This window comes from Cryptomeria japonica, chromosome 2 (genome assembly GCF_030272615.1).
Source record: "Cryptomeria japonica chromosome 2, Sugi_1.0, whole genome shotgun sequence".
Classification (NCBI taxonomy): domain Eukaryota; kingdom Viridiplantae; phylum Streptophyta; class Pinopsida; order Cupressales; family Cupressaceae; genus Cryptomeria; species Cryptomeria japonica.
The window spans coordinates 445,919,548-446,207,905 of NC_081406.1; positions in this window are offsets into that span (position 1 = coordinate 445,919,548).

The window sequence follows — 288,358 nt, forward strand, 5'->3', positions numbered from 1 at the left end:
TACTACAGAATACTGTCGGTTAGGATTTGTGTGATTTCAGTAGCCTCTTGTATTTGCTCAGTGTGCAGACCACATATAGTTCTTTTGCTTAAACCAACACTTCTCGGTACTATGTCCATATATATTGCAGTTTTTACAAAATCCTTTGAATTTTGCCTTCTAATAATTGCTAACAGACTTTGTCCTACATTGGTTAGATGTGTGACCATATTTATTGCAATTGTAACAATAACCATTAGACCTTGTGAGATTCGGTTGCTTACCTTTTCTGATTTGGCACAAGTTAGCAGTATGTCCTTGTTTTCCACAGTAGTTTCAAATAGGCTTCTTCCATTTGATGTTCTTCTTATTTCCAGCTTGTTTAGATGATTCTCCTCTCTCGGTAGTGTGGACTCCCTTCTCGGTAGAGTCTTTTCCTCTGTAACTGAGTCCTGCATCTTTGTTGGGTCTTCTTGTATTCAGTTGCTCATCCAACATCTTTGATGCTTTATAACTCTTCTTCAGTGTTTCTTTGGATTTATTTTCTGATCCAAGTTCATCGATCAACCTTGATACTTCAAGTTTCAATGCTTGATTCTCGTCATCTTTCAGATTTGCTTCATGATGAGCATAACCCAATTGATTTGACAGATTTTGTTGAATCCCAGTTAACCTTGTGATTTCATCATTCTTTTCAGATACTAATGCTTCAAGCTGTTGTTTTTCTCTTTCTAGATCTCTTACTTTATCCTCAGCTGTCCTCAATGCATCAAGATTTTCAGTCATCTGAGTGCTGAAATGTTCATGTCCTCTTTTCATTGGTTTTAGCTGATCAGTCAGTGCTTTGTTCTTTTTCTTCAGTTCTCCAATCATCTCTTCAGTCTCTTCAGATATACTATTCTCAGATGATGTCTCAATCTATTCCACCAACTCTTGTGAGTCCTATAGATCATCAGATAACCTTCTTCTTACTTTCAATGATTTTTGCATTTGTCTTTGCATGTCTGCAATCACTTGATTAGCATGATCCAACTCTTCTTGTAGATACACAATTCTCCAAAATTGTTTATAGCCTTCCATTGATAAGATCTTTTTCTTTAAGCTATTAAACCCTTTTCCAAGATTGAGGCTCTGATACCAATTGTTAGGCCCAATATGGAAAGCTAATGTACTAAGATGGGAAGGGTGAATCAGTACTTCAAATCCTTACTTGAATAATAACTTTACTGTTATGCATAAACCAAAAACTATTGTAACATAACATAAAGCTAAAACAAATGAATAACAAGCATACATGATTCACTCCATAACACATATATTTTGGTTACGCAGAAACTCTTGGTTAGAGAGAAAAACTATGGTGGGGATGGTACCCACAACTTCACTACTGCAATAATAAAGGGTGCTCGGTTAGAGCTACATGTTTAGCTATTTCTGATAGCTTACCCTGTTAGGAGTATCAAGATCATTAGATCTACCTTGCTAAAGGATTTTACAACACTTATTCTAAATGTTGCACCTGAATAAAGGCTTTACAATTTATAGACTTTGTTAGAGTCTTTTACCCTGTTAAAGGTTTCTCTTACAACTCAAAATATTACAATAAAATCTTTACAAATATCTCCAACTTCACATCTAAAATGTTATAGCAGATTCTATGTGCTCAAAATGAGATTACATTGTTTTTAGCATACCTCGGTAACCCATAGATTAACTCGGTAAACCCTTTTGTTTACTCTATTCCTTGATCGTTCTCTGAAATCCTTCTCAGTGACCTGTGTGTCTCTAACAGTCACAATACTCAGTGCTTCCTTATCTATTACACATGTCTTGCTTCATACACTTCTTCTTATTATCTGATCTCAATTCATGATGTATAAATAGATCTCTTATGTCGGTGATCTGTTCATGCTTCGAACTTACAAACATGATTTATCAAATGAATAATCATACAAAATATTTCATTGGATAGATGACCTCAAAATCATACAAAATCTTTAAGTGCAATTTCCAATGTGATAACAGTTCTTTGTTCCTTGATCTTGTAACACGTTTCCCATGTGTGTCTAGGTTCAATTAATCTGGTATCACGTTTCACTCGGTGTATCATTTTTGCTTCTCGGTAGACATAGAGTGTTACTCAGTAGACAGCTTGGTGTATACTAGGCTCTGTGACTACTTTCTTCTATAACCGACTGCTCTGTGCTTACTGACAGAATATTTCGGTAGTAGTAACCGACTAGAGTATATAGAATGACTTTGGACATAAAACTAATGGCAACTTAGTAAGTAGTAACACATCAAATATTCTACCTCGCTCATACCAAGAATTATCTTCCATTCTGAAAGATATTGGAATGGAGTATCAAGCAATAGATGCTTGTTCCAATGATTATATTATATATTATAAACAACATAATTTTTTTTAAAAAGAATGCCCTGAATGTAATATTAGTAGATATCGAATAGATCAAATAACAAAAAAGGTGCCTCGCAAGGTTCTTTATTATATTCCCATTATTCCACGTATGCAACGATTATTCAGGTGCACTAGCTTGGCACAATTTATGGATTACCATGCACGCAATATAAGTCAAGATGATATTATTTGAATGCCTGTGGATGGTTCAACATTTATGGACATGGAGGAAAAGTGGTCACACTTTAAAGAAGAACCTCATAATCTTAAGATTTCATTGGCAGCGAATGGTGTCAATCCATTTGGAGAGATGAGATTTGTTTACTCGGTGTGGCCAGTTTTTGTTATCAACAATACCATTCCTCCATGGATGTCAATAAAGAGGGAGCACATAATGTTGGTGATGATTGTTCTAGGTATTTTATCATTTAATAACTATCTACATTTAGTTATAAATATTGTAGTAAAATGGTCATAATAATTATGTAATGTTTTTGTTCATTCAACTAGGTAAGTACCAAGTTAAAGATATGAATGTATATATTGAACCTCTTATCGATGATTTGCTGGAGTTATGGAATGGTGTCACTATGTATGATATCTCTAGACTAATAGGACAAAGACAATTTCAATTCCATGCAATGCTTGTATGGACAATACATGATGCCCCAGGGCTAACACATTTTTGTGGTATGTTACAGTGTTCAAGTTGCACATTATAATTATAATTATAAAAATTAACATATTTAATCCAATTATACATTATCTTGTAGGCCTTCAAACAAAGGGAAAATTTGCATGTCCAGTTTGTGGTCCAAAGATGAAATCTTGTCATTCAAAAATTTTAGGAAAGCAGGTGTTTGATCAGTATAGGCACTTCCTCCACATAAATCATAAGTATCAAAATACTAAAAAAATATTTTTTCAATGGGAAAGAAGAGACTACATCAAAGCCACGAAGAATGACACCTTTCCTATGGAAGTTGGAATATAATAGAATTAATCGTCAAGGTAATGTCATTCCATCTAATGGTTTATGTTTGGAATTTGTATTTTTCTATTGTGTTTTGTTTACTGGTGATGTAATTATTGATCGTGAAGGTCGTCAAGGTATTAATGACCACCTTCCAAAGGGACTAAAAAGTTATCTGAGATAATTTAGTAGGTTGCCCTACTATGAGAAACTACAAATTGTGCATTTATTTGATACTATGCATATTGGAAAGAATATAATAAAGACATTATGGAAAATATTGGAAGGAACACATGACAAAGAAAAAATTGTCAAAATTTGTAGTGACATTCAGGAATCCAATCATGCAATGAAAAATGTCATTCAATCAAATAGAAATGGAGACCAGATTAATATAAGTGCCCTTCCTTGGTTATTAACGGACCAACAAAGCAATACTATAAAAGAAGTCATACGAAAAATTATATTTCCCACAGGATTTGTTGCAAACATAAAAAATCTCATATCAAAGAAAAGTGAATTTGGGCCAGGGATGAAAACACATTGGCATACCTTCATTAAGGTAATTCATATTCTTGTGTATCTACTAAATATTTGTATACTACGCATATAATTTTCATTGTATTATGTTAGAAAACAATAAAAAGAATATTTGATAATTTTTGCAGTACGTTCTACCTCTATCTCTCCCAGACAACTTTAACAATAATGTCAAGAAAGTCATATATGATCTTGGAAAATACATGAGGTAAGTAGTGATCTTTGTTCAATTTGTTGTATAGATAATATATTTGCAATTTTTTTTACTTGTTATATAATATATTGTATATTATTTTATAAAGTCTTGTTTATATATTTTTGTGTGTTGAATCTCTTCTAGGTGGTTTTCATCTAAAGAAATCCATAAAAAAGATATAAAATATTGGAAGAGAAAAATTCCTCATTTAATGTGTGAAATGTAAAAGTGTCTACCTTCAACTTTTTTCAATGCACAAGAACACTATCTCATACACCAAGTTGAGGAGATTGAATTGTGTGGACCTATACACACTAGGTCAATATGGATGGTTGAGAGGCACTTGAAATTTTTTAAGGCTTTGGTTCGACAAACAACACATCCTAAGGGTTCTATGGTGGAGGGATATATGGTATACCAGACTATGGTGTACATTGTTGAATATCTTCCTAAGTTTTCAGTAGAGATCCATGTAGATTGCATTTGGGATCCCAACCCCATTAACAAATTTGAAGGGGAGTACTTGATGGGGAAAGGTAGATTGAGGAAAGTGAGAGGAAATTATAAGATATTATTGTAGTTAATTAATTCTTAATCTTCTGAATAAATTGGTTGTAAGTTGTTTATTAATTATTTGTATAGTTGGTCGGGAGTGGGATGCGCTACATTTGTATATTGCAAACAATCTTGATTGGACGATGGTGTGGATTGAATGATGTCAACATTTTGGATGCACATTAACATGGGAAGGTGTGGCTTCATTCGTTAAAGAAGTTCATCGTAATGGAGATTCCAGTGTTACGCAAAGGGAAATTGATTTAGCATATGGTTTAAGAGATAAATATTTACGTATAATTTTATTAATCACCCATATGTTTATCAACTCATGATGCAATAATTTTAACATGTTAGACATATTGTAGGTCAAACACCATAAGGCTATGTGCTGCAATGGTCATAAATTTTGCATCAAAAAGTTGGATCACACGAAGAAAACCTGTGATTCTGGGATAACTGCAGTCTTTCAGGTGACCAATATTTCATCTAGAGATGACATTCATCCTCAAGAGTCTCAAAATCGATACTATGGAATTTTGGATGATATACTTGAGTGTGACTTTAATTCCTTCAAATTAGTTATGTTTGTCATCAAATGGTATAGGCTATGACTGAATAAAAAAAATCCTAATAGAACTATTATTGAACATGATAATGGATTTACAATGGTTAATACAAGGTCGTTTGAGCCAATTGAGGATGAGCTCTATGTTATTCCAAGCTAATGTGAGCAGGTATTTTACTCAAAGGTTCCACATAAATCTGAAGAAGTTGAGAAAATACAACTTCAGAGATTCCAAGAACACCTGCAAGCAAAATACCTGTCACACGAGAAGAATGGAGGCACATATAGCAAAAAAACATAAATGCTATGAAGTAGAAAATTATCATTCAGAAAGGGAATCGATTTTTAATGAAGAAGTACAATATAATCCTTATAAAAGGATAATAGAAACCCTAAAGATATGCAACCCTAAAGAAACTCTAAAGGGATAATGTGTATTTAATAACTAGAATAATAATTAAATACCTACAATATTTATTAAATGCCTAAGTTTAGCTTAAGCGTAGAGTTTAATAGACTAATAATTAAATAAATAATTATTAGCTAATACGAGATAACTCTAACACCCCCCCTTAAGATGAACTTAGGGAGTAGCTAGAAAACTAAATGCATGAAGCAAAAAAATGCAACTACATGAGAAGGCAAAAAAATTGAGTCCCGGCAACAAGGCCTGATGAGGTACCCAATCACAACCAGATCTCTATGAATTGGAGAAATAGAGAAAACCACATGGGAAAAAAACTCTACTCCAAAAAGAGATGGAAAAAGAAAGTGAAAGACTGAAGAAGCCTCCAAACAAGAATGTTCCAAAAAGATAGGAACAAGAGAAGATCAGAAGAATCACTGAAGCATGAAGAACCTGCAAACACTGTCGAATAATAACTGTTGATCTGAAGATCCTCCACTGAAATAGAACATGACTAGGTAGAGAAGACTGTAATCTATATGAGTGCCCTCAAATGACACTACTCGAATCAAAAGGCAAACAAAGACAAACAACTAAACTCGAAGATATAGATGGCATGAGAAACCAAAGCCTGAAGAGCTAATCAATCGAACCACGAAAGCATTAGAACCAACAAGACAAACCTCCCCATAATGCTGAAAAGGGAGAGGGATGGGAACACTGAAAAGAACGGCCAACAAGAACTGCATGACGATGAACCAGGAACGTCGAGGGTGCAGAGAAAGTACATGGTGTCATGGAAGGAAGACTCACTTCACACACAACATGAGGTGAATGTTGTGGAAGGAGCACTCACTGGACAATGGTAGATGGAAAAAAAGGCAAGCATCAACCCCCCCATGGCACTTTATAAGTAGTGCATGTACAATAAGGCACAAGATGTGCAAGATCCCAAGTAAACAATGCATGATGGTACTTTATCTCAATGTGTTTACATAAATACAATGCTACAATGATAAGAAGACTGGAAACAGAAAGAACAGCAAAAACTGAGACATCCTACTCAAAGAAGAGATCCCAAGACCTGAAACAACCAAGATATCTACCAGAGTGTTGAAAAATAAGAAACTGAATAAAATATTCCTAGAGAAAAATCTGGAAATAAAACCCCTATGCCTGGAAAGTACACAGAACAAGCTTTCAAACTATATAAAGTTTTTTAAAAAATGGAGTTCGGATGCTCAAGTTATGTCTCCCGGAGTGCAAAAAGGAACTTATAGATTTGATAGAAAAAATCACCATCAAAAAAGAAAAATCAAAAGATCAAACCTCCAGATCTGAAGGGAGCTCGAAAAGAGCTTTCCGATGATATAAAGTTTTTGAAAAAGCGCCTCTGTATGACCAAGTTATGGCCAAAAGAAAAAACCCCTCTTTTAGGGCATAAAAAGGGTCTAAAAAAATTTATTTTTTTTTTTGACAAAAATTTTCTGATGCATTTGTATGTACAGCCGTAAGGATTTTTGTGCCTCGTAAAGCGTGCCAATAAAAAATCATGGCTCAGATGCATTTGTCACCAAAATAGATCAAATTATATATCAAAATGACTAGAAATGCCCTTCGAAAGCCAACGATGAGGTCTTTTTTTGGCCCAAACTACTCTGAATTTTTTTTTTTAATGATTTTTTTGATGAATTTCTCGAAATTCATGCCAAAAAGGGCAAAACCAAAGAAAAAATTTCAGAACCCAAATTTGTCAAAATTTGACAAATTTTATATGAAAATGGGGGTTTTGGGGCGTTCTGAGCTCAACGGTGAGGTCTGTTTGAGCCCAAAATGATTTTTGAAAAAAAAAAAAACAAAAAAAAAAAACAACTACCCCAGATCCAATAAAAAACTCTAAAAAAACTTGAAACCCTCCTCCAAAAAATCTTCTGAAAAATCAGGAACAAGCAGCAGCAAATGTAGGCTCTGATACCATGAAGAAGTTGAGAAAATACAACTTCAGAGATTCCAAGAACACCTGCAAGCCAAATACCTGTCACAAGAGAAGAATGGAGGCACATAAAGCAAAAAAGCATAAATGTTTTGAAGTAGAATATTATCATTCAAAAAGGGAATCAAATGAATTAACAAGTACAATACAATCCTTATAAAAGGATAATAGAAACCCTAAAGATATGCAACCCTAAAGAAACCCTAAAGGGATAATGTGTATTTAATAATTAGATACCTACAATATTTATTAAATGCCCAAGTTTAGCTTAAGCATAGACTTTAATAGACTAATAATTAAATAAATAATTATTAGCTAATACGAGATAACTCTAACAAAATCGGGTTGGTCATTTGTTGTTAGACAGGATCCAAGAGGAAGGTCAATAAAGTATAATGAGATGGAAGAAGAAGATACCAAAGAAGTAGAAGATGATGATGATGATGATGATGATGATGATGATGGTCATGATCATGATGATTATGATGATCATGAAGAAGAAGATCAATGACATGAATGAAATGTATGACATTTTTTGAACTTTGTGTTTATTTATAAAATTTGGACTATTTATGTCATGCCCAAACTTTTGGGCAAAAACACAAACAACAATTTTTTTTTAACACTTAAATTACATACAACTTATACCTAAAAGGATGTGACAACTAAACAAGTTATTCTAACGAAAACTTAATTGTTATTTTAATGGGTTTCCTAAAGTGAGCAATGAAATAGAATTTAGCTAGAAGCCTTAGGTTTCAAAAAAAAACTCAAAGGTGATAGAATAAGAATATTGCTTACATAACAATACGATAATTTCTATTATCAAGTAGACCCAATTAATTTTATAAGGACAATTATAAATTCACTGAAACAACCCTTTTCATTTTAGATACATTTTAAAATACTTAATTAGAATAACTTCTACTAAGACGACATTAATATAATTTACTTGATTCAATTTCATATATTTAACTAATATCAAGTTTCCTCCATCATTGTTATTACATTCTTCTTCTTTTTTAACTTAATTAAATCGCACATCCTTTAATTAATCATTAATGCAGTTTCAACGGAACACTTTTAATTAATTGAGCAAATAAAATTTGAGTGCCAAAGGTTAATATGTTAATTAATTTATTCAATATAAGGTTCCATCAAGATCAAATAAGTTCGCAAGGTCAAGATCATGGACTCTAAAAAGAATAATATTTTACACCACTACAATATCCTCTTAAAATACATATTTATTAACTTGTATTAAATTATTCCATTTAATTATAAATACCATTAAAATCTTTAAAATGTAATTATATAACTTACATCAAGATGTTGTATATTACTCCTCCAAGCATTAAATATTAATATTTAATATTTGATATTTTCGTTACCTCTTGGTTTAAATTTAATCAATCGATTATATATATTCCCAATAATAATCTTCTTTAATGAATCTTCCCAACTATGAGAATAGTAATGCTATACAATAATTAATTCCCAACACAAAACTACCCAATAAATAATAACTTGTATAAATGGGAAATTCCCATTTCAAATTTAAAGAGAAGTCCTTCCCCCACCCCCACTTTTATTATTATTAAATCTCAAACTCCTCTCTCAATATTTTATTCATTTAATAAAAAGCTCATATGGGTATAACCCTATTTAGGGTTTCCCTTTTGCTATTGAAATAAGAAAACTAATCTATTCTAATTTATTTTTCTTTTCTTTTACCATCTCCCAAACCCTAAAGCGAATTTAGGGTTCCACCATGAAATTTCATGGTGGATGGTTTGTTGCAGGCATGAACCGAGACCTGGCAGCGGATAGGAGTGATTGAGGAGGCAGAGGAGTCTGCATGCTGAGAAGGGGGCGGAGGGGGTCTACTGTTTGATGGAGAGACCGAGGCGATGGTGGTTGCAGCGCCACCGGTGGGTCGCCCCACTGTGTGGGTCGCGGCCCACACAGTGGCCTTGGCCGCTGTGTGGGTCATGACCCACACAGTGGTGTAACCCTCACAGGGGGTGCAACCACCTGTGTGGGTCGCAGCCCACACAGTGGCTGTAGCCCGCGGGCGGCCCCTTTCCAAAACCCTACCTCCCACAACTTACGATGCCCTTTTTTTTTAATGCAAATTTATTTAATTAAATTTTATTATTTTTTTTTGTTTTAACACAACAATATATTATTATATATATATATATATACTCTCATTTTTTTCTTTATGTATACATTTAAATATTCAACATTAAAAATATTTTGACAGTCAATACTAACAGCATAATAAATTCTTTAATTAGTTCATTTCTCATGTCTAAATCATCAATATATTTAGCAGATATTCAATTTATATATATATATTATTTCCAACATCTTAACACTAATATATATATGTTTAAATAGCATCCTCATTTCCTTAAGTTCCAGATTACTCATTAACATTAGATTTATATATTTATACTTTAGTATAGTTATGTAGTCATTCTTTCTCTTAGCAATAAATAATGTACATACTTCTTTGTTTATTTCTATTTAGCTATCTTTTGTTTTAAATAGTTTTAACTAGATTTATTTATTTCCTGCTATCCATGTATTTCAACTGCAACTTAATTTTTCTTTAGATATCATTAAATCAACAACTTCAAGTTAAATGCAAGATTAAAACCATTTCTTAGAATGACTATTATTTTGTGAGCATAACTAAAGATATAAAGGGGTATTTTCATTTTTTTTTCTTAAGTATAAGACATTAAGACAAATAGATGATTGCTTTTGGTTTTGGTTTTTTTAAATACAAGCATCTAAAACCAACTGCATTTCTTTTTGAAATAGATAAATGACAGAAATAATTAAAATTACAGTAGCATCTAAATAGTCCAGAAAACACTTAGATACATTTCATTTTGTACAATGCAAAACTGATAATCATCTAAAGTCTATTTAACCATATTAGCTTTTGACATAAATAAATAACTAGGACTAAATGGTTATTTTTATTTTACTAACTTTTATGCTTTCCTACTCCCTAAATACTTCCATTATTTTTTTTGAATAAATGACAGAGATAAATAAAAAACAGTAGCATAATACACTCTAGATAACAGTTAGAAATATTAAAAGAAAATGAAGAAACTTTTATTCCTTTAATACACATTTACCCATTATTGCAAATTTCAACTTAAAAAGGATGCATTGCTTCAAGAATAATCTGAATATGATAGGTCAACTTTTACAAATGGGTGAAATGCCCAACTAGTCTCTCATTCCTAAGCAATGAGAACTTAAATGAAATAATACATTTCCTTTTACAAAAATAATTACAACATGAAGCTCCTCATTTACATTTCTGCAACTAAAATATGGTATCACATCTCTTTTTTTTTTCTTTTTTTTTTCTGCAACCTTAGTAAAATCAGCAACTCCTAGCTTTCTCTTTTTCTTTTTCTTTTTCTTTTTCTTTTCCAAGCAACCTACATACAAATCTTAAGGCTATGACCATGGAGAGCTCACCTCCCAGCCTAGGCTTACTAGAAGCCACCCCTGAGCTTGGAGAACCAAGCCCTAGATAGGTTACACTCAAGCAACACAAACAAGCAAGGTAAACACTCAACAAACACTTTCCCAACCAAGGATAAACTTCATCACAAAATGTGATGTTTTTACAAGGGTGGAAGTGGACCAAATACCTTGAGGAGACTGGAAGGATGGTATATCACAAGCCATCTCATGGCATCCAAAAATACAACATAAGTCCATTAACCCCACATCCTTATGCCCCCCAAAGGCATACATGTCATACTTTCTCCCCTTATGACCCCCAAATGCATAAACAAGGCTATGCAGCAAGGGTCACATAAACAACCCTTGAGATCACTCTCATAATGAGAGCCTCTCACTCTAAGACTGTCAAACTCCTTCCACCCCCAAGGCCATCCTACTCTCCCAAGAGTAGAAGACCTTGGTTACTCCCAAATCACAAGAAAAATGCTTAAAAGGAATAAAAGAAAGACCACATATTATTTTCACAAAGGAAAGAAAACAAGAAGACAACATTTACGTACAAACAATCTTTTAAACATAAGTATGCAACATGAAACAAAGAAGATGAACCAACCTTCAATCTGCCCAAAGGTTTGTTAGATCTAGTTTGAGGATGAGCAACCCAATTCCACAATGCTTTCCTCTAACACTTAGCCAAAATTCTCCTAAAACTATTCTTTTCAAAATTGCAAGATCTCCCAAGATGGAGAGTGGGTGATTAACTCACTAAGTCCCTAATCCTTGCCTAAGAAGGCCTCTTTCACTCTTCCCAACCTCTTGGATAGAGGGAGAGTTCCCATTGGTTGGTCTTCCCAACCTCTTACGGGTTACTAAAACTGGAAAGAGAAAAGGTTTGAGAAGGTGGGGAAGAGAAACTGACACAGGAAAGGAAGGTTATCTAACCTAGGAGGGACCTTCCAAGTTGGATTTTCGCTCATCTTGGGAAAACCAACTTTTGGGGTGACTAAACAATCACATGGGAGTAGTCACATGCCTAAAAAATACCCCTAACCCATAGGTATACCCTATGGACCTTAGGAAAAACCCTTAAACTACCCCTAGGAGTCCATTTGACCCCTTAGAAACCCATCTAAAGTTAACCTTCGGGTCAAACCTAAGTTGACCACTCCAAAGACTCTCTACCCAAGGCAAATTTGGGACCACACCCAAATATTTGAAAAAGGCTTTGGTTGAAACAATCTCCCTCCAAGAGACAAGTCAAAATCAAAACACTATTCAGCACATGTGTCAAGTGACACAATAAAATACATTACATAATTACACATGGAAATTGTCTCTTGTTGGATTTAAACAAATCAATAATAAAATTTAACACACATGCAACATTTACTATTACGAATAAAATACGATACATACGGGGTGTTGTCTCTCCAAATAGACAACCCCTAGTTTTACGAACATACATAGGTCTAGGTTTGGTTCTCCATAATGTTTCCATGGTCACATGGATAATTTTCCTGCGCATCTTGATTACACATTAGTAATTCCCAAATAATCATATATAAATTCAAAATATAAGAAGGAATACAATTCAATCACTCTGCATACAATTGCCATCATACAAATCAATTTACCATATATCCCATGTAATCCACATAAAGCAATTCACTGAATGACATTATCACAATCCTCATAAATTTCAACCATTCATAAGACATGCATCATTTTTCTAACTTCATAATAAAGTTCTGCAATTTCAGATATAGCTGACATACGTCAGATCAAGATTATCCAATCAGTGGATCATTTAGGATTTCAAATTCATAACGCATCAAAATGTACACCACAAGGTGAAATGATTCTTTAACTTGGTTCAATTACTTTTTTCACCAATCTATCTGTCTAACATAGCCCATCCTATTGAATTATAGTATTTATTAATAGGGTCAACCATGGTCAACTAAGTTAATCAAAGCTTGATTGGGCAGGGGCCCTACAATTTATTAGCTATGTGATGGATGGTGATTTAAAATACATATGTGATGGATTACATGTTTATGATGATACATTTGACATTTTTTAAACTTTGTGTTTTATTTATGGAATGTGAACTATCTATTAGCTATGTGATGGAAGGTGATTTATGATACATATGTGATGCCTATGATGCTCAATTACATATATTATGATACATATGTTATGCTTATGATGCTCATGATACATATGTATTTATTGTTTATCAAATTACAAATGTAATGCTTATGATGCTCAATTGTTGGTGTTGATTTCATGTATATATTTAGTGTGATGTTGCCACCCTTGGTGTAAACAGGTAATTGACTATAGACATCGTCAACCCTTTAGTTGAGGATCCTGCACAACCTACAAAAAGTAAAGGTAAGGAATTAAAAAATATACAATTATTATGATGATTGCATATTGTTCATGTTGTGTACTATGTAATTTTTAGTATAAGTATCATGTAATTTTTAGCTAACATAAGATAATTGAATTACATATGTAGGAACTTGAACCCCTTTGACGAGGATCTTGCACAGTCTCATGGATTGACAAGTATAAGTCAATACACCATATAGAAATAGTTTATTTTTAAAAAATTACTAGGAAAACAAACTTCCTCAGTTCTTCAAAACTCGACATTAGCAACAAATCTAATACAATTGTCGACACTTGAGGCCCCAATTGGACTTATTCAATTTTTAATCTCAACATCAACTTCAAGGCTGACTTCTTCATCAACATTACCCTCATTTGCAAAATATCTCTCTCATTAACAACTAACTCTCTCATTTGATGGAGTGTAGGAACCACCAAATAGGTATTTGTCAGATGTGTCTTCCTTGAGTGAGGGAAATGTAGGAATAGTCGACAAAAGTGAGACATGTAGTAGGTCTAAAATAGGGAGATCAACTAGAGGTCAAAAGATTAGAAGAAAATTCAAAAAATGCATGGAATTTTTCCTTGCTCAAGGGGGGTCATGTTCTTATGATGATGAGACCAAAGGCGACATCGAGGTACCCTTGAGGTACAAACATCTACAAAAACAATGGGTACCCAAGGAACTTCCTCCAATAAACACCGATTTTTTGTGTTAACGAGAGGATATATCGCATAGCACCTTCATCGTTACATGGTTTGGGCCTATTTTCCATGGATGACATAGAGGTTTGTTATAACAAAGTTGCTGAATTGATGGAGTATGTTGAACCTTGTTACAATTATAAAAATTGGATGCAAATTGTTCGATATAAAAAAAGTATGCGTAGGTATGCACTGTCAATAAATTATATACAACAAAAAGATAATGATCAAAGTAAATGAGTGGTTGTATACATTGATGGAAGGCCAAAAGCAATAGGGAATATTGTAGGTTTTATAAATAGTACGCGACCTGGGTCAACTAATAAGCAACCCAATTGCATATATGAGGCACGCGAGGGAAATCATGTATTTGTATGTGCGATAAAATCAATAAGTGCAAGGGAAGAGTTGCTAATTGATTACAATTTGAATTGTATAGATACAAACAAAGTTACTAACATGGGGGTGGTACATACTATATACGATTTAAACGAACCTCCAATTGATGACTCCAATATACTATCTTATTATTAAGATTTTTTGCTAAGTCTATTGGTTTCATTTCACTAACGTGTTTATACTTTTTCTTTCTCACAAGGTGACCTAAATCTGTCACATAGCACAGAAAGAAATGTAGGTCCCGACACTTCTACCGAGTAGGTAAACCTCATTGTAATTGTACAAATTAGATAGAAGCAAACTATTACATTATTATGTTATTTTCTTGAGTGTTTTGGAGTAATTTTGATAGTGTTAATAATATTATTGTCATAGACGGATGTTCGGGGAAAGGGAAAGGAACCTCCCTTACATCAGCACCTCAACATAGTATTAAGCGATGAGGACTACACAATTTCCACAAACCCTATAGAAGTGATAAAAATGTCTATCACAAAAAATAATAAAGAGATTTTTTCTTTGGTATGAATGACCCCTCAAACTAATGAAATAAAATATAGGCTGAATCAATTGATGCAAGAAACAAAAAACATGCGAGTAAGTAGTAATGAAACCTTTAATTATAAAAAAAGTTCAATAATGGTTTATATTTTGTAGTACCCCTACTCGTTTGAACTCATTGAACTCGTATTTTATTTTGGTTGTTTACAATGGATACATTACCATGTTTTATTATTCAGACTTATATGACATTATTTCATGTTTTATCTGGATATGGAATGCATAATTTATTTGCAGTATTTTAGTACTTGTGGTTTATAGCACTTTATCGATTATTGCTATATACTAACACTTTACTTTATCTATGCAATGTGGAATTATATGTTGTGTGTTTGCGAGTGTATTGGATGGAAGGGGATGATTTTCCTTCACTCATTTCAGTGAGATAGGGAACATCGCGATTCTCCTTCATCGGTGTGTATGTCATGTTTTTCTATATTGTATATTTGCATGAGTGTTTCGGTGATGTAGGATAATTGTAGGTACAAGTACTGGGTAGGTACGGGGTATCATCTCCACCTGGCTTCACAAGTCTGAACATGCCTTATATTTTTCGATGGAAGTGGAGGAGATAGTAGTTGACCCTATTTTGTTCAGTTAAACTCGGGTGAGTGTTGTCAGTTAGTCATCCTGTTAGTCGTTGACCTTCATATTTTGTTGATTGACCTTTCATGAGAAATCGCTTGATGTTTTCTCAGTTTGTGTGTTTAAGTGATTTTAATTATTGCATGTTATGTTTTATTTCTCTATGAAGGGTGAAAAATTGTTAATAATGAGAACTAAATAGTGATGCTAGGATTTAACATCCTTCATGTAGAAGTAGGTGAATTATTGAAACTATGTTTAATGATTGGTTTTCAATTTATACTATCATTATACATATTTAATATGTAGATTCAGACTCGAACATATACATATAAATATACGTGTAGGTAATCAAGAGTCATGTTCAATTATGTTGATTATCTTAATAGGATTATTTGGAAGTTGAATAAATTAGAATTTATAATATAACGTACCATATATATATAGAATGATTGATTTTTAATTAATCATTTTGATATATTGATACAAGTTAAATATATTTGGTAGTTAAATAACTGTGAAATAGATCGTATACATATATATATAATATATATAAACAATTATCGTGAAATATGATTATTTCAAGAATTTTGTATATGTCTATGTAATCATTTGAGAATAAATATATATGTACGTATTATATATATGTATATGAATCGACCATATACATGTATGAAGCGATCATATACAAATATATAAATATGTAATTATGATATATAAAAATATATATATTTTTTTTTAAATCATAAATATTACTTTAATGGAGAACTGAAATATATATTTACATATATATTTAAATTTGTTAAATAATGATTAATGTTTAAAAATATATATTAGTGAAAGGGTTATTAACTATATATTAAACATATAATAAAAAAATGGAAATTAAAATAAATTAAAATATATATATATATATATATAATATAAAAAATAAAACATATTAAATAAATAGGGTTGCGGTTTAGTGTTAATAAAGATTTTTAAACTAATAGCTAGGGTGGCCGATAGTAATATCGACCACCCCCCTTTATAAAGGGAGGGGTCAGTATTACCACCGACCACCCTCCTCCCTTTTTATTATATGTGCCCCTCCTCCCTTTGCAATATGCATACCCCTCAGCAACAAGCAAATATGGTTGAGGCACCGATTTATATGCAACTCTATCCATTAAGGTATGTGGTGGAAGGAATTAATGAAGGGTTAGAAGGTAATGTAGGGAGTAACTTGGAGAATAATGTGGTTTACCAACCCACATAAACCCACCCATATCCACCATTGTCAACGTGTATTAGATACTTATTTAATTTGCTTATTTTTAGGAAGTTATTTTTTAGTAAAGTCAATTTAGTATTGAAGTGAAAAGCCACATGTATTATCTATAAATAAGGATTTAACCACTTTAGTGGTGTGGTGTCGTGGAATGGTTAATGAAGAACTTTACATGATGAACACATAGGTGTTCAATTACGATTAGGACTGTTATGTTGTAATTAGATCTTGAGTGGTGTCACTTGGAATCAATCCACCTCTAGTAGAGATAGCCCAAAAGTAGGAAAGTGGGTAGACGACTACACTATATATAACAATTGAGTGGGAAGAGAAGGGGGATGGAGATGCAACGAAGGAATAAAGAATGAAATAGGAGAATAGCAAGTTGGAGAATAGCAAGTTTGAGATTGAAAAGAAAGGCATAGAGCTAATTGGTGGAAGATCGTCAGAAGTTTCACAAATCAGATTCAAGCTTGCAAAGAGGTCAGGGTTTCATTTAGTTTTGTTTATTATTTAAGGAAGGGTGGAATTTGTATTTTAGACATAGGTTATGGTTATTTATATGATTATGCTTATATCATTGTTAATTGAAAATATAATCATTAGTCGTTTAAAATAGAGGAATGGAAATCATAGTGAAATAGATATTAACTAATTTAATAGCTATAGTAGTGAAATTTTGTTTAAGAACATATTGCACACTTTTTTATTATATAGAAATTTATGCTTGCGTTCAGAACCTAGGTATTAAGAATTATTAGTCGCTTATCTAGGAAAGTTTGGGGAGTAATGGCATTGTTGAAACATTAGGTTTACGACTTATTAAATAGTGTATTAATATAGTTGTGATTCTTATTTTCTGGAAGTCTTTATTTGCAAGTTGTTTATGCATTTTGACTGTTTTAAGGAAAGATTGCCTGTGTTAGGATCATGTGTAAATGGTGTCTTCTGTCAAGTTTAAATTCCAATTCTTGTTTGCATTATCGTTGTGTCCTATGTTATTATGTTTTCGTGGTCAGGTGTCGAGGTATAACTTTATGGATGTGAGGCATTGTGTGTTTTGTCCAAATGGCCAACCTTCGGTTAGTAAATCGTGTATCCCTCACCTATGGTTTGTCAAAATTAGGTATGTCTATTTCGCCATAGAGTTCTCATAGAGAGACTTTTCCTGTAGTATCCTATGAGAGAGAGTGGCTTTCGAGTGGGGGCCGTCCCCAAAGTGGATGACAGGATAACCCGTCGGAAGTTAGTTAAAAAGTGATAACCTAAAAATTGATATGGGTGAAATAAACATTAATTAAGATAATGTGCCTCGTGCATAGGTGTAGTGCTTGTACAAGGCTCATAATGCTACAAGAAGGCCTAGAATGGCAAACTAACCACCTTGTCCTCATGAAAGGATTGGTAGGGTCCGCATGAGACTTAGTTGGAGCCAGAAGCCGGGAGAGGTTACCAGGATAGAGAGAGCCGAGACCTAGGAGGTTGTACCATGGTATCCATCTTAAGCTATGCGATGACACTCTCTCCTTAGAGTCACTAGTGTTTGTTAGTTGAGTCACATGAATGTTTGTGGAGTCATGTATTTCTTTCGTACTTGTCTTATTTTTCTTGCTTGAGGGTTTTTTACTATCTCCTAGCACAGTGGGGTGGTTCCATTTCAGGATCACATGGTCAGGTGGTAGTGTCACTTTCCATCGGATGTTCTGGAAGATGTCTTTAGGCGAGGAAAGGCTTCACTGGTGTTCTTGGTTCGTGGTTCATGTACCAGCTCTTGTTTGTAACCATTGTTCAATTGAAATCTTGAGGTCTTGTATCGAAACTTTTATGTAACCTTCATTTTGTAATATTTTAATTCATGGTGTAATTTTTGTAAACATGTATTTTCAAATATTGTAAACAGAGAAACATTGGAAGGCATGTTATTTTAGTTACTTAATTCTCTTGTATATATTAAATGATTGCTTTGGAGTACTTTGAATTCTTTCATTGGGGAATTTTTATCTTAAACATTTAATTTTCCTATAAAGCTAAACAATAGGTTTTTCCATGGTGTTAATATAATTTACAAAGTAATCTTCGTTGGTGACCCTTAGGAAATTCAGGAGTTAGACTTCCATTGTGTTATTAGATGTGCAATGGTTTAATTCAAGAACTTTTTTTTTTTTTAAAAGAATAAAAAATATTTCACCCTTAGTTGCATAGATTGTGATGTTTTTCCTTTAGGGTTTCTAGTGGGGAATTATATTTGGTATCAGAGCATAAGTTTCAACACTGGGTACTCTAGGTTTGTAGTGTGCCTATTCAACTTGACTTTTTTTTTTAGGTCTTAATGTTGGTGTATTCCCTTGTTTATCCTTGCCATAGATCTGAACCATTTTCTCTTTTGTAGTGCTAGGTCATGGCTAGGAGAGCTAGGGGAGATGGTTGTATGGGTGGTCACAATAGAGGTAGAGGTAGAGGATGGGGTTGTGGTTCTAATCATCATAGTCCTTCACCACTAGCTACTCATGTTAGTGTTGAGCCAGAACAGTCTGTTCATCAAGACTCACTACATAGAGAAGAACAAGTTCCCGAAAGGGATGAGCTGAGATAAATGTTTCAGGAGGTTCTTGCTAGGTTAGGCCCCAGGCCTGAGGTTGATCAGTCAGTTTTAGAAGAGAGAGAGAGGGAAAGATCGCCCAGGAGGAGGGAGAGTGCAGTTAATGGAGATCAAGCTTCCTTGGGTCACATAAAGGACTTAATGAGGTCCAACCCTCCTTTATTTGATGGTATGGGTACCGGTCTCGAGGCAGAGACTTGGCTTATCAGTCTGGATAGGTGTTTCACTATGTTCCCATACAGTAGCAACACCAAGGCGAGATGTGCTATTATGCGTCTCAAAAACTTTGCTTTGATCTGGTGGAGACTAGAGGAGGAGAAGATCGGTGTGTGCATTAACACTGTGACATGGGAGCTATTTTTGGAGAGATTCGAGGCACGGTTTCTCTCACCCCAGTGGAAGAAGACTCGGGTAGATGAGTTCCATGCTCTGTGTCAGTATGGTATGACAGTAGACCAGTATGAGCACAGGTTCTATGAGCTCAAGCAGTATGCTGGGATTGGTAATGATGAGGCTATGCTCATACAACACTTCCTGAGGGGTTTGAATGACCGCATCAGTGAAGGTGTTAGGGCGTTTAAGCCAATTTTAGTGGAGATAGCCATGGCAAAAGCCAGATTAGTTGAGTTGAACCTTAGCCTTGTACTTGGTGGTCAGCCAGGTGTGTAAATAGGGAGTGCACCTTCCAGTGGGAATAGAGCTCGGGGGAATCAGTCCCAGTTAGCTGCACCATTTAGGACTCCTTAGGAACCCACTAAGGGTGGATAGTAGCAGCAGCAGCAACCGTTGAAACCGAAACAATTTCAGGGCCCTATAAGGCAGTCCTTGCAGAGTGAATCCCACACCCTTAGCCAAGGAAGTTTCCAGCAGTTTAGTGGACCAATAGGTAATAGAGGACCAGGTAGAGGAGCTTGCTTCTCTTGTGGGTAGTTTGGTCATAAAGTTGCGCAGTGCCCTCAGTGTTTCCACAATATAGGTAGTCAAAGGCCAGCAACATCAAAGCCTACAGTGGGAGATGCAGGGAGATCCCATAGAGTGCTTTCAATGGTAGATGATTGCCAAATTGATCCTCAGGGGTCGCACCATCGACCAGGTAAGGGTCCTATGGGACCCAAATGAAGAAGGCCTCAGCAACTTGGGAGGATGCAGTGAAGATGAGAGAGTTGTATTCTTATTTATTTTAGGCTTCCCGGAGTAAGCCTAGTTTTGGGGGGGAGAATGTAGTACCCCTACTCGTTTAAACTCATTGAACTCTTATTTTATTTTGGTTTTTTTCAATGGATACATTACCATGTTTTATTATTCAGACTTATATGACATTATTTCATGTTTTATCTGGATATGGAATGCATAATTTATTTGCAGTATTTTAGTACTTGTGGTTTATAGCACTTTATGGATTATTGCTATGTACTGACACTTTACTTTATCTATGCAATGTGGAATTATATGTTGTGTGTCTGTGAGTGTATTGGATGCAAGGGGACGATTTTCCTTCACTCATTTCGATGAGATAGCGAATGCCACGATTCTCCTTCATCGGTGTGTATGTCATGTTTTTCTATATTGTATATTTGCATGAGTGGTTCGGTGATGCAGGATAGTTGCAAGTACAAGTACCAGGTAGGTACGGGGTATTGTCTCTACCTAGCTTCACAGGTTTGAGCGTGCCTTATATTTTTCGATGGAAGTGGAGGAGATAGTAGTTGACCCTATTTTGTTCAGTTACTCTCGGGTGAGTGTTGTCAGTTAGTCATCCTGTCAGTCATTGACCTTCGTATTTTGTTGATTGACCTTTTATGAGAAATCGCTTGATGTTTGCTCAGTTTGCCTGTTTAAGTGATTTTAATTATTGCATGTTATGTTTTATTTCTCTATGAAGGGTGAAAAATTGTTAATAATGAGAATTAAATAGTGATGCTAGGATTTAACGTCCTTCATGTAGAAGTAGGTGAATTATCGAAACTATGTTTAATGATTGGTTTTCAATTTATACTATCATTATACGTATTTAATATGTAGATTCAGACTCGAACATATACATATAAATATACGTGTAGGTTCAATTATGTTGATTATCTTAATAGGATTATTTGGAAGTTGAATAAATTAGAGTTTATAATATAACGTACCATATATATATAGAATGATTGAGTTTTAATTAATCATTTTGTTATATTGATACAAGTTAAATATATTTGGTAGTTAAATAACTGTGAAATAGATCGTATACATATATATATATAAACAATTATCGTGAAATATGATTATTTCATGAATTTTGTATATGTCTATGTAATCATTTGAGAATAAATATATATGTACGTATTATATATATGTATATGAATCGACCATATACATGTATGAATCGATCATATACAAATATATAAATATGTAATTATGATATATAAAAATATATATATTTTTTTTAAATCATAAATATTACTTTAATGAAGAACTGAAATATATATTTTCATATATATTTAAATTTGTTAAATAATGATTAATGTTGAAAAAAATATATTAGTGAAAGGGTTATTAACTATGTGAATTATCAGATGCATAGTTTGGCTGCGAGCTGTTATAAGCATTAAGGGTGACTATTTTTATTGGCTCTGGATTATCATTTTTCTCTTCAAATTAAAATTAGAAAAGCTTCTTGAAAGAGATTTTCCTCTCAAAGTCTTTCTTCGAGGTTGCTTTCAAGCGAGGGTTTTTGAACTCATGTTGTTTTGATTAAAAGTAATGGGCCTTGGCTTTCTAGGTAATGATTATTGCCGTTTCTTTCTATCGATTTTAGGGAAGATTGTACATTTTTGCTCTCTGAGGTGATTGTGAGGTTTAATTATTATTGGCTTTTTGTGGCTCACTTGCTATACATTAAATGAATGTTTAGAAACTTGTTTTTAACACATAAGTGGATCATGCATTATTATAGTAAGTTTTTATGCTCAGCTAGTAATCTCTCTCTGTATATAGGTAATTGTTGCCATATACATAGTGTGGTTGCGAGCTGTCATAAGTATTATGGGAAACTATGTTTATTGGTTTTATTTCGAGAGTGGCGGCATGCTTTATCACTTCCTTTGCTCTCTCACATGGGATATGGAATACATGCTTTGGTTAATTGTGACATGCCTTGGCTTTCAATATAATGATTACTATTGTACTGTTTATCGACCTCTGTGGAGATAGTATGTACTTCTCACAGAGGCGATTATGAGGCTCACCCGAGATGCATTTCTTACAATGATTTTTTGGAGACTTGATTTTTCACATGAGCGGATCATTCATTATTATGAAAGGTGGCAACATTATTATAGGCCTTTGTTATTATTTGATCGATCGGGATGCATTTCTTGGCATATTTTCGGCTCCTCACATGTATGACATTCATTATAGTATATGGTGGCTAATTAATTTAATTTTCTTTCAACTATTTATTAACTCTACTGTAGAATGTCTTTGTTTTCCCTCAGCGATGGTATCTGAAGGTTTTCTTCTCTCTGAGGCAAAGGTTAATAATCCTCGTGTCTTTTATTCCTCCGACTTATCATGTTATAGTATCTATTCTTGAGGAAGACATTGTTGACAGCTATGGTTATGTTTTTGAAAAGCTTGGGAGAGTTTTTGTTTTGTATAATCTGGAGTTGGAGTATGAAATTCGTAGGGTGGTGGGTAATTGTTGGTTGCTCTCTCCTTCTTTTATCTCTTTTTCAGAAGTTTTGTCTCATTTTTTCACTATATGTTATGATCTTCTGTGGGATAAAACTCTGGTCCAGCTTATTGTATCAAAATTTGTGGTGCCTCCAATGCTTGATAGGCATCATCTTGGGTCAGCTTTGGATAGTTATATTTTTGATATGGGTACTCTTCCTTATGGGAGTTTTCTTTCTCTTCAAAATCTTTTGGAAGATGGGCACTATGGGAATTTTCTCTCTGAAATTAGAATGGGTTTGATCTGTGATACTATTGATGAAGCTCTAAAATCTGTGGAAAGTTTGTTTGGTTGTATATCTCCCCAGGTTTTGGTCAGAGCTCAGGAAGTATTAGTTGGTCTTCATGCTCTAATTAATTTCTGTTTTGCTTCATTTACAACTCCCCTACCCATGATCCCCATACAGGCACTGGTTCCTCAGAATGCTCGACCTTCTCCTCCGGAGGAAAGCTCGAGTAATTGGTTTTTGAACTAACTGTTCCTACCTTTGCAGATATCTCATAATTTTTTGCAGGATGTTTTTTGGAGATGGATTTTGGTTAGTTCTCATTTTCTCAATTCTATGGAGTTGGAGATTTCCAGTCTATTCCAGTTTCAATCCTCCTTGGTTTCACTTCTTGGTATCTCGACATGCTCCTCTTCTTTTTATATCTGACTGTTGTTAGCAGTTGATGGGCTCCTAGTTCTTCTTGTTGTAAACCTTTTTGCAATTCAACCCCTCTTTTGTAACCAACTGAGTTTTTTAAATCAGTTGAGATGTGCGCCCTATGGGGTCTATGTACACAGGGCATCTATTTGGGTTTGAGTGAGTTTTTGGGTCATCAGGATCCTCATATTTTGTAAGGGTAGTATAGTTTCCTTCTCAAGGTGACAACTGGAGGTTTTCTTGGAGGTTCTTTCCTACCGATATGCCTTTGTTGAACCCATTGTAAAACTCTTATTAAAAATAATATAAAAAAGTTTAGTGGCTATGCCACTTTTATTGAAAAAAAACAAACTATATATTAAACATATAATAAAAAATGGAAATTAAAATAAATTAATATATATATATATATATATATATAATATAAAAAATAAAACATATTAAATAAATAGGGTCGCGGTTTAGTGTTAATAAAGTTTTTTAAACTAATAGCTAGGGTGGCCGATAGTAATATTGACCACCCCCCTTTATAAAGGGAGGGGTCGGTATTACCACCAACCACCCTCCTCCCTTTTTATTATACGTGTCCCTCCTCCCTTTGCAATATGCATACCCCACGACAACAAGCAAATATGGTTGAGCCACCGATTTATATGCAACCATCTCCATTAAGGTATGTGGTGGAAGGAATTAATGAAGAGTTAGGAGGTAATGTAGGGAGTAACTTGCAGAATAATGTGGTTTACCAACCCACATAAACCCACCCATATCCACCATTATCAACGTGTATTAGATAGCTATTTAATTTGCTTATTTTTAGGAAGTTATTTTTAGTAAAGTCAATTTAGTATTGAAGTCAAAAGCCACATGTATTATCTATAAATAAGGATTTAACCACTTTAGTGGTGTGGTGTCATGAAATGGTTAATGAAGAACTTTACATGATGAACACATAGGTGTTCAATTATGATTAGGACTGTTATGTTGTAATTAGATCTTGAGTGGTGTCACTTAGAATCAATCCACCTCTCGTAGAGATAGCCCGAAAGTAGGAAAGTGGGTAGATGGCTACACTATATATAACCATTGAGTGGGAAAATAAGGGGGTTGGAGATGCAACGAAGGAATAAAGAATGAAATAGGAGAATAGAAAGTTGGAGAATAGCAAGTTGGAGAATAGTGAGTTGGAGAATAGCAAGTTTGAGATTGACAAGCAAGGCATAGAGCTAATTGGTGGAAGATCATTAGAAGTTTCACAAATCAGATTCAAGCTTGCAAAGAGGTCAGGATTTCATTTGATTTTGTTTATTATTTAAGGAAGGGTGGAATTTGTATTTTAGACATAGGTTATGGTTATTTATAAGATTATGCTTATATCATTGTTAATTGAAAATATAATCATTAGTTGTTTAAAATAGAGGAATGGAAATCATAGTGAAATAGATATTAACTAATTTAATAGCTATAGTAGTGAAATTTTGTTTAAGAACATATTGCACACTTTTTTATTATATAAAAAATTATGCTTGCTTTCAGAACCTAGGTATTAAGAATTATTATTCGCTTCTCTAGGAAAGTTTGGGGAGTAATGGCATTGTTGAAACATTAGGTTTACGACTTATTAAATAGTGTATTAATATAGTTGTGATTCTTATTTTCTGGAAGTCTTTATTTGCAAGTTGTTTATGCATTTTGACTGTTTTAAGGAAAGATTGCCTATGTTAGGATCATGTGTAAATGGTGTCTTCTGTCAAGTTTAAATTCCAATTCTTGTTTGCATTATCGTTGTGTCCTATGTTATTATGTTTCCCTGGTCAGGTGTCAAGGTATAACTTTATGGATGTGAGGCATTGTGTGTTTTGTCCAAATGGCCAACCTTCGGTTAGTAAATCATGTATCCTTCACCTATGGTTTGTCAGAATTAGGTATGGTTGTCTGTTTCGCCATAGAGTTCTCGTAGAGAGACTTTTCCTATAGTGTCCTATGAGAGAGAGTGGATTTCGAGTGGGGGCCGTGCCCAAAGTGGATGACAGAATAACCCATCGGAAGTTAGTTAAAAAGTGATAACCTAAAAATTGATATGGGTGAAATAAACATTAATTAAGATAATGTGCCTCGTGCATAGGTGTAGGGCTTGTACAGGGCTCATAATGCTACGAGAAGGCCTAGAATGGCAAACTAACCACCTTGTCTTCATGAAAGGATTGGTAGGGTCCGCATGAGACTTAGTTGGAGCCGGAAGCCGGGAGAGGTTACCAGGATAGAGAGAGCCAGGACCTAGGAGGTTTTACCATGGTATCCATCTTAAGCTATGCGATGACACTCTCTCCTTAGAGTCACTAGTGTTTGTTAGTTGAGTCACATGAATGTTTGTGGAGTCATGTATTTCTTTCATACTTGTCTTATTTTTCTTGCTTGAGGGTTTTCTACTATCTCCTAGCACGGTGGGGTGGTTCCATTTCGGGATCACATGGTCGGGTGGTAGTGTCAGTTTCCATCGGATGTTGTGGAAGGTGTCTTCAGGCGAGGAAAGGCTTCGTTGGTGTTCTTGGTTCGTGGTTCATGTACCAACTCTTGTTCGTAACCATTGTTCAGTTGAAATCTTGAGGTCTTGTATCAAAACTTTTATGTAACCTTCATTTTGTATTATTTTAAGTGATGGTGTAATTTTTGTAAACATGTATTTTCGAATATTGTAAACAAAGAAACATTGGAAGGCATGTTATTTTAGTTACTTAATTATTTTGTATATATTAAATGATTGCTTTGGAGTACTTTGAATCCTTTCATTGGGGAATTTTTATCTTAAACATTTAATTTTCCTATAAAGCTGAACAATAGGTTTTTCCATCGTGTTAATATAATTTACGAAGTAATCTTTGTTGGTGGCCCTTAGGAAATTCAGGAGTTAGACTTCCGCTGTGTTATTAGATGTGCAATGGTTTAATTCAAGCACTTGTTTTTTTTTTAAAATAAAAATAAAAATATTTCACCCTTAGTTGCATAGATTGTGATGTTTTTCCTTTAGGGTTTCTGGCGGGGCATTACATATTTTATACTCTTTTATGTCACTAACTAAAATATGTACATTTTGTTTTTACAGAATTTCATGTGTCATCATCAACTTGGTGGACATGATCAGGGTATTGCAGGTAGTGTAGGTGATGACCATGTTCTATACATTAAAACTACTCCTTCTTTGGACTTGTGAACTTGCTTTTTTAATGCTAGTATTATTTACATAGGCCTTTCCCTGTCTATAATATTGCTCTCTCTTTAGAATGAATAATAATAAGTTTTGTGTATATATGATTGTAATAATAGTTTATTAAACTGTTAATAAAGTATTTAGTTGCATAATTAGAAGTTCTCATTTGATCTGATCTGATCACTTGTATTTTGTGAGGCCCTACCCCGACCCATCCTAGCATTTCAGTGATTTTCATGTTGGAACTATTATGGATACTTTATTTTTATGTATTATGGATATAGAACTTTATATGATCCTAGGAATTGGATAACATTGATATATTGGTGCTTCATTTCTATGCATTATGGATATAGAATTTTATATGATTTTAGAATAGGATAACATTGAGATGGTGTATGTCATTATTTGATTTGCAGGACTTTATTATGATGTTAGAAATATGATGCATATCTTATGAATAGATTAAATTTATGAGGATTATGATAATTGCTTATGTGGATTTTCTTTGATATATGGTAAATTGCTTTGTATGATGTCAATTGTATGCAGAGTGATTGATTTGTATTCTTATTTATGTGTTTAATATATATGAGGCTATTGGGAAGTACTATGTGTAATTGAGATGCGCAAGAAAATTATCCATGTGACCATGGAAACATTATGGAGAATCAAGCCTAGACCTATGTACGTTCGTAAAACCAAGGGTTGTCTATTTGGAGAGACAACACCCCGTCTGCATCATATTTTATTCGTAAACGTAAATGTTTGCATGTGTGTTAAATTATATTTATTAATTGTTTAAACCATACAAGAGGACAATTGCCATGTGTGTATTTGTGATGTGGAATTATTTTTGTAGTGTCACTTGACACATATGTTGTATGTTGTGTTGGCATTGTCATGTCACCTTTTGAGAGATTTATTTTCTTACCAATGATATATTTCCAAATTATCCTTGAAGGTCCCAAGTAAATCTAGGGTAGTGAGACATTAGGAGGGTCAACTCAGACTTGATCCGTAGGTAAACTTTAGGTGTAATTTCAAAGGGTTAAACCAACTCCTAGAGTCAGTTTTGGAGCATTTTTAATGGGCCTCATGGGGTACCTATGGGTGAAGGCCAAAATTGGCCATGTGTCCACCCCCTGGACTTGTTTAACCTCCCAAAAAAGTGGATTTTTCTAGATGGTCGAATTTCATCTTTAGGAGTGCCATCCTTGGTTAGATAACCTTCTTGGTATGTGTCATTCCTCTCCCCCATTCCATTCCTCTTCTTGAGGTGCCTTGGTTAGGGAGTGTGTAAGACCTAGGGAAGACCAACCAATGGGAGTCTCTCACTCTATCCAAGAGGTTGGTGAGAGTGAGAGAAGCTTTCTTAGTCAAGAGATTGAGACTTGGGAAGTTAATCACCCACTCTCCATCTTTGGAGATGAGATCTTGCAGTTTTGAAACCAGTTTAGAATATAATTTTAGCTAAGTGCTGAAGAAAAGAAGTGTGGATTTGGGTTGCTCTTCTCCAAGCTATCCCTAGTAAACCCTTGGCAGATTCAAGGTTGGTTCATTTTCTTTCTTGCATGTTGAAAATTTGTTTTTAAAAGATTGTTTGAATGTAGGTGTTCCTTCCCTTGTATTTTATTTGTGAAAATATTTATGTGATTCTTCTTCCATTTTGTTATGCATTTTTTTGTGTTTTGGGAGTATCCAAGGCCATCTTACCCTTGGGAGGGTAGAATGGTCTTTGGGGTGGAAGGTGTTTGACAGCCTTAGAGTGAGAGGATATCTTTAAGAGAGTGATCTCAAGGGTTTGTTTATGTGACCTTTGCTGCATAGTTTTGTTTATGCATTCAGGTGTCATAAGGGGAGAAAGTATGACATATATGCCTTGGGGATCATAAGGATGTTGGGTTAAGATGGACTTATGTTGTGCTCTTGGTTGCCATGAGTTGGCTTGTGATCTACTATCTTGCAGTTCTCCTCAAGGTACTTGGTCCACTTCCACCCATGTAAACATCACATTATGTGATGAAGTTCAGCCTTGGGATGGGAATGTGTTTGTTGTGAGCTTTTCCTTGCTTGTTTTTGTATTGTTTGAGTGTAACTCATCTAGGTCTTGGTTCTCCAAGCTCGGGGGTGGCTTCTAGTAAGCCTAGGCTGGGAGGTGAGCTCTCCATGGTCACAGCCTTAAGATTTTGTATTGCGGGTTTCTTTGTGAAGGGATTGAAGGAAAAGCTTGGAAATGGCCTTGCTGATTTTATTTTAGTTGTAGAAAAAGAATAGGGAATATACTATTGTATTTTAGTTGCAGAAGTGAAAGAGAAGAGTCTTGTGTTGTATTTATTTTGAAAAAGAAATGTATTTATTTATTTAAGTCCTCATTTATTAGGAATGAGAGACTAGTTGGGTATTTCACCCATTGTAAAAGTTGACAAATTGTATTCAAATTATTCTTATAAGAAATGCATCTTTTTAAGTTGAAATTGCAAATGATGGATAAATGGATATTAGAGGAATAATAGTTCTGCATTTTTTAAAAATATTTCTAAGTGTTTTCTAGATTGTATTATGCTACTGTCATTTATTTATCTCTATTATTTATTCAAAAAAAAAATGCAGAAAGAATAATGGGAATATTATGAAGTAGAAAAATAGGAAAGTTAGTAAGATAAAAATAAATATTTAGTCCTAGTGAATAATAGTTCTGCATTTTTTAAAAATATTTCTAAGTGTTTTCTAGATTGTATTATGCTACTGTCATTTATTTATCTCTATTATTTATTCAAAAAAAAAATGCAGAAAGAATAATGGGAATATTATGAAGTAGAAAAGTAGGAAAGTTAGTAAGATAAAAATAAATATTTAGTCCTAGTGAATTATTATTTCCAAATGCAAAAAGGGTTAAATAGACATTTGAAGTATAATAGTACAAATTGATAGTGTTTTAAAGTGTTTTCTAGGCTATTTTAATGTTGCTGTAAATTTTATTTACTTCTGTCATTTACTTTTAAAAAAAAGTGCAAAAAATAAAAGTAGGTAAAATAACATTTTGCTATAGTTAACTATTAGAAGTTTAAAATGGAAATAAATGCAGTTAGTTAAATCTGTTAGTTTTAGAAAGTCTATTGTTATGTGATAAAAGAAAAATATACAGATTCAGACTTAGTAGAGGAATCTAGAAATACAGGTAGATAAGAAATGAAAGAGAAAGATATCTATTGTGTTTCTTTTCTATTATCACTCATGTCAGTCATTTTGCTTAGGTTATAAATCTAAAAATAGAAATAGATTATGCCCTAATTATAAAAAAAAAAGATTTACTCCTATTATAGTTAATAGAAAACAGTTTGCTAAAACTATTGTAGTTCATATATTTTTTACCTTAGAAAGTCTCATATATATATATATATATATATATATATATATATAATTACTTGCTGCATTAAAAAAAAATCAAAACATATGCATTTTGGACAAACTGGAAAACTTAAAAAAAAAGAATCTTACATTGTATTCTGGTTGTTTTTCAAAAAAAATCATGCATGTATTATAAGATATATATATATTTCATACACACAAAAAAATAATTAAAAAATTTTTATTAAGGAGGGGTATACCGTGATTCGACAGGGGCCGAACCACTGTGTTTATACACAGTGGACGACATGGGGGTATATATATATATATATATAATTACTTGCTGCATTAAAAAAAAATCAAAACATATGCATTTTGGACAAACTGGAAAACTTTAAAAAAAAGAATCTTACATTGTATTCTGGTTGTTTTTCAAAAAAAATCATGCATGTATTATAAGATATATATATATATATATATATATATATATATATATATATATATTTCATACACACAAAAAAATAATTAAAATTTTTTATTAAGGAGGGGTATACCGTGATTCAACAAGGGCCGAGCCACTGTGTTTATACATAGTGAACGACATGGGGGGTGTCGCCACTGTGGGTAAACACAATGGTCGACACGGGCCACAACTGTGGTTACACACAATGGTCGACACTGGCTGCCACTGTGGGTAACCACAGTGGTGCCCGGGGAGCCTCCCCGCCCTATGAACTCGGTCTCTCCCTTCACCCTCCCTCATTTGGCCACCGCTGCCTCCATCAAACCCCTGCACACACGAAACACACTCAAAATAAAAAAAGACCCTAGCAAAAAAAAGGGGAAAGAAAGAATTAAGTTTAATGGAAAGATGCAACCCTAACCCAATTTTGGGTTAGGGTTAGCAATTAGAAAAGAAAAGAATTAATAACTTTGTTTTTAAAATAGAGTAAAAAGGAGTGACTCAACCCTAATTAGGGTTCACGATTAAAATATTAAATAAAATAAGAAGAGGGGGAAATTCTTTTAAAATTTGAAAAAGAATCACCCCCCCATTTAATATTGTTAAATGTGAAATTAATTTTAATATAGACTTTTATCAAGGCATAATTAAATTGGGGGATTAATTTTATATAGATTTATTATCGCAATTATTGACATAATTTTATTAATCAAGGATTATCAATGAGGATATTTTGTAGATAATTTTCATATTAGATTAAATGTGGATGTTAGGTTAAATTTAATTTGGGGAATTTTATTAATGAAAATTATTAATTATTTTATGCAAAATCTAGCCTATGAGGTCAGTATTGGCCAAACTATTTAATAGTCAAAATTTGTAGGTTTAGGGGGATTTAATTGGCTATAGTATAAATTATATTTATTTTGCAAATATCATGATTGAGATTGTTAACCTTATTGGTTATATTTTTAAAAAAAGTGAATTTGCATGTGCCCAATCAATTAACTTTAAATTAAGATAACATTATCATTATTTTACTTATCCTAGAATAATTTTAATACAATCGAGACATTTAAATATATCTTGACTTTAATTAGTAGCAAATTAATTAGGTTGATTAAATTAACTAATTAAATTGCGATGATCCTCTTAGGGAATAATCAGTCTTCATTAATAATTGTCTCATTATTGATTGAGTTAATTATTCCAACTTTAGTAAACAAATTCTATTTACATCTTAGTTAAGACAAAAATTAATTGATTCCATTTTAAACGTAGATTATTTTATGAGTTTATGTTGTCAAAAAAAAATTTGCTGTTGTGTTTTTTGCCCAAAAGTTTGGGCACGACATTTTGGTATCAGAGCAAGGTTTCTAACACTAGGAACCTTTCTCCATTACGTTTCGCTTTAAATATTTATTTATTTCATTTTATTTTATTTTCTCATAAGGATGCCTCTGACTACATGAGAAGCTCGCAAGCGTGGTAGGGGTCCTAGGTGTGCAGTATGGCACGCGAAGATGTTGATAGGGAGGAACTGGTTCTGGAAGGGGACCCAGAGGCTCCTCCTGAACGACCGATTGACCCAAACCAAGATATCTTATTTGTGCTTTAGAACCTGATTGGGATAGTATAGGATAGGCTTCCAGCAGTTGACCATCATGTAGAAAACCAGAACTCAAGGAGCCATAGATTAGCAGATAGGGAAGAGAGTAGGAGTCCACCTCCTAATCCCTTAGAGGGCCAGGCTGAGCATGAGCCTGAGTCTGTTCATCTACCTAGACCACCTCCAATAGCTGCACCTGTATATTTTGAGAGAGCACGTCGTGATCCAGGGGATCTGGTCAGAGAGGTTTGGTGCCTCCAACCACCATCTTTTGGGGGATCTACCAACAGGGTAGAGGCTGAGGCTTGGCTTTTGAGCTTAGATCGGTGCTTTGCATTGCATTCCTATGAAAGCAATCTGAAGGCACAAGTAGTAGTTCACCCTTTGAGAGGAATGACCTCCACATGGTGGAGACAGGAGGAATACAAGTATGGCGTAGTTGTAGACACCCTCACATGGGAGATCTTTACAGAGAGGTTTAGGGAGAGATACCTATCAGAGCACTTCAGGTAGCGTAGGATAGATGAGTTCCATGATCTCCAGCAGAAAGGTCTCTCAGTGACCCAGTATGAGAGTAAGTTCATCGAGGTCCTTCCATATGTGGATTACCTGAAGGACAAGAAGCTTCTCATCAACTATTTTATCAGGGGATTGAATGTCAGGATAGCAGGACCGGTGAGGATGGCTGCTCCAAGAATCCTTTAGGTTTCCATGGAGAAGGCCTTGATAGGAGAGGAAATTCAAGTCAGGCCTCAGAACACAAGGGATCGGTTTTAGAACTAAAACCCCGCACCCCAGTCTTTTGGGTTTCAGAAACCCCACTGGAAAAGCAACCACAAAAATGCATCAGGGTCCTTTAAAACTCCTCCTCCACAACAATCACAATAGAGTCAGAGGTAGATGTTGCCTCAGGGATAACAGGGCTCTAAGACCAAGCAGTGACATTCATAGGGTCCTAGGTGCGACTAGAGAGCACATGGTACTTACACACCTCCAGCACAGACTCAGCAGTCCTCTAGGGGTGGGTATAGTGGTTTGAGCAGGACAGGTGGACAGTCTTTCTCTAGGCCTCAAGGTGTACAGTTTTAGGCACGCGGTGCTTGTTTCACATGTGGAGTCATGAGGCATATGGAGAGAGAGTGTTTACAGGGTCAGATGGCAGGTAGTCAGAAGATGGCAGCATCAGAGCCTACAATTGGGGATATGGGCAAGTCCCGTAGGGTCTTCACAGTGGTTGACAACCACCAGGAAGAGCACCAGGCCATAGTTATTGAGGCTACAAGTATGATCAGAGGTATAAGTATTTCTATATTGTTTGACTCAGGAGCTACTAACTCCTTTATATCTCCATTGGTTGTGGAGTGTTGCGGGCTAGTGGCAATTAGGCAAGGTGTCAGTTGGGAAGTGGAGTTAGCTTCGAGGGCTAGAGTGTCAGTGGATTCAAAGGTTAGGGGATGTCAGCTCCAGATTGGTAATACCACCACCTTAGCAGACCTTAGAGTTACACCACTCAGATCTTATGGAATTGTACTTGGCATGGATTTGCTTTATGCCCACAGAGCCAAGATGGATTGTCACCTAAAAAAGATTGAGTGTGAGGATGATCATGGTGTTCCCATAGTAATCACTAGGATTTAGAGGCCTATGTCTCTTCGTATGATTTCCACTATGCAGCTTAAGCGAAGCATGCGAAAGGGATGATAGTTGTTTTCTATCACCATCAGTGATAAAGATGAAGAAAATGAGAAGGAGCCTTCCCTAAATGATCATCCCATCCTTGAGGAGTTTGTAGATGTGTCTCTAGCTGAGCTATCGGGTATGCCACCTAGTAGAGAGATTGACTTCCACATAGATCTTGTACCAGGAGCTGAGCCGGTTTCAAGAGCACCTTATAGGATGACCATAAATGAGCTTAATGAGCTCAAGATGCAGCTTGAGGAACTCTTAGAGAAGGGTCACATTCATCCTAGTATCTCCCCTTGGGGCGCACCAGTCATCTTCATGAAGAAGGATGGATCCCTTTGATTATGCATGGATTACAGGCAGCTGAACAAAGTGACCATCAAGAACCGCTATCCCTTGCCCAGGATTGATGATTTGTTTGATCAGCTTCAAGGTGCTAAAGTGTTTTCCAAAATAGATTTGAAATCAAGGTACCATTAGTTGAGGATAGTGGAGAGTGATATCCACAAGACCGCATTTTGTACCAAATATGGCCACTATGAGCTCACTGTGGTCCCATTCGGTCTTACGAATGCTCCAACTATATGCATGAGTCTCATAAATGGGGTATTCTGCACTTTCCTTGACCGATTTGTGATTGTGTTCCTTGACAACATATTGATATATTCTCGGAATGAGAAGGAGCATGAGGAGCATTTGAGGTAGGTTTTGCAGTGTTTGAGGGACAACCAGCTATACGGTAGTTTGTCAAAGTGTGCTTTCTTTAGGTCGAAGGTCAAGTACCTTGGGCATGTTATATCTGGTGATGGGATCTCAGTTGACCCATCAAAGATCAGAGCTATTATGGATTGGCCAGTGCCAACCAGTGGGACAGAGATTAGGAGCTTCATGGGTCTAGTAGGGTACTACAAATGCTTCGTTGAGGGATTTTCCAAAGTTGCACATCCCATTACATCCCTTCAGCAAAAGGGGAAGAAATTCAAGTGGACAGAAAGGTGTGAGAGGGCTTTTCAAGATCTAAAAAGGGCACTCACTACTGCACCTATCCTCATTGTGCCAGACCCCACGGTTGATTTCATGGTATGCACAGATGCTTCTTTAGATGGATTAGAAGCAGTCCTTATGCAGGAGGGTCGAGATATAGCTTATGAGTATAGGAAATTTAAGACTCATGAGCTTAACTACCCTACACACAACCTCGAGCTTGCTGTAGTAGTGCATGAACTTGTGAGGTGGAGACACTTCCTTTTGGATCATCATTTCGAGCTTCATTCAGACCATCAGAGTTTGCAGTACATCTTCACCCAGCCTAATCTTAATGCCCATCAGAGGAGATGGCTGGAGTTTCTATGCGAGTATGATTTTGATGTCCATTACATCAAGGGGAAAGAGAATGTAGTTGTAGATGCCTTGAGTAGGAGACGTCATGAGGTATACTCCACATCTATGAGCACAGATTTGAGAGATTGTATATTGCAGCGGTTACCAGAGGATGGATGGTATCTAGAGGTTTGTCAGGTGATTCGATCATAGGAGACCTTGGAGGGGAAGTATGTTGATTATTCCTTAGAGTTCGATGGACTATTACACCATATAGGGCGCATCTATGTACCTTCTCCTGGGGGTTTGCAAGAGTTCATTTTCATGGAGGCTCACACAGCTCCTTATGGAGTGCATCCCGGGGTTAAGAAGATGCATATAGACTTGAGATAGTTATATCATTGGCCAAGTATGCGGCAGCTTATTGCTGAGTTAGTATCTCAATGCCTTGATTGTCAGAGAGTCAAGGCGGAGCACCGCCATCCAGGTGTGTTGCTCCAGTCTCATACTATACCAGACTGGAAGTGGGATACTATATCCATGGATTTCATCATTGGTCTTCCCATGTCATCTCGTCGCCATGATGTTATCTTGGTGATAGTTGACAAATTGACCAAAGTGACCCACTTCTCACCAGCTCGGACTACCTTCATAGCACCAGCAGTGGCACTAGTGTTCTTGTGAGACATTGTCAAGCTTCATGGAATTCCATGCAAGATTATTTCTGACAGGTATTCCCTCTTCATTTCTTCCTTTTGGACGGCATTACAGGAAACAATGGGCACCAAGCTCAATTTCAACACAACCTATCATTCAAAAATGAATGGATAGACAGAGAGGGTTAATCGAGTGTTAGAGGATATGCTCCGCATGTATTTCATGGATCATCAAACTAGATGGGAGGAGTACCTTCCTTTAGTAGATTTTTCCTATAATAATGGGCATCACACTTCTTTGGGGATACCATCTTTTCAGGCCTTGTATGGTAGACCTTGCAGGACACCTTTCAGTTGGGGCCGTATTGAGGATAGAGTGGTCATAGGTCCTGAAATGGTTCGTGATATGGAGCAACAAGTGAGTTTGATTAGACAATGCCTTAGAGAGTCACATGATAGGTAGAAGAAGTATGCAGATGCGAAGAGGATAGACCGGAGCTACATGGTTGGGGACAGAGTTTTCCTGAGAGTGCGACCACATAAGAGTCCAATCCGTTATGGAAAAGGGTTCTAAGCTCGCACCTCAATTTGTTAGACCATTTGACATCCTTGAGAGGATAGGACCAGTTTCTTATCGCCTAGCTTTGCCACCTAACCTGTCACCCATCCACGACATGTTTCATGTATCAATTTTGAAGAAGTATATCTATGATGAGTCTCATATTTTAGATTGGGATGCCTTGCAGGTGGAGTCGGACGGGAAGCTAGCTTTGGAGCCTATTCACATTTTGGCTCACTGGACGTTGGCCCTTCGAGGTCGAGAGCTGGACTACATTAGGGTCCAGTGGGATTGCTATGATGAGGTTACAACTTCATGGGAGGACGCAACACGTATGAGATCATAGTACCCCCATCTTTTTGATGAACTCCAGGAGGAAGTTCATGCCTAGAGGGGGAGGGTATGAGGCCCCACCCCGACCCATCCTAGCATTTCAATGATTTTCATGTTGGAACTATTATGGATGCTTTATTTTTATGCATTATGGATATAGAACTTTATATGATCCCAGGAATTGGATAAAATTGATATATTGATGCTTCATTTCTATGCATTATGGATATAGAATTTTATATGATTTTAGAATAGGATAACATTGAGATGGTGTATGTCATTATTTGATTTGCAGGACTTTATTATGATGTTAGAAATATGATGCATATCTTATGAATGGATTAAATTTATGAGGATTATGATAGTTGCTTATGTGGATTTGCTTTGATATATGGTAAATTGATTTGTATGATGTCAATTGTATGCAGAGTGATTGATTTGTATTCTTATTTATGTGTCTAATATATATGAGGCTATTGGGAAGTACTAATGTGTAATTGAGATGCACAGGAAAATTATCCATGTGACCATGGAAACATTATGGAAAATCAAGCCTAGACCTATGTACATTCGTAAAACCAGGGGTTGTCTATTTGGAGAGACAACACCCCGTCTGTATCATATTTTATTCGTAAATGTAAATGTTAGCATGTGTGTTAAATTATATTTATTAATTGTTTATATCATACAAGAGGACAATTTCCATGTGTGTATTTGTGCTGTGGAATTATTTTTGTAGTGTCACTTGACACATATGTTGTATGTTGTGTTGGCATTGTCATGTCACCATTTGAGAGATTTATTTTTTTACCAATGATATATTTCCAAATTATCCTTCAAGGTCCCAAGTAAATCTAGGGTAGTGAGCCATTAGGAGGGTCAACTCAGAGTTGACCCATAGGTAAACTTTAGGTGTAATTGTTGGGACTAATTAAAACTAAGTCAAGTTTATAGGCCCATTTCAAAAATTTGCCCTGCATTTCCGAATGATTAGAATAAGTCAGTTTGAATGGCCTAGTTAGCAAGGGGGTAAAACGGAGCTAGTTGATTTTTAGAGGGTAAGGCTTGGGATTCATGTCCTACACCTTTCATTTGGCCTATTCAGTGATGTGCAACTTTCAAAATTCAGTTTGGATAAGTTTGCCAGGTACCCATTTCGAGGGGTGAGCTGAAAGTGCATTTTAGGCACAAATGCAGATTTTATTGAGTATCCTACTTTGAGCGATTATAGATTTTGCCCTGTTGATTGTCACGGAGAAATTAAAAATGGATTCAATTGTATGCATTAATTTGAGTCAGCCTACAAAATTTCAGGTCTTGACGAATCCATTTGCTCAGTTTTCATAGCCAATTCCGTTTGCAGTTTGTGTGTTTTGGCAAGTCCCTGTTTCGACAGCTAGTCGGAGCCCTGTTTCGCACAAGTGTAAAAGTTGCCACAGTAAGCATCATGTCATAATGTTGGTATAAATGATGAGCTACGTTTCAAATTTCAAGCCTCTACCAATCCGTTTGATCGGTTTTCAAAAGAGCTCATTTTGCCATCAAATTCAGTTATCCGTACTTTCAGTGATATATCAGTTAATGTAGCCATTTTTGTGAGTGCACCGTTTGCATCCTGTCAGTCTGGTGATCGAACTAAGAATTCAAAGATTTAATATGTACTTCAAGGTACCTATGTTTCAAATTTGAGGACCCACGGAGGTCGTTTGGTATTTTTGGGAAAGGTGTCATGTGTTGCCAGGACATTGACTTCGTCTAGTCCGCAGTGCCGACAATGCCAGTTTGCCATTTTCGGAAATTAATATCTCTTCGCTCGGGACTCATCTTGAGAAACCATTTGGTAGAAGTCATCCTTGTATATCAGAGTACACGCCTGTTAGATGGCGAGCTCCAGAAAGGTGCTTTGACAGGTTTGAAAGTTATGTCTTCGCGATTAAATGCAAAAATTGTGGCGTAATTGCCTGAAAGTTGCAAAATGCAATTTTATGATCCGAAAATGATGCCGATCGTCTCCAGAGGTATGTTTGAGGTCCGTGAAGCTTTCAGAGGTCAGTTGCATGAAAACAAAATTTTTCTTAGTCGGACCCATTTTGGGGTCCGACCTGGCTCATGCCCGTACTTTGATTTTATTGGCAATTTTGTTTACTAAAAGATTGTGCGAGACCTCCTCCAAACTTGATTGTGATTTAAGGCATTGGAAATCATATGCAAAATTCAATTGTGAAGTGTTGAGGATTTCAACAAATGCAGATAGCATTTTTAAGTAGCATAAACCCTCCTGTGCAATGCAAAAGAATGTTTATTCTTTGGGTGAAACAGAGGAATGTTTTGAGGTGAGTAATTCCAAATAAAGCTCTTTAGTTTTGAACTTTATTGTTTTCGAGAAAGGAGGCACCAAGTAAAGAAGAGTTCAAGAACCTCAACAGACATAATTTGTATCCATCTTCCTCATGTGCCTGTTGATAGTCTCCTCATATATGTTGTAGTAGATTTCATGCAAATATAATTTCTTTTACTGAATACAAATGGTGGAGGAGAGTGAAGGCAAAAGCTCCCAAGGATATGAAATTTTATCTAATCATCCCCTTCCCATGTGATGGTACTTGCATCCCTCTCTTGCCTTGCGTTGAAGTGGCTGAGTAGAGAGGGCATCTTTGAGTAAAACAAATGCAAATTGCAAGTGTATTAATATCTCCCCCTTCTGCGTGGAGTGGCAATGATGGTCTATAAACTTCAAGCAAATTGAAACCAGCTTTCCCTCTCACATTTTCTCCTCATCTTCCCAATGCTGGACGTGGTGTCTATGGAGAGAGCAGCAAAAACTTGGAACAACAAATGCATATTGGCACATGGAGAATGGCACAAAGCGTTGGAAACTTGTGCAAGCAAATGCATGCATGGCAGTTTGAAGTCATATTGCCCCTCCACGTGGTATGCAAAACATATAAAACTCCTAGTCAATGCTAGAGCCATGCACCATTTAGTCCCTGTGTTTGGAGGAGGCATTCGAAACCTTTCAAATAAATGCAGATTGAGGCGCTGAACTCCCACAAACTGCAAATTGGTTAATGGTGATCCAAAAGGCAGATAAACTTGTGACATTATCCTTGATGCATGGATTAGAGCTCTGAAGGTTTAAAAACCCATTGCAAACAGTAGCCACGTGATGTTTGGGGAGTGAAGTTAACACCCATTGTCTTCTGCAAATGCATTAGCAGCTAGAAATCATTTTCTCCCCCTGTTGTGCGTTGGGCTTGCATGGAATGAAGAAGGTTTTAGAAGTTTAAATGAGTGCAAATTGGCATGCTTAAAGCCTAGCCTTCCCATGTGTTAGGGAATGCCTCAGAAACTTTCAACCAAATCTCATTGGCAAATGAAACTTCTAGGCAGTCACTCAGAGAACTCTTCAAAATGAAGCTCTAGGCTTAATCGCATTATCCCACATTGGCTGGGCGGAGGTCTTCATTAATATTTAAAAGCAAGAACGCACACATCTATAATGTCTAAGCCATAAAGGCTTTTGATGGATGGTGCTTGATGGCACTCAAGGTGGGCCCATGCGCAAGCACAGATCCTGTGGCGACAGAGGAGGTGACTGAGCGGCAACCAGGTGGACCCCACGTAGGCATGCTTCCTGAGGTAGACATGCAGAATTTTGTAGAGAAAGGTCAGCTTAACATGTGAGCAATTTCGAGATGGATCAACGGTGTGCGCGGTTTCGCGAAGATGAGATGCACGGAAGTTAAGCCCTGCGAAGTTGCGAAAAGGGTAAATGTCGAGCATGTTGGATCAAGATCGACGGCCCGCACAGTTTCACAGATTGAAGATGCACGAACGTTAGACCCTGTGAAGTTGCGAAAGCCAGGTGGCGGGTACAGTCAGTGGTCCAGCAGGCAGGTCTCGGTGAGGTGGCAATGATGTGGTGTACACGTGGCGGCCAAGTGGCAGTGACAGAGCGGAGGACATGGTGGTGATGAGGTGTCGTCCCAGGTGGCACCCAGTGGACTCTATCAGCCAATCAAATCCTGCCACATGGCAAAAGCGTTGGGACCAAATGGAGCCAAAAATCAAAATTAAAATTGTAAATGATATAGTTTAGACTATATTAAATAAATGAAAAATTTAAATGATGTGCACAAATGGGGAATTAATTCACCCAGGGCTCAATTTTTGGCCAAAGTATGAAGTATTATATATTTTCGGAAAGCTGTCAGAATGAGGAATCTGATTATGAAGTTAATTTTGGCAAAGATAAGATATTTTGGAAGCAGTTTGGTCAAGATTGAAATTCAGTTAGAGAGGAGACACTTGGCAATTCAGTTGCAGATTTGATTTGGTTCCCTCTCCTTCTTATTCCCAATTCTTCTTAGTTGTAAGGGTTCCAGAATTCTGTGAGAATTGCTCCAGTTTTCATGGCTTCCAATTTTGAGTATTCTTGAAGATTGTACAGGGCATGGCTTTTCCTTCAGTAATGGAGTTCAATTCTTGCTATAGGTGTTCTTAGTTGCAGGTTCTTGTGTATGTAAGGCATACATAAATTCACACAGGATTGTCTCTAGATTTGTATTTCCATTTTATCAAATCAGATCCTCAAGGAGGATGAAATTTGTTATCTCAAGGAGATAGTTATGATTGTTTGCAGGGATTCTTCAAGGAAGGATTTAAATTCTGTAATAAATCATAAAAAATGGAATATAGTTTCAAGATCTGATGATTATGTGAATGATCTTAGTAATGCATTTATGCAAGGCATTAATGCATGAATATTTAATAATGAAGATGGATTTGCAATCGAAGCTTTCATTTATAGTTTGATGTATGACTCTGTTGCCCTTGGATAAGGCACTGATCTTGCAATTAAAGGGGTTCTCAAACCAATTTAAAATCCAATCAGAATACCTTTAGTTTATGTTATGTTTTGAAATGTTTCATCTATCTCATGCTCAAGCATAGTTGAGTTTTATGTGTAGATCTAGCCCATCTGCAATAAACTACTTGTTTTGGAGCCCTAGTGAGATCTATCTGTTTATGTTGATGTTGTCATGGGTGTGTAATAGGTTTAATTATAAGCATCAAAGGTATACCCGCCTAGGTTTTGTAGAGCCTGAAGAGTAGAAGGATTCATATCCTTGTCATGTTGTCCAAGCCCTGAAGTTCTTCATAGATTGAATTGGCTACTTCATAGATCAATTGCAGGTGTTCTTGGGTTATCACTTTTGGTGAACAACAAAAATGGTGACTCCGCTGGGGAATTGAAATAGAAATTGCATAATTTCATCCAATTAGTCAGTCCATTGGGAATGCACAGAGTTGAAAATGTCTTTTATGGTTGAGGGATTTAGTATTATGTTCTGAGGTTGTAATGTTATTGTCTGCTATCAAAGAAAATTCCTTGTGAAGAATCAGAGAAAATATACATTGTTCAGAGTTGTAAGAGGTTCTTGCAGTTGTTTATGAATTCTCCCCAATGTCATAATTGGGAGGCGACTCTAGTCTCTGTACTAGTGCTTGAAGGAAGTTTGTATTCCAAGACTTTCACAAGATTGGTTGATAATATTATGAATCATATTAAGATGCAGATGGATCTAATTAGCAGATGCTCAGACATGGTGCTTTCATCATAAAAGTTTTATGAAAGGTGCAGTAAAAGATTTCAATCACACATAAGTTTGATGTATTTTTCAGATTTGTGTTGAATAGCCTAGAAGAGTGTGTGTTGCAACGAGGTTGAAAAGAGAAGCAGAGAAATTAATTTTGTGTTGAATGGCATCCCGCTATTCAAAATATCCTCTGTGCAAGAGGTGGCGACTCTGATGTAAAAGACAGTGCTAAAGTGTGAAGTAAATCTCCAGATCTACAAGTCTTATAGCTACAAATCTCCAAGTATTTTCAGAGGATTTAAATGCAAGGCATCTCTTCTGAAAGTTTGAATATATAATGTAGTTTTCCCATTTAGTGAACAACACTAGTTTAGAGGGGAAGAGAGAATCTCAAAATTGATTTGCATATCTATGTTGCTAAAATATCCAGTGTATGTTATCCTCCGTAGTATGCAAATGTGGAAGAATTTTATGTCAAGCAATTCTAAGGAATAGATTTGAATAAGGATATGTGCTTGAGGTTTTTTATTCCAGATTGTATAATCATTTGTGGAAGTAGGAAAAAATGAGCAGTGAAGTTTTTCAGCGTTGTGTACATAGAGCCATGCCTAGTAAACCAGAACAACCATGTAATAGGAAAAGTTTTAGTATGAAGCATTATGCTCCCCTAAACTTTGAAGGTATTCTGGGTTACCCAAATCCCATACCCACAGAAATCAGAAAGTATTTGCCTATATTCAGTGGGAAGAAATTAGAATCAGCATGCCAGCATGTGAAAAGAGTTTCAGATTTGATAGGAGAATTTGAAATTTGTCAGGAAGATATATGTATGAAATTGTTTGTTCAGTCATTGAAAGAAGATGCAAGAGATTGGTTTTCTTTTTTGCTAGTGAATTCTGTTACCTCATGGGAAGAATTGATTTCAGGTTTCATGGATCAATTCGACGAGAAGGTGAGTGATTATGACTTGTTGAAAGAATTCACTTATATACAAATTAGGGAAGATGAATTGGTACCCACATTTAACATTAGATTTTCACAAGCATTGACTAAAATTTCCAGAAAGTATAATCGCATTATCCCACATTGGCTGGGCGGAGGTCTTCTTTAATATTTAAAAGCAAGAACACACACATCTATAATGTCTAAGCCATAAAGGCTTTTGACGGATGGTGCTTGATGGCACTCAAGGTGGGCCCAGGCACGAGCACGGATCCCGGGGCGACGAAGGAGGTGACTGAGCGGCAACCGGGTGGACCCCACACAGGCATGCTTCCCAAGGCAAACATGTAGAATTTTGCAAAGAAAGGTCAGCTTAACGAGTGAGAAAGTTCGAGATGGATCAACGGTGTGCGCGGTTTCACGAAGACGAGATGCACGGAAGTTAGGCCCTGCGAAGTTGTGAAAAGGGTAAATGTCGAGCATGTTGGATCAAGATCGACGGCCCACACGGTTTCGTAGATTGAAGATGCACGGACGTTAGACCTTGCGAAGTTGCGAAAGCCAGGTGGCGCACAGGTGGTGGGTACAGTCAGTGGTCCAGCAGGCGTGTCTCGGTGAGGTGGCGCTGAAGTGGTGATGATGTGGCGTACATGTGGCGGCCAAGTGGTAGTGACAGAGCGGAGGACATGGCGGTGATGAGGTGTCATCCCAGGTGGCACCCAGTGGACTCTATCAGCCAATCAAATCCTGCCACGTGGCAAAAGCATCAGGACCAAATGGAGCCAAAAATCAAAATTAAAATTGTAAATGATATAGTTTAAACTATATTAAATAAATGAAAAATTTAAATGATGTGCACAAATGGGGAATTAATTCGCCTAGGGCTCAATTTTTGGCCAAAGTATGAAGTGTTGTATATTTTTGGAAAGCTCTCGGAATGAGGAATCTGATTATAAAGTTAATTGTAGCAAAGATCAGATATTTTGGAAGCATTTTGGTCGAGATTGAAATTCAGTTAGAGAGGAGACACTTGGCAATTCAGTTGCAGATTTGATTTGGTTCCCTCTCCTTCTTATTCCCAATTCTTCTCAGTTGTAAGGGTTCCAGAATTCTGTGAGAATGGCTCCAGTTTTCATGGCTTCCAATTTTGAGTATTCTTGAAGATTGTACAGGGCAAGGCTTTTCCTTCAGTAATGGAGTTCAATTCTTACTATAGGTGTTCTTAGTTGCAGGTTCTTGTGTATGTAAGGCATACATAAATTCACACAGGATTGTCTCTAGATTTGTATTTCCATTTTATCAAATCAGATCCTCAAGGAGGATGAAATTTGTTATCTCAAGGAGATAGTTATGATTGTTTGTAGGGATTCTTCAAGGAAGGATTTAAATTCTGTTGTAAATCATAAAAAATGGAATATAGTTTCAAGATCTGATGATTTTGTGAATGATCTTAGTAATGCATTTATGCAAGGCATTAATGCATGAATATTTAATAATGAAGATGGATTTGCAATCGAAGCTTTCATTTATAGTTTGATGTATGACTCTGTTGCCCTTGGATAAGGCACTGATCTTGCAATTAAAGGGGTTCTCAAACCAATTTAAAATCCAATCAGAATACCTTTAGTTTATGTTATGTTTTGAAATGTTTCATCTATCTCATGCTCAAGCATAGTTGAGTTTTATGTGTAGATCTAGCCCATCTGCAATAAACTACTTGTTTTGGAGCCCTAGTGAGATCTATCTGTTTATGTTGATGCTGTCATAGGTGTGTAATAGGTTTAATTATAAGCATCAAAGGTATACCCACCTAGGTTTTGCAGAGCCTGAAGAGTAGAAGGATTCATATCCTTGTCATGTTGTCCAAGCCCTGAAGTTCTTCATAGATTGAATTGGCTACTTCATAGATCAATTGCAAGTGTTCTTGGGTTATCACTTTTGGTGAACAACAGTAATTTCAAAGGGTTAAACCAACTCCTAAAGTCAGTTTTGGAGCATTTTTGGAGAAAGTCATATATGTAAATAAAAGAAAGTCATATATGTAAATATATATTTACATATATGACTTTCTGATGTTATGTGATAAAAGAAAAATATACAGATTCAGACTTAGTAGAGGAATCTAGAAATAAAGTTAGATAAGAAATGAAAGAGAAAGATATCTATTGTGTTTATGTTCTATTTTCGCTTTTGTCAATCATTTTGCTTAGGTCATTTTCTAGTTTTGGAGAAAGTCATATATATATATACATACTTGTTGCATTAAAAATAAAAATCAGAACATATGCATTTTGGGCAAACTGGAAAACTTTAAAAAAAAGAATCTTACATTGTATTCTGGTTGTTTTCAAAAAAAATCATGCATGTATTATAAGATATCTATATAGTATATATATAAATAAATATATATATATATATTTATATATATATGTATATTTATATATATATATATATATTTCATACACAAAAAAAATATATAAAAAAAGATTTATTAAGGAGGGGTATACCATGATTCGGCGAGGGCTGAGCCACTGTGTTTATACACAGTGGACAACACAAGGGGCCGAGTCACTGTGTTTATACATAGTGGATGACACGACCGAGCCACTGTGTCTAAACACAATGGATGACACGGGGGGTGTCGCCACTGTGGGTAAACATAGTGGTCGGCATGGGCTGCCACTGTGGTTACACATAGTGGTCGGCATAGGGCGCTACTGTGATTACACACAATGTTCGACATGGGCCGCCACTGTGGGTAACCATAGTGGTGCCCAAGAAGCCTCCCTGCCCTGCAAAATCGGTCTCTCCCTTCACCCTCCCTCCTTTGGCCGCCACCATGGTTTTGGCCACCGCCGCCTCCATCAAACCCCTGCACACACGAAACACACTCAAAAAAGAAAACCCTAGCAAAAAAAAAAGGGGAACGAAAGAATTAAGTTTAATGGAAATATGCAACCCTAACCCAATTTCAGGTTAGGGTTAGCATTTAAGTGATAGAAATAAATATGTTATGCAACCCTAGCCTATATTCGGGTTAGGGTTAGCAATTAGAAAAGAAAAGAATTAATAACATTATTTTTAAAATAGAGTAAAAAGGGGTGACTCAACCCTAATTAGGGTTCACGATTAAAATATTAAATAAAATAAGAAGAGGGGGGAAATTCTTTTAAAATTTGAAAAAGAATCCCCCCCCATTTAATATTGCTAAATGTGAAATTAATTTTAATATAGACTTTTATCAAGGCATAATTAAATTGGGGGATTAATTTTATATAGATTTATTATCGCAATTATTGACATAATTTTATTAATCAAGGATTATCAATGAGGATATTTTGTAGATAATTTTCATATTAGATTAAATGTGGATGTTAGGTTAAATTTAATTTGGGAAATTTTATTAATGAAAATTATTAATTATTTTATGCGAATTCTAGCCTATGAGGTCAGTATTGGCCAAATTATTTAATAGTTGAAATTTGTAGGTTTAGGGGGATTTAATTGGCTATAGTATAGATTATATTTATTTGGCAAATATCATTATTGAGATTGTTAACCTTACTAGTTATATTTTTAAAAAAAAGTGAATTTGCATGCGCCCAATCAATTAACTTTAAATTAAGATAACATTATCATTATTTTAATTAGCCTGGAATAATTTTAATACAGTCGAGACATTTAAATATCTCTCGACTTTAATTGGTGGCAAATTAATTAGGTTGATTAAATTAACTAATTAAATTGTGATGATCCTCTTAGGGAATAATTAGCCTTCATTAATAATTGTCATGTTATTGTTTGAGTTCATTATTCCAACTTTAGTAAACAAATTCTATTTACATCTTAGTTAAGACAAAACTTAATTGATTCCATTTTAAACGTAGATTATTTTATGAGTTTATGTTGTCAAAAAAAAATTTGTTGTTCCATTTTTTGCCCAAAAGTTTGGGCACAACATATTTTAATTTACTATTATTAAATTATATTTCAAAGTAGGGACATTACAAAGACAAATAAGACAGCATGAAGTTTGACAACATGCGCTAGCACATTGAAGCAATCTAAATAAATATATTCCATGGACTATCTTTTGTAAGGACTATACTAGTTTATCACTTACACTACCCTCTTGTCACAAATTTCCATACCTTTGTCCTATATCAGAACCTACCTTCCTTATTCTCCTTCATATTGTTGTATCATTAAGATTAGCATCGAACACTTAATAAAGGTTCACATTTCTTGACAACTCTTAATAAAGGTTCATCCTTGTTTACAATTATTGCAATTTTTCATATATTTAATGTATTATTCTTCAGGTCCTGCCAATGTTCCTGTCGAAAGGATGCCTCATTCGAGGTTATCCCCATCTATATTGCCGACTGCAATGTTGGCAACAAGAAGCATGCAAACGTCCTCTACTTCTCATCATGTTGACCCACCCACTATTGGTAGATCCCTCTTTTGCTCTCTTTTTTGTTATGTGTTTATTTCCCTTGAACTATTCTTTCTTGGGGGCATTTCATAGTGGATTCATTTTCTGCAGCAGGAGATGCACATGAGGATTCGCCTGAGGTGAATACTAGTGATAACATACCATCATTTCTTGGATCTTCCCGTACTTCTGGTATGAGAACGTTGTAGACCACATTGGTGGTGAGCTACCAAGAATTGATTCCCTCGAAGATACAGAAGGTTCCAAGTACTTTAAAATTATTATTATATATAGTGAAATTGTAATTTACTTACTCATCACTCATTTTGGACTAATTATCTCATGTTTTTTTTGCAGGAAATGATATTTTTATAAAAATCTTAATGACATTGCATTGCAGATGTTTGGGCCCACCATACGTAAAAGGTGGAACATCATATGTGAACTAATCCTAATACACTATTTTTATTTCACATCATTTCTAGAATAATTTTCCTTTGATCTATTTCTTGAACTATATTAAAGGTAGCTTTAGTTCATTTCTAAATCTAATAGGTTTGTTTTTGCTTAAAAGGTGGAATGACCAAGAAAACAAGTTAAAAGATGAACTGACAAACCATATGGTTGAGTTGTTCAGAAATGACACATTCAACAAAACCAAGCTCCTTGAAAAAGTTGGCACATATCTAAAGTATGTGAGGGACCAATACAAAACACATTTAGAGAAGAATGTAAAGTACGAGCATCACCCATGATTTCGGAGAGGGAGTGGAAGGACCTGATTTTGGATGCCAAGGAGAGAATTGAAAGGAAAAAAGGAAATACACCAACAAACGCCAAAAGAAGGTATGGGATACTATTAATAATGTAATTATGTACTAATTACTCTTTATATTTATATAATAACATATTTCAAAATTTTCATAGACTAAGTGACACATCAAAGGCAACCAAGGCAAGACAAGAAAAGCATGGGCAACACAAACTCAGCTTTGGTGGTTATATGAAACTTGCCGCATGAATTGTAAGTATCACTAAATGAAATATCGCATCAAAATATTTATAAATTGCAAACAATTTTTTTTTATCAAACAATGCAAGCAAAATTCACAATACCAAGAAAGAATGCAGGGCTCTGAATTCAATAGAGCACCCACAGAATATGACAAGAGAATTGCTTACCAATAAGGATATACAATCGTAACTGAATGACTACGAGAATTGAGTGGGAAAAAGCAAGATTCGGGTGCATCCGTCACATAGGTAAATAAGATAAATGAAAATTGTTTCAAATTGAATACTTTACCAATAATCTAATTGATGTTGAGTTCCAACATAAAGTGACTATATTTGTTTTAAATAAGAAGGCAATGAATGCAATATGCATGACATTGGAATGCAACCTGCTAATCGTGAAACACGACCTGCACATGAAGGTCCAGATGTGCATCCCAATAGTGGAGGTATTCATTTGTTATTCAAATTTATTTATGTAATTATTAATACAATTAAACATCTTAAACTGTAATTAGTGTAGTAATTAATGTAACCTTTTTTGTTAATATTTTAGAGCATGTAGTCAGTGGTGACTGAGTGGAGCCTGATCCGGGTACACAACATTAGGAAGGTCATGTTCCCCAATCAAGTAGAGAGGACCACTGCTATTCCTTTAAACAAATTTAATTACAATTGTTGTTTAGCATTAATGTAGCCTTTAGTATTTCAACTCCAGAGGATCTAGAGGGTGTTCATCATGTTGAGGTTAAGGATAGACAAAATGATGTGGAAGATGATGTGGCCCCATCAGGTAAAGAGCGCCATGGTTATGTTCTTTAAATTAATGAAATACTTGTAACAATAATAAAAAAAAGTTTTGAATTTAACCCATTTCTTTGTTATTGCAGAGGACCCCCCTTCGCTTCAGTGTCCTCGTCCTCAATATAGGACTAGGCATACATCAAGATCACGAGCAGAGGGCAGAACAACTAAAGAGAGGGGAAATGACAAAGAAAATGATCCTCCACTTATTCTTTACATAGCTTCAAAGAAAAAAGAAAAAAATAATAGATTGTAATCTACCTTATTTGATAATGACTTATTTTTATGTGTTAATGAATGTAATTATATGCTAACTAATGGTTATGAATGATATGTGTTAATGAATATTGATGAATGTTGTGTGTTAATGAATGTTAATCAATGTTATGTGTTAATGAACGTTATGTGATATTAATGAATGAATGTTATATTTTATTAATGATAGAAAGAATCAATGAATGTTAGATGTTAATGGAGAATTTAGAGTGATGTTAGGGGGGAGGGGCCAAATGAGCTTCCACCTTCATGTGGTTGGCTCTGTTAAGTAGAGAATATTAAACTATTCTTGAAACAAAGTGAAACTCAATAAGATAACACAATTTTCAATATTTCATTATGTTGCATAGATAATCTTATTAAAAAATGTATATTAAGTCTTAATTGTAGGGTCAAGTAGAGCCAATACGAATAACAACACCACAAGTAAGTGGTTTGTTTTTAAGTTTTTTTTTCATGATAATCTAGGAAGGTTGATCTACAGTGTTATGTGTAACTGTGAAGATGAGAAATTTATATTTTTTGTGTTTAGACATTTATTTTTTGTTCCACTTGTGGATGACTTGGAAGAGGTCAAAGATTACTATCAAAATAGGGGTCACTTTGATGAACTCATATCTGTGTTTGTGATGAGCAGCAGCACTGGAAGGAACTTACATATTTATATATTCAAGATGATGAATATGATAATGTTGCCACTACTATCATGAACCATTCTCTAGAGGCATGGGATCATATTCAATTCAAATATGTAGTTAAAGTGGCCAATGTTGAATTGTACTACAAAGTTATACACTTTTATTTGCAAGAACACCCAGATCTTATTAATAACCTCTTGAATGTCCTTGCCCTTAGGGTAGACCACACACGAGTGGTTGACATCATGCGTAAGGTATGGATCTCAATGCTTTTATTTTGTTACTATTTTTAGGATTACTGAGATGTCTTTCACTTGGGTATTAAATTTTTCTAGATGTTCTCTTAAGCAACTATTTGGTTTGGAAAAATTTCATAGTATCTTTTGTTCTGCTGTATTTGTTATCCACACTGGACATCTTCGTCTTGTGAAGCGGTACATGGTTGCAGTACATAGCAACAATGTAGCTGTTGTTAATGAGGCTTTGAATTAAATTTATGTAGAAGAGGAAGATTATGATCGGCTTCAAGAATCTATAGATGTGCATGGTAACTTTTATTAGATAGGGCTTGCTTGGAGGGTGAGAGGAAATTCTCTATTGGTTCTTTCATTTAAGTTAAAGTCTTCCCAATAGAGTATGTTCCATCGGTATATGTCATAACCCTCTTTTTGGACCTTGATATGACTTATTATTATTATTATTATAATATTAATTTTATGAGTAATGTTAGAAAGAAAAGATAAATTGAAATGAGGTCGAAGTTTTTAAATAAAAAGGAATTTAATTGATGACACACACATGAGGTCATAATTTATTTGAAAATTGCTTATTTTCTCAATATCCTTATTGAGCACATGGTGTAGGAGAAATAAGAAGATTCTAGAAAAGAAATTTAAAATTTAAAATATTAAAAGTAAATATTATATTTAGCAAATATATGACATGGGAGTTACAAAATTATTCTATGACAAGAATAATTCTATTCATGGCATTTTTATGACAAAGGAGTTACAAAATGCATTTTTGGGGATAATTTGAATTTGAATTTCAAATACATGGTCAAGTGTAACCCCCACTATGACAACAATCATTTTGCATGAAATTAATTTTGAAAATTCTTATTTTCTCAATATGTTAATTTAGCACATGCTGTAGGAGGAAATAGAAGCTTCCTGAGGTAAAATTCAAATTGCATATTCTTCCATGTAACTCCTCCACCAAGTGATCAATCAATTTTGCATGAAACCAATTTTAGAAAAAGATTCTCCATTTTCAACTAATTATCTTGATAGTGGAATTGGTGCATCTTTTCTATATAATGTATGTAAATCTTTCAAAAAGGGAGTTCATTGTTGTTGTTTTTTAATGATAAAGTAGTCTTGAAATTCTTATGAATTTATTTTCAATACCATGTTAGTTGTAGGAGAAATTTTGTAGATGTGTCGCAGGATTTTGGAGAAGATCATTACCAAGATTCAAGGAGGAATTGAAGGAGGTCAACAAGGTTCTTCATTCAAATCCAGGTTCCCCTCTTGCATATTCATTGCTTGCTTTTTATTTTCAAAGAAAATCTTCTTCTCTTCTCTTTCAAAATTTTGCACATAAGAAAGTTTATATTTTAATTTTATTTTTTAGAAAGAAATCTCTTTTATCCATTTCAGATTTATGCAAGGAAATCTTTTTCGGTTTTTGTTGATTGATTTAATCAAATACATGTAATAAATTGTTTTTCTATCGAAAAAAGAAAAGAAATTTTTTTTCTTTTTTATTCTGCATGTAGGAAATAAATTGGTTAATTGATTTCTTTCAAAATATGCATATACAAATTCGATTATTGTTTAATCTATTAACTTTTCCTCAATCAACTTTCTTTATTTTACAAAAAAAATAGATTTTTTTTAGAATGGAATATATATATTAGAATAACTTGAACAAAAATAAATCTATTACCAAAGTAATCTAAAATCATAATAAAGAAAACAAAAATAGAAATATATTCATCTCTGTGTATTTTAGATAAATACCCATCTTTGTGGATTTTAGGAAAATATTCATGTCTGTGGATTTTAGGAAAACATTCATCTCTGTGCATTATAGAAAAGAAAGTTCATCTCTGTACTTTTTAGAAACATATTCATTTCTTTGGCTTTAAAAAAAAAAAAAGATATTATTCCCTGTGCATGTATGAATTTTTTTTTTAAAAAGGAGGTAAAACTTGCCTTGATTAATAAATTAGTAAATTTCCCTTCAAATATATATTATATAAACATATATATATATATATATATATATATATATATATATATATATATATATATATATATATATATATATATATATAATTTATTTAAATTTATGTTCTAAATTGTTTGTAGATTTAAGTTTTTTTTTTTTAATTTTAGTTTATTTATTTAAGATTAAATAAATATAATTATTATATTATTAAAATATTTTGAGTTTGTTATCAATTATTAAAAAAAAAAACCAAAAAAAACATATATATAATTTTTGCAGGATGTTTTTTGAGATAGATTTTGGATAGTTCTCATTTTCTCAATTCTATGGAGTTGGAGATTTCCGGTCTGTTCCAGTTTCAGTTCTCCTTGGTTTCACTTCTTGGTATCTCGGCATGCTCCTCTTCTTTTTATATCTGACTGTTGTTATCAATTGATGGGCTCCTGGTTCTTCTTGTTGTAAACCTTTTTGCAATTCAGCCTCGCTTTTGTAACCAACTGAGTTTTTTTAATCAGTTGAGATATGCGCCCTATGGGATCTATGTACATGGGGCATCTATATGGGTTTGGGTGAGTTTTTGGGTCATCAGGATCCTCATATTTTGTAAGGGTAGTATAGTTTCCTTTTCAAGGCGACAACTGGAGGTTTTCTTGTGGGTTCTTTCCTGCCGGTATGCCTTTTTTGAACCTGTTGTAAAAATCTTATTAAAAATAATATAAAAAAGTTTAGTGGCTATGCCACTTTTATTGGAAAAAAAAAAACATATATATATTTTGAGATAGGAATTATTTTATTAAAATTGAATTATACTTTAGAGTTTGTAATTAAATTTTATGTGTTATCAAATAATTGAAAAAATTATATATATTCTAAGTTGTTTAGGTAATTGAAATTTATTTGTATCACTAAAATAAGTAGTTCAAATTTATTTTTATTTTATTTTAATTTAAAATAAAAAAATGTTTTAGAATATTGAAAGTTATTTTGAATGATTAAAATTAATAAGCTTATAGTTCTTTGAAATTTAATTATGCACTTGGGATTAGTTTATAATTATAAATTTTAACAATTGAAAATTAATCAAATTTAGTGATGGATCTATTTATTGAGGTCTATTTAATGAAAAATGGTTTTATTTATTGATATCTATTTAAAAAGGATTAATGAGACCTATTTATAATCCAACCTTATTAAAATTAATGGAAATATGTTTAAAATATCATCTCTAAGTTTTAGGAATTAGATTATTAAAATATTAAAGGAAAATTTAAGCGAAAAGAGTCTAACCCATATTAATGGATACCCTATTGGAGTTTTATTATGGAGAATTAAGTTGCAAATTTGAACTCTTTTTAAATTCCAAAGAGTTAGTATCTCCTCAATGATGGGAATAGAGCCACTTGGGTTTTGAAAAGATAAATATTGCATAAGGCAAAAAGGTCAATTAACACTTGAGAATTTCAATAGATAATCGAGCATTAAGAGATCTATCATTTTGAATTAATCCTTCTTAGGATGTAGATATAATAGTTAAATCTTTTTATTAAACAAATTAGTTTGACTGAGGAAAAACAAAGCAAAGGAAAATGTTATTGCACTAACGATACACTTATTCCATAGTTTTGGATCTTTTCATCAAATAATTAAATCCTAATAGTAAGTGGGTTCCCTCAAGACATTCAATACATTTCAAATGTTTAAGTTCTTTAATCATTGGATTTCAGAACTATCTTTTGTACATTTCAATTAGTACAAGTATCAAATGTTAAAGGAATTTACCTAACAAGTAAATGTGTTTAGATTCATAGTAACCCTTTTAGGTATTTCAGCAATATGAGTTAATGTTAAACAAAGTTTTGCCTCAATTCGAAAGGTTGATTATTTGGTTTGTTTCTTTATTAGATGCCAAGCTATGAGTATATAAGGTATTGTGAATAGTCACTTCTTTTAATAGTTAAAATCATTTACCTTCTAGCAAAAGAAACATAAGACTAGTAAAAAGGAAAAGTTACACTTAATAATACAAGTAAATAGTAAGGATAAATTTAATTAACATTAAAATTAGAGGTAAATTGCATAGTTAAATATTCATATGGTAATAGTATTAATTAGGATGCAAAGAGAGTTTATTCAAAACCGAAACTGTTTTAGCAAATGAGTTTCAAGAAACCTATTCCGTGATCACTTAGAAAATTAAGTAACAATAATTAGAATTGTTTATTAGGAGACTTAGTTTTATTTACTTGGTTAACTAGCAAGTGTTTGTACTCTTGTCTAATCTCTTTTTCAAACAATTAGTAACTAAGAATAATGTGGTTAATTTGAAGTTTATTGTTGAATACTTGTTTCCTTTTCCCTTCAACAAGTGAGTATTAAATTCATTTCGAAAGTATAATTATTTGATAATTTAAATTCTATTTCAAACAATTTAGTACCTTTAAAGTATTAGGATTCGCATTTAAAGTAGTGTTATCATTTGTAGATAAAATTTGTATTACTTCATATGGAAGAATTAGTTGGGATTATTATTAAGTACTTTTCACTTCAAACAAGTAGGTGTTAAAATTCATTTCCAAATTCTTGCTATTCAATCATTTACTTTTCTTTCAAGCAAATTAGTACTAGGATTCATACTTATTATGTAATGGTTTGTCCAAAACCATTATATCTTGCAAGCAATCCAAATCATTTTCATAAGTTATCTTTGAAAGTATCATGGTTTCCAAGCAATTAGTAATTTCATGTATTTAGTTCAAGTTTTCGAATTTTTAATTATCATAACTTTCCTTCGGAGAAAATACTATTCCAAGTAGTCAATTTGTTTATGTTCCTTTCAATTACGTAAAATTCATACTTTAGTTTTTTAAATTCAAGAGATAATTCCTTGTATTTAATATTTTCTTTTTCATAATTGTATTGGTATATTGCTTCATTTAAGATTCATGAATTCAAAGTTAAATTCCTAGTTACATAACTAAACAAGAGGAGTTGAAACCAAAAATTAGCGGCGTTCGGTATCTATGGTGCCTCTGGGTCACACTTACGGGTAATGCCGTCATGTTAAACTACTGCACTTTACACCTAATAAAGCTGCAATAACGACGTCTATGGCATCGTCCCTCTAAATCGTCGAGGAGAAATAAGGGTCATTTGGAAGTTAAAATCCAAGGGGTGGGTAATCCCCCTTGGATCGATAATCTAAAAAGATTAATTTTTAAATGAATTTACATCCGATCAGTTGAACTTTAGATAATCCCATTAGGGTTTGGATGTCCGTGAAGATCTTGAAAATTTATTTTTACCTTGAAGATTTCAATGGATGATAACTAAATAAGGGTGACATATTTAATAGAAAATAGGACTTAGTTATTTTAGGACACAAGTAGAAGGCCACCTTAAGCGTTTTTGCTATAGAGCTACCATCGTGGGTAGCAACCACAGAGAAACTATCTGGGACATTGACCCTAGAAAGGGTTGCGTACCCACCAAATAGTTTACATTAAACCATAGTTAGAAACCAGAACTACATACTTTACGCCTTGATCCCGTGCCGAAATGGGTATGTAGGCAGTCTAGGGATGGAGTTGTCCCTTGTACTCAGGCGTTCGAGGATGGGGATTGGGATTTGGTTCTGGATGATTAGTTGGTTCTTGAAGTTCCTTGGTCTTTTAATCAAATGGTGCAAATACTAATTGAAAGGTTAAAATTAATTCAATGCATACTCAGAAGGAATCCCGTATGGATTTGCTTGACTTCCCGAGGCTTTAAGTCGAATTCCGAGGTGGAACTCAAGCTTGTTTATGTAATTATTTTAATACTCCTAAGGACAGAAACCTCGGTGCACTCCTAGTAGGGGAGTGTAGTCTTTAGAGAGTGGCTCAGGACTTGGATGGTGCCGATGAGTCTAAAGTCTCTGGCCAAAGCATATCCTATTCTTATGAATAGATATCTACCCTATTTGGGTAGATGCCTATCCTGGATTGGATAGATGAAACCTCCTGTCCTGCATGGACATATGCCTAACCTGTATGGTTAGATGCCTAACCCGTATGGTTAGATGCCTAGTCCCATATGGATAGATACCTAACCCGTATGGTTAGATGCCCATCCTAGTTGGATGGATGCCTATCTTGTTTGGATAGATGTACCTGAGTATGTGATTGAATAATAAAAAAAAGAATTATAAGAATAAGAAATCAATATTTTTATATATTAAAAGAAAAAAAAATCAGTTGAGTTTTTGGATTAAGTTAAGTGGTTTATTACAGTATATGTTTCAATGATGATTTCTTTAGGCATCAGGGTGGATCAAAGTAACACATACTGATCACTTTAGCTATATCAATGCAGCTAGATTCATCACCATGAGTCTTCCCGATAGTGTCTTCATTCTACTCAATCAATCTGCTCCTTCATCGGGTATCGGGGTAATCCGAAATGAAACATATCGATAAGAAAATCCTTCCTGATAGAGTATGTTCCATCAGTATATGTTTTACCGATGATTTCTTTAGGTGTCGGGGTGTCTCAAAGCAACACATACCGATTTCTTTGGTTATACCGATGCAACCAGCTTCATCGCCATGAGTCTTCCTAATAGTGTCTTCGCTTTGCTCAATCACTCTTCTCCTTCATCGGGTATCAGGGTAATCCGAAATGAAACATACTAATAAGCAAAGTCTTCCTGATAGAGTATGTTCTATTGGTATATGTTTTACCAATGATTTCTTCAGGCATGAGGGTGGCTCAAAGTAACACATACAAATTGCTTTGGTTATACCGATGGACTCTTCTTTTATCCACTCTTATTGGTATAAGTCTTACCAATACCCTCATCAGCTATCGGCAAGATAATTATCCACTGCTACTGCTAGTGTTTACTATGCTGATGGGTCATATTAGTATAGTTTTTGCCAATGCATCAGTTCTCCTCAACTTTGCTCCTTGATCAGTATAACTTCTTCTGATGAGAACAAATTTGTCTTGCTACGCTCTCTCATCAGTATATGTTATCCTGATGCAAAATTAGTCTTTGTTAGTTTAAGTGCCCTCATCAGTATAACTTATATCGATAATGTGAAAGTTTAATCATTTTTAACTCCTTCTTTAAGATACAAAAATTGATAATGGATTTAATACAATCTGAACAAAAACTTTGTTCTGCATGGGAGCTTTACCCTTTTTGATAATTACTTGTGCACTTTGATCAATCCCAAGAACCTATTTTCTAGGCCTCCTCACCTCAAAAGGAAACCCAAAGTGCTTCATCTTGTCTCAATGCCACCCTCAATATTCTCACCTAATGGTTGAATCTCTGGAGAGAAGTCACAAATGGATGGAGATTGTCACTACAAGATTGCACCTACACATAAAACCCAACAGTAACTATTCTTATGGAAAAAATTGTCAATATATAAAAGGAAATTATAGAAGAATAGCATTTTTAAGAGCATAATTAATTAAAAAAATTATGTGCTAACATGTTGCATTGTCTAAAAAGGATAATCTTTATAAGGATGCAATGGAAACTAGTTCTCAATCGGGTGATCGTGAACTTGCAGAGGAATTGTTGGTGTATTTTGTGGAACAAGTATACAATTAGTAAAACATATAGTTGGTTGTTCTCTCTCACAAGCTAAAGTATCTTTTGAATTTTCATTTTGGATTGGGGTATTGAAATGGGGCTTACTTTTGCATTTGGAACTGTAGGGCAAGAAAGAATGCTTTGCTTCATGCTTTTTCATATGCTATGACTTGATTAGACCAGATGTGGCTTTGGAACTTGCTTGGATGAATAATATAATTGACTTTGTATTTCCATACCTACTTCAGGTTCTTGATATACTCTGATGATTCTATGAATATTTTAAGTTTCTCTTTAATAAAAATTTTAAATCTTCTGCAGAATTAAATAACTAATATTTAAAAAAATATTTTTCAAAGTTCATTCGAGAATACATGACAAAAGTTGATGAGCTTGTTAACGACAAGTTAGAGGTTGTCCAAGAAGAGAAATCCAAGGAGAAAGAAGAGAAAGATCTTGTTGCTCGATAGGTATGCATTTTTCTTAATTGAGCCTCAAGGAGCACTTGTTCTACTCTACTGACAGTTTTTAAAAATTCAAATAAATATGTGCCTATTTTGTTTACAGAATATGTATGCTCAACTTCTTCCCCTTGCTTTTCCAACACCTCCAATAGCATTTTTAAGAGCATAATTAAGAAAATTATAGAAAAATAACATTTTTAAGAGCATAATTAAGGAAATTATAGAAAAATAGCATTTTTAAGAACATAATTAAGGAAATTATAGAAAAATAGTTATTTTAAGGAAATTGTAGAAAAAATATGTGCTAAAATGTTGCACTGTCTAAAAAGGATAATCTTTACAAGGATACAATGGAAACTAGTTCTCAATCGAGTGATCGTGAACTTGTAGAGGAATTGCTGGTGTATTTTGTGGAATAGGTATACAATTGGTAAAACATATAGTTGGTTGTTATCTCTTACAGGCTAAAGTATATTTTGAATTTAAATTTTGGATTGGGGCATTGAAATGGGGCTTACTTTTGCATTTGGAACTACATGGCAAGAAAGAATGCTTTGCTTCATGCTCGTTCATATGCTCTGACTTGATCAGACCAGATGTGGCTTTGGAACTTGTCTGGATGAATAATATGATTGACTTTGTGTTTCCATACCTACTTCAGTTTCTTGATATACTCTGATGATTTTGTGAATATTTTAAGTTTCTCTTTAATAAACATTTTAAATCTTCTGCAGAATTAAATAGCTAATAATCAAAAAAATTCTTTTTCAAAGTTCATTTGAGAATACATGACAAAATTTGATGAGCTTGTTAAGGACAAGTTTGAGGTTGTCCAAGAAGATAAATCCAAGGAGAAAGAAGAGAAAGATCTTGTTGCTCAGCAGGTATGCATTTTTCTTAATTGAGCCTCAAGGAGCACTTGTTCTACTCTACTGACGGTTTTTAAAAATTCAAATAAATATGTGCCTATTTTGTTTACAGAATATGTATGCTCAACATATTCCCCTTGCTTTTCCAACACCTCCAATAGAATTTTAAGAGCATAATTAAGAAAATTATAAAAAAAATAGCATTTTAAGAGCATAATTAAGGAAATTATAGAAAAATAGCATTTATAAGGAAATTATAGAAAAATATGTGCTAACATATTGCACTGTCTAAAAAGGATAATCTTTACAAGAATGCAATGGAAACTAGTTCTCAATCGGGTGATCGTGAACGTGCAGAGGAATTGTTGGTGTATTTTGTGGAACGGGTATAGAATTGGTAAAATATATAGTTGGTTGTTCTCTCTCACATGCTAAAGTATATTTTGAATTTTCATTTTGGATTGGGGCATTGAAATGGGGCTTACTTTTGCATTTGGAACTATAGGGCAAGAAAGAATGCTTTTGCTTCATGCTTGTTCATATGCTATGACTTGATCGGACCAGATATGGCTTTGGAACTTATCTAGATGAATAATATGATTGACTTTGTGTTTCCATACCTACTTAAGGTTCTTGATATACTCCGACGATTCTGTGAATATTTTAAGTTTCTCTTTAATAAACATCTTAAATCTTCTACAAAAGTAAATATGTGCCTATTTTATTTATAGGATATGTATGCTCAGCTTCTTCCCCTTGCTTTGCCAGCACCTTTAATGCCTGGCATGGGAGTGGGCATGCGAGGTTGCTTTCAGCAAGGTATGAGTGGAATGGGAATGCCTCTTATGTCAACTTATGGTATGCCACCCATGGGTGGCTATTGATGGGATTGTAGAACTTAACGTGGGACACAATTCTTCAATCATACATGGTTTTTTGAGGCTGGTCTTCGAGTGGAAAGATTAGATTGTCAAATTGATTTTATTGTCATTTGGTTGGTTGATACAGAATAATGAATCTTTAGTATTATCGTATTGGTCAATCAGTTCAAATCTTTCCATCCACCAAGCATCTGACGCCTGAACCATCACATGCTTAGATTGTCAAATTATTTTTATTGTAGTTTGGTTGGTTGATACAAAATAATAAATATTTAGTATTACCATATTGGTCAATAAGTGCAAATCTTTCCATCCACCAAGTATCTGATGAGGATGTTGTATGTCCGACAACATCCTCGTCAGATAAGTAGTGTGGGGGTCATCGGAATTCTGATGCCCACCCAATTTATTTTGATTCCCGAACCATCACACATGCAGCATCCTCATCGGTGCAGATGCCCTGGTTTCCATTGGATGTTGTCAGAAGTCCGACAGACCCCCAAAAAAAATCTGAAAAGGATTTTGTATATCTGATGACATTCTCGCCAGATTGGTGGTCATGTTCACCGTTAGAACATTACTTGGAAGTCGTTGGAATTCCGATGACTTATCGAGTTTTACCGATGGCTAAGCGCAGTCATGGTCATCATCTAAAGAGTCTTTGATGACATTGGAATTATGACAGTCTTGAGCACCTCGGAATGTTCGACTACAAGTTTTTGACGGCGTTGCTCGTCAGCAGTCTGATGAATTGTATCAAAATTTAGATGAACTGTTGTCAGAATTGAGCCCCAAATGTAGTAGTGATATTTATAGTCAAATAGGATAGAAAAATACACCACCATATTAATAGTAAAATATTATTCAAACTCGATTGTCATGATATATATTAAACTTTAAGCTAATAAATAATAATGCCAAGTGTCAACAATCAACCATTATCGATCATTGATCAAATATCATATGGGTCATTAAAAATGTCATCATCATCATCCATATTAGATGACTACCTTCCTGTAGGTCATTTGACTTGGTTTTACATGACATGAAAATCATTTGTGATTATGAGCTCTATAGGTTGTAATCTCAATATACTATGAATGACATTTCATAGATAAAAACTTGATGACTATCATATCCATGGCTCTTCTTAGAACACTATGATACATTGGATACTCTTCATACAACACTATGATCTCCCTTTTGATACCACTATCATTTGAAGATTACTATAAGTCTCTTGATGGCTTATCTGTATGCTGTCTTTGTTTGGTGCTGATCACAAGGTCTTTACAAATTATGCATATTAAGATTGATTCTTTTTTAGTTTATAGGACCTTGAAGTGTGTCAATAAATTAGATGTCTTAACATGGTTATAACCCTTTCTCACTATTATCTACAAATCACTACCCCTACACACTTGATAAAGTGTTGAAGGCAGTCATTTGATACTCTTGCAGACACAATCCACTGTCCTTAACAATGATAAACATGATTCATGCATAGTTATAAATTTGATAACATTAGAGATTGAGAATTGAATATGCAAGGGTTTATGATTTATATTAGACCTACCATTTTATTTTAATCATAGAAACCCAATGATTTTTCCTTGATGCCATGGTTTTGACAATATTTTTACCACTACTACAGATGGATACCTCACAATAAAAAGTATATAAATATATATATATATATATATATATATATATTCAAATTCATTGGCTGGACACATGTGGATGTGAAATTTAGCTCAAGCTCACTTGAGTTCATCTAAGAAAAACCCACAGAGGATCGGACCAGGGCCGGAACACAGTAAGAATGGGACCAATGCCTAGGGGGTTCAAGGGAAGCACCCCATAACATAGGATATACCAAAAAAGAAATCATAGTTTTTTTTTTTTGGGGGGGGGGGACTAGCCATTGCACCCATGCAAAGGGTTTGAACTTTTATGTTTATTCTTATAGATTAAAATGGAGAGGGCCCTCATCCCTTAGTTTACTAACCCAAAAAAAATGTACCCAGTCAGCAACACTAATTATTCAACCATAAACATCAATAGAAAATTCATGTAATGTAATCATTACAAGCCAATGTATAGAAATACTATTAATCAACATGTATGAAATAAATTGAACCACAATAATGTTATATGGTAATAGCTACATTTTTGTTGGGAAAAAAAATCTACTTGATGGCTTTCGTAGCATCGCAAGTTTATTTTTTTAAGTTAAAAATTCAGTGAATATGAAAATTAAAATATCTGAAAAAGGAAGGGAACTTACCAATATACAAGGTATATTGTTTGATGGCTAATGTGTACTCCCCCTTCAAAACATAAGTATCACTAGCTTGTAAATATGATTCTATGAAAAGAAAAATGTTAAAAAAAAGGCTACTGGTAGATTTCATAACAATAACAAAGGGAAGGCCATCCCTAAAACATCAAAGGGAATAGGAAAGCTGGAAGAACCGTGCTGATGGAACACAGTGCTCCATCGAGTCAGCCATATCCCCAGTTAAAATATGAAGATTATATCCTGGAATATCAGAGGGATAAACACCCCCCATAAGCAGGATATGTTATGAAATGTCATCAAAGATCATAAACCAGATGTGGTCCTTGTTCAGGAAACCAAGATGTCTAAAGAAAAAGTTGAAAGGATCAAAATTTTCAAAGAAAACGGAGTCATAGGAACTAACTCGGAGGGTGCCTCTAGAGGAACTGCCATCTTTTGGAACAAAAATACTATTACAGGAAAAGAAATCATCTCTGCCTTTAATAGGAACTTAGTTTTTCTCGAGCATATTAAGGACAACTTTGTTTGGGTGTTATCTAATGTCTACGCTCCTAACTCCAAATTTGGGAGAGCTAAATTCTAGAAAAGCCTGGCGGCTGACAGACTCCAGTTTGCTGATCAAAGCTGGATTATCATGGGAGACTTCAATACCCCGCTCAGAGACGAAGATAAGATGGGAGGAATCCCCTTACATCTCAATGGAAAACAAGACCTTATGGATTTCATTAATGACCAAGCTCTCATTGATGTTGATCTCCAGGGCATCAATTACACCTGGACTAATAGAAGAACTAGAGCTGATTTGATTCAAGTCAGGCTTGACAGATCCTTAATTTCTCCTGACTGGCTTTCTAAGTATAGCTATTCCCTTGGTTCTATTATCAAAATTGGTTCAGATCATTTCCCTATCTCTTTTTCTGCCAACTCTTTTTCGGCTAAGAGAAATTTCCCTTTCAGATTTGAAAAAGCTTGGCTCTCCCACCCTTCTCTGGAAGCCTGCATTACTGAATGGTGGAACTCTGAAGTGGAGGGTAAGGCTCTCTTCAGAATTGCTAAAAAGCTCAACATCATAAAAGCCAAAATCAAAATCTAGAACAAGGAGATCTTTGGGGACATATTCAAGAATAAAACTCAAGTTAAAGCCGACCTAAAGCTTGTTCAGGATAGAATCCAAGAGATGGGGTTGTCCAAAGATCTCAGGACAACTGAAAATTTTCTGCTTTCTAAATACCACTCCATCATTTCTAATGAAGAGACTTTCTGGAGACAAAGATCTAGAGCTCTGTTCCTGAAGGAAGGTGATAAAAACACTCGCTTCTTTCACTTAACTACCCTTAAGCATAGGGCAACTAATAGAATATCCAAACTTACTTGCAATAAAGGAGTCCTAAATGAGGATTGTGATATCAGAAAGGAAGCTCTCGAGCATTTCAGCACCTTGCTGGGTGAAGTGGACAACCTGGATCACACTAAGAAAAACACTCTTTTACAAGCCATTCCTTCTATCTTATTGGAAGCTAACAATCACCTCTTATCCCGTATTCCTTCTAATCCTAAAATCAGAAAGGTGGTGTTTTCCTTTTAGGGTGATAAATCCCCTGGCCCAGACGGCTTTCCCATGTTTTTCTTCCAAAAATTCTAGCACATAGTAGAGGGGGACATATGCAATGGTGTTAAGGAATTCTTTGGCTCCAGAAGACTTCTTAAGGAACTAAATGCCACTTTCATAGTTATTATCCCAAAGATAACTGGAGCTGATTCTCTCAACAAGTTTAGACCCATCAGCTTATGCAACTCTGTTTACAAGATCCTTTCCAAAGTTTTGACTTCCAGGTTGCTTGATGTTCTCCCAAGGATTATCTCTATCCAATAGAATGGCTTTGTCCCCAGAAGATAGATATTGGACTTCGTTATCTTTGTTCACGAAAATATCCACTCCCTGAAAGTGGTGAGCAAACGGGGATTCTTCCTTAAGTTAGACATGGCAAAAGCATTTGATAGAGTAAACTGGTAGTTTCTCCTCAGGATTATGGAATCATTTGGTTTTGGTGACAAAGTTATTCAGCTTTGTTCTCAACTCATGGGAACTTCCTCCTCTGCTATTATTGTCAATGGCTCCCCGTCTAATTTCTTCAAAGCTCTAGAGGTCTTAGATAGGGAGACCCCATCTCCCCCATCCTATTTACTATTCTTGCCGAATGCCTGGGTAGATTCATCCTTAAAAATGTGGAAGAAGGCAATCTTAAGGGTCTGAAACCTTCTTCCTCTAATGTCGTTTTCTCTCATGAACAATTTGTTGATGACTCTATCACCACGGGGGAAGCCACCATCTTGGAAACCAAAAACATGAAAATAATTCTGAATACCTATGAATCGGCCTCTGGTCAAAAAATCAAAAGGGATAAAAGCTCTTTGTTTTTCATTAACACCTTGGCCCAAAGGCAAATTAGGATTGGAAGGATTCTTGGTTGTAACATTTCTGAGTTTCCTTCTACCTATTTGGGGCTTCCTCTCTGTCTCAAGCCTAAGGATTCCTTCTGGAATAAGTTAATTGACAGACTCAACTTGAAACTTGTTGGCTGGAAAGGGGTTGTCCTTAGTTAGGCTGGTAAAGTTACTCTGCTCAAAGCCACTCTCCAAAATCTTCCTGTGTATGCTCTTAGCTTGTTCAAAATCCCCTCTAAGTTTGCAAAAGCTATTGAAAGAATCCAAAAAAAGTTCCTTTGGTCGAGAGTGGAAGCTAAAAACAGAATCCCCCTTATAGCCTGGAATAACATTTGTACCCCTAAGGCCCTAGGTGGGCTGGGCTTAAGAAGTATTAGCTCCATGAATAAATCTTTATTAGCCAAACAAATATGGAGACTCAAAGGGGAGGAAAGAGAATGGAACTCTATTTATAAAAACAAATACCTCTATATGCAACCCTCTGAGGAAGAATTCTTTGACAATTCTTTCTCTGTTGATGGATCTGCCATTTGGAATGTCGTGCAATCTGCTAAAGGCTGGGCAGCTGCTGGCAGAACCTGGAACCTTGGGAATGGGATGAAAATTAGATTTTGGGAAGATAGATGGATCCTGGATAAACCTTTGGAGGAAATCCCTATCATCAAAGATTGGAAAGACAACTTCAAATGTAGGTATGGTGAAATGGTTAGAGATTACTGGAATAACGGGAACTGGATTGACTTTAGCCAGTAGAGTCCTGATCTCAAGTTCCTTCAGATTGCTCTTTCTGCTAAAATCCCTACAGACAACAAAGAGGACATTCTAATATGGGGGAAAACTATGGATGGGAAATACTCTATTTCCTCTACTGTAGCTATTCATAATGTCTCGGAGGAAGCCACCCCCATCTGGGCCAAAGTTTGGAATAAGAATTTAGTTCCCAAAATCAACATCTTCTTTTGGATTTTCATCCAAAATAAAATTTTAACCCTAGATAATCTTCATAAAAGAGGCATCATTTTTCCTAACATGTGTACTCTTTGTTGTAGGGAAGAAGAGATAGCTTGCCATATTCTCAATCAGTGCTCTTTTAGCTATGACATATGGAAAATCATCCTAACCAGGTGGAACCTGAGCTACATCTTCCCGAATTCTCTCGGTGATACTTGGCTTCAATGGCATTGTCCCAACTCTAATCCTAAAATTGTGGAGATATGGAGACTTACTTTGCCAATTGTCATCTAGAATATTTGGAAAGAGCGAAATAATAAGATTTTCAGAGATAAAAGGGCTACTCCTGAAGTGGTTGCTGTTGGGAAAAATGGTGTCTCAACCTTGCATTTATGTGAGGTTACTATTTATAGTAAGTTTTCATTTGAGCACGAAATGGTGCGAAACTCTCCCTAAAGCTTCTAGTTGGCTAGATAAGCATTCCGGTAAAGTTGCGTCGCAAGGTCACAGCTAGTTTTGAAGATATTAAAGTTTTCGTCTTGGAGGGGTGCAATAAAATGTTTAAACTTAATTTTGGGGACTTTAGAGGCTCCAAAGCACCCTAAAAAGTTGCTGTAACCAGTGAAGTGGGTTACGAGGTGATAGAGCACTTCACGAGCTTTCCGGCGCTTCAAACGGTTTGTCAATCGGACACCCGGTTCTCAAGTTATGGCCTCCGGAAGTTTGTACTCCTGAAATAGGAAAAATAATTTGTATCGGATACATAAATGAGCTGTAAAAGGGAGCGACACGTGTTGATGTGTGCTTTAACATGTCATAGGGCATCTAGAAGGGAGATAAGGTCGGCTACACCTTATTGGGTGGTTTTAGCCCATGGTTTTGTAATACCGTTTGACGGTTTCTTGTATTGTATCTCCTATTTATGAGGTGTGTGAGATAGAGGTTGTGTGTAAGAGTCTTATGGCTATTGAGTTGCCTCTGAATCTCTGATTAATGGTACTCCTGCGAAGAGCTTGCTCTGCAAGTATGTTGTAATTTGTTTTTGATTGCTGAATAAAATATTGAGCTGCTTTTGGAGGGTGGGGTTTTTCTCTCGAAAGGGTTTTCCCCACGTAAATCATTGTGTTGTGGTATGATTGCTATTATATCTATTTCTATTTTCTGTAACTATTATAATGATCTGAAAAAAGTTTTGCATTACCCTCCTCTCAAGGTTAGTGTAGGAAGTTGTTTCCGCTACTTAACTTCCTTACAAGTGGTATCAGAGCCTGATCACCTTTGGTTTCAATTGTGGGCAGTTGGGTTTTTTGAACTAATCCAGATTTGAGTGGGAGCTTGTGCAGAAGACACTTTTTGATCTTGTTGCAGGAATATTCAGATGGCGAGTTCATCAGGGAGAATAGAGGTGGAGAAATTTAATGGAAGTAATTTTGAGATGTGGAAGCTGAAGATGGAAGATCTGCTAATAGATCGAGATCTTTGGGATGCTGTTGATGCGAATGTCCAAAGACCCTCAGATCCTACTGCAGCAGCTCAGTATGATGTTATGGACCGAAAAGCCAAGGGTCTAATCAGACTGTGCCTGGCAGACTCTGTTCTAATCAATGTCCATGAAGAAAACTCTGCAAAGAAGCTATGGACTAAGCTTGGTGAGATGTATCAAGTGAAATCTTTATTAAATCAAATTTTCTTAAGAAAGAAATTGTATTCCTTGAAGATGGAAGAGGGTGGACGAATTGCAGACCACCTAGAAGCATTCAATATGATTGTGGCTCAATTAGTATCCGTCGGTGTTAAGATGGATGAGGAGGAGAAATGTCAGATCTTGCTTTGTTCTTTGCCTGATTCGTGGGATTCTCTTGTTATGGCTATCGGTAGTACTTCTGTTGTTTTGAAATCTGAAGACGTGGTGGGTGCCCTACTTGGTGAAGAGATGCGAAGGAAGGTATCCATCAGTTCAAAGGAAGCCCTAACCGTTCGTGGAAGACCTAAGGAGAAAGGCAAGAAGAATGAGAAGCGCGGCAAGTCCAAATCCAAAGGGAGATCGAAATCTCCTGGAAAGTCCAAAGTCATTTGCTGGAATTGCGGTAAACCGGGTCACATCCGTAAGGACTGCAAAGAAGAAAAGAAGAAGAAAAAGAAAAAGTTTGATTCTGATTCTGAGTCCGACAAGGAAGATGGCGATGCCTTTATTGAGGCTTTGGCGACTCATGCAGGTAATGATGCCTGGCTAATTGACTCAGGTGCATCTTTTCATATGACTTCCAATAGAGATTGGTTTTCTGAATATGAAGGATTTAATGGAGGTAAGGTGTACTTGGGTGATGATTCACATCTAGACATTGTTGGTCGAGGTAAAGTTAGAATCAGGTTTTCTGATGGTAGAATAAAAAGGATTAATGGTGTGCTGCATATCCCTAGATTAAAATGAAACTTGTTATCTGTGAGCAAACTGATAGATGCAGGTGTGCAGGTAGTCTTTTCTGAAGCAGGATGTAAGATGATTAAGGGTGCTATGGTAGTTGCTAGAGGTGTCAGGTTTGGCACTTTGTATAAGCTTGAAGCATACACTGTTGAATGTAATAGCACTTCTGTAAAAAGCAAATTTGTGGATACTTCACTAGAAGATTTGAAGGTTTCACCTTCAGCAGATGGAAATGGTTTTTGGGTACCTAAGGGTGCTCTTTCGTCTGAAGCAAAGTTACCTACAGAGAAGACTATGTTATGGCACCAGAGACTTGGCCACATTGGAGAAAAGGGTCTAAGGACCTTGAAAAATAAAAATCTTGTTGAAGGTTTGAATGATTGTAATCTTGACTTTGATTTCTGTGAGCATTGCATTTATGGAAAACAAAACCGCGTTCAGTTTTACTCGAGTTCTCATAAAACTTGTGGTGTTTTGGATCTTATCCATTCTGATGTGTTTGGTCCAGTAGATGTCTCTTTGATTGGAAAATCCACATATTATGTTTCATTTATTGATGATTTTAGTAGAAGGACATGGGTATATTTTCTAAAGAGTAAATCTGAAGTTTTTAGTCGTTTTAAAGAATTTAAAGCAATGGTTGAGTTGCAGACTGGAAAGAAAATAAAATGTTTGAGAACTGATAATGGCGGTGAGTTTTGCTCTAATGATTTTGATAGATTCTGTAAAGATTGTGGAATTAACAGGCAGAAGACAACTCCGTATACTCCACAGCAGAATGGAGTTGCAGAAAGAATGAACAGGACACTGATGGAGAAGGCTAGGAGTATGTTGAGTGGTGTTGGTCTCGAACAAAAGTTTTGGGCTGAAGCTGTTGCCACTGCTTGCTACCTGATTAACAGGTCTCCTACATCAGCTCTTGTTGATAAAACGCCTATGAAAGCATGGTCAGGTCACAAGCCTTCATTGAGACATCTTAGAGTTTTTGGTTGCGAGGCATATGCACATGTGCCAAAGGAGAAGTAAACAAAGTTGGAGAACAAGGCTGTGAAATGTATCTTCATCGGGTATAGTTATGGTGTGAAAGGATACAAGCTTTGGGACCCTGTTGCACAAAAGGTAATTCACAGTAGAAGTGTTATTTTTAGAGAAATTAAGTCTCCTTCTATTACACTGCAGCCAGAACAGACTAAAAAGGAAGATGTGATTCAACTTCCTTCTACACCTGAAAGAGTTGAATCGAGACCCCTAGATAGGCAAGAATTTGAGGAGAGCTCGTCTAGCTCTGAATCTTCAGAAGAAGAGGAAGAACCTCCAACTCAGCTTGTTCGAAGGTCTACAAGACATAGACAACCACCTGAAAGGTATTCACCTGATGATTGGAGATGTATTTTTGCTTTGAATACTAGTGTGGATGAACCGAAATCTATAGAAGAGGCATTAGGTATGAATGATGCAGAATCCTAGAAGATTGCTATGGAGGAAGAAATGGCAGCTTTGAAAAAGAATGATACATGGGATCTTGTACCATTGCCTGAAGGACGAAAACCTGTTGGTTGTAAATGGGTGTTCAAGAAAAAGATTGGTTCAGATGGAAGCATTGAGAAGTATAAAGCAAGGTTGGTTGCAAAAGGCTACTCTCAGGTTGAGGGTGTTGATTACGGTGAGATATTTTCTCCTGTTGCAAAAATGACGTCCATTAGATTTTTGCTTTCTATTGCTACTGCTTATGATTTAGAGGTTGAGCAAATGGATGTGAAAACTGCTTTCCTTCATGGTGATTTGGAGGAAGATATTTATATGACACAGCCGGAGCACTATGTGGTGAAAGGCAAAAGTAATCTGGTCTGTAAATTGAAGAAATCTTTGTATGGCCTCAAACAAAGTCCTAGGATGTGGTACCAGAAATTTGATACATATGTGTTGAGTTTGGGATTTGAATGTTCTAAATCAGATCACTGTGTTTATTATAAATCTGATGGTGATCATTTCTTATTCATTGCATTGTATGTTGATGATATGTTATTCATTGGCAAAGGGAAAGGTATGATTTCAGAACTGAAGTCTCAGCTCGCTGCTAAATTTGAAATGAAAGATCTTGGTGCAGCAAAGCACATTCTTGGGATGGAAATTAGAAGAGATAGGGTGAACAGAAAGCTATGGCTAGGCCAGAGTAAGTATGTGAATTCAGTGTTACAGAGGTTCAACATGCAGAATTGTAGACCATTGAGTGTTCCTTTTACAGTTGGAACAAAACTATCTATTTCAGATTGTCCTACATCCCCATTGGAGATGGAAGACATGAGCAGAGTGCCTTACCAGAGTGCAGTTGGAAGCTTGATGTATGCTATGGTCTGTACTAGACCAGACATTGCCCAAGCAGTGGGAGTACTTTCTAGATATATGTCTAATCTTGGTAGAGTTCATTGGGATGCAGTCAAAAGAGTCTTCAGATATTTGAAGGGTACTTCAGAGTATTCTTTGTGTTATCATGGTAATTCAGTTGGAGACATGACTTCCCTTGATATCCATGGTTATGTGGATTCAGATTGGGCAGGTGATATTGATAGAAGAAGATCCACCAGTGCTTATGTGTTTACTTTGTTTGGTGGTGCAATTAGTTGGATGAGTAAGCGACAGACTGTGGTTGCTCTATCCACTACTGAAGCAGAGTATATGGCAGCTACTCATGCTTGTAAAGAGGCCATTTGGCTTAAGAGACTGTGTTCGGATATTGGAATAAAACAAGGTACAGTAACAGTTTACTGTGACAGTCAGAGTGCAATTAGCCTAGCTAAGAACCCGACATTTCATGCCCGGACCAACCATATTGATGTTCAGTATCATTTTGTTAGAGATATGGTCGAAGATGGTAGGGTGAAGCTGGTTAAGGTGGAAACTTTGATGAATGTTGCAGATGCTTTAACTAAGGCAGTGAGCACAGATAAGTTTAGATGGTGTTCAGAGTCTATGGGCCTTATGGCCCCTAGCAATTGATTCATTGTGTTGACATTCCCTTCCGCTCATGCAAGGTGTTCGACAAGTGGGAGATTTGTTGGGAAAAATGGTGTCTCAACCTTGCATTTATGTGAGGTTACTATTTATAGTAAGTTTTCATTTGAGCACGAAATGGTGCGAAACTCTCTCTAAAGCTTCTAGTTGGCTAGATAAGCATTCCGGTAAAGTTGCGTCGCAAGGTCACAGCTAGTTTTGAAGATATTAAAGTTTTCGTCTTGGAGGGGTGCAATAAAATGTTTAAACTTAATTTTGGGGACTTTAGAGGCTCTGAAGTGCCCTGAAAAGTTGCCATAACTGGCAAAGCAGGTTACGAGGTGATAGAGCACTTCACGAGCTTTCCGGCGCTTCAAACGGTTCGTCAATCGGACACCCGGTTCTCAAGTTATGGCCTCCGGAAGTTTGTACTCTTGAAATAGGAAAAATAATTTGTATCGGATACATAAATGAGCTGTAAAAGGGAGCGACACGTGTTGATGTGTGCTTTAACATGTCATAGGGCATCTAGAAGGGAGATAAGGTCGGCTACACCTTATTGGGTGGTTTTAGCCCATGGTTTTGTAATACCGTTTGACGGTTTCTTGTATTGTATCTCCTATTTATGAGGTGTGTGAGATAGAGGTTGTGTGTAAGAGTCTTATGGCTATTGAGTTGCCTCTAAATCTCTGATTAATGGTACTCCTGCGAAGAGCTTGCTCTGCAAGTATGTTGTAATCTATTTTTGATTGCTGAATAAAATATTGAGCTGCTTTTGGAGGGTGGGGTTTTTCTCCCGAAAGGGTTTTCCCCACGTAAATCATTGTGTTGTGGTATGATTGCTATTATATCTATTTCTATTTTCTGTAACTATTGTAATGATCTGAAAAAAGTTTTGCATTACCCTCCTCTCAAGGTTAGTGTAGGAAGTTGTTTCCGCTACTTAACTTCCTTACAGTTGCTGACAAGATCTATAGGAGTATTTTCGAATGCCTCTATGGTACTGACCAGGGAATTGCTGCAAAAGAGGATTTCAAAGATAGATGGAACCTTTCCACCACCACTACTAGCAAGGAGAAAGGCAAAGAAGGTCTTGTATGGTGTTTCCCCCCTCAGGGATGGATTAAGGCCAGCTTTGATGGGGCCTCTAAAGGAAATCCGGGCAAAGCTGGATATGGGGGCATAATTAGGAATTTTGTTGGAAGTTTCCTTAAGGTGGTGGCTGGTCCTCTGGGAAATCAAACTAGCCATTTTATTGAAGCCTTTGCTACCATGCATACTTTAATTATAGCCAAAAAACTCAATTATGATAAAATTTGGCTTGAGGGGGATTCACTTAATATCATTAAGTGCTTAAAAGGGGAATTGGAGCCTTCTTGGTCCATTGAGAATATCATCATGAAAGCTAGAGAGATTATCACCAGCTTCAAAGAAATTATTATTCAAAATGCCTACAAAGAGCAAAATAGTGTTGCTGACTGTTTAGAGAATGCAGGATTTAATTCTGACGTTCAAATGATTTGGCATGAGGATGACCTCAATTCAAACATTAAAGAGATCCTCAGAAAGGACCGTTATATGGGGAGAGAAGGACAATTAAATCATGACAAGTAAAAGGCACCACTCGTGCCTCGCTGGAAAGGCCATCATTACCTGGCACCGTGGCAGATCTCCCACTATTTCCAAAAAATTTCCACACACTTTGTGGGTTATTCAGGGTGATAATTTGAGTTGCAAAGGGAAAGAAATTCTAAATTTGCAGAGAAACAAAGTTGACATCCTGCATCCAAAAATGGGAGGAGATCTTAGACGCGAAGAACCTGACAACACGTCGACCTGGAAAGCTATGCCTAAAGTCTGGGAAAAGCTGGAGAAGGACCATCTCACCAGCTTCATGGAAAAGCTTGAGGACTATGACAAAGGTAGGGTCAGCCTCGCTATTTCCAAGATTTCTGAAAACTGGTCTAATGGTTCTTTTAAACTTTACGGAGTTAAATTTAAATTGGATGCTGGGCTTATTTCTACTATAACTAGTATGCCCCACTCTGGGCTCAACTTCTTTCGAGACCTCAAGGTCTCCAACAATGTTGTTTCCCTGTTCCAGCGTAAAGAGAAAGAGTGGGCCAAAATCAGCAAGACTACTAGGGGCTACTATGATGCTGCAAACATCAAGAAGTTGTGGGGCTGGGTCCTGAATGCAATCATGGAGTATATTATGGTTGAAGGCTGCTACTCCAGGGCCCACACTTACCACTTCATGCTCTTGAACCATTTCAGACACGACAAAAAAGTGTCTTTGCCCTACTACCTTTTTTGATCCCTCTCCAGGTCCCTGAACAAGTACATGATGAACCCTTCTAGCCCGATTCTCCACTGTGGGCTCCTGTTGCTCATCTATGAGCATTGCAAAACCCTCGCTTCTTAGGAAAATAAGTAGATTTCCGCCTCCCCTGGTAAAAGGATGATGGAAGAGGGAGACACTAGCAAAGAGAAGGCATCATCCAGCAAGAAAAGGAAAAGCTCCCCCGGGCTGGAAACTGAGGAAATTGTCAAGGAAAGCAGTGGTATGGAGATAGATGACTCTAACAAAGAAAACAACTGGAAGGAAGAGGAACTGGGCAACGAGGAAGAAAGCCGAGATTTCAAGCTTGGTCAAGAAAGCCCTATTCGTAGTGATCACCTTGGTAAGGACAATAGCAATCTGATGGAGGTGATGGCACCCAAGGATAATGAGGAAACTGAAGTTAATTCTGAGAAGGAAACAAACAAATGCTCTGAGAAGAACCTGGCTGAGAAAGGGGATAGCAAGGATAAGGACAGTGCTGGCGAGGGGCTTATCCTAGATAATCTCAAGAAGCTCTCGGAGGCCAGAATGAATTTCAATAGATGGACTTACGAAACACTGAAAAACCTGGAGAAGCATGGGATAAACTCAGACAAAAAGAGGGAGGATGAAAACAGAGAGCATGCTAACTGGAAGCAGGAATGGAGAACAAGGTAAAATCACTGGAAGAGGGAAAAGAAGCGATGAAAAATCTAATGGGAATTATCCCAAGCATCCTCTCCACTGTCACCAAAAACCTGGAAGAAATTGCTAAGGTCTTTGACCATACTCCTAAACCGGTTGTAGACCTTGACCTGGAGAGGAGACCATCCAGACTGGAAGTGCTGGTGATGCTACCCCGGTGGGTGGAACAGCTAAGAGAACCAGGGCCAGTATCAAGAAAGTTGTGGCTGCTGCGACCAAGGACCCTCCCAACCTCAAAGACAACATCAAAGAGATGCAAGAAATAAGCAACACCCTAGCTAAAGCCCTAGATAAAATCTGATTCTTGGACGGCCTATTGGCTTTTCTCGGTTTTCTGCTGGTTTTTTTCCTTTTGTTTTGTTTCTCTCTGTTTTTCGTAGCTTTGTTGTTTTAAGCTTGTAAAGGGTTTCGGGGTCCCTTCAAAACCTGCTTTTTCATTAATCAAAAACAATAACAAAACTTAAATTCTTGTGAGAGGACAAAATGTAGACAATTGAGTGGTTTAAAATCACCCAACCATCTTTTAGATGAATCTTAAATAAGGTTTGTTACTGAACTACCTTGAAGAGACTATTTTTCTCTTCCATTTTATTACCTTAAATAACTATTACACTGTTAGCGATAAAAATGATGAAAGAAAATCCTATATTTGTATCAATATAAGGATACTAATGTCTATAATACCCTAAAAATGGTCACCTAAACCATGGGCCCCTAATCTCGACAACATCACCAAGGTCCTAATCAAAGGCAATTAAATCAACCTTGAGAACCTAATTAATTAATTCTTCAATCATTAATGTTAGATGGCAAATAAATCACTCTATATTAATTAAATATTTATTTAATTAATTAATCACTCCAAGTAAATCATTTTGATCAATATCCTATATATTAAATTAAATATCCTAGCATATTTAATTAATAAATAAATTTGCCATTTAGTCATAAAAAAATGAATTAATTACAAAAAGAGGAATTAATAAACAAAAAGGAGAATTAATTTACAAAGAGAGATTAATCACAAAAAGAGGAATTAATCTGCAAAAGGAAGAGTTAAATTGAAAACAAAAGAAAATAATTAAATTGAAAGAAAAAATCAAACTTAAGATATTTATTTTTCTAGAATTGAGATAACTTGAAAAATTAGAAAAATCAATTAAATTGAATTAATCATTTTCTCTAAAATTAAAACTCAGAGCTTTTCTTGAGGAAAGAGGTTTAGTTGCATTGAAAAAGCCTTTTTCTAAATAAAAATCTTGAGAAAATTAAAGAAATGTGCATGGAATCACCTAATTTTATCTCAAGTGCATAGAATCAACTAAATTTTATCTCCAATGCAAACTTAGACTTATAATATGAATGCATTAAATCAAGCTATAATTGGAATCTATCTCAAGATTAACTTAATCTGATCTCTCAATTATTTCAATTATCCTGAATCGTGCTTTTTCTTGAGGAATCTCAACCACTCATTGTTAATCAATCTTGACCGTTGGTCTCTCTTTTGAGTCTCTATAAATTCAGCCTTCATCTCTCATTCAAAACACCCTGCAGATTTATTATTATTATGTAGTTTTTGCTCTAGAGTCATTGAAAATATTATTCTTTGAGATTATTGCAACTTAGTTTAGCTTTTTGCATACTTAGTTTAATTATGATTTCTTGAATTCATCTAGCTTAATATTCATTCATCTAGCTTATCTAGTTTAATCTTGCATACATTTAGCTCAATTTTGTGCTCATATAGATTAAATCCTTTGTCTTGGTGTAGTCTAGTCACTAGTATTACTTATACAAATTTCAGAGCAAGTCTATACTTGCATCTTTTAAAAGGCAATAGGTCGGTTTGTTATGGTTTTTATATTCATGATTATATTTGTCTAACCATGCATGCAATGAATTAATTGAAGTGTTGTGTCTTACAACTTGCAGATACTTATCCACTTTTCACACACACATTTTTGGCACCCACCATGGGGTAGAAGACTACATCTTTCAGCCTCGCAGATCAACTTACTTCTATTTTTCAGATTTTTTTTTTCGGTTTTTTCTGTATAGTTTTTGCAAAAACTCGTATGAGTTTTCACAGAGGCCCGAATGACAAACTGCAGGTATTGTACAGTCCATCACGAATTATCGTACGACTAGGTGAGAATACTCATATGGTATTCTTGTTTTTGGTATTAAAATAAACTGCATTTTTAGGGTTTTTCTTGTTGAATTTTTATGGTACTAATGTTGAACCTAGCTTGTTGTTTGTCTAGCTAAGAGATTTTGACATCCTAACCAGTTTTTGCAAAACATTTGTTGAAAAACACACTTGTCATACAAAAACAATATGATTACTGATTCATTGTTTTTACAGGTTGTCTTAGGAGATTCAAGTGAACTTCGTGTATTCTTTAAATTCATTTTTTTAAGGCACTTAAATTTCTATCTAGTTAATGAACAAATATATCTTTTGTGTTTTAAGAAAAATCTAAGCAGTAGGAGAGTATGCTCTTGTCTACACAAACAATCAGAAATCTAGACCCTCAAAACTTTTTCTAAATTTGATATTTGTGTACCTTTAGCGGACTTTTCATAGTAGGAAAAAGTAATCACCCTGTGAGAATGACCCAAGTGAGTATAGCTGGACTTGAGCATTCCAACTCACTATAATAAATAGGCCTCTGGTGATTAAAGTCTCAAAAGACAATAATGTTTGAGTTTTCTCTTTGAGATCTCTCATATCAAGCATTTTGTAGGGCCTCGCGGTCTCAATCACGTTAATGTGAGTACAACTTGTTTTGGTACCTTGTTGGGCTATAGGCCTCAATCATGCTTGCATGAATTCAATGGATAATTTTGAATGGAATTCCTACCTAAGAACTATAAGATAGAGGCTACCTGATTCACCTCCAAAAGGGGGATAATCTTTGTGCAAGAGAGATAGTAAGTCTCCCAAGATACTTGCCATTTCGTGCCCCCATTAGCATTTGGAGTCAGCTAATACGGTGTTGAGAATCCATTGCATGAGACTCAGTAGTTGTATTCTAATTAGCTATTGGGTGTGTACCCGAGTCTGCAAGCAAAGGTTTTTTTTCTCTAAGACAACTTCCATAGGGTTATCGTGATGTGCTTCAATTCATTATACATCTTGCGTGTTTACTATTTTTTCATCCTTGAAACTAAAACTGGAGAAAACAATCAAAAACATTGAAAAACTTAGTGATTAAAACTTTATCCTTGTCAGAATCTTGTCTTTGTCAGTGATAAAAACTCTATCTATGTCAGAATCTCGTCTCTATGAAGTCCTCTATCATACGAGTCTACTAAATTATCATCTGGCTATATACCTATTGTCGTACGAGTCTTAATTGGTCCTGTCAGTTTACCATCTGGTCCTATCAGAATTGTCATCCCGGTCTTCAGAATTGTCATTCTGGTCCTAGAGAATTGTCATCTTGTATTCAATACATTGTCATACGACTAAAGATAATCCTCATCAGATTTTCATCTGGAGAACCTTAAACTGTCATGTGAGTATAGGCAGCAACTTGTCCGAGAAATTGTTTGTATCATCTGAGACTTGCTAAATTGTCGTTTGGATCTAAATACTCTGTCATATGAATTTATGATTTTGTCACTCTAGAAACTTGTTTCTTTGCACACTTTTTGAGAACTATCATACTTGCCTAATCAATCTACATCAAACGTAAATCTGGTCATCATAATTATGAGCATAAATAACCTTGATAGTATACCCCTGCTGTTGTGTTGCATGACTTTGTCGATTATCTCCCAGTTAGTTCAAATCAATCGATTATCAAACTTATCAAATTGTTTATCAATCGCTTATCAAAATTTATCAACCTAGGTTGCTTAGATCACATCTTATACATGATAGATCATTCCTAAAACCATACTAGGTCTTAGTCACCTTTCTCAAATCACTATGTTAAACACGTAACTAGCTCTGATTTAATCTTGACTTCTGCATCACATCCATCTCTCGGTCTCGTCGGTTGTAAATGTCTATTCAAACTAGAAGCTCTTATAAAAATTCTAACAAAAGTAAGAAGCCCATGGCTACCTTAGCCCAATGAATTCAAGATCTCAAGAGAGAAATATATGACATTCAAGCCCAACAAAAAGATTCAATGATACCTCTTGAGATAAAATTTCATGATATTAAGAACACCAAACTTCAAGAAATGCTAAAACAATTACTTAAGGTGGAACAAAAAGTAAATGAAAATCAAAAGCCAAATCTCATGCAAGATCACAAGGCATCTTTACCAAGACAAAAATACATTCATCCCCTAGATAGACAGTTTACACCTTTGGGGAAATCTATTGAGTCATCTTTGAAAGAGCTTCTTGAGAACAATCTTATCATATTGCCTAAAAATACTACATGGGGATGTGAAATTTTGAGTAATTATTATGCATACCATAGGCATAACAAACATAAGACTTCAATGTGTATGAAATTAAAAAATAAAATTCAAGACCTCCTTGATGATGGTGTTATTGAAATTGAAGATCATAATAACTCACCTAACGAGAAACTAGATGGCATTGCCAAGCATGATCAAAATTATTAACTAGTGTATAACAATGGCCTACATGTATCCTCTCTCTCTTCCATCATGCCTCCATCTCCTAAGGATTCTCAGCAATAATCCATATCATATCCTCAAATAATGAACCTAATGATGAAACTTTTTATGTTGACCCTCAAAGGCTATCTCAAGGGCCATCCCATCCAAAGGTTGAAAAGGATCTTACCTCCCTATAATCCCATGATGATCCCATTATACCTTTCCATTTCTTCCAAGATGATCCCCTTCCATCTCAAGACCAAAGCATCCTTCCTAGGAAAGACCATGATGCCTCTTCCACCTTTTCAAATGATCCTATTCAAAATGAAGAGTCAAACACCCTTCCCACTCTATCCAATGGTCCTCTTCCACATCAAGATCAAATTATATCTTCATCTCCTTGTCATAATCCTCCATGTTCACCTCAAGGATCCGTTATGCCTACAAATCCCTCTCATGATCCTACAAGTCAAAATATTTATAAACACAAAGGGGTAGACCTTCACAAGCAATGATCTCTCCATATTAAAGAAAATATTAAGGGTCATGGCCTCAGTGATATTTCTCAAGATGTTGGTATCCCTATTAAACCAAAATCCAAATACACGCCTTCCCCTTCATCTCTTCCATCCATTTTAGGACCCTATATTCCTCCATCCCTTGTGCAAAATCAATAATGACATACATATTTGTGTACCTTCCATCCATCTAGAAGGACACAAAGGCTCACTGAGAAAAAGAAATCAAAATCAAAAGCTATATGGGTTCCTAAGGCACTTGTAGAAGCAATGCGTTCCAAGAAACTGCAAAAGCATGAAAAATCAAAAACCATGTGGATCCCTAAGCGTCTCCTTGTAGCACAATGGTCTAAAGAAAAATCCAAATCCACAACCAAGATTGTTGTTCCTCCATCCAAACCTTCCAAATCTATTTCTCCATTACCTCTTTCATCCATTTTGGATCCTTATGTCCCAAAATCACGGGTTGTTCCTCCATCCAAATCTCAAAATCTGAGATCCACTTTTCCTCCATCAATCTACCATCCCTCAAGATGTGTGCCAATGGTGATTCCGCAAACATTTCCATTTGCTCATGCACCAAACTTTCAATATCTGATCCATTATCCAACACCTCTTTTTCATCTTCCCATACCACTTTTCAGATCCTTTGCATAAGACTTTACCCTAGTTTCGTCACCAAATCCAAAAACTAAGGAAATCAATATTGGAGATGTTGGACATGTACACTTAGCTGAGTCCTTCTTGGAAAGACATCTTTATGCTAGACCAATGAACTACCTACACAAAACTCCCTGAGACTATGAACAACATGCACCTTAAATGATACTATATCTAAGGGTTGGGCTACTTCAAGTTTTGCTTCTACATTGCATATCATTTTATTCAAAGCATTGCATCGCATATAGTTTTTAAGTGCATCACATTTACAAAAATTTTGCATTGACATATTGAAGCATTAATAAAACAAGGCAACTATCCATGTTTATCATTTGTTTGCATTCAAGAGAAACAAGGGTAGTATCCTTTCTTAGATATTCAGACATGAAGTCCTTGAGGTCATAAGGTCATTCATTTTTAACATTACCCTATGATGACACTTTACTTATGGTTGGGTAGCGATTTCACTATTTGAGACTTGTTAACCCAAAATCTATCAATCGCTATATCTCAAACACATTAATAAAATCTCTAATTCATTCTAGACACCTAATTTATCATATGTCTCGTGAAAAATCTAAAATTCTACTTCAGCGTTGTTGTAATTGTCACACTCAAGTAGGTTTCATTACTTACAAGTCAAGGCAAAAAAAAGGAGAGAGAAAAAGTGTGATGCCAAATATTCATCTCAAGGCAAAAGAGTAATGATATATAATTGAAATATCACGCATACAAGTGTGACAAAAAGCTTGACTATGGGAACATGTGAGTAACTGCATTAGGGCTATGGATGCCTACTGGAAATGGAGCAATATTCAAGAAATTATAGTCTATAAGCTCGTCAAAACTCTAAAAGCTTCCTAGTAGTGAGGCTCTATTCGAGATGCTTTTGAAGTTAGAATAATCCATGTAGATAGTCATATAGGATGCTAAGGATCTTTAGTGAACACAAGAGCAGGAATTAACTCATTTTAACTCACATGGGAAAAAGAAGATAAAAGTTTCAAGAACTAATGGGGAAGTTTTCCGCATCTCCATTTGTAAATCCTAGTCACTAAGTGTGTTAATTTGGATGTTCCAAGGGACCTTAAGGATCTATTGACCTCTTATCTACTAAATGTTTTGTATCTCCAATTCAATTGGTGTATTATGAAATGCTAAGCAAACACAGTCATCCTTGTTCGAATAAGAAGTTCATCTCCATCATGCATATTACATTAACATAGATCATATCAAAAATTCATTATCTCCACAAACATTCTATAGATCATCCTATCATATAGGTCTACATACTGGGGGCATAGATGAAAAAATCCTAAAAATCATAAAAAAAGTCTTGGAAAAATCCTTAAAAAAAATCAAAAAAGAAAAAAAAAAAAAAAAAAAAGAGAAAATCAAATGCCTTGGTGAAAACCTAGTAAACAAGCACCTTGGTAGTAAAAAATAAAAAAGAAAGGATCTTTGCCAAGTAGGTGAAAACTTGGTAAACAGGCACCTCTTGTACTCAAGCACTCCATCTATCAACACAAATTTGGCATTTCCTGTTTTCATTCTTGCTTTCCTACATTTACGCTTTCGCTTGTACATATATTTTAGTCTCTTTTGTGACATCCTGGTTCTTTTAGAACCCTCATGGCTTGAAACCGATCAATGTCATAGTCTTAGGGTGATCGACTAATCAATTTACATGTCCTAAGCAGTATCAACCAAGTCATCTTTCTGTCAGTAGTACCAAGTCATCCAATTTAAGTCAGTCACATGTCTCCTATCCACTACAGAGTTTTATCACTAAGTAAACAAGAAAAAAAAAAGACTACTGAAAACAATCACTAAACCATTTGAGATATACATGAAATTTTCTTTGTGTGTTGTGATTTACATTGGTTTTCGATTATTATTCCCTCTAAGTAACTCGAGGAAGTCTATCTTGACTAAGAGGAGCAAGGATTGGGAGCATAATACTTTTCTTTGTTTTCTTCTTGTAAGAATGATTCTGATGATCTGGAAACATCTAATTAGTTGGGTGTTTGTGATAAGTGCCTTCACATCAATGTGAAATTTCCACACATACCTCGACTCCACTTATTTGTATGTTATAGGGAGGTTGGAGTCATTTCTTTGTCTATTTTGAGGGGATTTCTTTAATGTACAATCCGGATGCATGCGTAATATATCCAAGGATATGAACAATAAAAGGGTCATTGCAAACAAGATAAGTTATTTGCATATGGAAGGGAACAAACTCTATTTTTCCTGCTCTGTTTGTAAAATGTTTAGTAATGAAAATTAATCATACCAAATCCAATGACTAAGTTTAAGTTGAATTCATTCTAGATATTAGGCATTTCAAGTGACTTTGGCATGATAACACTAATCTCTTTATCTTTTGAATGAGAGTCTGAAGCAATCGTCATTTCTCAGCTAAGTGGTAACCCTTTTTCATCATTGTTTCTCTGATCAAGTACTTGTGTATTGAGATGTTAGCTGCATACATGAGCATCTTATATAGATCCATACATTTCATTATATACTTATTTTCATTCATATTATTGCATGAAAAATAAACATTTTCATTACTAGTTATTCATTTTCATCATTTATTTGCATATGAAAAACAAATAAAAAAACAACATACATATTCATCTCCATTACATTCATCCATACTGAAAAGATATGCATACATATAGAATAAAGCATATAAAAAGACATCTCATAATCAATCAACATAAGTGCGATGAAATCAAATAAAGAGCTCGCATATCTCATCATAATCTTAGTGTCCAAGAGTATAAATGATATCAACTGTCAAATACAATGTCTCATCAAAGAAAGAATTTTATAGGCTACAAAAATGGGGTATATAACAAAATCTAGGAGATATAAAAAATCTAGCTCTCTGCCTCTCCCTCATCACCAAGTGGAGGAGGTGGTGCATGTTGACCAACGTCCTATTTGGATGCCCTAGCTCCCTCAAATCGAGCTATATACTGATAATATTGAACAACCTACTGCGCTACTAGGACCGCTACACTATAAGCTGCATGACTCATCTAATGCAAAACCTCTCGCTGAAGAGCATCTCTCTCTTCTCTCACTTCTACAAGTTGTTGATCTCACTCTATTCACACCTTTGCAAGATATCAATCAAGCTCAGCTCTAATCTCAATGATTTGTTGGTCTCGCTCTGCCAGCTGCGTCTATGCCACTGTCAACTATGACTACAAACCTGTTAGCCTCAACCTCAAAGACCCTAATACATCTGGTACTCCTTGCTCTCTCCCAACATCCCCCTCTCCACCACCCAGCTCATCTCTCCACTACCTAGCCTATCTAGGAGCTTCTCTCTCCTCCTCACCTCCAACCTTCACTACCCTAGAACTGCTAGCTTCAACCCCAATAGCTCCTAAGGATCCACCCTCCCCTCTCTGTCATTGTCAACCTCTCATTGTGCCTCCATCCCATCTAGGTACATCCTTTCTCTGTCCCTACACCTCACCTGGTACCTATGCCTATGCTGGTGCATCCTACTCAATATCCTCTATAAGAGGCGCATGCTCTCTCGGATCTGTAAATAGAGGAAAATGATGTCTTTAAAACCAATCTCTATACTAGGGCAATACCCCTGCGTCTACCACATCCTCTAGGTAATCCCATCTATATGGATGTAAACCCACTAACTCCTACATACTCGGTGCATATGACAGTCTTGGTTCCCATCGTCATCACTCCTCCTCCTCATATCAAGCATAGGCTATGAACTCCTGGGATATACTTTGTGGTCTCCCATACCATCTCATCACCCTAGATACTACAAATCTATTAATAATAGACACCAATCTACCAAAGAGAGGTCAAATCATAAACACATCCTTCCTCTGTGCTCTCTAATCATCCCATAGCTCTAGACCCCTATACGGTCTCCATACTACAACAATCAAATCATTCAACTACCTCCTCCAATATTCAGTCTTGCCCAGGTGGGGCTAAGTAACATAACCTAAATAACAACATACAATAGGTTGGTGCACCTCTTGAGAATCATCTACAATAGGTTTGCATACCAGGATATGCTCCCATGCCCATATCTATAAAACTAACACACTTGTTGCCATGCTCTTCTCCTCTCGATAGACAATCTCATGCATCTCATGGTACATATGGGTGAGTAAGCTTGATCCCCACCCTAATCTAATTAGATGAGTCAACAACCTCTCAAGCATTCTGCCCAAACCACATAAAAATCCCTATTGTCCTCTATCAGCATCACAAAACAACTAATCAAACAATCCAAAATGCAAGCCAGAGGGTATTGCGAACCATACCTGTTCATCAAATCATCCCAAGTAATAGCGCGATCAAGGATAGTCCCGTCATGGAATATCCATCTCAAAGCCAAAATACAAAGTCATAGAGTAGCATCATAATCCACCTTATCTCCAGCAAATGGAATCCTCAAAATCCTATATATATGCTCTGGCATGATGGTCATCTCTCCAACCGGTAAATGAAAGTCTTATGCTCATAACGAAAACACTCAACTAAAGTGGTCAACATACCATAATTCACATGGATATCAGGCATCTATAATAGGTATCTGAATCCACACAAACCAATATGACCTCTCTCTACATCTGATAAATCATGGACTAGCCTCATCATTGGCAAAAATGTACATCGAAACTGAATATCTGGAAACTGAATCTGTAAAATTGAACACACAAATTGTCAGTACGTGATCCAATTTGCGCTAAGAATATGAAAAACATGCTAAATAATCCAAATATACAACATTATAAATCAAAAAATTCTCTTTAGACCTTCAAACATAATCATTGTTTTTCATACGAGTTACCACAGACAAGCAGCAACTCGTACAAGCAAACAATACGAACCGCACAAGTAAACATACCCATACAATAATTTAATACTCGTTGAATGACTAAATGGTCTATCAAGAACATTTTTGTATGAAACAAGGGTATACATCAGGCGATAAACCCTATTCGAACAAATACGATGAACTACAAATCAACAGAACTTGTACGACAAACAATAAAGAACCGCACATTAAACAGACATAAATGACTTCAAACAAAATAAAAAATATGAAAATTCAACAAAAATTTAAAATTTGAGAAATGCAAAGGCTAAAGATTGATCACTTATTGTTGGGGCGTAGTTTCACGATCGATTATGTCATCTCTCACACTCGAATCAATGCTCTTGAATTAGAATGGTCATTTTTCTTCGCATGAGGTTTTTCAAATTTTAAACTTTGAGAGGAAAAAATTAATTGACAATGACACATTGAACCTGTTATATAGCCCAAACCCTAATTTTTAAACTTGCTCCGATGGACGTAAAACCTATACCCTAAGCTAAATCGACTCTCCTGAGTCCATTTTTAAGATTGAAATTGAAATTTGACGTCAATTTTCTAGTGGAAATTTCACAACGTTGACCACTTAGCACTTTCATCCTCAAGTCAATTTTCAAATCATTTTGCGCTCACTTCAATTCTAAATCTCAATTTAATTCTCAAATCAACTCTGATTTTAATCTTCAACATCAATCTTTGTGCTCAATTAATTATCATCGCTAAAAATTGCCTAAAATCATTGTACCCTCATTATCTTTCGATTTCACTCCTGAGGGGGCATACTCATTACATCTTTTTAGTGATTATCATTATTCAGAAGTCGAGAAATTTTTCAAATCTTCATCTTAAGTCGAGCAAAAAAATTTTCAAACAAAGAAAATCAAATAAACCTTGTTACTAGGGGCATCTTAACTAAATCACATCTTATCAAGTTGAGATTCTTTGATGTCAAATAGAGCAATCTCTAGGGGCATATCAATCTTTGTCTTTATCTAAATCAATCTTCAAATCTATGTTTAGTTTCATCACATCAAATCAAGATAGACATTTTATCTTGCTAATCGGTTCTTGTTCAATCAAGTTCAGAATCAATTTTATCACTTTTCTCAGTTGATTCTTGTTCAATCAAGTTCGGAATTGGTCGCATCTCACTCAATCTAGTTCAATCAAGTTCTCAATTGGTGCTTGCTTCTGGATCAATAAAGTTCAAGAATGGTATCTCGCTCTTTGTTGGTCCTAGTTCAATCAAGTTCTCGATTGGTGCTTGCTTCTGGATCAATAAAGTTCAAGAATGGTATCTCACTCTTTGTCAGTCCTAGTTCAATCAAGTTCAGGATCGGTATCGCTTTAATCAATATGTTTAGTTTCATTACTTCAAATCAAGCTAAACATCTTGCTCATCATCGGTTTGTGATCCATCAAGTTCAGAACTGATATCTATTTGACATCAACTATTCTTTGAACCTATGTGTTGCTCGCACATTAATTCAAAGAGGGACAAATGTAATACCCTAACAATGGTCACCTAAACCATGGGCCCCTAGTCTTGACAACATCACCAAGGTCCTAACCAAAGGCAATTAAATCAACCTTGAGCACCTAATTAATTAATTCTTCAATCATTAATGTTAGATGGCAAATAAATCACTCTATATTAATTAAATATTTATTTAATTAATTAATCATTCCAAGTAAATCATTTTCATCAATTATCCTATTTATTTAATTAAATATCCTAGCATATTTAATTAATAAATAAATTTTCCATTAATCATAAAAAAAGGAATTAATTAGAAATAGAGGAATTAATAAACAAAAAAGAGAATTAATTTACAAAAAGAGATTAATCACAAAAAGAGGAATTAATCTGCAAAAGAAAGTTAAATTGAAAACAAAAGAAAATAATTAAATTGAGAGAAGCAATAAAATTTAAGATATTTCTTTTTCGAAAATTGAGATAGCTTGAAAAATTAGAAAAAGCAATTAAATTGAATTAATCATTTTCTCTAAAATTAAAACTCAAAGATTTTCTTGAGGAAAGAGGTTCAGTTACATTGAAAAAAACCTTTTTCTAAATAAAAATCTTGAGCAAATTAAAAAAATGTGCATGGAATCACCCAATTTTATCTAAAGTGCATGGAATCAACTAAATTTTATCTCCAATGCAAACTCAGACTTATAATCTGAATGCATTCAAGCAAGATATAATTGGAATCTATCTCAAGATTATCTTAATCTGATCTCTCAATTATTTCAATTATCTTGAATTGTGTTTTTTCTTGAGGAATCTCAACTGCTCATTGTTAATAAATCTTGATCATTGGTGAAAAAGGTTGGGATGGCATGCGTGCAGGGGCTTGCGGGTGGCCGAGCTAGGGTTTTGATGCCCTAGCTCATGGGTGGTAGATCTGTAGGTGTGTCGATGAGGGGAGGGAAGTGCAGGCGTGAGGAAGGTGAGTAGTGGCAGTAGAGGCTGGGCAGGGTTCAACTAAGGGAGTGGAGGGAGGAATGGAGGGCTTCAGGTGGAGCTTTGGCTGCGAGCAGCTGGGCTTCTGGTTTGTGTGGAGCCGTGGGCTTTCAGGGGGATAGGGGTTTTGGCTAGCTCATTCTCTTGGTGGTGCTTGGGAGGGGTGGGGTTGCGGGTGACGTGCCTTCCCAAGTGGCCCTTTGAGGTGTGGGTCTTTTTTAATCTTGTATTATTTTTTTTGAATTCCAATGGTGAGTATTGGTGGTGAGGCCTCGCATGTACTTCCCACCATGGATTTTTGCATTGCGGTGGGCTCAAAACCCCCAATATAGAGTATGAAGACTTTTAACAATAACCTTTTCTCATCTGAATTAGGATCAGGGAGTGCTGGTAGTTCTCACATTATGAAGATTAATGGTTGCTTGGAGAGATGCAGTGAGAGGCCGAAGCTGGTTATTCCTCCTGAGTTGATAGCTGAAGACTTTGAGTACTTTTCAAAACACTCGTTATATTGCAAGTTTTTGGGAATGAGGGTTTCTTTGCAGTTTTTGGAAAACTGGGCGTAGAGGACTTGGGCACCGGAAGGAGAAATGGAGATTATGCTGCTGGCAAACAACTATTTCATGGTTACTTTCAACTTCATGGAGGATTGCAATAGGGTCTTTGAAGGAGGCCTGTATATTTACAACTAGGTGGGGTTGTTCATCAAACCTTGGCATGCAGGGTTTAACCCTTCGGAGGAGATCCCAAATAGGGTTCCTGTGCGGGTTCGTTTACCACGTTTCCTATGGAATGCTATCGGGAGGATGTGTTATAGTTGCTGGTCGGACTGCTTGGGAAGCCAGTGGGATCTTCAATGCAAACCCTAGGGAGAAAGGTAATGACCATTATGCATATCTATGTTGAAATTGATATTAGTAAACCTTTGCCAGTTGCTATAGATATGTGTGTGGGCTCTTACTCATGGGTTCAACAACTAGATTATGAGACTTTACCTTTTTGATGTCATCTGTGTCATGAGTATGGTCATTTACAACGTAAGTTCCCTAGATATAAACTGGTGGTGTACCAACCTCAACAACAGGCCCAGAGTCAAGACAGGGCTGATAAAGGAAAAGCTACTATGTCAATCGAGGTAGTGGGTGTTGATGATTTTGTCTTAGTTAAGACAAGAAACAAGAATCAAGGACAAAAGAGGTCCTTACAGGAGAGACAGCAGGAGGATACCTTTAACAGATTTGAGGCCTTGGATGACCTTAGCCAGTAGGAAGTGAATCTGTGGTTAATTTCTTTGGACCAAGGTGCTTCAAGGGGGGGTCTGGAAAGAGTTATTGAGGATTTTACCCAGGCCCTGCAAGTCATTGGAAATCAGCAAATGGAGATGGATCAGACAGTTGGGGTCCAATTGGGTCTCACTCCTGGTTCGGAGGTGAACTTGGTTGGGGGGGAGGGATCTTTGATGGCCCTGAAATTAGAACCGTCTGGGGCTAAAAGTAATGAGTCTTCCATTCACCTGGATCTGCATCAGAAAGATATTAAGAAAAGTGCTACGGAGAAGAACTCAAAGGCTGGTAGAAAGAAGGATTTGGATAAAATCAAATTTATGGGAGAGAATTTGGTTGAGTTGGGGTCAGTAAAGACTTTGGAGTCTCACTTTTCCAATCCTCCTAAATGATTGTGCTCTCATGGAATGTAAGGGGCTTGAATAGCAGCCCTAGACAAAAATTTGTTAGAGATTTGATTAGGAATCATTCACCTGATATCCTATTCTTGCAAGAAACTAAACTCTCGGTGGAGAGTTTGATGGGTTTGGTGATGAAGCTCTAGGGGCGAGGTGAGTGTCAGTGTATTAGGGCAGCTAGTTCCTGTGGAGGGGTGGCCTACCTTTGGAACCCCTCAAGGATTTTCCCTGTCTGGTGGGTGGCTTTCAGATCTTTGTTATCCGGGGTTGCCTCTAGTCTTGAGACCGGAGATCTTTTTTTTTTACCAATATCTATGCCCCCACCAATATTCAGGGCAAGCAGAACTTATGGTCTCATATTTATTGTATGCGAAGGCTAGTCCCTTTTCATCCTTGGATTATGGTGGGAGATTTTAATGCTATCCTTGAGTTGAGTGAGAAGAAGGGGGGTGTCATGCGGTTGGACCCTTCTTCTTTCCTTTTTCGGGATAGTATTTCATCACTGCATCTTGTTGACATTAAACCTAGTAATGGTTTGTTCACTTGGAACAATAGGAGAGTGGGGGAGTGTTGGATTGCAAAGAGGCTAGATCAATTTCTTCTGCCCGAGTTGCTCGCTCTCCTTCATTCAAATTCCAACTTATGTGGCTTCAGGATCCTGCTTTGCCGACTCTTCTTGAGCAATGGTGGTGAAAGGGGAGGCCAGCCTTTGGCATTGCTATGTACACTTTTTCCAAGAAGCTGCAGTTTGTGAAATTTCAACTTAAATAGTGGAATCGACAGGGTTTCGAGAACATTTTTCACGCTAAGAAAGCTGCCCAAACAGTGTTAAATGGCATCACCAGTGAAATCAGAGAGCATGATTTGTCTGAAGCTTTGCTTAAAGAGGAGGACGGGGCTATCAAGGCTTTAGAGGAATGGGAGCTTAGGGAAGAAATTTACTAGAAATAGAGAGCCTGTATTGATTGGCTTCAAGTGGGTGATAAGAACATTGCTTTCTGTTTCAACTCTATGAAAGCAAGACGTCATGGAAATTCCATTTCTGCTCTGGTCAATGATAGAGATGAGGTGTTATTATCCTTGGAGGATATATCTAGGGAGGCTTTACAGTATTTCCAATCCCTCTTTAGTGAGGATTCTCAAGGGGAATTAGTGGAGGAGAACCAAGTTCTCACTTGCATTCCTCCTCTTGTTACTAGGGAGATGAATGAGTAGCTTAAGGGCCCTATTGTGCTGTAAGAACTTGAGAGGATTGTTTTTCAAATGAGGAAAGAAAAATTCCCTGGACCGGATGGGTTCCCAATTGAATTCTTTTAAGAGTTCTGGGATATCATCATACTGGACTTATTGGAAGTAGTCCAAGAGTCCTAGAGGAATAAACAAATCTTTGGGCCTTGAATGAGACTTTCATTGTGCTAATCCCCAAGTATGATGGGGCTGATAGGTTAGGCCAGGTCTACCCTATATCTATCTACAATGTGATTTATAAGATCATCTCTAAGCTGATAGCAAAAAGGATAAAGAAGTGTCTAGGGGATGTCATATCTGAGGAATAGAGTGGGTTTGTGGAAGGGTGTCAAATTCTAGATGGTGTGGTCATTGCTACGAAGACCATTCATTCTATGGCAACTTCCAAGGAAAAAGCTATGTTTATCAAGTTGGACATGGCCAAGGCTTATGATAGAGTTCATTGGTCATTCCTCCAGAATATCCTTAGGGCTTTTGGCTTTACTGAGGAATGGATCCAATGGGTTATGAGTGGAGTTATGTCTACCTCTTTCTTAGTGCTAATAAATGGTGATCATATTGAGCTGTTTGGTGCATCTAGGGGCCTTTGTCAGGGGGACCCCCTCTCCCCTTACTTATTATTCTCCTAGCTGAGGGCTTGGGGAGGCTGATCAAGCATAATGTGGGTCTAGGTAGGATTTAGGGTTGGAGTTGGGGTAATGACTTGCAGCTGTAGCCTCATTTGCAGTTTGTTGGTGACACGGCCTTGATGGGACTTGCTCGGATCAGAGAAGCCACAAATCTGCATAAGGTTTTGGATGTTTATCTAGCAGCCTCGGGTCAGTTGATCAATGAAGATAAATCTTCTGTCCTTTTCTTCACCACCCTTGGCACTATTCAAAGCAGGATTTCTCTTATCTTGAGATTCCAAGCTGGTTCTTTGCCCTTGATTTATTTGGGTATTCCTATCTCTCCCAGTAATCCTCCTTGGGAGTCATGGCAGGGTATCTTGGATAAATTTCGCTCGAAGGTTGAATATTGGACTCATAGATGGTTATCATTTGCTGGGAGGGTTCAACTAATTTAGTCAGTGGTTTAGGATCTTCCAACTTATCATTGTATGCTTCAAGTGGCTCCTAAGTGGTTCTTGAAGGGTTTGGACTCTTTGGCAAGGAAATTCTTATGGGCAAGCAATCTAACCTCTTCCAAATGGAGTCTTGTCAATTGGGACTTGTTGTGCCCGAAGCAGTCGAGGGGGCTTGGTTTAAGGTAGGCTATTTTATTCAGGGAGGCTCTGGTGGCTAAATTGTACTGGAGGTGGTGTGTCGAGCAAGATTGTAGTTGGGCTAAGATTTTGGCTTATAAATATATACAGAGGATCCCAGTGCAGGATGTTCCAAGATATCTTCTTGAGGGAAAAAGCTCTACGATTTGGTATACTCTCAAGAAGGGGGCCTCTCTCATTAAGGAAGGTCTCTTTTGGATCTACAGGAGGGGGGAAGAGGTCCTTTTCTAGAACGACTCATGGGATGGGTACCCCCCATCCTTGATCAGTTTCTTACTCTTGGGAACCTTAGCCAGAGGTTTTTGGAGGTAGGGTGGTCAAGGGTGAGTGACTTCAAGGCTGTTTATAGGTGTGGGTGGCTGGAGATGGAGTGGTGGAAGGATCCTAATGAGTGGTTGGTTGTTGGGATGGAGGAAAAGTGTGTGGAGTTGCATGGCATTCTGGCGAGTAGACACTATAGTGGCATCAAGGGTAGGGATGGACTTGCCTGGTTGCTGAATCCTAAGGGTGTCTTTACTATACCTAGTGTATATCAGGTACTATTAAACCAAAGATTGGAGGGAAGAGAGGTGCACTGGTGGAAACGGTTTTGGAACAATTCTTCTTGGGCGAAGTGCAACTGCTTCACTTGGAATCTGGCCTTGAATAGATGCCTAAATTGAGATAATATTCACAAGTGGGGATTCTTGGGGCCTTCGATGTGTGCTTTATGTGGTAATGGGGAGGAAGATTCCTCACATCTTTTCTTTAGATGCCCCTTCTCTATGCTTATTTGGCATTACTGGTGGGGGGTGTGTAAGCGTCCTTGTTTTCACGTAGATTCTCTGGTGGAGTTTTGGAGCAGTTTGGGCAGACCTCCTATCTTGTCCCCCTTCCTCCAGACGGTTTGGTATGTTGGGACCATTTTCATACTCTGGGAGATCTGGCTTGAGAGGAACAAAAGGATCTTTTGTGAGGCCAAACTTTTAGTGCAACATGTGTGGAATAGAATTATGGTTATGATTCGGGAGACAATGGAAGCTAAATGTGAGGTGAATTTTCCTTTGGATAGAGATGAGACAGATATTGTGAGTAGGTTTGGTTGGCAGGAGTTGTCTCCCATCTCTACTTGTGTCAGAAGAGGTAGAGGTTCTATGAAGAAGATCCAAAGGGTGGGAAAGTGGAGACCCCCTCAGGATGAGTTTATCAAGATTAGCATTGATGGCTCCTCCATGGGTAACCCAGGCTTTGCAGGGGTTGGTGGTGTTGGTAGGAATTGTATGGGGGAGGTGGTTTTCTTCTTTTTGGTGCATAAAGGGAGGCAATCTAATAATTTTATGGAGGGTCTTGATATTCTCTATGCCCTGGAGTGGACATGGGAGTTGGGTAGAAGGAAGGTTATCTGTGAATTAGATTCACAAATTATTGTTAATTTGTTGACAGAGAAGAAGGTGAGTGGGATTCATTGGCAGCTGGCAGGGATTGTTCAGCAGATTCTTCAAATTAGTTCTTTAATGGAGAAGGTGTCTTTCATCCACATTCCTCGTGAATGGAATAGAGCAGCTGATTGTTTGGCTAAGTGGGATTTGGAACACGAAAGTGATTGGAAAATTGAAGGTTGGGAGCATCTCTCCCCGGACTACTGTCAGGTCTTGCAGAAGGATTTTACTGAGGACATGGATAGTTATGATTTTGGTTGATCTTGGACTGGGCCTAAGGCTCTTTTTTGGGGCCTCGAGGCTTTGGCCCTCCTTGTAATTTTTGTGTCTGTGTTGCAATTAAGTTTTTACCCCTTTTATTCAAAAAAATATTGACCGTTGGTCTCTCTTTTGAGTCTCTATAAATTCAGCCTTCATCTCTCATTCAAAACACCCTGGAGATTTATTGTTATTATGCAATTTTTGCTCTAGAGTCATTAAATACTGTGCTTTGAGATTATTGCATCTTAGTTTATCTTTTTGCATACTTAGTTTAATTATGATTGCTTGAATTTATCTAGCTTAATATTCATTTATCTATCTTATCTATTTTAATCTTGCATACATTTAGCTTAATTTTGTGCTCATATATATTAAATCCTTTGTATTGGTGTAGTCTAGTCACTGGTATTTCTTATAAAAATCTGAGAGCAAGTCTATACTCCCATCTTTTAGAAGGAAATAGGTCGATTTGTTATGGTTTTTATATTCATGATTATATCTGTATAACCATGCATGCAATGACTTAATTGAAGTGTTGTGTCTTATAGCTTGCAGATACTTATCCATTTTTCATACACACAATGTCTACTATGTATTAAAAACATTTAAAATATTTGACTGAAACGATAAATAACAAATAAATAAACATGAAAAGCTACTAACATCTTTTCCATGCTATCTACTGAAACTACACTACCAATAGGATTATTTGCAAAATAAGATAAGAGTAGAAATTCATATCAAGGATGGTTGTATGAGAATGTAATAATTGCACTTTATTTTCTAATGTAGTGCTCAATTACTATGCAATTAGATAGGGGGGACCTTACAGAAAGCAACACCCCTTCCCTCACTATTTGTGCTTTATTTCAAAGGCAGTATTCAATTATTATGAAAGCAGACAAGGAGGAACTTACATAAATCAACACACTGTAATTCCTACCAAAATACCCTAGAGAAATAACCTAAAATCTACTAACAATGGAGATAAAAAAAAATTAAAACATCCATTACTCTAAGTTATCATCACCATACATCAATGCAACATTAACTATTTTCAAGATCACATGCAACAACATGTACATAACCATAAAAATAAATTACGCAAGTGGATAATTTCATTTAAGTATCAACTTATATCCAAACATACTCTCGCATACATAACCACTCACTAGGGTATATTAACATCACTACTTCACATCATCTAAACATGACACTTATCTAGAAGATCATAAGCTATGATGCATATAACTAATTACTTTACATGCAACTAGATTAACATTAATTCATATGCAAGGTTATAATAATAAGCACTAATTATCCTTCAAATAGGATACCATACTACAAAACAATTTCAAGAATTGTATTTACTATTATAAAAATAATCTGATTATTTAAATATAGTATCTCAATCCTAGCATAATGAAAATTTCTTTGATTCACATCAAGTAACATTACAACATCTTATTACAAGATCATAGTTCCTATCTCATCAAGACCTAATACATAGGAGTGCATAGAACAAGCATATGGTCTTTGTTGTTGTATCATATCCTAATGGTTGAATATTACAAGTAACATAATTATGTAATCTTATTTCCTTTTATCATATTGCATCATAGATTTTACTTAACCATTCATTCCTCATAAATTATTAACTACTCAAGTAAAGCTTCAATGCATCTATTCTATTATTTTCATCATTCATCCTAAGGCATAACATAACTCAATCCCAATGCATGAATATAAATGCAACTCAAATTCATATGACCACTCCATTTCACAATCACATTAAACCCATAAGCACATTTTACATATTAATCATTCTATACATCAAGGAGACATCAAAACATTCTTCTTAACCTCTACATCATATACCTTCTTCATTTCATTTAGATACCTAACACAAAGTTGCCTAATATTTTACTTAGTCAAGTCATCATTGCCTACTATGAAAAGCTCCAACACATAGTTTACCTTATTATAACATTATACAAATAATTTATTCTTTAGTGTCAATGATCACCTAGTCACTCAAGTATAGATTAATGCTAAACCATTATATTTTTCTATCATTCATTATGTAGCATAACATAATACTGCTCATAACATAAATGTAGTACAATTCAAATACATATAAACTATTTCAATCCCATGTTTACTTTAAACTCAAAACAAATGTCTCTTACAACATGAAATAGTCATAGATCTATACCCAATTCTAATATACAGTCCTATTACAACTTGCTTCTCAAATACATGACAGTACAATATATAAGAATACATCATTTCTTTTACATACATTTCATCACAATAAAATATCTTCCTTTCACGATCATAGTAATCAATTCCAAATGCAATCTCATGAAGAATTCCAATCCATGCACACAATACCAAGGAGAGTATCCCAATGGAAGAAGGAAATCAACCACCCAACCATGTGGAATCAATGAAGGAAACACCCCCCATGCTGGGAGATGACAAAGGTTCCAACTCACACTCAAGACCTAAACCAAGACCTATCAACCAAAGGATACAACATGACTCCATGAATCCCAAACACAAGGATACATTACTAAACTACAATAGGTGGCTAAATCAATGCAATCATCCTCCAGAGGTAAATCAATCAAACAAGGTATATGGACAATGGATACATGTGGGGTAGATTTTTTGTTGGCATTTTGATGGTGTTTGTACTTAGTTGTGATTGTCATTAATGGACACACACTTATTTGTTGTATGAGTTATTCTCAACCAGTAGTATGTGATGTATTCTTCAAACCGGTATTATACGCCAATGTATGCATAGTCTTTGTTTATAGAAGACTATTGGTGTTTGTAGAAGGAGCTTACTGATCAAAGGATAATCGAGGACCTCAAGCGATACAAGGACCCCAAGCGGTAGCCAATCTTTTTAAGATCGGAACACTATGTTCTAGTTTACCAGTCTTTGTTTGTAAACTAGTAATCGATATACTTTGTTTTGTTAACCGACAAAATTGTAAAGTGTGATGAGTAATCATCCACTGACACCGATGCGGTGATTCCGTGTCATGTTACAATTGTGTCTAGATGCATTGTACCTAGGAAATTGTAATCTAATCTCATTGGACCGACATGAAATCAGATTCATATATGAGGACATCATGTCTAGGGTTTTGAGTGTGTTGTAGAAGATTAGGTCTTTGTAAAATGTATCTTGCAATAGAGATTGAACATGCGAAGGACAAAAGACTAAAGTAATATTTCAATGCATTAACAAAGAGAAATCAAGGATCTAACTAAGCATTCCGTGCTACTTGGTAGAGCACTTACTTGTTGATTACTAATCTCTTCAACAAGTCAAAAACCCTTAACCGGGTAGGCTTAGTCAAGCCTGTTCTAAATCCTTTAACAAGGTGGTTCATAGTTGTGGATCTGAAATCCTTTAACAGGCTAGTTTTTAATAGGAGATATCTACTAACAGAGATCAAGATTCCTAACAGGATCTGTTCTAGTGAAGAACATTGTAAGGCCTTAACCGGTCTGGTTTCTATTCTGTAGATAGTAGACTTGTAAGTTTTACTCACCGTGGTTTTTCCCATTTGAGTTTCTATTGGTATTTTGGTATGGTTTTGTCGTTGATGTCAACACCTACTAACACTTATCAACTCTAGCACTTCAGAGAATCAACAACATTCACCAGCAAACAAATGACTTATGAACAGTCACTGGTATCTGGTACACCAATAGGATATAATGATCACCGATACTTGAAATGGAATGGAAATCACATGGTTATGTCAAAGACATCATTTGGACACTTTGTCTTGAAGGTTTGTTAATTGGCATATTCATATTTGCATATTTGTTGTTACCGGCAAATAGGTCCAGGTTACACATCGACAGGTTTATCCTTTCCAGATCAACATGGCATGCTATGGAGATGACTTATTATTGTTGTAAATGCATTAAGCCGACATGTTGAATCGGTTATTGCATCGAGCATTAATTTATTTGTAAATTAATTTTATTGTATTATCCTTTAGAGCTGACCTACTAAAATTGGTCTTAGGGTATGGTATAAATGTGAGATCTTATTTGTAAGATCAAATTTGGAATGCGAAAAAGAATTGTGTGAAGGTATATGCGAGAATAAGCAGAGCTATACACACATACATCATTTGAAGGTGAAGGAAGGTTTTGTGAGAGCATATCAAAACTACACCACTACTGAATCCAACATATGAAGATGCTATTTTGAGCAGTACATCCTTATTGGATTTAACCATCCAATTGTAGTCAGTGTGACTCCTATTTTGTGATTGAGCAGTGAGCTCTAGGCGCTTGGCCTTTTTGCATGTGCAGACCCCATTTGTATACACTTACTATCTGCAGTAGTATCATCTGATTGTGGGTAAGGTTTCCCACTGTGGTTTTTCCCTTTATAGGGTTTCCACGTACAAATATTGGTGTTATGTGTTGTGGATGACTTTGTCTTTTTGTTTCATGCATTAATCCTTATCGGTATTGCAATTAACTGTTAAAACTGTCTACCGGCATATTAGACTGGTTTACCGATATCAAGCATTAAGTTGGTTAAGTTGTCTTTGGTTTGAATTTATTTGACAACTGATTCAGCCCCCCCCCCCTCTCAGTTGTCTCCAAGACCTAACAGTTTCCATGTCAAAATATCTTGTGTTATGGTGATTGTGTTATTGTGGGTGAATGCTTTATTTTCTATTTTGCTTGTTTCTGTATTAATTGGTTTGTTGTTTAAAGGGCTATATCTGTCTGCAGTAAAATTGCTTAAGTGTTTGGTAAGGTTTTTGGGTATACTAATTTAGCCCCCCCTCTTAGTATTCATCAATTGGTATCAAAGCCAACCTTTCTTTAAGTCTAACCACTTGAAAGGAGATATGTGGGAATACTGCATGAGGGAACTCACTCACTGTCTGGCTGAATCTGAGAGAGCCTATGATGAACTTAAGCTCAAGTATAAAGCCTCTTTAGCCAAAAGAAGAGAACTTACTGAGCAAATGCTGGAAATTACTGAAAACAGCTCTTCTGATGAAGCAAACATGGATTCCCTAGTCGAATAAGTGGAGAAACTGAATGAGTCCAAAACTAACGTGAGGAGAGAGCTGGAAGCACTAACCATTAGGACAAGTCAAGAACTGGAAAACCGAAGAAAATTTGAGGATCTAGTGAAAGACAAGAAGCACGAGATCTTTAAGTTGAATCAAGAAATTGGTACCATTACTGCATATCTGCAAGAGGGTAAGGAAGAGAAAGAAGAAATGCAAGAAGAAATCAATGCAGCCATTTCTCAGAATGAAACCCTAATGAAGACCAATGAAGCTCTTTCCAAAGAACTTGTTGAGATGAAGGAGATACTTGCAAAGTTCAACTGAAGCTCTGCAAAATTGGACCAAAAGATGGAATGAATGAAGCCATCAAGGGATACCACTGGACTTGGTTTCTCTACATATGAAGAAGGTGAATCCTCTAGAACCAAGATTGATGCACCAAAAGAGAAACCAACACCTGAGAACAACAGCAAAAGAAAAGGTAAGTCAAATTTCAAACCTGTATTCTTTAACTGTCATAAGGAAGGACATACTACAAATGTATTTAGGAGAAAGGCTTATAATAATTTCTCTTACATGAAAAACAATATGTACAAACACAAGGCTAGAACTAGTAGATTTAATGGTCATTGTTATGCATGCAACAAGTTTGGGCATAGATATTTTGAGTGCAGATTAGTTATGAACAACCCTGGAGGTTATACATTGAGATCAAAAGGAGTTGTCCAAGAACCTCTTATGAACCAGAACCCAAACCGATATAGAACCTATGACCACTGGTCAAATGGTTGGAGTGCAACCTGTGTGATCTATCGTGGTAGTGGTCACACTGCTGCAACATGTAGGAGAAAGATTGGAAATGTGAACACCGGACCATGGAGAGCACCTAGTATGGTATGTTATCATTATCACAAACTGGGACATCTTGCCAGATCATGGAGACTGAGACAGAATCCATCGAAAGATAGACCAGTCGACCCAAAAGGTAAAGGAAAGGTCGATGTTGAAACCGCTTGGGAAGATATGAATTAAATTTGGAAAAAGAAATCTAAAGAGAAGCCACAAGATGTACCAGTTTCTGCACCTAGTGTGAAAACCCCTGAATCGGCAAATTGAGCTTCAAAAAGCTTAAGGGGGAACATATCGGTAACAATGTTTTGGACCCTAGAGTATATTGGTAAAGTGCTTTTATCGGTATTTGTAACTTGTTGACCGACAGAAGAAATGAAGTGGTGAAAGGTAAAATTAGGGTCTGTACCCTATCGGTGATGCATTTATTATGGTAGGTAGGAGCATGTATAAAGGTGACTCTTGTAGTCATTTTTACTTACCTATTTTTGAAGAAGCATTTTTCTAACTTGAGCAGCACAACAAAAGCGATCAATCTTGCATTTGAAGAAATCTAGAAAGAAATCTTGTGCAAGACCCAACAGTCATTTCAAGCTATCCAGAGTAGAGGTTAGAGTGGTAAAGCAAGATTTTGGAGAAGTATGTTGTGCTCGACATCGATGAACCCTAGCTTGGAGTGAAAAGGTATTTTTCATCAAATCACTCTTATCAAGACATGGCTTCTTCATCCACAGTCTCTTCTCATTCTTTCGCACCTGGGAAGTCATCCAAATCTCTTAGGAAGAAGTTGAATTACAATGCCCTATCTCAAATTCCCACCAGAGTCATTGTCAAAGGGGATGTTTCTAGTTACATTGATTGCAGACTGGAAGACCTAGGGTCTCTAGTGATTCACACTCAGTTAAGTTTGTTCTATGGAGAAGATAAGAAGATTAAACTGGAGTATAATGTGATCGAGAAGAAGAATTTCCACAATGCAGCATATTTTCTCAAGGAATTCATAGAAGATCATATAGGAATTATTCTTGGTAGGGTTCATGGTGACAAGATGTATCTTGAGCAAACCCATGATATCACACTGGAGGCAATCCATGTCGTGACCAAGTTTTGCAATATTGGAGAAGTACCTGTTCTTCGTAAGATCACAAAAGCCAAAGTGGAAAATCTCACTGGTTCTGTGAGTGACAAGCGGGCAATGACAGTCAACACCATAAGAGATGACTTGGTGAAGTATGTGTGCATGGTGATTGGGTATGGAGTATTCTATGCCAGTAGGATGAATTTTGTTCCTACAGCTGCGGTGCATGTCACTTATCGAATGATCAAGGAAGATGCAGAGTATGACTTGTTTACCTGCATACAAAAACAACTCATGGAGAATTTGAAATCCATCAAAGAGGACAAGGCACTAAGGTTCAATTTCAGTCAATTACTTGTCAGGTTGTTTTTCTACTTTCAAGGGTATTTTCTTGGAGTTGGTGATGTTCAATGGTCAAGTGACCTACCGATTACAAGACAAATCAAGGAGAGTCTGCAAGCCGTGGGATCTACTTATCTGGAGAATTTGAACATGTATTTTGATGATTTCAGATTGAAGATGAACCAAAGAACAAGGCTATCAGGTGACCTGGTTAAGAAGTATGAGGATGATATTTGTTTCACGATCCAAGTGGATCATTGCATAATGGAAGGGATTGAGCCAAGAAAAGAGAAAGTTGAGCCTATGGGCTATGAAGTGGTGAACGATATACTCATTGGGTATGCCTCTACCCTACTTGCTTCACTTCTTGATCCAAAGAAGAAGAGGACCGATACCTACTCTGAGAGGGTTAATCCTACTGTTGTATCAAAGCAAAAGAAGAAGAAAGTTATGCCATTGGCATCGGCACTAGTTGCATCTGCTGCCAGTCCAAAAGTGACCAAGAGGTCACCAACCAAGAAGAAACCGGAGGCTATTCTACCAAAAGTATTTGAGAGGAAGAGGAAAACCAAGAACATAGCACAGGATTCAGAAGACACTGAATTGGAAGCTGAAATGAAGAAGATGAGGCAATCAGGTAAGAAGACCAAGCTAACTAGTAATGTACCTGTAACCTCTGCACCGGTAAATATAGACATTGCTTCTTACAAGCCTATGAAACATTGTCAAAGGACTATAAAGAATATTAGAAGGAAAGTTCTTGATGATCTAAAAGATTATTTTGATGATTTTAACGATACTAAAAAGAAGGAGGTAGAGCAAGAACTCATTAAGTATTTATGTGATAATGGTTGGTCTCCAACCAATATTAAACTTATAGTTTCTAATTCTTTGTATGATTCTTTGGACAATAAATGGTGCATTTCCATTGAAAAGGAGCAAGCAATTAGGGAGCAAATTTTTGCTCAATATTTTTCAGATGCTTCCAATTCTGAATTATTTGAGATTCTTGATTGGTACAAAGGCACATTTTTTATGAGAAAAAGAAGACTTCAGTTACTTGGAGGTAAAATCTTTGAAGTAGGAAAGGACACTCATCTGCGGGCCCAAGAAATTGTCTAGATGAAAAAGGTATCTGAATCAAATCTACAGGATGAGAAAGTGATTGACCTATCAAAATCAAAACTAGATGAAACCTTCAATGATCAGGGAGAAAGATAAGCTAAGAAAAATGATCCTATCAATGTGGATGAATTAAATGCTGAAGGCACCAAACCAAAGGATACTACACTAGGTATTCAAGAATCACCTAGTGAGAATGCAGAGAAGGAGAAAGAGGAGAAGGAGAAAGTGGAGAAGGAGAAAGTGGAGAAGGAGAAAGTGGAGAAGGAGAAAGAGGAGAAGGAGCAAGTGGAGAAGGAGAAAGAGAAGGCTGACAAGAAGGCCAAGGAGAAAGAAGGGCAGGAGAAGAAGAGACAAGAGGAGATCAAAGCAAAGGAAGGAGGATAGACTTTTGAGATTCCCAAGGCAACCAAAGATCAAGTTCAAGATAAATAGGTTGATCCCATTGGTCACAGTGAATTGACTCTTGCCTGTCTTACCGAATCAATAGATGAAAATGAGCTACTTAGAAGTATTAAACTTGTTAAAGAAAGATTGGAGGAACAAAGAAAGAAGAAAGAAAAAGATTTTATTCAATTTGTTTTTGATACTCTTTCAAATTTTGTCCCCGATACTGATCTTCCTGATACTGATTCCTCACTGGCCCAGTTGAAGCTTCTATGCACAATAGTGGGTAATCAAGTGCAATCATTGGAAGATGTTGCCCAGGCTACTGCATCGGAAAATTATGAAAAGGCACTAAAATTTGCATTGGTGAACCAAATTGACAAAGACATAGCCAAGCTGATCCATCAAAGAGATGATATCAGTCTGGCAATGGCTGAAGGACATAAACTTTTGAGCAAAATTTGTCACCCCGATCTATTTTGTGATGATTCTATGCAGGAGAAAAGTCAACTCCAATCAGAATTAAAGAAGTATATGGAGACCTTCAAAGTGCCATATGATTCCTTCACAGTGTATGGGCAGACTGTACAGACTCACATGCAACAGATTGCCAGGATTGATTCAAAGATTTGCAAGCAGACTCAAAATCTGCAGGAGCTTCAGTTGCTTTTGCTACCTAAGTTGTAGATTCTTCAGAAGTGCTTTCTAAACATGGAAGCCATTATTGTCACTCAGGAATTTAGCACTATGGATTCCATGGAGGAGTTAGAATTCTAGATGAAGACTCAGAATGAAATTGTTGCCTCACTCCTAGATACTTGGTCTATAGACATGCAGGAATTTCTGAAAGACTTTAAATTCATTTTTGAGAAGTTTTACTCATTATTGTCATAATCAAATACTCTATTTACATGTTATGCAATATGATTCTTGTAAATCTCTGCGACATGTTTGCATTACTTTGTCATTTTTGGCAAAGGGGGAGTGGTATTGAATGAAAATTTTATGCAAATGGAAGTAGTACATGCTTGTAATTTTGGCAAAGGGAGTAGTGTATATGCTTAGGGGGAGTAATTTTGATTATGGCATCATTTTTGTTTTGTAAGCACTTAGATGTCAAATTTTCCTAAGTGTTGCCATCAATGCCAAAGGGGGAGATTGCTGGCATTTTGATGGTGTTTGTACTTAGTTGTGATTATAATTGATGGACACACACTTATTTGTTGTATGAGTTATTCTCAACCGGTAGTATGTGATGTATTGTTCAAACTGGTATTATATGCCAATGTATGCATAGTCTTTGTTTGTAGAAGACTATCGGTGTTTGCAAAGGAGCTTACTGGTCAAAGCATGACCAAGGACCTCAAGCAGTATGAGGAACCCAAGTGATAGCCAATCTTTTTAAGATCGAAACACTATGTTCCAGTTTACTAGTCTTTGTTTGTAAACCGGTAATCGGTATACTTTGTTTTGTTAACCAGCAAACTTGTAAAGTGTGATGAGTTATCATCCACCAACACCAATGCAGTGATTCTGTGTCATGTTACAATTGTGTCTAGATGCATTGTACCTAGGAAATTGTAATCTAATCTCATTGGACTGACATGAAATCAGATTCCTATATGAGGACATCATGTCTAGGGTTTTGAGTGTGTTGTAGAAGATTAGGTCTTTGCAAAAAGTATCTTGCAATAGTGATTGAATGTACGAAGGATAGAAGACTGAAGTAATGTTGCAATGCATTAATAGAGAGCAATCAAGGATTTAACTAAGCATTTCATGCTACTTTGTAGATCACTTACTTGCTGATTACTAATCTCTTCGACAAGTCATAAACCCTTAACTGGGTAGGCTCAGTTAAGCCTATTCTAAATCCTCTAACAAGGTGGTTCACAATTGTGGATATGAAATCCTTTAACAGGGTAATCTTTAACAGGACTTATCTCCTAACAGAGATCAGGATTCCTAACAGGCTCTGGTCTGGTGAAGAACATTGTAAGGCCTTAACTGGTCTGACCTTAACCGGTATAGTTTCTATTCTGCAAATAGTAGACTTGTGAGTTTTACTCACCATGGTTTTTCCCATTTGGGTTTCCATTTCAAAATATCTTATGTTATGGTGATTGTGTTATTATGGATGAATTCTTTATTTGCTAGTTATCTTGTTTGTGTATTAATTGGTTTGTTGTTTAAAGGGCTATACCGGTTTGCAATAAAATTGCTTTAAGTGTTTGGTAAGGTTTTTGGGTATACTAATTCACCCCCCCCCCGTCTTATTATTCATTAGTTTCATCATATGCTAACCTCATGTGGCATCCATCTTCACCCTTGAGTAACTCAAGGGAGATCGAGTATACCACTCCAATGGTCTTCCCAATCTAGGATCCCAAAAATATCTCCCCGGGTCCATCCAATTGGGGCATACAATATCATATTATTTATCTTGATTAGATTTATTCCTAATACCCAAACCATCTAATCAATTATTATTATGTTATCACTTGCAATTATACCATCACCTCTTCATGTGGAACCCTAGGTTTAGACCCACCTTCCTAGAGCTCTACTACTCACAACTTAGTACCAACACATGCAAGTGTCCACGCCCCCATTCATGAACCAAGGCTATAGGGTAAATATATAAATAAAATGAGCAAATAAAACTATAATAAAATCTCAAGAAGATGAAATAACCATATCAATAACCAAGCACAAATTGAGCAATGCCTCATAAGTCAACTCAAGGAAGGAAACCTTCACAATGCAACACCAACATAAGCCAATCATTGATGCAAATCATAAAACACGTCTAAATAACATAAAATTCTCAATAGTGAGGCATATAAAATCCCACTGGAGTCATAAAATCAATCCCTCAATAGTGAGGCATTCTCTCTCTCGTTGGAGCATCAGATCACATAGGAAACATCTCATCGATAAGGCATGAACCTTCTTACCGGAGAACAAGAAACTAGCTAAAAACTGACTTACGGAGACTTACGGAACATCTCAATACCCTTGAAACCTAGGATGGTATTCTTGGTAGGTATGGTAATGTTTCGAGCATGTATGCTAGCATTTATAGTCAGTATGATGGCATTTCTAGTCTCTAAGGTGGCGTCTATGGTCATTTTGCTTGAATCTGCAAATTAGGACCTCAACTCTCTTGGTAAGTTTTTCAGAGCATGTGGCATGAATAGTGACATTATTAGAATGTATGGTGGTTTTCTTGGCATGTAGGGAAGTGTTTCTGATGCATCTTGTAGTGTTCCTAAGTGATTGCATAGTGTTTCTGGTAAATATGTAGAAAATAGCTCAATACTAAGGCATATGGCTTAGGAGGGGTCTCAAGAAGACTCAGGGGTATAAAATGACCCACATACTACACATAGGTGGTCTGGAACATCCAGAAAACATCAAGAAAAACCAACATACTCATTGCATACTCACTGGCAAAATTTTGCTGAAGAAAATCCCTCTCCTGCTGAGCATGAACTGAGAAATAGGAGCCAAAACCACAAGTGAGAGAGAGAGAGAGAGAGAGAGAGAGAGAGAGAAAGAGAGAGAGAGAGAGAGAGAGAGAGAGAGAGAGAGAGAGAGAGAGAGAGAGAGAGAGAGATAAAAGTATCAATCAACCAAATGAGGTTCAAGCAAGTTGGGTAGAGTCTGAATGTAGAAAACACAAGTGGAAGGAAGAGTCCACACTCCCACAATGCATTCACAGAAAGATTACATAGTACACAAGGATATAGAGACAAATCTGCATTTTCCCATTCCCAAACTTGCACAACAAACTGAAATCCATCAAAGAAAATCATTCCACAATCAATAAATCCCCTAAGAGAAGTCAAAATTCAAACTTGCAAACATGGAGAAGACAATCTTTTCTAGAAATGAAATGCAAAAGTAGAGCCACCAACCTGCAAATCGCAAAACTAAAATTGAAGAAGAAATCTGAGATTGTCAAGCCTTCCCAAATCCAAAATGCAATCCAAACTCTAAATCCAATTCAAAAATCCTCTTGCAATGATATGTTGGATCATTAACCCATGCACAGACCAGCAAGCCAAAAATAAATAGGAAAAAAATTAAATTGAAGACTATAGTTTTCTCAACCAATAGAAAAATTCAAAAAAACCATATATCTTACTTACCTTTACAAAGTTCAAAAAAGGCATAATATATATAAATATATATTTCTTACCTACTCAATCACGCCAATCAATAAAAAATAAAGTTAGCTAAGAATAAACCAAATTCAATTACTTTAGTATAGATATGACAATTAATTGGGAAATACAAATATTTCCTCAAAATTAGATGGTCGGTAAAAATAATATTATTTACCCATACTTTATTAAATAATTCTCACATAATAATTTATATTTAATTAATATTATTAATATTAACACCAATAAATAAATAAATAAAATAAATATAACTCAAATAAAAAATTAAAATAATAAATAGATGAAAGTCATCTTCAACAATAAATCAAACAAATTAAATAATTAAACAATAAATAAAGCTCCATTAAATACCAGTAAATTAAATTAAATAGATTAATTGATTAATTATATTCTTAATTAAAATGAATAATCCAATCATGCAATAAAGAAAATAATCAAGCCAAGACTGATCAAAATAAGAAGCCAAAGAGATTTGACCTCATGACCTATGAAACAAGGTGGAAGAGACTTAGCCAATATGCCACATCTCTTTGTTGATCCTAAAGGAAGATCAACCAAGAAAAAGACATCAAGAATAATTAGCAAGGTATACATCTTAGACCAAGATTGTGTGAGGGAAACTATGTCATCCCTGACAACTTGTCATTGGGATAGAGACATGCTCAGACCTGTGGAGCCAAGTGGAGTTGATGTCTATTACCTAATGAATACTAAGAAGGGGGTGAATTAGTATTCCAAAAATCTTTGCACTTAAACACTTTGCTAGACTAACAGTAAACCGGTAAAATAGTTTAACAGACAAACCAGTTAGCACACATGCAAACCAAATAGTAAATAATGCATTCACCCACAGAAGCACAAACACCATAACACAAGAGATTTTGATGTGGAAACCCAAATGGGAAAAACCACGGTGAGATGGAACTCACATGTAACTATCTGTAGAATAGGAACCAGACCGGTTAAGGTCTTACAATATTGTTTACCAGAACAGATCTTGTTAGGAATCTCAACCTCTGTTAGGAGATAAGTCCGATTAAAGACTACCTTGCTAGAGGATTTTAGATCCACAGATGTGAACCACCTTGTTAGAGGATTTACAAAAGGCTTTTGGGCCTACTCGGTTAAGGGCTACAGACTTGTTGAAGATGTGAGTAATCAACAAGTGAGTGATCTAGCAAATAGCACAGATTGCTTGGTTAGATCCTTGATAGCTCGTTCCTAATGCATTCCATCATTACTTCATTCTTCTACACATTCATACTCTCTCAAACTCCTCAACCACCTTGAACCCTAGCAACAACAACAACGATAGAAACAACAACAACGATAGCAACAACAACCTAAAACCCTAGACATGATGTCCTTATAAAGGAATCTGATTTCATGTCGGTCCAATAGGATTACAATACAATTTATTAGGTTTAATGTATCTAGACATATTCTGGTAACATGACACAAAAAGCACCACTAAAGTGTTGGCACCATCAAACAATCGGTGGATGGTAACTCATCACAAAATGCCAGTTGGTAACTCATCACAAAGTATTACCGGTTTATACAAAATACCGGTTCAAGCAAAATGCCGGTTGCCGGTTTGACAAAATGAAGACTGGCAAATATGTGTTCTGCCGCTTTGTTCCTTTGTACCACTTGAGATCCTCGAACCGCTTGGGGTCAACATACCACTTCAGATCGGTAGTTACTTTCTGCAAAACACCAATAGTCTAAGGATTATAGTGCATCATACCGGTTGGAACATGTACCGGTTGAGCTTTAACTTATACACACAAAAATGATCTCAATGCAAGTGTGTGTCCATCAATGAAAATCACAACATAATCATCAAAAATGCCAACAATCTCCCCCTTTGGCATTGATGGCAACACTTAGGAAATTTTGACATCTAAGTGTTTTACAACGAAAATATGCCAGAATCAAAATTACTCCCCCTAGGCATATACACTATCCCTTTTGCAGAAAATACAATGTATACTACTTCTTAACAGAAATAACATGAAAGTATACATCACAACATTCAAAATTTATACTTCTCCCCCTTTGCCAACAATGACAAAAATAATATTACAGACTAACCCATGTTTCATTAAAATAATAAGTGTTTATGACAGTAAAGAATAAAACTTGTCAAAAATAGATTTAAAGTCCTGCAAGAAATGTTTCATAGATAAAGACCAGGACTCAAGTAAGGAGGTGGCTACTTCTTTCTTTGTCTGCATCTGGGAGACCTGTTCTTCAATGGCGTGTAATGTGCTCATCTTTTGTGTCGCCGTTAAGGCATCTAGATTAAGATATCACTTCTGAAGTATTTGCAGATGTGGGAGTAGAAGCAGTTGTAGGTCTTGCAAATCTCGTGACTGAGTGCTTATTTCCAACTCTAATTTGGTAGACTGGATGTGAAACCGGTGAATGGTTTTCCCCTAAGTTGTAAAAGAGTCGTATGGTGGCTTGAAGGTACTCATATATAACTGCAAATCAGATTGAAGCTTTTGCTTCTATGCAAGCACATCATCACAGAACAGATGGGGTTGGCAAATCTTGCTGAGTAGAAGATTCCTCTCATCCAGAGCATTCCTTATATCCTTCTATGCTTTTTGTAGTTTAGACCGGAGCTCATTAAGCTTCTTCACCAGGGCAATGTTGAGAGCCTTTTGATGCCCTTTCTTAGCATTTTCCTCTGCTACCTCTTCTAAGCTCTGCACTTGATCATCCACTACTGTGCATAGGAGCTTTAATTGGGCCAATGATGAGTCGGTACTGGGGAGGTTTGTTCCAGGTAACAAATGGGTAAGAGTGTCCACCGCAGCTTGGATCACATCTTGCTCCTTTTTCCTCCATATGACTTCAAGGCGTTCTTGAGAAACCTTGATTCTCTGCATCATCTCCATTTCACTTGCAGACTAGAGGTTGATAGGATTGGTGAGGTCAGCCAGTTTGCCTTAACTATTGGTTGCCTTTGGAGTCTCCATCTATGTGCTCTTTACCACTCTGCCTTCCTTGTCCTCTTCAGCTTTCTTCTTTTCCTCTTCTCTCCTTTTCTCCTTTTCCTAATCCTCCTCTTCCTTTTTCTTCTCTGCTTCTCTCCTCTTCTCTTCTTCTTTGTCCTCCTCTGCCTTTTTCTTCTCTGCTTCTCTCCTCTTCTCCTTTTCCTTATCCTCCTCTGCCTTTTTCTTCTTCGCTTCTCTCCTCTTCTCTTCTTCTTTTCCTCTTCATCCTTCTTCTTCTTCTCCTCTTCATCCTTCCTCTTCTTCTCTTCTCCATCCTTCTTCTTCTTCTCTTCTGCTTTCTTCTCCTCCACTTGTTTCTATGCTTCCTCCTTTTTTTCCTCATCCTTTTACTTGTCTACCTGTTCTGCCTGCTTCTCCTGTCCTGTTGCTTCTGATGGTGTACCCTAAGCAATATCCTCTCCATCCAGAGCATTGACATCAATAGTGTCAATCGGTTCAGCAACCAAATTTCCTTCATCATCAAACACTTCATCCGGTTTAGTTATTGCTGGTTCTTGCTCAGCCTTCCTATTGGCTTCAGCCACTCGATGCATCTTCAAAGCTTCTAGAGCAAGGGTGTGTGTATTCTTGAGCACTTCTTTACCCTTCCCTTCCAGTAACAAGAGTCTTCTTCTTCTCATGAAGAAGAGGCCTGTGTATTTATTCATTACTTCGAATAGTTCCGAATTTGATACATCTGGAAAATGTTCAGCAAAAACTTTCTCTCTCATTTCCTATTCCTGCTCTATGGCAATGTGCCAATTATTGTCTAAAGACTTATACAAAGAATCCAGTGTCTTAGATCTAATTTCTGAAGGCAACGAGTCATTAACACATAAATACTGAATAATTTCTTTTTCAACCGCTTCCTTTTCATCATCATTAAAGTCATCAAAACAATTAATCAAATCATTCAGCACTTTTCTCCTAATGTTTTTGATAGTTCTTTGACAATGTTTCAAAGGTTTGTAGGAGGAGATGTCAATATTTACTAGTACCGATGATGCCGATTCATTCTTTGTCTTTTTCTTTACTTGTCATTTCTTCGTAGGTTTTTCCTCAGACACAATTTCTTAGGAGTTTGGTGAGGCATTCCTTGTCTTCCTCTCTCTCGAAGACTTTAGCAGGTGCCACTTTCGGTTTCTTTTTAGTTGGTGACCGCTTGGTCACTGTAGGACTAGCTGTAGTAGCTAGTGTCGATGCTAATGACACTAATTTTGTGTTCTTCACTGAAGGTTCTTTTCCTTTCTTTGCTGAGGCTTCCTCAATCGGTGTTATCCTTTCTAGGTAGGTGTCGGTTCTCCTTGCCTTTGGATCAAGCGGTGATGCAATAAGGGTAGAGGCATATCCTTCCAGCATATCATTCATTACCTCATAGCCCATAAGCTCCACTTCCTCCTATCTGGGCTCAACATCCTCCATTATGCATTGATCCACTTTAATGGTGAAACAGATATCATCTTCATATTTCTTGACAATATCACCCGATATTCTCATCCTCTGACTCATTTTGCGTCTGAACTCATCAAAGTACGTGTTCAAAACTTCAGGGTAACCGGTTCCAACTGCTTGAAGGCTTTCCCTGATTTGCTTGGTTACCGGTTGGTCAGCAGACCACTGGACATCACCTACTCCTGGAAAGTAGCCTTGGAAGTAAAAGAACAACTCAACCAGTAGTTGTCCAAACTTGAACCTCAATGCATTATCCTATTTGATCGATTTAAGATTCAACAGGAGTTGCCTTTGCATACTGGTGCATAGGTCTAATGATGCATCCTCCTTGATCATCCGGTAAGTGCCATTTACCACTGTAGTAGATATAGAGTTAATTCTGCTGGCTGAGAACATTCGGTATCCAATCACCATACATGCATACTTGACCAGATCGTCCTTTATTGAATTGACGGTCATACCTCATGAGTCACTCACTGAACCAGTGAGCTTGGACATTTTTGTCTTGCTTACTGTCCTTAGGGCTGGTACTTCCCCTATATTGCAAAAATCAGTGACAGCATGAATTGCTTGTGGTATAATATCATGCGTTCTTTCCAAGTACATCTTGTCACCATGAACTCTACTCAGAATGATCCTAATGTGATCATCTGTGAAATCCTCTAGGAAATAAACAGCATTGTGGAGCTTCTTCTTCACCAAAATACTATACTCCGATTTGATCTTTTTATCTTGTCTACAAAATAAACCTAGCTGCGAGTAAATTGCTAGAGACTCTAGGTCTTCGATCTTACAATCTATGTAATCTGAGATTCCCTCTTCTACTATCACACCAGCTGGAACTTGTGATAGGGCATTATATCTAGACTTGCGTTGAATAAAGCTTGCTGAATCTACAGATGTACTAGAGCTAGTATGGGATGCAGAAGCCATGATAGAAACTGAAAACTCAAAAAATACCTTTCAGAAATCATGAATTTAGGGCTTTCAGATTCTTCTCCACCTCACACTCAGTTGGTTGCAGAATCATCGCTTTGCGTTCTTCAGTTGACCGTTTGCAATTTGAATTTTAATCTCCTTCAAGGTTCCTTAAATTTCTCAGAATCGCAGCACAAATCACTTTTCTTCATTCTGCACATGAAAACCTTCTTCGCTCAAAAACTGATAGTGAGAAATGATTTGAAAAAAATCCTTTTAAACATATTCCTCACCTACCATAATTAATGCTCCACCATTAGGGCGTAAACCCTAATTTGCCTTTTACCATTTTTGGTCTTCTGCCAAATGATAGGTATCACATACTGGTTAAGGTCTTTTATCAGTGTAAACTAGGGGTTCGAAACATTTTGTTGTTTGCTCCCCCTAAGCTATTCTGAAGCTTAGTTTGTTGGTTCCATGATTTCCACACTAGGTGCAGAAACCGGTTCCTCTTGTAACACCGTTGGTTTCTTCTTCCAAGTTTTGTTCATATCCACTTGAATGGTGTCAACATCAATCTTTCCTTCTGGAGTGACCAGTATGTCATCTGATATGTTCTTTCTTGAACTACAAAATCTAGCAATGTGACCTGGTTTGTTGCAGTGATAGCAGACCAATCTAGGTGCTCTCAAGGGTCCATTGTTCGTGTTTCCATTCTTCCTTCTACATGTTGCAGTAGTGTGACCATGACCATGACAAATCCAATAGTTTTCTCTCCATCCGGTTGCTGCTTCATAGCCACCGCTTCTTGACTGATGATTGAAGGCATTAAACCGGTTGTGATTCTAGCTCACAAAAGGTTCAGGACTAACTCCTTGGGTCCTCTGAAGATATCTACCAATGTTGTTCATAATTGACCTGCATTCAGATGCTCTATGCCCAAACTTGTTGCATGCATAACAGTTACCATTGAATTTATAGGATCTAGGCTTATCATTTAGGAAATAAGGAAAATTATTGTAAGCCTTGCTTCTACACACATTGGCAGTATGTCTTTTAAGATAGTTAAAGCAAACAGGTTTAAAGTTTTGCTTACCTTTATCCTTTGATGTCGGTTGTTTCTTTGATGCTCCAGCACTTGTACCAGAGGTCTCACCTTCCTCATGACCGAAATAACCAAGTCCATTAGTGTTCTTGACAGGTTTGGTAGATTAAAGCTTTTGCTCTAGCTTGATAGTACTCTTGTTGAACTTAGCAAGTATTTCCTTTAACTTAAAGAGTTCTTTGGAAATAGCAGCATTTGTTTCCATCAAGTTTTCATTCTCAAAGATGGCAATGTTCAGTTCTCCTTGCATGTCTTCCTTTTCCACTTTGCTCGCATGGAGTTGAGTAGTTAGAGCACCGATCTCTTGCTTCAGCTTGGAGTTTTCATGATCTTTGTCTTTGACCAGGTCTTCAGCTTTCCTCCGATTCTCAAGCTCTTGGCACATTCAGATAGTCAGTCCTTCCAGTTCTTTTCTCAGGTTGGAATTGGATTCATTCAGCTTTTCTACTTCTTGAATCAGGGCTTCCATGTCTGCTTCATCAGAAGAACAATTTTTAGACAGCTCCATCAACTTTTCAGCATGTTCTCTCCTTTTTGCTTGAGAGGCCTTATATTTGACCATAAGATCATCATAGGCTTGCTCAGACTAAGTGAGCCGATGAGTAAGTTCCCTCAATGTGTATTCCCCCATATCTCTTTACAAGTGGTTAAACTTATAGAAAGGTTGGCTCTGATACCAATTGATGAATACTAAGAGGGGGGGGTGAATTAGTATGCCAAAAATCTTTGCACTTAAACACTTTGCTAGACTAACAGTAAACTGGTAAAACAGTTTAATAGACAAACTGGTTAGCACACATGCAAACCAAATAGCAAATAATGCATTCACCCACAGAAGCACAAACACCATAGCACAAGAGATTTTGATGTGGAAACCCAAATGGGAAAAACCATGGTGAGATGGAACTCACAAGTAACTATTTGCAGAATAGGAACTAGACCGGTTAAGGTCAGACCGGTTAAGGTCTTACAATGTTCTTTACCAGAATAGATCCTATTAGGAATTTCAATCTCTGTTAGGAGATAAGTCCGATTAAAGACTACCTTGCTAGAGGATTTTAGATCCACAGATGTGAACCACCTTGTTAGAGGATTTACAAAAGGCTTTTGGGCCTACCCGGTTAAGGGTTACAGACTTGTCGAAGATGTGAGTAATCAACAAGTGAGTGATCTAGAAAATAGCATAGATTGCTTGGTTAGATCCTTGATAGCTCATTCCTAATGCATTCTAGCATTACTTAAGTCTTCTACACATTCATACTCTCTCTAACTACTCAACCACCTTAAACCCTAGCAACAACAACAACGATACCAACAACAACCTAAAACCCTAGACATGATGTCCTTATAAAGGAATCTGATTTCATGTTGGGCCAATAGGATTACAATACAATTTCTTAGGTTCAATGTATCTAGACATATTCTGGTAACACGACACAAAAAGCACCACTAAAGTGTCGGCACCGTCAAACAATCGGTGGATGGTAACTCATCACAAAATGTCGGTTGGTAACTCATCACAGAGTATTACTAGTTTATACAAAATACCAGTTCAAGCAAAATGTCGGTTGCCAATTTGACAAAATGAAGACTGACAAATATGTGTTTTGCCACTTTGGTCCTTCGTACCGCTTGAGATCCTCGAACCGCTTGGGGTCAACATACCACTTCAGATCGATAGTTACTTTCTGCAAAACACCAATAGTCTAAGGACTATAGTGCATCATACCGGTTGGAACATGTACCGGTTGAGCTTTAACTTATACACACAAAAATGATCTCAATGCAAGTGTGTGTCCATCAATGACAATCACAACATAATCATAAAAAATGCCAACAATCTGCAAACCTGCATCAAAATCCAACATGACATATACAATACATATACCTCACAATAAATAGACAAGTGATAGATAATCACGACAACATATCCCACTCTCAATGAGTGATATGGCATCATCTCTACTCATGAAGACATTGACACAATAGGATAACAAGACATCACATAGAATCGTAATCATGAAATTGGGTTAGTATCATCATCAGTCACATAATCCATTTAGACAATAATCATATATAAATCCATGAATCATATAAATCCATCCATCTAGGAGATGCCAAATCAACATCCATGAGAATCAAATATCATATAATAAATCTTGCATCATAAATCATAAAATTCTCCAATCATAAAGGGTCATAACAAATAACATGAATCCACATAAAGTCCTAGTATATATGATACCCAAAAGAGTCATAAATAACCATCCAAGTAACCATCATATGTCTAACTAAATCTATCATGACGGAAATCAAAATGAAAGTCTAGGAGGGGCACTACATCCTCCCCCTTTAGGCTTGACTTACTCCTGGAAGTCACCAAGGGTTAAGTTGAAAACACACACACATCATCACTAAACTTTTGGAATGAAACAACTTCTAACTCAAAGGTAATGATTACAAAAAAAGTTTCCTTTCTATACTTTAATTATCCAAGAAAATATGTTAGATAAGAGATAAAAACAAGTTGGAAAACTCTTACTAGTTACAACGAGCATGATAAATCATTGAAATATCTTCAATAGAACTTTATTTAATCACATTTTGAATGACCAAACTATAATTTTTGTATCTGAGTTAACATCTATAAGTAAAAATCAAAATAACTCACACAATTCAAGCATGGTGACATTTCCTTTAATGTTCAATTGAATGCAATTAGGAAGAGAAGCATACATTTTACACATTACTTCACACATAAACACATCCTTAAGAAGCCACATGTCATATTCCTATATGAGGAAAGTTGAGTAAAATCTCTTCAAGGCTAGATAAAATGAAGAAAATCTCGCGATTATCAAAAATCTATACTCTATAATTCTCAAGGAAAACAAAATTTTCAATACCCAAACTTCTCAATCCCTACCACACTTTCGCTATGCTACTTTGATGCAAGCATCTACACTTCTATCAACCAATCAGTTATTACAAAGCACTCTAATTCATTCAATTTTCATGATATATATTCATAAACATTCAATGAAGATATGAAAGCAACAGTTTCTTTTGCATTTATCAACTTCATATTTATGAACACTTCAAATTCCACTGCACTTCTATTAAACATCTCATGAACTCTAGAATATTTGAATACATGTCATCCTAAAAACATATTTCATTACTCCACTAATATCATCATTATTCATTTGTTCACTAGGGCTAGTGCCCTTCTTCGTGGTGTCCTCCCTTACACACACTATCAGAGGTTCAAAGTGAACATGATAGAGACTACACTCAACACAAAATGATGGCCTATGATTAAACATACAAAATGACCATTGTAATGCCCGCCAATACCCTAGAGAAATATAGCTAAATACACACTAATTTAATTGTTTATTTTTTATATTATTTCACAATACAACACATAACATCACTTAAACTTGCTGGGGAATATGCAAAGAGAGAAATGAAAGAGTGTTCAGAGATAAGGCATAAAAAGCTCAAATATTTTTTGAGAAAATCAAACCTCATATGGTGGAGAATATCTACATCATGGGTGGAATAGCCAATCCAAAAGATCAGGAAGATAATATCATTTTCAAGAATTGGAGACTAAAGGGAAGTGACAATTTTCAAGCTAATCCTAGAGAAGATGTGAATTGGGAAAGCCCTCCTCATGGATGGATGAAAATTAACTTTGATTGTGCTTCCAAGGGTAACCCTGGCAATGCGGGGTGTGGTGTGGTTTTAAGGGATGAATGGGGAAAATGCAAAACCATTAAATGTATTCCTATTGGCAGTCAAACTAATCATGTTACTGAGGCCATTGTTGCTTATCATGGGATGGTTCTTTCTAAGGAAGCCAATTGTACCAAAGTTTGGTGTGAAGGAGACTCTTTGAATATAATAAACTATTTGAATAACGTATTCCCGCCCTCTTGGTCTATAAGCAATGCAATCAAAGCGGTGAAGGAAATAAGTGAAACTTTTGATATGTGTGTTTTCACACATGTTTACAAGGAAGCTAATTCATGTGTTGACTGGGCTGCCAACTTGGCTTGCCGTTCTGAGAAAATTATTACCATTTATGGTGAGAGTGATCTTTCATGTGAGGAGAAATCCTTGTTTGAATTGGACCATATCCAAAGGAAGCAATGTGGCATCATTAATCATAATCCTTAATGCCTTTTCCCCTTCTTTTGATTATTGATCACAACGTCGGTGTTGATTATTTATTAAATAGTCATATCATATTAACAGGGAATGGATTCTGGGTTGATTTTCAAAGCAATAATAGAAACCAGAGAGGAAATATCAGAGCTGAGATTAGGATTTCTAGTGATTTCAAGGGAAATATGGGAGGGAACAAAAGGAGGTTTGAACCAACTTCTTGCTTAGAATGGAAGAAGAATAAGGAGGTTTGGGAGATTCTTCAAGAGGGTGGTTTAAGTGTTTTCATGGAGAGGCTTTGTGGTAAAGACCCTATAATTACCAAGCATTTCATAAAGAATTGGAAGAATGGCAAGGTTTTGGTGGGCACCCAGATGATGGTGGTGGATGAAGATATCATTGCTGAAGCTATGGGGATGGTGAAAGATGGTATTAAGTTCTATAGAGATCAAAGTGTTTCTGATAAGGTGGTGGAGACATTTCCTATCACAGACAGTGAAAAAAGAAAACTGGTGAAGGTGGATAACTCCTAGCATTCCCCCAAGCATATTTGTAGGCCTTGGAGATTTGTGTTGTTTTCTACCATAACCTGTTAGGATTCCCAAAGATACTAAGAGGGGGGGGGTTGAATCAGTATCTAATCGGTGAGTTGATTTTCTTAACTTATTAAATGAAAAGTATTCCAAAACTGTGTACCGGTAAACCAAAATTAATGCAGTAAATAAGAACAACAACCACAACATGAAAGACACACCATAACACAGTATTTTTAACGAGGAAACCCAGTGTGGGAAAAACCTCAGTGGGATTTGTGACCCACAATATTCGCTTACTGGCCAATAAGAGAATATTATTGTTACAATAGGGGCCTACACATGTAGGAAGGCCAACTACCTAAAGCTCACTGCTTAGATACAAAAGAGAAGTCTCACTAACTTACAAAAGTGGATTATGAAAATCCAAAGTCATGTACTGCTACAAAAGGGCATCTGTTATGCCCGATCCAGTACCGGTTTAAGCTCTGCAACTTCCAAAACCTTATTCCAAACTCTGCCTTAATGTTCGCACATAATATCCATCATATATCCTACATACAAATGTTCTCTAAGATCTCATACTTATATATGAGCCTTATTACAATATGCCTTGTCGACTTTCAAAAAGATATTACAATTAATTACATTTTGCAATAAATAAAATCATGTCGGCCAGGGTGTTGGTAATCAATCTTTTTGGTGCCGATGAACGTATGCCGGTGTAGATTCTGTCAGTGTCACTACCTGCCAGTATTATATGATTGTAAGGTTGCCATCAATGACAATACCTTCAATCACCTACAATTTCTCATTGGAGTGTGCATTTTCCAACAATCTCCTCCTTTGGCATTGATGGCAACACTCATGAGAAAAATCCAAAAAGTGTTGTCCAAAAAAATATTTTACCAAAACTGTCAAAACTGTGTGCTCTACGTGCTCCCTCTGAGATGATGATGTCTTATGCTGATAATTTTTCTCATCTCCACTACTCCCCCTTTGGCATCAATGACAAAGGTTGTCATTCAATGTCAATTGAGTGTGTTCCTACCTAGTTCCCTGTAATCTATTTATTACAATCTGATAAATTTCTGTTAAGGCAACATTCAGACTGCTGTAAAATCTCTCACTATCTTTCAGTGCTGCTTCAGTTCTCTGAATTGTACTAGTTAGAAGGTGCATTTTCTCTTCCGGTGTCTTAATTCCTCGAACAAGAACCTCAAGAATATCTTTTCTCAAAGAGATGAGGATATCCAGTTTAGGACTTAGTCTGCACTAAAGTTCTTTCGCCTTAAACTATATCCTTTCCTTGTCTTTCTCAAGCTTTTCTATTTTCTCTTCAAATCCTGCAATTTCCTATTCAATTACTGATATTGAGTCTGATGAACTTATCAAGTTGTCAGCAATATCATTTATTTCCTTCTGGGCTATGTTGATCTCTTTATCTATGTCTTTTGTCAAAAAGTTTGTTTTACATGCATCTCTATACAATTTCTTGAAGTCCAAAATTGCTTTACCTAATACTGGTAATAAGGTTTCCATATGTTCCTTATTATTCTTTACTATCTCCTCAAAGAATTTTTCCTTCTCCTTATTCATTTTCTCTCTAAAAGTGTCTTCATTTATTTGATCCAATTTTATGAGGTTGTCGGTTATATACTTAGGCAATGTGTCTAATTGGCTCAAAGAATCTTTATTTTCTATGTTACATTTTGGAGCTATCATCTTCAAAATTGGTAAAGTGTCATCTATAGCCTTATAAGCTTGTGCATTGCACTCTATTATTTTCTTTATTGAATCTAATAGTACCTCTATTATATTTGTAGGCCTAAATTCAGTCATAGATGTTTCGGATGACTGTCCAACTATTTTTACAATTTGTAATCCGTCGATGGTTGTGATAGCTTTGCTTTCCTCTTTCTCTAGAGGCTCTGTTTGTTTTTGCATTTCCACTACCAAGGGCTTGGGCTTGTCAGATGAGGTCGGTGGTACTATTTGTGAAGGAGCCTGTTGCTCTACCTGTTTCTCATTGTCCTCTCCTAATGGTGTCTCTATTTGTGTCTCCGAAGATTTCATTGTAGTGTCCACTGCCGGTTTTTCTTTGTTTACATCTATGTTGTCTACTGTCGCTGACTCAGTAGGTTTTCCAATTTTAGTAGTTGTTGGTGGCTCAGTAGATGTATCAGTATGCACATATGTGGTCACTACCTTTCTAGTGTCCAGGGGTTCATTTGATCCTTCAGTTTGTTGTTCTACTCCAATTCCAATGTTTTCTGTTGGTGGCTTAGTTGCCACATTTCTCTTGTCAGTTGTTTCCTTATCTACCACAATATTGACTTCCTATGTGTCAATATTAATTGTGTATAACACCTTAGAATCAGGATTTGTATCCTCATGTGGTGTTTCCATACTCTTTGTTGCTAGTTGTGTGTCAGCAGTTTGTACCAGTGGAGTATCAGAAAGAGGTGGCGGCAAGTCATCAGTTATCTTTAGGCTTGGACATCCACCTACTTTACCTTTCCCCTTATCCTTTTCTTTTTGGTAGACTCTGATAGTCTTTGGCCTTTTTATCTCTTCTTGTTTCTCTTTTTCAACAAAAAAATATATCCCACTGATCTATAGTCTCTTATGTTATTTCATTTACTCTGCCTGCCATTAGTGCAACATGTCGGTGACCAGTTGATAATACTGTCCGGTTTGCTTCACTGATCAACTCATCAATTTCTTGTGTGGAGTTCATTGGGTGAACTGTAAGTAGCTTCTCTATTTTTATCTTTTTGTCCAATTCCACAATGGCTACCCTTCTAGCTTCTAATCTTCTGTACAAATCATGGGGTATCTCATCCACAATTTCCATCAGAAATTTCTTATAGATGTCTAAGTGTAAGATTACACTATTTTCTATGCTCTCCTTTTCATCACTTGATAGTGTATTATATAACTTACTGATGTTTTTCAATTTCCTATCGTCAGTTATTTCATTCAGAAGTTTGTCAAATGGTGGAATGACCTGTCTTTCTTTTCTTTTCTTTGGTGTCAATTTCTTAGCCAGAGGCCTAACTGCCTGTTGCTTTTGTCTTATCCTTCTGGGTGTAGGTGAGGATACTGGTGAGGGTTTTATTTTTCTTTCTACCCTTTTGAACTCAGCTAGTATATCACTATCCAAGGAAGTAGCAACCGGTGATAGATGTGTCTCTGGTTGTAGTCCTTCCAATTCACTCTCCTTAATACCCGTTTTATTCAAAACATCTTCCTTGATTTCTTTTGCCTGCCTTGATCCTCTCCTAACAATTTGCTCAGTTTTCTTAACTCTTTTCTGAGATTGAATGCCACTTTCAATTGTTTCAGCATTGCCAAATACTTTCTCTGTCAGTTCCTTAGGGGCTTCTAAGAGGGCTTTTGCATAAGTTTCAACTATGTTTTCATCTGCCTCATATCCCATTTCTATAACCCAAACATTCCTAGGGATAACTACCTCCATCCAAATTTCATCTTTCTTGATCACAAAGCATATCTCTTTTTGATACTTATCAACAATTGCTTGAGATAGCCTTATTCGTGTCTTCATCTTTGCTTTCAAGGTTTGAAAATGTTCATTTATATTTTTCTCCTTGTCATCTCCCATGGTGTTCAGTATATCAAGAAGTTGTTTTCCTACCAGGATATCAAAACCAAATTCTTTCCTACCAATACTAGGAACTTGCTTGGTAATGTACAACATTAAACATACAAGCAAGTTGCCAAATCTGAAAGTTCCTTTCTTATCACCTTTGATTTTCTTCAAATTCTCTATAAGTTCATCTTTTAGCCACTCACATACATCAATCATAGCATTGTTATTTACCATGTCATATGCACTTTTAATACATGAGCTAGAAATAGAGTTTAGTCTGTTTTCATGTGTAGCCTTATAACCAAGAATCATACTGACAAATATAACATTAATGTCCTTCACATCGTTGACTCTTAGGGATATTTTATCAAATGTTGCACCTGTTAGGGTCATCACAGTGTCATTTGGAACCTTTTTAGTTTTATCAGGCCTGCTACCAGTGGAAGGTAAGCATGTCACTACCCTAACTTCCTCTTTGGTAATCTTATGGATGAAATCCAGCCAAAATAACTCTCCATGAACTCTGCTCAAGACTATCCTTATCACATCCTTAGGAAAATCAGGGATACTAAGAATGTTCACAAAGCCTAGGGTTTCCACTATCTTGTGTTATGGTTTAACATTACCATGTTCATCACAAATTACAGTCCTATACATGTTCATTATTTCTTTAGCTCCTAGTTCCTCAATATGACAATATATATACATTATAGGATATTCCGCATAAACTACTCCCTTAGGCATTTTCGAAAATGCTCCTAGGGTATCATCTTTCTTTGCAATTTTGGGAATAAGTTTGAACACGAGTCTAGGGCGCTTAATAAATTCAATCACTATAGGGTTTGCAATGAATTCAGGTGCAGATGAAGAAGCCATAATTATAAATACCTTAATTTGCCTTTAGGATGATTGCTTGGATGAATTGCTTCACTTTTCGTTGTGGATGCCTTCACTCGGGATTTTCACGCTCTCTAGACATTTGAATGCTCGGTGAATGAAAAAAGAGCCAAAACTCTTGCTTTATAATGTTATTTCTTTCAATTGCCACATTTAAGGCCTGCCAATTAAGTCAAAACTTAACTCATCTGCTTATAAATAAGTAATCCAACTTCTCACCATCAACTGAGGGTAAACTAGCATGTTTTTCAATTAGTTGCCATACCCCCAAAGAATTATTTCTCAGTTAGATGAAGAATCTCCTGTTGGTGGAGTGATACTCTATTCTACTGGTGAAGGAATAGCTTCACTAAAATTCATGTCAGACTTTCTAATCTATTGTTTTGAAAATTCTTGCTTTACCTCTTCAACCTTTTCTTTACCTTTCAAGTTGGTCCTTTGTTATTTGTCGATGATGTCTTACTTCTACAAAATTTTGCAATATGTCCAATGTTGTTACAAGCATAACAAGTCACATTTTTTTTCTAAATAGCTTTCCCATATCCTATGCCGGTATGTGTTTTGCATTGATTAGATAAGTGTCCAAATCTTCCACAAATATAACATCTTACATTCATTCTGTAGTTTTCTGAATTATGACCAACTTTATTGCATTTACAGCATTGACCGATGGGTGCATTATTATTCTAATAGTTTCTAGGTCTACACTGATTTTCTCTATGATCGTACTTGTTACAGTTAAAGCATTTTCCATTGAATTTATAAGCATTAGGTTGTCTTACCACTTTGTTGTGATCATGTTTGTTTGCAATGCCAAAGCTTTCACCAACTTCAAAGCCAAGGCCATTAGTATCTCCATTAGGTTTTTGATTTTTCAGCATGTCATCAAGTTCTTCTAAACTTTTCTTGAATTTCTCCTTGTGTTGATTTCCAGTAGCTAGTTCATTCTCCAAGATTCCTTTCTGTCTCATGAGTTCATTTGTGACATTTTGTGTATGCATCAAATCTATCTTCAACATATCATTTTCATGGCTAAGTCTTGTGTTTTCATTTGCAGCATCATTGAGTCTTCTAACCAAGTCATCTTCATTCTTCTTTCTATCTTCAATGTCTTTACAAAATCTCATAGCCATATCTTGCATCTCATTCTTCATTGTACTATTTTCTTGTCTCAGTTTGTTCACAAGGTCATTAAGAGTTTCTTTCTCATCATCATCACTCTACATCTTCTCAGAAAGTTCTCTTCTTTTGTTCCTAGCAATAGCAAGATTTTTCTGAAGTCCTTGAATGATTTCCTGTGTAGCCTTCAGATCATCTTCAAGTTTCATATTCTTCAATTTTTCTGCATCACAGTCTGCAAGAGATGTTTCAAGTTGCTTTATCAAGTTCTCCATCTCTACCGATGTCAAAATCTTCCTCAAGTTGTTAGTCTTTTGAAAATAGAGGACCAGGCTCTAATACCAATTGTTAGGATTCGCAAAGATACTGAGAGGGAGGGGTGAATTAGTATCTAACCGGTGAGTTGATTTTCTTAACTTATTAAATGAAAAGCATTCCAAAACTGTGTACCAGTAAACCAAAATTAATGCAGTAAATAAGAACAACAACCACAACATGAAAGACACACCATAACATAGTATTTTTAACAAGTAAACCTGGTGTGGGAAAAACCTCAGTGGGATTAGTGAGCCACAATATTCGCTTACTGGCCAATAAGAGAATATTATTATTACAATAGGGGCCTACACATGCAGGAAGGCCAACTACCTAAAGCTCACTACTTAGATACAAAAGAGAAGTCTCACTGACTTACAAAAGTGGATTATGAAAATTCAAAGTCATATACTACTACAAAAGGGCATCTTCTATGCCAGATCCAGTACCGGTTTAAGCTCTGCAACTTCCAAAACCTTATTCCAAACTCTGCCTTAATGTTCACACATAATATCCATCATATATCCTACATACAAATGTTCTCTAAGATCTCATACTTATATATGAGCCTTATTACAATATGCCTTGTTGGTTTTCAAAAAGATATTACAATTAATTACATTTTGCAATAAATAAAATCTTGTCTGCCAGGGTGCCGGTAATCAATCTTTTCGGTTCTAGTGAACATATGCTGGTGTAGAGTCTATCAGTGTCAGTGCCTGCCAGTATTATATGATTGTAAGGTTGCCATCAATGACAATACCTTCAATCACCTACAATTTCTCATTGGAGTGTGCATTTGCCAACATAACCTACATTACATTGGATGGAAGATTCATGAGGGCTTATGGGCACCACTCTGTGCTGCTCAATCACTTCCACCATGGTGAAAAGGTAAGCTTGCCATATCAATTAGCTTGTTCTATGGATCATACCATTAAATAAATGCAGAAAGACCCTCAGGGTGATCATGCTCTTCATCAAGGTCAATGGTTTTAGTTTTCAAATTGTTGAAAGGGAAATCCATTTAGAAAACCATTAGAGGTAAAAATACCAGGGATGGTGACATGAAAAGTGAGTATAGTGGTTTCAACTTTGATTCTAAAAATGAAGGTGAGTCTGAGCATCTTAGAAAAAAGGGGAAGACTAAGGGGAAAAGAAATAGGATTGTTGTTGATTCTGACCTCTCGTACTCCAAGGACGAGTAAGGAAAGGAAAGGGAACTAGAAAACAAACCCAGAGGAATAAGAATACCAGTAGGGGAACTAACAAGTTTAAAAGGCAGATATTGATTGCTTTTGATGAGGAGGTAGAGGAGGATAAAAATGATAATATGAAGGGTAAGGAGGAGGTTGATATTCCGGATGTGGAGCGTGGTGAGGATATGAGCACTCAAGGTTTGAAGAATGAGGGCCAAGAGAATAAAATGGGAAATCCTAGTGACTGTCATGGGGATAATGATAGTATTAAGGGATTTTGTGAAACTATCAGCAAAATTGTGAAAGCCATCAGCAACCTGAAGAATGATATTAATGCTATCAAAAAAGCTACAATAGGCGAGAAGCCCCTTTCTGAAAAATGCTAAAGAATTAGTGGTGGTCATCGACAATGTTGAAGCTATTGAGGCCATGGTCGGTAAAATTATTGAAACCAAAAAAGAAGGTTAAGGAAATGGAAGGGAATAGAGAGGTGAATGGGTTGGAAACTACCATGAACAACCTGGTCAATAGAGTCAACAAGATGGAATTAACAGTGAAGAAGATTGCTGAACAAAATTTCTAGATTCTTAAGGCCTTTGTGGATAATATGAATATTCTGATCAACAGATTTGACAACATTAAAGACAAGGAGGGCGACAAGGACTAGTTGGAGAAAAAGGGTCATGAAAAGAGAACTAGGGCCAACACCAGGAATCAGGGTGATATCAAGGGATGAGAGCTAGATGAATTGAAGAACTTTGCAGACGACATGACACAGAGGATATCATGAAAAATATTTAGTTGTCTTTGTCTCTGTCTCTGTCTTAGTGTTGTCCTATTGCTATCCTTTTTCTATCTTAGTGCGGCTTTCTGTGTCTTGAGTTCCATTTTTGTTTTGGTTGGGAACTGTTTTTTGTTTGGGTGATCAGGCATGTTTTTCTTCTACTTGTATGCTTTATCTTTCTCCTGATATCCACTAAGGTTCGGGTTCCTTTCAAAAACTTGTTTTTACTTAATTATAACATCACTTAAGCAATGCAACGAGAGCACAACAACATTTAAGTGTTATGAACATAGAATAATTCACTCAAGCTACTCAAACAATTACACAAGCGGAATACAATAAATTATTTCTACTAACTCCCTAGGGTATCTCAACGCCATTACTTAATCTACCTACATAAGCAATAAGAATTTACTCTCTTCCAGATCAATACCTCATAATCTTAATCATTATACACACATAGGTGCAACATAGCAATACCTAACACTCATGATATGCAACCCACTTAATCTTTCATTTAATATGAGATTCTATCTTTCAATACATAGTTATTTCCCTTTTTCTCTTAGGTTCATTTTATACACCAAGTTCAAATGTTCCTATTACCATTAAACAACCTTCAACTATAAACATCACCATACACATACCAAGATTAACCCTTATATTACATTAACACAATTTCTATTTACGATTAACTTCCACATAATCATTTATGATTTTATGCTCCTAGCAAGCTTATTACTTCATCATGATTCTCAAGGTACATAAGGCAATAATCACAAAGTCTTCCTAAACATTTAACCCATAGCTCATTTAATACTCCTAAAATTTATTATACTATATCAATTAACCAACAATCATCTTATTATAGATTACGTAACTACACGAATTCATCTCAACACAAACTAAGATACAATATCCTAATTCCATAACAACTAATAGCATCCACCAAAAGGAGATACAATCTTAAACCATAACACATGATACATCCTAATCCTTTCTTAAAAGACAAGATTTTATTTTATCATCTACCCATACACTTACTAGTAATCTCCATTAATAAGATTAGTAATTCATTCACTAAGAACATCCATACAATAATTTCATAAGGACCATTCAATTACATCCCAAGCATTCTAAGATTTCAATCCAACCATTAGATCACTGTCTACAAAGTATGATACTATAATTTTGAATTATTTAATCACAACTCATAAACATGTCCTAAGATATCTTCCAATATTACTCAAACTTATACATCCTACCAAGGAATAACATTTCTTCCACTTAATGCATTAGTTAAAGACATCATTTAAGTCTAATACCATTATCATAACATTTATACTATTCCCTTTTAACATGGCTCATCAAGAATACAAATCATATCATTTAATTCCAAGCCATAATACTTTCCACATCTCATGCATCCATTTCTTTTAATATAAATATATTACAATACAACTCAAGGATTCATCATTACAATCATATACCATACCCAAACCTATCGCTACAACCAGAACAACATAGTCATTTCTCATAAGCATGGTTTCTCTTACAACCATTACATAATAATTTTATTACATAAATCACATCATCATTTACATTCTTGCTGCACTTATTATCCATGAACTATCTAAAGAAGCATCCTCATCCACGCAAGAAGAATCCAAAGATAGGAACATCCCAATGGTTTAAAAGCATCAACCACCCAAACATGTGGAACCAAAGGAACCACCCCCCGTGCTAGGAGATGACACAAGGTCCCAACACACACTCTACATCTAGGCTGACACTCAAAACCAAAGAGACTAACCAACACAAGGACACTCAAGAAATAACTAACCACAAGATAGTACAAATAGAAAACTCCCAGAGGTGCACAAATCATCAAGGCATAAATACATCTCAAGCAAAGGACACATGTAGGAGCGGAGTGTCATCACATGCTATCCTCCCCCATAATATTGCCAATAAACAACTCTTCACGGCATAATCCTGATAGACATGTGGAGCCATTTCTACCCATGAGAGAATCAAGGGAGATTTGACTTCCCGTCTTCATGGCCTTCTCATGCTTATCCTAAAACATCCTCCCTAAGAATCATCCATGAGGCTCAAACTATTAATTATCTTGTTTAAATGAGATCTAATTACCCATTCCAATTAATTCATTATTAATGTTAACACTTGTTTACAAATCATTGAAAACTCCAATGTGCCCTGGTGGTCTAGGTTTCATGCATCCTTACAAGGAACCTCATGCAAGCCTCTCTTGTGACCCCGGTCATCACAAGGAAGCCCACTCCCCCTAACATGGCCCAATAATAAATCACAAGAGGCTCCAATTCAAATTCCAAGAAAACATCCATAACTTCATCATGCAGCCCAACAACACATGAAACATACAAGGAAAAACCTTAGCTAAAGAGTGCAAAGGGCTTAAATCCATTACAATGCAAAATGAGCCTCAAAGTGGAAATCCATATCATATAATAAATATTCCATTAATAAAACATATCAATTCTATTGTATCCACAACAATATCATCTTGTTATCTCCACAACAATATCATCTTGTTGTCTCCACAACAATACCTTCTTTCCACTGCAACATCTCAATATAACATAAGACTCATATCTTCAACAATAAGCCAAGAATGTTTCAGCATATAAAACATAAAATCACATCAAACTGATAAATAACAATAGCTAGAAAATGTCTACAAAAATCCCAAAAAGTCTCTAGAATGAAATGAAACTCAAGAATCCAAATCTGACTGGAAAAAAAGTGATAACACCAAAGACAGGTAGAACAACTCTTTCGCATTGAAGTTTAGCTCTTTTGCATTACAGGTTAGCGCCTGTGTTTAATAGTTTAGCACTTGTACAGTTAAAGACAACGCTTTTACCCAAAAGACAACACAAATATACTAAGGGATAGTGCAAATGCAATTAAGGATAGCACAAATACATGAAAGGACAACGCAAATACATGAAAGTGATAACTCAATGATGAACAATAAGTACCAAACTGGTACTAAGAGGGGGGGTGAATCAGTACAGGCACAAAAACTTTTCTCAAACCAGTTTGACTGCAAACACTACAAATGTCTGATAGACAGTAACACCGGTCTGAAATAGACTGCAACCGGTAAAGCTAAGAATTACTGTGACAAGCATTAACCAGTTAATCACTTAGCTTTCCACTCAACTTAATACTACACTTCCATTTCACCCTTATGCATGAATATGTAATCTATCATTAGAAATATAATAATAGCTAGCTCAGCATGATTTACCTTCAGACACAAATCACTTAAATCATCACATGAAAAATACTACACATGACACATAGATTTTTCACGTGGAAACCCAACAGGGAAAAACCACGGTGGGGATGAATACCCACAAGCTACTTTTGAACTCTTTAGAAATCTGCTCTGTTAGGAGCCTAGTCCAATTAGAGACTGTTACAATAGATTCTGCTAGGAACCAATCCTATTAGAGATCACCCGGTTAAGGGATGGCTAAATACCTGGTTAAGGGTTAAACCCTATTAGAGGTTACCTTGTTAGAGGGTTTAAAGAACTCAATGAGTTTGAGTCACCCTGTTAAAGGATTTACAACAAGCTGGTTAAGGCTACTTGGTTAAGGGATTTTCCAATTGTTGAAGTGGTTAAAGATCAACAGGTATTACAATGATCTGATAATAGCACTCAATACCTAATGCAGATCCGCTTAAGTTCCTTCCTTCTACACACACATTATGCAGGAATCAATCCTCTTATCTCATCTGGTCTGGCAAGAATCACGTATCTCTGCACTTAGATACACACACACCATTTTCCAACAGCCTAAACATGAAACACAACATCAACCTTATAGAAAATAGATAGGTTAGTAGCATAAAACCTAAACCCTAAACATTTAGGTTTACCAATACAGTCAGTTCAATCCTGACCGTTAATCACATTTCATTGAATACAACGGCCTTGAACAGATCTCAATATATTCTCCATTGTTCGTTCTTCACCACTTCATGAATGCAATAACCCATCACGCATTCTCCACTGTTTACAGAGACTTCGCACATTCTCGAGGTAGATAGGATCGATCTCCTTCATGCAAGATCCTTCATGCGCTCAAGTTGACGTGGCAACACAATCTGATCTTCATTACAATGCTAACTCATCACACAAGCTTGGAACACTTCAACCAGAAATCCTAAAGTTGAGACTACCAACCGGTAGTCATGCAAAACCTTCATATACTGGTTCTCATACCAACGTACCAGTTTACCTCAAACAAACATACCGCTTCACCTTTTCACATATATCGGTTCACAATGTTATACCAGTTCTCATATATACCAGTTCTCGGTATCATATCGGTTCTCTTTGCCTATTGCAAACTTCAATATATCGGTTCACTCTTTTCAATATAATGGTTCATTCTTCAGCATATTGTCATCAATGACAACATACAATATCATTATGTCAACATATTTTGCATAAATGCCAATAATCTCCCCCTTTGGCATTGATGGAAATATACAAAGATATTACCTAGCATCACATCTTCTATTGCAGATATCTTCTCTGCTTCACATCTTCTCCCCCTTTGACAATAATGCCAAAGTGGAGGCACAAGTTTTCTTGTTCCACTATGTTGCTCCCCCTGAGGAGTAGCATCCTTCAACACATCAGTCCTAAAAAATATTGGACACTACCATACTTGACTGATGTGGAGCACATATTTTTAGTTCACCTCTTGAAGGGGCAGCACACATAATTCACCTCTCAAATAGGTAAATATAGCCTTTGGTAGAGGCTTGGTGAATATGTCTGCTAACTACTCCTTACTAGAAACATGTTCCAACACAACCTTCTTGTTCTGAACCTTCTCCCTCAAGAAATGATACTTGAGCTCAAAGTGCTTGGTTCTAGCATGCAAAACCGGATTCTTGGAAATGTTAATTTCACTTGTATTGTCACAAAATATGCTTACCAGTTTAGATATAGGAACTTTGAAGCCATTTAAGACATGTTTCATCCAAATAGTCTAGGTGTAGTTCATAAAAGCTGCAACATACTCTGCTTCTATTGTAGATTGAGAGATACAACTCTTCTTTTTACTCATCCATGAGACCAGTCTACCACCAAGGAAGAATGCACCATCGGTTGTGCTCTTTTGGTCATCTACATTACTAGCCCAATCAGCATCTATGAACACTTTCAAGTTGAAATCATTATTGTATGGATACCATAACCCATAGTCAATTGTTCCCTTCAGATATCTAAGAATCTGCTTGACTGCTACCAAGTGAGATTCTCTTGGGCTTTGTTGAAACCAAACGGTAATACCCACTACATGTGCAATGTCCAATCTGCTATTTTTTTACATAATGCAACTTACCAATCATTGATCGGTAATCCTTCTCATTTACCAATGCCAAGTCATCCTCTTTTGATAATTTACAACCAGTCACCATTGGTGTACCAACCGGTTTATTGTCTTCCATGCCAAAGGTCTTCAACACCTCTTTGACATACTTGGATTGAGTAATAAAGATTCCATCTTTCATTTGTTGAATCTGCAATCCAATGAAGAACTTAATCTCCCCTATGAGTGACATTTCAAACTCCATTTTCATCTCATTAGCAAATTCATGACTTATCTTGTCATCACCTCCAAAGATGATATCATCAACAAATACTTCACAGATCAAAATATGATCTCCTTCCAATTTCAAGTAGATATTGCTATCTTCACTTGTTCTTTCAAATCCAATCTTCACAAGATGGGAGTACAAGCGTTCATACCATGCTCTAGGTGCCTACTTCAGTCCATACAAGGATTTATGTAGCCTACACACCATGTCACTGTCTTCTGATAGGGCAAACCCATCTGGTTATTCTATGTACACCTCCTCTTCAAGTATTCCACTTAGGAATGCAGATTTTACATACATTTGATATACCTTGAATCATTTAAAAGCTGCATATGCAAGAAGCATACACACTCCTTCCAATCTTGCTACTAGAGAAAAGGTTTCTCCATAGTATTCTCCTTCTTCTTGGGCATATCCTTTACACACTAGTCTGGTTGTGTTCCTTACCACCGTGTCGTCCTCATTTAGCTTGTTTCTGAAAACCCTTTTGGTTTCAATGACATTTTTATGCTCCGGTCTGGGTACCAAAGACCATGTACCATTCTTCTCTATCTGGTCAAGTTCCTCCTCCATTGCCTTGATCCAGTCTTCATCTTTATGTGCCTCTTTGAATGATTTAGGCTCAAATTCAGAGATCATACATGAGCTTTCTCTGACCTTTCTTCTTGTAAGAATTCCTGCATCTTTGTCTCCTATGATCTTCTTTGGATCATGATTGAGTTTGACATACTTAGGTATGTTCTTAATAGATTCTTCTTTCTTTTCTTCTTCATCCTCATCTTCATCAGCATCAGCATCCACCGGTGTAGGAACACAATTACTGGTACTAGGCTGATTTGCAACCGGTTCATCTCCTACTTCCTCATTGTCGGTTTCCTCAGGTTTCCCAGAGTTTTCATCAGCCCTAACATTGATGCTTTCAATAATTCTCTGAGTCCTATTGTTGAAACATTTGAGAGCTTTACTCTTGGTGGAATATCCTAGGAATATTCCTTCATCACATTTTGTATCGAACTTGCTCTGATGTTCACTCCTCTTGATATAACATTTGCTACCAAATATTCTAAAGTAGCTTGCCACTGGTGTCTTACCGGTCCAGTACTCATAAGGAGTCTTATCCTTTCCCTTTTTGATGAGTACCCGGTTCATTGTGTAGACTGCAGTTCTCATCGCTTCTCTCCAAAATATGTGAGCAACTTTTCCTTGGATCAACATAGTTATAGCTACTTCAACCACAGTCCGGTTGTTTCTCTCTGCTAAGCCATTCTGTTGGGGAGTCTGGGGGGCAGATAGTTTCCTCTTGATGCTATTCTCTTCACAATATTTGTTGAATTCACCAGAAGTGAATTCCCCTCCTTGATCAGTTCTAAGGCATTTGACTCTTCTACCACTTTCCTTTTCTACCAATGCTGGGAAAGCTTTGAACTTTTCGAAGGCTTCAGACTTGTCCTTCAAGAATGTGACCCACATCATTCTTGAGCAATCATCTATAAGAATCATAAAATACCTGTCTCCCTACACACTCCTAGTTTTCATAGGACCACACAAATCAGTATGCACAAGATCAAGTAAGTTGTCAGCTGTGAAGGATTTACCTTTGAAGGTTGAGGAAGACATTTTCCCCAGTTCACATTCTCTACACAAAGGATTTTCTGGTTTTCTCTGCATTGGTAGTCCTCTAACTGCCTTGATCTTACTAGCCTTCACAATGTTATCAATTTTACATGGCAGAGTCTCTTATGCCATATCCAGGTATCATCAAACTTAGCCATAGGACATGTACTTATATTTTCATTTAGCTAAAATAAGTTACCTTTGGTCTACATACCGGTGGCCATCAAATCACAATTCTTTCCTTTGATTTTGCATGCTCCATTTTTGAATTCCAGAGTGAGTCCACTGTCATTCAGTTGGGCAACACTCAATAGATTGCGTTTGAGACCTTCCACCCAATACACATTGTCGGCACTGCTCTTTCCATTCAAAGAGATGGACCCTCTTCCTCTGACCATACATGGTGCATCATTACCAAAGTGAACCACACCACCATCATATTCTTCCAAAGATAGAAACTTGCTCCGGTCACTAGTCATATGATGAGAACAACCACTGTCAATAATCCACTCATTGGAATTATCAAAGTGGGAGACAAGAGCCTTCTTGTCTAACACATCTTCGTTTACTACAACAAACACAATATCTTAATTCTCTTCATCTTCTGATTCCTCATCTCCGACACCTTCATCAACTACAACAAAACAGTTTCTCTAGTTTCCTCCTTTGAATTTCTTCAACCTCTCTAGTTTGTCCTTATTGTCACCATTAGGATAGTTTATAGCAACATGTCCTATCCAGTTACAAGAAAAGCATTTCAAAGGGAGCTTACCTCTGTATTTACTGGTTCCTTTAGGAAGTTTCCTAGCAAGAAGAGCTTCAAATTCCATCAGGATCTCCTCATCATCCATTTCTTTTCTCTGTCTTGGTTCTGTTGGCATATGCAAACTCCAATGAGACATTGTAGGTGATTGAAGGTTTTGTCATTGATGGCAACCTTACAATCCTATGGCATTGGCAAGGCATTATACCGGCAAGGCATTGCACTGGCAAGATAGTTCACTGGCATCAACGATCAAACTCTACACCGGCACTCAGGACACTAACACCGGTACAAAGAAAGGAAGTATACCGACACAGAGGCCGACAGGATTTTGTTTATTATTGTAAAAACTTTGTAAGCCGACTTGGCATATTGTAAAATGACTCTTATATATAAAAGAGATCATTGTAGACATTTTGTAAGTGATGAAGAAAGTGAAAAAGTAATGTATGCGAAATATAGGTTAAAGGGTTTATGTAAGAAGCAGAGTAGCAACCGGTACTGAATCAGGCATTATGGATGCTATTGTAAAGTAGTACAAGATATTGGATTTGTATAATCCACATTGTAAGTCAGTGAGACTTCCCATTGAGCAGTGAGCTCTAGGCAGCTGGTCTTCCTGCATGTGCAGGCCCCTCTTGTAAGTAATATTCTCTTATTGGCCAATAAGTGGATATTGTGGGTCACAAATCCCATCGAGGTTTTTCCCACACCAGGTTTCCTCATTAAATCCTTGTGTCATGGTGTTCTTTTCATGTGGATGTTTTTGATTCTGTTTATTGCATTATTTCTTGCATACTGGTACATTGTTATAATATGTTCTGTATGTTTTAAGATAAGAAATTCTACTCACCGGTTAGATATTGATTCACCCCCCCCCCCCTCTCAGTATCTGTGGGAATCCTAACAATTGGTATCAGAGCTTGGTCCTCTATTTTTAGAAGCCTAACAGCTTGAGGAAGATCTTGACACCGGTAAAGATGGCAAATCTGATGAAGCAACTCGAAGGAGCTCTTTCATACTATGATGCAGAAAAATTGAAAAATATCAAACTAGAAGATGATCTAAAGGCAGCTCAGGATATCATTCAGGCACTTCAAGAAAATCTTACTATTGCAAGAAATAAGAGAAGAGAACTTTGTGAAAAAATGCAAAATGAGAATGATGAAAAGGAATCACTTAATGATCAGATAAGAAAGCTGAAACAAGAGAACATGACAACAAAGAATGAGATTCAGGATATGACTATGAGATTTTGTAAAGAGATTGAGGATAGGAAGAAGAATGAAGAAGAATTGACCAGAAGACTAAGTGATGTAGCAAATGAGAACACAAGAATTAGCTATGAAAATGACATGTTGAAGACAAATCTGATGCACACACAGAATGACTCCAATGAACTGATGAGACAGAAAGAGGTCTTAGAAAGAGAACTAGAAACTGCAAATCAACATAAAGAAAAATTCAAGAAAAGCTCAGAGGAACTTGGCACCTTGCTGAAGAATAAAAAACCTAAAGGTGACACTTCTAGAATTGGCTTTGAAGCTAGTGAAAGCTCTGATACTGCAAATACTCAGGATAATAGCAAACCGGTAAGACAACCTAATGCTTATAAATTCAATGGAAAATGCTTTAACTGTAATAAGTATGGTCATAGAGCAAATGAATGTAGATCTAAAAATTGTTAGAATATCAACACACCCACCGGTCAATGTTTAAAATGCAACAAAGTTGGTCACAACTCTGAAAATTGTAGAATGAATGTGAAACGCTATGTTTATGGAAGATTTGGACATTTATCTAATCAATGCAGAACACAAAGTGGCATAGGTTATGGGCAAGCTATTCAGAAGAATAATGTAACTTGTTATGCATGTAACAAGATTGGGCATATTGCAAAATTTTGTAGAAGTAAAGGATCACAGGTAGACAACAAAATTTCTAGCCTAAAACATAAAGAAAAAGTTGAAGAGGTTAAGCAAGAATTCTCAAAATAATGGATTAGAAAAGCTGATCTAAATATTGGGAATACTCCTCCACTGGTAGAACCAGTCAATGCTTCACTGGCAGGACAGCGTGATGCTTCACCGGAAGGACAAATCAGTGCTCCACCGGGAGGAATTTCTTCATCTAATTGAAGAAAGTTTCCTTGAGGGTTTGTCAATCTAATGAAACATGTGCTATTATTCCCTCGGTTAGAGATGAGAAGTTGGAAATTACTTTATTACCGGTAGACAATGTTAAGTGAATACTTAACCGTCATACATTTAATGTGGTAGATGACAAAAAGACACTATAAATTGAGGTTTTTGCTCCATTTCATTTCATCGAGATTTCAAACCTATGAAGAGCGCAAAGATTCTGAGCTAAGGCATTTTGAGCAAGAGGCAAGAACACTTCAAGCAATCATCCATCCTAAAGGTAGTAAAAGGTATTTTATCATGGCATCCACCTCTGCACTTGAATATATAGAAAACCCTACTATTGTCAAAGTTATTAAAATACCTAGGCCCGTATTTCAATTAGTTCCCAAAGTAGCAAAGAAACATGATATTTTAGGTTCTTTTTCTCAAATTCCTAAGGGAGTTGTTTATGCTGAAGATCCCAGAATTTACATTCATTGTAACATTGAGGAACTAGGAAATGAAGAGATTAAAACCATGTTTAAAAATGTCCTATGTGATGAATCCGGCAATGTAAAAGATGAACATAAGATCACTGAAACCCTAGGATTTATAGAGATCCTTAGCATTCCTGAGTTCCCCAAGGATGTGATTAGGATAGTCTTAAGCAGGGTACATGGTGAATTTTTATGGTTAGATGCAATTCACAAAATCACCAAGGAAGCTGTGAAAGCTGTCACAGGGTTACCGACCACCGGTAAAAGGCCAGACAAGACTAAGAAGGTATCAAATGACTTGGTTATAAACCTAACTGGTGCAACAACCGACAGAAGGTCCTTAAGAATAAATGATGTAACAGATATTAATGTGAGATTTATCGGCATGATATTAGAATATAAAGCTACTCATGCAAATAGACTCAATTCAGTTTCAAGTTTATGCATTAAGAGTGCTTATGATATGGTCACAGATAATGCAAAGATTGATGTATTTGAGTGGTTGAAGGACAAATTAATTGACAACTTAGGCAAGATTAAGAAGGACAAGAAAGGAACTTTTAAATTTGGAAATATGTTAGTATGTCTGATGCTACATATAACCAAATAGGTTCCCGGTATAGGCTACAAAGAACTTGGATATGATATACCGGTAGGTAAATAGTTAATAGAACTATTCAATAATATGGGAGAAGATAAGGAAAACAATATCCATGGTTTCTTTCAAGCACTAAAGGCCAAAATGAAGAAAAGAATCAGATTATCACAAAAGATTGTTGACAAATATAAGGATGAAATATGCTTTGTAATCAAGAAGGATGAGATCTGGATGGAAGCAGTCATCCCTAGGACAGTTTAGGTAACAGAGATGGGCTATGAAACAGATGATCATATAATTTCTACGAAACAGATGATCATATAATTGAAACATATGCTAAAGCACTTCTGGAAGCCCCTAAAGAACATAAGGAAGAAATATTTGGTAGTACAAAAACTATTGAAAGCCAAATACAATCTAAGAAAAGAGTGAAAAAGGTTGAGGTAGTTGTAAGAAAAGGTTCTAGGCAAGCAAAGGAGATCAAGGATAAAGTAATGGAACAAACTAGTATAACAGAGGATGAGTTAGTAGCTCGACAACCTGAAACTCACCTATCACCGGTAGGTACATCTTCAGAGAATGACATGCCTACAACTTTCAAGAGAGTTGTAAGAAAAAGAGATCCCTCACCGGCAACCACACCCTCACCTAGGAGGACAAGACAAAAACAACAAGTAGTGAGATCTCCGGTAAGAAAGGCTACACCAAAGAAGAAGAAACTGACACCCAAGAAGAAGAAGAGAACAAACAAGGACTTGGCCCCTCTTGACATACCATTGAATAAAATTATAGAGGAAGGGAAATTGAATAATATAGAGAAACTATATGACACTCTGATAGCTGATGAAAAAGAACAAGTAGAAAATAGTGTTGTATTGCATATGGATATGTATAAGAAATTTTTGATGGAAGTAGTAGATGAAGTACCAGATGAACTGTTTAAAAGACTGGAAGCAAGGAGACAAGCAGTAGTAGAACTTGACAAGAAAATAAAGATAGAAAAGCTACTTGTTGTATACCCATTGAATTCACCCAAAGAAGTTGATGACTTAATTGCTGAAGCCAACCGGTCAGTATTTTCTACTGCACACCGGCACATTGCTTTAATGGTTGGAAGAGTTAATGGGGTGACTGAGGAGACAGAAAATGCATGGGACATTTTCCTAGTGGAAAAATAAAAACAAGAAGAATACATGAGCCACAAACCTATAAAGGTATATCAGAAAGAAAGGGACAAGGGTAAAGGTAAAGTTGGTGGACCACCTAGTATCAAGGTTAAAGACAACTTACCCCCACCTCCTTTTAATACTCCGCTGATAAAAACAACAGCTACAAAAGATCAACCGACAGTTGAAAGTATGGATGTAGAGGATGTCAATCCTAATCCTGAAGTCTTATATACAGTGTATGTTGATACTCAAAAGATCAACATTTTGGTAGACAAAGATACAGCTGATAAGACTGAAATGGCTAGTGAGCCTCCGGTAGCTAAGCAAACTGATAACACAAAGAAGAAACCGACAGATGACAAAGAGCAACAGGTAGAAACTCAGACTCAGACTGAGACAATGCAACAAATAGAGAAACAAATAGAGCAAAAGGCTCTTGAATAGGAACAACAATAGAAACAGGAACATGTTCATAAGGAAACAGTGCCACCAGCAACTGGAGAAGTAGAAAAACCATTGCTTAAGGAAATGCAAACACAAACAGACCTACCAGAGGTCAATACAAGCTTGGTTACTTCCACTGGTAGTACTCAAAATGTAGGTTCATCATCAGGCTACAAATCAACTAATGTGACTGAAGTGCTATTGGATTCAATTAAAAAGATAATAGATTGCAGCTCACAAGCTTATAAGGCAATAGATGACACAATTCCAATTTTGAAGGTAATTTCTCCTAACTATAATATAGACAATAAAGATTCTTTAGGACAACTTGATACCTTGTGTAAATATATCACACAGAACATTGATAAAATAAAGGAAGAGACATTGAAGGACAAATTGTAAATTGAAAAGCAAAGATTCTTTGATGAGCAGATAAAGAAGTGTACTAGAGATTTTGACACACTTCTATTGGAACTGTGTAATTTATTGAAAGAGTACAAAACTCTGTACAAAGACACCTGTAAGAAAAACTTTTTGGCTGTAGATATAGATAAGAAGATGAGCAAGGTAAAGGATGAAATCAACAAACTTGCAGATAATTTAGTTAACTCACCTAATACATTATTAGTTTTTGAATAGAAGATAACAAATTTTGAGGAAGAATTACTTAAATTGGAAAGAGAAAAAGAGAGAATAGTGAATAAGGCAAAGCATCTAAGATTAAAACTGAGTCCAAGATTGGACTATCTAGCATCATTGCGGAAGGAAATATTTGAGGCACTGATACAGGGACAGAAAACACCGACAGAGCATTTGTAGCATCTCACTGATACAATTAAAAGAACAGAGACAATAATAAGAGATAGTAAAAAGTTTATGGAGAGTATAAACTTGATTTTGGCGGATCTATTTCAAATTGTAACTACCCAGTGACAAGGTTGAAACTACAAACTCTACTAACATATTGACAACCTTTGTCATTGATGCCAAAGGGGGAGTAGTGGGAAGAGAAAATTCAACATCATGGGAATCATATGCTCAGGGGGAGCACACACATTTTTGGTAACATTTTTGGACTTCACATTTTTGGATACACTTTTGAAATTTCTCATGAGTGTTGCCATCAATGCCAAAGGGGGAGATTGTTGGCATATGCACACTCTAATGAGACATTGTAGGTGATTGAAGGTTTTGTCATTGATGGCAACCTTACAATCCTATGGCACCGGCAAGGCATTATACCGGCAAGGCATTGCACCAGAAAGATAGTTCACTGGCATCAACAATTAGACTCTACACCGGCACTCAGGACACCGGCACTAGCACAAAGAAAGGAAGTATACCGGCACAAAGGCCGACAAGATTTTGTTATATTATATTTTGTTTATTATTGTAAAAACTTTGTAAGCCGACTTGGCATATTGTAAAATGACTCTTATATATAAAAGAGATCATTGCAGACATTTTGTAAGTGATGAAGAAAGTGAAGAAAGTAATGTATGCGAAATATTAAGGCAGACCTATTATGCAAAATATAGGTTAAAGGGTTTATGTAAGAAGAAAAGTAGCAACCGGTATTGAATCAAGCATTATAGATGCTATTGTAAAGCAGTACAAGATATTGGATTTGTATAATCCACATTGTAAGTCAGTGAGACTTCCCATTGAGCAGTGAGCTCTAGGTAGTTGGCCTTCCTGCATGTGTAGGCCCCTCTTGTAAGTAATATTCTCTTATTGGCTAGTAAGTGGATATTGTGGGTCACAAATTCCACCAAGGTTTTTCCCACACCGGGTTTCCTCATTAAATCCTTGTGTCATGGTGTGCTTTTCATGTGGTTGTTTTTTATTCTGTTTATTGCATTATTTCTTGCATACGGGTACACTATTATAATATGTTCTGTATGTTTTAAGATAAGAAATTCTACTCACTGGTTAGATATTGATTCACCCCCCCCTCTCAATATCTATGGGAATCCTAATAGGTTCACTACTGGTGCTTGCTTCTTTTCCTTTTATGGATGGTACAACAAAAGCTCTAAAAGTTGATTCAGTCTTTTGAACACTACAATCAAAACTGTTTAGCTCATAGGCTATCAACTTTGCAATGATGGAGTCTAGGGATACCTTAGTCTTGTCTATTGATCTCAACTCTTGAATAGCAGCAACCCTTATTGCATAGACCGGTAATAAGGATCTCAGAACTTTGCTTACTACAGTGGAATCTTCCATTTTACCACTTGCACTCTTGATATCTCCAAAAATAGTTTTGATTCTTATTCCATACTGTTGAATGGTCTCACCTTCAACCATTCGCATGTCTTCAAACTTCCCTCTAAGGCTTTCTTCCTTAGCTTGTTTTACATGCTCATCACCACCATAGATATTCTCAAGAGTGTCCCATACTTCTTTGGGATTATCTTTATCCTGGACATCAATAAACTCAATGTCAGATAAGCTGCTGATTAGGGCTTCCATGACTTGCCCATTCTCCTGTATTTCTCTCTTTTGATCATCAGTGAGAGTACTAGTAGGAATAACAAAAGCATTCTCAACATAGCTCCAGTGTTGAGCACCCATGCTTCTGATGTAAATCTTCATTTTGTCCTTCCAAATTTTGAAGTTATCTCTGTTGAACTTTGGACCTTCTCTCTTCATCATTACAATAGGAGCTTTCCCTCAAGTGGTTAAGCTTAAAACATAGAGGACTTGGAGGATGCTCCGATACCAATTGATAACTCAATGATGAATAATAAGTACCAAACTGGTATTGAGAGGGGGGGTGAATCGGTATAGGGACAAAAAAATTTCTCAAACCGGTTTGACTACAAACACTGCAAATGTCTGACAAATAGTAACACTAGTCTGAAACAGAGTGCAACTAGTAAATCTAAGAATGACTGTGACAAGCATTAACCGGTTAATCACTTAGCTTTCCACTCAACTTAATACTACACTTCCATTTCATGCTTATGCATGAATAGATAATCTATCATCAAAAATATAATAACACCTAGCTCAACATGATTTACCTTCAGACACAAATCACTCAAATCATCACATGAAAAATACTACACATGACACACATATTTTTCATGTGGAAACCTAACTGGGAAAAACCACGGTGGGGATGAATACCCACAAGATGCTTTTGAACTCTTTAGAAGTTCGCTCTGTTAGGAGCCTAGTCCGATTAGAGACTATTACAATAGGTTCTGCTAGGAACCAATCCTGTTAGAGATCACCTGATTAAGGGATGGCTAAATACCCGGCTAAGGGTTAAACCCTATTAGAGGTTACCTTGTTAGAGGATTTCAAGAACTCAATGAGTTTGAGTCACCCTATTAAAGGATTTATAGCAAGCTGGTTAAGGCTACCCGGTTAAGGGATTTTCTAACTATTGAAGTGGTTAAAGATCAACAAGTATTACAATGATCTGATAATAGAACTCAATGCCTAATGCAGATCCACTTAAGTTCCTTCCTTCTACACACACATTATGCAGGAATCAATACTCTTATCTCATCTGGTATGGCAAGAATCACATATCTCTACACTTAGATACACACACACCATTTTCCAACAGCCTAAACATGAAACACATCATCGACCTTATAGAAAATAGATAGGTCGGTACATAAACCCTAAACCCTAAACATTTAGGTTTACCAAATAGTCGGTTCAATCCTGACCATTAATCATATTTCATTGAATATAACGGCCTTGAATAGATCTCAAGACATTCTCCATCGTTCATTCTTCACCACTTCATGAATGTGATAACCCATCATGCGTTCTCCACTATTTACAGAGACTTTGCACATTCCTGAGGTAGATAGGATCGATCTCCTTCATGCAAGATCCTTCATGCACTCAAGCTAACGTTGCAACACAATTTGATCTTCATTACAATGCTAACTCATCACACAAGCTTGGAACACTTCAACTGAAAATCTTGAAGTTGAGACTACCAACCGGTAGTCATGCAAAACCTTCATATACTGGTTCTCATACCAACATATCGGTTTACCTCAAACAAACATATTGCTTTACCTTTTCACATATACCAGTTCACAATGTTATACCGATTCTCACATATACTAGTTCTTGGTATCATACCGGTTCTCTTTGCCTGTTGCAAGCTTCAATATACTGGTTCACTCTTTTCAATATACCGGTTCACTCTTCAACATATTGTCATCAATGACAACATACAATATCATTATGTCAACATATTCTGCACAACTACCAATAGAAATGACAGTGAAAATACAACAAAGGACAATGCATATGTAGAATCAACACTTTTGCATGAAAGGGATGGAAAAACACAGAACTTTCGACAGAGATTAAAAATTAAACTAGAAACATAAGGCTTCAAAAAATATATACATACATTCGCCCAGAACCAACAAATAAGAAGAAATAAATAGAATAAAGTTTAATAAAATATAGAGGGAGAAATTCCAAAGCATATCCACAGCTGGGAGACCCAGGACTCACACACAGAGACTTCTCTTGAGTCTGAAATACACAGGTAACTCTACCAACAACAAATAAGGCCAATACTACACCAACCAAAACACCAATCACATGATCTCGACAATGACAAAGGATCTCACAACAAGCAGCCAAGAATCCAGACTTTTCAATACTGTGAACAACAACATACAAGAGACCAAATATTTCTCTAATACAACTATACAAACACCCATATAATATAAAGTTTCCTCCACCATATATAAATCTAAAAATTATAATAAACCAAATATTTCATCCCTAGCTCCCGGAAGACATTTTCAGACACAGAGCATACACAGAGAAATTTTAAAGCTGAAAATAAATAGAAGACAAGGAACCCAACCCAAACCCTGAGTGATGGATGAGAGTTGAGGTAGAGCTCCATCCAAATCCCAATGCCAAACCAAGAAACTCCAGCAACAATCCAAGCCAAAACCCAAAGGAAACTCTTGCAGAGAATGTTTTTGCAAAAGAAGAAGCCAACCCCCAAAAACTTCACGGGAAATAAAATAAAAGCCAAACAATAACCAAAAAAACCCTAGCCTCAATCTCGGCCAATCAAAATATTCCAATCTATAATATATTTTACCAACCCTTTTCAAATTCAACCAATAAGAGAAGAGGGTAGGTAAGATAAATATAAATCATCCTTTTACAATTAGGTCGGAATGTTCTATTATTTTATTTTAAAGTGTATTTATATAACTCAATAAACATAAAAGCCAAACTAATAAATAAAACATGAGCCATAATTAAATAAATCAAATGGGGAAATTAAATCAAATAAACCAAAGGCTAACAAATGAATTAAAGAACCAGATAAACATTAAATACCAAATAAATATTAAACCATAGGTGATTAAATAAATAAACAATTAAATACCAATAAAAGGTCAAATCACCAATAAAGATAAAACCACAGCATAAGCTAAACAATAAATATCAAATCATCATTAAAATAAATAAACATTAAATATCAAGTAATCAAATCTCTATTAAATCAAAATAATTAAAAATTAACATTATTAACTATTTTGTCTCGCATCAATAATCAATCAGTCTCAACATAATGGAATTAACCAACCAATACCAACATACTCACAACACGGAAGAAACCAAGCTTACTAACTGACATGGCGACTTGCGCCAAGACGCTGACGACTCACAGTGAACAACTTAGACCTAGAGTATGTGAGGGGAACTCATGCCATCTCCGAACCACATACCATTGGGATTTAAAGATTCGCTCAGACCTGTGGAGCAAGATGGAGTCAATGTCTGGTACCTGCAAATCCTGCATCCACAAAACAAAGATAGGACATATGCATATATATATTATAGAAGACAAGGGTTAGAGAATCGCAACGACACATCCTGCTCATAATGAGTGATGTGGCATTGCCTCTATCTCAAAAATAGTCATACAACAATCAAACATGCCATAAGATCAACTCATCATAGATAATCATCAAATATTGTCAGTACATAAAAACATCATCAAGTGCATGATTAGTATAATTCATGATTATAATACATGTAAAATCCATCAACACTCATGCTCCTCAAATCATGTGATCAATATAATCTTTCGATACTCAATCACATAATAAGTATATCGTGTCTAATAAATCATGCAATCAATAATGATAGTATCAACATTATATAAATCATCTAAAATACCTATGCCAAATAATGTCTATCATGCATGAATTAAAAGTCAACACTAGTCAAAACAAGTCAAGTCAAGGGTGGACACTACAACCACCATCGACAACAAAGAGGAAGTCGGAAGGAAAAATTCTCAAACCAATCATTAAATCACAAAAAGAAAGAAATTTTGTCAGCAAAATCCATTAAGAAAATAAAGTGTGACAAGTGCCACTACATGAACAAAATAAATGAAAGAAGAAATTAGTGGCCAATCCAAAGGAAGAGGTCCAAAATAGAATTAACCCTAATGATACTACACAAAATTACTAAAACAAAATGACAAACTCATCCAAATCCACATCACGAGGTGACCAATATCGGTCACACCAAGAGGGAGTAACCACTACACAATATCCAAGGGTACAATGCCCTAAATGTGTTAGAGAGTGCATGTTAGACATTTAAAATCATAAATTTGTTCATATACCCCAAATTTCTTTTATCATTTTTATTGCAATACAATTCTTTACAATAATCTAAGCAACTATCTTTCATGAAGGATAATATATACAAGAAGGAAATAAGGTATAAGGTGTCTCATACATACCCAAGGAATAAACTCAATCATGAGTAATGTTCAAGATATTAAATCTACAAACAAACATTAGAACTTCATTTATTCACTTGATGATATTCTTTAACATACATACACCATTTCCAGATCAATGCTTAATAAATAGTAAAAGATAATTAGAATGCTCTACATGATGTTATTTATACATTTGGTCATTCATGTATTTACTCAAATAAGTCTCATTACTTGTAGTAAGATTTAATATCAGATTTTCATTTCAACCACCTATGATCATTTCCTAAATACCATCAGTCAATCAATTTCCTAGATTAAGCATGAAACTGATATCCTAGCCTTACTTGCCACCATTTAATTTTCCATTTAATGTTACATAAAAATTCAACCAAAAACATATATTACTTATCTAATCTCGTCCTCTACCATCACTTAATTACAATCATTTCAAAACTAATAATTCCTAGCAAATAAGAAGCATAGCCATCTAGAACACAATACAACTTCACTCAATGCAATGCCATTTCATCTTGCTAAAACTCATGGAACAAATGCTTTCTTAAATTTTGAATAGGTCAAAGAGATAGAATCTAGTCTCAATCCATCCATTTGATCAAATAGAAATTTTCAACAAACCACATAGATCCTTGATGCGGGAGCATCACCAGTTCACAAAAATATTGCATCAACCAAAAACATTTTCCTTTTTGTTTTGATTTTTGTTTGTAGTTTCAGTTTTCCTTTCTGTGTGACCCTGTTTTAGCTCACCAGATCCTGTGGAGTTGGATTCTACTTGAAGACTTTATCATCTTTCTTTTCAGACTGCATCACATTTGGATCACTTACTGAAAAGATATCGCTACCAGTTTTCATGATAGTTTCTTGTTACCAGTTGTTCCTTTGTTAATGGTTGCCTGAGACCTACTTTGGTGATCTACCGGAACCCATTTCAAATCTTGTGGAGCCTTGGGAATTGATCTCGATGTTTCTTGGCATATGTCCAACCTTCTATGTGTCATCCTTTGGATTTTCTGGAGGAATCTCTTGGTGGAGGCCGACCTTATTCATGTTGCACGTTAGGTCTTATTCTTCGGGTTTTTATCCCTTTTGGGATGATTAGATCCTTTGGATCAATGTATATATATTTGTAATCATGTTTTAAAATACAATCAATCAGAATTAATCATATTTTTAGATAGATAGACTGTGTTAGATAGTTCAAATAACTGGAAAACAACTGAGAGGGGGGGGTGAATCAATTGTCATGGATTACCAGAACTATTAGCAATTTAAACTTTAATACCGGAACCCAAAATATTAATACTAGAATAGTAGTTAAATCAATTAAGAATAAAAAATAATCATAGAATAAATACCATCCACATGACACCAAGATTTGTATGTGGAAAACCCAGTAAAGGGAAAAACCATAGTGGGAAGCCTACCCACTATTGGATAATACTTCTGCAATAAGTGTGAATTACAATTGAGGGGCCTACACACGCAAGAAGGCCAACAATCTAGAGCACACTTTTCATCACAAAAGGAGCCTCACTAAATACAAATAAATCCAAACTACAATCTGGAGAAGTGTTGAACTACAAAAGATAGCATCTCCTATGCCTGAGTACAATTCCAATTAAGCTCAATACAGGAGGACTATATCCTCTTACAAATACCCATTTCGATATCCAATGATCGACCAACTCCTCTACCTAAATGATATTACATTATTTGCACATTACATTCCTTGACCATGACCTCTAACATAAACATGATGATCTACAATGAGATCTTACATCTATATATACAAACCCTCGACCATAAAGAATTAGATTGGCAACTAGACAATAAACCAATTAATAAAATTACAAACCATGTTGGCCTTACACCAAACAAATAATATCCAACACATAAGACATCCCAAAAATACATCGAGAGGTCCAATCCACATGTTACATTTAAATTCAGTCCATAACCTAGATCAACCGAGACCCAATATAGGTCCACATGCTACAACAGTGATCTCCATCTGCCAAGTCTCAAACATGATCACCAACAACATCCTAAAACTCCACCAGAAGCTGAACCAACACTACTTATGCAATTCATCAAATATCTTCATCAAAAGCTCTGCCGGTGAAACCCTTGCTAGAACCAGAAACTAAGCTTCCAAGCAAGCAGGATAGCATCTGATCACTAAACCAAAACCAACTAACTAAATATGAGCATGAGTATCATGAACAAGCCAATTCCATCACCAAACTATACCGAAGCCTACCGGATCATGCCAGATCCAAATCAACCAAAAACCACTCAACCTACTAGGACCAGATTGGTGTTGGTAAATCATCCAAACATCTAGTGTTGGCATCAATGCAACACATAATCAATTACACCAAATGGCCAACAATATCCCCCTTTGGCATTGATGGAAACACAAGATGTGAAAAACATCTAAGTACCCAGAAATGTCAAACAAGTCTCCCCCAATGGAAGACAACCAATAATCTCCCACATACAACACTGAATGTCAATATCTCTCCCCCTTTACATTTCTTATTCATATTTCTCCCCCTATGACTTTTATTTTTCTTCCTTTGTCTTTTTCACATTGATATCTCTCCCCCTTTGACATCAACGCTAGAAATATGACAAAAATATCAAAGCAAGAATATAAACCACTGAATCACAAAGCTAACTACTCCCCCTGAGTAGTAGCATCCCACATTAGTGCCAGAATAAATAGTATCTCTTATAATGCATGTCGAACTGGTGCCAAACTGCATCAATCAAGTTTCTATCGGAGGGGCATAAACTCCCAATCTATCTCTCAAGTACTCAAATGATTCCTTGGGCAAAGGTTTAGTGAAAATATTTGCAATCCACTCTTTAGTGTTTACATAAACCAGTCTAACTTCATTTGCTTCCACCTTTTCCTTCAAAAAGTTATACTTGATAGATATGTGCTTTGTTTTACAATGAAATACCAAATTCTTTGATATATCAATAGCAACAGAGTTATCACAGTGAATAACTTGATAAAAAATGATGAACTACTAAGTTCCTAACCAGTACTGAGAGGGGGGGGTTAATAAGTACACACAAAAACTACTTCAACACTTTGTCTTATCAAAACTTAGCTAACTGGTTATCATCACCATTGAACTTGACCATAGCAATACCGGTTAAACACAGATACTTCAGACAACATTCAACTAATCATTTTAGGTTTACAATTACAAGTGGTCCAATCCTAATCGTCAAATATATTACATAAAATGAGACAATCTAAAACAGATCTCAATTTATTCTACATCGTCCAATCTTCACTACCTCTAGAAAACAGTAACCCATCACGCACTTTTTGCATACCTCTAAGAAAAATGCACATTCCCAATGTAGACATTCAATGCATTTGATCTTCACGTGCAAGATCCTCAAAGAAATCCTTCACGTGCACATAGTTGACGTGGCATCTAGATCCTTATCCTTGTTCTTAACTAACTCATCACAAAACATCATCGGTTGCACCGTACAAGGTAAACCGGAAACCCTAGAGTTGAACAGAGAGTACCAACTGGTAGTCACACTTAGTGAACCCTGACACCGGTCCACTCCATCCTGGTTTACCATAACCGCTTTCAATATTCATACCAGTGCATACCAGTTCACCTTCTTGAGCACTTATTGTCATCAATGACAACAGACATTGTCACCACTTCATCATATGCCAACAATCTCCCCCTTTGGCATTGATGGAAATACTTAGTGTATTAGTGCTTAGTATCTGCACCATTCTGAATAACATATATTGGCTGACATATACCGGTTCAACTTAAAAGATCACCACCACCACCTGAACTAGTTAGTGTGCACTTTTCTCAATCACGTTTCATGTATATATCTTCTCCTTCATATATCTTCATCATCATATATCTTCTGCCCCTTTGACAACAATGCCAAAGTGGAGGCACAAGCTTCCAAGCCCCATTATACTGCTCCCCCTATGGAGTAGCATCCTTCAACACATCAATCCTGTAAGATCTGACATGGGAGTACCTGACTGATGTGGAACACACAACTTTAATTGACTTCATGAAGGGGCAAAACCCCTAATTCACCTCTCAAATAGGTAAATGTAGTTTTCGGTAAGGGCTTAGTGAATATGTCTACTAGCTACTCCTTACTGGAAACATGTTCTAATATAGTTTCTTTATTCTAAACCTTTTCTCTCAAGAAATGATACTTGAGCTTAATATGCTTTGTCCTAGCATGAAATACCAGATTTTTGGAAATATTTATTGCACTATTATTATCACAGAAATTAATCACCGATTCAGATATAGTCACTTTGAAGCCATTTAGTACATTCTTCATCCAGATTTCCTGAGTGCAGTTCATAAATGCTGCCATATACTCTGCTTCAACTATAGACTGGGAAATACAACTTTGCTTCTTGCTCGTCCATGAGACTAGTCTTCCACCAAGAAAGAATGCACCATTGGTTGTGCTCTTCTGTTCGTCCACATTACCTACCCAATCTGCATTGGTAAACGCTTTGAGATCAAAGTCACCATTGTACGGATACCACAATCCATGATCAATTGTCCCTTTCAGATATCTAAGAATCCTCTTTACCACTACCAAATGGGATTCTCTTGGATTCTTCTGAAAATGGGCCACTATGTCCACTGCATGAGCAATATCTGGTTTGTTGTGCACCACATAGTGTAACTTACCGATCATTGATCGGTACTGCTTCTCATCCACCAATGATTTATCATCAACCTTTGGTAGTTTGTAGTTGGTCACCATTGGTGTTCCAACCAGTTTTCTCTCCTCAATGCCAAAGGTCTTCAATACCTCTTCGATATAATTGGACTGGGTAATGAAGATACCTTCTTTCCTCTGTTGAATCTGTAGACCAATGAAAAACTTTATCTCTCCAATCAAAGACATCTCAAACTCTTTTTCATCTCATCTGCAAATGCATGACTCATATCATCATCTCCACCAAAGATTATGTCATCTACAAATACCTCACATATCAGAATCTGACCACCTTTAGATTTCAGGTAGATGTCATTGTCTTCACTTATTCTCTGAAATACTATCTTCACAAGATGAGAGTGTAACTATTTGTACCATGCCCTTGGTGCTTACTTCAACCCATACAGAGCCTTGTGTAATCTACACACCATATAACTATCTTCTGACAAAGCAAACCCAGCTAGTTGCTCAATATATACTTCTTCCTCTAGGATTCCATTCAAGAAGGTAGACTTCACATCCATCTGGTATACCTTAAATCCCTTGAATGCTTCAAATGCAAGTAGCATTCAGACACCTTCCAGTCTAGCCACTGGGGCAAAGGTTTGTATATAGTCTTCTCCTTCTTCCTGAGCATATCCCTTGCACAAAAGTCTTGTTGTGTTCCTTACCACTATGCCTTCTTCATTCAGCTTATTCCTAAAGACCCATTTGGTACCAATGACATTCTTGTGTTCCAGTCTAGGTACCAAGAACCATGTTGCATTCTTCTCTATCTTGTCCAACTCCTCTTCCATTGCCTTTATCTAGTCTTCATTGGTAAGTGCCTCTTTAGTGGTCTTAGGCTCAAATTCTGAAATCATGCAAGAATTTTCTTTCACCTTTCTTCTTGTAAGTATTCCTCCATCTTTGTCTCCTATGATCTACTTTGGATTATGATGCAGTCTTACATACCTAGGAATCACCATAGCTGGTTCTGCTTGCTTTTCCTCTTCTTTTTCTACTTCATCATCTTCTTCACCCGCTAAAGATTATATCGATATAGAAACACTAAGGTCTTTGCAGTGTTTGTCACTTGTTTCTTTCTTAACCGGTTCCCAGAAGGCTAAACCCAGTTCATCTTCTGTTTCCTTAATGTCAGTTTCCTCAAGCTTTTCAAGAGATTCATCAACCCTGACATTGATACTCTCAATAATCCTTTGAGTCCTACCGTTGTAGCACTCAAGAGCTTTTCTTTTAATGGAATATCCCATAAATATTCCTTCATCACACTTAACATCAAATTTACTCAGGTGCTCACCTCTCTTGATATAACATTTACTCCCAAGCACTTTAAAATAACTCACATTGGGAGTTCTTGTGTTCCAATACTCATAGGGGTTTTTGTCTTTACCTTTCTTAATGAGTACCCAGTTCATGGTATAGACTATAGTGCGCACCGCTTCTCTCCAAAATGTGTGAGCGATATTTCCTTGGATCAACATAGATTTGGCTGCTTCAACTCCAATCTTGTTGTTTCTTTTTGCTATGTCATTCTGTTGTGGTGTCCTTGGGGCAAACAATTGCCTCTTAATCCCATTCTCCTTGCAGTAATTGAATTCATCAAAAGTGAATTCACCTCCCTGATCGGTCCTTAGGCATTTTATCCTTCTGTCACTTTCCTTATCCACTAATTATCTAAAGGCTTTGAAGTTTCCAAATGCCTCAGACTTGTCTTTCAAGAATGTGACCCACATCATTCTTGAGCAATAATCGATAAGAATCATGAAGTACTGATCTCCTTGAATGCTTCTAGTTTGCATCAGACCACACAGATCGGTGTACACTAGATCAAGTAAGTTCTCTATTGAGAAAGACTTACCTTTGAATGTTGAGGAAGACATCTTCCCAAGTTGCAATTCTCTACATAAGGCATTCTCCGATTTGTTCAGCAAAGGCAATCCTCTTATTGCCTTGATCTTACTAGCCTTTACAATATTGTCAAAATTCATATGGCAGAGTCTCCTATGCCATATCCAATTGTCATAAAATTTTGCCATCAAGCACTGACTAATCTTTGCATTCAGCTGAAACAGGTTTCCTCTAGTCTGCTTACTGGTGGCAATAAGTTCACCACTCTTTCCAATTATTCTGCAAACTCCACCTTTAAATTCTAGAATAAGTCCTTTGTCATTCAATTGAGCAACACTCAACATATTATGCTTGAGGCCTTCCACCCAATAGACATCATCTACACTGCTCTTTCCATTTAGTGAGATGGATCATTTTCCTTTCACCATGCAAGGTGCATCATTGCCAAACCAGACAACACGACCTTCATATTATTCAAGATATAGAAACTTTCTCCGATCACCAGTCATGTGGTGAGAACACCTGCTATCAATGATCCACTCATTAGAGTTCTCAATATGTGAGACAAGAGCTTTCTAGTCAGACAACTCTTCCTTGACAACCACAAACACTATGTCCTCATTCTCTTCATCCTCAGATTCCTCATCGAGAACACCTTCTTCCACTACAACAAGACAATTTCTCCTACCTACTCCTTTATACTTTCTAAACCTCTTTGGTTTATCCTTATTGTCATTACTAGGATAGTTAATAGCTATATGTCCTATCTTATTACAGGAAAAACACTTCAAAGGAAGCTTACCTCTATATTTTTTGGTGCCTTTTTTCAAGTCTCTTGGCAAGAAGAGCTTCAAACTCCATTAGAATCTCCTCATCATCCATATCTCTGCTTGGCTTGGATTCATAACTAGTACTGACCTCTTTTCCTTTCCTAGTCAGACTGACTCGGTCTTCTAAACACTACCATCATAGTTATTCAATTCATATGCAGTCAACTTTTCAATAATAGAGTCTAAAGATACCTTGGTTTTGTCGATAGACCTTAGCTCCTGAATAGCAACAACCCTAATTGCATAGACTGGTAAAAGTGATCTCAAAACTTTACTAACATTGGCATCATCAATTGTTCCACCAGTGCTCTTGATCTCTCCAACCACTATCTTGATTCTTATGCCATACTACTGAATTGTCTCTCCTTCAACCATCCTCATATCTTCAAACTTTCCTGTAAGGCTTTCTTCCTTAGCCTAGTTGACATGTTCATCACCACCATAAATGGATTCTAGTTTGTCCCATACATCTTTAGGATTGTCCTTATCTTGCACATCAATGAACTCTATATCAGACAAACTGCTAATGAGGGCTTCCATGACTTGCCCATTTTCTTGTTTCTCTCTTTTCTTATCATCGGTTAGAGTGCCAGTGGTGAGCACATAGGCATTCTCAACATAGCTCCAGTTTTGTGCACCCAAACTCCTGATATATATCTTCATCCTATCCTTCCATATTGTAAAGTTGTCCCTATTGAACTTAGGACCTTCCCTCTTCATCATTAAAACATGATCTTTTGCCTCAAGCGGTTAAGCTTATATCACCAAGGACCTGGGTTAGCTCTGATACTACTTGATGAATAATGATGAACTAATAAGGTCCTAACCAGTACTAAGAGGGGGTGGGGGGTGAATCAATACTCACAAAAACTGCTTCAACACTTTGTCTTATCAAAACATAGCTAACCGGTTATCATCACCACTAAACTTAACCATAGCAATACCAGTTAAACACAAATACTTTAGACAACATTCAACAGATCACAATTCTTAATGACTACTTCACCAATATAATCATGCATGAGTTGTATCAGCAATACTACAACCTTTTAGCACTACATGCATATCTATCTTAATCAGAATCACATAATAATCACATGAAAAACTCACAACCCATAACACAATTTTTTCACGTGGAAACTCAAATGGGAAAAACCATGGTGGGGATGAATACCCACAAGCTTGTTTGTGAACCAATCCTGTTAGAGATCACCCAGTTAAGGGATGGCGATATACGTTGTTTAAGGTTGAAACCCTGTTAAGAGTTACCTCATAGAGGATTTAAATAACTCAATGAACTTGAGCCACCTAGTTAGAGGATTTACGACAAAACCTGTTAAAGCTACCCGGTCAAGGGATTTGTCTTCTGTTGAAATGGTTAGAAGACAATAGGTAAAACTCTAATTTGATAACAACACTCTTTGCTAAGGCAGATCCTTTTCATTTCCTCTCTTCTGCAATCACACTCTACAGATTCCTCACTCTGGTTTGGCAAGTATCAAATCTTCCAGCATGTGGACACAAACACAAATTTTGCCAACAACTCCAATAACAGAACTCATCAACCTTATAGACAACAATTAGGTCGGTAGCATAAACCCTAAACCCTAAATATTTTACGTTTATAATTACAAGCGGTCCAATCCTAACCATCAAATACATTACATAGAATGAGATGATCTAAAATAGATCTCAAGTCATTTTGCATCGTCAAATCTTCACCGCCTTTGGAAAACAGTAACCCATCACGCGTTTTTTCGAATGCCTCTAAGAAAAATGCACATTCCCAAGGTAGACATTCAATGCATTCGATCTTCACACACAAGATCCTCAAAGAAATCCTTTATGTACACATAGCTAACATGGCATCTAGATCCTTATCCTTGTTCTTAACTAACTCATCACAAAACATCATCGGTTGCACTACACAAGCAAAACCGAAAATGCTAGAGCTGAACAGAGACTACCAACCGGTAGTCACACTTAGTGAACCCCAACACTGGTCCACTCTATCCTGATTGACCATAATCGCTTTCAATCTTCATACCAGTGCATACTAGTTCAATTGCTTGAGCACTTATTCTCATCAATGACAACACACATTGTCACCGCTTCATCATATGCCAACATAACTATCGATGCATCACAATCCACCTTTATATCCTTCAACATTTTCTTCATCCATAAAACTTGTGTATAGTTGGTAGCAACAACAACATACTCAGCTTCAAGAGTAGATAAAAAATTACATGATTGTTTCTTGTTGATCCATGAAACCAACTTCTTTCCAAGAAAGAAAGCTCCACTAGAAGTGCTTTTCCAGTCATCAACATCTCCAACCCAATCAACATCTGTATATGTACATAAAGTAAAGTTATCATCCTTAGGGTACCATAAACTATATTCTAATGTACCTTGTAATTATCTAAAAATCCTTTTCACTGCAATCTCATGATTTTCTATAGGATCACTCTTAAATCTTGAAACAATACAAACAACATTCATAATGTTAGGCCTAGTCTGAGTCAAATAAAGCAGACCTCCAATCATAGATTTATATCTTGTAGGATTTATCTGTGTAAAAACATCTTTTCTTCTCAATTTATCACTTGTAACCATAGGAGTACTTACCAGTTTAGAATCTCCCATACTAAATTTCTTCAATAATTCCTTAGCATATTTAGTTTGACAGATGAAAATACATTTATCAATCTGAGTAATCTGCAAACCTAAGAAAAATTTCATCTCACCAATCATAGACATCTCAAATTCTTTCTCCATATTCTTAGAAAATTCTATCCATAACTTATCTTCACCTCCAAAAATAATGTCATCAACAAATCCTTCAATTGTGATCTTATAATATAAATTAATGTTAGCACTACCCTTAGTAAAACCAAGCTTCAAAAGATATGTATCCAACCTTGCAAACCAAGCTCTAGGTTCTTGTTTCAATCCATATAAAGCTTTCATTAACCAGCAAACCATATATGTATCATCTGATAGTGAAAAACCATCAAGTTTCTCAATATAAACTTCCCCATCAAGCTCCCCATTCAAAAATACACATTTAACATCCATCTGATAAACCTTGTAGCTTTTATAAGCAACATAGGCAAGAAATAATCTTACAGCTTCAATCCTAGCTACAGGTGCAAAAGTCTCTCCATAATCAATTCCTTCCTTCTGAGAATATCCTTTACAAACCAATCTAGCCTTATTCCTTATAACTTGACCATCCTCATTCAATTTATTCCTAAAAACCCATTTAGTTCCAATAACATTTTTATTTTTAAGTCGGGGGACCAATGTCCATGTGTTCTTTCTCAATCTGATCTAATTCTTCTTTCATAGATTTCAACCAATATTCATCTTTACATGCCTCAATTACTAATACCGGTTCAACTTGTGAAATTAAACATACCTCATTAGTTGCCAGTTTTCTTCTTGTCATCACTCCATTGCTCTTATCCCCAATGATCTGATATTCTAAATGATTCAATCTCACATACATAGGAGTCTTCTGACTTTTTGTTCCTCTTCCATGTTCTTTAGTTACTGTAGAATTCTTTGATACTGCCAGAGTAACTAGTTCAACTCTTTGTTCTGGTAAAGGTGCTACCAGTTCAGATATAATCATTTCCATTGTCGGATCCTTTTCATAAACACTGATTTGACTTCTGTTTAGCTCATCTACTTTGACATTAGCACTGTCCACAATTCTCCGCAATCTCTTGTTATAACATCTATATGCTTTTCTTTCATTAGAATAACCAAGAAAAATACCTTCATCACATCTAGGATCAAATTTCCCAATGATATCATCTCTCCTGATATAACATATACTACCAAAAATTTTGAAATACTTAAATGTAGATGTATTGCCAAACCATAATTCATAAGGTGTCTTACCGGTTTCTCCTTTGATATTTACTCTGTTCAATGTATAAACTGTTGTGCTCACTACTTTTCTCTAGTAGATATGAGGTAGACTAGCTTCCATCATCATTGTTCTAGCAGCATCCAAGATAGTTATGTTCTTCCTTTCCAAAACTCCATTCTGTTGAGGTGTCCGAGGAGCATAAAATTATCTTCTTATACCATTCTTCTCACAAAAGTTATCTTCATATAAAATTCTCCACCATGATCTGACCTCAAACACTTAATCTTCAATCTTGTTTCAGTTTCCACTTTTGCTTTAAAGATCTTAAACTTTGCAAATGCTTCAGATTTCTCCTTAAGAAAAGTAACCCACATCATTCTAGAATAATCATCAATGATTAGCATGAAATATCTATCACCTTGAAAACTTTTAACTCTAGCAGGGCCACACAAATCAATATGAATAAGATCAAGAACATCATTTGATTTATCTTGTATATGTCTAAAAGAGGTTCTTACATGTTTACCCATTTGGCATTCTTTACATACTAGATTATAGGGCTTCATAATCTTAGGTATATCCCTAACTGCCTTAGTTGAACTAATCTTCACAGTGCAATCAAAATTCACATGACACGACCTTTTATGTCATAGTAAACTCTCATCAATCTGTGTAATCAAACATGACTTCTCATCGGAGTTCAAATGAAATATATTACCTTTTGTCTGTGTACTGGTTGCAATCTCCAATCTAGATCTGTTAATGATTTTGCATTTTCCATCCTTGAACTGTAATTGAAATCCCTTATCTACCAATTGTCCTACACTCAAAAGATTATGCTTCAAACCTTCAACATAATAAGTATTGTCATTATTGTTCTTACCATCCAATGATATAGTTCATTTTTCTTTGATCATACATGCTTTGTCATCTCCAAATCTAACTAGACCACCATCAAATTATTGTAAAGATAGAAAATTCCCTTTATCTCTAGGTATATGATGTGAACAACCGCTGCCAATTACCCATTCATCCTTGTCTTCAATTTTAGTAGCAAGTGCCTTCTCTTCAGGTACATTGTCTTCCAGTGTTGGATCATCTTCTTTGATAGCTAGTAACACCCATCCATTCCCATTGTCGGAACCACTAGTAGATTCTTCTACTGGTCCATCATCAGAATCAGTAATGCCTTCCTCATCTACTATGTAGCATGATTTGTCTCTATTTTTATTGTACTTATACTTGTTCTAATATCTAGTGTTAGGCTTAAATGATCTTCTAACTTTTTCTTCAAATCTTGAATTCCTTTCAGAACATCTAGATGCAAAATGACCAATCTTATTACATGCAAAACATTTAAAAGGTGCTTTTCTTTCATACTTACTTCCTACCGGTCCTTTAGGTACTATTATAGCAAATATGTCTTCAAGTTTCTCAAACTCATCATCTTTTGTCTTCATATCTTCTAAATCCTTTGCATATAAATCTTTCCAATCTTTCTTACCAGTTGTAGATGTAGATGCAAGAAAAGAAGGTTCAGACTTCGAAGCTCGAGAAGTTCCAATTTCTTCAAGCTCAAAAGTAGATAGAATCCCAACCAAAGTATCTATGTTGACAGATGTATTAGACATTGTTATCAACTCATTAATAGAAGTAGCCTTCATTTGTAAGCCGGTGGTAGGGCTCTCAAAACTTTGGAAATAATTTCATCTTCACTCAGAGTTCCACCAGAACATTGAATTCCCATAACAATCGCATTTACCCTTTCCATGAATGTAGTAATCCTTTCATCTTCTTCCATCTTTAAGTTTTCATATCAATCAGTAACCATCAAGTTTAGCAATCTTCAATGTAGGGTCACCTTCATTAAGAGTTTCCAACTTATCCCATATAACCTTTCTAGATGATTTGTTGATTAATCCCATTATTTGTTGATCACAAAGTGCAGACAAGAGGGATTCTCTTTCTCTACAATCATTCTCAAGCTCCTTGTCAATGTTTTTTGGAGGAGGATCAGTAGATCCTAGATTATAAGGTGTGACACCATTCTATGTGATCTCCCAAATCTCCTTGCCAAGACATCTCAAATGAGTCTCCATCTGAATCTTCCATACTATGTAATTTGTTCCATCAAGCTTCAAAATATCCCTCTAAAAGATAGCTCTAGAAGAACTGGATGAACTTAAACTTTTAGTCACCATAGGATCTTCCTCAAGCGGTTAAGCTTTCTATAGAGAGGACCAAAGCCCTCATACCAATTTTTAGATAGTTCAAATGACCGAAAAATAACTGAGAGGGGGGGGGATGAATCAGTTGTCATAGATTATCGAAACTATTAGCAATTTAAACTTTAATACTAGAACCCAAAATACTAATACCAAAATAGTAGTTAAATCAATTAAGAATAAACAATAATCACTGAATAAATACCATCCACATGACACCAAGATTTGTACATGGAAAACTCGGTAAAGGGAAAAACCACGGTGGGAAGCCTACCCACAGTCAGATAATACTTTTGTAGTAAGTATGTGAATTACAATTGAGGGGCCTACACATGCAGGAAGACCAACATCCTAGAGTGCACTGCTCATCACAAAAGGAGCCTCATTAACTACATATAAATCCAGACTATAATCTGCAGAAGTGTTAAACTGCAAAAGATAGCATCTCCTATGCCTAAATACAGTTCTAGTTAAGCTCAATAATGAAGGACTAAATCCTCTTACATACACCCAATTTTATCTCCAATGATTGACCAACTCCTCTTCCTGAATGATATTACTTTATTCATACATTACATTCCTTGACCATGACCTCTAACATAACCATGATGATCTACAATGAGATATTACATCTATATATACAAACCCTTGACCAGAAACAATTAGGTCGACCACTAGACAATAAACCAATTACATAATTACAAACCATGTCGCCCTTAGACCAAACAAATAATATCCAACACATAAGACATCCCATAAATACATCGAGAGGTCCAATCCACATGTTTCATTTAAATCTGGTCCATAACCTATATCAACCAGGGCCCAATATAGGTCCACGTGCTACAGTAGTGATCTCCATTTGCCAAGTCTCAAACATGATCACCAACAACATCTTGAAACTCCACCAAAAGTTGTACCAACACCACTTATGCAATTCATCAAAGATCTTCATCAAAAGCTCTATCAGTGAAACCCTCGTCAGAACCAGAAACCAAGCTTCCAAGCAAGAAGGATAGCATCTGATCACCAGACCAAAACCAACTAATCAAATATGAGCATGAGTATCATGAACAAGCCAATTCCATCACAAAAATATACCAAAGCCTACTAGATCATGCCAGTTCTAAATCAACATGAAACCACTCAACCTACTGAGACCATAAGGGTGCTAGTAAAGCATCGAAATAGCTCATGTTGGCATCAATGACAAAAAATAAATGCAACACATAATCAATTCCACCAAATGGCCAACAAACTATTCCTAGAAGATAGATCTTTCGATTCAAGGTCCCCGTTGTGACCTATTCTACCAAGCCTATGTGTCAGTATGTTGTAGCCTAGTTTTTACCAGTTGGATGTAATCAAATTTCATGCAATATAACTATCTATTTTGCACTGCCTCCATCATATCTCTGTGTTTTTTGTTGTGTTTACTCTTGCTGACCAGTCCATATTGATCTCCTTGAGGTCCCTCCTCACCGGTGACTGCTTCAAGTGGTATTATAGAAAAGTTTCATTCTGGAGGTTGCGTGTCCTAAATTTTTATTATAGGGTGGCAGATTGCAAATGTGACCTACAAATGCAAATGCAGATGACCAGCATGAATTATTGGAGCGAAGAGGAACTAGGAATGGTGGAGCACGTGGGAATGCAGACCCTGCTGTGTTGGAGATGTTGCGAAGAATAGAAACCCAATTAGAAGCCGTGGAGACATCCCAGAGAAGAGGTGAACATATTGAAGATGCAAGCAAAGATGAAGGAGAAGAAGCCCCAATAGAACAAGTAAACCTACCGGTAGTTGATCTGGATGAAGAAAGGTTCTTAAGGGTTTTGAGTAGGGAGAACACTAAACTTCATTTTACCCCACCGAAATATGATGGAAAGTTAGATTCAGATGAATTAATGCATTGGATCTTGGAGATGGCAAAGTATTTTGATTTTGAAAACACTGCAGAAGAGAGGAAATTGAAATATGTTTGTACTCGGTTGAAAGGTCATGCATCTCTTTGGTGGGAGAATTTGCAAGTTGATAGACAAAGAAAAGGTAAAGAAAAGACTAAGACATGGGATCGGATGATTTCTAAGTTGAAATCAAAGTTTGTCCCGATGATTTATCCAGTGGATTTGTTCTTAAAGTTGCAAAATCTGAGACAAAAGCAATGTAGTGTGAAGGAGTATACCAAAGAATATTACAAGTTGAACATCAGATCCAGACATGTTGATGATGAAGTTGAACAAATTGCAATATATTTGAATGAATTGTGGATGTCTATACAAGATGAACTTAGTATGATCAAAATAGGGAGTGTTGAAGAGGCTTACCAGTATGCACTAAAGGTTGAAGAGAAATTGAATAAAAGACATGAGCAGAGATAGAGAGGTAGAGGTGGAAGGTTTATCGAAGAAATATTTCAAGGAGGAAGAGGAACCAATAAAGATCAGAACAAGGATAAGGAAGTGAGCAAAGAAGGTAATTCATACCAGAAGGATGATATAAATTTCTACCAAAGGAGACAACTGGATGGTTACCGGAATGAGAACTTTGGAAGACAAGACAAGAGGACATTTAGAGGAACTTTCTTTAAGTGTGGAGGAGAAAGACATTATGCATTCGAATGTAAGAAGACAGAGGCCACTAGAAGAGTAGCAGTGGTGGAAGAAAACCCCACTGGATCAAACAATAAACTAGAAGATGGAGAACTGTTGATGATGAGGAGAGCTTTATGTCATACTGGAGGAGATGAAAAACCCTTGCAGAGGAAGAATTTGTTCAAGACCAGATTTAAGGTATCCAATAAGTGTTGTAAAGTTGTTATTGATAGTGGTAGTTCAGATAATCTTGTTTTAGAAGAGATGGTGAATAAGTTGAAATTGGAGAGATTGAAACACCCTAAGCCTTATTAGATAGCATGGATTCAAGATGAACATAAGTTGTTAGTAAGTGAACAATGTTTCATAAAATTAAAATTTGGGAATTATCATAATGAATTTTTGTGTGATATTATGCTTATGGATATTTGTCATCTTTTGTTGGGAATACCTTGGAAGTTTGATAGATAGGCAATAAATGATGGGAGGAAGAATACATATACTATTGTGGCTAATGGGATTAAGAAAACCTTGTTACCTTTGGAGGAACTTTTGAAGAGAAGTCTTTGCAAATGCTAGAATCTATTTAGTAGATAGAAGGAAATTCATGGATGGACTAATACATGAGAATGTATGTTTTACCTTAATTCCTAAGAAGACTGAGAGATCGAAACCAGAAGAAGAACACTCAAAAGAGATAAGAGATTTGCTGACAGAGTATGAGGACATCATTTTAGATAACTTACCTAATGGATTGCTGGCTGTTAGAAGTATTAGTCATTGTATGGACTTGGTTCCTAGAGATAATTTGCCTAACAAAGCTACACACTGGTTGACACTGATAGAAAATGAAGAATTGAATAGACAAGTACAAGAGTTGTTGAAGAAAGGTTTGATCAGTGAGAGTCTGAGCCCTTGTGCAGTACTATATGAATGGTTTGTGATGCCTTTTGGATTGACTAATGCACCAAGTACTTTCATGAGGCTGATGAATGAGGTATTGAAGAAATTATTGGGTAAGTTTGTTATTATGCATTTAGATGACATTTTGATTTTCAGTAAAAAAAAAGAGGAGGATTTATTTTAGTTAAGACAAGTTTTACAGAGGTTGAGAGAAGAAAAGTTGTTGATCAATATCAAACTTAATCCCAACTCATAAACAAATTTATCTTATTCATATTTCATATGTACTCTCTTGAATGTATAAACTGTTGTACTCACTGCTTCTCTCCAGTAGATATGAGTTAGACTAGCTTCCATCATCATTGTTCTAGAAACATCTAAGATAGTTTTGTTCTTCCTTTCCACAACTCCATTCTGCTAAGGTGTCTGGGGAGCAAAAAATTGTCTTCTTATAGCATGCTTCTCACAAAAGTTTTTAAACTCACCAGATGTGAATTCTCCACCATGATCTGACCTCAAACATTTAATCTTCAATCTTGTCTCAATTTCCACTTTAGCCTTAAATATTTTAAACTTTTCAAATGCTTCAAATTTCTCCTTAAGAAATTAATCCATGTCATTCTAGAATAATCATCAATGATTAGCCTAAAATATCTATCACCTTGAAAAAATTTAACTCTAGCAGGGCCACACAAATCAGTATGAATAAGATCAAGAACATCATTTGATTTATCTTGTATACTCCTAAAAGAGGTTCTGACCTATTTACCCATTTGACATTCTTTACATACTGGAATATAGGGCTTCATAATCTTAGGTATATCCCTAACTACCTTAGTTTAACTAATCTTCACAATACAATAAAAATTCACATGACACGACCTTTTATACCATAGCCAACTCTCATCAATCTATGTAATCAAACATGTCTTCTCACCAGAGTTTAAATGAACTATATTACCTTTTATCTATGTACTGGTTGTAATCTCCAAGCCACATCTATTAATGATTTTGTATTTTCCATCCTTGAACTGTAACTGAAATCCCTTATCTACCAATTGTCCTACACTCAAAATAATATGCCTCAAACCTTCAACATAATAAATATTGTCAGTATTGTTCTTGTTAGCATTTTGATGATATTTTGATTGTCATTTATGGGCACACACTTTCTTGATGTATGAGTTATGCTCACCTGGTAATTGTTCCAATTGGTATTATGTATTATAGTCTTTAGACTATCAGTGTTTTGCAGAAGATGTTTACCAGTCACAAATTGACTGAAGACCTCAAGCAGTATGGAGAACCCAAGCATTATGAAGACCTCAAGTGGTTTGAGGATCACAAGCAGTATGAAGGACCCAAGAAGTAGTTAACACTATGATCTACCAGTCTTCATTTTTGACAACCAGTAATCAGTATAATATATGAACCGATATTACTTTGTGATGAGTTATCAACCAGTATTTCTGTGATGAGTTATCATCCACTGACACTTTAGCGTTAATTTTGTGTCGTGTTACTAAATGTGTCTAGATGCACTGAACCTAGGAACTTGTAGTTTAATCCTATTGGACCGACATGAAATCAATTTCCTTTATAAGGACATCATGTCTAGGGTTTTCATATGTGAGAGATGTATGATGTATGAGAAGGTTATGTGGGATCTCTATAGAGAAGATTAGGTCTATGTGAAGAGTTAGAGTGTGGAGATATTGAAGACTGAAATAATGCTGAAATGCATTAATCATGAGCTATCAAGGATCTAACCAAGCATACTGTGCTAGTATCTAGATCACTCACTTGTTGATTACTCACATCTTCGACAAGTTTGAAATCCTTAACCGGGTAGGCCCAGCAAAGCCTTTGTAAATCCTTTAACAAGGTGGTTCACAACTGTGGATCTGAAATCCTTTAGCAAGGTAGTCTTTAACATGACTTATCTCCTAACAGAGATCTAGATTCCTAACAGGATCTGTTCTGGTGAATAACATTATATGACCTTAACCGGTCTAACCTTAACTAGTTTGGTTTCTATTCTGCAGATAGTTACTTGTGAGTTTCTGCTCATCGTGGTTTTTTCCATTTGGGTTTCCACTTCAAAATATCTCATGTTATGGTGATTGTTTTTTTGTGGGTGAATGCTTTATTTGCTATTTAGTTTGCATTTATCTTAACCAGTTTATTAGTGAATCTTTTATACTAGTTATCTGCTAAATTGTTTAAGAGTTTGAGTTCAATATTTTTTGATATACTAATTCACTCCCCCCTCTTAGTATTCATCAATTGGTATCAGAGCCAACCTTTCTATAAGTCTAACCACTTGGAAGGAGATATGGGGGAATACACTGTGAGGGAACTTACTCATCATCTCACTCAGACTGAGAGAGCCTATGATGAACTCAAAGTCAAGTATAAAGCCTCTTTGGCGAAGAGAAGAGAGCATGCTAAGAAACTAATGGAACTTACTGAAAATAGCTCTTATGATGAAGCTAACATGGATGCCCTAGTTGAAGAAGTTGAAAAACTAAATGTATCTAAAGCCAACCTGAGAAAGGAGTTGGAAGGACTAACTATCAAAATGTGTCAAGAGCTTGAGAATCGAAGGAAAGCTGAAGATCTGGTAAAAGACAAAGATCATGAGATCTCCAAGCTGAAGCAAGAAATCAGTGCCCTTATCACTCATCTCCAAGAGAGTAAAGTGGAAAAAGAAGAAATGCAAGGAGAACTAAACATGGCTATTTTGGAGAATGCAACCTTGATGGAATCTAATGCTTCTATTTCCAAGGAACTTACTGAGTCAAAGGAGATACTTGCCAAATTCAATAAGAGTACTGTTAAAGCTAGAACAAAAGTGGGAATCAGCAAAACTGGTAAATAATACCACTGGACTTGGTTTCTCTGGGTATGAGGAAGGTGAGACCTCTGCAACAAAATCTGAAGCATCAAAGAAGCAACCAACATCCAAGGATAAAGGTAAGCAAAATTTTAAACCTATTTGCTTCAATTGTCTCAAGGAAGGACATACTGCTAATGTGTGTAGAAGCAAGGCCTACAATAATTTTCCTTATTTTCTAAACAATAATCCTAGATCCAATAGATTAAATGGAAATTGTTATGCATGCAACAAGTTTGGGCATAGAGCATTTGAATGCAAGTCTGTTTTGCACAACACTAGGAGATACCCTCCAAGGACTCAAGGAGTTATCCCAGAACCCTTTGTGAATCAGAATCCCAACCGGTATAATACCTATGACCATCGGTCAAGTGGCTATCAAGCGACAACTGGTTGGAGAGAAACCTATTTAATCTATCATGGTAGTGGTCACACTGTTGCAACATGTAGAAGGAAGAATTGTAGTATGAATAATGGACCATGGAGAACAACTGGAATGGTATGCTATCATTGCAACAAACCAGGTCACACTGCCAGAACCTACAGAATGAGAAAGAACCTATCGGATCATATACTGATCACTCTTTAAGGGAAGATTGATGTTGAAACCATTCAAGCGGGAATGAATAAAACTTGGAAAAAGAAACCTGAAGTAGTGTCATAGGATAAACTGGTCTCTACACCTAGTGTGGAAGTCTCTGAACTGGCAAACTGAGCTTCAGAAAAGCTTAGAGGGAGCATATCGGTGAAAAATTTGAACCCCCAGTTTATATCGGTAAAGACCTTAACCGATATACATTACTTGTCAATCGACAGAAGACTTGAAATGGTAAAAGGAAAAATTAGGGTGTGTACCCTAACGGAGATACATTTATTATGGTAGTTGAAAGATTTTTTAAAAGGGATTTTTGTCATCATTTTCACTTATATGTTTTCGAGCGAAGAATTTTCAAGAGCAGAGCGACAAAGAGTGATTCGTCTAGCGATTCAAAGAGAATTCAAAAATCTTGCAGAGGAATCCAGCAGACTCTCAATTTATCGATGAAGAACACTAAGCGGTGTTCCAAGCAAGCAAAGTGGTGTGTTGTGAGCAACAATGGAAAAACCTAAATTTTGAATTGTGAAGGTATTTCTTGAAATTTTTGTTTATCATTCAATCATGGCTTCTGCATCGCACTCTAGTTTGAGTGTACCTATAGATTCAGCTGATTTTATTCAAAAGAAGATGAAATACAATGCCCTATCCCAGATACCCACTCAAGTTATAGTTGAGGAAGATATTTTAGGATATATTGATTGTAAATTGGAAGACCTAGGATCCCTAGTGATCCATTCCCAGCTAGGTCTGTTCTATGGGGATGACAAGAAAATCAAACTGGAATATAGCATCCTAGAGAGGAAGAAACTACACAATGTGGTTTATTTTCTAGAAGAGTTCACTGAAGATCACATCCGCATCATCCTGAGTAGAATGCACAGTGATAAAATGTATCTCGAGTGGACGCATGACATCACACCGTAAGCAATTCATGTCGTCACCAGTTTCTATAACATAGGAGAGGTGTCAGTCCTAAAGAAGGTCACCAAGACTAAAACAACTAAGCTTGCCGGTTCTTTGAGCGACCAATGGGCGATGACCATCAACACCATCAAAGATGATTTGGTTAAGTATGCTTGCATGGTGATTGGCTACCAGATGTTTTATGCCAGTAGATTGAATTATGTCCCTGCTGCTGCAATGAATGTCACCTACAGAATGATTAAGGAAGACACCTCATTTGATTTGTGTACCTATTTGCAGAAGCAACTGGTATTGAACCTGAAGTCCATCAAATTGGATAATGCTTTAAGGTTCAGGTTTGGACAACTTTTGGTCGGCCTATTTTTCTACTTTTAAGGCTATTTCCCTGGAGTAGGTAATGTTCAATGGTCTACTGACCAACTAGTCTCCAAGAAAATTAGGGAAAGTCTTCAAGAAGTGGGAACTGGATATCTTGAGGTTCTGAATAAATATTTTGATGAATTCAAGCAGAAAATGAGCCAGAGGATGAGGATATCTGGAGATATTGTGAAGAAGTATGAAGATGACATCTGCTTCACCATAAAAGTAGATGAATGCATAATGGAAGCGGTGAAACCAAGAAAGGAAGTAGTTGAGCCAATGGGGTATGAAGTGATGTATGATATGCTAATCAGGTATGCCTCTACTCTGCTAGCCTCACCACTAGATTCCAAGAAAAAGAGAACCGACACCTACTTAGAGAGGGTAACACCGGTTGAAGACCCTACATAGAAAAAGGGCAAGGCAGTGCCATCAGTATTGGCACTGGTTACCTCAACTAGTCCAAAATTGACCAAATGATCACCTACTAAGAAGAAACTAGAGGTAGTTCCTGCTAAAGTATTTGAGAGGAAGGGAAAAAACAAAAATAGCTCACCAGAGTCAGAGGATACTAAACCAGAAGTACAACCAAAGAAGACCAAGCAATCAAGCAAGAAGGCAAAATCTACCAGTAATGCACCTACAATTTCAACACTGGTAAAAATAGATATTTCCTCCTATAAGCCTATGACACATTGTCAGAGGACAATCAAGAACTTTAGGAGAAAATTGCTTGATGATTTAAAATAGCATTTTGATGATTTTAATGATAATGAGAAAGATGAAGTAGAACAAGAGGTTATTAGATATTTGTGTGTCAATGACCAATCACCATCTGAAATCAGATCGGTCACACCTGATTCTTTATACAATTCTTTGGATATTAAATGGTGCATTCCCATTGAGAAAGAACAGGAAATAAGGGAGAAAGTCTTTGCACAATACTTTCCTGATGCCTCCAGTTCTAAATTGTTTGAGATAATGGATAAGAACAAAGGTCTCTTCTTCATGAGAAGGAGAAGACTCAGGATGCTAGAAGGCAGAGTTTCTGAAGTGGAGAAGGACACACATCTACATGCCAAAGCTGTTGTCTAGTTACACCAAGTGTCTGAGGCCAATCTAAAGGCTGAACAAGCACCTGATCTAACATTAGGCAAACCGGATGAAGTGTTTAACAGTGAAGGAGAAAGAGTTTCAGAACAGGTTGACACTATTGATGTGGATGCATTAGATACTGAGGATGTCACTCCTGGCAAACAAAAAGCAGAGAGAGAGAAACAGGACAAGGAAAAGGCTGATAAAGAGAAAGTGGAGAAAGAGCAAGCAAAAAAAGAAAGGCAAGAGGAAGACAAGAGAAAAGAAGAAGAGAAAAAGAAAGAGGAAGATAAGAGTAAAGAGGAAGAGAAAAGGAAAGAGTAGGAGAAGAGGAAACAAGAAGAGGAGAAGAGGAAACAAGAAGAGAAGAAGAAAGAAGAGGAAAAGAAAAGTGTTGTAGAGAAAAAGGAAGCAAAGAAGATCAAATAGGCCAAGGCAACCAGTGATCAAATCAAAGTGGTTGACACCTCCATTTTTATTGACCTTCAATCCGCAGATGAATCAAAGTTGCTTCAAAGCATAAAGCTTTTACAGGAAATATTGGAAGCATTAAGAAGGAAGAAGGAACAGGATGTCATTCAAATTGTTGTTGACACCCTCACCAGTCTGATTCCCGGTACTAACCTCCCTTGTACCAATTCCTCTTTAGCCAAGCTGAAACTTCTTTGCATTGTAGTAGAGGACCAAGTATAATGCTTGGAAGATGTTGTTGCAGCCACTACCAAGAAGAACCATGAAAAGGCACTCAACCCTGCCTTAGTCAAGAAACTGAATGAGCTTAGGTCACAACTTTTGAAATAGCTGAAGGATATAGGTGTTTCTATGGATGAGGGCAAATTACTACTGAGTAAAATATGCCAACCCCATCTATTTTGTGATGATGTGCTTAAGCAGAAAGATAAACTCCAATCGGAGTTACAGGCATACATCAGCAACTTCAAGATGCCATATGATTCGTTTACTACATATGGGCAAATGGTCCATCATTATCAGTTGCAGATTGCCAAGGTGGAATCAGACATTTGCAACCAGACAAAATATTTGTAGGAGCTTCAACTGGTCTTATTACCCAGACTGCAGATTCTTCAGAAATGTTTTCTCAATCTGGAAGCCATCACCGTAACTCAAGAGATGAGTATCATTGATGCTATGGAAGAACTAGTATTCTAGATGTAGACAGAAAGTGAGGTTGCTACCTTATTACTTGAGTAATGTTCATTGGCCATGAAAACTTTTATGCAAGATTTTAAATTTGTTTTTGATAAGTTTCATTCCTTATTGTCATAAACATTTACTCATTTTTTAATGATAATGAGAAACAGGGGTTATTCTGCATTACTTTGTCATTGTTGGCAAAGGGGGAGTAGTATTTAAAATTTTGGTGAATTTTATGTATACTTTCATGTTACCACTGTGGGGGAGTAGTATACATTGTAATTTATGCAAAAGGGATAGTGTATATGCTTAGGGGGAGTAATTTTGATTATGGCATATTTTTGTTGTAAAAACACTTAGATTTCAAAATTTTCCTCAGTGTTTCCATCAATGCCAAAGGGGGAGATTTTTGACATTTTGATGATGTTTTGATTGTCATTGATGGACACACACTTTCTTGGTGTATGAGTTATGCTCAACTAGTAATTGTTCCAACTAGTATTATGTATTATAGTCTTTAGACTATCGATGTTTTGTAGAAGATGTTTACCGGTCACAAATTGACTGACGACCTTAAGCGGTATGGAGAACCCAAGCAGTATGAAGACCTCAAGAGGTTTGAGGATCACAAGTGGTATGAAGGACCCAAGCGGTAGTTAACACTATGATCTACCAGTCTTCATTTTTGATAACCGATAATAGGTATATTGTATGAACCGGTATTACTCTGTGATGACTTACCAGCCAGTATTTTTGTGATGAGTTCTTTGGTGGTGATTTTGTGTCGTGTTACCAAATGTGTCTAGATGCATTGAACCTAGGAACTTGTAGTTTAATCCTATTGGACCGACATGAAATCAATTTCTTTTATAAGGACATCATGTCTAGGGTTTGCATATGTGAGAGATGTATGATGTATGAGAAGGTTATGTGTGATCTCTACAGAGAAGATTAGGTCTGTGTGAAGAGTTAGAGTGTGGAGATATTGAAGACTGAAGTAATGCTAAAATGAATTAACCATGAGCTATCAAGGATCTAACCAAGCATGTTGTACTAGTATCTAGATCACTCACTTGTTGATTACTCATATCTTTGACAAGTCTGAAAATCTTAACTGGGTAGGCCCAACAAAGCCTTTTAAAATCCTCTAAAAAGGTGGTTCACAACTGTGGATCTGAAATCCTTTAGCAAGGTAGTCTTTAACATGACTTATCTCCTAACAGAGATCTAGATTCCTAACAGGATCTGTTCTGGTGAAGAACATTGGATGATCTTAACCGGTCGGGTTTCTATTCTATAGATAGTTACTTGTGATTTTCTTCTCACCATGGTTTTTCCCATTTGGGTTTCCATGTCAAAATATCTCGTGTTATGTTATTGTTCTTTTGTGGGTGAATGCTTTATTTTCTATTTGGTTTGCATTTATCTTAACCGGTTTATTAGTGAATCTATTATACCGGTTATCTGCAAAACTGTTTAAGAGTTTGAGTCTAGTATTTTTTGGTATACTAATTCACCCCCCCCCTCTTAGTATTCATCAGTTCTTACCATCCAATGATATAGTTCCTTTTCCTTTGTTCATACATGCTTTGTCATCTCCAAATGTAACTAGACCGCCATCAAATCCTTCCAAAGATAGAAACTTTCCTTTATCTTCAGTCATATGATATGAGAAACCACTGTAAATTACCCATTCATCCTTGTCTTCAATTTTAGTAGCAAGTCCCTTATCTTTAGGTACATTCTCTTCCAGTGCCATATTATCTTCCTTGATAGCCAGTAACACCCATTCCTTCCAATTGTCGGAACCACTAGCAAAATTTTCTCTCGATTCATCATCAGAATCAGTAATGTCTTCCTCATCCGCTATGTAGCATGATTTGTCTTTGTTTTTCTTGTACTTATACTTGTTCTGATATCTAGGGTTAGTCTTAAATGATATTCTCTCTTTCTTTAAATCTTGAATTCCTTTCATGACATCTAGATACAAAATGACCAATCTTATTACATGCAAAACATTTAAGGTGCTTTTCCTTCATACTTACTTCCTACCGGTCCTTTAGGTACTCTTCTAGAAAATAGTGCTTCAATTTGTTCAAACTCATCATCTTCTCTCTACATATCTTCTAATTACTTTTCATACAAATCTTTCTAGTCTTGCTTACCGGTTGTAGATGTAGATGCATGAAAAGCAGGTTCAGACTTCATAGCTCCAGAAGGTCCAAATTCTTCAATCTCAAAAGAAAATAGTTTCCCAACCAAAGTATCTTTGTTGATAGATGTATTAGCCATTGTTCTCAACTCATTAATAGCAGCAGCCTTCATTTTATAAGCTGGTGGTAGGGCTCTCAGGACTTTAGAAATAATTTCATCTTCGCTCAGAGTTCCACCACAACATTGAATTCCCATAACAATCTCATTTACCCTTTTCATGAATGCAATAATCCTTTCATCTTCTTCCATCTTTGGGTTTTCATATCTCACCTAGTAACCATAAAGTTTAGCAATATTCACTATAGGATCACCTTCATTAAGAGTCTCCAACTTATCCCATATAGCCTTTCTAGATGATTTGTTGGTTAATCCCATTATTTGTTGATTAGAAAGTGCACACAAGAGGGCTTATCTATCTCTACAATCATTCTCAAACTCCTTGTCCAGGTTTGTCGGAGGAGGATTGCTAGATCCTAGATTATAAGGTGTGACACCATTTTGTGTGATCTCCCAAATCTCCTTCCCAAGACATCTCAAATGAGTCTCCATCTGAATCTTCCATACTATGTAATTTGTTCCATCAAGCCTCAGAATATCCCTCCAAACGATATCTCCAGAAGAACTGGATGAACTTGAAATTTTAGTCGCCATAGGTTCTTCCTCAAGTGGTTAAGCTTTCTGCAGAGAGGACCAAAGCTCTGGTACCAATTGTTAGATAGTTCAAATAACAAAAAGACAACTAAGAGGGGGGGAGGGGTGAATTAGTTGTCACGGATTACCGGAACAATTACCAATTTAAACTTTAATACCGGAACCCAAAACATTAATACCGAAATAGCAGTTAAACCAATTAACCATAAACAATAATCATAGAATAAGTATCATCCACATGACACCAAGATTTGTACATGGAAAACCCGGTAAAGGTTAAAACCACGGTGGGAAGCCTACCCATAGTTAGATAATACTTTTGTAGTAAGTATGCGAATTACAATTGAGGGGCCTACACTTGCAAGAAGGCCAACATCATAGAGCACACTGCTCGTCACAAAAGGATCCTCACTTACTACATAGAAATCTAGACTACAATCTAGAGAAGTCTTGAACTGCAAAAGATAGCATCTCCTTTACCTGAGTATAGTTTCGGTTAAGCTCAATACTAGAGGACTAAATCCTCTTATATAAACCCAATTCAATCTCCAATGATCAACCAACTCCTCTTCCTAAATGATATTACATTATTTGCATATTACATTCCTTGACCATGACCTCTAACATAACCATGATGATCTACAATGAGATCTTACATCTATATAAACAAACCCTCAATTATAAACAATTAGGTCAGCCACCAAATAATAAACTAATTACATAAATACAAACCATGTTGGCCTTAGACCAAACAAATAATATCCAACACATAAGACATCCCGAAAATACATCGAGAGCTTAAATCCATATGTTACATTAAAGTCGGTCCATAACCTAGATCAATTGGGACCGAATATAGGTCCACACACTTCAGCAATGATATCCATCCGTCAAGTCTCGAACATGATCACCAAAAGCATCCTGAAACTCCACCAGAAGCTGCACCAACACTACTTATGCAATTCATCAAAATCTCTTCCGGTGAAACCCTTGCCAGAACCAAAAACTAAGCTTCCAAGCAAGCAGGATATCATCTGATCACCAAACCAAAGCCAACTGACCAAATATGAGCATGAGTATCATGAACAAGCCAATTCCATCACCAAACTATACCGAAGCCTACTGAATCATGTCAAATCCAAATCAACCAGAAACCACTCAACCTACCAGGACCAGAAGGGTGCCAATAAAGCATCCAAACAACTAGTGTTGGTATCAATGACAAAACATCAATTCAACACATAATCAATTCTACAAAATGGCCAACAGCCTTTTGGCAAGACCAAAAATATCACCCTGTCATCCTTGGAAGCTTTGCTAAAATGGGGGGGAGCCTCTCGACCAAGCAGTAGAAGAAAAGAGGAAACCGACCCACCATGACGCAAAGACCCTTGAGCTGGTATGTTTTAAGTGATTTGACCGACTGGCCCAATCAACATAAATTTAGAGCTTTAGGAGAAGAATGAAAAGTCCAAAATACTTAGGGTTTAGGGTTTTAGGGCTCTCATGGAGGTTTTCCCTCAAAGTTTTGGCGAGTCTGAAATGTCTTAGATTGATAATCTTCACTGCTAAGGTTGGCATGAAAATAGTCAACATTTTTGGTGACTTAGAGGGGTGACAAGCCTACTTGGGAAAAATACCAAAGACCTTAAATAGTCCATTGGGCATAGAGTCAAGGTTTGAAAGAAACAACAAAATTTCTGCCGTTGAAACTTGTGAGATGTCAAAATTCAGCCATTCTACAAAGAACAACCTATGCATGTGCACTTCATGAGAAAACTAAAAAATATCTACAAGAAACTTAAAAATCACCCTAAACACATGCTTTGCCGCAAAAACCATTAACTACAATAGGGAGGGATTTACCATTCAGCCTTGATAAATGGAAAGAATTTGCCTCCTTGTAGCTTGTAATCATATATGGACCACTCCATATTGCATCAAATTTTGAGTGTCTTCTTGGATTTTCTCTATCACCATCCCACTTTAAGACAAGGTCTCCAACCTTGAAGGTCCTAAAAGTAGCCTTCTTGTTAAAATATCTCTTCACTTGTCCTTGATGGACACTTAGGGTTTCCATACCCCTTTCTTTGACTTATTCCAACTTTGTGAGCTTTGCATACCTGATTGGCATGGCATCATTTTCTAGGAGCTCCAGTTGATGTGCTAAATCAAGAGAAGGTAACTCAGGAGATAAGGGAATTCTTTCTTCCTTCCCATATACCAACATGAAGGGTGAGTAACCTAATGCTCTTTTTGGAGTGATTCATTAGCCCATAGGTTTATTCCCAAATTTAGGTGCCAAGACTTTTGATTATCATCAAGAGTCCTTATGATGATCTTGATGAGATTTTTGTTGGAGGACTCATCTAGGTCATTATCTTGAGGGTAATAATTTGATAATGTCTTCAAGAATACATCATGTTGGACTGCCCATAAGTTGATATGAGATCCTACAAAATCTTTTGCATTATCTAATATGATTATGGAAGGGGCTCCAAATCTAGTTGCAATCCCCTCAAGTAATTGAACTATTGAATTCTTAATTGAGTCCTTTAGAGAAAATTCCTCTATCCACCCGGTAAAGTAATCTAGTAGCGACCAAGATCCACTTATGGCCTAAACTTGACAATGGATTAATAGGACCAATGAAGTCAAGGCCCCATTGTGCAAAGGGTTGATCAGTTGAAATTGGATGAAGGGGAAGGGTAACCAATATTTGATTGCCTACAAAGAGTGTACATTCTTTGCACTATCTAGTCCACTTGTGAGCATCACCAAATAAAGATCACCAATAATAACCTACCCTAATAATATTCATGGATGTAGTTCTAACAAAGAAATGATCACCTACTGGAACATTATGAAATTTCTCTAGAAGTCTATTTACCTGATCTCTTGTTATGCACCTTAGTAGGACACCATTTAGGTCCCTTTTGGATAAAATCTCATCCACCGAGGCATAGGGAGTGGAGTGCAACCTGAGATGTCTTCTCTTGGCTCTGTCAAAATGAGGAGGATAACTACCATCCCTTAGGAAATTAGTCATATCCTCAAACCAACTAATTTGTGTATCTCCTTGACTGTCAAGTTTTTCTTCTTCTTGCAGTAAGAGGGAGACCTCAGGATCTTTCCCAAATGTTGAAACAAATTACTCACACAATCCTCTACCTCTTACAAGCCTAGTAATCTTAATATTAAGGTAATATTTAATGACCTTTGTAATCCACCTAGCTCTCTTATCATCTATATCCCTGTTTAGAAGGAATTCCTTCACACTAGCGTGTGGAACTACGAGCTGAATCCGGTTATTAGAGAGCTTATGTCTGAATTTTTTCAATGCTCTCACAACTATGATGACCTACTTCTCCACATAACTATACTTGAGTTTATAATCTTTCAGGGCCTCACTGAAAAAACCAACGGGCTGCTCCAACCCATCCTGATTTACCTACATCAAGATAGTAGATATACCTGCTTCTCCTCCCAAGGTGTACAAGATGAATTATTTCTCATAGTTAGGATTGACCAAGGTATGAGTCTGAGAAATGGTCGGCTTGATCTGATCAAAGCCTTCCTTTCCCTCCTTGGTCTATTTAAATATCATATCTTTCTTTAACATGTCTATGAGAGGTTTCACCATGGTAGCCAGGTTGGGGATGAACCTTCTTACAAAATTAATTCTTCCAAGGAAGCTTTGTAGGCCTTTCTTATGAATTGGGAGTGGAAGAGACACAATGGCTTCCACTCTCTCTGGATCAATGGCCAAACCCTCTTTAGATACAATATGTCATAAACTATTTCTATGATCTATGGAAAACACACACTTGTTGGGGTTCAAGGACACACCATATTCCCTACACTTCTTGAATACCTTCTCAAGATGAGAAAAGTGGTATGTATCATGTTTGGATTATACACTGGTATCATCAAAATATACAAGCACAAATTATGCTAATACTCCCTTAAAGGCTATATCCATGTCTCTTTGAAAGGTTACACCTCCATTTGTTATTCCAAAAGGCATTTTGCAATAGGCATAAGTGCCCCATTTAGTAGTAAATGTAGTTTTATCTTGGTTTGATTCTTGGACTAGGATTTGGTTATATCTCGAGTATCCATCCAAGAATGAAAATCTTTCAAAGCCACTAAATTTGGCTAGAATTTCTTCCATGGAAGGAAGAGGATAATGGTCTTTAAGAGAGGCTCTATTGAGGTCTCTAAAGTATACACATAATTTGATTTCCCCATTATCCTTCCTAACTAAAACAAGGTTGGCTACCCAAGAAGAATGCTTAATTGGAAAAATTATGGTGGATTCTAAAAGCTTAGATTGTTCTTTTCTCATTAAAGGCTCAATTTTGGGATTTATAGTTTTTTCCTTTTGTCTAAAAGGCTTTGCATTAGAATCTAGCTCTATGATATATTGGGATAAGATATGATCAAACCCTTTTAGATCCTCATATGTAAAAACAAAAAAATCACCATATTCTTGACAAAGGTTGACAAAAATATCTTGATCTATTTGGGAACATACCTTTCCCAAAATTAGAGTTTTTCTTTCTACCATGGATATTGATTTGTAGTCTCCTTTCCTTATGACCAGGTTCATTACTCCCCTTCTCATTTGATCATCAATATTCAAAATCCCTTCCAAAGTGATCAATCTCTTGTGTAGCTTGTTTGAATTTAGCTACATAATTGGATCTCCATATTGATCTTGCAGCAAAGCTTGCTTCTTGTTGGAGAATTCTGCCTCATCTTTTAAAAACTTCACAATTTGCTGATCAGAATCAAAGACCTACCAATTGACTTGGTTATCAGGCACTGTAGATCTCACCACAAGTCAGATTTGATGTTCTTTCTCTACTAAAACATGAGTTGGAATATCATGTCGAGCACCAAAATTTGCTAATCTGTCATCATGTTTGTTCTAATTTCTAGGGACATGAGAAATATTGAAGGCCTCAAATCCTTCAATTAGGTCGAATGCTCTATGCTTATAAGACTTGAGGAGGTTGTTCTTTGTGATTCTTTGAGCTCTAATCTGATTCACAACCAACTTGTTATCTCTATACACTTTTTAGGACTTAATCCCTCTTCTTTGTGTTGTTTGTAGACCCAAAATGAAAGCTTCATACTCGGCTACATTGTTAGTGAAACTAAAATTAAGTTTGAAAGAAAAATAATATTTCTCCCCATTAGGAGAAATAAGTAATACACTAGCTCATGCACCATTTTTGTTCCTTCAGCCATCAAAGAACATACCCCACAATCCTTCCATGTCATTGCTTCCTTTGGGGAGATTGGTAATTGGGGCATCTTCTTCATGAAAGAAATATGTACCAAGGCTAGTATCATTGACCTCATATATGGGATCAAACTAAAATGCATTTTCCCACTCATCAAGTAGGCAATCAGGAACTTCTTCCAATTGAGTTATAGGCTCTCTGACTGAAACTTCTTATTTCTCCTCATGTAGAGAGCAGTTCATGTTGATAGGGCTTGGGGTATATGTATCAATGTGATCTTTGGAAATAGGCTTTGTCCTAATAGTCACTTTTGTACCATATCTTGTCCTGAATAACATGTGAGAACAATCAAAGGATAGGTAACCCCCTATCTTAGCAGTGAATTCCCTTGATAAACAAATGACAATTTAGGTTGAGAGGTTAATAATTGAAACATCTTGCAATACACTACAACCTGGGCAGGTATGTAAGGTTAAATTTAGATCCTTTATGACCCCCACAGTCAAAACTGATGTGGCATATAGTTGCACAACTCCTCCTGATATAGGCTCATATTTGATACCTAGGTGGTTGGCTACTCCCTCAGGCATAAATGAACTATTAGCCCCACTATCTATCAAACAATTTTGAACAAGATTATCTCCTATAATCAAAGAGAGATAGAAGGGTGGAGGATTACTGATTTTCTTAGAATTCTCTACCACTATTGGTTGTACCAAACTTGTAGGAGTTGAAGAGCTACAACCTTTGCTTATGACTTTTGCAACATGTATATCCTTCAGGGCCTCTTGGAGTAGGTCTCTCTAAGATGGGATAGAAAGAGTGTTGGATTTGGTTGTTCCTTCCTACTGCTAGGATATGTTGTTTTCATTGATGTCAACATATTCCTATGAGTTAATTTGGTGAATTTGAGAAGAGTTTTTAATCCGGTTTTGAAGTTTGGTTGTATTGATCACTGTTTTGCACAATCCGATATATTCTAGTGTGATCAAATCTTGTGCTAAGACTTTGGATTATTATTTGGGATGATCTTGTGTATCTTCATTTCATATGGTTCATGATTTGGTTCTCTGCAAGTTATCTTTCCTCGTGACAGTTGTTAAATGGTTGTGTTCTTGAGCCTTGAGACGTTGATCGATGAAGATTTTAAAAGAGGTATCGGTGCAACTATTCTAGATGATTCTAACGTGCTTGTTGGTGTTTCCTATTTTGTCCTATTTTTTTTGGTGAACTGCATTGATCACTGTGCGATTTTTTGGTGATTACTATGAACTGTTGATAATTTGCATGTTATGCAGTATTTCTTGTGGTGTAGCATGTTGCGGTTGATCTTGGTGGGATTTTCAGTCGATGTAATGATTTGGGAATTTGAACTAGGTCCATGATATGTAATGTAAATCATAATATTGCTCCAGCGGTCGATCTTTGTATCATGTAATGTAATTTTTGTAATTATGAGTTGAGGGTTGAGGATTTAGCCGACCTTGTTATCAAGGTTAATGATTTGTACATATAGGTGATAGACTTATGTAATTTAGGTGTTGGTATTGTATCTCCATTTCAGAGAGAGGTAAATGTGAAAACAAGGGATATATCATTTAGTGAAGTATTGTGGTGAGATTGGTGTTGCAGAGCAGACAACTTGCTTAACTAGAACTATCATCAGGCATTTGTAGATGCTATTATTACAATTTATTCCTTCCAGATTGTAGTCCAAATCATATTGTAAGTCACTGAGACTTACCTGAGGGTTGTAGCCTTCTAAGCATGTATCTTATGAGTAGTGAGCTCTAGGCAATGTGCCTAAATATATGTGCATTCCCCATTGTAATATTTTCACATACTACTATAGAGTAGCATCTTATTATGGGTAGACTCCCACTGTGGTTTTTCCCTTAACTAGGTTTTCCACGTCAAAATCTTAGTGTTATGTGTTGTGCTATTAATTTTCTTATCTATATGTTATTGTGGTTTATCAATTTATGTTTTGGAGTTAAATTTGTTGAGATCCAGTGAAGACTGATTCACACCCCCCTCTCAGTCTTCTTGATTGCTACTAATAATTGGTATTAGTGCTAGATCCTCTAGTAGAATCTCAATCACTTGAGGAGATCTGGGATGGAAGCTCAAGGTATTATTTTCAAGAAGGACAGTCTAAGGTTTGATGGAAGCAACTAAACTGTATGGAAGAAACAGATGGAGGTGCATTTAAAATGTCTTGGAGAAGATTATTGGAAGATTACTAAGAATGCCTATGTTGTTCCTCAGAATGGACCATCCACTCTTGATGAGGTTAAGGAAGCTAAATATAACACTAGAGTAAAGGAATCATTACTCAGTGCTCTGATTGATTCTAAAATGACAAATGCTATGGAACTTCAAACCGCACATGAGATTTGGGTGAAGCTTGAGATCTTGTATGAAGGTGATAGTCAAGTGAGCATTTCTAAGTTGCAAAGTTTAAAAGGAAAGTATGAGACATTGAAGATAGGAGATGATGAGAACATACATTCATACATAGCTAGGGTGAATGAGCTTGTCCTTGGTATCAGATCTGTTAGTGGAAAGATTGAAGAAGATGAGATTGTTGTTAAGGTGCTAAGATCTTTGCCTCTTGCTTATAAATATAAGGTTGTCTCTATTGATGAGATCCAGAGTGTAACTATAGTGAAAAGATATATATTTCTTGGAAAACTCGTTGCATTCGAGCTGAGTGAATTTGGAGAAATACATTGAAAGTCTGAGACAACATTCAAAGCATCAGCATCTGGGTCCGGTAAACATAAATATGATCCTGATGAGTGCAGGATATTAAGATATGAAAGAGAAAGGAGAGAGATAGCAAAGAAAGAAAGAGATATTGATGAGCTTGAAGCATTGATTACCCAGAGATTTTCTAAAGCTGCCACTAAGTATGATGGAAAGTTGCCCGTGAAATGTTTTTCCTGTAATAAGATAGGACATTTTTCTTCTAGATTCCCGGAGAGAATGGCTAAGTATGATAGACATGATAAGTTTGATAATTTTGATAAAAATGATAGATATGAGAAGCATGAGAAGTATAATAAGTGATGCAAGAGAATCCCCAGTTCATAGCAGTCTTGCATCAACCAAAAATATTTTCTTTATGTTTTTTATTATGTTTGCAGTTTCAGTATTCCTTTTTGTGTGTCCTAGTTTTGGATCACCAGATCCTATGGAGTTAGATTCTACTTAAAGACATCATCATATTTCTTTTTTCTAGACTGCACCACATTTGGATCATTTTTCGATAAGATATCGCTATCAGTTTCCTGTTACCGATTCATAGTTCTTGTTACCGGTTGCCTGGACCTATTTTGGTGATCTACCAGAACCCCTTCCGAAGTTTGTGGAGCCTTGGGAATTGATTTTGATTTTCCTTGGCATATGGCCGACCTTTTCTTGTGATCTACGTTTCATCTTTTGGATTTTCCGGAAGAATCTCTTGGCGGAGGCTGACCTTGTTATTTTACAGGTTAGGTCTTGTTCTTTGGGTTTTGATCCCTTTCAAGCCGACTAGATCCTTTGGATTGATATATATAATTGTAATTGCACATTAGAATGTAATTAATTAGAGAATCAAGTAGCTAGACTATGCATAGAAGATAATCTCATGATTCAAGGTCTTGGTTGTGACCTATTCTATATGTTCTACTAGTCCTATGAGTCGGTATGTTGTAACCCAGTTGTTACTGGTTGGATGTAATCAATTTTCATGAAATAAAACAATCTATTTTGTATTTCCTCCATCATATCTTGGTGTTTCCGTTGTGTTTACTCTTACTGACCGGTTCAGATTGATCTCTTTGAGGTCCCTCCTCATAGTTGACTACTTCAATAAGCCTTATAAATCTAACTGAAAGTTTAGGAACTGGAAGAACTGTTATTATGCTACAAATGAAGGTGTTATAGATGAATAATCAGAAGGAGATGAAGTTGTGTTTATTTCCATTAAAGAAGATAGACATGTTCCTATTGATTCCACTAGCTATTTTGTTGAGGAGAAAGCTTTGGTTGCAAAGGTAGAAGAAAAGGGTGAATGGGTGATAGATAGTGGTTATTCACATCATATGACCATTGACAAGAAAATTTTAGAGCATGGAAAGGTACGATAGTGGAATAGTTAGATTTGGAGATGACAAAGCCTATGTAATCTATGGGAGAGGTTCTATTTATTTAGATGGTAAGCATAACACTGATGATGTCTTGTATGTTGAAGGTTTGAAGCGTAATCTTTTGATTGTTGGACTGATGTTTGATAAGGGTTATAATCTACAATTCAAATATGGCAAATGCAAGATCTTGAATGCCTCCAGTATAGAGATTGCATATGGAACTAAGACTGAAGGTAACATTTTTCATTTGAATTCTAGCAAGAAAATTTGTTTGATTGCTAAGATATATGAGAGTTGGTTGTGGCATAAAAGAATGTGTCATGTAAACTTTGACTCATTGATCAAGATTAGTTGTACACAAGTTGTTAGGGATCTGCCTAGGATTGTTAAACTTATTAATCCGATATGTAAGGAATGTCAGTTGGGTAAGAAAACAAGAATTTCTTTCAATATTAAATGATATACATCAGATGGATTATTAGATCTTGTACATATTGATCTGTGTGGACCTAAAAATATTAAAAGTGTGCAGGGTGATAGATACTTTATGCTACTAATTGGTGATTATTATAGAATGATGTGGGTTGTCTTTTTGATGGAAAAATCAGAAGCATTTGAAAAATTTAATATATTCAAAGCTAAAGTTGAACTGAGTCTGGATTGAAGTTGAAGTGTCCAAGATCTAATAGAGGTGGAGAATTATGTTCCGATGAGTTCAATTCTTTCTGTGAGATGCATGGAATTAGAAGACAATTATCTACTCCTAGGATCCCATAGCAGAATGAGATTGTTGAAAGGAAGAACCGTATTATTTTAGATGTTGCAAGAACCATTTTGATTGAAATAAATGTTCCGAAGGTCTACTGAAGAGAAGCTATTAGCACTATAGTCTATACATTCAATAGAGTTCATATCAAAGGTGATACCATTAAGACCCCTTATGAGCTTTGGTTTGGTCATGTTCCTACTATGAAATATTTCAAAGTTTTTGGTAGCAAATGTTATATCAAGAAAGATGAGGATATTGGAAAGTTTGATGCTAGAAGTGATGAAGGTATATTTTGGGGATATTATACAAATAGAAAAGCCTACCGGTACTATAACAAGAAACTAAGAAAGATTGTTGAGAGTGCAAGTGTGAAGGTGGATGAAAACCTTGAGAAGGAGATCAAAGCTTATGATGAATGTCAACATGTTGTTTTAGGTCCTGTTCAACCTAAAGAGCTGAAGCAGAATGATTCGGTAGAGACTGTGAATTTGGATGTTACTACTACTAGTGATGATGTGTAGGAACCTGAATATCAGAACAATCGGAAGGATCTGAAGTATGTAAGATTGAATCACTCTGAGAATCAGATTATTGGTGATAAGAATAAAGGTGTGATTACTAGAAAAATATTAGTTGCAGAAGAAATATGTTTGATTTTTACAGTTGAACCTAAAGATATTGAAGCCTATAAGATGATAACTAGATTAGAGCCATGGAAGAAGAGTTAGATTAGATTTAAAAGAACAACACTTGGGAACTTGTGCCTAGACCTAAAGATAAAAATGTTATTGGTACTAAATGGGTTTTTAGGAACAAATTGAATGAAGTCGGTGAAGTAGTCAGAAATAAAGTCAGGCTGGTCTACAAAGGATATTAACAGAAAGAAAGGATTGATTATGAAGAAAATTTTACTCTAGTTGCCAGGATTGAAGTTGTTAGACTTTTGCTTGCTTGTGTTGCTTATAAAGATTTCAAGGTTTATCAAATGGGTGTCAAATCTGCATTTTTGAATGGTGATCTAGAAGAAGAATTTTACATTGAATAGCCTGATGGATTTTCACTATCAGATGATGGAGACATGGTATGTAAGTTGAAGAAAGCACTTTATGGATTGAAACAAGCTCCTAGAGTCTGGTATGCTAGATTAGACAAATACTTGCTAAAAGTGGGATTTATCAAAGGTGTTGTTGATAGTAATATGTACTTTAAGATTGAAAATATAACATTTTGATTTTTAAAGTCTTTGTTGATGACATTATCTTTGGTGGTGATGATGATATGAGTATGAAGTTTGCCAATGATATGCTAAAAGAATTTGAGATGTCTGTGGTTGGTGAGATGAATTTTTTTTTAGGTCTGCAGATTGCACAGACAGGAAAGGTATCTTTATATCTTTAATCAGATTTTGTACAGATCTATGGTTGGTGGACTATTATATCTTACTCAAACTAGGCTTGACATTATGCATGTCATGTGTATGGCAGCTAGATATCAAGCTGATCTGAAGGAGAGTCATGTCACTTTTGTTAAAATAATATTTAGATATCTAAAGGGAACTGAAGATTATGGTTTATGGTATCCAAAGAATGATGATTTCATGTTGTGTTCTTACACTGATGCAACTTAGACTGGTGATGTTGATGACTAGAAGAGTACTACTGATGGAGCATTATTTTTAGGTAAGAAGTTGGTTTCATGGGCTAGAAAGAAACAATATTCAATATCTTTATCTACTGCTGAAGCTGAGTACATTATTGTTGCTAGTAATTTCACTTAGATAGTTTGGACGAAGCAAATGTTGAAAGATATCAGAGTTATTTGTGATGAGCCTACTATCATATACTGTGATAATTCCAGTATTATAAACATGTCAAAGAATCAGGTATAACATTCAAAGACTATGCATATATCAATCAAATATAATTACTTAAGAGAGCAAGTCGGTGAACAAAAGGTAAAGTTAGAATATGTATCTACGAAGGAAAAAAATGTTGATATTTTCACTAAGCCTTTTCCTGTAGATACATTTATCTATCTGAGAGACAAGTTAAGGGTCACCACCCCTCCTAATGAGAACTAGATGCATTGAGTTGCATCGATCCGATGGAATTCATAGCCTTATTCTTTTATCTGGATTGATGAGTTGGTGTTGCTCCTCTGCTGGAGTAGTCTATTGATTTGATTGTGTATCCCACGGAGAGAGAGATTCATGATTATGTTTTGGGAGAGAGTTTGATTTTCTATTTTAATGATCTTTGGCATTGTTTTCAAATGGGGGGAGAGATCATGTGAAAAACTACTTTATCTATCTTGATCTTAGGGGGAGCATGCTAGTGATATCTTCTTTCTTTGCATTGACTATTTTTCACATTCCTATGTTGCCATCAATGCCAAAGGGGAGATTGTTGGATTTGATTGTTCATTTCTACTACTAGGATATGTTGATGTCATTGATGTCAACATATTCCTATGAATTAGTTCGGTGAATTTGGGAAGATTTTTTTATCCGGTTTTGTAGTTTGGTTGTGTTGATCACTGTTTTGCAGAATCTGGTATTTCCTCCAGTATATTGCGGTGTGATCATATCTTGTGATGAGACTTTGGATTATTGTTTGGGATGATCTTTTGTATCTTCATTTCATATGGTTTGTGATTTGGTGCTCCACAAGTTATCTTTCCTAGTGATATTTGTTGAATGGTTGTGTTCTTGATCCTTGAGACATTAACTGATGAAGATTTGAAAAGAGGTGTTGGTGCAACTATTCTGGATGATTCTAACGTGCTTGCTGGTGTTTCCTAGTTGTGTCCTATTTTTTTTGGTGATCTGCATTGATCATTGTGCGATTTTTTGGTGATTACTATGAATCGGTGATAATTTGTGTGTTATGAAGTATTTCTAGTGGTGTAGCGTGTTGCAGTTGATCTTGGCAGGATTTCCGATGGATTTAATCGATTGGGAATTTGAATTAGGTCCATGCTATGTAATGTAAATCATAATATTGGTTCAGTGGTTGATCTTTGTATCATGTAATGTAATTTTTGTAATTATGAGTTGAGGGATGAGGTTTTAGCCAACCTTGTTATCAAGGTTGATGATTTGTATATATAGGTGATATACTTATGTAATTTAGGTGTCGGTATTGTGTCTGAATTTGAGAGAGAGGTAAATGTGTGAACAAGGGATATATCATTTAGCAAAGTGTTGTGGTGAGATTGGTGTTGCAAATCAGACAATTGTGCTTAACCGAAACTATTATCAAGCATTTGTAAATGTTATTATTGCAGTTTATTCCTTCCAGATTGCAGTATGAATCATATTGTAAGTTAGTGAGACTTCCCTGAGGGTTGTATCCTTTCGAGAATATATCTTATGAGCAGTGAGCTCTAGGTAGTGTTCTTGAATGAATTTGCATTTCCCATTATAATGTTTTCACATACTACTATAGAGTGTCATCTTATTATGGGTAGGTTCTCACCGTGGTTTTTCCCTTAACCAGGTTTTCCACATAAAAGTCTTGGTGTTATGTGTTGTGTTGTTAATTTTCTTATCTATATGTTGTTGTGATTTATCATTTTATCTTTTGGATTTTAATTTGTTGAGATCTAGTGAAGACTTATTCACCCCCCCCCTTCAGTCTTCCTTCTTGATTGTTGCTAACAAAGAGCATCCCACATAGAGACATTAAGTTTAGCCTTCTTCATTTGCTCCACTATGTTGAATTGAACCACAACCTTAGTAGGAGCCTTTGTAGTAGCAATATCTATCTTTGATATTGTAGGATCCTTAGGTTGATCTCCTTGTTTGCCCTTCTGAGTCAAGTTTTGCTCTTTGTTTGGAGCAAGTATCTTGTCAAGAGTCTTAGCTATTGAAGATTGTATAGCATATTGTGGAGCTTGAGTTGTTGTGGTAGTGGTATTAGGATCTAGGACCCTCCTTTTGGATCTTGTATTGATAGCCACAGGGTCACTGTTAATTTGATTTATACCACAAAAGTCAGCCTCTTGCCAATTCATGAAAGAGGAATATCCCTATGGATGATTTGGACAGTCACCAAATTATTGTTGCCCTGATGTAGTTGGTTCATTTTGTGGCACTAAGGCTTGATAAAACTCACCATTTTAACAAGTGGTTTGATTATGAGGATGATTGCATTGATTACACCATTCTTGCTCTCGAGCAAGATTGTTCTATGTTGGTACCAATTCTCTTGAGGTACTTATAGCCATAGGATTTAAAGTATTCAAGGTTCTAGCATTACTCCTTTGATTTTACCCTTGAAAGTTAGAGCTTTGCTAATAATTTTGATTTGATGGTTGGTAGGGACCTTTGTTAGCCTGCAACATCTATCTTTTATTTGAAACTAGTTCATTCCCAAATCATTGCATCATTATTTTTATCCTGATCTAAGCTCTTGAATCTTTGAAGATTGAGGAGTTTGTGTGGGTGTGATAAATTGACTTGTTGATGCCACTGGTATGGGTGCCAAGGTAGGTTGTTGTGTAGGAGCCTTTGGGAACAAGGGCATTGGAAGCCTAGGAGACAACTTCCCCACCTGTATTAGACAATTCTTTGTCATAATGGTAGCATCATAAGCACTTGGTAAGTCATTTCCTCCTAGTAACTGTATAATAGTGGCAATGTCACTATTTGACCCCTAAGAAAGTATAGGAATGCATGGTTGGAAAGAAGGCTTAACCAACATTGGGATCCTATCCCAAGTTTTTTGGAATTTGTACTTGAAGTCCCCCATGAACTCATGAGGAGCCCTTTTTATGGTTGTTAGTTTCTCAACCAATGACAGATGGTAACTTTTTTCCTCAAAATGCTTACACAACCGCTCTCCTAATTCATCCCAGTTATGAATGGAACTAGAGTGTAAACCCCTATACCACTGTAGGGATTTTTCTTTAAATGATGAGGCAAGGATCCTCGCTACAACATTATCTTCTATGACATCAAACACCATACAGATGCTTGCAACATCTTGGATGTGTTCAACTAGGATAATCAAAGTTTCTCCAATAAAAAATGGTATATCCTTTAGGGCTTCTACTGGAATGTCATCCTTTTGGATTAACACCAAAGAACTGCCACCATTAAAGGTGACAAATGCATGTGCTCTAGGGATTTCCATAGAAAAAAGTGGCATATTGATGTGAATTGTAGGGCTTCTAGACTATGCTACTTTTATGAATGATGAGGTATAATGGGATCTTAGGGGTGTAAATTCTTCTTCTTGGGTTCCCTTAATAGGTGATAGAGAATTTCTACCCCTCCTCCTAGAATTAGAACTTGAAAGTTCAATGTAATGGAAATTACCTCTATAAGATGCTCTAGTTTGTGTTCTTGGCATGAAAGCGACAATTGGTCATCACCAAGAGATTGAATTTGTTCTTCATAGTCATCAAGTGCTAAATGTAATCACCTCCAAAGGTTGATTTCCAAGATAAGCACTAAAATATTAGTAAGAAGTTGAAATGTGTGTCCCACCGGGCGTGCCAGGAATTGTTGTCACAAAAGTGTACCCGTTTGATGAACAACCTTGATCATCAACCTTGTGACATATTGAAATAGCCTCCCAAGAAGGTTGTCTTCCTTTCCAATTAGATGTAGGTGTTGGTCTACCTCAACACAAAAACATTCCTAATCTATTTGTTTGAGGAGGAAAAGAGAAGAAGGAATGCTTGAAAGGGAAAGAGGTTTGCACCTAGATTGAAATTGATCTTCCCTACGTATACTGCACATTTAATATCAAGAAAACTACCCTAAGATGCACAAAATTATATCTTAATTAGTTCCCTTTGAATGAGTGAAGTTTAGAATTATATAGGATGAAGAAAGGAATCATATAGATTCACAAATGACATCCATAGAGACGTAAACACAATCATTGAAACCTAAGGGGAAAAATGAGGATGCATTCAAATAAGAAGGTAACATATTACACTAATTGTGAGAACTGAATGAAGGAAAAACAAATAATTCTATTAATCCAATGGCAAATAAATTTTACAATTGTAGAGAAACATAAATTTTCTACCAAAGCAAAAAGGAGAAGATGCCTGAGATAGGATACAAAATTGCCTTTGTAGTTTAGGCATAAATCTTATCGGACTACAGTTAGAAACCTAGACCCTACTAGGATTAGGTAACAAAATATCAAAAGGGGAATCAAATCAAGAAATGATCTCATTACGTGCATTACACCTCTAAGAATATTTTTGCGATGGGAAGAAACAAAATATCTCTATAGAAGGAGGAAGCTCTAAATTGATATACATCATGAGTACACCGCCAAGAAAGAAAGTCTTCAATTCACATTGAATACCCCTGGATGACATCTGAAATTGGTTTGCATAGTCCCCTCTGGAGTAATGACGAAGACTCCCAGTTGTTGGAATGAATTTTGATCATATTTGGGGCACCAACTAGGCCAAAAAATGGATTCAACCGCTTTGTCGGCAACCACCCTGCATAGAGAATTCAAATTTCTATTTGCCAATCAAATTTTAAATTTAGCCCTTCGATCTCCATGGCATGCGAAGATGGATGTGCACAATATCACCACGTAGTGCTTACAGGGCCCAACCATAGTTTAAAACATCACCATTGATCGCTCCTTTAAGTGAAAATCGGTGACCAAGATCATGTCATGTATTGGGTTGGACCCACTAGACCAATCGTCGTGAGCATAAGGGACCCCACCGTAGACTATGGTCATGTCACCAAGACATGGCATTTTGACAAGATGGGTCTCAAGCTATGTCTCTAATAGGAAGTTTTATCCGAAAAGGTCCTCACCACTCGGGCCCCACCAATCCAAGTATCCATTGAGACCACCTGGAAATTGCTAACTTGTCCACCTAGGATGAGATATCATGTTGGACCCTCCACGCCCTTTGGCCCTTCGCCAAGATGTGGCCTTTCGCCAAGATGCTTTTTTTGTTTTGTCGGCCTTTACTAGTCTAGTCAAAAAGGCCCTTTGTTGCCTCTTGAAGGTCGGGTTCCACCATGATCGATGACATGTTGTTGGGTCCCATCATGGACTTAAAACATTTTGTCAAGACCAATCCCTTTGGCAAGATGCTTTTTTGCCTCTATCACCCTTTGAAGGTCTGGTCAAAAAAGGGGAGTTCGCCAAGACATGCCTTTTAGCAAAACCAAAAGCTCACCTTATCAGCCTTGGAAAATTTGCCAAAATGGGGGGAAGCCTCTCGGTCAAGCGATTAGAAGAAAAGAGGAAACCGGACTGCCATGACACAAAGACCCTCCAACCAGTATGTTTTAAGTGATTTGACCAGTCAACTTGGTCAACATAAAATTAGAACTTTAGAGCCTGAGAAGAATGAAAAGGCCAAAATCCTTAGGGTTTAGGGTTTTAGGGCTCTCATGGAGGTTTTCCCTTAGGGTTTTTGCCAGTTTGAAATGTCTCAAATCGATAATCTTCAGGACTAAGGTTGGCATGAAAATAGTCAACAATTATGTTAGCAACCTCTTGTAAGGACCACTCTAATATCAAATTATTTTAATTCACAAATTACGCATCTAAAAATATACATTAATACCACGTGTACAAATATATACAAGATAGAGACATAAAATTATATTTTGACATGAAGATATACCACATAAGTAAAATACAAGGCAACACATAAGGAAACATGTACCTTTATAATAGACTGTGAGGTCGAATATAGTAAATACATAATGTACCAATAATGAAATTCATCATGGCAGAAAGAACTAACATCTGTCTCCCTTAAGCACAGCATGAGTGAGAACATTTTCGAAGAATATTTCCACCCTACCATGAAGTAGTTATACTTCCTTGGAATCTTTCATGACACAAAAGATACCAGCCCAGCATGAGGAAGGCTAGCAATGTGATACTGACAAGAGTAATGGAATTTGTGCAATGTAATATATCCATATTCTAACATTGTCGTAATGATATCAAGAGTAAACAAGATGCATATAACACAATATGAAGACTGTAGCAACATTCTTTGCTTATTTTTCTAAAATCATTTGGGATCTCAGTTCCATCTCAAACACAAACATTCTAAGAGGTAAACATAGCATGAATTTATCTCAAACATGGAGAAAGCACATGAGTGTAAGTAAAAGCATATGTAAATTAAACAAACATATAAGTGCATCAATCAATGTATTTTCACAAGTCTCTTTAACAAGAACTAAATACACCTTTTACCACAATTATTCTATATCACAAAGACATAAGTCAAGCACAGTCATAGTAGAATGAGATAAAAACTTATTACATCTAACAGTACAACTACTATATTTGTTAAAAGGAGTTTCAAAGATCATTTACCATCGCTCATGAATTTACAAAGATAACATAGTGACCTTGTCATGTTTCATGAACAAAGTCTTATGACACTTGTTCATGAGTAAAATTAGATGTCATCATAAGATGAAGGTTTTCCACTATCGAACATAACTAATGTAACCCACATATTTCCCATACATTTGGGTCTTTTATCAAGATGTCTAGGGATAAAGATATCTCATCTTCACCATGAATAGTTAATTTATTATCATTAAAGTGATGATTAAATAAGTTTATCCCGAGAAAAGCTTACAACACCTACTAAAGACTCCTCTTTACAATCTAGACACAAAGTAACTTAATCATAGGGATGGCTAACAACATATTCATTAAGGAGAGATAACTAACGATATAAATTATAGAGCTAAAGAAACTAGTTAACATGCCAAATGGATAGTAGGCATGATGTTGAAAATTGTCATATATGTTTTGAGTTGAATTCATAGTTTTAAACTTATGACAAATATATTAAAAAAACGTCTTCAAATCGGATTTATTAGGGGTAGTATAAACATCAATGATCAAGTAAGGTAAATCTAATGTCATTGTATGGCACTTTTAAAGAGATAAAGTTATTAACATGTAAAAAGAAAATCTAAAAGCATGCATGCATTCAAGTGCTCAACATACCTATGACTTCTAAGTTTTCATCTGTCATCCATGAGGGTGCTAACTTGGATAGTGCATGTAAATAGAGGGAACATAAGTTCTCAACTCAATTGCAATGCTTGCAAGATAAAATCGAAATAGATTTTTGTTCAAGTTTTAGAATCCTTCAATAAACCAACCAAATCTTGGCCGTTATATTTTTGTTCAAGTTTTGTACCATAATGTATGTGAGAAAATATGATTTAAACATATTTCAAAGCATAATTAAATATTTATAAACTATATTGCAGAGAGACACAAATCAGTTAATGGATTTCTACGGTGCATGATGCTACGATTTCCCAAGGGGAAGAAATGAGAAAATCCTTATCATACAAGGGAAATAAAGGTTAGCCACAATTAGTTTGATAATCTTCACAACTATTAATAGCATGCACAAACTAAAAACTAATCCTTCTTTTACCCTGCAACAATACCACATCACCTTCTTTGAGAATTTTGTGTGTTCATGACTCTAAATTTGCAAGTTTAAAACCAAAATATGCAATTACTTGTTTCATTTGATTTTATGCTTAAAGAATTCTAGCGGCTATTCTTTACTGTTGTTTAAAACTTTGGCATCTTTACATTTCAAAACTCGGGAGAGTTTAGTTTTTAAATATTAATATACAGTCTCACTTTTAATTTTATTTTATTTTCATACTAACTAAAACTTACCTTCCTTAAAAACTACGATACCTTTCTTAATCTAATTCATAAACTTAACTTCTTTCTTTATAAGTTTGGTTTTCCTTGTAAACGAATAAGAGGCTTTTAACAGCTTTATTATTTATTTATTTTTATATTAATAAAATATGTGGACTTACTTAATCCATAAAGACCATTTTTAATATTTGAATTAGTTTATATGGTTTTTAGTTTTGTTAATTTATGTTTTTAATGTATTAATAAAAGCTTTTGATAATATTAATACATTTAATTATTAATATATTTTTTATTAAATTAAGAATTTAAAGGAAAAATTAACATTGAAATATTTAAAATTATGTATAATTATTTAATTTGTTAATTAATAATTTCAAAATATTGAGCACATAATCAGATTAGGGCTTTCAAAGACCCTAACATTAAGGGGTTAGCCTTGAAACCATATAAAAGTAGAAGTAATTGATTTCTCTCACAAAAAAATGCATGGGAATGGGAATATGATCACCAAATCAACCCAAATCTTATCAATCCAACCCAAAATCACTTGCAAAACTAAGTTTAGGACCTAATTAGGCCTTTGGGACAACTTGGGAACCAAAACAAGTCCAAACAGCAAATGCAGAACCCAAAACTACAAATGGAAAAATGAATTGCAAAATGTGAAATTCAACCCTAACAAATGCAAAATCTAAAGATAGAAAATGCAAAAATATTTACTGGCAATTGCTAAAATCAATTTATAGTTGCGAAAATCAATTCATGGTTGCGAGAAGCAGCTTTTGGGTTGACTTGGGGCATTCAGTTGGGCAATGTGATGACTTAGGAAGAAAAATCAGAGCATAACCCATTTGTGGAGTGCCTATTCACATTCCAAAAAGTCAATCAAATAATTCCCAAATCCCATACACAAAAATCAAGAATGTAACTTACATAATAAACCCCTAATTTAATCATTGAAAACAAACTTATTTCTAATCAAAACTTATCATTTCTAGACCAACCACAAACACAAATTTTAGAATGATATAAATGACATCAAATCATCACACTTCATTTTTGCAACATGATAATTTCAAAGATACACAAGGAAAATGTAGAAATCTATCTCCAAACTAAAGATCAAGGGAAGAAGGAGAAACTTGCACATTAAAATATCCATCCAAGAGCCTCTCAGTCAACAGAAAGTCCACCAACAATCCAATCCAAAATACCAAGCCAAACAATCACTAATCCAAGCCATAATCATCTTACACTCCAAGCCAAAAGAATGCAATCAAAACCCTTCAAAAATCTCCTCCAAAAATTGCAGCAAAAAGAATACCCCAAATCTCCCAAAATCCAACCATAAAAATCCTTCCCAAAACATGTATGGAAAGTGAAAACCAATCCAACCACCAAAATAATCAAACATTAACAAATAAGCAATTATTTAGTAAATACTCCAATTAATAAATCACCAAATATAATTACTCCCACACAATAACCATGTATTAGTTTATTTATATTCTTATTTAATTATTCATTCCACCAATATAAATACATTTGTACTTTAACATAGTGCTCCACACATATTATATATAAATAAGAGATTAAATATAGGAATATTAACATGCTCAAATAAATAATCAATTATTAATATAATTATATCACTTAAGGTATAAATATCACAATAAAATAATCTATAAATAACAATGAATATAACCATCATGAATCCACCCAAAATCACACAAGCTACAACCACTAACAATGGGTATCTAGATGTTTCCTTCATGACAACCCAAGAAGGTAGACTTAAGACCAAGAAAATCACCCTAATTCAAGATGATGGCTATGGTTAGGTCATATGGGCCTTGATGCTATCTCCATATAAACTACCATTGGGGATTATATAGGCACACTTAGACCTGAGAAGTAAGGTGGAGTCTATGTCTTGTACCTGCATCAACCAAAACACAAAAAAACTACACAACATATATATACATATACATATACATATACACCTAACATGATATATACATAAGAATATCAAAAATTATAATTAATACTCCAATAATATCACCTAAAACACATGTTAGTACATCTTGATCCATTATAATCACAATAAACCATATTCATATCAAAGTCATTAAGAAATCATAAGCAATAACCCTAATATCATCAATATGTTCTCATATGCATAAATCATCAACATCATCATCAAGTCTTGAAATATAGAGTCATCATGAATAGTCCACAATCATAGATCAAATGAGTATGTCCACACACACACCTAAAAGGATATCACACAAATATAGACTCAAGCATAAGTCCAACAAACATAAAAGAAGAAAGAAATCATGGAAGATATTAAAATCCACTTGGCTCAAGATCCATGGGCAAAAGGTGAATTCAGTGATCCCTCGTTGTGAGTTGGAAGTGACTGTGCAAATTGTGGGAAGAGTGAGAACATGACCCTTTTTGTGTGTATCAGACTCTCACAAAGTGAGAACCTAATTTTGCAAGAGGATAGAGTAAAGCTGAACAAATTCCTAGGTCTCAGTCACCTAGCTCAACCTGCTCCCAACATTTTTTACTCTGATAAGTTACAAACTGTAGATCTCTATTTCATTAGTTAATACCTATTTTTGTAGCTTTGTAACATGTTCCTACACACAAAAAAGAGAGAAAATTGTTGGGAAGAAAGGGTTTCCTAAGTCAAACCCCAGTTTTTGAATTAACCTTGAAATAGAATTGAAATGAATTTGAAATGAAAGTGTGTCATTAGGTAGCTAAGGCTAGATTTGAAAATGGAAGTTTCTTATACCTTGCTAATGCAAATGCTTCTTTGAATATGTTCATGAATGTTGATGCAATAGCATGAATCTGCATAAAATATCTAAAAGGACATCACAAAAGATATGTTTGCATGAAGGTTGTTGAAGGTTGCCATAGTGAATAATATAGTGGGATGAAATTCCTTGAATGTTGAATACTTGAATGCTTGAATTCCTTATCCTTTGTATATTATTGGTATCCAAAATGAGGGAGGATTCCTTGCTTATACACCTCTACCAAGCATTTCAGGATGCAAAACTTGAAGCAGGCCAACTGGAGAAAATATTTCCCAATAAATCCTCCTAATAGATGTGTGATTTTAATTTGGGGCCAAACTGAGAGGAGCGGGGCACCCTAGGCACCATGATCCCTCCAAAGAAATCCCAAATTGGGATCTAAGCTCCTAAATGAGGAGGAGAAGACAAAATAACATATGGGATTGAGTTGTGATGAATAATACCAAAGGCAGAAGGTCATACATGCCAAATTATGGCTTAACTAAGCAAGAAATTGCATAGGGATGCAATTTACAATACTACAAGTAGTAACATAGTAATCAATTAATCTTGATTTTAGGTGCAAAGAAAGAACATAATATTATTAAGTTTTCATTTTCTAAAGAATATATAATATTTGTCATAAATGTAAAATATACTCCAATAATTGGTAGCAAGGAGATCAACATATATTTCCATAAGAATAAGCACGAATAATTAGTTGTCTTGTTTAAAATAAAAATAGAGATGCTACTAAATATAGTGATGATCCACAAAAATTTAGGTAACGAGTAAGCTATCCTTTCTAGGTTTTCTCCCCAAACATTTTATAAGGATGATAGCCACCCATTATAAAGAGTGATTGAAAAAATGGATCAAATAGAAAATAGAACAATGAATCTCTTGATCTTTGAAAAAGAATGTTAATTCTAGAAATTTATCAAGTTTGAATTTACTCATGCTAATTTACTAGCATGTACATTTCATAAATAAAAAAATTATCCTCTATTTATGGATAGATAGATGATTTCCAATTTATCATTATGATAGTTGATATTAAGGGATTTTCTATAACTAAGAATTTTCACAATGTTAATATAAGGCACATCCTTGATCAAATTCCTCTAAAAAGTAATTTAAGATAAATTATGATGCTCCTTCCCTTTGTCCCAATTATACCACTTAGAAACCTTTTTAATGCAACTAAGAACACAATTATACCAATTGTTTTGGAAGGAAAAAATTTAAAAATGGGAATTGAGATTAGATGCACCAAATGTGTTTAAACATTATATGTGTTGGGAAAATGGTGTCTCAACCTTGCATTTACATGAGGTTACTATTTATAATTTTTTTTTTTTAGCATGAAATGGTATGAAATTATCCCTGAAGCGTCTGGTTGGCTAGATGAGAATACCAACAAATTTTCATCGCAAGGTCATAGCTAGTTTTGAAGATATTAAAGTTTCCATTTTTGTCGGGTGCAATGAAAGGTCTAAATTTAATTGTAAGGACTTTAGAGGCTCTGAAATTCCCTTGAAAGTGGGTGTAAATGGTGTAGCGGTTTACGAGGCGATAGAACACTATGCGATCTTTCTGATGCTTCAAATGGTTCATCAATCGAACATACGATTCACAAGTTATGGCCTCTGAAAGTTTGGACTCTTGAAATAGGAAATATAAATTGCATCAAACACAAAAGAATTGTAAAAGGGAGGAACATGTGTTGATTTATGTTTTGACACGTAATAAGGAAACTATAATGGAGATAAGGTCGGCTCTACTTTATTGGGTGGTTTTAGCCCATGGTTTTGTAATATAGTTTGATGATTTCTTATATTGTATCTCCTATATATGAGGTGTGTGAGATAGAGGTTGTGTGTAAGAGTATTATGGATATTGAGTTACCTCTGAGTCTTGTTATGCCCTACATATCTAGTCCCATCATTTTCATTCCCATAAAAATACAGCTCCCCCTTTTTGTCTTTTTCTGTTAGTTTTCCCTTTGCTTTTTTCAGCTTTTTTTTGATCACCTCGGGAGTTCAGGTTTTCGGGTTCCCAGGGTGGGCTTTTGCTTGTTTTTGTTTCTTTGTTCGGGAATCCAAGTCCTCGGGTTCTCGAGTTTGTTTTTGTTTTGTTTGTTTTTCCTCGCTTCAGAGTTCTGGGTCCTCAGACTCTCAAAGCGTTTCTTTGTTTGTGTATCCCCTGAGGTTCGGGTTTCCGAAGTTATGGGTCACTTTTCTTTTCCCATGTTCGGAAGTTTGGGTTCCCAAACTCCTGAGTTCACTTTTGTTTCAGTTCAGAACATCACTTCGAAACTCCGGGTTCCTAGACTCCTGAAGTGTTTGTTTGCTTTTTCTAGTTTTCGCTCTGGAAGTTCAGATTCCCAAACTCCCAAGTTGTTTTTCTATTTTGTTCTTTGGAAAATCGGGTCCCCAGGGTTTTGAGCTCATTGCTTGTGTTGCACTTTGGAAACTCGAGTTCCTAAGTTCCCAAAGTCACATTTAAGTCATTTTGGAGCTCATTTGTGCACTCTCTTGTGAATCTAGAGCTCTAACTTCGCGATTTCAAACTCCCATGCGCTCGATTTGACACTATCTTTGATTTTCGTACCAGGTAGCTTCTCTTCTCACCTCCTTCCTTAGTATGAATTTTTATGCATCTTAGGTTATATTTAATCTGGTTTAGTTTTATTTTCTCAGTTTTTGCTTGTCTTGTGTGTTTTTCTTGTGATTTTCTATTTTGCCCTAACCTCAAAATCTAAGGTTCCCGAAGTTTCGGGTTAGGGGTTTTTCCTGTTGTCTTATCATTTTGGAATCTTGGGTTCCCAAGTTCCCAAAATGATAGTCTTTTCCTTGGTTGTTTGCTATTTTGCCCAATTTTAGAAATCTGAGTTCCTGAAAGTGGGATCATAGGTTTGTTTTCCACCACTTTGAAAACTCAGATTCTCGAGTTCCCAAAATGACGGTTTTAGTGTTTTTGGGTCTTTGTCTAAAATAATTTAGAAACTCGAGTTCCTGAGTTCCCGAATTAGTTTATCTTTTACATGTCTGTTCAATTCAGAACCCCATAGTCCCAAGGTCCCAAACCCTCTTTTTTGCTTCATCTTTGTAGTTTATCAAGACTTCGGTTCCCCGAAGTTCCACGTTGCATGTTAGAGTCCCACCCTGAAACTTCGAGACTCCCAAAGTCCCGGGTTTGTTTCCATAGTCAATAGTTTAACCACTTTAGAAACCCTGGGTTCTTGAGTTCCTGAAGTGGTTCCCTTTTTGTGTTGTTGGTGAGTTCGGTATCTTGGGTTCTCAAGGTTCCTAATTTGTTGGTTTTGTTAGTTGTCAAAAATCGGGACCTTCGGTTCCCGAACTCCTGGGTTTTCTTTGTATTTTTTTTGTTTTCTTACCTTGGGATCTTGGAGTCCTGAAGTGAGTTGTTTTTGTAGTGATGTTCTTTGAGTAGTGTTTGATTCTTATTTGGTTGGTTTTGCAGGTTTAGTTGTGTTATTGGAATCTTCCTGAAAGGCGAAAGATCTTGATAAGCTTCCAATCACCATCAAATACCAATATCAAGGGAAAACATATGCCTCTAAGCTAGAAGATAAAATTCAATGGGTAACAGACACAGAGATTAGGCATATATTTAGCTCGAAGATATTGAAAATAAATTCGATAAACCTAGACTAAGTGCAAAAATATAGAAAAATTAAAAGATCTGGTTTAGTAGAGGCAACTGTCTTTCCACAGACGGCACATGTACCAGAATTTATAATGCAAATTGCACAATTCTATAATCCTGACACTAGGCAATATGTCGATGTTGATGGAAAATTGCTGATTGATTTGTCCTCTGATATGTTGGCCCTAGTCTTCCATATTCCCACTAGGAAGGAGGTACTAGTTGAGGGAGAAGAAGATGGAGAATGAGAATGGAACCAAAATATGAGTCAGTGTAAAAAGAGAATGAATGAGGAATGGCTTAAGGAAGAGAGGAAAATGGGCTTGAAAGAAAATGAGATTTTGAGATAGGATTTCAAAGAACCACAAAGGGACCTGATAGTAATTCTTAGCAAGGCCTTTAGCAAACTTGCACGCCAACATTTTCAACCATGGATGTTCTCATTCATGCTAACAATTTTGGATGGATGACATTATTATAACTGGGCCCAAATTTTGTCAGACAACATAAGAGACCAGAAGTACATAATACGAATAAATTTTACTTTACATCTTATATTGTTTGGGTGCTAGCCATATCCTATCAATTTCCAGGGCTGCAAACTAAGGGCGCATTGGGAGAAGAAGAAGGATAGGATGATGCGTGGGAATACTACACCCAATTGCCGCTAAAAGAATCCAGGCTACACTAAAAGAGAATTAATAACGCATTTTGTTCCCAATTATTATAAGGCTAATAGGTGACACTAGGTTAAAGCTAAGTAGGGAAGCAATGGAGTTAGTAAAGAAGTGGGGGTTTTGGTTTATAAAAGAACTCCTGATCTACTTATCTGAGAGTGATTGGGTTCACTAGACATAAGACAGGGGTTACAGGTGAAGATTTCCCCTTAAGTTTATCATTATTTTCATGTCCAAAGATTCATGTGGCAAAGGATGGTGAACAAGAATTGCAGGAACTACAGTTGAAGCCTTTCAATTTTGCTAGGCAATTTTATGACCCATACAATAAAATAAAAAGGATCGATGCCTAAAGTATATGAAGGACATCAGCTGCCCTACAGGATTTTAGGGCCAATCTCTTGGATAGCTTTGAGGCAAGGGATACATATTACCATTGCCTCACTGTTCCTCAAATAAGGGATTTTGGTATTGAGACCAACCTACCCAAATAGTTACATTATGATAGTATTTTGCTAGATCCCATGTATAAAAAAACAAGAATAGATAAAAAGTCATTCCCCCCAATCAGGTGGTCACAGCAAGAAGCGGTAGACATTGATACCATCTATCAATCGATAATAGATAGAACCAAGAAGTGGTTAAGTCTAAGGATTAAACCAGCTGCCTCCAAAGAAAAACAAAAGAATATCCCGACTGATAATCCTCAATCGAGGATACACAAGGAATATACAAGGAGAACATGGTCAGAGTCGAGGAAGAACACATCTATAGTTCTAGAGGAGGAAGTTGAAACAAAATAACTAAAGAAAAAGTTAAATGAAAAAATGAAAGAGGCTCAATATTTGGCAAAACAGGTGAGTTTAAGGATTACTATCAGCCTAGGGCCACACCACAAGCATAAATTCATCATGTTAGGCCCACTATTGAAAGTGTTGCAGCAATGGTAGAATAACCTTCTCAAGAGGCTCAACCTTCTAGTGCTACTACCACTTCTACTACCTTTCCTACCACCACTGCTACTACCTCTGCAACAACAACACTCACCACCACATCAACTGCATCTATTGCACCAGCTGTGTCAACAACACCTCCACCTTTGGTTACAACAATGGTCACTCCATCTTCTGTTGTTTCACAGATGCCTACACTTATCATGGCTCCCACAACTGAAATAATAATTATTCATAATGTGGAGTCAGACTCAGACCAAGAGGATGCTGAGTCAACACCAAAGAAGGTAGAGTCTAAGAAGAGGAAAATAATGACTCCTTCTAGTGTAGAAAAACAAAGGGGGCATGTCTTATAAAAGGTATGAGAACTTACATAGGCAACCCCCATGGAAACAGATGATCAGGGTCCACGAGAGTAGTAGCAAGGTGAAGAGGGGGAAATGAGACAAGGACAAGATGAAGGGCATGATGAGAGACTTGTTCTCACTCCACAGGATGTAGAAAACTTGTTGAAAGATATTGTAGGTGCAGAAACGGAACAACAAGGTCAAGAGCCAACCAAATATTTCAACGAACAAGTGAGCGAGAAATTAGAAGAATATCAACAATAGCTTGATGTTGATGGTGCTCTACAATTAAACATCGCTCAACAAATTCTCTCACAACAACAATAACTCATCATACCAGTGCAGCTAGGGAGAGATCCAAACTCCTCCAAATACACAGGTTTGAGAAGAGGAAAAATAACATGAAGAGGAACCGTCACAATAGGTTGGAAGGGTGACAACATAGGTAACTATCAAAGGGGGGAGTATAGATGAAGGAACACCACAATGGTTAACTTTCACTTTTAATAAGAAGAAAAAGGTGATGTTGCCTAAACTCTCACTACAACAGGCTATTACAGAGGAGCCAAAGGAAACAAAGAAGGCCAAAACAATTCATCATTTATCTAGAACTAGCTCCAATGAAGTAATCACCAATATTGCATCCCCTGTGGAGGATGAAGGAGAAGGTCCTTCAAAATATCAAGTGTCACTGGTTAGGCTTGGTAAGAAGACAAAGTGGGGAGAGCTTGACACTTTGCAATTTTCTACTAGTACAGTGAGGTTTAGAATGGAGAAGGAGCATATCTCCCAGTTGCAGGCAAAGGCACAATTAGAACAATATAAGCATTTGATTGTGGAGATGGGAAAGCCTTTGTGGGCATTATGAATGAGTTGATTATGTGTTGCATTGATGTTTTGTCATTGATATCAATACTAGCTATTATGGTTGGTTATCGACAAACAAGTTTTGGTTATTAGTAGAAGATCTAGTGTTACCAGTAGAAGAAACTATTTGTTGGACACTTCTGGCATGTTTGGATCAATGGAGTATGTTTGATTCTATGTGTTACATTTTCCTTTAGCATGTTTTGGTTAGTTGGTATTGACTTGGTAATCGGATGCTATCACACACTCTTGTAAACCCTTACCGACATTGGTTTAAGGTTTAACCAGCAGAGCTTTCACTGAAGAATCTTGACAGGATGCATAAGTGGTGTTGGTGCAGCTTCTAAATGGATTTTAGGATGCTAAAGATATTCTTTGATCATGCTTCAACTACTTGAAGATATTGCTTTAGCATGGTGGACCCATAATAGGTCTGGTACCTATCTAGGTTATGAACGGGTATCATGATAACGTGTTCTCTACACGTTACTGGGATGTTTCGGGATGTTCTATAGATTGGTTATTGTTGTTTTGGTATTAAGATGATATGACATATCATTGTAATATCTTTTAGGTGGCTGACCTAATTGGTTTAGGCCTTAGGGTTGGTATAAAATGATGTAAGATTGCATTGTAATAAAGTTTCATGGTCTTGGAATGCAATATCATATGCGAAGGAGATTTGGTTGATCATAGGTGATCAAATTGGGATTAAGGAAGAGGTCAAAGACGTCCAGTATTGAGCTTAACTGGGACTGTAATCAGGCATGGTAGATGCTATCTCTGGCAGTTCATTATTCTATATTGTTGTCCATTTATCTTTAGATGGTTGTTGTCTCTCTATAGACTCTTTTGAAATGAGAAGTATGCTTTAGGAAGTGTGCCTTCCTGCATGTGCAGGCCCCTCATTGTATCACATACTTTCTATAGAAGTATCATCTGACTGTGGGTAGGCTTCCCACCATGTTATTTCCCTTTCTGGGTTTTCCACATACAAATCATGGTGTTATGTGGTATGGTTGGATTGTGTTGATTATTTGATTATTAAGTTTTATTGCTTACCTGTATTTGTTTCTTCTTTATCGGTACTTAATTTGGTTAAAGGTTATTAAGTGCATTTAATGATATAATCTGTCAACAACTGATTCACCCCCCCCTCTTAGTTGTTCACCGGTTATCCTAAAAATTGGTATCAGAGATTTGGTCCTCTTTTGCAGAAGCTTAACTGCTCGAGGTAGATCCTATGGCAGCTAACACTTCAAATCCACCAGCAACTATTTTCAGAAGAGAAATCCCTAAGCTTGATGGAACAAATTATGGGATATGGAAAATCTAAATGGAGACTCATCTTAGATGCCTTGGCAAGGATATTTGGGATATCACTGAGAAAGGATGCACACCTTATGATCTGGCATCTAGAAATATTGCTCCTGTAGACTTGGGTAAGAATATTGAAAATGATTGCAGAGCTAGAGAAGCCCTCTTCTGTGCACTTGCTGATCAATAGAGCTTGGGATTGGCTGATAAATCATCGGCAAAGGTTATGTGGGATAAATTACAAACTCTAAATGAAGGTGATCCTACTGTCAAAATTGCTAAATGTGATGGTTACCAGGTAAGATATGAAAACTTGAAGATGGAAGATAATGAAAGAATTGTTGTGTTTATGGAAAGAGTAAATGAGATTGTTATGGGAATTCAATGTTGTGGAGGATTTCTGATTGAAGATGAAATAGTTTCCAAAGTATTAAGAGCCCTTCTACCAGCTTATAGGATGAAGGAAATTACAATTAATGAGTTAAGAACAATGGTTAACTCTTCAGTTAACAGAGACATTCTGATTGGGAAATTATCTACTTTTAAGCTTAAAGAATTTGTATCTTCTGGAGTTGTAAAGTCTGAACCTTCTTTTCATGCATCATCATCATCCATCAGCAAAAGTGATTGGAAAGTCTTATATGCAAAAGAATTAGAAGATATGAGGAAATAAGATGAATAATTTGAGCAACTTGAAGCCTTATTCGCTAGGAGACTACCTAAAGGTCCGACAGGGAGTAAGTATGAAGGAAAGACACCTTTTAAATGTTTTGCATGTAATAAGATTGGTCATTTTTCATCTATATGTCCCAAAAGGAATGCAAGATTTGAGAAAAGAGTTAAGAAATCATTTAAGCCTAACTAGAATAGATATAAATTCAAGAAAAGTAAAAAATGCTACATAGAGGACGAGGAAGGAGTAAGTGATAACTCTGGAGATGAACCGACAGAAGACTTTGCTAGTGGATTCGGCAATGGAAAGGAATGGGTGTTCTATGCTTTAAAGGAAGATGAACCAAAACTGGCTATCATGAATGAAGAAAAGGCCCTGGCAGAAAAAGTTGAAGACAAGGATGAATGGGTAATTGATAGTGGATGCTCACATCATATGACTGGTGATAAGAGAAAAAATTTGTCCCTGCAAGAATACAATGGCGGTCAAGTCAGATTTGGAGATGACAAAGCATGTATGATCAAAGGTAGAGGTATTATTTCTCTAGATGGTAAGCATAATACTGATAATGTCTATTATGTAGATAGTTTAAAGCATAATCTTTTGAGTGTTGGTCAATTGGTGGACAAGGGTTTCCAACTTCAGTTTAAAGATAGAAAATGCAAAATCATTAACAAGACTGGTTTGGAGATTGCAACCAGTACTCAGACTGGAGGTAATATCTTTCACTTGAACATTGGTAATAAGACGTGTTTGATTTCTCATATTGATGAGAGTTGGTTATGGCATAAAAGGTTGTGTCATGTTAATTTTGATTGTATTGTTAAGATCATTTCAACTAAGGCAGTTAGAGATATACCTAAGATTATGAAGCCTCACAATCCGGTATGTAAGGAATGTCAATTGGGAGAGCAAGTTAGAACTTCTTTTAAGAACATACAAGATAAATTTGATGATGTACTTGATTTGATTCACACTGACTTATGTGGTCCAACAAGGACTAGAAGCTTTTAAAGTGATAAGTATTTCATGTTGATTATTGATGACTATTCTAGGATGATGTAGGTGACTTTTCTTAGGGAGAAGTCTTAAGCCTTTGAGAAATTCAAGATCTTTAAAGAAAAGGTTGAAACAAAAACTAGATTTAAATTCAAATGTCTAAGATCGGATCAAGGTGATGAGTTCACTTCTCATGAATTTAACAATTACTGTGAGACAAATGGAATTAGGAGACAGTTATCTGCACCTCGGACTCCTTAGTAGAATGGATTAGTGGAAAGAAAGAACAAAACCATTTTGGATGTAGCAAGATCTATGATGATGGAAGCCAAATTGCTACAGATCTACTGGAGAGAAGTAGTGAGTACAACAGTCTACACATTCAACAAAGTTCACATCAAAGGTGAAACCGGTAAGACCCCTTATGAATTATTGTTTGGACATACACCTACTATTAAATATTTCAGAATTTTTGGAAGTAAATGCTATATCAAAAGAGATAATTCAATTGGAAAGCTTGATCCTAGATGTGATGAAGGGATATTTATTGGTTATTCAATTCAAAGAAAAGCATATAGATATTTTAACAAAAGATTTCAGAAAATTGTGGAGAGTGCTAATGTGAAAGTGGATGAGTAATACATAAATCAATCTATAGCATATGATAGGGAACTGGCAGTGGAAATGATCATAACTGAACTGGCAATGCCTCAACCGGTACAGGAAATTGAGACAGTTACACCAACACAATCAGAAAATTCAACTGTGACTGATGATCAGAGCAGTGAAACTGAAGTTCAAAAGACACCAAGTTATGTAAGATTAAATCATTCTGAAGATCAAATCATTGGAGATAGGAATAAGGGAGTTATGACAAGAAGAAGATTGGAAAATGAAGAGGTATGTCTTATTTCTCAAATTGAACCGGCATCTGTTACTAAAGATTGTAAAGATAAACATTGGTTAAAGGCTATGGAAGATGAATTAGATCAGATAGAAAAGAACAAAACTTGGACTTTAGTTCCCCGTCCTAAAAATAAGAATGTTATTGGAACTAAATGGGTTTTTAGGAATAAACTGAATGAGGATGGTCAAGTTGTAAAAAAAAAAGCTATATTGGTTTGTAAAGGATATTCTCAAATGGAAGGAATTGATTATGGTGAGACATTTGCACCTATAGCTAGAATTGAAGTTGTTAGACTATTTCTTGCCTATGCAGCTTATACGAAATATAAGGTTTATCAAATGGATGTTAAATGTGTATTTTTGAATGGTGAACTTATGGAAGAAGTTTACATTGAGCAACCTAATGTATTTTCACTGACAGATGATAAAGATATGGTTTGCAAATTGAAGAAATCTTTATATGGATTGAAACAAGTTCTTAGAGCTTGGTATGCGAGGTTGGATAAATATCTTTTGAAGCTTTGTTTTACTAAAGAAAGTGCTGATAGTAATTTGTATTATAAGATCACTGATGATGATATTTTAATTATTGAAGTATTTATTGATGATATCATTTTTGGAGGAGAAGATAAATTGTGCATGGAATTTGCTAACAATATGAAGAATGAATTTGAAATGTCCATGATTGATGAGATGATATTTTTATTAGGTTTGTAGATTACTCAAACTGACAAAAGCTTTTTTATCTGTCAAACTAAGTATCTGAGGGAATTGTTGAAGAATTTTGGTATGGATAATTCCAAACTGGTAAGTACTCCTATGGTGACAAGTGAGAAATTATCTATCAAGGATACTTTTACATCAGCAAATCCAACAAGGTATAAGTCTAGGATTGGTGGTGTGTTATATTTGACTCAAACTAGACTGAATATTATAAATGCAGTAAGTATTGTTTCTAAATATCAAAGTAATCCTAAAGAAAATCATGAAAAGGCAGCAAAGAGGATATTTTGGTATTTGCAAGGAACAACAAAATATGGTTTATGGTATTCTAAAAATGATTATTTCACTTTATGTGCATATACTGACTCAGATTGGGCAGGAGATATTGATGACAAGAAGAGAACTTCTGGTGGAGCTTTCTTTCTTGGAAAGAAACTGGTTTTTATGGATCAGCAAAAAAGGGTCATGCATTTCTTTATCTACTACAGAAGATGAGTATGTTGTAGCATCAACTAATTGCACTCAAGTCTTGTGGATGAAGCAAATGTTGAAGGATATCAAGGTAAATTGTAGTGAACTAGTAGTTATCTACTATGATAACTCTGCAGCTATTGACATGTCTAAAAATCAAGTATTTCACTCTAAGACTAAGCATATATCAATAAAGTATAACTTTTTGAAGGACAAGGTAGAAGGAAAGGAAGTCAAATTGGTTTATATGAACACTAAAGAACAGATTGCAGATATATTCACTAAACCACTGTCTAAGGAATCATTTGAGTATTTGAGAGATAGGCTAAGGGTTTCTGCCCCTTCGGTAGAGACTTGATTGATGTAGTTTGTCATCAGTCCAACATGCATTATCAGAGATATTATTCATTCCGATACTAATGAGTGGTGATACTACTCAGGGGGAGTAGTCAGCCTTGAAGATTCATAGGTTTATATTCTTGCTTTGATATTTTTGTCAGATTTATGGCATTCATGTCAAAGGGGGAGAGATAGTGATGTTAAAAACAAATTCAGAACCTTATAGAGATATCATTCATAGGGGAGAATTATTGATATTCAGGAGATTGTTGGTTGTCTTCCACAAGGGGAAACTTGTTTGGCATTTCTTGGTACTTAGATGTTTTTTCACATCTAGTGTTGCCATCAATGCCAAAGGAGAAGATTGTTGGAATTATGGATGAATTGATTATGTGTTACATTGATGTTTTATCATTGATATCAACACTAGTTGTTATGGTTGGTTACCAACAGACAGGTTTTGGTTACCGATAGAAGATCTAGTGTTACTGACAGAAGAGATTATCTGTTGGACACTTCTGGCATGTTTGGATCAATGGAGTATGCTTGATTTTATGTGTTACATGTTCCTTGAGAATGTTTTGGTCAGTGGGTATTGACTTGGTAATCAGATGCTATCATACACTCTTGTAAACCCTTATCGACATTGGTTTAAGGTTTAACCGGTAGAGCTTTCACTGAGGAATCTTGACAGGATGCATAAGTGGTGTTGGTGCGACTTCTAGATGGATTTCAGGATGCTAAAGATATTCTTTAATCATGCTTCAACTGCTTGAAGACATTGCTTTGGCATGGTGGATCCAGAATAGGTCTGATGCCTATCTAGGTTATGGATCAGTATCATGATAACGTGTTCTCTACAGGTTACCGGGATGTTTCGGGATGTTCTATGGATTGGTTATTGTTGTTTTCATCTTAAGCCAACATGGAATATCATTATAATATGAATTTATGCAATGATATTGTAATATCTTTTAGGTGGCCAACCTAATTGGTTTAGGCCTTATGGCTAGTATAAAATGATGTAAGATCTCATTCTAATAAAGTGTTATGGTCTTGGAATGCAATAACATATGCGAAGGAGATTTGGTCAATCATAGGTGATTAAATTGGTATTAAGGAAGAGGTCTAAGGCCTTCGGTATTGAGCTTAACCGAGACTATAATCGAGCATGGTAGATGCTATCTCTAGCAGTTCATTATTCTAGATTGTTGTCCATTTATCTTAAGATAGTTGTTGCCTCTTTGTAGTCAATGAGACTCTTTTGTCATGAGAAGTATGCTCTAGGCATTGTGCCTTCCTGCATGTGCAGGCCCCTCATTATATCACATACTTTCTGCAGAAGTATCATCTGACTGTGGGTAGGCTTCCCACCATGTTTTTTCCCTTTCTGAGTTTTCTAGGTACAAATCATGTTGTTATGTGGTATGGTTGCATTGTGTTGATTATCTATTTCATTGTTAAGTTTTATTGCTTACTGGTATTTGTTTCTTCTTTACCAGTACTTAATCTAGTTAAAGGTTACTAAGTGGATTTAATGATATAATATGTCAACAACTGATTCACCCCCCCTCTCAGTTGTTCACCAGTTATCCTAACACTTTGGATTCAAGGGTCGATGACACACTATTGAGCACATCATCACTACCAGAAGGTGATGTAAGAGCCTTTCTTGAAATAAGGAAAGTAGAAACTACTACAAAATCATGGGCAAAGGATAATATTTCAAAGCTTAAACTTTTTCTAAAACATACAACAGGATTTTATGAAAGGGTCCTCAAAAATAGAGAAAGAAATGAGAGATTGTTTATCAAACTGGGAAGTGAGAATCAAAGACTTCACCAAGTAGTGTAAAACTTGAATAAAATATTGGTTTTGGGTGAAGAAGTGATAAAAATGAAGATTTGTTAAGAGGAGATGATTTTGATAGTTTGCAATCTTATATTTTTGTCATAGAATTTAAGATAGAAGTTCTTGAGCAGTGTAGGTTGAGGATTTTGGAGGCACATTCTCCTCTTTTGAAGTAAATAGGTAAATATGAGAATTTTGTAAAGAAGTTGCTAGGGGCATATGATCATGACATTTTGAGAGATGGGCGCCTGAAGGAAGGTGTAATGTTAGATCAATGGGACCAATATGCGGCTCATCACTTTGCACCTACAACAAAGTCAACGGATAGGTACACTTTTTTGACTTCTCAGTGTATACATGCAGAGGGAGTAATTGATAAGTTGGTTGACAGATGTGAGTAGGCAAAGCAAATTTTGAAGAATTCTAAGTTCCAAATTTTGTACATTGTTGATCCTCCTGAAGATATTGTTGCATATTTTATCAATAACTATAAGATCTATAAAAGGAGTAAAGGATGAACATATAGTTGTCACACATGCAATTTTGACTGCTTTTGGAAAATATTTTTGGTTACCACAAAGGCTAAGAGTTCAAATGCTGCATAACACCAACTTCAATTTTTGGGCAAATTTTGCATGGCTATAATAGCCAATTTCGGGAACACGTGTTTTGTAGTAATAGTTAATTGGTAGTTTCACTGGAGTTTAAGGCAGAGACTTGCATGCCAACTGTAGCTCCTTGTTTTTGTAGCATTTGGTTTAGATAGCTTTAATTCCTGAAATGTAGGACTTGAAACTCTCTAAATTAGAAATTTTGATTCATTGTAAGGGTTTGCGAATTGATGAATTGAGGTCCAATTTAGAGATTCTTTTAGAGATTTTTATGCAGATTTTTATGAGTTTAGAAGATTTTATGCTACTCTTTAAAGTTTAATATAAAAAACAGCTTGTGGATTTCCTAATCTACTTGTGTGTTCTATATGGGTATGTTATTCGTTATCAGGTAACTTATGTTATTTGAATCAACAACCTGTTCTTTTGGATACTTTGTTATTTTATGAATCATATTGCGTATGTAAATGGTATATGAGGATTAAATTGATAGGGTGATTATTGGTTTGATAATATTCATTTCCGAGGGTATGTAAAGTTGTTTGAATTTATATATTTTATGGAGTTTGTCATTTGAATGTTGATTTAGTAAGATTGATAATATTGGGTTATTAAATTCTAACTATGTGGATCATTCAGTTGATATTGTATTGATTTCATTGTTATTTCCTTGTTCCCCTAATCTATCTTTTGCTATTTATTTTTTAGAGAATCTAAATCAAAAATACAAAACAAAAGTAGGTAATTCAAAATTGTTTCAACCAGTAGGCCCCTTGACAGGTACAATCGCATCAACCATTGATTTTCCCATCACCGTTGAGACCAAACTATAGAGACCTTGGAGTAATTAGTCTTTTGAGATTGATTGCTTTTCAAGAGAGGTGGTAAGTGTGCACATAAACTACCTGATTGTTGGTGAGTGTATCAAAATACCTATCAACAGAAACCTGCTCTAGAAGGAGGGCCTAGAACAATTTCTCCTAACTTTCAATTGCATAGTCATAGTATGACTTAACATGGTACTCCTCAGAGATGGACTTCTACCATTCACACAACCCAACCTCAATTATGAAAAATATGAAATCATTTCCTAGCTATATTCTCTTGCTTGGGATAGTAGAAGGAATCATAGTGATTGGTTGTGAAAATGACAAGTCCTTGACAACGAAAGGAAAAAACGTATATGCATAGAAGTGGAGGCGCAAATTCAACTCCTCGCTCAAAGAAACCCTCAACTACCTCCTCCATAGACAAGAAATTGAGATACTAAGCTGAAACGTATATCATCTTTCTCTCCAGAGAGGTTTTATAAAGTTCTTAGGAGTAACTCTTCTCCGTTAGACTTAGTAGAGTTAGGACTTGCAACTAGGAAGAAGCAAAATAAAACTGAAGGACAAGCTTCAAAAGACTCACCAACGCAATCATCCAAACCCAATGTAGGAGACTAGCTAATCATTAGTCCTCAACCCGTCGCTGCACCTTTCGTAACTCAACGTCCACCATCACCACCTGCAATGGCCTACTTCAACCAAGATCATACACCATTGGGAAATATACCTAGAGGGACACATGACCTACCTATAAATCTAGACAAATTTTGTAGTAAGTTCTACTTTGGGGGACCTAGGACTACAGAAGAGAATATTGAAGCATTCAAGGATGCAATGGTTTGTAACAACATTCAACATCAAGACGTGGTATGTATAATTTCCCCATATTCACTTGGGGAGAATGAGTATAATTGGTATCTGACCCTACCAACAAATTCCATTGATGGTTGGGATGTTTTAGAGAAATATTTTATCAATCGATTTCGGGTGTATGTTGATCCTGGAACATTGTATCATTAGTTTTCCTCCCTTAAGAAGTCACCTAATGAGCCTTTGACAAATTTCAATACCAAATTCCAAAGGGCATACAAGAGATTACGGGCTCCTTACCAAGTAACAATGAATGTAGCAATTGATTCGTATTTGAGAGCCATTGACCCATGGAGTGTGATGTTTATTTAGAAGAGTGTGCCTTGGCAGAAGTTTATGTGTTGGGAATCAACATGAATCAAGAATTGAATCATACACCTAGGGGGATTGGATACAACTTGTCCATAGGAGTGAACCAAGGAAACTACAACCAACTCCCCAGAGTACCATCACCCTTACCAATAGGAGCCCCAATGATTAACACGGTACCACTTTATGCACCTCAACCTCAAGCTAGTCAATATTTTTTTGCACAAGCTTTACTATTGTAGAACAATGAATGTTACCCCTATCCAAACATAGTACGTTGATCAAGTACATGGGACATGGCAACGGTATGGTAACTTACACATAGAAAACCAAGTCCCAACTTCAATTCCTGAGAGTCAAGGGTCGCACATATCCATTGAAGTGGAAGCTTTGAAGAAGATGATTTCCCAAGTTACTTCAGATCTTAGTCAACTAAAGATGAATCCTCCAGGAGGTTACAACCAATCCCAATCATATAATAACTAGGGTGGTTATAATAATCAGAATCAAAATCAAAGATATAATTGCAAACCATACAATAGACAATGGAACATGGGTCCAAACAACAGTGGGGTAAACCATGACCATCCTGACATAAGAGATGACCATAACAACACGCAAAGTGTCAACCTGGTGGATATGAATTTACTAACTAATTGGTGCAAGTTGCATGATATAACATCACATTTGGAAGTCAATTGTGCACCATTCAAAAAAAGATTAGGATTGCTCAAGTTGACTCTCAATCAAAGGGGTTCTCTAATCAGGAACTAGAAAAGGTTAATACAACAATGTTGGTTGACACATTCCTTTACAAAGAGTTTCAAGCAGAAGCTGAAAGTGAACAATGTGTTTACGATGCACAAGCCTTCCAAACTAGGAACAATTACAACTTCAGAAGTCAAGGCAAGGCACAGTTGACAGAACCACCTCCCCCAAAGGGAAAATTTGTACCTCCTAATGCAAAAGCAAGCAACAATCCTCCCCCTCCTCAATATTTTCAAGGAACATGTCCTAGACAAGGACAAGGCCAAGAATATGTTGTAAAAGGATCTTTGGATGTTACCAAGGAGATGGAGAGGACTGCAACGACTATGTCATTGATGGAAGTGTTGAGATATTGTCTCGAACAAAAGAAGGCTCTTCTCAATAAAATAGAATAGTTAGAATCTCAGAGTAGTGAGGTTAAGATGGCTTATTTAAATGAGGCCAATGCTAATATCAATAATGATGCCATCAAGAGCCCTCCACTTCTACCCAGCCTAAAGATATGTGGAAAGAATTTACATAACTATTTTGTACATTTGAGCACTTTTGGGAATGTAATGCCTTATTCCATATGTTAGAAGCTTGGTCTTAACCTGGTGTGTGAAAACAACAAGGTCGTATAGTTAGACAAAACCAAGGTGAATGAGATTGGGAGTTTAAAGATGTGTATATTCAATTGGGTGTTGATCCATGCATATCCCATTACATTGACATCCAAGTAGTTGACATTCCAGAAGTATATGGGATGCTTCTCAGTAGAGATTGGTCAAAGACTTTGGGAGGTTACTTTTCAACTTGTTTTACATACTTATGGTTTCCATGGAAGGGTGTAAGTAACCAGATATAGATTGATAGTGAACCCAAGCTGAAGAAATCAATTACTAGTTATTTGGCTTCCAATGAGGTATCATATGCTGAAGTAAGTCCAGGAATTTATAGAGTGAATGAAATTATCACCTTCTCTACACCTCCAGTTCACCAGTCCCATCAAGTTTATGCAATAGAGCATATGGGGAGGATTAAGGATTTCATTGCAGGAATGAAATAAGGGATGTTCTTGTTAGGAGATGACATCAGACTATAGGATTTCTTGCTCCCGCAATGGTGCAAGATACATCATCAGGAACACTCAGAGATATCCTGAATCCCTTGTCAAAATGAAGTTACAAAGTTTATGATTCCAATCCCTTGTGAAGATATTGATTGTGATACCATAGTTGAAGAAATTGAAACACCAAATTATGAGAGAGTAATTCTCCAAAGGGAGAAAATTACAATAGAATCTTCCCAGCCAAAGCAGTGCAAGAAGGAGGTCCTTATAATCAAGATAGGCAAGCATGAGAATGAGGAGACTCAACCTCCCATGGAGCTTCAAGTAGAGAAATCCACTTCCACTATGGTTGAAGTAATCCCAGAGCATATAAATGAACAACCTCAGATACTGGAAGATATCAAGCTTGATGAGCAGCAACCATTTTCTGAAAGTAATCTCCAGTCATTAATTAATGAGCCCAAGATAAAGAATATAAATAAATGAAAGGATGAAATTTGGTTTCTAAATTTTGATGGATCCAGATCCAAAAAAGGTAGTAGAGAAGGAATTGAAATGACTAGTCCCAAAGGGAAGACCTTTCTAGCCTCCTATCAACTCCAATTCCCTTGCACCAACAATATGACTGAATATGAATCCTTAGTTATGGGACTCCTCTTCACCCATAAAAAGGGAGCTAAATGCTTAAGAGTACAAGGAGATTATAAATTGGTGATTAAGAAAATAAGAAGTCAGTAAGCATGTCATGACAAAAGGATACATCATATAGAAACCGGGTATGGGGATTGATTGAAGACTTTGACACCTTTGATATCTAGTTAGTGCCTAGGAAAGGAAATGGAATATCAGATGCATTGGTTGTAGTAGTGAGTACATTGGAACCAATGAGTCAATCTCCTTTGAAAATATTTTTTGTAGAGCTGGTCTCCACATCTGTTGTACCTAACAATAACAAGCATTTACACATTTTTGAAGATGACAAACACATCCTAGTTTTCCTATCTAATTATGTTTCTTTTGAGGAACATATTATTGATAAATATGATAGATTGGATATTATTGATGAAGATTGTGATGAAGAAATTTTTAATCTACCTACAAATGTAATTCCCAAGTAATGGTCACTTTAGAGTGGTTTTTTTACTCTAACCCTAGGGTAAAAGAAAGACTGACCATAGATTTAGATGTTGGAAATTATAAACCACACAATATTGGCCAAGATGGTCAAGAGGAGATGATTTAATTTGAGAAGATTTGCACTCCCACTGAGAGGGAGAAGATTATACAAATCTCACAGGAATATATTGATTTTATAGCATGGGGATATGAAGACCTGAAAACATTTGATACATCTATTATCACACATGTTATACCTTTGAAACCCAATATGAAGCCATTCAGGAAGAACCAATGACCGGTCAATTCATCAATTCATTAATAGGATTATTTTCCCAGTATGCCACTCCACTTGGGTTTCTAATCTAGTGCCAGTATGGAAAAAGAATGGAGTTATTAGACTTTGTATTGATTTTTGTAACCTCAATAAAGCATCAGAGAAAGATAATTATTCACTCCCTTCCTTGGATGAGGTATTACAGATTGTTAATGGTTCATAGACGATGTTATTCCTTGATGGTTATTCTGGATATAAAAAAGTGTTGGTGAACCATGAAGACCGCATGAAGACAGAATTCACTACAAAGTGGGGGATTTATTCATATCGCAGGATGTCTTTTGGGTTGATTAATGTCGGGGCAATATTTCAAAGAGCAATGGACATAGCCTTAAGGAATTGATTGGTAAATGCATTGTAATATTCTCCAAATTTAGGGAAGATCATCTAAACCACCTTCGTAAAGTTCTAGAAACATGTTGAAAGTATGGGATATCTCTTAATCCCAAAAAGTGTGTGTTTGGGGTTGCTGTAGGGAATCTCCTTGGTCATGTAATCTCTAAAAGAGGGATATCTAGATTGAGTGGAAGCATTGTTGAAATTATAGATGCTTGGGACTAAAAAAGAAATGAGATCTTTCTTCGGGAAGATAAATTTTGTGAGGAAATTCATCACTGGATTTGCGGAGATAGTCAAGCCACTAAATGAAATGATGAAGAAGGATGCTAAGATTCAATGGAATGCTGAAGAAAAAGAGGCATTTTCCCAAATCAAGAAGTCCATTGTTGAGGCTCCCATACTAACTAGTCCTGATTATACTCTCCCAATTTTACATACTCTTTTGCCTCATTGCATTCTGGTGTCGATGTTTTGACACAAAGGCAAGCAGGGGATGAAAAATAATCGCATTCATAAGCTCCCCTTTCAAGAATGCTGAGGTACGGTATTCTACTCTCGAGAAGAAAGCTTTTTCTTTGGTAAGAGCAGTTAAGAAATTTAGACATTATATCTTAAGGAGAAAGATGTACACAATTGTACCTGATCAAGAAGATAATTCATTGCTCATGCAATTAGAGCTAGTGGAACACCAAGGAAACTGGATGGCCATTCTACAAGTATTTGATCTAGAAATGCATCCAATGAGGTTAGTTAGAGGCCAAGGTTTGTTGCAAGATATGGTAACTGATACCCCTCAAATCCAGTGCAAGCAATATACATTACAGTCATTCACCTAGGACCCATGGTACACTAATTTGGTTTTTATCTTGATGAATAACAAGTATTCTTAGGGGTTGATTGCCACACGAAGATGAGCTTTAAGGCTCAAAAGTGATAATTACATGATCAAAGACTCCACACTATATAGAAATAATTACGAATGCATCTTTCTTAGGTGTCTTGATCAACAAAAAGCTCGTAAGATGATTGAGGAATTCCATGGGTCGACAGATGCTACAACATATCAGATATTGAAAGTAGGTTACTATTATCCTAAAAAATTTAAAGATACCCATGAACACGTTAGACACTGCCATACCTGTCAAATTGTAGCTTCTAGAGAAAGGAATCTCGCCATGCATCTTCAACCAGTATTTGAGGTAAGACCGTTTGCCCAGTGGGGGCATTATATTTTATCAGTGTTATTAATCCTAACTCGTCTATAGCACATGAGTTCATTCTCACTGCAATAGATTATTGCACCCAATGGACGAAGGCCATAGCATGAAGGAATGCCATTGCAAAAATTGCTCTCAAATTCATTGATGAGTATATCGTCACCAGGTTTGGTATGCCATTTTCTCTGGTATGTGACAACGACCCCACTTTTACTTCAGCACAATTAATGCAATGGTCATATAAGTACAAGGTAATCTTGAAATTTTATCTAATTACTATCTGCAAGGTAATGGAGTAGTTGAATCCACAAATAAGAATATTTAAGATGTTATTAAGAAGCTACTTGAGAAGAACCCTAGAGATTGACATGATCAATTAAGGTACGCCTTATGGGTTGATTGCACCAGAGTTAAAGTCGCCCTAGGGATTGACACGATCAATTAAGGTATGCCTTATGGGTTGATTGCAAGAGAGTTAAAGCCGCCCTAGGGACTTCTCCATACTATCTTGTTTATGGCAAAAACCCTATGTTCCTGGTTAATTTATAGATACCTATCCTCCAACTGATGAAAGATCTTGAAATTGAGGACTAGGTAGAAGTTCGCCTCTTGAATTTACTGAAACTTGATGAGAAAAGGATAGATACCATGCAACAATTTGCTAAGTATAAAGAAGTTGTTAAGTGATGGTTTGATAAAAGACCTAAGGTGAAATCCTTTTGGATCTATGACTTAGTTCTTTTATGGGACAAGGCCAAGGAAAAGAAGGGTGATCATCATAAGTTTGAGAGATTGTGGTTAGGTCCTTATCAAATTGTTGAAATCCTAGGAGAGAACACTTTTCAGTTGAGCTCCTTGACTGGAAAACTTGTACCATTACCTGTCAATGGTTATTTCCTCAAGAAATATTTTGATTAATCTTCGATGGAGCTAGACCTTTTGTACTATAGTAGTTTAGTCATTTTATTTTGGTTTGTTTTATTGGGTTTTCCTATTGGTTGTTCAGTTTTGTTTTGGTTGCTTGTTTGTTTCCCTTTTGGTTTCTTTGGTTCATTGTCTCATTCTATGCATTTTGTTTTTTGGGTCGGGGCACTTGTTTATTTTCAAGTATTCTAAGGAAAAGATGTTCTTTGCATAAAAAACTAGGAAAATATTGAGAGACTTCGACTATTTGCTCTTTACAACTTTATTATTGTTTGGTTAATCTTGAAATATTTGTCTACATTCATCCAAGGTGATATATAATGGTTTAATTATGATTTGAGTTCTTGGCTCCCAATTGGAAAAGGCTAACCTGATTACTCAGCACCACCATCATGCTAAGTCACATCAAAAAATTTTGTAAGATATCAGATGAACTTGTTTCCAAGTGAAAAAATAGAAGTTGAGATGTTTCATGTTGTCCACCATGGCTTCCAACCTAGTAATTGGACTTCAATGTTTGAAATTTTCTTAAAAGTTATGAAGAAATAATCATTTTTATATTCTATGAGGTGAAAAATGATCTAAAAATAAAAGAAGAAAGAAAGAGAAAAAGAAATAACTCACTTACAACAACTAAATTTGGGTGTTTCAAGTAATCTCCACTAGGGATATGGACACCCGGTTGGCAGTGGAGCACTACTTGATGAGAGCCAGAGGTATCTATGTCAGGGCTATAGATTCCTGGCTGGCAGCAAAGCTATGCCCAGGATTACCTTGCATGAAACACATTGATTGACTTCATCTACGTAGTTTGGGCCCAATTTCTTTTGTTTATCTTCACTATTAAGAACTATGGGGTAATGAATCACACTCACACACTTAAGATTTGATCTTGTTCAGTTCTATATTTAGTTGCTTATTCATTAGTATTAGACACAATGCACCACTAAGAGGGGGACGGGGTGAATCAGTGGTTCACAAACTTTTCCCTTCAGCTATCCTATGCGAGCATACCGATCAATAGAACTAACTTAATGCATACTTACCGGTTAGTGGAGAGACCAAAACAAATGCAATCACACAAGGGACATCACATAACACTAATATATATGAGGAAAACCCAAGATGGGAAAAACCTCAATGAGCAATGTTGTTGAAGACTTCTGCTCCAATCCAACCTCAAAATGAAAACTTCGTTACAATGTTTTGGGCACCAACCCAAGGAGCACCAACCCCTAACTTGTTTATGGGATACAACCCAAAGGAGCTACAACCCTTGCACCAAGATACAATTCAGTGTTCACAATAAAAACAATTACAAAAGTAGTTGTCTTGTTACAAGTGAATCTTGTAACCATTTCATATACCTTACTCGCCCGAGAGATACCTTCTCTACTACACCGACTCACTCTTCTATTGCTCTCTTATGTTGCTTAACTGCTGGTAAACTATACCGGTACACCTCTCCTCTTCTTCTTCCCTGTTGGATCTCCACCTTACTCTTTGCTTTTCACCAATATAAGACTTATCCAGTTCTTTGGCTGCCTTCTCTGCAGCCTCCTTCACTTCTGCTTTACGGGTATGGTCACTACCGGTTATGCTCTGCTATCAGTTGAACACTTCAACCTAATTCTCACTCACTCTCACTCTCTTCTGAGATACTCATTGAGTACTTGGCTAATTTTTCCTTACATGCTGAAGTAACACACTTCACAGTAGCACAATATTCTTCTATTCAACAGCAATAAATAATGTCTTTGGCCTACATATTTATAGCCGGGTTTTCTTGCCAAAAGCCAGTTCAAAATCATGAGCAGTTAGGGTTTTCTCATTATCCTTGAGGTAAACCAAATCTAATCAATTTGATCTTCTTGATAACCAACAGTACACCTTCATCACTATCACACCTTCTTGATCACGTCTTCTATCTCTGGTGATCTTCTTTTTCCTTATCGACCGATCTCTTGGTCGAATACCAAGATCTATCTTGCTTTTTCCTTCAACCGCCTTGATCTTCTTAATCACTCTTAGTTGGCTTGTAGTTTTCCTCTAGACCTCAAGCCGCAAACCTCTGCAACATGTTCCATGAATTGTGGGATCTTCCATCAATGTTGACCAACCCTGCAACTAGCCTGTTAGTGTACATTCCATCTTCATCCAAATGCAGGTTCGCCACCTTGACTCCAAGTGGCATCCATGTCGACCATCTACCAGCTTGGCTCTTCATGGCAGTCTAGATAGGATCACCGACCAAACACTCTACCAGTTTCTCTTCTCTACCAGTTTACTAACCCTGAATACAGAGAGTAATAGTCTCTCTCAAACAACAATCTCTCCCCCTAGGAGCAACATGTGTTATCCAAAGTTCTCTTAAAAGATAATGTGTTTTTCCATAGATATCTCTCCCCCTTTGACATCAAATGCCAAAATTATAATAATAAAACCAAGTTCATATACAAAATACCAATCAATTCAATATACCAACTACTCCCCCTGATAAGTAGCTTCCTCATCAAAGACCAGAGTAAAAGATTTGTCTTTTAATTCTGTCGGTTGATGACAATCATCAACTGTCTAAGTCTCTACCGGTGGTGGTATGACTCCAAGATGATCTCTGAGATATTCAAAAGTCTCCTTAGGCAAAGGTTTTGTGAAAATATCTACAAGTTGTTCTTTGGTATTCACATAAACCAGTTTTATCTCCTTTTCTTCAACTTTTTCCCTTAGAAAATTCAGTTTGATAGAAACATGTTTTGTTTTAGAATGTAATACCGAATTCTTGGATATATCAATTGTTACAGTGTTATTACAATATATAGTAATAGGTTCCTTGCATTTTACCTTTATTTCTTTCAACATTTGCTTAAGCCATAGTACCTGTGTACAGTTGGTTGTTGCTACAACATATTCTGATTCTGCTGTTGATAAAGATGTACAACTCTATTTCTTACTCAACCAGGAAACTAATCTCTTTCCAAGAAAGAATGCTCCGCCGGTGGTGCTTTTTCTATCATCCACATCTCCTACCCAATTTGCATCTATGTATGCACATAGATCAAAATTTTCATCTCTAAGATACCATAATCCAAGATTTGCAGTGCCTTGTAAGTACCAAAAAATCCTTTTTACTGTTGATTCATGATTTTCCCTAGGATTACTTTGAAATCTAGAAACAATACATACTGCATTCATAATATCAGGTTTGGTTTGTGTCAAATACAGTAAACCTCCTATCATAGATTTGTATCTAGTTGGATTAACAGGTGTAGATTCATCCCTTTGAGATAATTTGTCATTTGTAGTCATAGGTGTGCTTACCGGTTTAGAGTTTTCCATTCCAAATTTCTTTAGTAACTCTTTCAAGTACTTGGATTGACTCAAAAATATACCTTTGTCAGTCTGTGAAATCTATAATCCTAAAAAGAAATTTATTTCTCCAATCATAGACATTTCAAATTCTTGCTGCATTTTAATAGAAAATTACTTACATAATCCATCTTCTCCTCCAAAGATTATATCATCAACAAATACTTCTATAATCAAGATATCATCATCAGTTATTTTGTAATATAAATTGTTGTCTGCATTTTCTTTAGTAAAACCAATCTTTAAAAGATACTTATCCAATCTTGCATACCAAGCTCTTAGGGCTTGTTTCAATCCATACAGAGCTTTTCTTAACCTGCAAACCATATTATTGTCATCTATCAAAGAAAATCCATCAGGTTGTTCAATATAGACTTCCTCTTCAAGATCTCCATTCAAGAATGCACATTTAATATCCTTTTGATAAACTTTGTAGTTCTTGTGAGCTGCAAAAGCCAAGAATAATCTAACTACCTCAATTCTAGCTACCAGTGCAAAGGTTTCATTGTAATCAACTCCTTCTTTCTGAGAATATCCCTTACACACTAGTCTTGCTTTATTTATGACAACCTTACCATCTTCATTAAGTTTGTTTCTAAATACCCATTTGGTTCCAATTACATTTTTATCTTTAGGCCAGGGAACTAATGTCCAAGTATTAATTTTCTCAATTTGTTCTAATTATTCTTCCATAGCTTTAATCCAAAATTTATCTTCACATGCCTCATTAACAGATGATGGTTCAATTTGAGAAATAAGACATACCTCTTAATTTGTCAATCTTCCTCTTGTCATAACTCCTTTAAATTTGTTTCCAATTATCTGATCTTCAGAATGATTCAATCTTACATATCGGGGTGTCTTAGTTTGTTGTTGTTCTTCAATTATTGTGGAATCCTCTGATGGTACCGTGGTAACTGGATCTTCATTCTATATTGGTGGATTTTGTGTAGGTTCATTTGTCACAATTTATGTTGCCGGTTCAGAGTCTATATACCTTGAAGTTCCTCTGAATTGTTCATCAGTATTTACATTTGTACTCTCAACAATTTTCTGCAATCTCTTGTTAAAACATCTATATACCTTGCTCTTAAATGAATAACCAAGAAATATTCCTTCATCACTTCTAGGATCAAATTTGCCAATATACTCATCTCTTCTAATATAACATCTACTTCCAAAAATTCTGAAATACTTTAGAGTAGGAGTATTACCAAACCATAGTTCATGAGGGGTCTTACCGGTTTCACCTTTGATGTGAACTTTGTTGAATGTATAGACCACTATGCTAACTGCTTCTCTCCAATATACATGTGGTAGATTTGCTTCAAATAACATACTTCTTGCTGCATCTAAGATAGTTATGTTTTTCCTTTCAACAACTCCATTCTACTGTGGTGTCTGAGGTGCTGATAACTGTCTTCTGATTCCATTTACTTCACAGAATGAATTAAAGTCCTTAGATGTGAATTCTCCTCCTTGATCTGATCTTAAACATTTGATTTTCTTAGCGGTTTCATTTTCAACCATTGCTTTGAACAGTTTAAACTTTCCAAGTGCTTCAGATTTTTCTTTGAGAAAAGTAACCCAACACATTCTAGAATAATCATCAATAATTAGCATGAAATATCTATCACCTTGTAAGCTTTTAGTTCTAGTTGGACCACATAAATCAATGTGAATCAAATCAAGAGCATTATTGGATTTTTCTGGAATACTGTAATGTCCCCTACTTGATCTATTTCAATATACTAAAATTGATTGATATTCTTCAATTAGTTATTAACAAGTTCTTATTTATTTTCCTCATTAGATGATTAATTTCATTATTTATAGTTCTTAATATAGTTATTAGGCCCTGCTACTACTTCAGTTTTAAAGGAGAAGGGTTTATGTATGTTACCAAAGCGCTTAGAGACCAAATACAATAGGTTCCCTCAAAGTTTACAGATCCAAGCCCTTACCTATCTTGGGTCTATACCCTCAAGGCTTATGGGTCGTTGATCCCCACCCTATCTTGGGACTTAATCTATTGCTTGGATTTAGACTGCCCCTCTTTGGAACATCTCCTTCCCATCTTTTTAAATACTGACAGTAATAACATGATTTAGACTATAAGTATACTAATTTCTCATGTATTATGAATATATATGAAATTAAGTATGATTGTCATACATATTGCAGTCCATATTAATGTTACTATTAGTTTTGCATAAGAACATTATTAGACTTCATATATTAAGCATACTTATTGAACATATCCCCATGCATACCACCAAGAACAAGGATGTTACTTCCTATTACTCAATAATAACAATTTTGATCTGATCTACTTGATGGTGCTCATTACTAAATGCTTTTATTCCTTTCTTTTATATCTCTCAATGTGAGGGAGAGGTCACACCTCTTCATCATGCATGCCTTTTGGCAAGAGACACACCCTCTCACCATTAGCACATTTTGAAAGAGTGCAACTCTTCATTATTTCTACCCTTTGAAAGGGACACAACCTTTCATAATCAGATCTGTAGTTCTTATTTAAATCAGATCTACACTTCTCATTTTTCAAATTCTCCCCCCCCTCAAATGAGTTTCTCTTCTCCCTTTTATATCTCACGTTTGAGGGAGTCACAACTTATCATTTCATGCCTTTTGAACTTTCATTAGGTTTAATCAAATTTAAATAATATTTAATTATATTCTTTTATATTTTAATTTTAATTTTTATATTTATTCTTTTGTATTTTTAATTTTTTTATTATTTATTATTAAATTATATTTCAAAGTAGGGACATTATAGTCCGCCCTTCCCAAATTTGCTTGTCCTCAAGCAATGTAAATTTTAATTTTCTCAAACAATGTCATCCACCAATATGAATCAAAAACACGAAGCATACACATGGATATATGCAAACACGAAGCATACACGTATTGTTAGATTTTGTCTTATTAACTAGAATGGTTCATTGATTCATCTTTACCCTACAGGATGGCAAGATCAAAGCTCTGATACCATTTGTAATGTCCCCTACCTGATCTATTTCAATATACTAAAATTGATTTATATAGTTATTAACAAGTTCTTATTTATTTTCCTCATTAGATGATTAATTTCATTATTTATAGTTCTTAATATAGTTATTAGGCCCTGCTACTACTTCAGTTTTAAGGGAGAAGGGTTTATGTATGTTACCAAAGCGCTTAGAGACTAAATACAATAGGTTCCCTCAAAGTTTATAGATCCAAGCCCTTACCTATCTTGGGTCTATACCCTCAAGGCTTATGGGTCGCTGATCCCCACCCTATCTTGGGACTTAATCTATTTCTTGGATTTAGACTGCCCCTCTTTGGAACATCTCCTTCCCATCTTTTTAAATACTGACAGTAATAACATGATTTAGACTATAAGTATACTAATTTCTCATGTATTATGAATATATATGAAATTAAGTATGATTGTCATACATATTGCAGTCCATATTAATGTTACTATTAGTTTTGCATAAGAACATTATTAGAATTCATATATTAAGCATACTTATTAAAAATATCCCCATGCATACCACCAAGAACAAGGATGTTACTTCCTATTACTCAATAATAGCAATTCTGATCTGATCTGCTTGATGGTGCTCTTACTAAATGCTTTTATTCCTTTCTTTTATATCTCTCAATGTGAGGGAGAGGTCACACCTCTTCATCATGCATGCCTTTTGGCAAGAGACACACCCTCTCACCATTAGCACCTTTTGAAAGAGTGCAACTCTTCATTATTTCTACCCTTTGAAAGGGACACAACCTTTCATAATCAGATCTGTAGTTCTTATTTAAATCAGATCTACACTTCTCATTTTTCAAATTCTCCCCCCCCTCAAATGAGTTTCTCTTCTCCCTTTTATATCTCACATTTGAGGGAGTCACAACTTATCATTTCATGCCTTTTGACATTTCATTAGGCTTAATCAAATTTAAATAATATTTAATTATATTCTTTTATATTTTAATTTTAATTTTTATATTTATTCTTTTGTATTTTAATTTTTTTATTATTTATTATTAAATTATATTTCAAAGTAGGGACATTACAAATACTTTTAAAACTAGCTCTAACTTGTTTTCCAAATTGACATTCCTTACATATTGTACTCTGATGTTTCACAATTTTACGTAGATCTCTAACTGCCTTAGAAGTACTGATCTTCACCATGCAATCAAAGTTTACATGACAGAGTCTCTTATGCCATAACCAACTTTCATCTATATGTGCAATCAAGCATGTCTTTTCACTGTTATTCAAATGAAAGATATTACCTCTAGTCTGATTACTGGTTGCAATTTCTAAACCAGTTCTATTCATGATTTTGCATTTTCCATTCTTAAATTGTAACTGAAATCCTTTCTCAACTAATTGACCAGCACTTAAAAGATTATGCTTTAATCCTTCAACATAGTAGACATTGTTAGTGTTATGCTTACCATCAAGAGATATTGTACCCATTTATAGCAGTAACCTTCATTTTATATGCCTGTAGAAAACCTCTTAAGATTTTTGAAACAATTTCATCCTCACTCAAATTTCCTCCACAACATTTAATACCCAAAACAATTTCATTTACTCTTTCCATAAAAGCAAAAATCCTTTCATCTTCTTCCATTTTCAAATGTTCATACCTGACTCGGAAGCTTTCAAGTTTTGCAATCTTGACTGTGGAATCTCCTTCATTCAGTGTTTCCAAATGATCCCAAATAGCTTTAGCAGTAGACATATTTGATAATCTAATGATTTTTTGATCTGATAAAGTGCTTAAAAGTACTTCTCTAGATTTGCAATCATTCTCCTCATCTTTAGCTAAGGTAGTTGGAGCAGTCTGACCAACTACAGCAGCACTATAACCATTCTTTGTAACTTCCTAGATGTCTTTACCAATGAAATTCAGATGTGTCTCCATTCTGATCTTCCATATTCCATAGTTGGCTCCATCAAGTTTAGGACTATCCTTCCTAAAATAATTAGTAGTCATTGGATCTCCTCAAGTTGTTAAACTTATGCAAAAGAGGACTAAGCTCTGATACAAACTGTTAGGTCCCGAAGACAACTGAGAGGTGGGGGGGGGGTGAATCAATTGTCAAATAAATTCAAACCAAAAACAACTTAACCAACTTAATGCTTAATACCAGTAAACCAGTCAAGTATGCTGATAGACAGTGTTAACAATTAATTGTTATACCAGTAAAGATTAATGCATGAAACACAAACATAAAGTCATCCACAACACATAACACCAATATTTGTATGTGGAAACCCTGTAAGGGGAAAAACCATGGTGGGAAACCTTACCCACAATCAGATGATACTACTGCAAATAGTAAGTGTACAAAAATGGGGTCTGCACATGCAGAAAGGCCAACAGCCTAGAGCTCACTGCTCAATCACAAAATGGGAGTCACACTGACTACAATTGGATGGTTAAATCCAATAAGAATGTACCGCACAAAATAGCATCTTCATATGTTGGATTTAGTACTGGTGTAATGTTGATATGCTTCCACAAAAACCTAACTTCACCTTCAAATGATGTCTTCATGTATAGCTCTGCTTAATCTCACATATAACTTCACACAATTCTTTTTCGCATTCCACATTCGATCTTACAAATAAGATCTTACATTTATACCATAACCTAAGACCAATTTTAGTAGGTCGACTCTACAAGATATTACAATAAAACATTTTACAAACAATATAATATCCGATGCAATAACTAATTAAACATGTCATCTTAATGCATTTACAACAATAATAAATCATCTTCATAGCGTGCCATGCTGATCTGGAAAAGATAAACCTGCTGGTGTAACCCTAGGTAACCCTGTACCTATTTGCCGATAAAAGAAAATATGCAAATATGATTATATCAATGATTAATTCTTCAAAACAAAGTATCCACACAATGTCTTCGACATTACCAAGTGTCTTCCATATCATTCCAAGTGTCGGTGAACCATATACCAGTAACTGTGCAATAGTTACTTGCTTGCCAGTGAATGTTGCTGGATCTCCAAAGTGCTAGTGTTTTAGTAGGTGTTGACATCAATGACAAAACCATACCAAAATACCAACAATCTAGTCCCATCATTTTCATTCCCATGAAAATATGGATCCCCCTTTTTTGTCTTTTTCTATTAGTTTTTCCTATTTTTTTATATTTTCTTTTTATCACCTTGGGAGTTCGGATTTCCAAGTTCCCAGGGTGGACTTTTGCTTGTTTTTGTTTCTTTGTTTAGGAGTCTAGGTCCCTAGGTTCTCGAGTTTGTTTTTGTTTTGTTTATTTTTCCTTGCTTCAGAGTTATGTGTCCCTGGACTCCTGAAGTGTTTGTTTGTTTGTGTAGCCCCAGAGGTTCAGGTTTATGAAGTTTTGGGTCACTTTTCTTTTTTTCGTGTTCGGAACTTCAGGTTCCTAAGCTCCCGAGTTTGCTTTTGTTTCGGTTAAGAGCATCACTTCGGAACTCCAGGTTCCCGGACTCCCAAAATGTTTGTTTGTTTTTATTATTTTTTGCCCTGGAAGTTTGGATTCCCAAACTCCCGGGTTGTTTTTCTGGTCTATTCTTCAGAAACTCGGGTCCTCGAGGTTCCAAGATCATCACTTGTGTTGCACTTCAGAAACTTGGGTTCCCGAGTTCATGAAGTTGCATTTAATGTGGTGTTGGATTGGGGTATAAATAGGATTGGAGGTCATTTTGGAGCTCATTTGTGCACTCACTCTCGTGAATCCAGAGCTCCAACTTCGCGATTTCGAACTCCCATGCACCCAATCCGACACCGTCTTCACTTTTCAGGCTATGTAGGTGCTCTTCTCACCTCCTTAGTATGGATTTTTGTGTGTCTTAGGTTAGATTTTGTCTAGTTTTTTTTTTTTTTCTTGGTTTTTTCTTGTCTTGTGTGTTTTTCTTATGATTTTCTACATTGCCCTAACCTCGCAATCTTAGGTTCCCAAAGTTCTGAGTTAGGGGTTTTTCCTATTGTCTTATCATTTTAGAAACTCAGGTTCCCGAGTCCTCGAAATCATAGTCTTTTCCTTGGTTGTTTGCTTTTTTGCCCAATTTTGGAAACCCGAGTTCCTGAAATTGGGGTCGTAGGTTTTTTTTCCACCACTTTGGAAACTCAGGTTCTTGAGTTTCTGAAATGATAGTTTTAGTGGTTTTGGGTCTTTGTTTAAACTAGTTTAGAAACCTGGGTTCCCAAGTTCCCAAATTAGTTTCTCTTTTCTATGTCTGTTCAATTTGAAACTTTGTAGTCTCGGGGTCCCGAATCCTCTTTTTTGCTTCATCTTTGTATTTTGTCGGGACTTTAGTTCCCCAAAGTTCTGTGTTGCATGTTAGAGTCCCACCCAGGAACTTCGGGACCCCCAAAGTCTTGGGTTTGTTTCCATAGTCATTAGTTTAACCACTTTGAAAACTTGGGTTCCTGAGTTCCCAAAGTGGTTCCCTTTTTGTTTTGTTGGTGAGTTCACGATCTTGAGTTCCTGGGGTTCTTAATTTTTTAATTCTATTAGATGTCAAAATTCAGGACCTTGGGTTCCCAAACTCCTAGTTATTATTTGTAGATTTCTTTGTTTTCTAACCTCGGGATCCCAGAGTCCCGGAGTGAGTTGTTTTTGTAATGATGTTTCTTTGAGTGTTGTTTGTTGCTTGTTTGGTTGGTTTTGCTAGTTTAGTTGTGTTAATATAATCTTCTCAAAAGGCAAAATATCTCGAGAAGCTTCCAATCCCCATGAAATACCAATATCAAAGGCGAACATATGCCTATAAGCTAGAAGATGCAATTCAATGGGTAATAGACACAAAGATCTAGCATATTGATCTTGAAGATATTGAAAATAAATTGGAGAAACTTGGACTAAGTGTAGAATACAGGCAGATTAAAAGATCTGGTCTAGTAGAAGTGATTGTCTTCCCATAGTCGGTGTAGGCGCCAGAGTTTATAATGCAAATTACACAATTCTATAATCCCGACACTAGGCAATGTGTCAACACTGATGGAAAATTGGTGATTGATTTATCCCCAGATATGTTGGCCCTAGTCTTCCAGATTCTCACCAGGAAGGAGGTACTAGTTGAGGGAGAAGAAGATGAAGAACGAGAATGGAACCAAAATATGAGTCAGTGTAAAAAGAGAATGAATGAGGAATGGCTTGAGAAAGAGAGGAAAACAGGCCTGAAAGCAAATGAGATTTTTAGACAAGATTTCAAAGAGCCACAAAGGGACTTGTTAATAATACTTAGCAAGGCCTTCGAAAAACCTACATGCTGACATTTTCAGCCATGCATGTTCTCATTCATGCTAACAATTTTGGATGGAAAATAATATTATGACTAGGCACAAATTTTGTCAGACAACATAAGAAACCAGTTAAAGGAAGTGCATAATATGATGAAATTTTTCTTTACATCTTATACTGTTTGGGGACAACCAGATCTAGTCAACTTCTAGGGTTGGAGATAGAGGTCACATTGGGAGAAGAAGGATAGAATATTGTAGAGGAATACTACACCTAGTTGCCACTAAAAGAATCCAAGCTACACTACAAGAAAAATAATGACGTATTTTTGTTAACAATTATTATAAGGCTACTAGGTGACACTAGGTTCAAGCTGAGTAGGGAAGCAATGGAGTTAGTAAAGAAGTGGGGGTGTTGGTTTATAAATAACTATTTTTCTACTTATCTGAGAGTGAGTGGGTTTACTAGAGAACCATTTTTGTTGACCAGGTATTGTACAGATAGAATAATTTTGTTAGAATATGCAAGACAAATGGTACATTTGCAAAATTTGTTATCCTCAAGACATAAGATGGGGGTTACAGGTTAAGATTTCCCCTTAAGTTTATTTTTATTTTCATGTCCAAAGATTCATGTGGCAAAGGGTTGGCGAACAAGAATTGGAGGAACTACAGTTGAAGCCTTTAAATTTTGCTAGGTAATTTTATGACCCATACAATAAACTAAAAGGATTGATGCCTAAAGTGTATGAAGGACATCAACCTGCCCTGGAGGATTTTTGGGCCAATCTCGAGGATAGTTTTGAGGCAAGGGAGAAATATTACCATTGCCTCACTGTTCCTCAAATAAGGGATTTTGGAAATGAGACCAACCTACCCAAACAATTACATGATGATGGTATTTTGTTGGATCTCATGTATAAAGAAATGAGAATAGACAAAAGGCCACTCCTGCCAATCAGATGGTCTCAATAAAAAGTGGTAGAGATTGATACCATCTCTCGGCCAGTAATAGATAGAACCAAGAAGTGGTTAAGTCTAAGGATTAAACCAGTTGCCTCCAAAGGAAAACAAAAGAATATCACAACTGACAATCCTCAATCGAGGATACACAAGGAATATAGAAGGAGAACATAGTCAAAGTCGACCAATAGCACATCTACATACCCAGAGGAGGAAGCTGAAAATCCTTTCACCACAAAAGAACTAAGGCAAAAGTTAAATGAAAAAATCAAAGAGGCCGAATATTTGGTGAAAAAGGTACATTTAGGGATTACTGCTGGCCTAGGGACCACACCACAAGAAGAAATTCATCCTGTTAGGTGTGTTATTAAAGGTGTTGCAGAAACAGAAGAACAACCTTCTCAAGAGGCTCAACCTTCTAGTGTTGCTACCACTACTACTACCACTCCTACCACCACTACTACTACCTCTGCAACAACAACATCCACCACCATATCAACTTCATATGTTGCACTAGTTGTGTCAACAACACCTCCACTTTTTCTTACAAAAATGGTCACACCATCTTCTATTGTTTCATAGATGCCTACGCTTGTCATGACTCCCACAACTAAAATAATAAATATTCATAATATGGATTCAAATTCAAACCAAGAGGAGGTTGATCCAACACCAAAGAAGGTAGAGTCTAAGAATAGGAACTCCTTCTAGTGTAGAGTAATGAAGGGGGCTTGTCGTACAAAAGGTATGAGAACTTACATAGGTAACCTCCATTGACATGGATGATCGAGGTCCATGGGAGTAGCAACAAAGTGAAGAGGGGGAAATGGGACAAGTATAGGATGAAGAGCATGATGAAAGACTTGTTCTCACTCTATGGGATGTAAAAAACTTGTTGAAAGATATCACAGGTGGAGAAACATAGCAACAAGGTCAAGATCCAACCAAATATTTCAACGAGCAAGTGAGCAAGAAATTAGAAGAATATTAGCAACAAATTGATCTTGATGGCATTCTAAGAGCAAAAATGGCTCAACAAATGCTCTCACAAAAACAACTCATCGTACTGGTGCAACCTACCCAGGGAGAGACCCAAACTCCTCCAGATACACAGGTTTGAAGAAGAGGAACAACAATAGGAGGAGGAATTATCACAAGAGGTTGGAAGGGTGACAACATAGGTAACTAATGAAGGGGGGAGTATAGATAAAGGAACACCACAATGGTTAACTTTCACTTGTAATAAGAATCAAAACAAAGAAGGCTATTACGGAGGATCCAAAGAAAACAAAGAAGGCCAAAACAATTCATCATTTATCTAGAACTGGCTCCGATGAAGTAATGGTTGATATCGCATCCCCTGTAGAGGCTGAAGGAGAAGGTCCTTCAAAATATCAAGTTTTATAGGTTAGGCTTGGGAAGAAGACAAAGTGGGGAGAGCTTGACACTTTGGAATTTGCTACTAGTACAGTGAGGAGCAGAATGGAGAAGGAGCACAACTTCTAGTTGCAGGTAAAGGCACAATTAGAATAGTATAAGAAATTTCTTGTGGAGATGGGGAAGCCTTTGGATTCAAGGGTCAATGACGCACTGTCGTACACATCATCACTCCCAAAAGGTGATGTAAGAGCCTTGATTGAAATAAGGAAAGTAGAAACTACTACAAAATCATGGGTGAAGGAATATATTTCAAAGGTAAAACTTTTTCCTCAGAATACAATGGCAATTTATGAAAGGGTCCTCAAAATGGAGAAACCAATAAGACACTATTTAGCAAAATGGGAAGTGAGAATCAAACTTTTTCCTCAGAATACAATGGCAATTTATGAAAGGGTCCTCAAAATGGAGAAACCAATAAGACACTATTTAGCAAAATGGGAAGTGAGAATCAGAGACTTCACCAAGCAGTGTAAAAATTTGAATAAAATATTAGCCTTGGGTGAAGTGATTAAAAATGGAAGATTTGTTGGGAGGAGATTATTTTGATAGTTTGCAATCTTATACTTTTGTAATAGAATTTAATATATAAGTTCTTTAGTGGTGTAGGTAGAGGATTTTGGAGGTGCATGCTTCTCTTTTGAATTCAATAGGTAAATATGATAATTTTGTAAAGAATTTGCTAGGGGCATATAGTCATGACATTTTGAGAGATTGTCACCTGCAGGAAGGTGCAGTGTTAGATCAATGGGATCAATATGCGGCTCATAACTTTGCACCTACAACAGAGTTCAATATAGAGTTAATGGATAATTACTCATTCTTTAATTATCAGTGTATACATGTAGAGGGAGTAAGGGATAAGTTGGTCGATACATGGGAGTAGGAAAAGAAAATTTTGAAGAAGTCTGAGTTTCGGATTTCGTACGTTGTTGATCCTCCTGAAGATATTTTGCATGTTTTATCAGTAACTATAAGAGCTATAAAAGGAGTAAAGGATGAACATATAGTTGCCACACATGCAATTTTGACTGCTTTTGGAAGATATTTTTGGTTACCACAAAGGCTGAGAATTCAACTACTGCACAAAACCAACTTCAGTTTTTGGGCAAATTTTGCATGGTTGTAATAGCCAATTTTGGGAATGCATGTTTCGTAGTAATAATTAATTGGTATTTTCACTGGAGTTTAAGGAAGAGACTTGCATGTCAACTACAGCTCCTTGTTGTTGTAGTATTTAGTTTAGATAGCTTTAATTCCTAGAATTTAGGACTTGAAACTCTCTAAATTAGAAATTTTGATTCATTGTAAGGGTTCACAAATTGATGATTTGAGGTCCTATTTAGAGATTCTTTTAGAGATTTTTATGCAAATTTTTATGAGTTTAGAAGATCTTATCATACTCTTTGAAGTTTAATACAAAAAGAAACTTGTGGATTGCTTGATCTACTTGTGTGTTCTATATGGCTATGTTATTCATTATTTGGTAACTTCTATTATTTGAATCAACAACTATTTTTTTTGGATACTTTGTTATTTTATGAATCATATTGCTTATGTAAATGGTGTATGATTATTAAATTGATAGGGTGATTATTGGTTTGATGATATTCATTTCCGTTGGTATGTAAATGTAATGCCCCGCCAGGAAACCCCTAAGGGTTTAAGTTAAAAACACTCAAATAGAGTGTAAATATTTTTATTTTTTTAAATAATAATTAAGAGCGTTAATGTAAAATTACAACATTAAGATAGTTTGAAGTTATCTCAGTTCATAATTAGACACAACATTAAGATACATTGGAGTTATCTGACAACTTAGATATCACAGCGGAAGGCTAAAACGATCCTAAGGAGTTTCCCAACGCGATTACATAACCTCACACCTAACTCAACTTGCGTCCAATGATACATAAATTTGGATGTCTTAATTACGAGATAATGCACAGATCTTGATTATATATGTGTTCAATGGTTTAACACCTTATAACTTTAGGAAGCGTTCATTTACTTTGGGTGGTTAGGAGGCCATTGAGAGGTTATTTATTCAATGCACTTAAATTCATAATTTCATTTAGAGGCCTCCAAATAGGTTCCAAGCGTTTAATATAATGAGGTTCATTCATTGGGATTAGGGAATCCATTCACAATCGATATCATCCTTTAATATTAAAAGTATGGTTAATCAGACGAGATTCATTCATTAAGGATTAACTACAATTAATAGAGTGAGATCCCTTCATTTGATTTCATGCATAGCCAACTAGTGAGTTGTAGTTCTTTAATGAAAGGTAAGATGTGAGTAGCCATAGAATTTATTGAAGGTTTGATAATGCAAATAAATGGACTAATTCTATTAGGGTGGATATGCATTAGGACACACGAGAGCATCCTTTAACTTAAGATATCGTTAGCTAGATGTTATTCATCATTTCAAGGTTTGAATAATAAGATCATAGTGACATTCTTCTATTAGGATTAAAATACAATTATCTTATTGCATAACACTCACTCTTTTTTTTTTTGTTAAATGAAGTTAATATGAGAGAGATACTTTTACTAAGATTTAATGTATAAACAACTAATCAATTATTTCCCCATTTTAGTCAATTTTAGCAATCATAAGGGAATTCTTTTATAAGGGTTATAACATGGATACCTAGTTGAGTCCACACAATTATCCAATAAAGCTGGTGAGGATTATTGGTTATAATTACTACATAAATGACTAAATATATTCATCCATTATAGTGGAAGATAATTAACATAGCGTTGCTCATTTAAGAAGATAAAAGTAATTACCTATGAGTTGATCATCCTTTAGAATCCAACTTAGAAATTATAACGTTAATTCTATCTTTGTTCTCCCATACTCATTTGATCAAATTGACATGCTTAATAACAAGTTAATCCAATGATGTAACCTAGCAAGATTCTTTCCACTATTACTACGTTTAATTAACCTTATCAAAATACTTTTTCCACAACTTTAATTACAATATTTTAAATACTTTGCCATAATCGTAATTTACAATGTTTTATGAATCTGATTTACTACATTCCTCAAGATGCTTGATTTTGTGCATTTGATTTAAAATTCGTTACTTTTCCATCATACACTTATACAAGATATACAACCATCCATGATAATTTAAAGCATAAAACAAAGTAAGCTAACAACATCGCATAACACAGATATGATCTCGGAGTTCACCCCTAAAGGGGCTACGTCTCCGGGTCTGCTCAACTGCAAGACCCCTTTGGTATTATATCGTTAGGAATACATGATCTATAAGTCTTTTACATCTTTGCCACTTAGGCGAATAAAATCAATAAACAACAGACATCTCGGTCGGAATTTACATAATGATCCCTTTTGAAGCGGATCCAACTGAACACTTCAAGCAATTACAAGTACTAATGACTGACGATACTCTGACTAGGAACATAACTGGCTATGACCAACACAAGTAAACAGATGACAGAGTCCAAAACAAACCTAGCAAGAACTTGCCTTCTTTACCATTATCTATTTCACATCATCGAGGGAGGAATGACTAAACTATTTGTTTTACTAAAAGAAGGTATCATCTACTTCCGAACCTCAAAACGACACATTATTAAGTTTCTGATGATCTCGTTAGCATATCGGTTGAGTTCTTCAAAATTTTCATGATGAACTTAAAATACTTTAACATTTAGATTCCTATTTCTAAGTTCACAGAATGATCAGATCGAATCACAAGCTGTTCTTGAATATCGTAATATTTTAAAAAGTGAAATCACCAATTGTTAAAATGCTATTCAATATATACATATAAATTTCCTTCAAATATATATATATATATATATTAATCATATTATTTATTAACATTCGAATTTCAAATTTATTATTTATTAATACATATAATAATCTCCACGTTAAATATATATTAATAAAAATTAATTATTATTTAAAAACTTTATAAAAAAAAAACTATTAATAAAACCCAAATTAATTATTTTATTATATCGTGGAATTTATTTATTTCTTTTTTTAAATTAAAATAAATTAAAAAAAAAATACAAAAAAAAAACTAAAATAACATTGGGGTGGGGGTTCCACGTGGACCCCACGTGGCCCCCAAGGTAGCTCACGCTACCATTGGTAGCGCTGCTACCAAAGGGTAGCAAGCGGCTGCCATGGCAGCGCTGCTACCATGGTAGCAGGCGCTACACCACACACCCCGTGGTGGGGGTTTATAGCCGCCATGGGGGTTTCTTCATTTTTTTTTTTGTTTTATATATTTTTTTTTTAAAAACAATTTTTTTTTCTACTATCAAAAATAAAAGGGTCACACAGCAGAAATAAAATCCAGTCTGTAAATTTTCATTTTCCAACAGCTTCCCTTTTCCCTTTTTTTTTTTTAAAATTTTGAAATAAACCAAAAGGAATGACAAAAGGAATATAAAAACCCCATACCCCATTTTTACAGTCATAAAATGAATTTCCAGATTTACCCAAAAACTCCATTATGGAACAAACATCTCCACATCAAGTTTTAAGCCACCAAATCTATCAAAAATAAGAATTTGTTTCAAAAACAATCAAACTTGTAAAGAAAAAACTGAATCTATCCTTCAAACCAAACATCCATGGATAATATCTCTCCTTTTTTTTTTTTTTTAAACCCAACATGAAATAAAAAGGTAGATTTGAATCCTACCTCATAATGCATTCCGGGCAAGAATCTTGATGAAGAGCTTCCCCAATCTGCTGCTCTAAGACTCCATCTTTGTCCAAAATCCCCAATCTCTCCTCCAAAGTCCATTATTTTTCCCAAAAAAAAGACCAAAAGAAAAGAACCCCCAAAAACATTTCCCAACTAGTTTAAAAATGAGAAACCCTATTTTTGCCCTAATTTTCAATTTCGAAATTAGGCATTTATTTTTTTTTGAAAATAAAAGAAACATGAGAATGGAAATCATTATTTTCCATTACTCAATAAATCTAACTTGTTTTATTCTTATTAAAATTAACACGCTTCTGTTTCTTATTTAATCTCTAATTTTAATCTCTCAATATCAACTTAGGCCTACTTTTCTATTTCGGAACTATTGATCGGGTAAGGCGTTTTGATTAATTCAATTTTCTAAAAATCAATCTTTTTATACTATATCAACTATACAAGTAAAAGGAAATAATTTCTTTTTAAGTAATAAAATTTACCCTTTTCTCTTCCAAAATGCGAATGTGAATTAATTTATTTCTATTTCCCACATGACTTTAAATCTTTCCTTTCTAAAACGCATAACTCATTAAAATCGTAGTTATTAAAATTAACTATTAAATTAACTCGCTACAACATAATAAAGTGACATTTTTAAATAAATGACTAATCTAATGCAAGAGTCTTATTTATTCTAATTTCTCAACTACAAACGCGTAAATGTTGCAAAAGCATAAATGAGCACACTAACCCAAGTTAAGTACCTTAAGCTTGCTACAATAATAATTAAAGCAATCCCTTTAAATTAACGATTACTCGTATAGAAGAAACTACCTATTTAAATTTCTATATCACTAATGTGTACGTTTACTTATTAAATTGAATTTAATACTTAGGATAACAAACTCCACTTACCTCGCGCAAGGCACGCAAATCTAGGAAGTCCTCCAAATCTCTTGACACGCATCCCAATGAAAAGCAAGCCCCACGAATCCACACACGATGCTCACCTAACCATGGCTAAGGCAAGACGAGAGTTATATGATCACCAAATCCGAATTCTAAAGATGAAGGAGGCATACTCAACCTTGCAAATCCCAAAGGAGATGAACCTTGCCCTAAGCGGTGTTGTACCTGCAATCACCTGCACCCATGAATTCATACAAGCATGCATATACATATACATATTCAATGAAGGCGTTAGCTCAAGATTTATCACAAGGGTTAGGAACAATTACATTTACACGAGAATCGAAGCAAAAGCACAATAATAAGTATGCACAGTTATTTATATTATCTAAACTACACATTGCATCACGGTTAACCTACCATTCAAGAATGCCACATAGGAAGTCAATCATGGTCAAACGGGTTTTACAAGTCTAACTATGGTATGGGCATTATAGTAAAGTTGTCTGACTATATATTTTCTGGAGCTAATCATTTGAATGTTGATTTAGTAATATTGATAATATTGGGTTATGAAATTCTAACCGTGTGGATCATTTAGTTGTCATTGTATTGATTTCATTGTTATTTCCTTGTTCCCCTAATTTATCTTTTGTTGTTCATTTTTTAGAGAATATAAATCACAAAATACAAAAAAAAAGTAGGTAATTCAAAATTGTTTCAACCAATAGGCCCCTTGACATGTACAATCACATCAACCATTGAGTTTCCCATCACCATCGAGACCCAACTATAGAGACCTTGGAGTACTTAGTCTTTCAAGATTGATTGCTTTTAGGAGAGGTGGTGAGTGTTCACATAAACTACCTGACTGTTGGTGAGTGTGTCTAAACATCCGTCAACAAGTCTCTGATTAGTGCACTCCTGTGAAGAGATTTCTCTCCAAGTATATTGTAATTTATTATTGATTGTTGAATAATATATTGAGTTGTTTTTGGAGTGTGGGGTTTTTATCCCAAAAGGGTTTTCCCCATGTAAATCATTGTGTTGATGTGTTGCAGTATGCATGATATTTTATTTATTTATGTTGAGTTTCTATAATTGGTGTAATGATCTATAAAAAAATTTGCATTACCCTTCTCTCAAGGTTAGTGTAGGAAGTTATTCTACTACTTAACTTCCTTACAAGTGGTATCAAAGCTCGATCACCTTTGGTTTCAGTTGTGGGTTGTTGGGTTTTTTGAATTAATCCAAATTTGAGTGGGAGATTGTGTAGAAGATACTTTTTGATGTTGTTGTGGGAATTTTCAGATAGCAAGTTCGTCGAGGAGAATAGAGGTGGATAAATTTAATGGTTGTTATTTTGAGATGTGGAAGCTGAAGATGGAAGATATGACAATAGATCGAGATCTGTGGGATGTTGTTGATCTAAATGTCTCAAGACCCTTAGATCCTACTACAACTGCTCAATATGATGTTATGGATCGTAAAGCCAAGGGTCTAATTATATTATGTCTGACAAACTCTATTTTGATCAATGTCTATGAAGAGAACTCTAGAAAGAAGTTATGGACCAAGCTTGAGGAGATGTATCAAGCCAAATCTTTATTAAATTAAATTTTATTGAGAAATAAATTGTATTCCTTGAAGATAGAAGAGGATGGATGAATTGCAGACCACCTAGAAGCATTTAATATGTTGGTGGCTAAATTGGTATATGTTGGTGTTAAAATGGATGAAGAATAGAAATGCTAGATCTTTCTTTATTCTTTTCCTAATTCATGGGATTCTCTTACTATCATGATTGGTAGTACTTATGTTGTTTTGATGTTTTAAGATGTGGTGGGTGACCTACTTGGTGAGGAGATATGGAGGAAGGTATCCATTAGTTTGAAGGAAGCCCTAACTATTCATGGAAGACCTAAGGAAAAAGGAAAGAAGAATGAGAAGTGCAGTGAGTCCAAATATAAAGGGAGATTGAAATCTTCAGGAAAGTCCAATGCCATTTGTTAGAATTATGGTAATTCAGGTCACATCCATAAGGACTTGAAAGAAGAAAATAAGAAGTTTGATTCTGATTCTGAGTCTCAGAAGGAAGATGGTGATGCATTCATTGGAACTCTGGATACTCATGGAGGTAATGATGCATGGATAATTGGCTCAAGTGCATCTTTTCATATGACTTCCAATAAATATCATTTTTTTGAATATGAATACTTTACTAGAGGTAAGGTGTACTTGGGTGATGATTCATATTTAGACATTGTTCATTGATGTAAATTTAGGATTAGGTTTATTGATGGTAGCATAAAAAGTATTAGCAATGTGTTGCATATCCCTAGATTAAAATAAAATTTATTATTTGTGAGAAAACTGATAGATGAGGGTGTGCAGGTATCTTTTTTGATGCAAGATGTAAGATGATTAAGGGTGATATGGTGATTTCTAGAGGTGTCAGGTTTGAAACATTGTATAAGCTAGAGGCATACACTGTTGAGTGTAATAGCACTTCTATAAAAAGTAAATATGTGGATACTTAATCAAAATATTTGAGGGTTTCACCTTCAATACCTGAACATGGCTTTTGGGTACCTAAGGGTTCTCTTTCTTATGAAGCAAAGTTACCTATAGAGAAGACTATATTATGGCACCAAAGACTTGGCCACATTGGAGAAAAGGGTGTTTGAGGACCTTGAAAAATAAAAAGTGTATTAAAGGTTTGAATGATTGTAATCATGACTTTGATTTCTGTGAGCATTGCATTTATGGAAAACAAAACCGCATTCAGTTTTACTCAAGTTCTCATAAATCTTATGGTGTTTTGGATCTTATTCATTCTGATGTGTTTGGTCCTATATAAGTTCCTTCGATTGGAAAATCCACATATTATGTTTTATTTATTGATGATTTTAGTAGAAGGACATGTGTATAGTTTCTAAAGAGTAAATATGAAGTTTTCAATCATTTTAAAGAATTTAAAGCAATGGTTGAGTTGCAGACTGGAAATAAAATTAAATGTTTGAGGACTAATAATGGTGGTTATTTCTTCTCTGATGATTTTGATAGATTCTGTAAAGACAATGGCATTAATAGACAAAAGACAACTCTATATTCTCCACAAGAGAATTAAGTTTCAAAAAGAGTGAACAAGACACTGATGGAAAAGGGTAGGAGTATGTTAAATGGTGTTGGTCTAGAACAAAAGTTTTGGGTTGAAGATGTTGCAGCTATTTGCTACCTGATTAACAAATCTCCTACATCATCTCTTGTTGATAAAATGCCTATGGAAGCATGGTCAGGTCACAAACCTTCATTGAGACATCTTAGAGTGTTTGGTTGTGAGGCATATGCACATGTGCCAAAGGAGAAGCAAACAAAGCTGGAGAACAAGGCTTTGAAATATATCTTCATTGATTACAGTTATGGTGTGAAAGGATACAAGCTTTGGGACCCTATTGCACAGAGTAGAAGTGTTATTTTTAGAGAAATTAAGTCTCCTTCTATTACTTTGCAGCCAGAATAGACTAAACAAGAAGATGAGATTCAATTCTCTTCTAAGCCTGAAAGAGTTGAATTGAGACTGAAGTTAAAAAAAATATAAGAAATGTGCAATGGTTAGAGAGATAAAAAACACAAAGCATAAACACTAAAAAGCATAAATAACCATTATACCTTCCCCAAATTTCACCTTCTTCCTCAGATTGATCTCTTGATGAGATTGTAGTGCCCTTTCTCCAACCTAATTTGATTATCCCAATGGATTGATGTGGATGGCTCTCCAATGTGCACAACAAATGGATCAAAGGATTGGACTAGTGAATGTATGATGGATGCTCAAATGGGATGAGAATGGCTAAGTGTGGATATGTAGGAAATTTGGCTATAGTGTAGGCTCTTGAATGGATTCTTGGACTCAAGATGGCAGCATGAACTTACTAAAATTGGAGATGATGAAATGAAGGGATGGAGACCCCAATTTATAGAATTGGATGGAGAAAAATGGATGGTCAAGATCAAAAAACAATAGAGGGCTAGGATTGAGAGGAGGAGATCACATGGATCAAGAGACAATGACATGACAAGGGGGGTGGAGATCAAGAGATTTTTCATAAAGGCATTTCTTGTCCCCACCCTCCTCAAGGTATATGGGGAAGAGTTCCCAATGCACCTAGGAAGGATAAAAGGAATTAAAAATTCCTTAGAGGATGCACATGGAATTAAAAAATCCCAAGATATTATGTGCATGGGGATTGGAAAAGGGAAAAGGAATTTTAGAATTCCTTAGGAAGATAAGAACCATGGGAGAATGTGAGATTTTGAAAATCTCACATTCACCCAAAAAGGGAGCATTTAAGGTGGAAGGTAAGGAGACGGACAAGAGGATTTAGCCATAAATGGCTATGGTTGACTTTTGTGTCTAATCATAGAGATTAGCCACTAACAAGAGATTAAGGGGACTATTTAGAATAATTAGGTGGCGATTAGGAGCAAGTGGGATTTGTAGGAGGATTTGACTAGGAGAGAGAATGAGTGGGAGTAATTAAAAATTGAAGAATAATGCTAAGTAGGATTGAGAGGGTTTCTACAAGAATTAATTAGGCCAATGATAGATTAAAAAAAAGGTGATTTGTAGGAATCACATGGATTAATTAATTAATTGAAATTAATTAATTAAAGGGGGATTAAGAAGAATTAATTTTTGATTACTTTAGAAGAAGAAGGGAAAATAGATTTATTAAAAAAATCAATTATATGGACTATAGTGACAATATTAATTAAATCCAGTTCAATTAATATTGAGAAGAATAAAGGCTAACACAATTAAATAAATTAATTATGTAGGAGGGTTAAATTAATTAGAAATAATTAATTTAAGTGTCTACGGAGACCATTTGATAGGAAAGAAGTTGAGGAGAGCTCATCTAGCTTTGAATCTTCAGAAGAGGAGGAGAACCTCCAACTTATCTTGTTTGAAGGTCTACATGACATATACAACCACCTCAAAGGTATTCACCTAATGATTGGAGATGTATTTTTACTTTGAATACTAATATGGATGAACCTAGATCTATAGAAGAGGCATTAGGTATGAATGATGTAGAATCCAGGAAGATTACTATGGAAGAAGAAATGGCAGCTTTGAAAAAGAATGATACCAAGGATCTTGTACCATTGCCTAAAGCACGGAAGCCTGTTGGTTGCAAATAGGTGTTCAAGAAAAATATTGGTGTTGATGGAAGCATTGAAAATTATAAAGCAAGGTTGGTTGCAAAAGGCTACTCTCGGGTTGAGGGTGTTCATTATGGTGAGATATTTTCTCCTGTTACAAAAATGGCATCCATTATATTTTTGCTTTCTATTCTTGTTGTTTATGATTTAGAGGTTGAGAAAATGGATGTGAAAATTGCTTTCCTTCATTGTGATTTGGAGGAGAATATTTATATGACACATCCAAAGAACTATGTGTTGAAAGGTAAGAGTAATTTGGTCTTTAAATTGAATAAATCTCTATATGGCCTCAAACAGAGTCCTAAGATGTGGTACTAGAAATTTAATACATCTGTGTTGAGTTTGGGATTTGAGCGTTCTAAATCAGATCACTATATTCATTATAAATATGATGATTATCATTTCCTATACATTGCATTGTATGTTGATGATATGTTATTCATTGGTAAAGGGAAAGGTATGATTTCAGAACTAAAGTCTCAGCGTGTTGTTAAATTTGAAATGAAAGATCTTGGTATAGCAAAACACATTCTTGGGATGGAAATTAGAAGAGATAGAGTGAATAGAAAGCTATGGCTAGACTAGAGTAAGTATGTGAATTCAATATTATAGAGGTTCAACATGTAGGATTGTAGACCATTATGTGTTCCCTTCACAATTGGAACAAAATTATCTATTTCAGATTGTACTACATCTCCATCAGAGATGGAAGACATGATCATAGTGCAGCTGGAAGTTTTATGTATGCTATGGTTTGCACTAGACCAGACATTTCCCAAGTAGTGGGAATTCTTTCCAGATATATCTCTAATCATGTTTGAGTTCATTGGGATGCAGTCAAAAGAGTGTTAGACACAATGCACCACTGAGAGGGGGGTGACTCAGTGGTTCTCAAAAAATTTCCCTTTAACTATCCTATGTGAGCATATCGGTTAATAGATCTAACTCAATGCAGACTTACCGGTTAGTGGGGAGACTAATCACAGATGCATTCACACAAGAGGGACATCACATAACACCAGCATATACAAGGAAAACCCAAGATGGGAAGAACCTCAGTGAGAAATATTGTTGGAGACTACTGCTCCAATCCAACCTCATAATCAATCTCTAATTATAATGTTTATGGAACCAACCCAAAGAGAACAAACCCAAGAAGCTACAACCCCTGCACTGAGCTCCAACTTAGTGAATACAAACACATATTTTGATACCAAAGTTATCTTCTTGTTACAAATGGATTTTGTAACTCTTCTTCAAATCTCTCTGTTGGATCTTCTGTCTAGTTCACTATCAGTTCTCTCTCTGCTGGTTCAACACTTTGTCAGTACTCCTCTCCACTCAACTACTTTGATTCACTCCACTGGTACTATCTTCTTTTCTCTCTATGCATGCCTTCTTTGCAGTCTTCTGCACTTCTACTTTGTCGATGTGGTCACTGTCGATTCTGTACTTCTGTTGGTTGAACACATCAACCCTGATCTTCCTCACACGCAGTCTCTTCTCCTTCTTAATGATAGCTTGACTAATTTCTCCTTACATGCAGCAACACTCCCTCATCCAGTGGAAATACTTTTTCTTTTAGTAGCCCCCTTCAATGATTTTGGCTTGCATATTTATAACCCAGTTTTCCCACCAAAAGCCAATTTAAAATTCAAGCAGGTAGGGTTTCTTCTTCAAGCCCGAGGAAAACCAAATCCAATCAAATCTCATTCAATCTAATCTCCAAGATAGTTGTCTGCACATCACCGCCATTAACGTGCCTTCCAATACATGTTTTCTAAACTTAGCAAACATGGTCATGTATATCGACCTGCATCTATCAAAATTCCATAAATATCTCTGTGGTTTCCTTCTCGAGGTCCTCCAATCTGATTTCCATGGCTTCAATTCAGGTGCCAACAACTCCCTATTCTTTCTTTCTCATTCACTCTTCCTCGAGCTGCACTCTTCTGATCTGATCCATAAATCACGGGCTCCATATTAAATGCACACTTGTAGAAATGCCTATCCCTACACGACACTTCACCGATATTTCCGAGCTTGCCACTTCAACTCCACATGGCATCCATGTCGATATCCACTTCAACAAAGATCTTTGTGCATGGTCACCGATAATCAACACACAACTGGTCCTTCCTTTATGTTGGTTCACTAACCCTACCAGTATCTCACACTTTATCAGTTACCCTTCATATCTTCACTTTGTTGATCTATTGGTGAAACACCTTAACTGGTCACCAGACATGTCTATCCATATCATGCTCCTTCTCATCAGATAGGAACACATCACTTAGCCTCTTTGCTTCCTTACCATTTCTCATACTCACCGATATCCATCTTGATGACATCATGTCATCAACCTTCAACTGATTTCATCTAAGGCATCTGCATACTGGCTGCATACACTCTCTATAGCTGCTCAACCTTGCCATCTTCTTGATTAGCTCAGACCATGTCTCAACTAGTTTGTCAAAGGGACAAACTCATCACTCTTCATCTGTATCGGAAACTCAACATGTCTTCTTTGTCGGTCCAATGCATATCCTTGATTTCATGCACTTAAGGCATTCATTTGATTCATCGATAGATCTCGTGTGAGCCTTCAAACACCTACCTTTACCTTTTCTTCCTTATCTCATAGAACTATGATGCACACTATGCATAATAGGAGATAAGCTCCACTTATCAGTGGTAATGAATCCTTACAATCTACATCCTGCAATGCACTCATGTGGCTTCCCTATTTGTGCAGCATATCTTCAAACAATAACATCTGAACTAGTTTGGGACACTCTCAATGTCAGTCATCTCTTCACATGGTGAATACATCTTCATCTGGTGGGAATCTTGTTGTTCTACATCCACACAGCATACTGGTGACTTGTACATTCTTCTCCTATTGTGTTGATGTGATTAGGTAACATTCTTCCTCTTCATCACAAACAACAGCTCAACACCTTGCTCATCCTGCTTGTACACTTGTCATAAGCTTGTCAGTTGGCAACTACTCACTATCAACACAACACTTACCAGTTGACATCCTTTCCTTATCAGTGATACACTATACCGGTAACCTATCCATTTCATCCACACAAGTCAAACACTAACTTGTGTACTGGTGACTCTAGTGACTCCAATGTTCATTCCTTTGAATGACATTCTTCTTTTTTACCGGTGACCTGCAATACCTAGTTGACATCAAAGACTGCAAATCAACTATATTCCCATACCGGTTGCCCTTCTATACTATTTGACATCAATGACAACACAATGCCAACAAAGAGTCTTTAGATATTTTAAGGGTGCCCTCAGAGTATTCTTTGTGTTATCATGGTAAATTGGTTGGAGACATAATTTACCTTGATATTCATGGTTATGTGGATTCAGACTAGGCAGATGATATTGATAGTATAAGTTCCACTAGTTTTTATGTGTTTACTTTATTTGGTGGTGCAATTAGTTGGATGATTAAGTGACAGGTTGTGGTTTCTTTGTCCACTATAGAAGCAGAGTATATGACAGCTACTCATGCTTATAAAGAATTTGTTTGGCCTAAAAGACTATCTTTAGATATTGGAATAAAACAAGGTACTATGATGGTTTATTGTGACACTCAGAGTGCGATCTTCCTAGCTAAGAACCTGACATTTCATGCCCGAACCAAACACATTGATGTTTAGTATCATTTTGTTAGAGATATGATCAAATATGTTAGGGTGAAGCTAGTTAAGGTAGATACTTTGATGAATGTTGCAGATTATTTAACTAAGTCTGTGAGCATAGAGAATTCTAGTTGTTGTTCAGATTCTATGGGGCCCATGGCCCCTAGCAATTAAATTATTGTGTTGATACTCCCTTTTCTCTTGCAAGGTGTTTCAAAATTGGGAGAATATTGGGAAAATGGTGTCTCAACCTTGCATTTACATGAGGTTACCATTTATAGTAATTTTTCATTTGAGCATGAAATGGTGCTAAATTCTCCTAGAAGCTTTTGGTTGGCTAGATGAGCATGCAGATAAATTTTCATTGCAAGATCATTACTAGTTTTGAAGATATTAAAGTTTCCATTTTTGGAGGGTGCGATGAAAGGTTTAAATTTAATTTTGAGGACTTTAGAGGCTTGAAAACACCCTTAAAATTGGTTGCAAATGGTATATAAATTTACAAGGTGATAGAGCACTTCACGAGCTTTCTGGCACTTCAAACAGTTCGTCAATCGGACACACGATTCACAAGTTATGGCCTCTAGAAGTTTGGACTCCTAAAATAGGAAATATAAATTACATTAGACACATAAATGAGCTATAAAAGGGAGGAACATGTGTTGATGTGTATTTTGACATGTCATAGAGCATCTAGAATGGAGATAACATCATCTCTACTTTCTTTGGTGGTTTTAGCCCATGATTTTTTAATATCGTTTGACGATTTCTTGTATTGTATCTCCTATATATGAGGTGAGTGAGATAGAGTTTGTGTGTGAGAGTCTTATGGATATTGAGTTACCTCTAAGTCTCTCATTAGTGGTACTCCTATGAAGAGCTTTCTCTGCAAGCATATTGTAATCTCTTTTTGATTGCTGAATAATATATTGAGCTTCTTTTGGAGTGTGGGTTTTTTTCTCCTGAAAGGGTTTCCCTACGTAAATCATTGTGTTTCTATGTTGTGGTATGCATGATATTTTGTTTATTTATGTTAAGTTTATATAACTAATGTAACAATTTGTAAAAGTTTTTTCATTACCCTCCTCTCAATGTTAGTGTAGGAAGTTGTTTCGCTACTTAACTTCGTTACAATATGGAAGGATCAACACTATTATGTTAGATGTGTGAATATTTTCATTGTTGTAATTGATGTCAAACTTGTTTATTTGGTTTGGACTGAATGGTGTATATTGTTAGAATTGCAGTTTTGGTTTTGCTGGAAGTGAGGAGATGATGTAGTAAGGCATAGATGATCTACTAGAGTGATTTTTAGAGATATGAGTCTTGAAGTGTGTTTATTTTGGTTTAAACTTTGTCTTGATATCAATTGTGTACTCTGATATCAGTCATCATAGTTGAATCGGTTGTATCTATCATATTTTTTGGTCTGACATCTATGGTATGTATGATATCTATATTTTTGGAGTTTGGAGTTGTTGTGCCTAGAGTTTTGTGCTTATGAGTCAGTGTCTATGAGTTCGGTTGACCCCTATTCTATTTGGTAATTAAGGAATGTGCATCAATGAATGAATTATGTAAAGGAATGTGTAGAGATCTTGTGAACGTAGACTTGGTTATCATGTTGTTGATTTAGGCTTTACTAGATAATGTGTTGTTCCAAGAAACATATTATCCTAGTGTGTAATCTTTCCGATATATATGAATATATGTGTGTGTGTGTGAATAAAAAGGAGAATGAGATGGTTAATAAGAAAATGAGAAGTGGAAGATAAAGGTGCAGTGTGTGGAGTGTGAGGTGCAGATAGTGAAATAGCTGGAGTCATAGTGCGGACAACATTGCAGTAATCCTTTATCGGATCTAATGCAAGTGTTTGGTTTGGAGTAGTGTTGCAGTAATCCCTCACCAGATCTATTGTAAGTGTTTGTGGATAGTGGTACAAAGATCTTTTACCAGATCTATTGTAATTTTTATAAGTTGTGATTTGAGCTTCATTTAGAACTAATTTCATGCAGTTGGAGACGCAACCTTCCTCGGTTCATTTATATCTATTGCAGCAAGCATTTTGGTAGTGAGCCACCCATTTGTAAATACCATATAACTAGTTATATTATCTTGAGAGTTAACACTCTTTGTAGATTTTCCCATTTTGGGTTTTTCACATATAAAAACCAATGTTCCTTTTGTGGATATATTTTCTTGTTTAATTTGCATTTTTTATTTCATGTTGATGTGTTTATTTGATAAATAATATATCAGTGAAAGGTTAAGAAGTTGTGAAAAGTTTTAGAATCTATAGGAATACTGATTCACCCTCCCTCTCAGTATTATGGTTCATTCAACCAATTAATCAATTGGTATGAAAGCTTTGGTCCCTTTCTTAAAATATTAACCACTTGAGGGAGATCCTTGTTGGTTTACCATGACACTAATGAGTATGACTAGATAATTTTAATTAGACGAGGAATCGTAGACAACCCTTGAAGATTTGGAAAGTGTTGAATCTGAGAATGAGGAATTGAAGGAGAATGTGAAGGTAGCAAATGAATGTGTGTAGAAGCTAGGAGAGAAAATCCAAAAATTCAAATTGAGGCATAAGGAAGTTAACAATCAATTGAAGCAGGTGAATGAGACTATTAAATATCTAATTTAGAAAGTTGAGGAGAAAAACAAAGTAGAGGAAACCTTGAAAGAATCAATCAAGATGAAGACTAGAGAATATGATAAGTTAAAGAAAGAAGTGAAGAAGTTGAAGGCAAAAAATAAGGCTCTTAGTAGCAGTAAGCTCTTGGAAGAATTCATCAACATAAAGAAAGCTCATTTGGACAAGACAAGACTTGATTTCAGCTCGGTGAAAGTTCAAATCAAAATGTCAAAGACAAAAGCAAAGAGGTTAAGGCAAAAGCTAAGAAGAAATCAGAAGATGCAAGCAAGAGCCAAAATCAAAGTACTAATGTAAGGAGACTACTGGTTCATCAACCTAATGCACAAAGGTACCCATTATTTAATGGTTATTGTTTTCAAAGCAATAAATTTGGTCATAAGGCTACAAACTGTAGAAGCATTCAATGCTACAATTGCAAGAGATTTGGTCATAAAGAAAATTACTATCGAAATCATAATCTGGTTGGAGAAAATAAGGTAAATAATAACTTTCATGGATATCGTCATGCATGCAATGGTTATGGTCATAAAACTAATTAATGTAGATCTAGAATATTGTTGATAATTTCAACAAAGAAGAACATCAATTATTACAAGTGCAAGACGTTCGAACACTATGCTGATCAGTGCAGAAATGGAAATGTGGAGAAATCTACTGAGAAGAATGCAATAAAGGATAATAAATCAAAGAAAAAGGACATTTTGGTTTGGAGAAAGAAGGAGATAAATAATGGAAGCAAGCCTAGTGTACCATAATCTGATACAGGCACCTCTTCCTCTAGAAACTGACCATATTGATTTGGATCGGGGAGATTTTTCATGAAAAACTTTTGATATCCCCTTCTAAGTGGATCATGTCATCGATCTAGCATGGTTGTGTTAGAGAGGCTATCTGGTATTTGGAGGTTTGTACTAACATCATTGACAAAACACTTTTTGGTAGTAAAACCCTAAAGGAAATTTTTGGCAAGATAAGTATCAATGTTTGAAGACATTTTTATTTTATCATGATGTTATTAGTGATTGAAGTTATTATGAACAATTGAAGAGAAGTAGAGCAAGAGAGAAAATAAAATAATCATGGAAGGAAAAACAGTCATCGAAGAATCGAGCAGTGGAGAATTTTAGGTTGTGAAGAAGGTATTTCTGGATGAATTTGACCCTGAGAAAATTAGAAAGGTGGAAAAGAGTCTAAATGATGTAGTGTTGTAGAGGATCAAGGAGTTATAACATAAAAGACTGAATCTATGGACTAAGTTTCTCTAGTTTGATGATGAGGAGGTAATCAAAGTGATTCTTAGTCATTTGCAGAATGATTGCATCGTGTTGAATAAACCCTATCCAAAAATGAAGGATATCATTTTGGTTATTACTGGTTTGTGTGACAATGGAGTCATTCTGGTTAAGAAATCAATAAAGAAACAAGAGGTTGAAACCCTAACTGGTGTAACAATTGATCAGCGAGCATTAATCCTCAACAAAATTACCAATCCTGTTGCGAGGCATGTTGCATATGGAATTTACTTTAAGACCTATTTCAAAAATAGGGAAGGTGCAACTTCAGCTATTGCACTTTACTTAGCACATATGCTTGTTATGGGAGATAGAATGTTCAACGTGTGAATTGTTAAGGGAATTATTGTTAGAAAACATTAAGATGTCAAAAGAGAAGAATTACCCCTTCCAGTTTGGATCAATTCTTGTTTTCTTAGCTATGTATTGCCTGGTATCCCTTTTGGCTAAAGAGAATGTGATATGGGAATCTGGTGTTTCAATTGCAAGGAAAATCTTTAGATATTTGAATAGTTAATTGGACAAGAGATAGGAGGCTGGCAATGCCTATTTCACTTTTCTAGATATATGGAGTTTCAGTCTAGTATCTGAAGCAGAATGAATGTACAAATGTTTGTTGTAGTGGCGTTGGGTATGGACACCCATCAGAGCATAATGGAAGGGAAATCATTATCATGCATTACATTCAGAAATGCTCTGGTAGACATGTATGCAGAATGTGGAAGCACATGAACTATTTGATAGTATACCTCAAAGAAATGTGGTCTCATGGAATGTTGTGATTGCAAGATATACACAAAATGCATTTGTTGAAAATAATTTAGAAACTTTTTGCCAAATGCATAAGTGTAAAGTCAGACTCTGCATCATCCAAGCTTGTGTCAAATGGTAGATTTGGAACAAGGTATGGACATCTACAACAAGATAATTGATAGAGGAAATTTATCAGATGTAGATGCAAAGGTAGATGTGTATGCAAAAATATGTAAGCATGGACAAGGAATGTGATCTATTTTATGGAATGTTGTGACCGCAGGATATGCAAAATGTGGTAGAATAGACAAGACATGCAAACTGTATAACAAAATATCTCAAAGAAATATGTTCTCAATGCCTTAATTATAGGAAATAGATTCATTGAAAAGATTTTAGAAACTTTGCAGCCATTTTTAAATATTTAGAATATCTAAGTGTTTATATTATTTCAGGTTAAATTTTTGAATGTATTATTTTAATACATTATTTTGATTATTTATATATATTTATTAATTTAAAATTAAATTTATTAAAATAATAATTTCTTATTTTTTATATTTAGAATCTTGTTTTTTATCTAACTAGCTTATTGATCCAGGTGGATACATGTTTCACCAAAACAGATAGTTCTAGATGATCCATGCGGCACCTCTTGGTTTGTGATCGTCTTTGTTTATTTGTTTGGTTAAAATGTTTGTTATGAGGTTCTAACTATGAAGCTCCCATCTCCTATTCTCATGCACTACCACCACACCATCCACCTTCCTTGGGTTCTATTCTCGACAGTTTCTATTTCACTTCTATGCTAAGGATGGTTCATTTTCTTAAAAGGGAGTTGTGCAGTTTTGAACCACCGACCTCCACTCTTCACATTTTTCTCTCCACCAGTGCAGTTGTGGCTATTTCAAGATACTCTTGGTGATTTTTTTTTTTTGCTAAAAGATAAGCCATGATTTTAGGGCTTCGGCCAAACCTGAGCCCTCCCCCATTTGCAAGCATAAACTAATTCAATTAAACTCGATAAATATAAACCCGACAAGATTGTATTGTGAGGCTCAATTTAATATGAGCCAAAAATTTAAAGGGATAAGAATATTTAAAAATATTATAAGGGGTTATTTGAACAGGTTACGACTATTTTGAAGAATACTGTTTTAAACTTAGGGGGATTTTTCAAGATTACATGTTGTAATTGGGAGATATCAATGATTTTCCAAATCATATGGTTTTAAGTCATATTGGGTAAAATTTGTGTATAAAAAGGGGGGTAAGATATGAGTTTGAATTAGAGATTGGAGAATTGTGAGAGAAGTGTGAGAGTATTTTGGGAGAGCTAATCCATTTGGAGAGTTAGCTTGTGATAGTGAATTGTTCATATCTATGCATTGGGAGCTTGAAGTCAAGCTTGTTGGAGAAGGAATTTTTGTAATTCATTACCGTCCGAGGAGACGTGAGGAGACTTTGTAATAAGTTGAAGACCTTGTAACCTTTTTTTGGAGCATAATCAAGGATTGGTCACTCTTTTGGAGAGGGACCTGGAGACATATCCATTCGGTGAACTCCGTTATCAACTTGTGTTCCCTTGTCTTCTCTTATTTCTCTATGTTGTTAATTCATTGTTTAATCATTGTGATGTTTATTTAAGAATTTTAATTTCAATTTCAAGACATTCAATTTAATCATTGTAAAATTTAACATCTCACGTACAACAGTCATATATCCTAACATCATATCAAGTGGTATTAGAGCTTGTTTTACTAGTGTTTGCAGAGGTGGATGTTAACAAGATCTAAGAGCCAACAAGGTGAAGGCACATTTGCAGAGTATAATCCAGAGATCAGTAAACAAAGGACATTTCCACCAAAGATGTCAGAAATTGCAACTAAGCAGGAATATCCTGAGCTCAATGAAAGAGGCTTTCAAAAACCCTTTTTTTGAAATGAAGGCTATGGTGGAAGTACTCTACAAAGAGAGGCAAGAACAAATGAAGAATGATAAAGGAGATTCATCGAAGGACCATGAAGATCAAAAGGACAAAGGGAAGTGATTAGGAGGTGGTGATTCACCACCAAGAACTCCTCCACCTCCTTCTTCTCCTTCTTCCCCTTCTTCTTTGTCTATTTCTGTTAATCCTTTCAAGAGCACATCTAAGCTTGTTATTAAACTGGATGTAAAATTTGAATACCTAAGTACTGTGGGGAGTTAGATGCTGAAAATTTGGATGATTGGGTCCAACAGGTAGAAGTGTATTGTAGGATTCAAGGCCTAGTAGAAGATTCTTCTAGGATCCAGTTAGCTACTCTCCGGTTGGGAGGAACATCTCTCACCTAATGGGAGAGTAGGACTCGGATAGAAATTGCTTGTGATGGTAATGTTAGTATGACTTGGATGGAATTTGTTGCTACTCTCAAGAAGTAGTTCTACCCTTTAGGTCATATGCAAAAATTGACAATGAACTGGCAAACCTTTAGGCAAGGTAAGGGTCATTCTGTCCAAGATTACACCCATGAGTTCAAAAAATGAGCTACTGCTTTGAATATTCCATTGTATATTCAAGATATTGTTGGCATTTGATTATTTGGTCAATCGGTAATGTAATGTGTGTTTTATTGATGCAAACGGTATATGTTTGTCGTGCATAGAGATTACATTTAGGTATGATGACTATTTTGTATGTTTTCACTGATGGCAACTAGGTTTCTTAAGTCATCTAAGTCCTACAGAGAAACTGGCTAGACTTAAGTAGTAAAGTAGAGACAATTTTATCAGAACTGGTAATAAGGACTTCAACCAGTAAAATGATTGACAAAGTCTCACACTGACAATCGGTACATGAAATCTATGAAGGATGAAGGAATGTGGTTTTGCAACAACGTTCATGATTAGCAATTGAAGATAAAGTCATGACTGCATGAGAAGATTTTATCAGATGAATGAGATTTGATCAACAAGGAAAAGACCAAGAAATACAGTTAATTGGTAGTGAGGCAAATCACTCAGATCGGTAAAACGGTACGAAATTGGATTTGTTGTGTTGGTGGCCGACATAACTAAAGCATACAATGCAAGATTGTCTAGATGCATTGAACCTAGGGAGTTGTAATAAGGTTCTAGTCGACCTTATGATAATTTTAATTGTGTGATGAGGTATGAAAGGATATATACATGAGCTTGTTAGTGTGATAGGTCATGAGATAATTTTGTATTTATAATAGTGTGAAGATAAGAGGACTTGAGAGATGAAGTCTCTATGATGTTGTAATATTCTGAAGTGGATCTTATCAGACACAGAAGGTGTTATACAGAGATCATTTGTACTTATCGTCTTCCTAACAGTTGCATCAAGAAAATCCTCTTATAAGATCACTGCTAACAGTTTTGATCATTAAATCCTCTAACTAGGTGGCACATTAGCTTGTGTTTGCAAATCCCAGTTACTTGGGTAGCTCCTAACAGGGTTGGTCCTCATAGGCCTCTTTGTAATTCTCTTAACTAATCTTAGAGACTTCTAAATGGGTGTGCCCCTAACTAGGTGTTGTAGACCTTAACCGAACAGATCTCTATAGTGCAGTTAGTGGATCTTGTGAGTACTAACTTCCACCATGTTTTTTCCCATTTGGGTTTTCCATGTATAAACTCTTGTGTCATGTGGTTTATGCTTTATGTGGTGATTGTATACTTGGTGTTATTTCTTACATGTCTATTGAGTTTTAAGTTGGTGAAATTGATATTCAGATTTGTATTATTTTTACTAGCAACTCAGAACCTTGGAGAGCATCTGTAATGGCATGCTATCATTGTAATAAACCAGAACACATTGCTAATTTTTGCATAACAAAGAAGAACCAACCAGTGAATCATACTGCAAACCAGAAAGGAAAGCAGAAGGTTGATATTGAAGAAACTAGAGCTGAGATGAATAAGACTTGGAAGAAGATGAGTGATGACAAACCATGTGAGGAATCAGATTCTACAACTTGGGGTGATCTTATTGTCAAATCTTGAGTTTAACCCCTAGATGATGTACTGTAAGTTAAATCTGCATATTTTGATGCATTTTGATGTTTTGATATGTTTTTGGATCATAACCAGTAAATATCATTGAGATTTTGCTACCGTTAATATGGTTCAGAGTTTGTTAAGGTGTTTTGGGGTTTTGTCAGTAAATGCATTTATTGCAGTAGTTAAAGTGCAAATAAATAGAACTATTTGAATTTCATTTATAACTTTGCATCTTGAGAAATTTTGGCGAAGTGAGCAGAGCAGAGATAAGTTTGTGCAAGAAGCATTCAAATCATTTACCAGCATCTGAGGCGATCGAAGTAAAGTTTGATTTCGTAATTGAGTATTAAAAAATTTTGATGATTGGAAACCCTACAACCAAAGTAGAAGAGGTATTTATCAGTGAATGTTACTCTTTGCTTCAAAGTTTTGCATATTGTAGTATGGATACTCTGCATCTAGTTGATGTTGTTAGGTCCCAGACACAACTGAGAGGGGGGGTGAATCAGTTGTCTATAAATTTCAAACCAAATATAATTTAACCAAACTTAATGCATGATACCAGCAAACCAAACTTTATGTCGGTAGACAGTTTTAATAGTTAATTGTAGTACCGGTGAAGTTTAATGCATGAAACAGAAAGACAAATAACATCCACAACACATAACATAGATATTTGTATGTGGAAACCCTGTAAGGGGAAAAACCACGGTGGGAAACCTTACCCACAATCAGATGATACTACTACAAATAGTATGTGTGTACAATATGGAGTCTACACATGTAGAAAGGCCAACTGCCTAGAGCTCACTGCTCAATCACAAAAGGGGAGTCACACTGACTACAATTGGATGGTTAAATCTAATGATAATGTACTGCTTAAAATAGCATCTTTATATGCTAGATTCAGTGTCGATTAAGCTCTGAATTGTCTTCTTTAAACCTTCCTTGAATCTTGAATGATGTCTACATGTATATCTCTTCTTATATTCACATATACCTTATTATATTCCTCTTCCACACTCACTCTAATCTCACAAATGAGATCTTACATATATACCAAAACCTGAGACCAAATGAGTAGGTCATCTCACTAAAGATATTACAATAAAATCAATTACAAATGAATCAATATGTGATACATCATGTCAGCTCAATGTATTTACAATAATAAAAAATCATCTTCATAATGTGTCGTGTTGATCTGGAATGGATAATGCTTGTCGGTGCATAATCTAGACTTATTTGTTGGTAACAACAAATATGCAAACCTGATTAGACCAATGACCAAATCACCAAAACAAAGTGTCCAAACAATGTCTTTGACATAACCAAGTAATCTCCAAGTCATCCTTAGTGTAGGTGAATAATATAACCTGCCGGTGAACCAGATACCAGTGACTGTGCATAAGTCACTGAACATGTCGGTGAACATAACCAAGAATCTCCAAGTGTTGATAAGTGTTGACAAGTGTTGACATCAATGACAAAACTAGTGCAACACATCCAAAATACCAACAATCTCCCCCTTTGGCACTGATAGCAACACAAGATGGAAAAACCATCTAAGTGCCAAAGCAGAAATGCCAAAAACCGAAAACCAACAATCTCCAAAAGAGATCATTAACCAGAAATAAAAATATAGATACAGAGAGTAACAATCTCTCTCCCACTAAATAAAGTCTCCTCAAAAGATCATGTGTTTTTACGTAGATATCTCTCCCCCTTTGACATCAAATTCCAAAGCAATACAAAACCAGAATCACATACCAACTTATTCCAAAATATCAACTTATCAATTTATCCAACTACTCCCCCTGAGAAGTAGCTCTCCTCATCAAAGCCAGAAAAAAAATTTCTCTGTTAATTCTGTCAATTGATGACAATCATCAACTGTCTAAGTCTCTACCAGTGGGGGTATAACCCCAAGCTACTCTCTGAGATATTCAAAGGTTTCCTCAGGCAAAGGCCTAGTAAAAATATCTGCAATCTGCTCTTTAGTATTCACATAAACCAATTTTACTTCTTTTGCTTCAACATTCTCTTTCAGAAAATTGAATTTGATAGAAACATGTTTAGTTTTTGAGTGAAATACCAAATTCTTAGATATATCAATTGCTGCCAGATTATCACAGTAAATGGTTATAGGTTCTTTGCATTTTACCTTTATGTCCTTCAACATTTGCTTAATCCATAATACCTGGGTGCAATTGGTTGTTGCTGCAACATATTCTGATTTTGTTGTTGATAAAGATGTGCAACTCTATTTCTTGCTCAACCAAGAAATTAATTTGCTCCCAAGAAAGAATGCTTCGTTGGTGGTGCTCTTTCTGTCATCTACATCTCTTGCCCAATTTGCATCTGTGTATGCACATAAATCAAAATTTTCATCTTTAGGATACCATAAACCAAGATTTTTTGTGCCTTGTAGATACCAGAAAATCCTTTTCACTGTTGATTCATGATTTTCCTTAGGATTACTCTAAAATCTTGAAACAGTACATACCGCATTCATAATATCAGGTCTTGTTTGTGTCAAATACACTAAACCTCCTATCATAGACTTGTATCTTGTTGGATTAACAAGTGTTGATTCATCCTTCAATGATAGTTTATCAATTGTGGTCATAGGTGTGCTTACTGGTTTAGAGTTTTCCATGCCAAATTTATTTAATAATTCTTTCAAGTACTTTGATTGACATATGAATATACCTTTATCTGTTTGTGAAATCCACAATCCTAAAAATAATTTTATCTCCCCAATCATAGACATTTCAAATTCTTCCTACATCTTATTAGAAATGTCTTTACACAATCCATCTTCTCCTCCAAAAATTATATCATCAACAAAAAATTCTATAACCAAGATGTCTTCATTAGTCACTTTGAAATATAAGTTGTTGTCAGCATTACCTTTAGTGTAACCAATCTTCAAAAGATATTTGTCCAATCTAGCATACCAAGCTCTCAGAGCTTTCTTTAATCCATACAGAGCTTTCCTTAACTTGCAAACCATATCTTTGTCTTTTATCAATGAAAATCCATCAGGTTGTTCAATGTAAACTTCCTCTTCAAGATCACCATTTAGAAATGCACATTTAACATCCATTTGATATACTTTATAGTTCTTGTGTGCTGCAACTACCGGTGCAAAGGTTTCATTATAATCAATTCCTTCTTTCTATGAATATCCCTTACACACTAATCTTGCTTTGTTTCTGATTACCTTACCATATTCATTGAGTTTATTTCTGAAAACCCATTTAGTTCCAATTACATTTTTGTTTATAGGCCAGGGAACCAATGTCCATGTGTTATTCTTTTCAATTTGTTCCAATTCATCTTCCATAGCTTTAATCCCATGTTTATCTTCATATGCCTCATTAACTGATGTTGGTTCAATTTGAGAAATTAGACACGCCTCTTCATTTTCCAATCTTCCTCTAGTCATAACACCTTGATACTTGTTCCCAATTATCTGACTTTCAAAGTGGTTCAATCTTACATACTAGGGTGTTTTTACCTATTGTTGTTCTTCAGTCACTGTGGAATTTTTAGATGATTCTGGTGTGACTGGATCAACATTCTGTACTAGTGTACTCATTGTAGGTTCATTTGATATTATCTCTATTGCCGGTTTAGAGTCCATGTACCTTGAATTACCTCTAAATTGTTCATCTATCTTCACATTTGCACTCTCAACAATTTTCCTGCAATCTCTTATTGAAAAATCTATATGCCTTGCTTTTAGATGAATAACCAAGAAATATTCCTTCATCACTTCTAGGATCAAATTTGCCAATATACTCATCTCTTTTAATATAACATTTACTTCCAAATATTCTGAAATATTTAAGAGTAGGAGTATTACCAAACCATAGTTCATGAGGGGTCTTACCGGTTTCACCTTTGATGTGAACTTTGTTGAATGTGTAAACCACTATACTCACTGCTTCTCTCCAATATACATGAGGTAGATTTTCTTCTGATAACATACTTCTAGCTACATCCAGAATAGTTATGTTCTTTCTTTCTAAAACTCCATTCTGCTAGGATTTTTGAGGTGCTGATAATTGTCTCCTAATTCCATTCACTTCACATAATGTATTAAATTCCTTAGATGTGAATTCACCTCCTTGATCTGATCTCAAACATTTGATTTTCTTACCAGTTTCATTCTCTACCATCACCTTGAATAGTTTGAATTTCCCAAAATCTTTTGATTTCTCCCTGAGAAAAGTAACCCAACACATTCTAGAATAGTCATCAATGATTAGCATAAAATATGTATCTCCTTGTAAACTTCTAGTTCTTGTTGGACCACATAAATCAGTATGAATTAAGTCAAGAACATTATTGGATTTTTCTGGAATAATGTTAAAAGTTTCTCTAAATTGCTTTCCAAATTGACATCCCTTACATACCGGATTGTGAGGTTTAACAATCTTAGGTAAATCCCTTACTGCCTTAGATGTACTTATTTTCACAATGCAATCAAAATCTACATGACAAAGTCTCTTATGCCATAACCAACTTTCATCAATATTTTCAATCAAGCATGCTCTCATTGTTATTCAAATGAAAGATATTACCTATAGTCTGATTACCGGTTGCAATTTCTAAGCCAGTTTTGTTCATGATTTTGCATTTACCATTCTTGAATTGTAACTGAAATCCTTTTTCAACTAATTGACCAACACTCAAAAGATTATGCTTCAAGCCTTCAACATAGTAAACATTATCAGTATTGTGCTTACCATCAAAAGATATAGTGCCTTTTCCTTTGATCAAACAAGCTTTATCATCCCCAAATCTTACTAGACCTCCATTGTATTCCTGAAAGGTTAAGAATTTACTTTTATCACCAGTCATATGATGTGAACATCCAGAATCAATGATCCATTCATCCTTATCTTCAATTTTAGTTGTCAGGGCCTGCTCTACCAGTTGAATAGTAGGTGTCGGTTGATCTTCTATTATAGCAACAAAAACCCATCCATTGTCTGTCGGTTCCTTATCAGAATCATCAGTAACTCCTTCATCAGCATAGTAACAAATTTATCTCTATTCTTCTTAAATTTGTATCTCTGATATTCAAGGTTAGGCTTATATGTTCTTTTAGCTTCTTCTTTCAATCTTGCATGTCTATCAGGATACCTAGATGCCATATGACCAATTTTATTGCAATTAAAACATTTAAATGGTGTTTTACCTTCATACTTACTTCCAACTAGACCTTGAGGCATTTTCCTTGCAAATAGTGCTTCAAGTTCTTCCAGTTCTTCATTCTCTTTTCTAATTTCTTCAAGTTCTCTTGCATAAAATGCTTTACAATCAGATTTCTCAGATGATGATGATGATGATGATGATGATGACGATGATGATGCAAATGATGATGATGCCTTGAAAGCTAAATTTGTCTTAATTGTAGCAACAAGACCAAATTCCTCAAGTTCAAAAGTTGAAATTTTTCCAACCAAAGTATCTCTAGATACTGATGTATTAGGCATTGTTCTCAATTCATTTATAGCAGTTACTTTCATTTTATATGTCGGTGGAAATGCTCTTAAAACTTTAGAAACAATTTCATCTTCACTTAAGGATCCTCCACAACATTGTATACCCAAAACAATTTCATTTACTCTTTCGATAAAAGGAGAAGTCCTTTCATCTTCTTCCATTTTCAGATTTTCATACCTAACCTGGAAGCATTCCAGTTTTGCAATTGTGGTATCACCTTCATTCAATGTCTCTAATTTGTCCCAAATAGCTTTAGTAGTAGATTGGTCTGATAATCCCATGATTTGTTGATCTAACAATGCGCTCATAAGTGCTTCTCTTGCTTTGCAATGATTTTCTTCATCTTTAGCCAAGGTTGGTGGATTGGGTTGACCTTGAGTAGGACCAACATAGCCATTCTTTGTAACATCCCATGTGCCTTTTCCAATGCAATTCAAATGTGTCTCCATTCTTATCTTCCATATACCATAGTTGGTTCCATCAAGTTTTGGACTATCCTTCTTGAAAAAGCTAGTAGACATTGGATCTCCTCAAGTTGTTAAACTTCTACAAAAAGAGGACTATGCTCTGATACCAATTGTTAGGTCCCAGAGATAACTGAGAGGAGGGGGGGTGAATCAATTGTCTATAAATTTCAAACCAAATATGATTTAACCAAACTTAATGCATGATAATGGTAAACCAAACTTTATGCCAGTAGATAGTTTTAACAGTTAATTGCAGTATCGATAAAGTTTAATGCATGAAACAAAAAGACAAATAACATCCACAACACATAACACAAATATTTATACAAGAAAAACCCTAAAAGGGGAAAAACCACGGTGGGAAACCTTACCCACAATCAGATGATACTATTGTAGATAGTATGTGTGTATAATATGGAGTCTGCACATGCAGAAAGGCCAACTGCCTAGAGCTCACTGCTCAATCACAAAAGGGGAGTCACACTAACTACAATTGGATGGTTAAATCCAATGATAATGTACTGCTTAAAATAGCATCTTTATATGCTGGATTCAGTACCGGTTAAGCTCTGATTTGTCTTCTTCAAACCTTCCTTGAATCTTGAATGATGTCTATGTGTATAGCTATGCTTATATTCACATATACCTTATTATATTCCTCTTCCACATTCACTCTAATCTCACAAATGAGATCTTACATATATACCAGAACCTAAGACCAAATGAGTAGGTCATCTCACTAAAGATATTACAATAAAATCAATTACAAATGAATCAATATGCTATGCATCATGTTGGCTCAATGCATTTACAATAATAACAAATCATCTTCATAACGTGTCGTGCTGGTCTGGAATGGATAATGCTTACCAGTGCATAACCTAAACTTATTTGCCAGTAACAACAAATATGCAAACCCGATTAGACCAATGACCAAATCACCAAAACAAAGTGTCTAAACAATATCTTTGACATAACCAAGTAATCTTCAAGTCATCCTTAGTGTTGGTGAACAATATAAATTATCGGTGAACCAGATACCAGTGACTGTGCATAAGTCACTAAACATGTCATTGAACATAACCAAGAATCTTCAAGTGTTGATAAGTGTTGACAAGTGTTGACATCAATGAAAAAACCAGTGCAACACATCCAAAATACCAACCGATGTGACTGAGAGGGCAAGACCTGAATACAAATGGCATCCATACAAGTCAGAGGAAACTGACCTATCGGTGCCCTATCTAGTGTACCGAATGGTGTTTTGCATGTAGAGGATGTAGGATCCTTTTATCACTACAAACTTGAAGACTTGGGAGCTATAGACATTTATGAGCAATACAGATCTCTATGTAATGAACAGGGAAAATTAAAAGAACAATTCAAAAGTGTAGTCGATAAAGGTTTTTATCATGTGATCAATTTCATTGATGATTTTGATGAAAAGTTGGTGAGATTTTTTTTGATCCTTATCCATGATCGGTTCATGTGGTTGGACAGACCTCACAAAATCACTAAGGAAGCAATCCACATTGTAACCGGCTTCCGCTCAACCGGTGAAGTGTCATTGCTTAGGTCTATACCTAAGGATGATGTTGTGAAGTTAACTAGATCTAGATGGGATAAAAGAGTCATGACCGTGAACAAAATTAATTATCCTATTGTTAAATTTGCATCTATGGTGGTTGGCTATAGAATTTTGTATTCAAGCAGAATGAACAATATACCGGCAGCAACTATTCACACTGTCTACTAGATGATTAAGGAGGATATTGATTATGATCTTTGTCAAGCAATGAGAAGTCAATTAATGGCAAATTTGGAAGTAGAAAGGAAGGACAAGAAATTGAGATTCAAGTTTAGGCAACTTATCATGGGCTTATTCTTTTATTTCCAAAACTTTTTCCCTGGTATTGGTGATGTACAATGGATAACCGAGACACCTTCCCTAATGCAGATGAAGAACAACATTAGGATGCTGAAAAAAAAATTTGATGATATTTTATGGGGATATTTTAATAAATTTCAGAAGGAAATGCATGCTAGAGAATGCATACCGGCAGAGGTAGTCAATCGATATGAGGATTCTATCTATTTTATGGTTGACACATACACATGCTTGATGGAAGTTGTTATTCCCAGGACCACATGGGTAATGCCCATGGGTTATGAAGTAGATAAAGATCTACTTATTGCTTATGCTGATCATTTGTTAGCTCAACTAGTCAATACCACCACTGAGAGGTTTGGAACCTACAAGGAGAAACTATGGAAAGTGCACTCTGAACTACAGAAACTGGTGATTACAAAGAAAGTAAGAAAAGATGTACATGCCTTTGCTAAGCAGCCTAGATTCATAGAAGCAACAACCAGAGATAGGGAAAGAGAAACCTGAGAAGAACTCGGACGAGAAAAAGGATGAAGAGAAGAAAACAAAGGAGAAGAAGAAAACCTTGATCGATGATGATGATGATGATGATGATGATGATGAGGACTCTATGAGTATTAAAGATCCAATAGACATGGACAATCTGAGTTCCTCTGAAATAATGGAGATTGCTACTGCTATGCAATCCTAAGCACAAAAGAAACAGTTGAAAGAGCAGAAATGAGAAGCAGAGACCATTCAAACTATTGTTGAAATTTTATCAAGTCTCCTATTAGAGACTGATACAAATAATCTATCCACACATATTGAAAAGCTTGGATGGTTAGTTGTTGATACCGATGAACAACTAAAATCACTTGAAGAGGCAACTCATGCTTTAGTAGAAAAAGATCATAAGAAGAAAAGGGGAGAACAATTAATGGGTAAGATAGATAAAGGCAAAGTGACTCTAATGGTGAACAAAGATCTTTTGAAAACTGGAATAGAAACTGGAGCTAAAATTTTGGCCACTATATCTAAAATATCATTATTTTGTTCCGACTTAAAGAAGAAGAGAGAAGATACAAAGAAGGAACTAGAAAGGATAAGTGATGCTTACATACTGGTACAAGACTCCGCAATAACTTTTGGTAAATCAGTTGATGCCTTACATCACATATTAGAAAATTCTGATTTTGAATAGGTGAAGCGGATAAGATCCTTGAAGGAGCTGAAGAATCAGTTAATTCCAAAGGTTGAAATATTACAAAGAGTGTACAAGGAGTCTGAAGCAATTTTGGCTACCTCAAATATGAGCCCTATTGATGCTATGGAAGAATTTTCTGCACAAATTTTGACACATGTTGAAATCACTGAGACACTATTAGAAACATGGGACAATGACCTTAAGTATTTAAAGGTTCATTTCAGTGATATTTTCTTGCGAATTGCATTGTAAAGACTTCAAAACTCTTATATCTATCTATATATGCAATTTTTGTTGACAAATTTTGATGTAATGTATATAATTTACTTTTCTATTTGGCATTGTTGTCAAAGGGGGAGTAGAATTAGTTTAAGAGTCAGAATTTTGTATGTACTATTCAGGAGGAGTAATGATTTCATTTTTGTAATGGCATGCAATTGCTAAGGGGGAGTGTATGTCATGAAGTCATTTTTGTTTTGCACACATAGTTGACAAAATTTTCGTAAGTGTTGCCATCAATTCCAAAGGGGGAGATTGTTGGCATTTGATCATTTGGTTAACTGGTAATGTAATGTGTGTTTGCTTGATGCAACCGGTATATGTCTATTGTGCATAGAGATTAGATTTATGTATGATGACTATTTTGTATGTTATCATTGATGGAAACTATGTTTCTTAAGTCATCTTAGTCCTACAGATCAATCGGCTAGACTTAACCGGTAAAGAAGAGTCAGTTTTATCAGAACCGGTAATTATGACTTCAACCGGTAAAATGACTGACAAAGTCTTACACCGACAACCGGTACATGAAATCTATGAAGGATGAAGGAATGCGGTTTTGCAGCAACGTTGATGAATAGTAGTTGAAGATAACTTCATGACCACATGAGAAGATTTAATCAAATAAATGAAATTTTATCAACAAGGAAGAGATCAAGAAACACAGTTAATCGGCAGTGATGAAAATCACTTAGATTGATAAAACGCCACAGAATTGGATTTGTTATGCCAATGGCTGACATAACTAAAGTGTACAATGCAAGATTTTCTAGATGCATTTAACCTAGGAAATTGTAATAAGGTTCTAGCCGACCTTATGATAATTTTAATTGTGTGATGAGTTATGAAAGGATATATATACATGAGTTTGTTAGTGTGATAGGTGATGAGGAAATTTGGTATTTCTGGTAGTGTGAAGATTAGAGGAGTTGAGAGATGAAGGATGTTGTAATGTTATGAAGAAGATCTTATCAGACATAAAAGGTTTTATACTGAGATCATTTGTACTTGTTGTATTCCTAATAGTTTCAGTAAGAAAATCCTCTTACAAGCTCACTCCTAACAGTGTGCAGTCAAATCCTAACAGTTTTGATTATTAAATCCTCTAACCAGGTGACGTATTAGCTTGTGTTTGCAAATCCTAGTTACTTGGGTAGCTCCTAATAGTTCTAGTCCACACAGGCCTTTTTGTATGCTATTAATCAGGCTTAGACACTTCTAACAAGGTGTGCCCCTAACGAGGTGTTGTAGACCTTAACCGGTCATATCACTACACTGCAGTTAGTGGATCTTGTGGGTACTAACTCCCATCATGATTTTTCCCATTTAGGTTTTCCATGTATAAACTCTTGTGTCATGTGGTTTATGTTTTATGTGTTGATTGCATACTTGGTTTTATTTCTTACATGTCTATTAAGTTTTAAGTTGGTGAAATTGATATTAAGATTTGTATTGTTTTTACTAGCACTAACTCACCCCCCTTCCTCTTAGTGCCTTATAAGTTCATCAAATACATTGCTTAAGTACATAGATGGTTTGTATTCTTACCTAAGACATTCTATTTTGATGTTGAATCCTAGTAATTTAGATGAAGTCAGTGTTCAAGCCACAGATCTAGAGTCTAGGGGTAAGAATATATGTTGACAATGATAATTTTGTACAAAAGTCATCTAAAGTTGCAGAGACAAGAAAAGGGAAGAAGACAATTTCTATTAAGAAGAAGGATGATCAGCTTACATGCTCTCATTGTGACAAGAAAGGGCATGATGGAGATCACTTCTGGCAGTTGCATCCAGAATTGAAACCAAAATGGGCTCGAAAACATAAAGGTAAGGAGAAGGTTGTTAATGTTGTTATTGATCTTGGTTTAGAGTTTGAAGATGAAACTAAGATAACAGCGATGAGATTGAAATGTAAAGCTTCTATTTCCAATGTTTATGTTCCTAATTGTTCTTCCACTTCCCAAGTCTATGATGTCCCTGAAGATAAGAAAATAAATGAGCTTTTTCATATAAAGGTTGTTGCTAAACACTTTAAAATTGATACTCATAGATAGCTGATCTCAAACTAACTTAATCTCAAAAGATGTTGTAAGGAATTTGAGGTTGAAATCTACACCACATAAGAGACCTTATCCACTAGGTTGGGTTTGCAAAAATAGTGAATTGCAAGTAATAAGGCAATGCACTTTAAGATTCACAATCACAATTATGTTGATAAGGTGCAGTTTGATGTGGTTCCACTAGATGTATGTGGAATAGTATTGGGTAGCCCATATTTATATGATTGAAAGGATATTTTCTATAGGGAATTGAATCAATGTCATTTTTTAAAGATGGTATCAGGTATATTGTACACTTTCATAGGATTAAGATAAATCAGTCTTTTGCAAACACAGGGCAATTGAAGAGGGTGATTAATGCAAGTAAAGACGTGTCTCTTATCTCTATGAGGTCAAGTAATTATAAGCATGAACTTGAAGCAATCAAGGCCCAGGATATGCCAATAGTATAGTGTGGGGAGTCAACAAATGAAATCATTGATGATCCAAGTCCTCAACTTATGGTTGAGAGCTTGGAGGTTCCCTTAGGTAAAAATGTTCCTATTGTGAAAGATAGACACATTATTGATTCATTCACTTTTGTATCTACATTGTTATTCATCTTGATATTAATCAATTGTTATTGGTTAGTAGCTGGAGCAATTGATGTAGATTTCTATGGAAGTGATAGAATGATGCATATGATCAACAATATTGTTGCAGTCTTGATTGTGCAATATTGTTGTAGTCTTGATTATGGTGATGAGCTAGGTGTACAGATGGACAGATGATACAGGACAACTAGGGAGGCATGCCTAATGGTATGATGATTCAATAAGGATCTGGTCAACTACTGAGAGGGGGGTGAATCAGTAGATAGAAAACTGACATAAACTTTTCACCAAACTCAAAAACAACCTGTTGAGTCAAACTCAGAACTGACTGGTTCAAACACTGAACAATAAATTGCAATATCACTGTCAAGTAAATCGGTTGACTGTCATATCAGAATAACAGTAAAAAAACTCTGAAACTCTCAAAACCTTTTAACCAAAACATCCAAATACTGTACTGAAAAAAGTAAAATCACATTTCGTATTGTTTTCGCTCATCATATCATATCTAAGTGGATTTAGCAGTTAAGCAAATTAACCATAGAAAACATAACCACAAAAACATTCACCACTTGACACAATGATTTTGACGTGGAAAACCAAATGGGAAAACCCACGGTGGGTATGAATACCCACAAGTATTTTGAACTCTTTTGAATTTCTCCCTATTAGGAGCCAAGCCTGTTAAAGCTTTACAATAAGTCTTGTTAAGAACATATCCTGTTAGGGACCACCTAGTTAAGGGATTGACTACAATGCCCTATTAGAAGCAATACCCTATTAGGAGTAACCTCGGTAGAGGATTTGAAATCCAAGTTAATGGACCACCTGGTTAGAGGATTTCAATAACACTAAGCTTGTTAGAGCTTACCCAGTTAAGGGATTTGACTGTTGTAATTTTTAGAGAACAACAGGGTTTGTTGATCTGGTGAATAGCACTACTCTGCTTCATCGGATCTTTTTCATGCTCCTATCTGCCTTTACACATATTGTGTATACATCTCCTGGCTCGGCAACCAATCACTCTTACACTTAACCCAAATTTCCAACACTACAACAAAATAACTCATCGACCTTATAAGCAAAACAACAAGTTGGTAACACATCACAAACCTAAGATCTCATAGAGATTACAAACAAATCGGTTCAAGTATGAGCATTGGATTACATAGCAATCATTGCACATCATTCAAGATAACCTCTACCGCTCCTTGATCACCGCTTCATCGATCCCTGTAACTCATCACATGGTTCCATTACATGCAATGTACTCACTCATTCCCAAGATAAAAGTGTTATCTCTACATGCCAAAAACGATTTGAAACTCTTCACATACAACATGCATATGTGGTACAGTCATTACTGCTCATCATTTTATCATAAACCAATACAACTAATTCACCAAGATCCATCAGTTAGGGTTTAGCACATCAACAGGTAGGGTTACCGGTTGATCTCACTTCTTCTCTAGTAATACCAGTTTCCTTCACAAGCTCACCTACCAGTTGAAAAACAACATTATTACAACATCATTATCAGTTATAATTGACATCAATGACAACATAAAAATTCATCAATGCAATGGTCATGCAAATACCAACAATTCCCTCACTTAATTTCTAAATAGATGCAACTTTTGGAGGTCCAAAATCTCTACAATGGGGAGGATTAATCTGGGTGGATATATGTTTCACCAAAATAGATAGTTCTAGATGATCCATGTGGCACCTCTTGGTTTGTGATCATCTTTGTTTGTTTGGTTGGTTAAAATGTTTGTTACAAGGTTAGAACTATGATTCTTCCATCTCCTATTCTCATGCACTTCCACCACACCATCCACCTTCATTGGGTTCTATTCTTGGCGATTTATATTTAACTAATATGCTAAGGATAGTTCATTTGCTAAAAGGGATTTGAGTAGTTTTGAACCACCAACCTCCACTCTTCATATTTTTCTCTCCACCAGTGCGGTTGTGGGTATTTCAGGATACTCTTGGTGATTTTTTTTTTTGTGAAATGATAAGCCATGAGTTTAGGGCTTCGGACAAACCCAAGACCTCCCCCATTTGCAAGCATAAACTAATTCAATTAAATTTGATAAATATAAACCCAACAAGATTATATTGTGAGGCTCAATTTAATATGAGCCAAAAATTTAAGGGATAAGAATATTTAAAAAGATTATAAGGGGTTATTTGAATGGGTTAGGACTATTTTGAAGAATATTATTTTAAAATTAGGGGGATTTTCAAGATTATATGTTGTAAATGGGAGATATCAATGATTTTCCAAATCATATGGTTTTAAACCATATTGGGTAAAATTTGTGTATAAAAAGGGGGGTAAGCTATGAGTTTAAATTAGAGATTGGAGAATTGTGAGAGAAGTGTGAGATTATTTTAGGAGAGTTAAGCCATTTGGAGAGCTAGCTTGTCATAGTGAATTGTTCATCTCTATGCATTGGGAGCTTGAAGTCAAGCTTGTTGTACTTGTTGGAGAAGGACTTTTTGTAATTCATTATCATCTAAGGAGACATGAGGAGACTTTGTAATAAGTTGAAGAACTTGTAACCTTTTCTGGAGTATAATCAAGGATCAATCACTCTTTTGGAGATGGACTCAAAGACGTAGCCATTTGGTGAACTCCGTTATCAACTCGTGTTTTCTTGTCTTCTCTTATTTCTCTCTGTTGTTAATTCATTGTTTAATCATTATGATGTTTATTTAAGCATTTTAATTTCAATTTCAAGACCTTTAATTTAATCATTGTAAAAGTTAACATCTCACATGCAATAGTCATAGTTCATAACATGAGATCACTTATTCACTTTCAATAAAATCGTAAACTTGTAATTTGTCATTTTAGTTTGAAATCTAAAATTTCACATTTTAAATTGTATAATACTTAGACCCAACCATGACTCTCTTAAAAAAATGCCAAGTTTTAATTTCATATATCTAGAGTGTGTATTTAAAAAAGTCACGCTTAGACATTTCATATATTATGGATAGTATCATTATAAAAAGAATTTTTGGAAAAGGATTGAAAACATTCTTCTCTTGATTTTCATATGCATCATTTAATCACATCATAAATCGATGACAAGTCAACTTTCTTCTATCAATTGTCATAGATGGTAAAGTTAACATGTCAAATTACAGTCTACTACAAAATATGAACCAACTTATATTAGCAAGTTTAACACTTTCTATAGTGATATTTATTTTCTTATCGATGTAAGGGCATGTGCTTGGAAAGTGATATCCCACAAGTCATGAGGTTATCTAAGTAATCTTTAGTAAACTTTTTTTAGGCCATATACAAGTTAGTGATAAAGGACCTATAATCAATTTTACTTTGTAGCAATAACCAATATCATAGTCAATAAATGAGTTGTAGGATTCTCTAACATGTCTAATTACATGGTCAATAATATCCTAAAGCATTTGAGAGCTCTAACACAATATTCAAACACAACCATAGATAAAAAGGCTCCATCATGTTTGGATATCATAAGTATGCATTTTATTCTCAAGACTGTAATACCCTAAAAATGGTCATCTAAACCATGAGCCCCTAATCTCGACAACATCACCAAGGTCCTAACCAAAGGCAATTAAATAAATCTTGAGCACACAACTAATTCTAAAATCATCAAATGTCACATGGCAAAATTAATCAATCAATATTAATTAAATATTTATTTAATTAATTAAATCATTCCAAGTAAATCATTTTAAACAATTATCTTATTTATTTTAATTAAATAAATCAATTTGCCATTAAATCATAAAAAAGAGGAATTAATTTGAAAAATAAATAAAAATTGCCATAAATCTTCAAAAAAAGGAAACAAATCAAGAAAGAGGAATTGGAAATTATGAGCACAAATCTTCAAAAATGGAAATAAATAAAAAAAGGAATTAATTGACCAAAAAAGAATTTAAAATTTGAGAAAAAGAAATCAATTGGAGATAATCTTGAAAAACAAATTAAAAATTGATAAATAATCTCAAAGAAAGCAATTAAAACAATTAAATCTTTAAAATTGAATGAAATAGAGAATAAATCAGTTTTTTCCTGATTTTATCTTAATTTTAGTTCAATTTCCTTTAAATCAGTTTTTTCTTGGTTTTATCTTAATTTTAGTTCAATTTCCTTTAAAACTGAGAAAAGCATCCAATCACATCAATTCACCTGGATTGTGCTTCCTCTTGGAAAATCTTGACCGCTCATCATCATTTGATCTCAGTCGTTGGTTTCTTTCTGAATTTTCTATAAATTCAGGCTCTCATCTCTCATTCAAAAAAAGATCCTGGAGAATATATTGTTATGATGTTATTTTTGCTCTAGTTTCAATAATATTTGTGCATTTATATATTCACATATTACATATTGCATACATATTTAGATCATTTATCTCATTTATTGCTTAAATCTTGTTAGATTAATCTTGCATTCTTCTAGCATTAATATCATGCTCATATAGATTAAATCATTCATCTTGGTGTCGTCTAGTCACTAGTATTGCTTATAAGCTGAGAGCAATCTTATACTCGCATCTTTTAGAAGGCAATGGATTGATTTGTTATGGTTTTATTATTCATGCTTATATCTGTCTAACCATACCATGTAATGACTTAATTGAAGTGTTTTGTATTCCAGATACAGATCCTTGTTCCACTTTTCACACACATGTTTTAGGTGCCCACCATGGAGCACGAACCCACAACTACAAGATTTCTAATGTTTCTTGAACAAATTTAATGTTTGGTTTTTATAACTAATAAACATGTGTTAAATTTGCAAATAAAAATCTTTCTTTTTGCTTGTTCTTCTATGACAGTCAAAAAGGGTCTCGGTTTGGAGAGCATAACTTTTTATTGAACCATTTGATCTAAACAAATTTTTGTTATGTTGTGTAAAACCACGTTTCCTACAGGCTCACTGAATGGATTTCCTAAAGAGTTTGGGTTTCAAAGTTATTATTGACAGAGCGCAGGACTATCATTTTACTTATTCTTCTGTGATAGTCATAAATGGTCTTGGTTCGGAGGGCATAACATTTTATTAAACCATTGGATCTAACCCAAATTTTAATATATTTTGTAAAACCAAGTTTTCCACATTTCCACCAAAGTGATTTTCTAAATTATATCTGGTTCAAAAGTTATAAACGATAGAGTGCAGTACTATCAAAACTGTCATAACTAGGATAGTCATAAAAAATAGAAATTCTTGTTAGATTAGTTTAATTTACAGTTTGCATGATAGAATTTTCTTTTGATGATTTTTTTTATGTTATTTTGGAAACTAATTTTGGGCTTTTAATGTTTGCAGGATGCTTGTCAAAGAATCTATCAATCAAACATACGCCTGCCAAAGAATCAAGAAGAAAATGACTATTGACATATTGGTTTTGCAGGTTGCCTAAGGAGAATCGACTAAACATTGTGTATTCATTTAGTATTTTCTTATGCACTTAAATTGCTATCTAGTTAAACAAAAATTCTATCATTCATTTTTTCAGAAAAAATCTAAGAGGTAGGAGAGTATGCTCTTGTCTTTTATAGACAATCAGAAATCTAGACCCTCAAAGCTTTTTTCTAAGTTTTGAGATTTGTGTACCTTTAGCGAGCCTGTCATAGTGGGAAAAAGTAATCACCCTGTGAGAATGACCCAAGTGAGTACAGTTGGACCTGAGCATTCCAACTCACTATAATAAATAGGCCTCTGGTGATTAATGTCTCAGAGGATGGGATTATTTGAGTTTTCTCTTTGAGATCTCTCATATCGAGCATTTTGTAGGGCCTCTCAATCTCAATCACATTTACATTACTACAACTTGTTTCAGTACCTTGTCGGGCTATAGGCCTCAATCATGCTTGCATGACTTCAAGGGGTAACTTCAAATAGAATTCCTGACTAAGAACTATAAGATTAGAAGCTACCCAATTCACCTCCGAAAGATTGATAATCTTTGTGCAAGAGAGATAGTAACTCTCCCAAGACACTTGTCATATCGTGCCCCCATTAGCGTTTGGAGTCAGCTAATATGGCGTTGAGAATCCATTGCATGAGACTCAGCGGTCGTATTCTGATTAGCTATTGGGTGTGTACCTAAGTCAACAAGCAAAGGTTTTCTTCTCTAAGCCAACTTCCATAGGATTAGTGTGTTGTGATTGAATTATTATATATCTTGTGTGTTTTCTATGTTTTCATCCCTAAAAATAAAACTAGAATACCAAAAATGGAGAAAACAACAAACAAAATCAGTGATAAAATCTGTCTATGTCCAAACTGGTCTCTGTCAGTCATTGAAACATCAGTCCTTATCAAAAACTAGTAGTCGTCAGTCATTGAAACTCTATCTGTCAGAATCTCATCTATCCAATCCTCTATCATATGAATTCCTGATCTTGTCAGTCAAAATAGTCAAAATTACCCAGATCAGTCTACAACGAGCCTAAAACTGGTTATCATCCTCTGAAGCATAAACAACCTTGATAGTGTTATCCTGTCGTTGTGTTGCACAATTTTGTCAATCATCTCTCAGCTAGTTCAAACAACATCTTATCAAACCTAAGTTAACTTAGATAACGTCTTACATAGGATAGATCATTCCTGAAACCAGACCAGATCTTAGTTACTTCACTCAATCACTACATTAAACAAACTACTAGCTACAATTTGATCTTGACATCTGCAACACATCTAGATCTTGGTCCTGTCGGTTGTAAATGCCTGTTCAAACCAAAAGCTCTTCTAATTTTTTTGACAAAAGTAAGAATCTCATGGATACCTTAGCTCCAATTCCCATGGCTACCTTTGCTCAAATATTTCAAGATATCAAGGAAGAAATATATGACATGGAAATCCAACAAAATAAATCAATGACACCATTTGAAAAAAAAATGTATGATATCAAGTGTGAGAAACTTCAAGAAATGCTAAAAGGATTATGTGATTTGACAAGAAAGTACCAACAAATAATTGACAATCAAAGACCAAATCTCAAACAAGCTCACAAGACACCTTCACCAAGACATAAAGACATTTCCTCCAAATATTCCCTAGATAGACAGTTTACACCTTTGGGGCAATCTATTGAGTCAGCTTTGGAAGAGCTTCTTAAGAACAATCTTATCATATTACCTAAAAAGACCACATGGGGATGGGAATTTTTGAGTAAGTATTGTGCATATCATAGACAAAATCAACATAAGACTTCACATTGCATATAATTAAAACATAAGATTCAAGATCTCAATGATAATGGTGTCATTGAAATTGAAGATCCTAATGACTCACCTAAAGAAAAAGAAGGAACTATTTCTAAGCATGATCAAAATCATGAACCTATGTGTAGCAAGGTTCCATGTGTAGCCTCCATCCCTTCCATGATGAATTCATCTCCTAAACCTTCTCAGCAACAATCCATACCATCTCCTTCAAACAATGAAGCTTCTCATGTTTACCTTCAAGGGCTATCTCCTATGGAAATCCAAGTTAATGGCAATATTGATTCAAGTTCCTCTAAAGATTTAAAAATCCTAGATCCTATGCCATCATGCACTCCAATTCCAATCATACCCACTCCAGAAGGCCCTTTCCAAAATGCTTCCCCATCATGCCAAAATATGAAGACCTTCCAAGAATCCTCTACGCCTATGCAAAATCCTATCCCTTCCTTAGAAGCGACTCCATGTCAAGATGATAATCTAAAAAATGAAGAAATAAGTCCTACCATAAATCAAGATCAAGACACCAAAACTCCTCAATCCCATCTAATGATTGCAAAAGATCCTATTTTCATAGAATCCCATGACGATCCCCTTATACCTTTCCATTTCTTCCAGGATGATCCCTTTCCATCTCAAGAGCAAATAATCCTTCCAAATCCCATTCCTACTCCACTTCCTAAGAAAGATCAAGATGCCTCTTCCACCTTTTCAAATGATCCTATTCAAAATGAAGATTCAAACACCCTTCCTACTCTATCCAATGGTCCTCTTCCATCTCAAGATCAAAGCATCCTTCCAAATCCCATTCCTAATCCACTTCCTAAGCAAGATCATGATGCCTCTTCCACCTTTTCAAATGATCCTATTCAAAATTAAGAGTCAAACACCCTTCCTACTCTATCCAATGGTCCTCTTCCATGTCAAGATCAAAGTATCCCTTCCTCTCCTTGTCATAATCCTCCATGTTCAGCTCAAGGATCCATCATGCCTACAAATCCCCTTAGTGATCCTATCATTCCTTACATTCCACCTCCATCTCATAATAGACTCATGCCTTCTTTCCAAAGGAAATTGTATCCTACAAGTCAAAATATTTATAAAGGCGAAGGGGTAGATCTCCACAAGAAAGAACCCCTCCATATTAAAGAAAATGTTAAAGGTCATGGCCTTAGGGACATTTCTCAAGATGTTGGTATCTCTCATAAATCCTGCATTTATCCAGTTAAATCTAAATACATGCCTTCCCCTTCACCTCTTCCATCCATTCTAGGTCCCCATATCCCTCCATCCCTTATGCAGGATAAACAAAGGCACACATCTTCGAGTACCTTCCATCCATCTTAAAGACCTCCATATCATTCCTATATATCCAGGCATCTCCCTCCAAGCAATTTGGATGCCAACCATAAAAGTCATAAATCACGCAATCCATAGGTATTCAAGGATCAACATGTCCCATCTAATCGACATGTCAAAACAAAGAAAAATATGATCCAAAAAGAAAAAGAAAAATACAAAATGCCACAAAAGTCCACAAAGAAAGAAGAAAAGTCAAAATTTATATGGGTTCCTAAGGCACTTGTACAAGAAATGCGCTCTAAGGAACTACAAAAACATGAAAAATCAAAAACCATGTGGATCCCTAAGCGTTTACTTGAAGCACAAAAGTCTCAAGAAAAATCAAAATTGGCATCCAAAATTGTTGTTCCTCCATCCAAACCTTCTGAGTCTATTCCTCCATCACCTCCTCCATCCATTTTGGGTTCTTATGCCCCAAAATCTGTAACCTTTCCTCCATCCAAATCTCAAAATCTGAGATTCATTTCTCCTCCATATGTCCACCATCCCTCAAGGCGTGTGCCAATGTTGATCTTTCTAGAATTTCCATCTAGCCATACACAATTCTTCCAACATCCCATCCATTATCCAACACTTGTTTTTCACCCTTCCATCCCTCTTATCCAATCCTTTGCATAAATCCTTGCCCTAGTTTCATTTCATTATCCTACCAACATCTTTGACCATACCTTCATAGCCATGGTCTATTACAACTCATATTCTAATGGTACCATCCAAAGAAGTGAGACGTTGAGGTCCTTCTTCCATCCCCTATCATGCCTTCATTATCTTCCAAAAAAATAAAAATAAAAAGATGATGAAAAAAATTTAAAAAAATTAAAAAAATCAGAAAAAATCAGAAAAAAAAAGTAAAGAAATAATTTCGTCCACGAGTGAAAACCACTTCTTGTAGTGCCTTGGGCAAGTACCATGATGAAAACCTAGCAAACAGGCATCATGCATAATCCATTATCCTTTTAAACTTTACATTGGGGGCAAGTTCCATCCATGTACATCCATCTATTATTCTTCTTCCTCTATTATCCTTCATCCTCCATTATCCCTCATTCACGCTATCTATGTTCATATCCCTTTTCCACCTTTGATCTTGACAAGGTTAAGGATCTTTGCAAGCTTCATGTGTCCTATCTATTACACTTGATCCAGACCCCTTAGCTCCTATCCATTGCTTGCTTACATCCTTCATTGCTTCCTTTTGATCTTGCTTATCATATCTGTCTCCTATCCAAATCTGTCCCTTGATCTTGATCAACACTATGGACAAAATGTAAAAAACATGTTTTCCACAAACCTCTTGACATGGCCACTTCTTTGGACCATATGGCTTTGTTATGCTATATACTTCCTTTACATTGCTAAAATCCTTGCTTTACATCGCTAAAATACTTGGTTTACATTGCTATATTTGGACCCTGTGCTTGGATTAATGTTGTAAGATAGTCCTTTAAAGCATCCACCATCATTCGCTTATCCATTCATGTACTCAAAATCCCTTTTGCCTTGCTAGACACTAGGGGCAAACATTAAAAAATCATAAAAATCATAAAAAGTTCTAAAGAAATCCTAAAAATCAGAAAAAGTCCTGAAAAAAATCCTAAAAAACAAAAAAAGTCCTAAAGAAATCCTAAAAATAAAAAAAAGTCTTGAAAAAATCCTAAAAATTAGAAAAAGTCCTAAAGAAATTCCAAAAAAAAAAGAAAAAAAAGGAAAAGGGAGAGAAAATGCCTTGGTGAAAACCTAGTAAACAAGCACCTTGGTAAAAAAAAAAAAAAAAGGGAATCTCTGCCAAGCAAGTGAAAACCTGGCAAACAGGTGCCTCTTGTACTCAAGCACTCTGTCTATCAACACAACATTAGCATTCCTGCTTTCATGCATCTTTGCTTTCGCTTGTACATATTTCAGTCACTTCCGTAACATCATGGTTCATTGGAACCCTCATGGCTTAAAACCGATCAATGTCCTAGTCTTAGGGTAATCAACCAAGCACATTACATGTCCTAAGCAGTATCAACCAAGTCAACCTTACGTCAGTGAAACGTGGTCATCCACTTCGAGTCAGTTACCTGTCTCCTGACTACTGAAGAATTTTATCACTAAGTTAACAAGCAAAACAACAAAACAGAAAACAATCACTAAACAGTTTGAGCTATGAATGAAAATTTTCTTTGTGTGCTATCTTTTATATTGGTTTTTGATTATTATTCCCTCTGAGTAACTCAAGGAAGTCTATCTTGACTAAGAGGAGCAAGGATTGGGGGCATACTATCTTCCTTGTTTTCTGCTTGAAGGAATGATCCCAATGATCTAGAAACATCTAAATTAGCTGGGTATCTATGATAAGAGCCTTCACATCAAGGTGAAATCGCCTCACATACCTCGACTCTGCTTATTTGAATGCTACAGGGAGGTTCCCATCATTTCTTTGTCTATTTTGAGGGAATTTCTTTATTGTGCAATCCAGGTCCCTGCAAAATCTATCCAAGGATATGAACAAAAAAAGGGTCATTACGGACAAGATAATTAATATTGCACATGAAAAGCAAGGAACTCTAATCTGCCTGTTATAATTTTAAAATGCTCAATGATGAAAATTAAGCTTTTCAAAATCCAGTGACTAGGTTTCGGAAGCATATCATTTTGCATTTCATTCGGCATCTTGTGAATTTAGAGTGATTTCGGTATAGTAACAATGCTTTCTCTATCTTCTAAATGAGAGTTGGAGCATCATCATTTCTTAGCTAAGTGGTCTATTTTTCATTATTTCTTCGATCGAGTACTTGTGTATTGAGATGTTAGCTGCATACATAAGCATCTTCTATAGATTCATACACTCATTATCACTTATTTGCATTCATCTTATTGCATAGAAAAAATGAAAAATTTGCAATACTCATTTACATCATCATTTATTTGCATGAAAAGAAACAAAAATAGACATTCAAATTCATTTGCCTTACATACATTCATGCTAAATCAGAAATGCATACATATAGAATAAAGCATATAGAACAACATCTCATAATCAATCAACACAAGTACGATGAAATCAAATTAAGAGCTCGTAAATCGACTGTCCTGAGTCCATTTTCGGGTTCAAAATTGAAATTCAAGATCATCTTGCTAGTCAATTTCACAAAGTTTGGACCACTTAGTGCTTTCATCAATTGCTCATTATCTCTTCTACTTGCACTCAATTTCTCATGAATCAATGCTGAATCTCAATTTAACTTCTACAAATCAACTTTGCACTCAATTTCTTATCAAATCAACGCAAAATTTTCAAAAATTCCTCTGAATCAATTTATGCTCAAAACAACTTATCATCGCTAAAGAAATTGCCTATTATCATTTACCCTCGCTATTTTTTTATTTCGCTCCCGAGGGGGCATACTCATTACCTTATGACCTCACAATTTCAAATGTCAAGAAAATTTTCAAATCTTCATCGAAAGTCGAGCAAAAATCTTTTTCAACTAAAGAAAATCAATCAAATTCTTATCACTAGGGGCATCTCAACTTTATCACTTTATATCAAGTTGAGATTTCTTGATCATCTGAATCAAATCAATCTCTAGTGGCATATCAGTTTCATCGCTTCATATCAAGCTGATATTGTCTTTATCTGAATCAATCTCTTAATGTTAATCAGTTTCATCGCTTTTCATCAAGCTGATTATTCATTTAAACTCAATCAAGGGTTTAAAGAGTATCTTTAATCACACTCAATCTAAGCAGGTGTTCAGTATTCGTCGCTTTGGATCAAGCTAGACAGTTTATCTCTGCTCATCATATCTTGATCAATCAAGTTCAAGATCAATTTTATCATCACTCACTGTGTCTAGTTCAATCAAGTTCTAGATCAGTAAGATCCGTTTCTTGATCAATCAAATTCAAGTTTGGCATCTTTTTTTTTCTATCGTTCCTAGTTCAATCAAGTTCGAGATCGGTATCGCTTTAATCAGACTTCATTCAGCTTTGTCACTTCGAATCAAGCTAAACACCTCGCTTTTCATCTAGTTCGTGATCAATCAAGTTCAGAACTGGCATCTCCTAGACATCAACTATTCTTTGAACCAATGCACTGCTCGTACATTAATTCAAAGAGGGGCAAATCTAATACCCTAAAAAAGGTCATCTAAACCATGAGCCCCTAATCTCGACAACATCACCAAGGTCCTAACCAAAGGCAATTAAATAAATCTTGAGCACACAATTAATTCTAAAATCATCAAATGTCATATGGCAAAATTAATCAATCAATATTAATTAAATATTTATTTAATTAATTAAATCATTCCAAGTAAATCATTTTAAACAATTATCTTATTTATTTTAATTAAATATATTTTGCATATTTAATTAAATAAATCAATTTTCCATTAAATCATCAAAAAGAGGAATTAATTTGAAAAATAAATAAAAATTGCCATAAATCTTGAAAAAAGGAAACAAATCAAGAAAGAGGAATTGGAAATTATGAGCACAAATCTTCAAAAATGGAAATAAATCAAAAAGGAATTAATTGACCAAAAAAGAATTAAAAATTTGAGAAAAAGAAATCAATTGGAGATAATCTTGAAAAACAAATTAAAAATTGATAAATAATCTCAAAGAAAGCAATTAAAACAATTAAATCTTTAAAATTGAATGAAATAGAGAATAAATCAGTTTTTTCCTTATTTTATCTTAATTTTAGTTCAATTTCCTTTAAATCAGTTTTTTCTTGATTTTATCTTAATTTTAGTTCAATTTCCTTTAAAACTGAGAAAAGCATCCAATCACATCAATTCACTTGGATTGTGCTTCCTCTTGGAAAATCTTGACTGCTCATCATCATTTGATCTCAGCCGTTGGTTTCTTTCTAAATTTTCTATAAATTCAGGCTCTCATCTCTCATTCAAAAAAAATCCTGGAGAATATATTGTTATGATGCTATTTTTTCTCTAGGTTCAATAATATTTGTGCATTTAGATATTCACATATTACATATTACATACATATTTAGATCATTTATCTCATTTATTGCTTAAATCTTGTTAGATTAATCTTGCATTCATCTAGCATTAATATCATGCTCATATAGATTAAATCCTTTGTCTTGGTGTCATCTAGTCATTGGTATTGCTTATAATCTGAGAGCAATCTTATACTCGCATCTTTTAGAAGGCAATGGGTCGATTTGTTATGGTTTTATTATTCATGCTTATATCTGTCTAACCATACCATGCAATGACTTAATTGCAATGACTTAATTGAATTGTTGTGTATTCCAGATACAGATCCTTGTTCCACTTTTCACACACACAAAGACCATTATGGAACTCAACAAAAATAAGAACTATCTATTGATTCCACTAAGTTCCCAGAATCCTATATGGAAGGGACTCCACCATAGGAGGTCATGGCTAAGAACTAGGTAATGGTCCATCTATAAGAGATTGGAAGCTTTGAAAATACCTTTAGATTACAAGAGGTTGTAATGTCTTTTTAATACATCACATCCATTAGGCATTATAATGCAATAAGGCATAGGGCATGTAACCCATTGTAGCTAATATGTAATACTATCAACTAATATTATCATAGGAACATAAAATCTTCTAGCATGAGGGAAAATAAAATTTTATGGACACAAATACTCAAAGAATGTCTAATTTATTCTTGGAAATAAGTTCATGAAGAAGATCTTCAAACCTAAGTACATGAATTAAGGTTTGTTTTTAAACAATGAGGCTTTGATGGATTCTATAAACTTTTAATTTACACATTAATGATTGATATATTATATAAGTACAAAATTAGGAAACAATATGAAGGAATGTGTTTGATTAATTGTTATTGATTTCAAAGGTACTCATTATTCCAAGAAGAAAATCGCTAATGAGGATTGAAAGGCAAGAGGCCACTAATCATTGTCCTATAATCAAAAAAAATTAGTTTTGAATATCTATTATTTAAGGGTGGATTGTACCATTCAAAGGTATTAAAAACAAGATTGTGATCATTAAGGAATTCTAGTCAACATCACTCTATTTTGACACTTATCTCCATGCTATCTCTCCTTCAAATTCACAAGATATGTGATTAAATTAATATTTGATGATGGGACAACCCATTTTGGCACCCACATTGGAGTTAAGAAAAAATTAAAAATAAATAAATAAATTTTTAAAGGGGTTGACCCCTCATGGTGAGTGCCCAAGTTTTGTTATGAAGAGGAACTCATATAAATAAAATTCACCTCCTTTATGATATGTTATGTCTTTTCAATGATTTTGCCCTCTCTAAGTATGTATAAAGGGAGTTTGTAAAGTGTGGTGAAGAGTGTGAGGAGAATAAAATAGATATATTAGTCAAACACGATCAAATTTAATGAAGAAAATATAGATCATTCAAGGCATATTTTTTTGTGAAGGAAATATAGAAGATAATTTAAAGCATGTTTGAGGAGAAGAAAATAAAAGAAGATAAATTTAAAATGGATTTATAAGTAGGTCTATAATAGATTTAAAACTTATCCCAAGTAGACTAAGACTTTGGTGTTTTAGAGGTTGGTGCCTCTCAATAGAAGATATTGGTATCGGTTGTTGGGTTGGTTCTTAGTAGTGTGGATTAGTGTCTACAAATATTAGTGGGGATTAGTGTTTCTAGTAGGTTGGTGTCTACAAAGTTTGTAAGAGAATTTTATACAAGCAATATTTTATCATGGCTTTCTCCCGAAAGTGTTCACACATAAATATTGTGTTCTTAATTGTTTGTGTTGTGTGATTGATATTATTGTGACTATTAATTTGAAAATTAAAGACTACCTTGTACCGATTCTTTGACTGTGACATTGCACACACATGCACACAATGACATGACATTAGAATCTTTGGGCACTAGTGATGAGGATTTCATATTTTAACTATCCATCAAATGACCATTTGACAATCTCTAGACATATTAGTATTAGTTTCAATGTTTAATACATTATGTTCTTATAATAATTGATTAGGGTCAATCTAGGAGTCAATATGAATAAGACATATAGTGTACAAATCATAATCAACCTTCAATTCAATAATTTGTGTGAGGGACTATATTTCTCTTTATTTTAGTCACAATAAGATCAAGGTTTCTAAAATTCTAGGGATAATACAATCATATAGTGTATTATTCCACTTGGTCACCATCACAACAAAGCACAGATTTTCAAAACGTGATGGCAATGTGCATAGATTTGACCATCTAATATTTTCTATATCAAATCATTATCGGGTAATTAATTAGTTCTATTTCTTATTTATTTCAAATACATTATAGAGATTTGGTTGTCACACGTAGAATTTATTTCTTTCAAATACATTATAGAGAGTTGGTTGTCACACATGGAATCTACTAGACATACTAGTAAAAATCCTTCTACAAGACCTTATCTGTTTAATTAACTAGACTCATGTTTACATACATATAGTGAACAACAAGAACTCCAATGGGGCCAAGCATACATCAATAGTTGAGACACCTAAAAAATCCAACACTACCTAGTTATAACTAGCATAATCATTAGTCTACATTCATAGAATAATAATTTCACTCAAAGGTTATGAATGATATTTCAAAATTGCAAGATTTTAACTATTCAAGTTTGTTTTTTTTATAATTATTTATTGTAGTTTTAAGCATAACAATTTTAGTTTATTTATATTATATACGTTAATATTTTTTATGTCATTCATGTAACATATTTTGGTATATTCCAAACCCATTGAATATAAGTAAAATGATTTAGATTTTATCTTTCATTTATTGGATTTATTTTATTTCTAAAACATCCAAGTTTATCCAAAAAATTATGGCTAATCTAGGATTGTCATATTTTATTTATTTCAGGCATTTTTTTAAACAGTTCACATACCTTGTCTATGCTTCCATATTTTGCATATCCTACAATGATGGAATTCTATAAAATAGTTTGTGTTCTTGTAAATCCTTACACATTTTTGTATTCATGTCTACCAAGGTAGTTGCAACTAAAACATTTGATAAATTTCCTCTATCAATTATCTTGTGATGCATGTCCATACCCTATTCCAAAGTTGTCATTCGACATAGTTTGGAAGGATACAAGTTCTAGGTGTCATTTTCAACAAATGCAGCTCGTGTATCCTACAATTGTACCATTCCCTGAGACCACATTTCATTGAGGTATCTCATCAAATAGTCTACGTGTTTCCACATCATGCATACATGTCTACTAGAGAATTTTCAACTATAATATAAACAATGATATCCCTTCCATTATGCTTTGATGTGTGTCCATAACCAGCGCTAATGAAACAAATGTTTGTGCATGTTCAACTTCAGAACCTTGCAACATTTTGTTTTATGTTATCCATGGGGTTTTAGAGCAAGAAATTTTTGCATTTGAAATTAACAGAGATGACTTTAAACTCAAATGGAAATAGATGTTGGTGACAGGAATGGGCCCACACGTATGCTACACAAGTAGCTTAGTGTGTGTTGTTTATGTTGGCAATTTGGAGTAATTGAATAGGTGTTGCATTGATGTCAACATTAGCTATTTTGTTGTCTACCAGGTTCTGGTAGAGTAATTGGATTAGGATGTTGATCTCGAGATCTTCTCTAGTATGTTCTAGCTTGTGGAGTTGGTTTGGATTGGTTATTCATGTGTTCTTGATGTGTATCACATTCAATTGGTTTAGGATTTGATGATTCATAAGCTATCATTTGTTCTAGTAAGCCTTTTGGTTACTGATAAGGGTTTTACGGGCAGAGCTTTGTTGAAGATCTTTTGATGAATCCGATAAGTGGTGTCAGTGCGGCTTCTAGAAGGTTAACAAGATGTTTATGGTTATCTTTTTTCTATTCCAATTGATCGGTGGTATTTCATTTGTCTTATGGCGACCTATTATAGGTGTGGTCTCATTCTATTCTATTAGGTTATGGCCCGATTTATGTAACGTGTTGATTGATGCTCTTGATGTGTTACCGGTTGGATTTATTTATTGGTTTATGTTGTTTCGGTCCTAGGCCGACTTGGTTTATTATTGGTTTGTGGGATTATGTAATAGATTTATTGTATTATCTTTTAGGTGGTCGACTTAAATGTGTACATCCCAGGTTGGTATAAATATGATGTAAGATCTCTTTGTAGATCATGGGATTAAGGTTATAGGATTATCTGTGTGTGAATAAAGTTGAAATCATATGCAGAGGTTTTGGTTGATCATAAGTGATGAAATTGGGTTTGTATAAGAGGTTTAAGACCTATGGTATTGAGCTTAACTAGAACTATACTCAGGCATAGGAGATGTTATTCTTGTAGGTCAATCTTCATTCTGGATTGTAGTTCGATATTATCTGTAGTCAGTGAAAATCCTTTTGTGATGAGTAGTGCACTCTAGGCTATTGGCCTTCCTACATGTGCACACCCCTTATTGTGATATTTATTCATCTGATCAGTGGATAGATATTGTGGGTCTCCAATCCCACCGTGGTTTTTCCTCATTGAGGTTTTCCACATATAAATTTGTGGTGTTATGGTTTTCATCTTTGTGGTTGCATTGTTACTTATTGTTATATTCTTTTATGTTTACCGGTTGCTAAGTTGTTGTGTTAATAAGGTTAAATTTATCCATTTTGGTAGAACACTGATTCACCCCCCACCTCTTAGTGTTCTTGGATCCCAACAATTGGTATCAGATCTTGGTGCCTTGGATTAAGTCTAACAACTTGAGGAAGATCCTGTATCCGAAATCTATGGAGATAAGTTTGAGGAAGGAACTTCAAGTAGCACTTGAAGAATATGATGTTGAAAGGTTGAGAAACATGAAGCTACAAGATGAGTTGAGATTTGCAAAATAATTTATTTTTACCCTGTAGGAGAGGTTATCATCTGCACAAGCTAAAAGGAAAGAACTTTTTGATCAATTCCAAAATCGGGATGATGGAGAGAAGAATGCTTTAAAGGAAGTATGTCAGAAGTTGATTCAAGAGAATTGTGTCATGAAGAATGAAATGAAAGCCCTAACCATGAGGATGTCTAAGGAGATTGGAGACCAGAAGAAGAATGAAGAAAATATTGCTATATCTCTGAAAGATAGATCTGAGGAATGCATTAGGTTGGCGCATTACAATGATGTGTTGATAACTAAATTGGTACAATCATAGAACAATGAGCAAGAGTTGGAAATAATGGTGATGGTCCTAAGAGGAGATATGGATGCTACAAATGAATACAAAGATAATTTTAAGGTTAGTTCTGCTAAGCTTGATTAATTATTGAAGGATCAAAGGGACACTGGAGACACTAGAGGTCTTGGATTTGGGCATGGACAAAGCTCTAATACAACAAATTAGGATGACACATCTGGTAAGGAGGACAACCAAAATCAAAGATTCCCAGTAAGAAAACCCAATGCACATAATGGTAGATGATTTGTTTGCAATAATTTTGGTCATAGAGCAAATCAATGCAGAAATACAACAAATAACAACAATAATGCAGTTCTCGGTCAGTGTTCAAATTATTAAAAATATGGTCATAGGACAGAAGATTGTAGGATGAATTTGAGATGTCATAAATGTGGAAAGTTTGGACATATGGCTAATCAATGTAGGTCAATGAATATTCAAGGTTACAATAAGGAAATTCAAAAGAATAATGTCACTTGTTATGCATGCAACAAAGTAGGACATATTGCTAAATTTTGCAGAAGCAAGAACCTACCAGCAGGAAGTGATAAATCTAATGAGAAGGGAAAGCATAAGGTTGATGATATTCAGAAGGATCATGAGAAGAAGTGGGTTATGAATTCTAAGGATTAACCGATAGAATCAAATGCCCCAAATGTTCATTTGGCTTAAGCATATTCCCCGGTTACTAAATTGGCTAAACAAAATGTTCCTGCAACAGCAAGAAACTCGTTTGATATCTAAGGCATTTGCCTTAGGTGAAGGCAAATTGATGACAGATCTTGCATTGCCCCTGGTAGTGGTCAAAAATCCTATTTCAAACTTTGGAGAAGTCACTTTGAAGGTTAAACCTACGAAGATTTCTTGGATCTTGGATCTCGTTTGGTTTACCAGTAAGTCATTTTATGAGTTATGGTTTGGTCATACATCTACAGAATCTTTGGTAGTAAATGCTATATTAAAAGAGATGATTCCAATGGAAAGTTTGATCCTAGATGTGATGAAGGGATATTTCTTGGTTATTTTAAAGAAAGAAAAAGTATAGATGATGTAAAAAAAGATTGCAGAGAATTGTGGAGAGTGCTAATGTCAAGGTGGATGAGCAGTACAAAAGTCAAATTAGAACTTATGAGAGAGTATCAGAAGTGGAGATGACCATAACTGAACCAGTGGCACTTATACTGGAATAGAATATTGAAGCAATTACCCTAATAGTATGAGAAAATTTTGTTGGAAACCAATAACACTAAGAGGGGGGGGGGGGGGGGGGGGGGGGTGAATCAGTGTTATATCGGAATGATCGATTTTGACCTTATTAAAACATGCATACACCAATCGGTATACTGATAGATACAGAATTGAAAGAAGTAAAGAAACCAATAAGCCAATCATATAAATGAGAACTGTCATGCTCTGTGAAGTGTACATGTACCTACATCCACAATGCACTCAATAGATCATTACAAGCATGATTAGAAGATTTAAATCAAAGAAAGACAAAACCATAGCTAATCGACTTATTGCCTCCTAGTAAATGCGAGTATGAAAAATACTCTTAGATCTGATTATGTGTATTCCAGTGACTTGACTACACTTAGATGGAGGATTTGAAAGATGAAAATGCATGATCTTAGCAAGAATAGCATGATTAAGCTATATGAGTGATTGATCTAGCATGATTAAGATAAGATTTAAGCTAAAATTGAGCATGATAACATTGCTAAAACTGATAAACTATAAGCTAGATGCCTATAATAACAATGCATAAGATGAGAATGAGATGGGATCAATCATGATATGAAATTGGGACATGAAATTGGGACCCTTTGAGCTCCAAAATGAGGTCTATTTATAGGATTTTCCAAGGTTAGGGGTGAGTTGGCATGAATCAACGGTCAAGATTGATCTGAAGATATCAATGGTTAAATTGGAGGAGGATGGCAAAGGGGGTTGGATTAAAGGGAACATTTGTCATCTCTATGGTGACAAGTGTAAAGAGGCTTCTAGAAGAGGTTAGATGAAAGGGAACACTTAATGACAAGTGTCACAAGGTTCTAGAAGATGTTGGATGAAAGGGGACATGGTGGTAGGTAGAATGGGTTAGGTTTAGGAATGGTTAGGTTTAGGAGTGGTAGAAGTAAGGAGAATTTGAATTTAAAAATTCAAATAATATGAAAATGGCTAATTAATCTCAACAACTCATGAATTGATTTGTTTTAATTAATTAGGGGATTTAGAAGAAATGAATTTGGATGGAGGGAATTAATTAATTTGAATTAATTAATTAAAGAGGATGAAATGAACCTATTTAATAAATCCTTAGATTTATTGATAAGTAGATGAATGGGAGATTTAATCAAATTGCTTAGTGAATTTAATTAAATTGGAAAGGAGGATTAATTAAATAATTGCTTATTCAATTAATTATCTTCAGACCATTTTTAGGTGTATACATTTTTCCCCTCTTTGAAGCGAGGTGTGATGACGTGTTGATTCAAAGAATAATCTCTTTTTGATGTTGATATTGATTTGATAGGATGCCCCAACTCTTGATTGCTAAATTCTAGTATGATGATGCCCCCTCGGGAGATCAATTGAGATAATTGATCTTTGGAGTCTTGAAAGATTGATATCCCGATAGATTTGATTTGGTTTCTATAACTGTGGTTGATGAAAA